Source organism: Nelumbo nucifera, chromosome 7 (genome assembly GCF_055504915.1).
Source record: "Nelumbo nucifera cultivar China Antique chromosome 7, China Antique-T2T, whole genome shotgun sequence".
Classification (NCBI taxonomy): domain Eukaryota; kingdom Viridiplantae; phylum Streptophyta; class Magnoliopsida; order Proteales; family Nelumbonaceae; genus Nelumbo; species Nelumbo nucifera.
In genome coordinates this window covers 55,746,098-56,034,455 of record NC_142655.1, presented here as the reverse complement: position 1 = coordinate 56,034,455, position 288,358 = coordinate 55,746,098, and the positions used below count along the sequence as shown (strand labels likewise).

The window sequence follows — 288,358 nt, the reverse complement described above, 5'->3', positions numbered from 1 at the left end:
AATTACAAGAATCCATAGAGCAATACATTCAAAAATATTCAGAAGCTAAAGACTTGAATGAAAAGCTAATTGCACTGGAAATCCAAGTAAGAAAACTTGAAGAACAGGCTGATGAGTCGTGTGCTCTTTCTGAAGCTCAAAAGGCTGAGTTAGAAGAGGCTTTGTTGAAACTAAAGCTCACGGAAAGTTCTTTTGAAGAAATGAAAACTAAGGCAACTCATTTTGAAAAGGAGAGCGAAGGACTAGCTGAGGCAAATCTGAAACTTACTAGGGAACTGGAAGCTTATGAATCTAATTTGAAAGAACTGCAAACAACATTTTCAGCAATTCTAACTGAGAAGGATGATGCAGTTGAACATCTTCAATCTTCAAAGAAGTATATAGAAGATTTGAAACAACAGCTTTCTTTGGAAGGACAACAACTTCAATCTCAGGTATAGCACTTCAAAGATAATTTCCTTTCCAATTTAGAAACTATCTCTGTTTGATTCTTAAACTTTGATGAACATGTGGAGGTTGTCATCATTGCATGATTTTCTAATCTGAGAAATGACTGGTTTTGCAGGTAGCTTCAGTAATGGAAGAGAACAGCCAGCTTAATGAAAAATACCATAGTGCGAAAAAAGAACTTGAAACAGAGAGAGTGCAGCTAGAAGAGCACAAGGAAAGGGAAAGCATTCTAAAGGTTGAGTTAGAAAATCTTAAGGCACACATCACTGAGAACTTTGTGGTGCAAACTCGTGTTGCTGAACTTGAAGAACAATTAAGGTTGGCTGAGTCTCGGCAGAAGGAAGAGGTACCTATGATACTAGTAATATGAGAAAGCATCATAAAAAATGTCCATAGAATCCAACTTTTTTGGGCTCAGATTTGACGACATGGTTAGATCATTCAAACTATGAATCACTAGACCATCCAGATTTTAGGAACCCCAAGTTTTATATTTTTCCAAAACCCTGTTGGACAGAAGTTGGTCTAGGCAGATCTCTTCGAATCAGCCAAGTTTCAGAAACCTGGACGCTATAAACTGGCCAGGTTTGACTAATTTTAGATTTACCATAGGGAAGGTTTTGAACCTGGGCCATTACCTAGGAAATTACATAAAAAACTACTGAACCACTTCTTTAGTTTCATGAGATGAACGATTGCAGAATGGTTTATGCCTGTATGGAGATACAATGCAACACTGTCAAAGGATAAATTACAATTATTTATGTTATTTATGATGTCATGCATTGCTGGTTCAATCAAGGAAATTACATAAAAAACTACTGAACCACTTCTTTAGTTTCATGAGATGAACGATTGCAGAATGGTTTATGCCTGTATGGAGATACAATGCAACACTGTCAAAGGATAAATTACAATTATTTATGTTATTTATGATGTCATGCATTGCTGGTTCAATCAAATGGTTGGGATTTTTGACCCATGACATAATCCACTTTCTGGGTGGACAGTCCAATTCTGACAAAGTGGATATAATCTACATATTTGGATCAGTTGAACTTATGTGGCCAATAATGACAATTTTAATTTGTGTAGGTTGAAAGTGTTCGATCTATGGCTGCTGAAAAGGAGGAAAAGCTAGTTTCTGAATTGCAGGAATATGCACATAAACTTTGTGATAAAGAAGCTCTACATGAACAAGTGCAGCAACTTCAGAAGGAGTTAAAGCTTTCTCAAAATATCATAGCTGAAAAGGTTATTCCTTCTTTACATTTTAAGTCAATTTCTTATTATTTTCTTGTTGCTATTAGTGGCTAAAATTGTGATCCAGGCGTTTGTTTCTAGATACTTTATAAATAAGACATAATTATTGATCATATATAAAGAAATATTGGCATGATTGAGATGAACCAATCTTAGATTTCATGCCCTTGTCATTAAGCCCCTCAATAGGCACCACTTTATTGGCCCAGGTACAATGATTAAAACTTTGACATTAAGCCCCTTATAACCACTTGACCATCTCAATACTCCCTCTCAAGCTTAGCATAAATATTGAACTTGCCTAGCTTGCCAAGGTTGTCTTCCAATCTAAGCTTAGAGACACACTTGGTGAGATAATTGGTTAACTTCTCTCCTGATTTAACAAAAGATGGGCATACTTCTCTACTAGTAACAATTTTTCTAATAAGATGTTTCCCCGATCCAATGTGTTTAGTTCAATGATGCTAAACCAGATTGTGGGCAATATTAATGGTGGCTTCATGGGCTTGTCAAACTGTATTACCATCTTTGTCAAGAAGCTCTTAAGCGGCAATAAATTTGAAACTCCATGGGCCATGGCTTTGTACTCTGCCTTTGTACTAGAATAAGTAACTGTAGACTGTTCCTAACATCCAAGATATTGCCTCAAGCAATGTAGGCTTATACCCTAAGGTGACCGTGTTTACAATACAAAACTCCCTTCCCATGATAACCCTTCAAATAGCACATAATTCTATTCATAGCTTGCATATGAGATGTCCTCGACTTACAAATGAATTGACTCATTTACTAATAACAATAGGAAATATATGGCCTTATCAAGCATATATACGGTAACTGGCCTACCAATCTTTCAAACACTCACTTATCAGGGAGAATATCACCATCATCAATTCCCAATTCATGATTGTGATCTTTAGAATCTCAAAAGGCCTAACTCTTAACTTTCCTGTCTCCTGAAGATACTCTTCTTTGATCTTACCACTACATTTCCAAGAAAGTACTTGAGATCTTTAAGATTCTTGATTTTGAACTCTGATGCTGATAAAGTCTTGAACTTAGCAATTTAGGCAAGATCATCACCAATGACAACTATATCATCAGCATTAGTAATTAATATGGTCATCAGACTGCTTACCTTCTTTTTTTTTATCAGAAACTCAAGAAATTTTATTAAGATTAAAGAAAAATAGAGTACAACAAGAAGTTGTTAAGATAAAGACCCTTTACAACAAAGAACCCTCCATGCAATTAACATTGAGCCCAAAACAAATGATTTCTATGAACTCCACAGCTAATCCATCCATCAAACGATTAGCAGACCTCCTAACCCATCTTACATGGATTTCCATATTTCTTGATATTAACTTGAATCTTCTGAATTTGTTTCTCAATTGCCATAAAACCCATTCTCATTTTTTCAACCAACCAATGACTATTTTTGAATCCCCATCAACAATTAGCCTTGTAATTCCCATATTCTTAGCTTTTTGCACCCCAACAATAGCAGCCATGAATTCAGCTCTCACTGAATCACCTTGATCAATAGGACCTGAAAACAAACCACAAATATTCTCACTCCCATCTCTGAACACTCCACCGATTCCGGAAGGCCCTGGATTGCCAAAGCTACTTCCATCAAAGTTCAGCTTCATCCACCTTCCACTTGGGGAACACCAAGCCTCCAGGACCTTTTGTTTCCTAGAAGAAGAAAGAGAAATCGACCTCTAGTTTCAGAAAAATATTCCTTCGAGAAATCTGAGAATAATTTCAAAGTTTTCACCCAATGTGCAACTCTTACAGTAACAGTCTCCAATATTGTCTCCTTATTTCTCTCTCTCCTCAAAGATTCTTAAGTTTCTTTCCTCCCAAACTGATCACACCACTGCTGCCCTTGCACGCTTCCATAAGATTCTACCTTTTCTCTTTGTGCTTCTCAGAAAAGATGGGCTAAAGAGTCCTTCCAAGCTGACAGGAGGGATCCACCTGCAACCAAAAAGAGAGAGGAATCATTCTCAAATACAACAAGAAAAGGGACAAGAGATTAAAAGATGAAAGCATCCTCACCATTCAATTTGAACTGCCTACCCTCTTTATGAAGAGAGTATGATGAGCATGGAGTTTGTTTGAACCAATCTTCTGAGTACATCTAAACCTGTTAAACCATGCCCTAGGAAACTGCTTAAGACCCAAAGTAACTTCTCAAGCCTACAGACCTTTCCATGGATGTTAGGAATGTTCACCCCAAGTGTTAGATCCAATATATACCGTCTCTTTCAAATTACCATCGAGAGGGCATTTTTGTCAACTGTATGGTGCAAAGTCCCAAAAAAAGTGAACTGTTAAAGAAAGGATAATCTGAATTAAATTCATTTTATCCATAGGAGCAAACTTCTCTTTATAGTCAATGACATAGGTCTAGGTGTATCTTTCGCAACAATTTGAGCTTTATACTTCTCGAAAAAGAATCCATTAGCTCTGTACTTGAGATCAACTAATTTCCATTTTTGGTTTTTGATTAGGGCATCTATTTTCTATGTTATAGTCTCTTTCAATGGGGGTAATTGCATTGCCTCTGTAACATTATGAGGAAAGGATATAGAAGAAGTTGCAAAAACAAAAGGAATTATAGGATGGGGATAATGAATCATAGGAAACATAATTAGAGATAGGAAAATCTCGGAAGAAGACTTAACACATTATCTTTTTCCTTTGCATACAGCAATAAATAAATCAAGGTCAACATGGGAATAATATGGATCAACAATTTATTCAACAAGGGCTTAATTGTCTGAATCTGATTTTTTTTTAAGCCTAAGCTGGAACCAACCCAAATCACTAAAACAAAACTTTTACATAATTTGGCCCCAAAATAAGTTGCCCCTAAATGCCCCCTTTTTTTGCCAAACCATCTGCTAGCCCATTAGCTGATCTTGGTATCCAATTCACTGCAGCTCTCAGTTCAACTATCATCTTCTTGATTTCATGAACAATGAATCTGAGGATTAAATTGTGGTGGTTGTTCAGTCTTTGGATCCACCTTCTTGATCTGGATCATACCTGCAATTCTGGCACATTAACAGGTTAAGAGGTAGTAGGGACAGAGTCTAAAGAAATGACAACATCAATAGAGGGAGTAGGAAGCACAAAAAACTCATAAACTCAACTCTTCTCAATAAACTTATTTTACTGATCTGCATCCAATGGATCCATTCAAATGCCTTCAGGTGTGATCAATCTCCCAAACGACCTACAATAAGGAGAAATACATAGCTATTTGAACACTGAAACTCTCATCGGTTCCCATAATTATTGGCACCAGATTTTGTATTTTGAGGAAACCATCATAAAAAATCAAATAAAACCATCATTAACCAAGGTTTTCTCACAACACCACTGTCTAAATTCCCAGAAAACAATTGTTCAACATTGTAGCCCCTAACCAAGCTTTATGGAGCCAGTAAAAGTAATCTTGCACAGCAGAAGGGAAAAATCAGTGCCAGTGGAAAATATTGAGGATTATAACCATTACTGCCCCTTCAATACTGAATAAAATGAGTGACACTACTGGTATTTTCGAAAAAAAAAACACATTTCCAGAAACAATTCAAAATCATCAATAACACTGCTATACATCAATCAGATCATATAACAGTTCAATATTGAAGAACAAGGCCGTGCATTAATATTAGAAAGAAGAAAATGTTCCAAAAATTCAAATATGATCAGAAAATTATCAAACTACCTTCATTGTCTCCCAAAATATGATATGGATAAAAATCAACTGATCCCATTCAAAAACCCTTAGACATTGAAGCATAAAATCCGATGGATTCAGATCTGAATTTTTTGATTTTCTGACTGTAAAATCTATAAAAAAACAGCTAAAAGCACTAAATGGTTCCAAAAATTGCTTCAAAAAGACCCTAATATTGTCCATACCAGAATATAGGGTTTTCTTTGTTACAAGATACAGGTTATCTGTTCACCTGCTGACATCATCTGTACAGCTGTTGACATCAACAGTGCCTCAAGATGAACTCTGGCACCTACTTGTGACTTATGTTGTCCTGTGTGAGAATCAATCTTGGATTTCACACCAATGTCATTAACTTAAATATTATAAGGGTATAATTAGCCCTTAAAATTACAATAAAGTTTCTTAAGAGGCACCACTTGGCAATTTTTTGAACACTTCTTCAATATAAATGATTCTAAACTTCCTTTGAAGAGGTTTGCTGAGTATGACTTTGCAACAAAACAAAAGGATGTTGTAGTGAGAAGCTTCTTGAAGGATTCACATGAGTTTTCCAAGAAATCATGCCTTTGGTAAAACAAGTTGAATAGATTTACAGAACACGGGCTGAGTGGTTCAGAACCTAAATGAAAATTGGAAATTTATTCGTGAATGGTTTCTCATTACTGAACTGATTTGGCTGTAACTGTTAAGCATTTGATGGAAGTGATAACATGATTGAATGGTAAATGTTTCAATATATGGATTTTTCTTTAGTTATCTAATCACATATGGAGGGTTACCATCAAATTTCAAGGATGAATTCATTTCCAACAGTATTTTTGTAACATTAAAAACTTCCACAGTTATTTACTGTCCTCTTTATTTATTACTCCTGCAGGATGAAGAGAAACAGAGAAATTTATCTCTTTTCAATGAGGAGTTGGAAATTTTGAAGAAGAAGTCAAGTCAGGATGCTGAATTAGAAAAGAAGATTGAAGAGGAGAGAAATTTAGCTATTGTCAATGCTGAATTGGATGATTTGAAGAAGAAACATAGTCAGACTGCTGAGCTAGAAAAGAAGATTGAGGAACTTGAGAACAAGTTGAAGTTGGGAAATAACTCCAGTGTTCAGGCAAGTATAACCAGTATCATGTTTCTACCCACTTTAGGTGATCTTTGGTACTTAGGGTGGTAAGAACATACTAAAAATAACTGTTTTTAAAATCCTAAATTCAGGATTGAATGATTTCAAGTTAAAGCCATGAGGGTTATAATGGATTTGGTAATGAAATTGCTGTTGGTACTCGTACAATCACATGCATCTTTCCCTTGTGTTTTCTTGATTGAATCCTTTTCTACCTTTGATGGTTTAGGGATGCAAATGGTATACATTTGTCCAATTCAAAATCAATTCAATCAGATTAAGGCAATCCAAATTTGATTAATTCATAATTGGATCAAATGTGGATCCACGCCAGCCTGTTTTGTTATGTCCAATCCAACGATGTTTAAGCAAATATGCTTACATTTACATAAACTTAATATGTATGTTGTATACTGATGTGTCATCATAGGTTACCGTATGATAGAAGTTATTTTCAAGTCATTTTGTTCATGATATACAATATCAAACTCATTTTAGTTTATTTTTTAATAATATTCATGATCATCTTTAACTTAATTTATCAATGGTATTCAATATCATCTTTCTTCCAAATTTGATCTAATTCTAATAGACCAGATTTTGTTCAAATCTGAAAAATAACAGATCAAATTTGGATCTAGGCACATCTGTTTCAGTCAGATCTGGTTGCAGCCCTGTGATGGTTCTTGATTGCTAAACTTGTATGTTGAAATTCATAAAAAAAAATGCCAATAAATATGAAAGCATGTATCCATGCATTTGTGGCATATATTCTCAGTTTCAGATATGGGGATGTTTAGATTTTAAAGTTAGAGAAGTGCTCAAAGAAGACATTATCTATGATCAAGATCCTAAGATAACATACCTTGAAGCCTCCTATTGCAGTTATAGGTTTGATGCAACCTTATCTTCAAGTTCATAACTAAACATCAATAGCTGCATGATAAACTTGATCCGAGTTTATAATTTAATGTTGGTGGCTGCCTGATTACCCTACAAAGTATGTTTGTATGTATGTAGGATGTGAAGTTTATGGTTTGGCTTTTCTTTTTTTTTTTTTTTTGTCTATTCTTTATTTCGAGTGTAAAGAGGGGCTAAAAAGCTTTGCATATTTAGGATGTGAGGAAATTCTCTGTTCTTTTCTAAAATAAGAAATAGCAAGTTTTTTCTTTACAAGAGTATTTCAAGAGTACTATTAAGTTATTATTTATTTTTCAGTTCGAATATAAATGTTGATGTTTGTCTTATGTTGCAGGGTGACTTGAGAAGTCCTGCTGAATTTAAGGATGGACTAGAGGTGAAATCCAGAGACCTTGGTTCAACTATCTCAACTCCATCAAAAAGGAAGAGTAAGAAAAAATCCGATGCTGCATCTCCTCAAGCATCACCATCTTCAGGAGGAATTCATCCCGCAGCCCCTCAGATTTCATCTGCCATGTCCTTTAAGTTCATCTTGGGAGTAGCATTGGTGTCTGTGATCATTGGCGTTATTCTGGGGAAGCGCTATTAACTTTGGCCATGTTTTCTTTTATTCTCTATAGTTAGTGTTTATTATTTATTTTTTTTCAAAAAAAAAAACTCAAAAAAAGAAGTATGGTAGTGTGTAATTAGTTAAGGTCTTGAAGTTGGTCAAGGGATTTGTTTTTATTCTATCCCTACCAGTTTGCGGCACTATACAATCTGGTTGTTGTATTCAAGTTTGTGTATTATTTTTGTGAGTTTATACTGCAAATGCTTCTGAGTTCTCATCTTTGAGAGACTGAGCTGTTGCTGTTGGTTGAGCATTGTACAAGGTTCTGGGACTGGGAGGACACTTAAAGCCCACCTGACTTGTTGTATAGGAGCCATTGCTTGCTTGGTACAATGGTAAAATCTTGGGCTTGACAAGTGTGAGGAGAGGTTGGAGTCCGACTGTCTGAGCCACTCCCATGACCCCATATTTGATCTGAAGTTTTGGTAAATAATTCAGCTGTACTACCAATCCAAACTGGAAACAATTGTTGTTAGAAAAAGGTATCACCAGTTGCTAAAAATCCAACATCAAGTAAACAAATCCATCGCGTTTCTATTTGATGTATATACAGACTACAGTATATTGCTTTGCCAGTTTAGTTACAGGGAATGGTCTTATATAAGATGTCTATTGTACTGATTTATTTTGGACGGAACTGAAAATTTTCCTATGAAGAAATGGAAAGTAGTTGCTCTCATTCATACCGAAATTTGTTGTGGAGATGTCCAGGCTTTGGTGTCAATTAAGTAGTAGATCCGAATGCTTGCGTGATAGAACATTTATTTTCTACTATTCATGTCATACAAGGCCAAATGCAGTTGCACGCCTTGTTTTGCACTGAAAAACTGATAGCAGAATTTGCACCGCCTTCCTCCTACCTTAAAGACGCCTCCCAACTCCCAAGCACTCATCCCTCTCTTCTCTTACATAAAAGAAGTGGGGACTACACCATTTTACTTCCTATTTGGAGTTCACATCCTCTGTACCCAACCAATAGCAATCTCTTAAACTAGTCTGTCCTTTCCTTATCTGTATACAGAAAATTCTGTACCAAATCAATAGCAATCTGGTACACTAGTCTATCCTTTTCATATCAAAATTAAAGTGATTTTTTTTAAATGATGTAGCAGATTGCTATTGGTCTGGTACAGAGTATTTTCTGTACCAAGGGTACAGAGGATGAATTCCTTATTTCACTCTTAAGATCGGTTTTGAGTGAGTACAAATATAACTAAATATAATTATGTACAGTGCAAGTATATACAAAATAATACAAAATATAAGGTTTTGCACTCTACATATTTGTATTTATACTCATTCCAAACTGAGCCCTCACAAACAAACAAACTAAAGTTAAGACTTGAAAAACTAATTTAAACCAAAATTTACGCCCAACTCATTTGCACTGCCGTGCGTTTACATTACTGCAAATGTTATTATTAAAGGCCTTTTCTACCACAGTGAGAGTGAGAGGATGATTTGGAAAAAATAATTGAAATTCTTGCATCCTTTTTTTATGGATTTTTGGCTTAAATAACCTTGAATTTTGCAAAAAAGCCACTTTAGATCCTAAGGCTGCATTTGTTTGCAGTGTAAAATTTCATTGATGCAAAAGCCCATTGATGGAATTTCACGCCAAGCCAAACCGTTGAAATCTCTGAACCGTTGACATTGAAAAACGTGATTATCAATGTAATATTACATATATTTTATCAATGTAGTTTTTACATCGATAATTGATGTGAGTGATGTTTTACATCAATAATCAATGTAAAACTCCACTCCATTCAAACATTGACAAAACCGAACTGGCAATGATGTTTTACCCTAAAGAATTAAATTGGCTATTTTCATCCCTGAACCATGATGGAAAGGCCACTTTAAGGTAAAAATAAACAATGTTAGAGACTCTAATGTCATCAACAAATATTTTAGACAATAAATAAAATAATAAAAGCATGCTTATGTTGGAAGGCTCAAGTTTGAAAAGACCACTTTAGATGTTAAAAAATCTATTATTAGTTAATAAATAAATTTTATCAAATAAATTACTTCAAGGATTTGCTCAAATTAGAATTATCAATTAATAATAATTAATTAATAACAATTAAGAGTAAATTATTACTTATACATTACCTTAATTAGCTTAACTAATAGTAAATTAATAATCACTTAGAGCTATAGTATAGGCCGCTACCAAAAAAGCTATTTTTAAGAACAAAGGACACAGAAGAGAAAGAGTTCAAGAGGCTCCAAATATCATCTAGCACCCTTTGGCAACACGAAAAAGCAACATCCAACTTTCTCAAGGATCCATCTATAGCCAACTTTGAGTCTGAAATAAAAACGAAATCCCTCCATCCTCCCTTCGCTACAAACGGCAAAGCTTTGAGTATAGCACCTATATTTATTTTATGGGAAAATTCTCAATTATTTAATATAGTGTTATTTTGGTTTCCCAATTTTAAAATGCAACAATTTAGTATCCAAATTTTTAAAACATGTCAATCCAGTATCTATCTTTAATTAGCTGTTAATCAGCCGATAAGTAGCATTTGAAAAAGACACAAATGCCTTTCAAGTTTCATCTAATTTTCTTTATAAGCCATCCAAACATTGACAAAAAATTAACAGCTCCAAATCTTTGTCTCTTCTATTCAAGGAAGTTAGGGTCATCAGAATGTCCACCAAGACATGACCCCAACTTTCTTGAATAGAAGAAGGATTTGGTACCGTTATTTTTTTGTCAATGTTTAGATGGTTTATAAAGAAAGTCAAATAACACTCAAAGGACATTCCGTCTTTTTCAAATGTCACTTATTTGAAAGTACAAGTACTAATTGGGAATTTTCCTTATTTTATTTATTGTCTAATCAATGGATATATTGACAGCATCTCTAGAGTTCACATCAAGGGGCACTCCTTTGTCGGGATGCCCCATAGCACATCCTGACAACGTTTTATTGGGAACACCTCTTGATGATGTTTCATTGTCTCCCATACTTATTATCGGGAGATATTCCGAATACAAGGTTGGGATGTACTGTGGGCATTGATGTGAACTCGCATCTCTAACATGGTTTGTTATTGCCTTAAATGACCTTTCCAAAAATCTTTTTTTATAAGAGTAAAATATAAAAACTTTCCCTAAAAAAATGAGACAAAAATTAGCTAAATATATTGTACATGTTGAACCATTTTTATTAGTTGAAAACCCTGGGCTAGAAATATTTTTTCAATAATCAGTAAATCCCTAGTGAAAAAGGTTTCTAGAAATACAATTAGAGTAGATGCTTTAAAATTTTTTTATTCATATAAACAAAATTTAATCTCTACTTTGTTAACTCTCAATTCTAAAATTGCACATACATAAGATATTTGGACTCCGAATGTAATATATGTAAAGTATTTTTATTAGTTTTGCTAATGCCATTAATAATGATTCAACAATAGATATTTTAAAATCTTAATTAAAATCATATTTAAATGGTAAATTGTTTTATATTAGATGTTCATGTCACATCTTAAATTTATGTGTTCAATATGCTTTAAATATTATTTTTCCTTATATTTCTAAAATTAGAAATTGTATTATGCATATTAGAAGTTCTGATACAAGAAAACAAGAATTAAAATATTTATTTCAGAAATATGGTTTAAAATGTAAAAAATTTGTATTAGATGTTCAATATAGGTGAAATTCCATCTAAAGTTGTATTTCATACAAAGAGATTCTTATTAATTTTTATAATGAGAAAATGCCCATGATTTTATAACCAATGATGATTGGAAAATTGCAGTTTGTATAATTTTGTTTTACAATTTTTTATGATACAACTAATGCATTTTTTGGTTTTTATTACCCAACTTTTTGTATTTTAGTTATTCAATTATTTATAATTAGTGAATATTTTTTAAAATATAAAAATAATTTAAAATTTTAAAATATTATTAATGTGATAGAGTTTGGTCCTTAATAAATAAAAGGCATAAATCAAATGCCACTTCATCATCAAGTTCATTTACTGAACTTAACTTTTATTTACAAGATAATTATACAAAGTTAATAGATTCTCTTAACTTAGAGGAAATAAATAATTTTGATATTTTAGCCTGATTGAACGAGCATAAAAAATTATCCAATTCTTACCATCATGACACATGATCTTCTAAACCCTTTGATGTTCACAGTTCCATTGGAGTCTTATTTTAGTGCAATAGGGCTTTTGATGATAAAAAAAAGCAGCATAAACGATAAAAGCTTGGAGAAGAGTATATATTTGAAGGATTGATTGGATGATAAAGACAAGCTACAAGATCAGGGAGGGCATAACACTTCACTTGATATTTCACCAAAAGCAAATAATCTAAATCGAGATCAAGGAGATAGAACTTGAAGAAAATATCAAAATAATGAAGTCAACATTTTTTGTATACTTAGTAATTGTACAACATTTTTAAATTATTATAAGTTTTGTTTTTTTTTTAATTTTATTACATTATTTTTATATTTTATTCCAATTCCATTATAATTTTTTTCAAGTTATTTTTTTTTATTTTTTTGATTTGTATTCATTAAATATTTAAATTCAAATGAAATAAAATTTCTGAAAATTTCTTTCCAATTGTCTATTTTGTATTTTGTTAAGTTTTTTGTTAAATTTTTATTTTTTTCCAAAATTTTTATCATTTTTTTACTTTGCAAAAAATGGAAAAATGACAAAATAAACAAAAAAAAGGACCTGTCCCAGGCCTGTGCACAAGGCACAGCCCAACTCGGACTCACTTGGGCTTACTGTAGGCTGTGCCAAACCTGACCTTTGAAGGGTTATGGGCCAGGCAGGCACAGCCAGACCAAGCCCACATGCCACCACAGCACGGCCCACTAAAGCACAGGCAGCCAACAAAATCATATGATACAACAAATTCGGCTTCAGTCAGTGCAAATCCATGCTCACACCGTTCAAACAGCCTCAAGGCTGTTGGGTTGGAACGGACGTCACACTGACTGAAACCAATCTCTGACACAAGTACCCAGCCCACTTTACATTTCTGAGGTTGGTGTGAGGCGCGCTCGGTGAGGAGCAAATCCGAACTCCAAGATGGGTATTTAATTCTAATTTCTTACTGTGACCTGTATTCAAGTACAAATCTACCATCCCAATATAGCACAGTAGCAGGCATCGTCATGGTATCTTCAAACTGATCTTCTATCTTCCATCACTCACATGCAAGTATTAAGGAATTCTACAGAAAATTGAACTCTCAGCAACTGAAAATACACTCATTGCACAGAGAAACCATGTAATTTGCATCCAACTACACCACAAAGTTAAAAGCAAAATCTCGTCAGTCCTCAGTGGCTAGCTAAACTCAGTTGTAACTTGGCAACTTCACTTCTTATCAACTAACTTCCAATTGTGGGCAGTCCGTGGACCACTAGAGATGCCTTCATAGTATCGAGAATCAAGCTTTTGGTTGTTCCAGTCCTTGATGAATTGTGTAAACAGTTCGCGTGCAGATTCAGATGAAAGATCGGAGAAAAACAATCCTCTCTCTTCTTTCAACCAGGTTGCAAACTCGTTATTCTTTGAGAAGTAGTCATCACTAGAAAGCTCTTGGATCTCATATTATGCAGACAAGAACCAAGAGCATCAGAAAATAAGTCATTAACCAAAAAATTACTTGCCAAACTAGGAAACATCTTGTGATGAAAAATGAAAACTGCTAGTTAGTTTAGTAGTTGGCATTTAGTGGGTTGGTGGCGTTCTTGCATGTAAGGGTTGTGGGAGTTTGTTATATTAGAAGTCTGTATATATCCAACTCAACTAGTATTTGAATATGGAAAGAACTCTCTCTAGGAGTCCAACCCCCTCAAAGTGGCCATATCCCTTCTCTGTTTTGCCTATTTTTCTATTTTATTTAAAAATATGTTAAAATTGTATTAGAGTAGATGATCCTTCAGCAATGGAAGAAGATATAAAAAAAAAAAAAAAAAACTTCAAGCTTTTAGAAAAATGCCACAAGGAATGAAAGAAAAGCTTTAAGCAATGTCTTCAAATTCTGATAGATGTTCTTGGAGAGCTTTCAGAGTTGGATGCTAGATCTGATCAATCACATGAAAACAATAGAAATGAAACCAAAGAATTGTGCTAGCCAGATGAGAAGGGCTGTTAAGATTCTATCATCATCTCAGGCCAAAACTTAGCCTTGCTCCATGGTTCGTGTGAATGCTGATACTTATTATGTGAAACAAGGTCCAACCAGTGTTGCATGAACAGACATGGAAATCAGAATTTGATGCATGTCTAGGAGTTTGACTCAGCAAGAAGAAAAAACAAGGACTCATGGACATGTCTGTAAAAAAGTATAAATTGCTAAAATAATCATAAAACCATTTCAGTTCCAATGAACAATAACCAATTTGTCTTCCTCCTAGCCTATCACTTCCACAGGCTGCTTTGGCACTTTTATTACAATTTACAAGTTACCAGATGTAAGATAACATTCTGGTTGTCCAGGAAATTCCATAGTGTTTACATAAAATAACTAGGATTCAAGGCATAATAGCTCTGAGTCCAAAGCTAAACATCGCAAAAGTATGTGCTAAGATGCAATTGTCTTTTTCCATTTCCAGTATGAATTCTTGTTTTCAGAACAATAATCTCTTCTTATTTAATAACCCTGACATTTTAAGTTAGAATGATCCCCATTTTGCAAATTTCAAGCTATCATGGGCTCAGGAGAACTGATTCAATATGACTTTTTTTTGGTAGAAATCTTTCCATATGAATTTTGAATTTAGAAGGATTACCTATCCTTGTACATGAAAAGGGACTCACCAACCATCTGTTCAAACACTCAAGTCATCTATCTCTGTATTTCACCTTCTTTTAAGATGACTTTAATTTCTTCCAAGCTGTGATAGGAGGAATTTAAAACATTGAGATCTTAATGTTCTTCTTTAGCATCCTATCCTGATCAATAAATGTATTCACAGAAATCTAGTATTATGATAGGAAAAACATTTAACCATGGTATTATTTATTCTCTGATGGACTCATCAAATCTGGAAACTTATCTCTTCTGAAAAATACACCCAAAATCCCCTTATTCTAGGAAAATCAAAACCAATTCCCTATTCACCAAAAATAGACAAGAGTCCGAACAAATTTTTTGAAGAGTATATGATGTACAAATATAGGTAGTTATGTCATTATCCTTAACGCTCTTCTCTTATCGAAAGAATACTTTCATTGGTTCTTCATGGGCAAATTGCTTATCTGTTTTGTTTCCCAAGTCACCATTGTTTCATCTTCCTCCTTGTATTAAGGGCCAACCCAAGATAAACCCTAAACATAACTGATATCAAAACCCAAATTTGTCAATCCAAACCTATCCGAATTTCTAGTCAACCCCATGCATTGCATGGGTTTACTTGCTAGTTATATACGTTGAGAAAGTTGGGTTGATGATATCACTTGATTCCAGCAATCTCCTCTTCTGTTCTTTCCATTCCTCTTCACTATTTTCTGTGTTCTTCCCTGTTCCTGTCACAGGTTAATTACAAAACTAGACAAACTAATTTCCTCCCAAAAGATGGCTATAGAATTCTTTCCCAATCTCTCAAACAAATATCCCTATTTATGCTATGTGAGCCATATCATATTACATATACATACAATTCATTGTAGAACAATTACTGGTGGTTCCAAAATACCAAGAAAAAAATCTTAGAACTGCATAAATAGTTTCCATTTCTGTCACCTAAAAGGAAGGAAAATTGGTCTCTTGATTCTTTCCAATTTTTGAATGAATTCCCTTTCTCAAAAATCAATTGTAGGGTACTCTCTAACATACAGGCCTTTTTTGTCCATGTGCTGAATCCAAATACTTCCAGGATTTCCACTACCCATTAGCTAAAACAACTCAAGGAGCCTCTTGGACAAGGAAAACTGTCCTAGAATTGGTGGACATCTTTTTTGACAATTCCTTTTGCATACAGACTTGTTTATATTCAAAGTGTTAAGTGGCACCAATTTGAGGGTAGTTAGTCATTTGTCTTTCTTTTGTTATGTTTTAAATCCATCCCAGCATATAAAGGCAGATTAGACATTATACACACGTTTAACCACTCCTATAAAGATCAGCCAAATGGGAAGGAGAGAGAGGAGAATATACTCATTTTCACTCATCAGTTTCTCTTTTCTTGGTCTCTTCCTCTCTTCTCTACGCATAGCCTGTCTACTAAAGTCTAAAGCATTCATTACATCAAAACAAGGTATCATAGCCAATTTTGAAACATATGATTATACCAAGACTCACCTGATCTGATTGATTTCTCTCTAGAGATCAGATCTATTAGTGATCCTTTCTTCTTAATTTCTGGTTGAGCCACCATTGGTCACAGTGGGGTGTGTGTGTGTCTGTCTGTCAGTATGTGGTTGTTTAAGCCTTCTACTTGAATGTTGTTTTCTTTCTTGTTACCGATAAGAAATACATGCTGTGTGGAAATGTGTTGATGATGTTTCATGCAAGCTATGGTGACCGCTTCTCAGTGAAGTGATGAATTCAAACCAAATTTGGTTGTGTTACAGACTATTTTACAGTGCAAATGACATCTATCAAGCTGAGTGGTGAGAACTATATCCCTTAGGCAAATTCTGTAGAGATTTTTTGACAGCTAAGAGGAGCTTAAAGCTCTTGAAAGATGATAAGCTCATGGTTGGTTTGAGTGGCTACAGTGATTGGATGTACGAAAATGCTCAAATCATGATGTGGTTATGGAATATGGAGCCAAAAAATAAGTGTCAATTTCACATTCCTTGATACAGCCAAAGAGATATAGAATATTCAAAGGCTGTATTCTGGTCAGGATAACATCACAGTGGAAATATCAACTCTTCTAGGAGTATCTTACTTTACAGCAGGGTGATCGGAGCATCGAGGAGTACTACACTATTTTGACAAACCTTCATAGTGAGCTTAATGTTTTACTGTTGAGACACAATGGCTCCCATAGTTTGGACTTTGGAGTTCCCTGCTTAAACTCACATCTCTTCTCTTCTCTTCTCCCATCATTCTCTCTAATTCTACCAATTTTCTTTTATTTTCCTTGCCTTACAACTCAACTTCATATTAGATCAGGTTTCTCTTTCTCTTCTTTGCATGTAAGAACCACACACTACTAGGATCAGAAATGTATATGGAAATTTGAAGGGCTTATCATTTATAGGTCAAATAGCCTTGCTTTTTTAATGATTTCAGAAAGTTTCTTGCTGGAGATTTGAAGGCTAGAGATGACTTATAGACAACTGCACCCAAAATCAAGAAAACAAGAGAATTGGAATGTCAATGAATTGGAGGATTAGGAACCCTATTGGAGTTGGCGCTTAGGGTTTCTTTGACATAAATTGATCCCTTGTAGTCATAAACAACAGCTGTGGAAGCCTGTAGGGCTGTAGGAGTGACTCATATTTCTCCACTTCTACCCATACAATTAAGGTTGCTGGAACCCTGCAGGATTGAATGAATATGATCTTGATTTTTGAGACTTCTATATCAGTGTAAGGGCATAGTTGGAATTGATTACATCAATGGGTGCTGTGCTTTTGGTAATAAAATAAAATTTGTTAAAAGGAAAAAAGAAAATACAAGGTGACTAGAAGTCGCCTGAAAGAAGAAAAAGCAACTGCAAACACAGGGACCAACTCAACAGCAAACCTCAACAACCAAAACCCAACAAAACCAATCAAAATAACCAACAAACTATAAAACAAAATACAAAAAATCATAAGACTCCAAGCAACCACCACCAATGATGACCCTCAATTACAATACACCGCCACCAGATTAAAGATAACCTCCTTTGCTCCTCATGTTAACTTTTTTCACCTTCTTGACAGTTTCAATCCCAACTAAGCACCCTTTCAATCTAGCAAAAACTTTCAAGACCTGAACAAAAGGATGATATTTCCAATTTCTACATTGTCTTACTGCACTAGTAGTCTTCTCAAAATCTTTTTGATCCATACGTTGGTCCTGTCTAATTCTAGCACCACAATCTTCTTGAAAGTCAGATCTGCAGCTTCTACCCCACCCTTTGAATCAACTTTCCCTGCTAAGACAAATGGACTCAGTCTATCTCAAACACCACCCTTTTTTAAATTAGAATCAGCTGAATCCTCATACAAATCAACTTTCCCACTTAAAATTGGAGGTTTGCCATATTTTTCTTCCAAATCCTTAAAAGTTTTCCTCATAAATTCCTCCCCCTCTGAGAAAAAACAAGCCCAGAGAGTTGCTCACCTCCAATTCAGTATTTACCACTGTCTCCACATCAATTGACCTCCTAGTTTCATGAATCTCATCAATTGCAACCTCTTCCTCATCTGAATCGTCACGCTCGTCTTAAAGGGGAAGCCCTGTGCATGACGCCCCCGCCAACATGGGGTCTAGGGAGGGACAGATGTACACAGCCTTACCCCTGCAGATAACATAGAGAGGCTGTTCCAAACTTGAACACAAATGTCTGAAGATGACGCTTGAGAAAATTCTCCAGTCTGGTATGGCAAAGTCCACCCACCATGCCCGAGTGCTCATCAGGCAGAGGCATATCAGGGTTGGGAGACAGGTTGTCAACATTCCATCTTTCGTGGTTAGGGTAGACTCACAGAAGTATATTGATTTTTCACTAACCAGTCCCCTTGGAGGTGGCCATCCTGGAAAAATGAAGCGGAAAAACCAGAAGGCTGCAGGTGGTAATGGAGATGAAGAGAACGAGGATTGAGCAATTGGTTTTGATGGTTAGTGGTGGTGATATAGGGATTATGATTTATGAGTAATTCTTGTTTGCTTTTTCCTCTCTATGGTAGCAGTTGAAAATTTTTTGTTTCAAGATTTTGTTATTAGAAGATTCTGTTGTCAAGAACAAGAGTACATGCCAGTACTAAGTAGTATTATAGATGATTGAGCTAGGGTTTCGATCTAAAATATAAAATAAAATAAAATAAAAAATAAAGAGGCTCTTCCAAGATTTGAACCCTGGTCACCCACATCACAATGGAGCAACCCAACCGTCACCCTCATCTTTTTTGCCCTCAATAATTTCTTCATCTTTTAATGGATCCGTTTTTTTTTTTTATCAGTGAATTGTAAGATTTATTAATTTATAGCCAAAGTACAATTTAGGGAGAGGCACGAGATGCTACCTCCCCTCTAAGGAGGGGAGATGGAGGAAACCATCAACCCTTTAGTTAATAAACATAACAAAGGACAAAGAAAATTACAGAGAAGACCAATACAAGGAGACCCGAGTAGCCCCTTGTTTAGCAAGATAATCAGCCAAGGCATTAGCCGATCTACCCATCCACTGAAATCTAACTGTCATGTCCCTCAATAGCCATTTGACCTTTTTTAAAATATCCTTAAAGTCCCAAGTGACAGTAGCCGGGTCAGCCAACCATCCGTTCTAAATTTTCTTTTCCTACTATAGATTTTTACCCCTTCCTTTGTCAAGGCATCGGCTAGGCGACTAGGCACCCTTGGCTGGGTGCCTTGCCCAAAGAGGTTCTTTTTTTCTATTCTCTCTCTCTAATTAAATAAAGCAGAAATTCCATCCTTGTTTTTTCTATTTTACTTTCCATCTTGAATATTTATCATACAAAGTTAATAATCTTCTTTAGTTGCTAATTGATATGAAATTGCTCTATTAAATACTTGTTATAGTAATATTATTTTTGAAAACAATGAAATTAGTATATGTAAAAAGATTTTTATCTTTTAGATGTGATGATTTACCACATTTTTAGACGAAATTTAATGTTCTTAATAAAGAGAATTGCTATTTTTTCAATTAATATACATGCTGAATGGTACACAAAACTAGGGAGCTGGCCAAAAGTTGTTCTTTATATTATAAAATTCCTATCGCATAGGCAACTGGTAGTGGTGGCAATTGGGCGGGTTGGGTTGGGTTTGGTTTGAGTTGAGCTTCAACCCAACCCATCTAACCCGCCAACCCATTAATGACCCAATTATATAAAATTAAATGGGTTAGGTTCAACCCAAACCCACTTTAACCCAATCCAACCCGCCCAAACCCATTGATCTTATATTTATGTACTTAAAACAAAAAAACTAACTTTCTTGACAAATAAGTTGGTCATAATTTGGAGGTAATAATAGTTGCTAATACACAAGTGAAGAAGGTTCAAATCACATTACATGCATGTTATTTTGACACAAGCGGAAAAGCCATTTGACTATGTTCAGGTTTTGGGTTTGACCAAACCACTTAGGTTCAAATCGGTCAAACCAACTTGAACTACCTAATTGGATTGTCTTCGAGCTAATCGCATCAAGGGTGGTTGAACCGTTTAGATCTGGATCGATCCAATCGGACCAGACCGGACCGGTTCAGTCAATGGCAGATTGACTTGGACCAGCCCATATCAGGTTTGTGCATAGGTTTGGGACCGAACCGACTGGCCCGAAGCGAGTCAAGAGAAGTAAATCGGGCCGGTCTGGATTCGAGTTGGGATGTGCGGATACAGGCTGGATCGGACGATCCAAACCGGGAGCAAGCCCCGTTCCAGATTTGGGTCGACTAGATCGGCTTGTCCTAGGTCGGGTTAAGACTAGGCTGTCCGACCCAAACGAACCGAACCGAGGTGGTTCGGGTCTGCTCATATTTAGACCAAGTTGAGCTGATCCGGACTCGGGTCAAGTTGATTTGGATTTATGTCGATTTGGGTGAAGTGTGTTGATTCGAGACAAAACTAATTTTAGTCAATAATTAATAGAAAATTAATGCATTTATTATAAATTATTTCATTCAAATGAAGAAAATTAAAAAAATGGCTAAGGAATTAATAATTATATCTATAGTGGTTATCACAATGGCTATCCACAACCCAACCCAACCCAACCCATTTAAATTGACCCAATGGGTGATCAACCCATTTCCAACCCGCCAAGTAAATGGGCATGTTGGGTGGGTTAGATACTGGGTGGTTTCAGCGGGTTGGGTGAAAAATTGCCACCCCTAGCGATTGGGCAACTAGGCACCGTCACCCAGAATCGCCTACACGCCTTGAAAACTATGCTCCCTTTTCCCTCATTCCTATCTTCATCCTCCCTAACCACCTCATTAATTCTCAGTGTTCTCCCAAACCAATTTCTCCTCAATCCATAAGGCATTATTGAGTAACTTTCCTTTTTATATAATTGAGGACAATCCAGAGCCCTCTATTTAAATTAATTGAATCTTTTTTCTCTCCTTAATTTTGCAAATACTGCAAATCACACGTAAAATGGACACCTTGGCATGATCAAGGACAAAATCAAGCTACCAATTCCCCCTTTTTTGTCTTTTTCTTTTTTTCACCAATGTTTAAAGCATTCAGAAAAGTTTTTGGTCTTTTATTTGGGATTTGAGATGCAAGCATTTGACAGAAAATAATTGTTTTTATATGCATCCATGAAAATTTTGAAGCTTCTTCTATTGTGCAATTTCCCTCTCTTTATCTTTTTTTAAAGGGCAGTAGAGGTGAAATGGTCAAATCCCTTAATTTTCAAAAAAGAAGTTCCTATTTGAATTTTAATGCATGGAGAACATTAATGTTCTAAATCTTGTCCATATTTATATAGCATAGATAAGAGAACTCACTGAGTGATGGTCATGTTTATGATGTTTGTGGTCACGTTTCTCCTCCAACTTCTTGCCTGAATGAATTATTGTTTAAGTCAATAGATCCAATCATTAACAAAAAAGATTATTTATTTACATATGTTCCAGTAAAGAGGCACATATGCATTGCATGTGTATCAAAAAACAAAAAACAAAAAACAAAAAACAAAAAACAATGATTAGGTTTTATTCATCTTGCAAAGATGGCAGTCACATTGCTATGAGGCTGCTTGTAAGCTTCACCGTAATCCAAGACTTATCCCAACAATTGAACAAATGAAATATGGATCTTTAATCCATCAACAAGATAACCAAGGAAGATAAACAAAAGCCATCCTTACACAATTTACCACAAAGTGACCATACAATTGTGGTACACTAAAGCATAACAAAGAAACTGGATAACATAAAGTTGTTTTAAGGAAGATAGAATAATGCCTTAAAGTCAACCCATCCAACCTACATCTCTCTCCTTTGTCCCCTTTTGTTCAACATCCTCTACCATCCTTCTTCCTCACCCCCCTCCTTCTCTCTTTTCCTTTTCTGTTCTTGATCTGAAACCCTATCTAGTTACAGGAATCCAAATTCCACCATATTATGCATGCAAATTTATCAAAATTGTTGATGAAAAAAAGGAACAGGCAAACCAGAAAAAAAAACGTATTATTCACCTTAACCCTAAACACAATTATAAAATAAATTTAACTCTTTTCATGGAAAAAAATAAATTTGAAACTGCCTCAAACCCTGGTTGTGAATCTGACATTTTTTTATCAATGTGAATTTGACATAATATCAGAAAGGTTTCTCAGCTAGTTATACAATGAGACCAATCTTGTGAATCTGACATAATTTGAGCAAATTACAGCATTTTTACTAGCAAGGTATCAGTTTATGATAGGATTTGGGTTTTGGGAACTTTTATTTTAAGGAGTTCTCTTGGATCCAAAGTTAGGGGTTTGTTTCTTATAAATACTTGTTATGAAAGCATTGCAAGGGGTTTTAAAACAGTGAATGAAGTTTTGGATTTATTCTATTTGAGATCTTCTCAATTTCTCTTGTGGACTCAAGAGTTCTATTAGCCATAACAAGATGGTGATTTTGTTCTTTTCATGCTTACTGCTACATTAGTTGGTATCAAAGAGAGTTATTCCTAGTTCAATGTCTAAAAACAATACAACATATTGGAAGACTACAACTCCAATAGTGGTGGTGCTCATGGAAATCAAATTCATGTCCCTAACAGGTCTCACATTGATTAAGGTACATGTGATTCACCCAGAGCAGAGATCGTGACTGTCTTGGAAGGAGCACAAAGGGCAAAGGAGCTAAATATTAGAAAGATAGTTGTTAAGGGTGACTCCAAGCTAGTAATTAATTGGCTGCAACAAGAGGAACTGGAGTTATATTAATGAAAAAAGAAAATTTAGATGGCTGGCACAAAGTATGGAAGTGAGACTTCAATGGGTAAAGCGAAGTGGGGAGGACCAAGAGCAGTGATTTAAAAGGCACGCCTAGGCGCACAGGCGAGGCACATTTTAGGGTATGTGCCTCGCTCAGGTCCTAGGTGCACCCCTTTCAAAAGGCGCATGCCTAGTGCGCCTGATGCGCCTTGCACCTCAGCCCAGGCATGCATGCGCCTTAGCCCAGGCATGCATGGGCCTAACATAGACTTGTTCGGGCATGCCTCAAGGGCGTAGTACAAAGGTGACTCATAGAATCAAGAATGCAATATGTTTTACATCACATTAGCTACTTGAAGCAATGCAATTAAGGGAAAAAAAAAAGAGATCGTGGGTTTTACATGCTTGAAAATGCTTTATATGTTTGCTTTTATTTTTGAAGTTTCATTTGAATACACTTTACATGTTATGTTTATGTATTTTAGTTTTAGATAATAGGTTTCTTAAAAAAATTATTTTAAAATTTAAGTTTATATTTTTATTAACATTATATTTAATATTTTTGATTTTTTTTTAATTTTTGGCATTTTTTTTTAATTTTCTGACTTTTTTTTATTTTTTCTTTCTTTTTTGTAATTTTGCGCCTTGCTTAAAAAGGCGCATGCCTCGCCTTGCGCCTCAGGCGCAAATTGGCCCCTGCGCTTTTAAAACACTGACTAAGAGAGCTTATCCCTCCTCTTTTTCTTTGTTTCTTGTTGTACCTTTTTTCTTCTTAATCATCTAATGAATTGGTTCAGTTATTGATAAAAAAAATACAGTACTTTAAGCAACAATCAAAAAATGTCCAACAGAACCAATCAATGAATTTGACACTTCAGTTACATTGCATCATAAGCTCCACGATTTTATCAGCTTTCAAACTTGAATGTATATCTACATTCCAAGTAAATTGCCACTTCTCATAATTCTTCTGCCACATTTTACATTGGAGATTATACAATCATTGGCAACATAAATTGCAATCTCTCTCTCTTCTTCTTAATTCAAGTAAGGGTCATCTCTTGGCATAGGGATTGAGTGCAATCTTTAGTGGGTCATAAGGGTGAGATTTTCTTTTTTTCCTCTTTTTGGGTCAGTTTCAGCGGAAGTGCTGGTACTTGTCTCAAGGGGTATTTTTATTGTTTTGATTTTGGTGCTCTTTTGGGGGCGTTTGCTGGGTTTTCTGTTCCTCTGAGGTATTTTAGATAACCATATTCGTAGTGGATTATCAAAAGCATTACTAGTGTTTAATGTGCAAGCATTAAATCACTAAAACCCACGAACACATATTAAATCACAAACACAAACGGAAGTTTTCTAGAATTATGTACGAAAAGTTCCTAACTTATCTAGAATTTCATCACAAACACAAATAATCTATATCAAAATGGAACTTCGTAGTCTCTGAAGTTAAATCAAGAAAGACAAACGAAAACCCATATTAAATCACTAAAACCCACAAACCTTCAGCCCTATGGTGCTTGGAATGCTTGTGAGATTTCTTGCTCTTCAACTTCTCTTTCTTATTGTTTTTACTGCTCTTCTTTTCCTTATCGTCCCTTGTTCTATGCTTTTTGCGTTTCCCTTCATCTGCGAAAATCCAAGAAATTAATCACTGGAATGAAATGAAATGAAATGAAAATACAGATAAAGCAAAGGTTGCTACAGACCATCAGACTCAGTAGAGGGTCTTTTCTTTGATTTCTTGTCGCTCCCCATTTTTCGGTTTATTTGGTTTAGTGGAAAGGAGGCTATTTGCTTGTAAATTTACTGTGTATTTAATATTTGGCCTATTTAGAGATTCAATCTCCGAAAAAGTACGGACAGACTTAACGCAGATCTGTGAATGGAGTGTATCCATGCCCTCCCTCGGCATCAATTCCAAGCTGGCACTTACCAAATTGTACTTTGAATTTAAAAATTTTGACCTTGGGTTGAACCGTCATTCTCCCTTCAATTTCCTTCATTTTTTATTTTTTATTTTTTTTCGGAAATTCCTGATGGACTTGATCATACCTTAACTTTAGGTTGCCTTTGATTGCAGTGCAATTTTATTTGCACTAATACAAAAAAATAAAAATTTTGGTTAATTTTGTTTTAAGTTTTACCTTATTCTCTTCATGTCTTAATTTACTTCATTTGTATTGCAATCAAACAAAATAACCTAAAATTTGAAAGAAAAATAGGTCAGAATTTACACTCAAATCATTTGCCCTGCCATAACTTTGCAGCAATACAAATTAACACAGCCTTAGAGATTGTTTCAAGTCAGTCCCCGAACTTTGAAACGTGTCTATACAGTACCAAAACTTTCAGAATGTGTCTAATAGGTCTCTACCATTAATAGTCCGTCAATTAATTTTGAAAGTGTCAAAACTACCCATCAGGTGTCATCTAATTTTCTTTATCTACCACTTTGTATAAACCAATTTAAACAAAAGCTTCTTTATGGCAAGGTTCCAAAACACCAAAGTTCCATCTTTGGGCTCAGTCAGGAAGGCCCACGCATATGAATCCCATCCATGCACATTGTAAAGCATTTGGAGATCAATGGTCTAGGAAGATGGGGGTATAGAGACAATGAGAGATTCCAACTAGGCACGTGTCCTCGTAACTGTTGGATTTTAATTTCATTAGAGATTAAATCCAATGGTTATGATTGGTTTGTTTTAAGTTTTTTAATAGAAACTGATTTACACTCCTTAGAAATAGTAGAGGAGAGTATGGAGGCTTGCTACCACGCAACACGCGTGTATGCGGCGCAATGAGGTGCTTCAGAGGCACACTTTGTGCGCACCCGTGTGGCTCGCGAAGGGCGGCTTTGGCCTTTTGGTGCGATGTTGACCGTTGATGTGATCAATGGCCATGATTCGATTAGTGTGATCAAGAGACACAATTCAAAGTTAACAGTCATTAACTGTTAACTACCTTTTAAACAATCACAATGTTTGAAACTGTGACTGCTCAATGTGCCTTTCTTTAAACTAGCACCTACTTTTTCTTGATAACTCTTCAGAAACTATTTTAGGAGCATGAATCAGACATTTCGTATACAACATTTTCAAAAATCACTCACTCTCTCTCTTTCTCTCTCTCTCAATCTGGTATGCTACAGTCTCACAGAAGGTTTCTTCGGAGACTCTTTAGCTTTGTTGGTTGCATATTCTCGCCCAAGGCTCTGTTGTATATTGGAAACGAATTTTCCTATAAACCAACAACAAATTCAGTGAAACTGAGTGGAGGTAAATAACGTTTGAAAAACAGTGTCTTTAGACGCGCTTCAGAGTTTCTCCTCCAAGTTTCAATGAGCCAATTTCCCAACAATAACGCTGAAGGTGACAAAATAAAGGATCCCTTCTCAAGCTTGATGTCCTGGCTTATCTCTGTGTCATTGCTAAGCCAACACTAAAGCAGTAAATCAAGCTACCAATAGATTAACAAGAGTCTTGCCATGTCCAAAATCGCAACTACAAAACTTCAAGCTCTCTAGGATAGAATAGAAGACAGTAAACGAAGCAAAGCGACAGATCTTGGTTGCCTAAAGGTCAAAGAATCAAGTGATGAAATAAAAACTCATAATAACGGGGGGAGTTGATACCAAAGCATCTTCTCTTATTAAAAAACAAACACATGAGAAGTGAACCCCAAATATTTCTACAAGTAAATAGACTAACTATTGTTGCTCATCATCGCACTTAGGAGCTGCTTTTTGATATTGTTTGTGCCATCACAATGCATGTTTGATGTCCACAACGTGAGGTTATCACGAAGCAGTTGCATGATCAAAGTGCTATCCTTGTAAGACTCCTCACCCACTGTGTCTTTCTCTGCAATTGCTTCATCAAATGCCTGTTTCGTAAGATTACAGTCTCGATTAAGAGAATTCAAGATCTCGTAGTCAAAGGCAAAGAAGTTAAGAGACAACCCTAGTCAAATGTGATGTGTTGGAGCTAGTTCTGCATTTGTGATATCCTGTGCCAACTTATCAGTCTTTAACTCGCCTCTTTTAGGTTCAGCAATCATCGATTCTGAGTAGTTATGAGGCTGAATGTTTAGCTTCAAATTGATGCAATTCAGGAAAAATTTGGCAAGACCTAGATCAAGAATGTTGTTGTTGATTTTGCCAGTGATCTTTCCAATGGCATTAAACGGATTTATGAGGTTAGCTACGAGTAATTTAATAATCAAATTAAATAGCTAATTAAGGTTAGCTATGACATTCAACATCGAGTCCACATTATTTAGAGCTTCTGCCATGGTCAGGAACGCCACCGACGTATCAACATGTTCTCTGTCAACAACGTCCGTAACAAATAGAGAGAGAGATTGCTCTCATTTAATTTAATTTCAATGAAGAAGATAATGAATAGTGTTTTCTTTAAAAGGTAAAAGAAAGAACAGTGTCTTCTTTTAAGGGTAATTTTGTCAATTTTAAAAGTTTCAAGTGCCACATGTCATCACATGATATAAATAACTGATGGACTGTTAATGGTAGGGACTTATTAGATACATTCTGGAAGTCGAGGTACCGCATAGACACAGGTTGAAGTTCAGGTACCAATTGGGAATTTTCCCTTTTTTTGATATCTTTTGAAGGTTTACACAACTAGGAGTATTTGATCCCAAGTCTCTGCTATGACCTCAGGTTTTTTTATTGGTTTCCCAAATGTATTTATTTACCCATACCCCTTAGGCACATCATCTCCACATAGAGATATGAAAATGTCCAAAATACCCATGTAGTTACTTTTCACTAAAATGTTTATTCTTCAAATTTTCTCTTCATATGAATTGCTAGTCTAAACCCTTCCAATCTCTTTAATGAAATTGATTTATTTTCCAAATTTTCTCTTCACATCAATTGTTCAAAGGTAAAGTTGCAACTTTAAATTCTCTTTTTTTCATTATTATTGCTTTTCTATAAAAACCAGCAACCTCTGTAGTAATTGCATGGGTATTTTTAACATTTATGTGTCTCTTGTTAGAGGATTCTAACAAAGGGGGTCTACTTGCAACTATATTAGAAAGTTCAAGGGCAATTACTAAACTTTAGTGGAGGTTTCAACAATAGTCAAAAACTTTAGGGGAGGTGTCAACAAGTAACCCTTTCTTTAACTTAAATTATTTTGTTTATGAACAAAAAAAAAACTTTAGGTGATGTTCGGTACCATTGCCTATTCTTTGGATGATATTTTCATATATCATTGAAATTATTTTTCATAAATTTGAGAATACTTTTGTTTGATATAATTGATGCCATATTAATGGTGATTTTTATTTTATGGAAAATATTTCCTTTATCTACATTAGATGTCATGTCATCCAAAAAATGGGAACTGACCCAAAAAGAAAAATCATTGAAAATGGTGATTCCTCTTTTAGGCCTCATTTTAATAATCATTTTTTGAGTGATTTGAGAAATCGACCAACCAAACAAAATAATCATCATTATTTTTTAAACGATGTGGCTCTTATGTGGCACCAATTTCTAAAAAATGGACAATGGTACCAAACATCACCTTAAATTACCTCCTCCTCCTTCTCCTCCTCCTCATCATCATCATCATCCATTCCTTATCCCAACTATATGGGGTTAGATACATGAGTCCTATTCTTCGTTCTTTTTAAAACCATGTCCACTATTAAATTATTAGTGATTAAATCTGTTTTAGTTTGAAATCATGCAACAAATAAAAGGATATAGAATAGCTAGGAACCAAATGAGCCAAGGCGACTAGACAAGTTGAGTTGCTTTTGAAGACACCTACAAAAGAGAGAGAACCCTAAGGTGTGTCCTTTTGGTGAACTCTCTGATGGTTAAGAAATCACCAAATCGAGTCAGGGAGGTTCATTGGTGAGGAAATAAAGATGTGGTTTGGATGTTGAGAATAGACTCTATTGTGTACCTTTATATATAGGCATGCCTTTGTGTGTCCAAGTGAGAGTAACTAGTCGACTCGACAATCGAACCAATTAGGATCAACGGGTTTTTTGGTTTGGCTTGGGACATGTAGCGGCTTAGAGTTTGGCCACCATATAAGGGCCTCGTCACTTACCCCCTAGTTTTGAGACTGAGGTGGTTTATTTCTTGCTCATACAATGAGAGGTTGGCTAACACAGGTGCTATCATTAATGTGCCATTTCATCTTTCAACATGTCTTGTTAAAGTGACCCCTAAATCGTAGGATGTGTGGGAACTATCAAATCAGGGTGAGATCTAGGTCATTGATTGGGAATTGATTTTGAAATGTTGAGGCTACTGTATAAGGGATGAGTCCCAAGTGACTAGGACTTTGTCTTTTCTTATGGAGCTTGGGAAAGTGGAGTAGGTTGTGGCCAACGAGGCCCATTATGGCCAAGATCAAGGAGACTAAGGCCTATAGTCCCCAAGTTGGGGAAGGATCTATTCTTGAGGTTGAGGCCAAGGGGGCTAAGCTTTAGAGTCTAGTAGAGGATGTAGATCCCGAGATTGGTGTGGAGGTTGAGGTTAGGACTATCAAGGCATGTGGTCCCTGTACTAGGGATGAGTCAATTCCAAGGGATAAATCCAATGGGGCCAAGGCAACGACACTGAGGTTGAAGTTGTCAATGTGGACAAGGAGGAAGATGTTCATGAGGTTAGGACATCGAGGGCAGTCGTTCATGTCAGCAATGAGTTGGCTAGGGAGGATGCTTAGCTTATTAGGAGTACATTGAGACTAGAGATATGGTGAGGATATGTTTTCAATATCATATACCTGAGAAAGTTTCAGATGAGGGTGTCAACTAAGGAGCAGGCTTGATAGGCCCCTAGGAGATGGTTGTGTGTGTACGAAGGCAACCTCATAATTAGGTTATGGTTTCCAATAGACGAATAAGTGGCTTAGATTTTGATGCTTCACTAAGTGACTTTCTCATTTTGTCCTGAACTCAATAAGGTTTTTGGTCACAACTATTTACACAATCCATATCCACCAAGTGTGACAACTTGCATGAGTCTTTTAGGCCCTCTTCATGCTAAAAAACCATCCTCCATCAAAAGGGGTGGCATTACTTTTGGCTTGAAACAAGGGCACCAAGTTTCTAGGGGTCCCTCCATCAATGGTTAAATAGAGCCTTTTTTCTATGTGAGTAGGTCATCAAGGTGGTTGGCGACTACAACAAGTTTGATGGAACCCATATTGATCAGTGAGGAGGAGAGATATTTTAACAAGTTGTTGGCACAATTTTCAATGTTAGGAAGTTTTTATCCAATGCCATGTTGGTCTAGAGCAGGCTTAGTTAGGTGAATTTAGGTAGAAGTATAAGCCGATCCAGTCAATGTAGACTTGTAAATTTTCTTCCTTTTAGAATGCTTATACTAATGCTAATTTCTTTGCTGGTGTAGAGATGGCTGATGTCACAAGTCTACTAGCCAAGATACAAGTCGGAAGAAGTCCATAAAGGGAAACACTAGCACTTTAAGAGCAACGAGCAAGTCGTCGAGAGGGGATACCGCTAGTGCAAGATTGTTGATCATACACATTAGTCGAGAGGGGATGTTGTCGGTGCAACTAGGAGATGAGGCCATGTTCCTTAGCATTGAAGAGCCTTGATATTTTCCTTATTTTTTCTCTTTATTTTTCTAGTTGTATATGCTTTAATTTTGTGCCCTTAGAATTCTTGTCATTTTTCTCTTCTTTCTTAGATGGATGTGGGCCTCGGGTTCCAAGGCCTTTATATAATTTGCAATGAAATTTTGCTTTCAATTAATTCTAAATTGTTTTGCATTCATAATTTTTTTTCTTATTTTCTTCATAAAGTTGGTTTGAAAATCAGTGATTGTGTAGCCTTTGGACGTATGCCTCGATAGTCATAGTGGTGTAACCGAGGTAATCGAGGCTTATGTATAAGTTAGGTTAGTTTAGTTGTTGTAATGACCTAATTGAGGCCTAGGTGTAGGGTTCAACCATTTAGTTTCTCAACTAAGTTCCTTAGTGTCTTGTGGACAAGCCACATTTCTAGTAGGGGCCAAGTCATGGGAGGTCGATGCAATAGCTCGATCAGCATGACTAGGGACGACAACCCAATTGTTCCATTAAGTGACCTGTGTGAGGCTTTCAGCCATTCAAATCCTCAATTGAATTGTCTAGCCCTTTGATAGAGTTTAATTTGCTTCTTTGATGCTCGGTTGTCACTCCCTACCAAGCCTAACTTCGGTTAGGAATTTGGGAGCTCGAGGCCCTATTGTCCCGCTTGCAAAGAAAGATATTTGGAATGAAAACCAATTTTTATTAAGTTTTAAATTTCAAGGTATAATAGGCATTCTTGAACTAGTGGACCGGTTGGTTGTGCGCTTTTTGAGTTGAGGCTTCCTATGTTATGATCCCAAGATGACAACTAGGATTTCTGTTGTTGGATAGTTGCCCAGCTCAGGTTCCGATCCCAGTTCTTTAGTCATGTCTTCTCTACACCATTTACGATAGATGTAATTACCAACATATCCTTGTTGGATGAGGCATTCAATTTCATTCTTGAGTTTCGATGGCCTTTGGTTTTGTGTCCATGATGGTGAAATCCACAATACTTATCCTAATTTCCTTGGTCGGATTTAAGCTTACCGAGTCACTTGAAGAAGGGTTTGGCTCAGACATTGAGAATGATCTACATCCATGAGGCATTTAGGAGGCATGATGATCATAAATTGGAGCTTTTAAAGTCCAACTGAGATCATTGGCTTGGAATGAATTCCTTCGGTAGTTGTCTCTACCTTTTCTTTCAATCCAATCTTTTTTCCTCTACTGCTCGGTGTTGTCTTTCCTTGACATTAATGTACTTTTTGTCTCGGTAAAGGAGGTTGGTCATATCTTTTGGCGGCTTCTTAGATAAGGAGAAGTTGAATTCTCTACTCTAAACACCGTTAGTGAGGGAGGTCACTACAAGGGAGGGTTTGAGGTCTCGCACCTCTAGGGCCTTGACATTGAACCTTTTGATGTGGTTATGCAATAGCTTGCCTCAATTCTATCAAACCAACACCAATGACATTAAGATCCTTCTGTATTTCCTACTACTAAAAAAGTGGTTCACAAATAGGTTGTTGTACCAATCCCATTACCCAATTAACTTGGGCAATAGTCTAGAGAACCATTGTTAGCTTGCATCTATGAATGTCACTTGAAAGGCTCTCCAAGTGGTTAGCTCATTGTAACCATGGAGAAGCATAAGGGCTTTGAAGTTCTCCAAGTGGTCCATGAGATCTCTTGTGCCATCATTGACATATATGTTCAGCATCTTGAAGCTAATTGGAAGCAACTTGTCTCGAATATGCATGATGAAGGGAGGTTCCTTTGATAATTGTTGCCCAAGATTGAGTTGTGACCTTCTTCATCCCTCAATTGTTGAAGGTCAAGCTCGCATGTCCTCAAGCTCCTCATCGAGGTTCAGCTTCCAAGCCATTTTTGGGGACTAGCTGTGCTCGTCCACTATTGAGTTGGACCTAGCTTTGAAGGTCATTGGAGGGGGGTTCATGTTAGTTGGCCCCCCATGTGGCCGTGAGAGTTGTTGCTTGCTTTGGTCACTTGGGTGATGTGCTTAAATCCTTCAGACCAAGGGAGTTGTTCTTAGGTAGTTGCTTAGTTTAGCTACCAATGTGATCAAGCTAGTTGCTCAAATATTTAGGGTTCTTAGCTTGTTGAGATGCTCCATAATTTCCCATCAGGAGACTATCAACCCAATGCTAGAGGTTGTGAAACAGCTTCTGTGTGATGGGCTAGACTTCTTCCATTGATCGTGGAGGGTTTAGTGGTGGTGGTCAGTTCTTGGTGGTTATAAGCACCTACTAAGAGAGGGACTAGTTTTGTGAGTCCCTATTAGTGTTGGTGCATGTGAACATCGGAAAAATATCCCTCTGGCTATTTACTTCATGGACAATGCTATGGAGTCGCCACCCAACAGAATACATTACTAGGAGTGATGGGCCTCCTGGATTTAAATCTCACAAAACTTTTAGAAATAAGGACTCCATATCAATTGGCCAAGATAAGGCTAATCTGCGTAAGTTGAGAGAGAGAGAGGGAAGGGGTTAGGCACCCGTCTCTCTAGTCAGTGTGAATACCAAATCCCTTTTTATTCTAAATTCAATTTTGAGCTGAGAATCCATACCCTCTGGCAATCGATAAGGATATGAATAGCACTCCTCTTCACTTTCAGACCAACTCCTTTTGGATGCAAGGGCTTGAGCAAAAGGATAGGAAACCCCATCCATTTTCTATCAAAACCCTCACATTCGGACTCAGTTAGCTGGCTGGATGTGTTGAGGGAGCATGTTAATCCCTTCACATACCAAAAAGCACTGATGTTCTCGCTATGAAAATGCAATCAAATGATAAAGAACAAGAAAGAAAGCTAAAAAAGAAACTGAACCAAAGCAAACATAAATGTCTGAGTGTGAGGTAAGATCGTTACCTTGATGTTTGCTGGGTTCAAACCGGGGTTTTGAGGGGTATTTGGTAATTTTGGAAAAATGGGTTAAACCGGGCCTAAGAGGGCCAAACCAGGTCTTCTTGTTCATTGGTGGGGATTTTTGGGCCAAAAATGGAAGGTTGTGATAGGTTTGGGCCGTGCGTATGTGGACCCGTAAGATTGGCTAAAACGGAACCTTTTTAGATTGAAGGGTAAATGAGGGTATTTTGACTTAAATTTGGCAAGGTGGGGGGGTTTTGGGGACTCTGGGTTGACTAGTGGGGTCAGATTGGCCCAACTGGGCCCAGATCAGGTAGATCTGGAAAGGGCTTGATTTTGCTAATCTAGAGCCTCATAATGAAATCTATGTTTGATGAAGGGGTAAACAAAGGTGTTTTGGTATGAAATTTTACAAGTGGCTATTTGGAGGTGTTTGGGATCTGATGATGAGGTCTGATCAGTCTTAGAGGGTCAATATTGTAGGAATTTGGGTCAATGATATGTTTTAGAGTGGAATCTTGGTTTGATGGAATGGCAAATGAGGGAGTCCGGGGTTGAAACTTCATGAGCAGGTGTTTTGGTGTGTCTAGAGTCTAATGGTGTGGTTTGATCGGTTTGGATCTGTCAAGATCAAGGTAATCTGGGCTCTGATTGTTTAGGCCAATGAAAGGGGTCAAAATGGAATCTTTGTTGGATGAAGGGGTAAACGAGGGAATCATGAGTTGAAATTTTATGGAAAGGTGTTATGGGAGGTCCTAGGTCTGTTGGTTGTGTCTGATTTAGTGGTTGAGGTGTAGGTGAGGTCGATCGGGGCCATCGGATAGGTATCAGGTAGGTTTAACGGTGGATTTGAGGGCTCTTGGGGTGAAATTCGATTTGTTTGGGTTTTTGGGTGTTTCAGATGGATTAGAAGGTTCTGATCCGAGATTTTAGGTAAATTAGAGGTTTAGGCAGTGGACCGAGCAAAAATCGAGTGCTAACAGTGCATGTCTTTGAAGCCATTTTTTTTTAGGTTTTTTCTATATGATCCCACAAATGATGCCAATTCATTATAGTTTGGCATCTATTGTAGTTCAAAACTGGGCAACAAATAAAAGGATACAAAAGAGTTAGGAATTGGATGAGCTGAACTGTTTCAAAAGACACCTACAAAAGAGTCCCAAGATGTGTCCTCTAGGTAAACTCTTCGATGCTTAAGTTCGTAGGTAAGCGAGAAGTTGTCGAACTAAGCCAAGGAGGCTGATTGACAAGGAAAGTAAAGATAAGGTGTAGAGGTGAACTCATGGTTGCTTATCCTTATCTGGGCATGCCTTATGCATCCAAGTGAGACCAGTAGTCGATCTATTTTAGGGTAGGGTCTAGTGAATGCTACCAAACCATCTTAGTCTACTCTCTCTCATTTTATCACCTATTAAATCTGTTCCTACATTCTTACAAGTGACTTCATTCTTGATCATTTACATCTTAGCATTTACATTTCTACCACAGATTTTCTTTAGACATGTTTCTAGACTGCCCAACACTATACTCCATACAACATATATAGCTAGTCTTATAACTATTTTCTAGAATTTTCCATTTAAGCTAAGTGGTATTTGTTTATCACACAACAGTTTAGATGTGCCCCTCCACTTTGCCCAATCTGCCCTAATTCTTTTAGGTGATATTCTCATCAATCTCTCCCTTATAATGAATTACTAGCGGGGACCCGTACGATGCATGGGATTTATTAAATGAAAGCTAAATAATAGAAAGGGTCATTTACTAAAATACCCCTTATAGTTTCATGGATTTACTAAAATCTACTCTTAGTTAGCATTTTACTAAAACACCACTTATAATTTGCAATGGATTTAATTAATCTTCCATTAGATGACAGTGGAAAATGATAGTGTTAACCCTAATGTTCATTTAAATAAATTTAATCAAAAGAAAATAAAAATAAAAATACCATTTTTGACCTTAATAAGACACGGGCAACCACTTTATTGGCTATATTTGGTCAATTTTGTTTTCTGTACAAAAAAGTGTTAAGGATATTTTTGGAATAAAAAATCATGGGCCTAATGGCAAAATAAACACTCCTTAATGAAAGGTTGATTAAGTAAATAAGTTATAAAATATATGGGATGTTTTAGTAAAATGGAAACTATAAGGTAGGTTTAAGTAAATATGTAAAACTATAAGATGTGTTCTAGTAAATGACCCTAATAGAGACACATAAGAGTATACAATTGTTTTATGTTTTTTAATTTTTAAAAATTTAATAATTATTCATATTTTATATACTACTTTTAATAATTTTTTATAATACAAAAATAACAATAACTAATTTCAGTTAGGTTTATTCATCAAATTGATGAAACCGACCAACCCGATTAACTCAACCCGAGTTGGCCAATTTATTAGTATTTTAGGTCGTCTTTGGTTAAAAAATTTACCAATTCGACCAAGTTGGATCAGTTTCATTTTGGCCATTTGTAAATCGACCAAAATTGAACAACCTAACCATGGTTATATATTAATATTTTATATTTTAAATATAATTTTAATATGAAAAAATGGAAAATTTCCCATATTTTTTAGTCTAAAATGTTTTTATCATAAATCTAATTTTTAAATTTATTTTTTAATAATTGCACTGTAATTTTTAAAATTAAATTTAATTTTTAAGTTTAAAATCTTTTGAACCGACTATCCAAACCAAAAAATTAACCCAAACCGATATAACGTGAGTGGGTCGATTTTCACAAAAGGTCAATCGATTTCAGTTGACCAACTCCCAAACATGACCAGGTCAATTTGGTTGGCCAAATAGCATACGACTGAACCAAACCAACTCATGAACACTCACAATTTTAGCTAAATTAATAGTATAATCTCTAATAAATAAAAATAGTTTAATCTCTAACAATTATTGAAAATTTATAGCAAAAATACACAATTATTGAAAATATATTGATAATAAAAAAAATAAAATAATTACAATAAGTACTAAAAATATATTAACTTAGTCAATAAATAGTATAATCTCTAATAGATATTAACCAATAAGTTATAACAAAAATACGATAAATACAATAAGTACAATAAATTAAATTTAAAAATTTCAATAATAGTAGTTTAGTCTCCAACAATTATTGAAAGTTTTCTGTTATAACAAAACAAAATAAATTTATACATAATCATTGAAAATACATTTATAACGAAAGATAATAAATAATTACTAAAATACAATAGATATTAATTTTAGTATATATAATTAAATAATAAATACAGATTTAGAGTTTAAAATTAGTATTAATAAATATTAATTTTTATGAAAATTATTTTTTCGAATTATTACTTGATATAAGTTAAATTAGTTATTTATAATATTATGTCAAAATATTAAATTATTTTTAATTTCAATATTATGTTATAATTATTTTTCTACTTTTAAGAAAATTTTCAATTTATTACATAATTTCTTTATTTTAACTATCTAAAAACTAGTTATGTTAAATATTTTGTTATTTAAAATATCTAGTTATTTAAATACTTAAATAATATGTAAAATATTTAAATTTTAAATATTAATTATTTATTCAATTTAATTATCCAAAAAATCATAATTTATACTGTTATTACATAATTTCATTATTAATTTTGTAATATATTAATTTACTATAAATTTCAATATTATGTTATAATTATTTTTCTACTTTGAAGAAATTTTTTAAATTTATTACATAATTTCGTTATTTTAAATATTTAAAATATAGTTATGATAAATATTTAGTAATTTAAATATTTAAATAATCTATAAAATATTTAAAATTTTTGTTATTTAAATTTTATTTATTTAAATATATTACATATTATTAAATATTTGAAAAAATATTTAAATTGATAATCGGGAAAAACATAATTTAAAATGTTAGTACACATTTTGTGATATATTTTGTAAAACTATATAATTATTTTTTGTGTTTTTAATAAATATTTTAAAGTTATTATATAATTTTGTTAGAATATTTAAATAATTCTTAAATTTTTTAATCCAAACTTTCTTTAGATAGATATAGATAAAAAAGCAGGGGAGAGGATAAATAGGAATTAGAGATAATTTAGTAGAGAGGAGATTATTATTATTATTATTATTAGACACACACGCACATAGATAGATAGATAGATTAGACCAAGGTACCAAAAATGGTCACATATTGAACCAATCTAGGCATAAGTTAAAAAAAAAACTTAAGGGTAAAATACAAAAACCTCCCCTCTAGTTTAATCTTAACAAATACTTCCTGATGTAGCGCAATCTGGTCACTCCTATCTGGCACTCACGTGGCTCCTGGGAGGTACCTGAAACAAGGAGGAAGAAGAAGTATCCCCGGGGGGTTTGCCCGGCGGGAACGCTCCGACGATTAAGTCAGTATTCTGTGTGAGAAGCAAAGGGAAGACAAACGCTAAGAGTGCAGATTGCGCAAGTGGTTCAAAGATACCTTGTTCCTTGAGAATAAGGCCCTTATAACAGAATTCCGTTGCATCAGGCCCTCTGGCTTCTGACAGGGCAGGTATAACTGCCACTGTCAGTCAGCCACAGCCGTTACATGCAAGGTTGAGGTGGCACGCGCGGGGCCGTCGTCGTAGGGTACGTGCCTGTCAGGTGTAAGGCACCTTCTAAAGGTGGCAGGCGCGACGATGTCTGACGAGGGACATGGCAGCTGTCCTCAAGTTTGTCGGGTACGGTGGTCGAGCAGGAGATCTTTCGGCGGTACGCCGAACTACCCTTTCGCGAGTTACCCGGTGTCGGGCTATCCCATAGGCGGCGAGCTGCCTGTGGCAAGCTATGCCGAACTGTCTGGCCTGAAGTGTTTTCACCCCGGGGTGTCTAGAGGTGGGTCGGTGAGCTCCCGTCGGGGAGTGGCCCGAAGTCCATCGGGAGGAGCTCAGGTATCGAGAAAGGTTAGGGTACCCCGACCTCGGGGCACCCCGAAGTGCCTTAACCCCGGGGAGGAGATGCAGGCAAGACGGCCTATGGCGAGTAGTTTACCCGCCCAGTTGCCGAGCTCAACTCGGTGAGACCCTCCCCCTGAGTTGTGGTTATGTCAGTTGCGCTATCACGCAGAGTCACTGTTTGAGCAAGGTCACGCCCACGTGTACCCGTGCTGCGAAGTCGGGCCAAATCACCCTCCATCAATTGCCCCCCACTCCCTGCGCTGGCGGCGATGACCCAGCGTGGGGAGGTCATGACGCGCTGGGTGGATTTGGCGTCGGTATTTATGCCGCTTTGTCGTGCGCTCCGTCCAGCTGGACTGGCCTAGCGCCCGGTTCAATCGAAAAAAAAAGACTCAAGCCGCGTCCAGATCACGCACGGACTTCACGTGACTTGGACTTCGCAGATGTCAAAAATGCGCTAAATCGTTTTTGCCTCGATGAACCTGCAGCTATGGCTATAAATAAGAGGACCCTTGGCCATTTTCTTCGCCACAAAGCTTTCGTCGTTAGTGTTTGAGCTCACGCCAGAGGTCTCTTAGCTCGGGTCTTCCAGTTCGTCATGTTCTCCCAGTCCGGTTGCGTTCCTTTGGTGAGTCCTCCCAAGCTTCCTTTTCCCTTCTAGTTTGTTTCTTTCCCTTCAGTTCGCTATGTCGTCTAGCATAGACAACCTCATCGACGAGCCCGAGGTGGGTACCGCGGCTCAAGGTGTCCCTTCTTCTGCCCAACCATCTGACGTACGGGTGGCTTCGGGTCATCTGGCATCCACTTCCCACCGAGGTCGGGTGCCAGATCAGTTCGGCCCTTCCACCATGACTATGGAGAGACTCCAGGACCTCATGCAGAAGTTCCATCTTCCTGGGGGGTACTCTTACAGTCTTCCTACCGGTTGTTTCCCATGGGAGCACAGTCCTGATGAGATTCTGGTCTTTAGGGAACAATTAGTAACCGGGCTCCGACTTCCTCTCCACCACTTAATTTCTGAGGTGCTGGTGCACTTCAACATAACCTTGGACCAACTTCACCCGAATTCCATACGGAATATAGTTGGGACCATTTCTCTTTGCTCCGACCGTTCTCTTCCTATTAACCTGGATATCCTTAGCACCATTTTGGCCATAAAGAAGAGTGCTTCGGGCACTCTCCCCGGGCATAGACGGTCTTACTACCTGTCTCCCCGCCCGGGGTTCAAGCTTATGCACAAACTCTGAGTAAAGTCCTGGCCTGGAAGTAGGACTACTTTGTAGTTCGCAGCAGCACGGGGTGGCCCTTCCCTACTGACTGGAGGGTGGCTGTTCAAGACCCCGGTGTCATCTTAGATGGGAAGACCAAGAAGGCACTCCAGATGCTGGCTCAGCTCGGGTTAATTATAAAGACTTCACATCCGAAGAGAAGCTCATCCACGCCGGCTTGAGCTCAGCTAGGTTTTGCTTTACTTCGGCCTTTTGCACGTATGCTTACTTCGGATTGCTAATGTCGTGTCTTGCTGCAGGTCCCATGGAGGCGGAGAGAATAGATAACCAAAAACTCTTCCGCCAGATGAAGAGAAAGAAATGCGTAGCCAAGAAGGCGCGCATTGAGTCTCCACAAGCCTCAGCCGAGGCCCAACCTCCGCAGACTTCAGCTTTGGGGCCCGAGGTGGTAGCGGAGCCTGTCGTCGACTTGGAAGGAGGGGCTGTGCCCCACTGAACCTGCTGTTGAGAGCGTTGCCGAGGCTTGTGCTACAGGGGCTGCTACCGGGGCTCACCCTGCCGAAGCTACCACCGAGGCCTCTGAGAGTTCCACTCGCGATGTAGAGATGACGATGCCTAGCTCGGAGGGTCAGGGGAGTCAAACCGTCCTGAACCCCCAGTGCAACCTGGAGAAGAGGAAGCTGGTTGCATACCCGGGGGAGGTCAGCGAGTGGGCTGATCTCACTCCTGGTCAGCTCGATGCCCGAGCTGCCACCCATACTATGGTGATGAGTCTCTTTTTTTTTTGGTTTCCCTCTTGACCGGTTTCCCTTTTGTAGGTGAACACCACCATTCGCGCCTTGACCCTTCAATCAGATTGGCTCCTGAGGCGGGCTCTGGAGGCTAAGAAGTCATCCCACACAGCCCATACTGAATTGAGGGCAGCTCGCTGTCAGGTCCACCGCCTGAAGAGTGACGCCTCGGCTCAGTAGAGCTTCATCGAGGTGTTAATGGCAGAGAAGGGGGAGCTGGCCCGAGACAAAGATAAGTTGAGGGCCGAGGTAAAAGGGCTCAGGGTCGGTCAAGAGGCCTTAGGGCTTGAGGTGAACAGCCTCAAGGCTAAGCGGGATGCCCTGAAGCTCGAGATGCAAGGCCTCAAGGAGGCAAAGGGGAAGCTCGAGCACGAGGTGGAGTACCTCCAAGAAGATATAAGAGAGAAGACTGCGATCTTCGAGGGTGCTCTCAAGGAGGCCAAGACTCAGGCCGTCATCGACTATGTCAAATTTTCAAGGTTTGACGACGTGATGACCGAGGCCTACCGCAAGGGCTTCAAGCTCAGTCGGTGGCTAATCAAGCACCTCTACCCCGACCTGGATACAAGCGCCATCACCACTTCACGGATCACTGATGACATCGTGCGTCAGTCAAAAGATGATCCAGATTCTAAAGATGAGGGCGCCGAAGATGAAGCAGAGGATGCTGGCCCAGTTACTGCCCCCGAGGAGGTCCCTAATAGAGGCAACGAGCTTCCAAAGTAGTTTGCTCCCTGTATTTGTAAACTTAATCTTCTCCATTTTTCTTTCTTGTAATCAAGACATTCTTAATGGAATTCATGTAATGAATCTTCTGCAATGAAGAGATTTTTCTTTTTGTCAAAAGTTTGTGCAATTTATTTTTGTCGAAATGGTTATCTCACCCCAAGCTGTTAACCTATCGAGTTGAACTTCCGAAGTGGGTGTTCCTTAACGGCCATCGTGGTCCCGACTTGTTTAGTAGGGGTAGCCTTGTGTACGTCGGGGTGAGGGACATAATAGGGTGCATGCCCGACCTGTCTGCACCTGAGGTAGGTTGTCATCTGTTATCCTTAACGGGTCCAACTCTTTACATGCCAGGGCGGGCTATTTGTTGTAAGGTTCGTGCTCGAGCCGCCTGCACCTCAGGCGCTGCAAGTACTTAGTTCATGTTGATGGGGCAACTTAGTTTTGGGAGTGGGAATGTACGAGCTCGTGACCCACTCTCGAAGTCTGCCCATGCCATAGAGGCGACTGGGTCCTGTTGTGCCGAGGTCATATTAGCTCGGTATTCTGGCCCTTTGGCTTTGGGAGTGGCTCGTGGCCTACTCAGTTCTTACAGATAGTATTGTCTTAGGTTGACAATATTCCATGCCCGAGGTACTTGTTTCCCTTCGAGGGTTTCGAGCTCGTACGTTCCTTCCCCGAGCACTCGCTTCACTCGGTAGGGACCTTCCCAGTTGGACCCGAGCTTGCTAGCGCCGGGCTCAGGTACCATAACTTTATGAAGGACTAGGTTGCCAACGCAGAGGTTCCTCCCCTTGACCCTGGCATTATAGTACCGAGCTACTCTCTACTGATAGGCTGCGGTCCTGATGTACGCGAGGTCCCTTACTTCGTCGAGTAGATCGAGGTTGGTACGTAGCTCATCTTCATTTGTCTAATCACTGTATGCTTCTAGTCGCAACGTAGGTACTTCAATCTCTGCGGGGATCACTGCTTCTGTGCCATAGGTAAGATTGAAGGGTCTTTCTCCCGTGGCGGTCTTCTCTGTGGTCCGGTATGCCCATAGAACACTGGGTAGTTCATCTGCCCACAATCCTTTAGCTCGTTCCAACCATGCCTTTAATCTGCGGAGGATGGCTCTGTTTGTGACTTCTGCCTAACCGTTTGCTTGAGGGTGTGCGACTGAAGTAAAATTCTGTCGGATTCCCATGTCTTGGCACCAGTATTGAAATTTGATGTCCTCGAACTACTTGCCGTTATGGGAAATCAATACCCGAGGTAATCCGAAGCGGCACACGATGTTCTTCCAACAGAAGTTTTGAACATTTTGAGTTGTGATCGTTACGAGGGGTTCAGCTTCTACCCACTTGGTAAAGTAGTCCACTCCTACTACTAAGAACTTCCTTCCACCTGTTGCTGGCGGGAATGGCCCGAGTAGATCGATGCTCCACTGTGTAAAGGATCACGGGCTGGTGAGATACTTGATGTCGGCAGTGGGTTGGTGGTGAATATTGGCATGTCTTTGGCATTTGTCACATTTTCTAACAAGCTCAATAGCGTCTGTCTTCATTGGTTGCCAATAATACCCTTGTCGAAGTGCCTTTTGGGCGAGGGCCTTGCCTGGCGCTGCACCCTTTTGGCTGCATTGCGATCTGCAGGGAGGGTCTTGTGTAGCAAGAATCTCGCGAGCGGGTCAATCCGGCTTGGCTCTGCTTGAACGACGAGAGCAACCTCCTCTGCCCCCCCAAGAATGCTAGGCTGAGGCAGGTCTTCTATGTACACGGTTCTCATGGTGATGTCGCTTGTGCAGGCTAACCTGGACAGGGCGTCGGCCTCAGCGTTCTCCGACCTAGGGATTTGTTTGATGAAGTGTGACTGGAAGTTGAGCAGGGTCTCTCTGACTTTGGCTAAGTAGGCGACCATGGTCGGCTCGCGAGCTTCGTACTCGCCAGTGACCTGGTTGACCACGAGCTGGGAGTCGCTACAGATAACGATGTGCTTGGCTTTTACTTCTCTGGCTAAGGCTAGTCCAGCTATCAACGCCTCATACTCTGCTTCATTGTTAGATGCCGCGAACTCGAAGCGTAACGCGTACTCCAGTTTCGAGCCACTTGGGCTGTGTAGAACTATTCTGGCTCCGCTGCCCTGTTGGTTCAAGGAGCCATCTACATGAAGGATTCAAGGCTCCTCATCCCAGCTCGCGCTTGGCCCAGATAGGAGAGATGCGACACTGGCTGCTACCTCACGGGGCTCGGACTAAACCGGCCTGGGAGCTTCGGGCTCACCCAAACTGGGGACCTCGTGCTCAACCAGCCTGGGAACTTCGGAGCTAAATCTGCACTCGACGATGAAATCTGCTAAGGCTCGAGCCTTAATGGCAGTTCGCGGCTTATACTACAGGTCGTACTCGCTGAGCTCAACGGCGCACTTCGTCAACCGACCAGAGACCTCAGGCTAAAGCAAGACTTGCCTCAGGGGTTTGTCGGTGAGGATGACAACAGTATGAACTTGGAAGTATGGGTGGAGCTTCCGAGCTGCAATTACCAGTGCGTATGCTAGCTTTTCTATCTCCGGGTATCTCGTCTCTTCTCCCTGCAATACTTTACTAACATAATAGATGGGTTGTTGGACCCGATCTACTTCCTTTATTAGTACCGAAATGACCACTTCGTCGCTCGCCAAGAAGTACAGTTCTAAAACATCGACCTCCTCGGGCCAGGTTAAGATCGGCACGTTAGCGAGGTATTTCTTGAGCTCGTCAAACGCGAGCAGGCAGTCTTGGGTCCATTCGAACCCTTTGCTCTTAATTGCCTTAAAGAACGGCAGACAGCGGTCCGCCAACTTGGACATGAAGCGGCTCAGGGCGGCTATGCGGCCATTCAACCTCTGAACCTCCTTCAACTTCTGGGGTGGTCTCATATCTAAAATGGTCTTAATCTTATCTGGGTTGGCCTCAATGCCGCGCCGGTTAACGATGTATCCTAGGAACTTGCCCGAAGTCACATCGAATACACACTTGTTTGGGTTCAGCTCATATTAAACTTACGTAGAATTTCAAAAACAGAATGCAAATCTTGTATTAATTCATGTGAGAATTGAGTTTTGACGAGCATGTCGTCTACATAGCATTCTACTTTTCTGCCAATTAATGACGCAAACAACTTATTTACAAGCCTTTGAAAGGTTGCCTCTGCGTTTTTCAACCCGAAGGGCATAACCTTGTAACAGTATAGACCGAACTCCGTGATGAAGGCAGTCTTTTCTTGTCCGCCGGGTTCATCTTGATTTGGTTATAGCTCAAATAGGCGTCTAAGAAACTTTGCAACTCGTGCCCTGAGGTCGCGTCCACTAAGCGGTCAATTCTGGGGAGCGAGAAGCAGTCTTTTGGGCAAGCCCAGTTTAGGTCGGTGTAGTCGACACACATGCGCCACTTGCCGTTGGCCTTCTTTACCAGGACGGGGTTGGCTACCCAGCTGCGAGGAGCTTCTCGACCTCCTCGTCGACCGCTTTCCACCGCTCTGGGGCTAGGTTGCATTTCTTCTGTCTAACGGGCCTAACTACAGGATCAGTATTTAGCTTGTGAGTTATAAGGTAGAGGTCTATACCGTTCATCTCTGTCGCGGACCATGCAAAAGTATCCAAATTTTGAAGTAAGAAACTTACCAGTTCGAACCGTAGAGGTTTCTGGACGGAAGCGCCGATCTGAAGCATCCGAGCTGGTCTGCTGCTGAGGTCGGAACTGCGATTGTTTCTTCCGTGGGCGCGGCTCGTTCTTCGCCTTGCTCCGTAGGCCGCTCTAGTTCGAGGTTGTCAGCCACCTTGGTCTTTCCCTTCAGGGCGGCAACATAGCACTTGCGAGACTCGAGCTGGTCGCCCCGTGCTACCCCCACACCAAAGTCTGTAGGGAACTTCATTGCCAAATGGTAAGTGGAGACCATCGCCTGTAGGATATGGGTGATCGGTCAACCTATTATGGCATTGTATGAGGAGGGGGTCGCGACCACCAGGAAGTTGTGGCTGAGTCTGACTACGCAGGGCCATGTGCCAACTTCCACAGGTACTGTTATTTTCCCAAGGGGCCGGACTTCTTCTCCGCTGAAGCCCACCAAAGGAGTGTCCACAGGTTTCAAGTCACTTTTCTGCAACTGAAGCTGGTCGAACGCAGCTTTGAAGAGGATATCTACCGAGCTGCCCGAGTCAACGAGTACGCGCCTGAGCTCGAAGTCATTGATCCTCAGCTTTATCACAAGTGCGTCATCGTGGGGGTAGTGGATCCCTCGCACGTCATCTTCTGTAAAGAAAATTGGCTCTTTTGTCCTCGGCCGCTTCGGAGGATTTTGTCCTCGGCCGCCGAAGTGCAACCTGCAACGATTGAACCTCCCACTATAACGTGGATGGTGCCCCGGACCGGCCTCTCTTCCAGAGGCTGCCTCTGTGACTGCTCGGTCGGCCTACTACTAGACTCGGGAGCATCCTTACCGTGCTCCCCTTGCCGACCTGCTTTATTATTATTATTGTTGTTTCGTACAAAGTTCCTTAAATATCCGCGACGGATGAGTTCTTCAATCTTGTTGCGGAGATTTTTACAATTTTCGATACTATGACCGTGATCTTTGTGAAAGCTACAATATAGATTCTTATTTCTCTCATTGGGATTTCCCCTCAAACGGGGTGGCCACTTCACATACGGAGCGTCCTTGATCACCATCAGGATTTCTGCCTGCTTTGTGTTCAGTGGGGTGTAATCAGTTCAGTCCGCTACAGGAGCTCGAAACGACTGACTTGGCTTTGCCCCCCGAGCCGCATCCTTTTTCTTTCGGTTGTCCCCTTGGTTGGAAGGCTCTCCTTCCCTCTTCCTCTTTTCGGGCGCGCTCTCGCCCTTCTGGTTGATCTCCTCTTCGGTGGCTATGAACTTGTCCGTGAGCTTAAGAAATTCAGTTATGGTCGCTGGTTGGTTGACGACCATGTGCCATTTGAACTCTTTGTGCGTCATGTCTTTCTTAGCTGCTACGAGGCGCACAACGGGGTCCAGGCGCGATATCTGCACGCAAGCATCATTGAACCGCTTGACGTAGCCCCGGATGGATTCTCATTCTCTCTGCACTATGTTGAGGAGGCTTTCTTCAGTTCGTAGGCACCGCTTACTGGTAACAAAGTGGGATGTGAAAGCCTATGCGAACTGCACCCAACTTCTTATTGATCCGGGTGCCAGGTTCCGGTACCATGTGCGGGCTACTCCTTTGAAAGTGGTGAAGAAGGCCACGCACATGCACGATTCACTTGCTCTTGCTAGGTGCAGTTGCGACTGGAAGGCATCTATGTGATCATTTGGGTCGAACGACCCATCGTACTTATCAAGAGGGGGGAGCTTAAAATCTTTAGGCATTGGGACTGCCAGGAGCTCGGGTGATAGGGGGATTGAACTGAAAGGATGGGTGCCTTGACCTCGCCCGAGCCTACCTCTTCTTTGCCTCCGAGCTCGGGTAGGTCGTGGGTGGCAGACCGGTGAGCTCGGCAGCGGCGTCTCTGATTCTTGGCGGGCTTGACATTCGTGTTGTTCACTTCTGTACTGTCAGGAAAGGTGTGTGCAAGAAGCAACTCAGGCCGCTGGTGATGGCTATGGACAGAGGGCTCCTGCTTGGAGCCTACAGCTAGGATTTCGAATCGGTTTTCCAGAAACGGGGTACCAGGCCTTGAGGGCTGAGGCGACGCGGGCCTAGCGAGCTGAGGTCCTCCCGACCTGACTGCCCGTCGCGAGGTCGGAGCGGCCGATCTTTCTTGTTTGCCACCGGAAGGAGGCCTGGCTCCTTGGAGGGTTCTGGGGGGCCCCTCCTTGGCGAGATGGGTGCTCCTCATGACGACGAGACCTAGCTCGCTGCGAGACTGGGTGCCGAGGGGGAAGCTATGATTACTGAAGCTGAGGTTGAGGTAACTGGGGAAATTGCTGCTGATACTAATACTGGGAGACCTGGTGCAACACATGTTGTTGATAGAGCTGAAATTGTTGGAACTGTTGCATTTGGGCTTGCATGGCCCGCATGCACTGCATCAAGTTCTCTAGTTGGCTTGGGCTGGCCACCGGGGGCACGACCGAAGGTTCGGTGAAGGTCGCTCCGACTGTAGCAGGGAGTGGCGCGACGATGGGTGCCACTGCAAGAGGCACATTCAAGCTGGGGATTCCGTCCGTCGAGAGGGGGACAGTGAACTGTCCAATGCAGACAGTAGGAAGCTGGGGTTGTTCCCTGGAGTTATCCATCTTCGTGCTTCGTCTGATGTTGCTAGAGGAAGCCATGAGTGTTGAGTTTCTAGAGAGTAAAGAGACGTGAAAGTTTGGAGAAAGGCTTTTCGAAGTGTTTCCCACAGACGACACCAAATGATGTAGCGTGATCCGGTCACTCCTATCTGGCACTCACGTGGCTCCTGGGAGGTACCTGAAATGAGGAGGAAGAAGAAGTATCCCCGGGGGGTTTGCCCGACGGGAACGCTTTGACGATTAAGTCAGTATTCTGTGTGAGAAGCAAGGGAAGACAAAGGTTAAGAGTACAGATTGCGCAAGTGGTTCGAAGATACCTTATTCCTTGAGAATAAGCCCCTTATAACAGAATTTCGTTGCATCTGGCCCTCTGGCTTCTGACAGGGCAGGTATAACTGCCACTGTCAGTCTACCACAACCGTTACAGGCAAGGCTGAGGTGGCACGCGCAGGGTACGTGCCTGTCCGGTGTAAGGCACCTTCTAAAGGTGGCAGGCACGACGATGTCTGACAAGGGACATGGCTGCTGTCCTCAGGTTTGTTGGGTACGGTGGTCGGGCAGGAGATCTTTCGGTGGTACGCCGAACTACCCTTCCGCGAGTTACCCTGTGTCGGGCTATCCCATAGGCGGCGAGCTGCCTGTGGCAAGCTATGCCGAGCTATCTGGCCCGAAGTGTTTTCACCCCGGGGTGTCTAGAGGTGGGTCGGTGAGCTCCCGTCGGGGAGTGGCCCGAAGTCCATCGGGAGGAGCTCGGGTATCGAGAAAGGTTAGGGTACCCCGACCTCGAGGCACCCCGAAGTGCCTTAACCCCGGGGAGGAGATGCAGGCAAGACGGCTTCTGACGAGTAGTTTATCCGCCTAGTTGCCGAGCTCAACTCGCTGAGAACCTTCCCCCAAGTTGTGGTTATGTCAGTTGAGCTGTCACGCTGAGTCACTGTTTGAGCAAGGTCATGCCCACGTGTACCCGTGCTGCGAGGTCGGGCCAAATCACCCTCCTTCACTTCCCCTGAATTTTTGAGAAATTTGACAAAAACTTTCCTTCTGTTACTTTCTTAGATGGAAAACGTTAAACGGATGCACCAATTTCATCTAAATACCCTATCCTTTTTATAAATTATTTTACATACAAAATTACTGAAATAGGCCTATTTCATACTTGACAAAAACCTCCTTTTAATGATCATCTTCTATTTTTTTCGAATTAAAACATGGCTATTCAGTAATTTTGTATGTAAAATAATTTATAAAAGGGTAGAATGGGTATTTGGAAGAAACCACTATATCAGTCTAACGTTTTCTGTGTGGGAAGTTGACAGAAGGGAGGTTTTTGTTGAGTTTCTCAAAAATTTAGGGGAAATATTCGTTAAAATAAAACTATAGGGGAGGTTTTTATGATTGTCAGAAGCCTCAGGGGAGGTTTTTGTATTTTACCTAAAACTTAAATTACCTCATATATAAAAAAATAAGGATTAAATGAAGAAAATTATAACTGCACTAAATAATGATTATTTTTATTAACAATAAACTTGGCTTAAATACAATAAAAATAAAAAAAGAAGAATTAATATCAATATCTAATTTGATCACGGGATAATTCATCAAGTCAATATTATTTTGTAGGTAAGTAGTTTATGGTGAAATAAACTTAAAATTATTGCAGGGTGGCAGATCAAAATGTCTATGCAATTAGCTAGCTCAAACTGTTATTTCGCACCTTATATAAAAACCTATTTTATAGCAAAAAGCACCCAATTCAAAGAGAAAAAAAAAAACTGAGCAAAGCAAGAAATCATGGAAAAAGAAAGGTACTATTTATAAAGAAAACAACCCCCAAATAAAAGGAAAAACAAAGTGGCATGTTTCCAAAGACATTGCAATGATAGCATCCCAAACCAAACCTTCAATATAGACAAAGTATATCTTTAAAACACCAACATTTTTAATATAGACGAAGTTAGTTCATCACTGGAATCTTCTTTACTATGACAAAATCAACGAAAAGTTGTTAATGTTCTTTCAAAAAAACCCACTATATGAACATATAGATATTACTTGCAAGATGAGCAATGAAAATCTATATGTTTTCCTGTTTCTTGATCAAGCATAATGTCAAACAATTCAATTTAAAATGAATATATGAAGACGACATGCATTGAAAGAACTTTGGCTCCTATAAATTGTAGCAAATAAAATTCAAAGGACAAGGCAATTCATTAACAAAATGGGAAGATCTGCATGAACCTAACGTAATCCTGAACCATCAGCTCACTAAGAAGATAGCAATCCTTGATGATGTTCTTGAGTCTCCAAACATGGTTGATTACGAACATGGAATCACCCTCGATAATGATCACTGAAATTAAACGCAATGTTGTGGGCTTCCCAGGCAACCCATGCTTCAGCAAGATCGATATATAGTTGTGATTCCAATAGAATAAGCTTTCAAATCCAGAACCTAATCAAAATTATCTCTAGCAATGCACGCAGTGGAAGAAAAACCATTTGGACAACATGATGCGTCAACAATAATTTTGATGACACCCTCTTGCGGACATTTCCACAAAATTGGTAACCATGACTTCTTCTTCTTCTTCTTCTTGATTATTATTATTATTACTATTTTTTTTATTATTATTATTATTATTATTATTATTATTATTATTATTATTATTATTATTATTATATGCTCCCCACACAAATAGGTTTGCATGTCCATGGAAAATTTTCATTTTTTCATTTCTATTACAATAGACTATTACAAAATCTTTCTCAATTCTATCTTTTCATAAGCACCAATTTATTTTTATGAAAAATCATTATTCGCTTTCAAAGTATTTGAAATTTTAATCCACCAATCCCGAATTGAAATATCCTCACCACTAGATATACTAATGTTAGACTTAGAGCCAATGGTCAGCCAAACTTATTTAGCTTAAGTAGCGTTAAGTACTTGTGCAACCAAGAAAGATGTGACCCATATCTTCTTCTTCACCACAAACAGAACAAGCACCACCAATATCACAGCCCTACCAAAAGAAATTTTTTATGGAAGTTTATAACTTAGCATAAAGACTTTTAAGCTTCGGGGGATACCGAATTTTCCAAACACCTCTAAATAGGCTGACAGGCACAGGGGTAACCAAATTAGCTACACATTCCTCATTGTAATGCAGCCCTCACCTTGAATTTACGATTGGGTGTGAGTATACATACTATTCTGTTCTCAGTGGGAACAGAAGGGAGAATAATAAGTCTAATTTTCCACTAGGCTGATATAGGCACCAAAGACTGAATCATCTGCTCTTTCCAAACATTTCTCTCATTGTCAATAAGGTTAACAGGTCATTGTTCTCAATTTGGTCCTGCTTCACATCTTTCTTTAGCAAGAGGAGCACATCCAGCCTAGGTATTTGTCTAAAATTTTACCTCTTACCATCACCAATGATCCATCCAACACCCCTCTTGATTACATCACGATAGGATACCTCTCTATGCCCAAAAGATTCCCTTTCTGGGTTTGACATCCCAAAAGTCACATCTTTTAATGTACAATCACCTTTTCATGGTGGATTTAAAAGACTTCATCAAATATTCAAAATTTTGACAGAAACAAAGAGGTGTGATTTATCATCCACTGTTAAAAATGACTGTACCTGCAATTTTAAAAGGAGCTTCTTTTTTGTTTGCATACAATCCCCCAAGGTACTTTTTATTTTGCAATAATCGATGTCCCCCTCCAACTTATCGGTGAAACTAATATTAAGCATATTATGTTAACTAAAGAGAAAAGAAAAGAAACATAAGACAAAAGAAGAGAAAATCCACTTCAAGAATGGAGGACAGGAGGAGCATAACCTTCTTCATAATTCACACCCTCTCAAAACCCACATAGCATCTACAGTTATAAGAGATTACAACCCCTTGATTACTTTGTTGATCCACTACTAGAATAAGATTCCTACCATACTTAACTACTAATTAAATCTTACATTTATCCATCCCAATTCAGACTTGAGGCTACACATATTTACTTATTAATAATGTACTAGTGAAGGGGCAGGTGCCTTAAACGTGACAGTTTCAAAGAACAACTACAACAATTTGAAGAGTAGAAAAATCTGGCTTTCTGAGGGACAGCACTTCAACATTTTTTTCTAATCTTCCTACTACATCTCTTAAAATTGTCTTTCTAATACCCTTTGCGATACCAATACTTCAAATTTTGATGCCAATGCCAATGTTAAGTTTGCCATACACTGCCAATTCTCAAGCCCTGATAAAGGTTGTATCAAGCTGGCAGCCAAATGTTACACTTTTTACCAAACCCTTAAGAACATGGATTCTAAGTTAAGGAATGCTCTCAATCATTCTCTCTAGAATAAAAGATTTTACTTGAGGAAGAGCATTAATTGTTGCAAGCAAAAGGCCAAAAATCCAATAACATACCCATGGGAGAATGATCAAAATTCACCCAGGTTCACAATTCACCACTGGAGTGGTAGACTTCTATTAGTATAAAGTATGAATACACTTGCACATAATGTACATTTTTATTTCAACACAGTCAATTATAATTCCTCTCAGAATTGCAACGTACAAAACACCCTATCCATCCCTGGCAACAACACAATATCTCAACCCAAGGTGCGCAGGTTCTTCCATGCTTGGGTTCCAAGGAACTCTCCAATGTAAGTTCTACTTGTTTCTTATCTATAGCATTTTGTCGACTTCCATCTGTGGATTCAGTTCCTATAGGACTCACAAGATAGAATGTATTTACATGAGTGAAGCATGAAGAATATTTCCAAAATAGATCAGTCTCCCGCTGTATTGGCAAAGAGGTATGAAGTGTATGCAATCTGACCCCTATCCATCCTGTCCATATCAAAGAAAAAAAAATTGAAATTTCTTTATAAAGAAAGAACAAAGTGAAAATTAACATGTATTTAAGCTCATTCTAACCAAAAAGAGAACCCATAATGATACTACCTTACATGTGTTAGGTGATAAAACCTTGATGCATGCGTTCCACTCCCAGTTTATCTCGCAGAAGCCATAGCTTCTTCAATACTCCTAATGACAACACTAAGACTGCCGCCACTTTCTAGAGCTTTAACAGCAGCTCGATGTGCATGCTTATGCCACTTCAGAAGATTATAAGACTGTAGAACTGACCACCTTGCTTGGTTTGACATCTACTTAAATTAAAGATAAGAACAAAGTTCAGTCCCAATATTAAAAAATAATAAAATATATAGATAAAATATGTAAAAAGAATCACATATAGACCTCTGCAATAGACAATGGAGGTTGCAGAAGAACACTGATGCTTCTAAACAGGTTTTCATCATTTTCTCCACCCTCGGCCTCTCCATAGACAAGAGCCTCAGCTGCAATTCCAGCAAAAAGGACCATGCAGTACCTGAGCATTTGTTTGTACCTAGGAATTAATAATCACTTCACAATATGATGGGAAATTTACTTGTTTCACATCATACCTGTCAAAAGCAGCAGTGCTAAGTCGGCCTTCCGCAAGTTCATTTTCCAACTTCTCATCCCAAAACTGAGTTCCTGCCTGTACAAATGCACTAGCAAAGTAACATATGCTGCAATGGCTTTATCTAATGAGAAAAGAAAAATAGAACTCTTATGCCTAATAGGAGGAAGAGAGACAATGGAGATGGGTAATTACACATCATATAAAAGTAATACAAAAGCAAAGGCGATATACAAAATTGTAATGACTACTATTGGATTAAACTCGTGAGCCACACTATGGAACTTTGGGAGAGAATAATTGAGCACAGGTTGCAATATTAAACAAGTATATCAAAGAACCAATTTAGGTTTATGCTAGAGAGGTAAACCATGGAAACTATCTTTCTTTTGAGACGGTTGATTGAAAAGTTAAGAGAGAAGAAGAGAGATCTTCATATAGTGTTCATTGATCTAAGAGAAAGCATATGATTATAGAATCGCTTAAGAGATAACATGGAGGGTTTTGGGGCAAAAAAAGTTCCAAATAGTATGTGGACCTAAGCAAGGATATGTATGAGGATGCAACAACCAATGTTAAAACACCTGTACCTGTACAGCCAAAACCAAATTCTCAATCCGTCAACTACCTTCAAGCATGAACCCTTCTTGATCAAGACTCAGTGCTTCTCAATTCCTTTCCACAGGGCACCACATAGCACAACCACAAGAACTTTTGAACAGTTACAAACATCCATCTCATTTGGTTCAAGACCATATTTGGCTTGGTTACCTCCCTCCGCCAACTTTTGGGTTCAGAACAGGACCACTAGTGCCACTTGGTGAGTAAGGCTTTATTAACCAGATGCACCTAAATCAACCCCAGGCTGCTTTTTCCTTTAGAAGTACATAATTTTGACTAATTACCATATTTGCCAGGGTAGGAAATAGAGGCAAGTAATAGGCTGGAAGATTGAATAAGCTTCTCTTTAAAAGGGTTAGTTCGCCACCCTTCAATAGGCAATTTATCTTCCAAGAAGATAATTTTATCTTAATCCTTTCAACAACTGGGTCCCATATAGCCTTATATTTTCATTTATCAAAGGAAGAATTTGAGCTTTTGAGGCTAAGGGTTTTAAGAAGAGAAAAAGAAAGCCCCCTCGCTCAGTTCTTTTTCCCTTTACAACATTCCTTAAAATTTTTTAATATAAAATTTTAGCTTTATTTAGTTGCTAATAATTTTTTGCCATGCAATTTCTCTTTAAAATACTTATTATGTCATAGTTTTGTGTTTGATATATTAAAATTAATTGATTTGAAATGCTATTGTCTTTTAGAAAAGATAATTTGTTATGTTTGAAGAGGGAAAATTGATGTTATTGTAAAGAGCATTGCTATTTTTTAGATCTATATGCATACTGAATAGCATGTAAAATTAGGGAACTAATGTAGAATTTAATTTTTCTTTGTACTGGGCAACTAGGCACTCAACTGTCACCTAGAATTGCCTAGAGGCCTTGCCAATTATGATTTAAACGATCCAACTGTTTAGATGAGAAATAGATTATCCAAGAATTAGAATCATGTCAAACCTACTGACTTACAATCATTGGTGCAACCAGACAGGAATGACTTTGCAGGGTCCTACTTATGCCATAATGGATCTTTAAGTAGTTTTGCTGTCATCGTCCACCACACCATCTCTCACTTTTGGAGTCTCTGCATTCCTTTTCTGGAGCCCCCACATTTGAGACCCTATACATTGCTAATTTAATGACCTCCAGTATGGCCAAGCCAGCTTATGGTCAATACATTAACTTGAATCCGTAGCAGAGAAATTATTAGAAACCAGATCCTTCTTACAAGGATTTGCCCCCACCTCCTATAAGATAATTCTGCACTTAGACACTTCAATCTTCTTAATAGAAAATACCCTACTATCCTTGAAAATCTTCTTTCAACTTTATGATTCGGCAGAAAGAATATGGAAATTTTTAACATAGTCTCCAAACCCAAAGGCAGAAATGGCCATTCTTATACCAATCAAAGGGCTATTGTAATGAGGGGAAGCAGCGGGACCAACCCAACACCAACCCCCTCCCTGAAAATACAATAAAAAGAAGAATCTGATCTAACCTATACCCTTACCTCTTGATCAATGACAAAGAATGCTATATGGCCTAGAATCAAACCTCTTGGGGCTTGGAATAACCTCCTCATCAGCCAGTTACCAAAAATAGAAATAATTGATTTATGATTGAAGTTTCACTCTCTTTTCTGCCCTCACTGATGATGTTTAATTGGTGTTTCCATCAAGCAGTCGGTCAAATTAGGCATTTACCCAAACAGGCAACTGTTCAGTCCTTTCTGTAGGATTTGGTGACAATTGAGACCCAATTTTCGGCTTCTTAGTTCATGTAGGACATTTCTATTTGCTTCCTCTCCAAACTTGATACAAGCAACCCTATTGCTTGACTCAAATTGATCTCATTCATTTCTCTTTTCCTTTTTTTCTTGAACATAACAAGGAAATTTATTGATTAAATAGTTAAATAACTCATTTCTCCATTCCATTCCAAAATCACATATTAGGGATTTCTATACCCAGTTCCTCTCACTTCCAGACCCAAATTTTTTAGTTTCCTTTGATCTTATAACCCCCTAACTAGAGTTTTCGTGTGCCTCTTAGGACCAGACATGCTCCTATATCAGGAACATGTATGCATTGTCTATCTCAATCCAACATTAAAAAACTAGATGAATAGATCAACATGTTCTGCCAAACCAAATTATACTCAAAAGCATGAAAGTATGTCCATGACTTCAACTATAATTCTATATTAAATGTACCTATAAAAAATAATAGTACAAAATGTGGAAATATCCATCACAAATTTCACGATGTATAAGTATGATGAAGCAATTGACTCAAATGTAACATCAGCAAACTTCAAACTTCATGAATATTTCCAATAGCCTAAGAGTTCACATCAGGAAAGTTTCTGGGTATTTCAATATAAAGTGCAAGGACAATTAGCTGTACCTGCCCTTGGATGCCCATTTGCATTGCAACAATTGGATCTAAAATCACCCCACGAATCGGGCAGCCCAGAAGGTATGCTGCATATTCAGTTAAGACATAAAAGAGATCATTTTATGAAAAAAAAGAAAAGAAAAATCTTTCTAAAGAATCTTTCTACGTGAAATATCATCAGTTGTACTGATAAAATAAAAACAAAGAATTGTAGGAGACCAAAAACAGGAACAGCAAAAATGTGCATAAATAGACAAGCCCAATAGTATATGTAAGAGTGAAAGAAAGAAATCCCACACAAAGGCTAATAGTCTAGCAAGAATAGGGTCAACAAGAGAGAAATATAATCCGGAATGCCGGGGCCAAGGTAAATTTGTAATTTTTCTAAACTTGGACTATATAGTGCTGTCAGAAAATGGTGATTAACTTGTTTTCTATTCTACTTCTCCAAGTATCTTGATAGTAGTTTTGTATTGTATATATATCATCTCTCTCAATAAAATTTCACTATTAATAATCACAAAAAGAAATGGAGATAGATTCTTTTCCTAATTGGATCAGAGATTTTTTTATAGGAAACGGTAACTTTCATTAATTAGAAAATCAGAATTACAAACTGCCACCTACAGAAGGAAAAGGTGACCCCTGAACAAAAATCAAATTACAACACAGCCCAAAACAAAGACTCTCTATTTACCCCTTGCTTTGCTAGCAACTCATCTAAAACATTTGCTGACCTCCTAGTCCAATTAACAACTACACCCAACTCCCTTGTAAGGTTCAATAATTCTCTTACAGCTTGTCTTATGGACCAAATTCCCAAACTATTTGTTTGCACCAACCCTGCTACTAACTTTGAGTCTCCCTCCATAGGGCTGTCAATGGTCCAGGTCTGGTTCAGGACAAGGTAGAACTGTTCTGAACCGATTGTTAAATCAATAGGCCCAGAACTGAACCAGAACCTAACAGTTCCATAAAATTAGAGCCAGTACTGATCCCACCAGTTATCAGGACAATTGGGTCTGGCCCAATAAGAACCAATTAAATTTAAAAACTGTTAAAATCTGTAGTTTTTTGTAAACAAAGAACATTTTATTCAATGACCTGTAAACAAAGAACATTTAAAAACTCTTAAAATATGTAGTTTTTTGTAAAAACTATAAACTGTTACAATTATAGATATTACTATAATACAAATTTCAAGAATGCCATGAAAGCTATGGAGATAACAGCAGGTACTTGTCTTATTATCGAATATTTAATTGGTTCGGGACAGCCAAAACTGATCCCAAACCAATAATAGTCGGGACACAATAAAGAACCAGAATTGACCCAATGGGATAGAGTTTCGAACCAGAACCGACATAATTGGTTCGGTTCTATTGGGTAGAACCGACCCACTGACAGCCCTATCCCTCCACTTCTAGTTGTTGCATACCCAATTGCTTAGCCAATTTAAGCCCCTGAAGGAGGGCCAGCACTTCTGCTCTAAGTGAGTCCCCCACACCTATTGGACCGGAGTACATAGCTAGGATTCTTCATTCCCCATCTCTAAACACACCCCCAATTCCAGATGGTCCAGGGTTCCCCACAGAGCTGCCGTCAAAGTTTAATTGGTTCGGTTTTATTGGGTAGAACCCACTGACAGCCCTATCCCTCCACTTCTAGTTGTTGCATACCCAATTGCTTAGCCAATCTAAGCCCCTGAAGGAGGGCCAGCACTTCTGCTCTAAGTGAGTCCCCCACACCTATTGGACCGGAGTACATAGCTAGGATTCTTCATTCCCCATCTCTAAACACACCCCCAATTCCAGATGGTCCAGGGTTCCCCACAGAGCTGCCGTCAAAGTTTAATTTCACAGTATGCTGTAAAGGAGGGGACCAAGCTGATGTAAGGTAGAACAAAATACCGAAGACCCTACTATTATACTCCATCCTCTAGTCAAGTCATCTGTAGAGAAGTCCTTGAACAAATCTAGAGTTTTCAGCCAATGTATAAGCCTTGATGGTGATCCCTTCAATGAGTTCAGGAGCTGATTTTTCTTTTCCTTGGAAAATCTTGTTGTTTCTCTCTTCCCAAACTGCTCACAAGATAGCTACCCTTGTTCTCCACATCACCCTTCCCTTCTTTGGTTGTCGGAAGAAGCTAGGGTCAAAGAGATCCTCTACGCTTGAGGGAGAGTTCCACCTGCAATCAAAGAGAGAGGAGAACCAATCCCATAAAAGAGTAACAAAGGGACAAGAAAGTAATAGATGATTTACTGTCTCACCATTCCTCAAGCAAAGGCTACAAACATGTGGAGACAAGCACCAACTTGGTCCTTTTTCTTTGAAGCACTTCTAAGGTATTAATTTTTTGGAGAACCACTTGCCAACAAAAAGCCCTTACCTTTGGAGGCACCGGAGAACTCCAGGTTTAGGAATACATCAAGGCAAGGTGGAGCCAAAATGCCTATCCTCGAGTTTCAACTACCTTGTATTGTTTTGGGCCTCAAAAATCATGAGGCTTGTGCCTCACCACCCTTCACCTCAAGTTGGTGAGGCACACACCTTATCTAATCAGCCTATTAAAATGAAAACGAAAAGAGAAAAATTATGGGATAGTTTCCAAAATTCAAGGAAACTTAATTATTTAGTTACTGACTAATAAAATCATACAGTCCACACTCAAGAGTCTTTCCTGATGTTGTTCTTAACCCAAACATATCATTTTGTTTCTCTTAATTACTAAATAAATCATGATGTTCTACTCCACATCTCAATCTATTATACCAGAGAGTAGCATGTCTACTCATATGTTTACCCATAACACCCACGCACCCATAACAAGCAGTAGTAGTAGAACCCACCAATCTAAAAACTAAGTTTTATTTTTATTTAACGAAAAATAATATATAAATAAAAATTATCGCTACAATAAAAATTAAACAAAACTGTCAATCTCTTTATACTAAAAAAAAGCTGTTAATATCTTTCTAAACACTCTCAGTTGCAAGCCATTTAGCACCAACAAGGTTATATATATAATGAAAAATGTTCTGTCAAAAATATTTATAAATTAGCTTATATTAGACATAAACTAGAATGCATGAATAAATAAATAGATTATTTCATTTAGGTGAGGATCAAAAGATAATCTAAGTAATAGGAATATGTTATAAAGACTAATAAAAGACCAAAAATATAGAAAACTTGGAAAAATATTAAAGTATAAGAAAGAAAGTTAAGAAGAAAGTAAGTGAAGTTATATTTAAGGCAATATGAACTCTATCATAAATTAAGCACTAAAGAGGGAGAAAATAGAATTTCTAAACTAGCAAAGATGAGAGAAAAAAGGCAGAGTTAAACCATAATAGGTGCACTAAAGAGGAAGATCAAAGATTCTTGATAAAAGATGAGAAAATCAAGAATGGAAAAACTATTTCAAAATTTAAAAAATAAAGAACATGTGGATGGTGCTAATGGAGAGATTAGAAACTTTAATAATTTTAAAAATAACATGTACCCTCATAAATTAGAACTATTGAGGTGAAGGGGGCACCAAAAAAGATGAAGAAGGGGAAGGCATTAGGATCTTATGGTTTCCAATAGAAGTATGGAAATGTATGGGAGAGGTAGGATTATTATGGCTAACTATTTAATAAGATAATGAAAGAAAAAAAAAAAAAAAAAAAAAGATGCCTAATGAATGAAGAAAGAGCACTATGGGACAATAATAGAAAGTTGTAATAACTATTCAATAACCAATGTTAGTAACACCTATACGAGAGACATCAGATTTTATAGTTACGGAGTGTTTTGACAAAGGTTCAGCATTCAGTCCTTATTTATTTGTATTGATCATAGAAGAATTAATTAAACATGTTCAGTAGGAGATCTCATGGTGCTTGTTGCTTACTAATGGCATTATTTTAATTGATGGAACTAACAAAGGGTAAATTACAAAATTAAGTTTATGGGCAAATACCTTAGAAACAAGTGATTTTAAAATAAGGACGAAAAAACAAAATATATGCTATGTAAATATAATAATAATAGGATTGTATATCAGGGTACACTTAGGATTGGATACCAAGAAAATTCAACAGGAATTTTTGATATCTTGGTTCAATAATTCATAACAAGAGAGAGATCAAGGAGGAGGCCAGGCATAAAATTAAAGTAGGAACAAAATGGACAGGTGCATCCAAAGTCTTATGTGATAGGTGAGTACCACTTAGACTAAAAGGAAAATCTACGAAACAGTTGTAAAGTCAACTGTTAGTGTAGGGGCATTTCTGTCTTTATACTTACGTTGAGGTTGCTGATCATATTAGAACTAGTGTCCCTCACTTAAATAAGGGCACTTGTGTCTTTTCCATTATATTAATAATATAAAAACATGCCTGGCCGAATGGGAGAGTGACTTTTTCCCTAGTTCGAACCAGACTTTTCTTCTCTCCTTTTCTCCTCCTTTCTCTCTCTTTCTTCTTCTTTCTTCTTGGCTGTTATCAGACTAACAGAACTCAAAGGCAGGCCGAATTATAACATGGTATCAGAGCACAACTAAGCAACTCGGATCTGCCCAGATTTCTGTTCTCTGCGCACTCAATCTAGGGTTTTCCCTTGATTTCTCTGCCATTGATTGGAGATAAGGGAAAGGGCTGAAAAGGAGTGGTCGCCGTCTTCCCTTGGAGGTTTCTACGCCTCCAGTTGTGTCTTGTGTGGTCGGTTTCTGTGGTTTCTAAGAAGCCCTCCCCTAATCGATGAAGAGAAGATGGCTGATTCGTGTGGTGCAGTGGGTGTCTTGTGTGGACTGATTTTCTTCTCGTGTGGTTTGTCTTTCAAGTGATGAGGTAAGAGATTTCTATGCATATTTTCTGTTATGAATCAAATAGGAATTATGTTTCAGATCGTATGATGGGATTTCAGACTGTAGTGTGCTAGGGTTTATGCAGTTTTTTTTTTGTGTGATTCGAAGGAGGAGTGGTGCTCATATAGTGGTGAGATTTCAGGTAGTCGTAGGGTAGGGTTTGTGGTGTAAAGAGTGCAATCTTCAGCAATAACAAGTGCTGAAACCAGTGTGATCAAACAGTGTGCAGTGTGCCGAATTCAATGATAACAAAATTCAGCAATGGGAGATAACAATGATAGCAAATCTAATGTGATGATACCTGCTGACTACCTGAATGTTCAAATGACCTCCATTAAACTGAATGGAGAGAATTATGTACCTTGGGCTAAATCTGTAGAAGTTTTTCTGAAGGCAAAGAAGAAGGTGAAACACATAAGGGAGGAGAAACCGTCCACTGATTCTCATGAGTATGAAGACTGGGAACAAGAGGATGCACAAATTATCACGTGGTTATGGAATAGTATGGAACCCAAGATTAGTGTAAATTTCATGTTTCTTGACACTGCCAAAGATGTGTGGGACCATGATAAGAAGTTGTATTTTGGTCAAGACAATACAACCAGAGTATATCAGCTGTATCAGGAATACTTTAATCTGCAACAGGGCAATCAGAGTCTTGAGGAGTACTATGCTAGTATGAGAAACATCCATAATGAGTTGAATGTTTATCACCCTCTCACTTCTGATGTCAAAATTCAGCAACAACAGAGAGAACAGCTTGACGTGACTCGATTTTTGGTGGGGCTGAAATCTGAGTATGAACCAGTACGGGCTCAGATACTAGGAGGGTCAGCTCTCCCTTCTTTAGAAGAGGTGTTTGCTCGACTTCGGAGGACTTCTATTGGATCTACTGAGAACTCTAATGTCTCAGATAGATCAACCTTTGCAGTGTCAAGGGGCCGTGGTGTTAGAGGTGGAGCTCGAGGAGCTCAATCTGGCCGTGGTGGTAGCAATGGTCCGGTATATGGCCGGAGTGGTGGTGGTGGACCTACATATAACCGTGGTGGTGGTCGTACTGGAGGTAGAGATTCAGGGGGAGCCCGTGGTAGAGGACGTGGCTCGGGTCCGAGGAGGTGTACTCATTGTGGTATGGATGGACATACCATTAATTATTGCTATGACTTGCATGGCCCACCCTCAACCTGGGCCAATCATGCCATGACTAGTGACACCAGTTCCAGTTTCAGACAAGAGAATCATTCAGCTGATCAGATGCCTCCTACATCCACAGATGGTTCCGGGAAGGAGATGGTGAGTGTTCCCCGTGATGAGTATGAGAGGTTTGTCCAATCCACATCTCAACAGAACACGGCTACTTTCGCACACTCAGGTATGGCTTGTTTGGCATCCACACCCAATCCCTAGATTATTGACTCTGGAGCTTCCGATCACATGACTGGAACTCCAGGTGTGTTTTCTTCCCTCTCTCAATGCTCAACATCACAATCTGTTATCCTTGCTAATGGTTCCACATCCTCCATTTGTGGTGTTGGTAATGTTGACCTGGACCCTGTATCCCTATCCTCAGTTTTGTATGTCCCTAAATTTCCGTTTAACCTTATGTCTGTTAGTAAGCTGACCAAGTCACTTAATTGTTCCATTACCTTTTACCCTTATATGTGTGTTTTTCAGGATCTCAAGACGGGGATGAAGATTGGTGGAGGGCATGAAGCTGGTGGATTGTATTATCTTGATGATGGTGGAAGAACATCAACAACTCTCCAGTCATCTCTCTCTCCTCTCCAGTGGCACTGTCGATTTGGTCATCCTTCGCTGAAAGTTTTGAAATCTTTGGTTCCTTCGTTGAGTCAACTTTTTGTTTTAGATTATGAGTCGTGTCAGTTTGGGAAACACCATCGTGTTCCCTTTAGTTCTAGGGTTGATAACCGTGTGTCAAGTCCTTTTTCTTTGATTCACTCGGATGTTTGGGGTTCTTATAAAGTGATGTCATACAATGGATATAGATATTTTGTCATTTTTGTTGATGATTTTTCAAGGATGACGTGACTCTATTTAATGAAAGAAAGAAGTGAACTGTTTACCATCTTCCAGAAATTTTATGCTGAGATTCGCAATCAATTTGGTGTTCACATTAAAATTTTTCGTTTTGATAATGGCCGTGAATATTTATCTTCATCATTTCAAGAATACTTGGACCAACATGGCATTATACATCAAACCTCATGTACCTACACCCCACAACAAAATGGGGTGGCTGAGAGAAAGAATCACCATCTCTTGAAAACAGCACGATCCCTCATGCATCACATGAATGTTCCCAAACCCTTTTGGAGTGATGCGGTGCTTACTTCTTGCTTCTTGATTAATCGGATGCCCACGTCTATCCTTGATGGTCATTCCCCATTTACTACCTTGTTTTCCACCTTGTCTCTGTTTCCTCTTTCTCCTCGGGTATTTGGGTGTGTCTACTTCGTCCATAATCTGGGCCCCGGGAACGACAAGTTAGATGCACGATCCCTTAAGTGCATCTTCCTTGGCTATTCTCGGACCCAGAAAGGGTATAAGTGTTACCATCCTAGTTCTCGACATTCCTTTGTGTGTGTTGATATTACCTTCTTTGAGTCTACTCCGTTTTTCTTGGGGTCCGGTGATGCTTCTTCCTCCTCATCACCTCCCCCTCTTCCACTTCCAGTTGCCGGTTCTGTTCCCCTTGTTCCATCCGTGACCAAGTCCTTGCCTCCGGTGCCACCACCTGTTGAACGCCCACCTATCCGTCAAGTGTATACACATCGCCCACGTGTACCGGCTGCTACTCCTTCGGCTCCATCACCGTCGACAGATCCGACAGTTGTCTCCACACCAACCCCGAACCCAGTATCTGATCTTGATCTTCCCATTGCCTTGCGGAAAGGTAAACCCAGTATCTGATTCTTATTTCTAATCATGTTTCACTCACTCACCTTTCCGCCTCCCATCGCCAGTTTATCTCTTTGTTATCCTCAGTTGTTGTTCCTAAGGATGTCCAGGAAGCCCTTGCCTCTTCAGGGTGGTGCCGTGCAATGGAAGAAGAGCTCTCAGCTCTACCTCATAATCATACTTGGGACCTCACCGCTCTTCCTCCTGGGAAGCAAGCTGTCGATTGTAAGTGGGTTTATACTGTTAAGTATTTGCCTAATGGTAGTGTTGAGTGCCTAAAAAATCGATTGGTTGCAAAAGGGTACTCCCAAACCTATGGTATTGATTACACAGAGACCTCCTCCCCAGTTGCTAAGATAGGGTCGGTTCGTGTTGTGATCTCTCTTGCAGCTATGTATGATTGGCCTCTATATCAGCTTGATATCAAGAATGCCTTTTTGCACGGTGATTTGCTCGAGGAGGTCTACATGGAGCAACCACCAGGGTTTGTTGCTCAGGGGGAGGATGGTAAAGTATGCAGACTAAAGAAGGCTATATATGGGCTTAAACAGTCTCCTCGAGCATGGTTTGGTAGGTTCAGTGAGGTGGTAAAGAAGTTTGGTATGAAACTATGCCAAGTTGATCATTCGGTCTTCAGTCATGACTCTCCGGTAGGAAAAATACTATTGGTGGTGTATGTAGATGACATTGTTATTACTGGGAATGATAAAATGGGCATTGACAGGTTGAAGAATTTTCTACAGGAACATTTTCAAACAAAGGACCTTGGTAAATTGATATATTTCTTGGGGATAGAAGTAGCAAGGTCTAAGCACGGTATTAATTTGTGTCAGAGGAAATATGTGTTTGATTTGCTGGAGGAAACAAGTTTGTTAGGTGCTAAACCAGCTGAAACACCTATGGAAACAAATACTAAGCTGAGCAATGATATGGGTGAAGTGTTTGAAGACCCTGGCAGATACCGACGACTTGTAGGTAAACTGAACTACCTAACCATTACTCGGCCAGATATTTCATTTGCGGTTAGTGTGGTAAGTCAGTTCATGCAGAAACCTCTGGTTCCTCATTGGAATGCGGTAAGAATTGTGAGGTATTTAAAAGGGGCTCCTAGTCGTGGTTTGATATACAAAAGTGGAGGAACACTTGAAATAGAAGGGTATACTGATGCTGACTGGGCTGGTTCTATGTCTGATAGGCGGTCTACCACAGGTTATTGCACTTTTCTGGGGGGTAATCTGGTGACATGGAAAAGTAAGAAGCAGACAGTCGTGGCAAGAAGCAGTGCAAAGGCAGAATATAGAGTTATAGCACATACTGCTTGTGAATTAGTGTGGCTAAGGAACCTTCTACAAGAGATAGGATACAACATTAATACTCCAATGAAGCTCTATTGTGACAATCAGGCTGCAGTTCATATTTCTTCTAATCCGGTGTTTCATGAAAGAACCAAGCACATAGAGGTTAACTGTCACTTTGTGAGAGAGAAGGTGTTGAATGGAGTGATAGACACTGCATACGTTAATACAGGAAACCAGTGGACAGACTTATTTACAAAAGGGTTGAGTCAGGGAAGAGTGGACTACATATGTAACAAGCTGGGATTATATGATATATACTCACCAGCTTGAGGGGGAATGTTAGTGTAGGGGTATTTCTGTCTTTATACTTACGTTGAGGTTGCTGATTTGTAATATTATATTAGAACTAGTGTCCCTCACTTAAATAAGGGCACATGTGTCCTTTCCATTATATTAATAATATAAAAACATGTTTGGCCGAATGGGAGAGTGACATTTTCCCTAATTCGAACCAGACTTTTCTTCCCTCCTTTTCTCCTCCTTTCTCTCTCTCTTTCTTCCCTCTTTCTTCCTCTTTCTTCTTGGCTGTTATCAAGACTAACAGAACTCAAAGGCAGGCCGAATTATAACACCAACAATGTTTTATGAATCATACCTCCCTTCTGTTAAGTCTCCATCAGATCTCATGACAATAATAGAAAAATGTGACCTAGCAATGATTTGTAAAAGACAAAAATGATGTTGGCCTACTTTTGTTTGCAGTTCATTCTATTTTAGGGTTGGATCAAAGATTAGTTATATTTTTTGTTGCTTCTTTAGTGGAAATTTTGCTAGTTGAGATCCTATACACAGTAACTAGGGCTTCAGGTATTCAAAAGGCCCCACAAAGTCTCCCTCCCTCACTCCATCCATCCCTCTCTTGCTATTGTTCATGAAATTTAATATACTCTTGCAACAAGAGTTTCTAAGCCAAAAATCCTATCACCATTCATGGAATCTATTCATGAATACACCAGTTCTATTGATCTTACTATGTTATTGGTCCTTTTTTTTATCAGAAACTCAATGAATTTTATTAAAACATAAAAAGAGGAGAGTACAACAAGAAGTCGTTCGAAATAACACCCACTAGAACAAGAGTCCACCCCCTATTAACATTGAGCCCAAAACAAATGATGTCTATTTACTCCTTGTTTAGCTAACCAATCTGCCAAACCTTTAGTTAGTGGACCTCCTAACCCATCTAAAATGAATTTGCATTATCTTGACAGCAACATGGACAGCTTGAATTCATTTCTAAATTGCCATAATATCCCTTCTCATTTTTTCAACCAACCAATGACTACTTTTGAGTCCCCTTCGACAAACAGCCTTGTGATTCTCATTTCCTTAGTTTTTCGCACCCCAACAATATCCACCATGAATTCAGCTTTCACTGAATCACCCTGACCAATAGGCCCCGATAACAAGCCACAAATGTTCCCACTCCCATCTCTAATCACTCCTCCAATTCCGGAGGGACCCAAATTGCCAAAATTACTTCCATCAAAGTTAAGTTTCACCCATCCCCCACTTGGGGGAGAACAAACCTCTAGGACCTTTTGTTTCTTAGAGGAAAAATGGGCAATTGATCCCTATTTTAAAAAGTCATCCAGTGAGAAGTCTGAGAAAAGTTCCAAAGTCTTCACCTAGTGTGCTACTCTAACCATGGTTTTCAAACCGCCATTGTCCTGGAGGTTGGACTGTTCGGCCCGGGAACTGTCCAGGCAACCGGTTCCGTTTTACCCCAACCCTGGTCCCTGACCAAAAACCGTTGAATTGGTCAAGAACCCGTTGACCCGGGCAGTCGACCCATCAACCCGTTCAACAGTTTTTGGCTGCTTTTATTTTAATTAATTTTTTAATTTTTTTGTCAGAATGGGCCGCCTGTATGGACCGGATGGTCAAATTGTCGGCCTGGAAACCGGTGACTAGAATGGTTCCTGTTACATGTCGTTTTTTAGAACATTGACTCTAACTGTAACAATCTCCAAGATTGCTTCCTTGTTTCTTTCACTTTCATCAAAGATTCGTAAGTTCCTTTCCTCCCATATTATCCACACAATCATTGCCCTTGCACACTTCCACAAGATTCTACCTCCTCTCTTTGTGCTTTGTGGAAAATATGGGCTAAAGAGTTTCCAAAGTAACAAGAGGGATCCACCTACAACCAAAAAGAGAGCAAAACCATTCCCAAATACAAGCAAAAGCATATGAAATTAAGAGATGGAAAGCACTCTCACCATTTTGTTTTGATCAGTAACTCATAAAAGGAATTTATTAATTTTAAAAGAAGTTGATAAACAAGACATTGTGGAAAATACAGAAGACACCAGAATGGTTCCGGTTACATGTCGTTTTTTAAAACATTGACTCTAACTGTAACAGTCTCCAAGATTGCTTCCTTGTTTCTTTCACTTCAATCAAAAATTCTTAAGTTCCTTTCCTCCCATATCATCCACACAATCATTGCCTTTGCACACTTTCACAAGATTCTACCTCCTCTCTTTGTGCTTTGTGGAAAAGATGAGCTAAAGAGTCTTTCCAAACTAACAAGAGGGATCCACCTACAACCAAAAAGAGAGCAAAACCATTCCCAAATACAAGCAAAAGGACAGGAGATTAAGAGATGGAAAGCACTCTCACCATTTTGTTTTGATCAGTAACTCATAAAAGGAATTTATTAATTTTAAAAGAAAGTTGATAAACAAGACATTATGGAAAATACAGAAGACACCAAGTGTCTAACCCCCCCCCCCTAACATATTACAGCTGAGCCCAAAACATACTCTGTCTCTGAACCCCTTGCTTAGCTAGACCATCTGCCAAGCTATTGGCAAATCTTCTAACCCAATTAACCTAAATAAGCAAGCCCCTAAAGAGCCATTTGAAACGCCTAAGGACATTCCTCAGATGTCAAGATACTCCCTCTTCCTTCTTTTAGCCATTCTACAATTGTTTTGGAGTTGCCTTCAATAATTAATCTTTCAATACCCAATGCTTTGGCTTTCTCAACTCCATAGAGCTGCCAAGAATTCTGCAGATGCCACATCACCTTGCTCAATTGGACCTGAGAAGAAAGCATATATAGCACTCTCACCATTCAACTTACACAAAATGCACCAATTGGGAGATAAGCACCAATTTGGTCTTGTCTTTTGCAGCAAATCACTCGTATTGATGCTCCCATGATAAACTTCCCAATTGGGGGGATAAGGGCACACCAAACTTCTTTAACAGGGAAGAAATGGGAAGGGGTTGTGGCCACAAGGGTAGAGAAGAAAGATTTACAAGTAAATGACCTAGAGGAACTGAGATCCCACACCCATCTATCATCCCCACTAACTCATCAAAAACCAGGTTATCCATGATATTCAATAGGTTAGACACTTGTAGGATTTTAGACTCTCTAAGGTTTGTCACAAACCCCAAATTCTAACCCTCCCTAGAGGAGGAGAAGACCCAAAGAAATCCGACACAAGTTTTTCTTTAAGGCTTGAGAGAATATAGAGAAGGGAACACATCTTTCAAAGAGATATCCTTAGTCCACACATCTTCCCAAAATCTAATCCTATTACTAGAAGACGGATCATACCTGATATGCTCAAGAAATTGAGGAAGAATACCACGCACTGCTTTCCATAATGCAGCTTGGTTAGCCCTTTGTAGAATATCGACATCCTATTCATTCCTAGAAAGCCCATGAATACTTGAAACCACTTTATTCCACAATCTATCATTTTCCAAGGGGATGCACCACAACCACTTACTTAAGAGAAAGGATTTTCTTACTAATGTTTCCTAGCCCCAGCCCACCCTCTTCCTTCCGTTTTACCACCTTCTCCATCTTACCAAATGATCCTTTTTTCTGCCTCCCAATTCCCACAAGAAGTCTCTCATCAATTTTTCAACCCTGCTGAGGCATCTTAAAGATAGACATGAAATAAATAGAGAGGTTTGCCAAAACTGATTTAATCAAAGCAATTCTTCCCCCTAAAGAAATGTAATTACCTTTCCACCTAGCTAATCTTTTCTCAATTTTTTCCACAATTGGATTCCAAAAGCTAACAAACCTAGGGTTGCCACCTAAATATTTTAAAGGCCACTCTCCTCTTTCACATCCCAAAATCTCTGCAAATGAGCCTAACTCCTCTTCATCAACATTTACACCCTCCACCACACTCTTGTTCCAATTGATTTTTAAGTTAGACATTCTTTCAAAGAGGCTTACCACTAGCTTCAAATTTCCAATCCCATTTGTGCTTTCACCAGCACAAAAAATAAAACTGTCGTTTGCAAATTGGAGATGGGAAACCACCACTCCATCCCCTCCCATCACCTATCCTTGTCTCCTTGTATTATCCCTAGAAATCAACCTACTATGTTATTGATCATCATTAACAATATGTAAAGAAACTTATATCAGCTCTAAACCCAAATATTTAGTTAACATCTTTGAAGATTCATAGAAACACCTAATTATTTTTTGAAGATAAATAAAGAAGAAATTTATTAAACTAAAGAAAAAAGACTACAAAAAGATGATAAGACATCACCCAACACCAACAAACAACCAAATCAGCCCTAAAAACTAACAAAACCACCTACCACAAACTAGACACAACATGACTCTCACAAGCAGCCACAAGTAGGAATGGCAACGGGGCGGGTTTGGGGCGGGGCACCCCCTCCCCGCCCCGTCCCTAGTGGCGGGGCGGGGCATCCACTCCCCGTCAAGGACAAGGAATCCCCGGATTTTCCCCGCTCCAAGGTAACTACTTAAAAATTATCTATTTTATGGAAAATTTACACAGGATATAGGAATTTTAGGGTATTTTAGGAATTGAATTATAATACTGTTGAAAGCTTGTATTTTCCTAAGTATAGTACCGCAGGGGTACTATTGTACTTTTACCCTTTTAGTTTTTGGTTGCTGTCGCCCTAGTATATATAACAAAATAGCTGGCGCCGCCAGCATGCTTTTGACTCTCAATCTTTTCTCCTCTCTTCTGCTCTCTCTCTTCTCCTCTTCTCTTCCACCACTGCACTGATAGCATGGTATCAGAGCAAAACTGTTAGATCCGAAAGAAGAAATTGAGCACAGCTTCCCTGTCTTCTCCATTCGCCAGATCCAAATCCAGATTCATTGAAGATTAAGATCCAGATTGAGATCGAACTGAAGTACCCTCTCTCCCTTCTCCTTTTTTTAATTTTTTCTGGTCGTGTGCCAGAACAGAACCTGTAATAGGTTCAGACTGTTAATGTGAGGCGAGCAGTCCCTTTTTTTTTCCTTTTTGTGGGGTCGGTTGATCCCTGTAAAACTGTAGGTCGTGAGGACCTTTTGTGGGCTGCATCAGCAGCTTTTATGGTGAACTGGAGGTCAGAAAGTGACCTGTACTTGCTCTAATTGCCTTCCTGTTGATGTGTAGGTCAAGAGATGACCTGTATGCACTGTGGCAACACTTGTGTTAATTCTGTAGGTCAAAGGATGACCTGTTAGTGCTGTTACAGAACCTGTATTTTACAGAAAAGAGGTGTGTTTTCTGAAGAAAAAAGGGGTTCTCCTTGGCACCCTGTGTTAGGATTTTTTTTTAAGGCTGTGTACCCCTCTAAGAGTGTTTTATTGAATCTGAAATCATGAGTGGTGAAGATTCTGCTACATCCAGTGTTTCCTCAATGCCGAATGGAATGAGTGGGGGTGCAGACCTATCCTTTCCCATGGCTGTTATTCCTCTCGACGGTTTAAATTATTTGGAATGGCCAAGAGGGATCAAGTTATACATTACTGCAAGGGGGAAGATAGGTTATATAAATGGGAGAATCAAAGAACCCAATTTTGGGAGTGTTGAATACGACAGATGGAACCAGGAGAACTGAAAGAATGGTAGGATCCATCTAATGGACGCCAATAAGGTTGCGGAATGGGTGGGCGAATTTAAAAAAATTTTCTACCTTCTTCCAACTGGGAATCATATTCCCTAAATTAAGAATTCAATATTCAAGGATCTTACTTGAACCATAATCGAACCAGATCTGAACCAAAAGCAAAAAGGGAGGAATATACCTGATCCGGAGAAGCAGTATCTCCCAAAGTTGGTGTTCACGCCCAAAGAAGAAACCAAGATCCGCTCCTGCTGAAGATGACACAGCAGTGGGTGGAACGGAACCAGCAGAGTGCGTCCTACACACTGGATCCTTCGCAAGAATCCTCTGGAAACTCTGAACACTGAATCTTCGTCAGTCTTTTCTGCAAGACTGATGTCAAGAACTGATTTCTTGACTTCTTTCCTCTACAAAGATCGAATCATGTGAGAAGCAATGGCGGCGGCGGCTGGAGGAGAACTCCAAGGACGAAGATAGCTTGATTGCTTCTCTTCTCTTTGGAGTATGAATGAGATCTAATCTCTATTCGCAAGAAGCTTTCTTGCTTTTTCTAAAACCCCCCTTTTTTTGTTCGAAATCTAACATGTTTCTCTCTTTTGTTTCTCCTCCTTTCTTCTTGATTAAGAAACCTCCTAATTAGGAGTTATCCTAATCCAAATCAGTATTTGGATAGGGGATTATCTTAATCCTATCTGCAGATTAAGTTAGCTTACTCTTGATCTTATCAGGAGGTTACCAGATTCAAATCTGATTTGAATTTGGTCTCCCAGAGTGGATAAGGTTAAAGGGCCCTACCTTTTGCTAACATTAATCTCAGATCCGCCCCATAGATGGGTGATCATATCATCCCAGCTCGAAATGGGCTTTTGGCCCATTAAGTATTCAGTGCGTAATTTGTTTCCAATCTGCTGCCCAGTTGGGCTTCTTTGTATGGCGTGGGACCCAAGCATTGATCTACACACCAGCCACATGGGTTCGGCCCAGCCTTTATTACAAGGTCCAACCGAATTCACTGAAAAGCTCAGTGAACCCCTGAGCCCATCACATGGACCCTATGGGCCCAACACTTACATTAAGTGGTCCCTGGGCCAAGCCATCTTATAAAAACCCAGGGACTGTGGTCAGGTGCAAGATTAGCCCATCAGGTATTATCCTAAATGGTCTTACACTTAACCTCTCAGCCCTTAATGATCAAGCACTGCCCGACAAGAGAGGACCTCTCCCTCGGCTACAAGGAACAGTGCCGCACTCTCCACTCACATGGATCCAGGGAACTAAAACCATTTGCAAACATTTCAAAACCGTACATATATATATATGTTAATTTTGCAAAACAAAATTCCAACGATTGAAATCAACTGCCAGCAGTTTGGTTTCCATCAGAGAGAGTGCATTCCCAATCATTACATTTGTCCAACAAAGGGGTTGATCCTGTCACTATGATCATCCACTCAGATGAATTCTCAGACTGTCCCAACATACCCAGGTTTTGATCCCCATCTAAGGATCTCACTGATTGGCATATCAAAGACAGCCCGATCCGACACCTAGTGAAGTGTCATAATCGAGTCTAGGGGTCAGGTGTAACTTCCCAGTTTTTTCCATCTATCTCCAAGGTCCAGGGCAATACTAGAAATCTGGTCCGGTTCAAGGATTTGAGTAATCCCATACTGCATGTGCCTTGGGTCTCACCCTGGCGGCTGAGACAGGCCATCCCAACACTTAGTGGCACACCAGTATCAGCCTTGGCAGGATAAATCTCCCCAGACTTATCCAATGGCTGTGAACATTTAAAACTAACACGAGTCTCTATAAGTGTCCAGTTTTAGGGTCTTACATAGAATCATACCAAACAACATGAATCAAACATGCACTTTATTTATTTACACTAAATAACAAAAGTACATCAAATCGGATTGAAGCTAAGGGCATACAAAACTGTCTAACAAGAACAGCATGGTTATGTCCTGGCTTTTAGTGTCTATGCAACCCCAAATAAGAAAGAACTTTATATGGGCTGAAACGGAAAATGAAATCTGGGAACAGGCAAAATCAACCTATTCTGAGTTGCGTCACTATGCAAAGATTTATCAGTTACAAGCAGAATCGTCCACTTGTAAACAGGGGGAGAGGTGTCTTTCTGTATACTACTCCAACTTGACCTCTGTCTGGAGGGGGCTAGATCATTATCAGAGTGTGGACTGGAAGTTTGATGAAGATGCAAAGTTATACAAGAAACTTGTATCTCAGCAGAGAGTGTTTGCTTTTCTACATGGCTTGAATCCGGCATATGAATCCATCAGAGCTCAGATCTTAGGTAGCAAGGATCTTCCCTCCGTCTAGGAAGTTTATGCTCTTGTACAATCAGAAGAAAGTATAAGGAACTTGATGAACAGTTCTGGAGGGGATGCAGTTGGGTTGGAAGCAAAAGGAAGTGTGATTACAGGTGGTGGGAACACTTTTAAGAGAGGGGACTCTCAAAAAAGGGCGGATGACAAAGACAAACTGTGGTGTACTCATTGCCAGAAACCCCAACACACCCAAGATACATGCTGGGATCTCCATGGGAAGCCAAAATGGGCTCAAGATTTGAATAAGAAGCAAGGTTCAGATCTGAACAAAACGTCAGGACAGCAAAGTACAAGAAAGAACACTATGGCAAACATGGCCTCTCAGGAAAATCAGCCCCCCATTACTATTGTGACACCGACTCATGTCTCCGGATCTGACCCAAGGGAGGATATTATTAATTCCTTCCATGACCATTTAGAGCTCTGTGGTAGAGCAATTCGTCAAATGGATGCTCCTCCCTCAACGTCATTTACGTCTACATCAGGTAACTCTGCCACAACCTTCCATGTTGCATCTCATACCCCTGACACTCCCTGGATCATTAATTCTGGAGCGTCTAAACACATGACTGGTACATCCTCTTACTTTCAAACCTATCACCTCCCTTCTGGAAGAGACAATGTGAGACTAGCTGATGGATCATATACTACCATAGCTGGTCAAAGAACCATTTCTCTTCCTTTTGGCCTTACACTCTCTGATGTTTTACATGTCCCGAAATTTCCCATTAATTTGTCCTCTGTTAGTAGTATTACAAATTCCTTAAACTGCTCAGTTACCTTTTTCCCTTCTTATTGTGTGATCCAGGATCTGGCCTCAAGAAAGACGATTGGTAGAGGATGTATGGTGGATGGACTTTACATGCTAGAGAATAAGGCTGGTCTTCAAGTCACAGAGTCTAAGAGTCAGTCCTGTAAGAGTCAAGTCTATTTATGGCATTGTCATCTTGGTCATTTATCTTTTGAGTCTTTAAAAGTGGTTTTCCAAAATTGTTTTAAGTTGGTGTCAGTTTCAGACTTTTCTTGTCAAACTTGTTAATTGAGTAAGCAATGTAGAACTCATTTTCCTTCAAAGAATAATAAATCTGAATTTCCTTTTCACATTGTTCATTCTAATGTGTGGGGCCCAGTTACTTTACCATCTGAGAGTGGCTACAAGTATTTTATTACCATTATTGATGATTATTCTAGATATACATGGGAATATCCCATGCGGACAAGGGATGAAGTACCAAAAATTATCCAAGACTTTCAGCGGATGATCTTCACCCAATTTCAAACTAAAATCCAAAATTTTCAATCAGATAATGCCAAAGAGTATTTTCATAGTGATCTCACGGAATTTTTTACTTCACGTGGTTCACTTCACCGTAGCTCTTGTGCCCAAACACCACAGCAAAATGGTGTTGCCGAAAGAAAAAAACGACACCTCCTTGAAGTAGTCCGGGGTTTAATAATCCATATGAATGTTCCAAAACGATTTTGGCTTGAGGTTGTCCTTTGTGCTACCTATCTCATCAACCATATGCCCTCTCGTTGGTTAGAGTGCAAAGCCCCATATCAGCTTCTTTTCCCTAAGGCTCCCCTTCTTTCCATTCCTCCTCTTGTGTTTGGTTGTCGTTGTTTTGTCCAAAATCTGTCACCCACTCATGGAAAATTAGACCCTCGTGCTATTCCTTGCATCTTCTTGGGGTATTCTGTTACTCAGAAGGGATATTGTTGTTTTGATCCTGTTTGTCGAAAGTTTTATGTTTCCATGAACGTCTCTTTCTTTGAGAGTGAGCCTTTTTTCCCTGTTTCTCCTCAATGGGAGTGTAGGAATGAGGAGAAACTAGTTCAGCTCCCTCCTCTTCCCGATCCTCCTCCTTTTCGTGTCTTCTTTCGTCGTCACAAAGGCCAACCAAGTTCAAGAGCTGTGGAGAACCTAGAAGTTGTACCTCCAATGCCATCAAACTCCCCGAGAGCAGATCATACTCACTCAAGTATCTTGGTTCCTATCAATGTCCCTGACCCTATTGCTATTGATACCTCTGTTGCTAATGACCTTGACCTTCCTATTGCTTACAGGAAAGGTGTTAGATCTTGCACCACTAAACACCCCATTTCTCACTTTGTTTCCTATGAAAACATTTCACCCTCTTTTCGGGCCTTTCTCACTTCCATTGACAGTGTTCCTATCCCTAAGAATGTGGCAGAAGCTCTTTCAGTACCTGAATGGACAGATGCTATGAAGGAAGAAATTAATGCTCTACATAAAAATGGCACATGGGAACTAGTAGATCTTCCTAAGGGAAAGGATCCAGTTGGATGTAAATGGGTGTTCACAGTCAAACATAGGGCTAATGGCAATGTGGATAGGTATAAAGCTCGTTTAGTGGCAAAGGGGTTTACACAAGTGTATGGAGTTGATTATGCAGAGACTTTTGCACCCGTTGCCAAGATGAACTCCATTAGAGTCTTGTTCTCCCTTGCTGCTAATCTTGACTGGGATCTACATCAGCTTGATATCAAGAATGCATTCCTGAATGGTGACCATGAAGAGGAAGTTTACATGGTACAACCCCTTGGTTTTTGGGCTCAAGGCAATGAACAAAAATTGTACAGGTTGAAAAAGTCTTTATACGGGCTAAAACAATCACCAAGAGCCTAGTTCAACAAGTTCCATGCATCGGTTTAGCAAAAAGGATACAAGCAATGTCAATTTGATCGCACATTGTTTGTGAAAAGAAGGGAAGGGAAAATTGTTGCTTTGATAGTATATGTTGATGATATAATTATCACTGGCGATTGGAAGGATAAAATCCAAAAGTTGAAGATTTTTCTTGCTACACAGTTTGAAGTAAAGGATCTAGGTCCTCTAAGATACTTTCTTGGAATTAGAGTTGCCCGCTCACAAAAGGGTATCTTCATTTCCCAAAGGAAGTATGTCCTAGATCTACTCCAGGATACAGGAAAATTGGGAGTGAAGCCAGTTGATTCCCCTACTGATCCTAACCACAAATTAGGTGACTGCCAAGGTGAACCTATCAAGGATCTGAAACAGTTTCAGAGACTTATAGGAAGATTGTTATATCTTTCTATGACCCGACCCGACATTGCTTATGCAATTGGTGTTCTTAGCCAGTTCATGCATGCTCCCAAGACCACTCACCTTGAAACAACAGAAAGAGTTCTCAGATATCTTAAGAAGTTCTTAGGCACTGGTTTGTTGTTTTAAAAGGACGGACATCTGAAAGTTAAAGTGTACACATGTAGATTGGGCAGGATCCCTATATGACAGAAAGTCAACTAGTGGCTACTATGCCTTCATAAGAGGAAACCTAGTTACCTAGAGAAGCAAAAAGCAGAATGTGGTAGCTAGATCCAGTGCTGAAGCTGAATATCGGGCAATGGCTCATGGAGTGGCTGAAATTATGTGGCTAAAGAATCTGTTGAGTGAGTTGGGTTTTCTAGTAAACAGACCTATGACCCTATTCTATGATAACAAAGCAACCATAAACATTGATGCTAATCCAGTGCTGCATGATAGAACTAAACACATCAAAGTCGACAAACACTTTATCAGAGAGAAAGTTATCACAGGGGAAGTGTGTACTCCTTATGTCAACTCTGAGGATCAACTTGCAAACATCTTTACAAAAGGGCTACACCATTCACGGCATTATGACTTATTTGACAAGTTGGGCATGATTGACATCTATGTCCCAACTTGAGGGGGAGTGTTGAAAGCTTGTATTTTCCTAAGGATAGTACCGCAGGGGTACTATTGTACTTTTACCCTTTTATTGTATATATAACAAAATAGCTAGCGCTGCTAGCATGCTTTTGACTCTCAATCTTTTCTCCTCTCTTCTGCTCTCTCTCTTCTCTCTCTCCTCTCTCTTCTCTTCTCTTCCATCACTGCACTGATAACAAATACTTTAGGGTAATTCAAAAATGGAATTATGGGATCCTAGGATTTTAAGAATTTGAATTATAATACTTTAGGGGTAATTCAAAAATGGAATTATGGAATCCTAGGATTTTAAGAATTTACAGAAAACTTAGAGATACTTTAAATATCAATATTAAACCTAGAGATATTTTACAAATTTACCTTTGGGTTTAGAGCAAGTTCGGGGAATTATATACAAAACCTGTCCCCGCCCCGTCCCTATTTAGGGTTAGGGAAAATCCGTCCCGTTCGGGGTGGGGCAGGGCCCCAGTTTTATGGGGGAAATTGTCATCCCTAGCCACAAGAAAATCCCAAAAGAAGGCAACTGAAGCCCCCAACTTACCCCCCCCCCATATCAACTTTCCTTAGAAAATATCTAGTCGATCCCTCTAATACATAAAGTAAAACCCATTCACTTGCCCTTCTCATATATAGAAAATAAAACCTGTTCACTTTAGTCCTTCATCAATTGAAAAACTAACCCATTCACTTCCCTTTCTTATATACAGAAAACAAAACCAATTCACTCTAGTCCTTCATCAATTGAAAAACTAACCCCGTTTTTTTTAGTATGCGATCAAGACTACAATCAGCCTTGAACCCTAGTAAATTTCAGATTAGAAAAAGTAGAAGAAAAGAAGAGAAAGGGAGAAAAGAGAGGAGAAGAACTGGAGAAACAAAGGTTGAAAGAAGGGACAGATTCTTAATAATCTGCCACCACCACTCTCTTAGTATTTATAGGTTATGTTCAGTACATAGGGAAAAGGACAGATCTGCCCTTAGTACTTACATGACAAATAAAGCAAATAAATAACTGAAATAAATTACAACTAAAATAACAAACTAACACTACCATGACTGAAACAAATAATTACACATACTGTCCTACGAACACAGTGGGGACCACAGCTGTGGGGCCCACATCAGTGTTCTCTACAGTCCCCCTCAAGTTGGGAATGATAAATATCATTCCCAACTTTGATAGGTCTGCCTCTAACTTCCTCCTTGGTACTGCCTTGGTGAGGATATCTGTGAGCTGCATGTTGGATGTGATATACGGGAGACACACTTCTTGTGATGAGACCCTCTCTCGCACAAAATGTCGATCAACTTCAATATGCTTAGTTCTGCCATGTTGCACCGGATTGTGGGCTATATTAATAGCCGCCTGATTATCACAATACAGCATAAAGGGCTTCTCATAATCAATACCCAATTCTTCAAGTAGTGATCTCAGTCATAGGATTTCAGCCACTCCATTAGCCATTGACCTGTATTCAGCTTCAGCACTAGAGCGGGAAACAACACTCTGTTTCTTACTCCTCCAAGAGACAAGGTTACCTCCCACAAGGGCACAATATCCAGAGGTAGACCTCCTGTCATCAGCACTCCCAGCCCAATCGGCATTTGTATAGACCACCTTCATGTGATTATTGTTCTTGAACAGTATACCTCTACCCGGGCATCTCTTCAAGTATGCTAATATTCTCTCTGCCGCAAGAAGATGAGTAGTTCTAGGGGAATGCATGTACTGGCTGACAACACTAACTACATAACTGATATCTGGCCGGGTGAGGCAGAGATATAGGAGCTTTCCAACCAACCGTTGGAACATAACTTTGTCTTCAAGAGGCTCCCCGCCCTGTGCACTAATCTTGTGATTCTGTTCAATAGGTGTATCAGCAAGCTTAACACCTAACTTTCTAGTTTCTGCCAACAGATCTAGAACATGTTTTCTCTGAGAGATAAAGATCCCTTGTTTAGATCTAGCAACCTCAATACCCAAAAAGTACCATAGTGCACCAAGATCTTTCACCTCAAACTCTTGATGAAGCAGCTATTTGAGGGACTCAATTTCACTACTACTATTTCCTATCACAACAATATCATCCACATACACAGCAAGCAGGGTCAGAGAGGAGTCCACCCTCTTAATGAACAGTGTATGATCTGACTGGGCCTGTACATAACCGAATTTTCCAAGGGCTAGTCTGAATCTATCAAACCAGACTCTAGGTGACTGCTTCAAACCATACAATGCCTTGTTCAGTCGGCAAACCTTCTTACCTGTCTCTGTATCATAGAATCCAGGAGGCAACTGCATGTAGACCTCTTCCTGTAAATCTCCATTCAAAAAAGCATTTTTAACATCCATCTGGAACAGGGGCCAAGAATGACTTGCTGCAAGGGATAACAGAACTCGGATGGTGGTCATCTTGGCTACTGGGGCAAAGGTCTCCAAGTAGTCTATACCATAAGTCTGGGTGAACCCCTTTGCAACCAGCCGGGCTTTGTACCTTTCAATGGAGCCATCAGTATTATGCTTCACAGTAAATACCCATCTACATCCAACCGGTTTCTTTCCTTTGGGTAGGTCAACTAGCGCCCAAGTATTATTTTTCAATAGGGCATCCATTTCAACTTGCATTGCATCTTTCCACTCTGGAACTGATAATGCTTATTGCACTGTTCTTGGAATAGGGACATTGGCAATGGAAGTGAGATAAGACCGGTAAGAGGGAGATAGGCAATCATAGGATAAAAACTGGGAAATGCAGTGAGCTGTAGATGTGGTGCAATGTCGTTTCCCTTTGCGGACGCAACAGGGAGGTCAAGGTCATCCGCAAGAGGTAAAGGAACAATGGAAGGTATCTCAGTGGGCTCTAGGACTGTAATACCTGGATCTGGAGCCGCAGAAGGAACTGGAGCTGGCCTGGACTGCCGATGACTGGGATCAACCTGCCTGCATCGCCTGTGATAGACTCTCAACTCCTGATCCCTTTGACCACCCTCACCATTACAGCCTTCATCACCCAATGGAATAGGTAAAGGAACAGCCCCACTCCCACTGCGCTCCCCCTGAGGAAAAAGACCCAAATCCCCACTCTCACTACTCTCCCCATGAGGAGAAACCCTAGGATAAAAGGGTGTCTCCTCAAAGAAGGTGACATCCATGGAGACAAATTTCTTCCCTGAAACAGGACCATAACAACAATAACCCTTTTGAACTTATACATAGCCGAGGAAAATGCATTTGGAGGCCTTAGGGTCAAACTTGGAATGATGGGGCCCGAGAAGCTGAACGAAACAAGTACAACCAAAGGGTTTAAGGGGAATGGTAAACAACTCCTCGTCTGGGTATAGAAGGGAAAAAGGGGTTTTCATATCAAGAACCCGGGAAGGAACCCGATTAATGAGATATACTGCCGTGAGGATGGCATCACCCCAGAAGCGAATAGGTACATTAGAGATAAACATAATGCTTCTAGCCACCTCCAAGATGTGCCTATTCTTCCTTTCGGCAATTCCGTTCTGCTGTGGTGTATGAGGGCAAGTGCTCTGGTGAATAACTCCACGATGAAGGAGGTAGAAGGTCAATGGCTTAGCAAAGTATTCCTTTGCATTATCAGATCTAAGAACTTTGATCTTGGCCCCCAACTGGGTTAGAATCATCTGATGGAAGTTTTAGGTCAGAGCAGGAACCTCATCTCGAGAACGCATAAGGTAGACCCAAGAAAAGCGGGTATGGTCATCAACAAACAATAGAAAATATTTGTACCCACCCATAGAAGGGATGTGATATGGCCCCCAAACATCAGTATGCACAATATCAAAAGAATAATTACTCATTTTATTACTCAAAGAATAAGATGTTCTACAATGTTTAGCAAGCTTACAACTCTCACATCTCAACTTTGGCAACTCAATAGACTCAAATAAAGCAGGAAACATACTCTTCAATGACCGGAAAGATAAATGACCTAATCGGTTATGCCAAAGCATAACCGGACTCACAAACTGAGAAACAAAGGGCTTCTTATCCACTGGCTCTTCCCAACGAGAACTCTCCCCGAGCAGATAGATCCCATTCGTCTCACGGCTAGTCCCAATCACCTTCCTCGTCTCCAAGTCCTGAAAAACACATCGGTCAGGGAAAAAGGTTACTGAACAGTTCATATGTTTGGTAATACTACTGACTAAAAGCAGGTTAGTATCAAGCTTAGGAACATGTAAGACCGAAGATAGAGAGATAGTATCCGATAACTTGATGTCACCCTTGCCAGAAATGGGAACAAGAGAGCCATCAGCAATGGATACTCTATCTCTACCGGAGGACAAGTGATAAGTAGTGAACAATGATGGCAAGCTAGTCATATGGTCGGATGCACCTGAATCTATTATCCAACAGTGTTCAGTATTACCTGGAGCTGAAGCATGGTAAGCTGAGGCTCGAGTAATTGAATGTGCAAAGGCAGATGTGGCAGGGGCCGTTGGTGACTAAGATGGCTGAGTTGAACTCCCAATTTCCTTTTCCAACTGTATTAGGGCAGCCCGAACTGCAGCTAAGGTCTCTAGGGGTGTGCCTTTTGTGCCTGACGAGGATGTTGAATCAGTATTCACAGCCACATGAGCATTACCCTTCTTATTTCTCAGTTTTGCTGGGACCAAATGAGAATGCAGCTTCCAACAAGTATCTTTTGTGTGCTTGGGTTTCTTGCAATGTTCACATACCAGGTCCCGTTTATCTTCCTTCTTCCTGTCCCTTTCTGGATCACCCCCTGACTTAGGTTTAACAACTGTCAGGGCTGGGGAAAGAGGCTGAGGTTGCATCATGACTTTCCGCCTGGTCTCTTCACTATGCACCAGGGAGTATGCTTGAGAGAGGGTCACACTATCTCTGGTCAGTATCTGTTGCCGCACAATGTCATATTCTGAATTCAGGCCAGCCAGAAATTCAAACACCCTATTTGTCTCGACTTGCTTTCTATGAGTCTGTGCATCTCTGGGACTCTCCCACTCAAGGGTCTCTAGGTGATCAATCTCATGCCACAGGGATTTCAAGGTAGAGAAGTAGACAGAAACTGGTTTCTCTCCTTGTTTAAGACTATTCACTTCACACTTCAGTTCATAGGCTCTGGCAACATTAAGGGGTTGGGAATAGGTTTCTTTCATAGCATCCCATATCTCCTTGGCTATCCTGGCCCACAAGTAATTTCGGCTGATATGTGGCTGCATAGAATTACACAACCATGCCATAACCAAGTAGTTTTCTTGAACCCACTTGGTGTACATTGGGTCCTCCTTGGAAGGTTCTTTCACATCTCCCAAGAGGTAGCCCAGTTTTCCCCTTCCCCCAATAGCCATCATGGTTGATTGGGCCCATTCCAAGTAGTTTGACCTGTCAAATCTCACAGTTGTAATCTGAAACCCAGTTTCAGATATACTACCACAACTGTTGTTCCCAAAACTACCTTCTCCCTGATTTTTAAACTCCATCTTTGGTCAAGAACCAGTAGGTACGAACTGTTAGGGTCACTACAACAGAAAACAACACTTGGACAGTCGATCACAATCAGAAATCAGTATGGAATCAATGCAGGTCTGATCTTGAAACCAATCTGTAATCACGGTATATGCATGAAACTAGTGCAGGTCTGATCTGAAACCAATCGGCAACCACAGTATATGCATGAAACCAGTATAAATCTGATCTGAAACCAATCGGCAATCACAGTACCAAGCAGTTCATACAAGTTTTCACCCCCCTAAAAGAGCTCGAAACCAAAAAACAGGTATGAAACCAGCTTAGAGAGCAATCTGAGATGCTGGAACAGAATTAGGGTTTCAATCGTAGGTCTGAAATAAGTGCTCAGCCGCACTTTCCAAGCAGTCCGTACAGTTAGGTTTTGTCGTAGGGTCAATGTGAAACCCTAAAACTGATCACCTTTGGGAGAAAACCCTAAAACAAGCACTTTCCAAGAGGATAACAAGAGTTCGGCCCAACAGAAAGGTTTGCCGCAAGGTTAATATCAAACCCTAGAACTGAGAGAAAACCCTAAAATAGTTCGGCCGCTCCTTCTAGATAGGTCCAACCTATCTTGACTGATAGCAGTCTCTAGAAAATAAATAGGACTTACCCAGAGAATGTTGTTCGCTACCTTACAAGGTTGCCTAAACCCTAGCCTTCTCTGATTCTTCCTGATTACCAACACTCTACAAGCCGTGGCAGGTCTTCAACAGCTGCAAACCTCTTCTGGTAACCTCCAAGAATCAGCCAACGTATACTTCTTCATAAACTTCCAGCCCTAGATGGTTCTCATGTGGTCGGCTGGACTAGACTCACATGAGAAACCCTAGATAGATAGGCTCTAATACCAAGTAGGCGATCAAGACTACAATCAGCCTTGAACCCTAATAAATTTCAGATTAGAAAAAGTAGAAGAAAAGAAGAGAAAGAGAGAAAAGAGAGGAGAAGAACTGGAGAAACAAAGGTTGAAAGAAGGGACAGATTCTCAATAATCTGCCGCCGCCACTCTCTTAGTATTTATAGGTTATGTTCAGTACATAGGGAAAATGACAGATCTGCCCTTAGTACTTACATGACAAATAAAGCAAATAAAAAACTGAAATAACAAACTGACCACTAACTGACACTACCATGACTGAAACAAATAATTACACATACTGTCCTACAAACACAGTGGGGACCACAGCTGTGGGGCCCACATCAGTGTTCTCTACATTTTTCTCTTCACGCACGACTCTTTTTGTCTTCTTCACCCTCTTGTTGACTCCAACAGTCCAACCCCAAATAAGCCTCCCCTCAATCTAGCAAAATACTTTGAGAACAGCACAATTCCATTTATTTTTTGGTGTCTAAATATTTTAATTGTGTTGGGAATGACCTCAAAATTCTTCTTCTCCCCAAGATTATCATTAATCCTTTCAAGTTCTAGAACTGCATTCTACAACTGTAGATTTATCCATATGATTCAAACTGTCCTTAGAACCTTCAACAAATTACCAGAAGTTTCTTCCACTTCCTTAAAGGCCTTCCTTGTAAACTCCTCATGCCCCAAGAAAAATAAGCCCAGTATTTTGCTCACATCCACCTTTACGTTAATGACCATTTACAAATCAGCTTTTCTATCAATTTCATGTGTTTCATCCAACATAACTGCACATTCCTCCTCTTCATTTTCAGCTTCCAAGCCCTCATCAATAGGTTTCATTCTATAAGTCATTTTTCTTTGGTATACCCTTGTTCCTTTATCCAACCCATCCTTTTCCTGCTGCTTTCCTGATTTATCCTCCTCTTCATTTACGTCCTTCCTAATGTCCCTTTCCACCTTTTTGCCTTTTCCTTTTCTTCCAACCTCTCCATTGTATGTTCTCCTCCATCTGCAACAACCGTAATAGATCAATTTTAATTCCCCATTGTCCTGTTGCAGCCTGCTGCCAAAAAGAGAATCTTGTAACTCGCTTATAACCTCCTCAGTTCCCTGAGAATCGTCAGACAGGTGCCTATTAACAGCCATCCCCACTTCCTCCCACCGAAAACTAAACAAAGAGGATGGTGATGGACCAGAAGAGTCGTCCATCAACAACCTCCCTTGTCAGTCACGTGATTGTTTTAAAGCCCATAAGCCTCGTCTCTGTTCAAAGGGCTACATACATATGACCCAGGTTCTTTGACCAACCCAACTTCTGTTGGCTTCATAGAAATACCTAAATTAATACTAACCAAATCAACCAAGTAAACTAATAGATTTCTCTGGAGCAGATTTAAACTTTTTAATCATTTAAACCATAAATTTGCTTTTGAAAATAATGTCAAAGAAGTAGCAAAGCAGGAGCTCTGCCAGTTCGTCCTCAACAGCATTTCTCTTCTTATATTGAGTTGTTATTATAGAGGGTGGACCAGCAACTAATTGACTGGAAATATGATGTGGGCGCCGGCAGCAGCAGCAGTAATTTAGTGTTCTCAGCAGCAGCAATTTAGTGTTCTCATCCTATCTTATCTATTCAGTATTCTTACTTATCTGCTTTCAGTAGCAGGGATTAGTAGGAGTCTTATCTATTCAGTGTTCTTATCTTATCAGTTCAGTAGTATGGATTAGTAGGGAGTCTTATCTTATCTTATCAGTTCAGTAGGATAGATTAAGGGAGTCTTATCTTATCAGTTCAGTAGGATAGATTAGTAGGGAGTCTTCCTAATTAGCAAGGAGTCTTCCTAAAAGTAGGACTCTTATCTCTTGTAATCTCCTATTTAAGGAGCTGAGAATATTGAATAAAGGCATCGAAAATTTCAGTCAAGAAAGAGCAAGAGTTGGTGATCTCTTGAACAAATCACCATTAAGGCGCCAAGATAGGTTCCTCAAGAAAAGGGAGGAACAAGGGAAAACAGGAGGTTTTCCCCGTGGACCGACCCGTGACGAGATCCTATTCGCGGGCCCTGAACAAAATATCATCCCCTGACATATGCCAGTTAACTGGCCTATTGTACTTTTGATTATGCCCTTTCTTCAAACCTACTGATCATTAGCCACCAACATTTGAAGTTATTAATTCATATCTTGATTTTTCTTCACAGCAATGTGGATGGAATAACCTGACTAGAGCAATTCAGAAGTTGGGTAAAGTTTCAGACATTGTCACTAAAGTCAGGAGAGACTTTAGATAGTTTCCCAAGTATAGCACAACTTGCAAATAAGAATTGGGAAGGAGTGTTTAAGCACAAAGAAGGAAGATTAGACACTGAAGAAGAAAAGAAAAAGATATATATTGCTAGGGAAATGGTTCCAGAAATTCCCTAAGAAATATCAAGCTATTTAGCAATCCAGTGACTAGAAGTGAATATTAAGTTGTACTAAAATGGTTGGGGATGTTGAACCTTCTGAGTGTCATTCTTCATTTTGCCATTATTGAAAGACCACAGGTTCATTCACCGACTTTTTCAACTCAAAAAAGTATTATGTGGTTACTGGTTACATGCAACAAGGTTAGAGTCTGCAAAGATCTTCAATGACTACATGTACAGGAGAAACATGTGGATGGCGCGGGACACAAACGGGCATGGTGAAATGGTTCCGTCCCCATAAATGGACACCAACATAGGCAAGACCCGGGCTAGCCAGACGGGCCCTGGAACTAGCAGAAGAAGTGGATGGTGCGGGACACAGACGCCCATTCACAGAAGGAGTCATTGTCGAGGACGACAATGAATTGAGTGGGGGAGCCTGTTATGGTTCGACACATGCTTAGCCTTGCCTACGCTTGGCAGGCTTACGTTAGGGACATCACCGTCATTTTCGCCTGTAAGATTTTTGGGAGAACTGATGTCATTTTCAGGCAGACCACCAAAAGCTTAACGTACTCTTTGAGGAGGGGTGATCAACCTCCTTGGGTGCCTAACCTTGGCACTCCTAGACCTTCATCCCCTTGCGGGGCGGCCCTGGTTAATGGCTAGCATGGCTACCAGGGTTCCTCATGGGCGCACACATGCTCATGGGGACAGTGTTGGACCGGCACTGCGCTGCCGACATTCAAGGGAGGCTTGGCATGCGGGCCTGGCTCAAGCATGACCCTTCACCTCGCCAGCCCCTTGCCCAAGCTGATAGAGCTATCCCGTTGCCCCTAGCGCGCGGGTGTGTTCCGGCCCAAGCGGTTGCCTATCATCATGGCACACAGGTGCCTGTCATCATCGGCATACAGGAGTCCCTTCACATCGGTGCCAAGTCACCTCATCGGCGCACAGTCGCCTTGCATCATGGTTGTCCCCCTTTAGCACGTAAGCGGCACCTCCCATGGACCGGTCTGAGCCAGAAGAGTGCCCCGGCCATTGGACTTGAGGTCATGATCCAGTGCTACTGACTTTCGTGGAGCCATCTCATCGGGCAACTCCTAGCCTCTAAGCGCAGAAAGGCTTGTCCTAGCCTACCTTGGCCTGGACGCCGCACGGGTTTATTCCGCTGTAGAACTACCCCCGTGACATGTCATTCTTCATTTTGCCATTATTGAAAGACCACAGGTTCATTCACCGACTTTTTCAACTCAGAAAAGTATTATGTGGTTACTGGTTACATGCAACAAGGTTAGAGTCTGCAAAGATCTTCAATGACTACATGTACAGGAGAAACATGTAATTGGATTGCTCCATCTTGTTTAATATAGCCTCTTACCTTAGTTATCAAAAGAAAATGTTAACACAACATTTATGACACGTTTCCTGGCATCGGAATCCAAAAATGTTGGGTTTGTTCTTCTAAGGTGGAGAGGAGTTCACCAGAAGAGATTTCTTGGTGTAGGAATCCAAAAAACAATCAGATATAGAATCTGTTGAAGATAGCAGCACTTATGATGAACCTTTGGAGGATGTAGAGGAGTGATTGTTTGAAACAAGGTTGTAGGATGGTGGGGGGAGTCTATTTTTTCAATTGGGATAGGCCTCTTGGGTGTCGTTTTTGTTCTTGTTGTCTTAGGCGGCTTATGTCCTCTTGAGTTTGTGGTGAATGTTCCTTGAATTGTTGTTATAATTTGTGAGGAAGGTGGAAGCTGCTTTTTTTTTGGGGGGGGGGGGGGGGGTTCCTTTCTCTCAGATGATGTCTTATCACCTTCCTTTGTATCTTCTTATTTTATTTTTAATGAAATTTTTATTTACTACAAAAAAAGACACATTTCCTGTTTCTAAATGACCAAAGTTTCTAGCAAGACCAATTTATTGAGCCTTACATATATCTGCATATTATATTGTTACTTGTTGCATTGTAATCTCTTCATTTTTTTCTTTTTTTCTGTCCTTTCATTGTGCCGCTATTTTATCTTCATGTTTTATTAGACATAAGCATACTGTTTTTTTTCTCACCATTCCCTTCATTTGCAGTAATAATTTTGGTTATTAATCAAGAAAAGGAAATAGAGATTACCTGTAAGAAGATGTCCTGCTTCATGTACTAGAATTCGGCGCCTATATGGAGGCCAATAGCTTGAAATTTGAGCCAAACAGCAACCCCCAAGGAAAATAGAGTCTAGCATGGCTAGCCCTAATATAGCTGCAAGGTTAGGTCTAATATCTATTCCTTGAGAGAGTAAATAGGATATTCCACCAAGAAAAACAACAAGAACAAAACTAGAGCTTCCAGAAAGACCCCACTTCTTTGGAGAAAGCTTAGACACTGCAAAAGATAATAAGGCACATTTGAGTGGGTATGCAACCATAAAAAGCATTAAAAGTTGTCATATATGAGTAAGAAATGAACAAGGTAGAAGTAATAAGAAATGATTTTAGCACTAATAATTTAACAGTGGAAATGGCGTTGAATAGAATGGATTGGTGAAACAGGATTCATGTAGCCGACCCCATATAGTTGGGATAAGGCATGGATGATGATGAAACATAAGTAACTTGACCTTGAGAACCACTGTATTAATGCAAGGAACACCAAGTAGAAATTGTGTTCTAGTTGATGAAAGGTATGACAAACACCAAAAAAAAAAAAAAAATCATTAACTTTTGAAGAAATTGAATAAAGGAATTTTCACCTTCCAAACCAGTGGAAGACTTCAAAACTGTTGGAGTAACATCTCTTGGTCCCTCTAAAACTGCAGAAACGTGTAGTCAAAAGTAAGTATAAAAAGTGATTCTCATGCTTATGTGAATGGCAAATAAACCTTTAAGTTTGTAAATTTACTTCTATGTCGTGTGCATGTAGATACATAGGCAGTTCTTCCCCAAAATTATGAGTTTGTGTTTTCAAGTACAGTTTGAACAATAAGAAAGTGTCCTAGCATTATATCTTTCAATTAGAATATTGTAGAAGAATAAAAAATTTCTGTATCTTTTCTTCAAGGTGCTGAAGAACTGCTTGTATCTGTGGTAGAAGTACAAGACATCGATATCAAGAACAACAAAAAAAAAAAGAAAGAGAGAACAAAAAGAGAAAAGCAAAAAAAAGGGAAATATTAAATATACACTCTTCTAAGAATTCATAAGAAGATCCCTACAGAAAAAGAAAATGAAAAACAAAAATCTGTGAATAAACCAACCTTCATTACAACTCATTCAAAAGTTAACCTAAAGTCATCTCGTCCATGGCGTAGACAATTGCTCAAAGATAAAACTGAATTATATAATCCAAGTTTCTGAAATTACTTAAACATACCATAAACAAAATACTTATATCATCAAAATGCCCTATAGAATCCGGTGGAGAGGAGAAAAGAAAATGTCAAGCTTGTCAAAAATGCAACAAACAGAAAATAAATGAAAATCCATTTCAAAGACGTCGTAAATTTCACCACAAACGATAAATTCCCTGTTCAAGTTCCCTGAATCAAAACAATTAACACTGAAACAGACAATGAAAATTAATAGAAAAATACCAATGTTCCTGCATTTTCCGAAACTGGGCAAGAATCCTCTGTCCCTAAGAAACGCATAAGCACTACCCACAAGCTTCATATCGTCCGCATTCAAGCAGGTATCCAAGACTTCCCAATCCCTCTCGGACTGAAACAAGTCTAGACCATTACCCGGAGAAGAAACTGAAGAAATCAAGGAAGAAGAAGAAGATTCGACAGATAAACTTTCAAGTGACTTTAGGAGTCTGAGAGCTCGTGCGAGGTCCTTTTCCTTCACTGCATCTTCGTATTCTTTCCATTCTCTCAGAGCTCTGGTTCTTAGCCTTCCCCAGTGAGAGGCTTTTGTCTCTGTAAAATAGCCGAAAATAAACAATGAGGTCGGAGAGAGGTGCAATTTGGAAGAGCGGAGAGTTGCGTGGGAAAATTGGGGTGAGGTTGTGAGGGAGAGAGCAGAAAAACAGAGTGCCATCGGAGCTCACCAGTCACCACAAACTAACATAGAGAAAACGAATTCTGAGGAAGGAAATTAGATTTTAACGGCCGAGAGTCAGCGAATAGACGGCTCAGTACACCGTTTGGTTGAGATCTTATTCCTCGCTGTCTGTAAGCTGGCCAAAGATGTTGGCGAATCACGTTGAACGGTTTTGGGTAAATTACACTATTTTCAAGATAAATTTCTTAAATTATCTTACCCACATGGTTTAGTTAATTGACTAAGTGTACCCGAAAATTGACTAAGCCTACTGTTTCTAACAATTGATTAATACTTCTCTTACCGTTAACATAAATACAAAAAGACTATTTTACCTTTTATGTTTCTTCAAAATTTCAAAATAAAACAACTTAGACATGGAAAGGAATCTCATACTATGTTTCGATGGAGTTCGATCAAAACTGAAATTACAGAATAATTTACTGAGAGCGTAAGTTGGGAGATTGAGAGACAGAGGCAGAGGAGGAAGTCTAAGAACGGAGAAAGGAGAGAGAGACCAGAGGCAGGGGAGGTCTGAGATGAAGGATTGAAAGCGTAACTTTTGATGACGCTCTAGAAGAGGACGATTGAAGTGGGTGATCATAGGAAGGTACGCCTGTTCACTGTGCGGATTTAACGATTGAAGCACCACTTGCTGCACTAAAGCTCTCATTACTCTATTATATACGGTAGCTATTCGGGTGTTGTTGGTGATGAACAAGATTCAGCCATTGCAACTGTTGATGCTCGGATTGGCCGAGGACAATAAAATAATTTCGTCTTTGGGCTCCAGAGGTGGGCCGAATGCTTCGAGGATTCGGAGACGAGGTGCTGAGGTCGAGGGCTACAAGCCTAGGCTGATTGTGTACCGAGTTTCATAGAAGCCGAGGGCTGGTAGTTGAGGTGCTCCAAGGCAGAGGATGTCAGAGGCCTCGGGTGAGAACTCGAGGCGGAGACTTTGACGGTCAAGTCAGTACGACGGTACGAAGAGGGGAATTAAGTACAGATGAGTAGACCTATTCATGGGTCGGGCGGGGTCGGGCTTTCACTCTGTATTAACAAATTTTTCTACCCGAGCCTGAGCCCAGCCTGACCATCGGGCCTACAACTTGGGCCCGAGCCCGAAATTTAGCCCATGTTGTTACTACTGCTGAAGCGGCTGAATAGAGAGAGAGAGAGAGATTATAAAGAAAAAAATAAAAAATGTATATATTAAATGATAAATATATATATATATATTTCAATAAATATTATATTATTTATTTTATATAATATATAAAATACATATTATGTATGTTATAAAATATATAATGCTAAGTCGGGTCGGGCCGGGCTCCAGCCGAGCTTTTTTGACAAATCCCGAGCCTGGCCCGAAACACAGTCGGGCTTATTGTGTTAGGCCCGAGGTTAGGCCCGCGGACCTAATTACATGACCAAGCCCGACCAGGGTGTGGGCCGGGCCATCGGGCTACCCAACCCATGAACAGGTCTACAGACGAGGGCTCCGAGGAGGCTACTCGTAGACGTTGAATTCCCAAAGTGACTGCACTTAAGCTTTGTAGTTGGATCGGATTTCAGGAACAGGATCTCTCACCTGGACGGGGGTACCCCCTATACTTGAGGCATCTGGAGCTGGTGGAGATGAATGCTTGAAATGGGAGCCGTACGAGGGCAGTCAGCGAGCTCAATGGGGACGCATGGGCACTCCGCGATTGGCTCTGTACAAGGGGTGCAGGGTAGCCCCCGTTGTGGCGAACCGCATCCCTGGTTCTGGCATTTGTGGGCTGGGCCTCCCAACCCTGAATGGGCTAGGCTGGGCCACCCTTCATCAGTTGCCCCCCACTCCCGATGCCGAGGTGAAGAATTCGGCTTTGGCTTATGAGAGTAGTAATGGTGAGTGTCAGTGGGTCCGACAGTCGAGGTGTACCCTGTAGTGGCGTTCTCTTTCGCGTCTCTGCCTGGTTCGTCTTCATAAGTTGGGCCAAAACTGCAAGTGATCCACGACACTGCTGCTTCGGTTAGACGACTGGGGGCCGTATTCTGCACGGGTCCATGTGTTGGGAGAATACCCCGTGAGCAGAATGACTTTCCGGTCAAACCTATGTGTGCATTCGCGCGATCGGGTCACATAAACCGGTGGGTCGCAATGGGCAGATGCGCTAGTTCACCTCAAGAGTCGTTTCGCCTTCCGAGGACGAGGGCTCAGGGGTGCAGTGTGGTTGGATCGCAGGTGCAGAGGTGTTTTGAGTCCGTTAGATCTGAGACGATCCTAGCCATCACTAGCGCATCATTTCGCCTTCCGAGGCTGAGCATTACGCGGCGGACTATAGTTGGGTTGTAGAGGCGGTGGCTTATCAACCGTTGGATCTCGAGATATTTGGGTCGTTTGTTCTACTTTAAATTGGGCCAAAACTGCAAGTGATCCACGACACTGCTGCTTCGGTTAGACGACTGGGGGCCGTATTCTGCACGGGTCCATGTGTTGGGAGAATACCCCGTGAGCAGAATGACTTTCCGGTCAAACCTATGTGTGCATTCGCGCGATCGGGTCACATAAACCGGTGGGTCGCAATGGGCAGATGCGCTAGTTCACCTCAAGAGTCGTTTCGCCTTCCGAGGACGAGGGCTCAGGGGTGCAGTGTGGTTGGATCGCAGGTGCAGAGGTGTTTTGAGTCCGTTAGATCTGAGACGATCCTAGCCATCACTAGCGCATCATTTCGCCTTCCGAGGCTGAGCATTACGCGGCGGACTATAGTTGGGTTGTAGAGGCGGTGGCTTATCAACCGTTGGATCTCGAGATATTTGGGTCGTTTGTTCTACTTTAAATAGGGCCCTTAACAGCAACGTTCTTGTCATTTGCCTCTAAGTGCTTTTGCTTTCGAGTGAACTCAGCTCCTAGATTCTCCAATCTTCGACACTTCATTTTCACTTCTTCTTCCTCCACTTCCCTTTAGGTAATCTCGAATGACGTCTTTATCAAATTCTGGACATGCGTGCTATGATCTTCCGAATGAGTCGGAGGGGAGCCCACCCGAACCCCTTCTCCTCTTTCTCCTTTAAGTCCTTCTGTCCTTGCTCCCCTTCGGCAAGAGGTTGAGGTGCTTCGGAAGAGGGTAGCCTCCAAGGGTGCCGAAGGCAGTCGTCGAGGCAATGACCCTCCCTGCAAGAGCACCGCATCTGTGACGCCGAGAGAGGCCGAGGGGTTCTCCCAAGTCGAGGGGGAGGAGACCCCAAACCCTATCTCTGGGACGAGGGCTGCCTAAGCAGTAGCCAAGACCGATCTCCTATGCCTAGGATTTGAAAATTCTCTAGATGGGGATCAGGTCAAGGCTCTGGCGAGGAAGTACTTCATCCCCTCGTCCTATGGTATGAGGGTGCTCAAGGTGGGCGACCGGCCGTGGACTCAAAAGGAGGGGGAGATCTGCATTTACCAACACTTTCTTCAGTTCGGTCTTTGGTTCCCCCTTCATTTGTTAATCCCTGGACTATTGAGGGCATATGGGATCACCCTTAGCCAGCTAGTGCCCAATGTCGTTAGGACCATAGTGGCAATGTTGGTGGTGGCTCGGTTCCAGGGGGTGGAATTGACGCCGAAGCTTTTTCAAGCGTTGTTTGTGCCGAGGAAGCACTCTTCCGAAGATGAGATGTACTATCTTCAATCCCGTAGGACCAAGCCTGTAGATAACCCCTCTTCCATGCATAACTGGAAGGGTAAATTTTTCTTTTTGTCTTGTCCCGAGGGCTGGTCCTTTAAGTCAAGGTGGGGAGAGGTTAGACAAGCTATGGAGAAGAGTGTCCCCCTGCTTAGAAGAGAGGAGAACGGTTGGTATAAATCAGAAAGTATGTCAACTGAAAATAATTATTGTTATATCTTTAGCTAGAGACAAAAAAAATGTTGGTGTTTCCATCTCTACCTATATCTTGGACATATATTGATGCTTTTTGAATCTATAGCGATGGAATAAATTGTCGAATTATAGTACCAATGGTCGTTTTTAGTAATGGTGGAAAATTATATGTTAATAACCTATACAAACGAAATAATAACCTATACTGAAACTTATTACTTATAAGTTTCTAGTTTATGAATATGTGTACTATTCTATCATTTTAATTTGTCATATTATATGTTATTTTCATTAATTTTTTCCTTAAACTTTGAGGCTTATGCCTTGCAACGCCTTGAAACTTATGCCTCAACTACGCACGCACACACACACACACATAGATATATATAGATATACAGATATAGATATATCGGTTTTGGTTGATCTGCACATGGTCAAACTAAAACCGACCCTAGCCTCTCAAGTTAGCATAATGGATGAACCAAATCCAACTGAAAATACTAGAAAACCAACCAGCTTGGATAGAGTTGGGTCAGGTTGGTCAATTTTATTGGTTTGATGAACATCCCTAGTTTCTCCATCTTGCTTGTATTGGGTTGATATCTTTTACACATTGACTATATTGGTGAGATTATGTAATAGAGGAACTGCAAATTGTAAACATGGCCACTAAAAGGTAAGGACCCAAGGTGATAATTAGATTCTCCATAATTGTTTCCAAGTCACTCTAGGAAAAGAAAAATGGGTAAAGGTAGATGCCTCATTATGAGTCAACACCATATAAGTTGAAGTACATGAAAGAAAAAATGTTTGAGGGCATGGACATCCAAACCAACTAATCAATTGTTTCTACAATTGAGCTCTATAACTGTATACTCTTGATAGTGGCAGTTTGGGACTCAAAAAGATGATATAAGGCTACTACCAACCAATTGCCATCATCAGGGTTAATCAAATTTTCTGCTAAGGGCCTGTTCACTTTTTAGATTTTGAGAGGAGGGAAAGTCCAAGATACCCATGTTCTTTTTTCAGATTTATGTGGGGTCCATGGAAAATTTATTTTTCCTAGGTATCATGATGAGAGTAGAATTTATCATATTTTTATCTCCGATTATTCTATCTTTTATACTAAATTAGCATATAATTGGACTCATATTTCTTGTATTTTGGTCCAGGGTATGAAAGAAGGCATCAAGAGCAAAGAAAGACAAATCGGATGATTTTTCACAGTTTCAACATCGTTCAGTGATTTGGGCCTAACTCACGTCTCCGAACTCCGAATGGGCTGATTCAAGATCCACTGGAAAGATAAGAGAAAAATTCACAACTTTCATGTTTTGGGTGTTCGCAGATTCGGCCTGCATCAAAGTCAATTCCGGGCCCGAAGTCGCGGCAAATTCATAGGAAGGCCCAATCCGCAGTTGAAGCCCAACTCGCAAAAAAGCCTGGCTGAAACCCAATTCGCAGAGGAGGTCTATTACGAATCCAAGAACAAGAAACTAAGAAGAATCCTCCTAGATTTAAATTCTTGATGTAATCTTAGAGTGATAAAGGGATTGAGTTCAAGAGATAAAGAAATAGGGTTAGAATTAGGATATGACTTTCTATTTCTTCTAAAGATCAACTTCAAGAGAAAGTAGGAAACCACCCCCTCCCCTTCAATCTATATAAAAGAGGGGGCGGACCAGCTTTAGGTATCACTGGATCACTGGATCACTGAATCATTCAATCATTCAACTTCTGATTTGAATCAAGAAGCAATGAGTAATCAGTCAAGAAAGGTTCAAGAATTCAAGAAACTTCAAGAAGATGAAATCTTAGCACCATGGGCGAATTCAAGAGTTCATTCATCCCCTTTGTTTGTTTTAATTCTTCCATAATGAACTGGTTTGTTTCTTGCTAGGGCTATGGAAAGCCTAACCATGATAATGAATATATTTTTATCTTCTTGATTCATCCAAGATTGTGATTTCCATATATTCTATGAATTATTGTGCTTAATGCAATTAAGAGCTTGACCACCTCTTAATTGATTTGGGTTATGTGAATGAATTGAGAGATGAATTTATATAATTGACAGAATAATTCATAGTGTGAATTGAATGGTATATAGAGATATATATACATGATTCATCTGAATTTAATGGTTTTCTTGGACTTAATGCACTTCCATCTTGAGAGCTCGACTCGAGAGATTGAAGGGTTACCTAATGGGGGTTTAGTATATCTCGAGAGAGAATATTAAATAAATTTGTGAAAATCTCAGCTTATGGGAATAACAATTAGTCTTGGATAATCGGACCCATCAGTATTCATTACATTGGCTAGGTGGACCAAAAGTCCTAGCGATTTCATCATTTGCATATTCGATTAGTGATCACCCTTGTTTTTATTTTCTTTGTTCCAGTTTTATTTTCAGTAGTTCTTGCTCAATCCTAAATTTCGATTGTCTAAATAATTAGGGAAAACTGTGATTCTAATACTTATTTTGTTAAATCCCCGTGGGAACGATATTATTATACTACTTGATAACTAGTGCACTTGCTAGGGTTATATATTTATAGCTATCATATCATTTACTCGTTTAAGTCGTACCCATATCCCAGGTGGATAAGTAATTTTTCCACCTAGGGGGAAAATTGCCAACACTTGGATTGGACAAAATTGCCCCTTTAAATAATGGTTTTTTATGGTTAAAATGATCATTGTCTTATTAAGTAAATGCATTTACCTGAGTAAGTAACTTCCTAAAAAGTGAATGGGGCCTAAGGGTCGTTGCTAAGGAGAGCATATTTCTTATATTTGGAGCGAAATGATACCTTAGACTTTTACTTTATAATAAGAGAACTCCTATCCAGAATTTATCACAATTAACGAGGGGTATTATGCAAACACATCTTTGATTATAATATTGGTAGTGGGTTGATTGGTTAATTGAGGTTAAAATCTTAGAATCTTTTAATCTCTTTTCCAGTCAATTCTTGTGTTCTCTTTCTCCCCAACCCTTTCTCCTTTATCCCCCTCCCTCTCTTCTTTTTCTTCTTGTTGCCTTACATTTTTGTTCTACTGTGATTGCCTTATTTACCATCATGAAATACATTCATCTCCCTATTGCTCCTAATTAGAGCTCACTCCTATATATAGCCAATTAAGCTTTGCCAAATAGGTGAATGATTCTCAGTAACATGAGCACTCTAATAGTTATTAACACCATTGTGAAGGTATTTGCTAGAAAGTAGTCTACATCAAAGTTTACTTACTCAGCTCAAGTAGGAAGCCCCTAGATTCATGACATGAGCTTTGCTTTTAAGAGCCATATCTTGAAGCCCAAACCTCCCCAGTCTTTAGGAATCAAGAAAGAAGACCATGGCTTTATGTAAATATGTCGCCCTTCAGAGGTGAATCCCCACCAAAAGTCATGAACTTTAGTAGGTAGCTTTTTACACACTCCCATAAGAGAAGATCATGTGTTAATTCCCCCATTAAATAAGCAGGTATTAATGCAATAGTGGACTTTGCACTTCGACTGCATGAGAAAGGCAAGCATGCTTCATCCCTTTCATTTGGATTGGATCTTCTCAAGCAAAAAACTCCACCCCTTAGTGCTTTGGTAATCGACCAAAATGAATTTGCATCGATGCCCCACAGCATATCCCAATCGTGTATTGGGAACATCTGTCAATGACAAGTACGGGAGATGTTCCCAGTGCATGCTGAGATATGTACGTGGGGCACTTGTGGGCAGGCTGCGCTCTGTGGGGCGCCAATGTGAACTCGATTAAAATAGGGCTTCTATGATAGCAGTCGACCTTGGTCATGACATGTTCTCCTATTTGATGAGTTAAGAGATTTGGATGCATTCCATGATGAACATTCTTACTGAAGAAGATCAAAGACTAATCAAAATTGATTTTCTGTCCAAAGAGCATTCCAATAATGAGCAAGAGAGTCTTTAACTTCTTGTAGCTCGAAAGGATTGCATTTACCAAACACCCCCTAGTTTGTATATACCAAACATCAAAACTCAATGACAACACAACACCACTGTACCAAACACCCCCTAGTTTGTAAAAGATATTGTTCTTTGAAATGGGTGTTTTTTTTTGTCATTGTTATTAACTTAGAAATCTCAAATGGAAATTTTTCTAATTTCACTTTTGCCATTAACCCCATTGATCAAGGACAAATTACTGGAATTCAGTAGTACTGCAGGGGGTATTTGTCACAAAACAAAGTTTGAAAGGTTAATTGTCATTACCCCTAAGTAGGTAAGGGGAGTGTAGTTTATCCAAACTTATTCACCATTTCAGCTGTTATCAAACATCCCTCAGAGAGAAAACCTGTTGAATGATCTGGGTGTGTTATTGGGGGAATCACGTATTTATGTAATAAAAGTATAATAAAACCTTGACTTGTTCGGTTGAATGGTCTCACATTAACCAGATAAGAGAAAGATCAATGGAAATGAGAGAGAAAACCTGTTGAATGATTTGGGTGTGTTATTGGGGGAATCACGTATTTATGTAATAAAAGTACAATATACTTGATTTTATGTTTAAACTTGGGAACAAAGAATAACAGGGTCCAGTCAAACGAGTCATCCAACGGTTTAACTGGATGGTTTCACATCAAGGGCTTATTTTTGTTGAACCCAATGGCTGAACCAATAAATTAATAATTAGTGACCGGTGAGCCTTTTGGCCAGATATCGCTGGTTTTTTGTTGGTTTGCATGAGCTGAACAATTTGATCAATAATTAACAATCAAAACTGTGATCCACGCTTTTTAGATGATGTTTGGCATCATGATGAATCTTTCTTACTATTTTTTCAAAAATCGACGAATTTTGAAATCAATGTTTTTCAAAAATTGGTAAATTTTGTTATTTGGTATCATTTTTGCCATGTAAGTCAATTTTTGAAAAATCAACTTTGATTTTGTTTGGTAATGATTCTCAAGGCCAATTTGTCCCTTCTTGTAGGGGTGCTCATGACCAAACTGTGGGCCTTTTTTTTTTTGTAATCAAACTGGTACTACCGGTTTTTGAAAAACCAGTAACCAAAACCGAATTGAAGCCAATCGGTTAATTGTCAGTTCGATTTGTCAATATTTTGGTTTTTTAATTTTTATAATATATATTATAAAAGTATTTATAAATATATAATAAAAAATTATAAAAATATATAAAATATTATAATTTAAATAATAAATTATATATCATATATTATAAATATATATTTATATATAATGCATATTTAATAATTTATAATATATAAAAAAATAATATATATATATCAATTGGTTTGGTTAACTGCCGGTTTTTTATATTAGTTAGCTGAAACCAAATCGACCAATTCGGTTAACTGATTTTTCGATTCGATTTTGATCGGTTTTTTCAATCAGTCCCATTTTTTTCTCACCCTTACCATATTGGATGTCATATCATCCTCAAAAAATCAGAATTAGCTAGAAATCAGAAAATCACCAAGAATGTTCCTTGAAAATGGCTGATTTCAAGAATTGATTTTTGGTCATAAAATCACCAAAATTGACCAAGTAAACATAAATTTCAACGCAGATTCCTCCTGATGTTGCTCCAATATGACGGTGATTTTCAAGAAACCATCGTCCATCCCAAACATGAGTTCACTTTCGCTCATTCAAGGACGGGCGAAAGCATCCGTCCCAAGATTTTTATTGGGCCACCTGGATCTATTAATACGCCAAACATCACCTTAGTTTTTCACCTGGTCACCCCAACCCTAGCATTGACAAAGGAAAAGAAACAAAACATCCAACCGAAAAATGAAAAAACCAGCTGATCACCCAGGTTTTGAATTTAAAACAGTATGGTGCATGCAATGGGTTTCTAATTGGTTAAATATTTCGGGGTACCATACTTTATCCAAATTCATAGTCGATGTCACAATTCCGTTTGTTTTACGTTCAAACACCTGGTGGTTGATGCATGGCAAGAATTTTGTGCGACCACGGTTGATTGACCAACTCAATCGCAGCCCAAGAAGTTCATCACTCTCTCTCTCTCTGTTCAATCATGTTGACATTCAGTAAACGCGGATGTCGACATGGATCATGGAAGCTTGACCAACATAGGAAAGAATTAAGAAAGCGTACTTCCATTCTGAACATCTCTATATTATGGCAGCTCTCTCAGTCTCAGGAGTGACAAGTAATCTGTTTTGTAAATCTTTCTCCCTCCTTCAAAGAAGGAAGGTATAGGAGTGTAGGACCTTCGGCCTACGTTATCCATGACATAAGCTTCTGAAGGAGAAGGAACCAGGAAAGAAAATGATTTTTTTTTTTTTCTAACACGAAGCAGAGAAAAGTCTGTTGAATGCGAAGTTAGCTAGATCTATAAAAGCCACCAGTCGACAAAGCTAATTAATCAATTTCGATCTAGTCCCAATTAAGCCTGGAAATCGTTGCTTCGTCGTCTCACTTTCTCTCTGTCACGCAGCATGGGCACAGATGATAAGCAACTTCATGTGTTCTTCTTTCCATTCATGGCACCAGGCCGCTTGCTTCCCATGGTGGACATGGCCAGACTCTTCGCTGCTCGTGGCGTGAAGGCAACCATAATCACAACTGCTCTTAACCTCTCCCGCTTCCAAGCCATCATCGACCGAGACATTCAATCCGGCCTCCAAATCCAAGTACACACAGTCGAACTTCCCTTCTCCGACGCCGGCATACCTGAAGGATGCGAGAACGTCGACACCCTCCCTTCTCGGGATCTGCTCAACTTCAGCAAAGCAGCCGCGTTGCTTCAACCACAGTTTGAGAAGCTCGTCGAGCACCACCTTCCTGATGCCATCATCTCCGACATGAACTTCACATGGACAGTCGACATTGCCCACAAGCACCACATCCCACGTCTAGAGTTCAATGGCTTCTCTTGCTTCTCCCTCTGCGTAACAGATTCCATCAACCGCTATACGCCCCATATACATGCAGCTTCTGAGTCGGAACCCTTCCTGGTTTCTAGCCTGCCCGACCCTCTTTACCTGACCCAAGCACAGCTCGTGGAGCGATTTGTACCGGGTGCACGAGATTTCCTTCAGAAAATGCAAGCAGAAATCGATCGATACACCTCCGACGTTGTAATCAACAGCTTTTACGAGCTGGAGCCCGATTATATCGAACACTATCAGAAGACAAGCGGGAAGAAGACATGGATGCTAGGGCCTGTCTCACTATGTAACAAAGATTCATTAAGCAAAGCCGAGAGAGGAAAGAAAGCTTCAATCAGTCAGGAGTGGTGTCTCTCATGGCTCGACTCCAGAAAACCCAACTCAGTTCTCTATGTTAGCTTTGGTAGTGTGTGTAAGTTCCCAAAGTCACAGCTGAAGGAGATCGGGTTGGGTCTCGAAGCTTCAAACCAGAATTTCATTTGGGTTATCAGAGATGTGGACGCAGGAGGATTGCCGGAGGGATTTGAAGAGAGGATACAGGGGAGAGGACTAATCATCAGGGGGTGGGCTCCGCAGGTTCTCATCCTAGAACACCCGGCAATCGGAGGGTTCATGACACACTGTGGATGGAACTCGACTCTGGAAGCGGTTAGCGCAGGTCAGCCATTGATAACGTGGCCGCTCTTTGCTGAGCAGTTTTACAACGAGAAGTTTGTGTTGCAGCGGTTGAAGATCGGGATCAGCATCGGCGTTGAAACTGGGTTCGTGTGGGGTGAAGAGGAGAGGACCGGCGCTTTGGTGAAGAGAGAGAAGGTGGAGGAGGTGGTGACCCGGCTGATGGGTGGTGGTGGGGAGGTGGAAGGGATGAGGAAGCAAGCAAAGAAACTTGGGGAGATGGCCAAGCTGGCCGCCGGAGAGGGCGGGTCGTCCAATACCAACATAAGCCTTCTGATCGAGCATCTCAAGAACCAAAAACGTCTGAGAAAGATTGGCTAGAGTTGGACACATGGAAATCATGGATTGTCTTGTGACCATATATAATAGTATTTGATTGATATGATGTATTGTTAATATATATCTTCATTGATAAGCAAAATTGGATGCATTTTTTGTTTTTTGTTTTTTTGCTTTTTTGGTATTATATATACCACTACTTGATGGAGTGTAATTTGTTCCCCTTTCTCATTTTGTTTTGATTATGACAATTAATAAGGCATTTTGTTAATGGTGATATAGCTAGGGACTTCACATGTCTCAGTCAGTCTAGGTTTTGTTTGGAAGCTGAGGGCCCATGCTTTATTTTTGTCCAGGCTTGCACAAGAAATAAAATCCATTTCTTGCCCAAGTGCAACATGTCCAAAAGATCCCTTTGCACTTGGGCAACAAAGAATTTAACTCAACATAGAAATAAGTGGAAAAAATACGTATAGTAAAGGCAATTTTAAATGATGTATTGGCATATGCTTTGGATACATATACATATGGATATAATGGAAAATTTATGATATATATCAATATGATAGAAAACTCAAATGAATCGCAAAATATATATTAATCTCCCCAGAAGTTTTTGGTAATTGCAAATCATTTTCCTTAAATTAATCTTTTAAAAGGAGGTAAAATTGGACTTTGGATTTTGATATACCCTGATTTGAATTCATTCCGATCCATTTGTATCTCCTGGGGCCTCACTTTGAATGGGCTAGGTTTTTTTTGACGATAAATGAGGACAGGTGGAATATTTTTTTCCCAAATTGGGGACATGTTTTGTATATAATTCCTTGAACCCACCCCAAACATGATGGTAATTTAGTAAAACATCCCTAGGTTTAATATTAACTTTTAAAATATCTCTAAATTTTTCTTAAATTCTTAAAATCCTAAGATCCCATTATTTCATTTTTAAATTACTCCAAAATATTATAATTCAATTACTAAAATATTTCTAAATTTCCATAATTTTATCTATAAATTATTCATAAAATAGATAATTTTTAGATAATTACCTTATAAAATTGGAGATTCCCCATCGGGATGGGGAATGGATGCGCCGCCCCGAACCCGCCCCGTTACCATTCCTTTATTAATTCCCCGCCTCATAACCCACCCGCGGACCAATCATGAAAAACCGGGGTCGAACCAATCTAACTCGTACAGCCCTACGGCAGCTCCACAGGCAATGGGAGTATAGGACTCTGATATGTAGTAGTACTCTGCAGCTTCGACGCTCAGAAACGAGAAACAACCGAAACGTTTGAAAGCCGCAAGGAGAAAGCTCCCTGCAACCATCAGGAATGTCTTTGGTCTTCTCTTCTCCAGTTTTCTCCAATAGAAGAGTTTTCTTTCCCGTAAGTTAAGCCTTTCCTTTTCTTCACTTAATGGGGTTCTATTTTCGTCAAAGGCGTAATTTTGTTTTCTTGGATTGTACGCTTGTAAACGATACTCACTGCTGCAGCAGTTCAGTCGAACGAAGAGGATTGCTAGGTTATCGAGAAATCTACAGTTGGGTAGAACTTTTACTGTAAGAGCTGGGCCAAAGAGGATATCTTTTGGTAAAGATTGCAGAGAAGCTCTACAAGCTGGGATTGATAAGCTAGCTGATGCTGTTTCTGTTACCTTAGGACCGAAAGGTATGCGAATTTTTTGTTGTGGACAAGTTATCTGGTACTAAACATCCCCTGTATACTGAGGAATATGTTTCTGGGTAAGCCTAAATGTTTCTAAACATCCACTGTCATTCGGCTAGTCTATCTCCCGCATTTGCATTGTATCAATGCTTGGTATGATGTGAGGTTCTTTCATCTTCCATCATTTGGACCTCCAAGATGAAATAATCTGGAATGTTACAAAAGATGGCCTTCCTTACTAAATTCGACCGTGTATGTATTTTTTTCCTGGGCATAAGACATCAAAGAATCTAAAAATGGTGCTCTTTCTAGAGAAAACGCGTACATCTTCCTTTAAGATTTCCTTTGTCTGGAACTGTCTTGGCAGTTGGCACCTTTGGTTACTCGTCTTTCTGAGTGGAGGGCTGGGTTGGGAATGTCCACCAGATGTTCTTGATATTCATAGAATGAATTAGAAAGTATATTCTAAAGAGCGTTTTTTTTTGTTTTTTGTTTTTTGTGGTGATGCTTGTGCTGATTGAGAAAAAAATGTTTATTCTGCTTGTAGTTATACAATATGCAATTTTGAAGGCTATTGCTTGGCCGTTGATGGGTTTAGCCAAAGCAATGAATCTTTGTTTTCCTTGGTAATGTCAAGTTTTATTGAAAAATGAAAATGAATACCATGGGAGGTGAGACAGCAAAGAGAGGAAAAAGTGTCATTCATTGTGTTGTAGTATTAAACTAAAAATTAAATGTTATAGCTATACAAAATGTTTTCCCTTCTTGTAGTTATACAAAATGCAATTTTGAAGGCTATTGCCAGGTACGCTGGATGGTTTTAGCCAAAGCAATGAATCTTTTTTCCTTGGTAATATCAGGTTTTGTTGAAAAATGAAAATAAATACTATGGGAGGTGGAGCAGTTCATTGGGTTGGAGTATTAAACTACAAATTAAATGTTTTTAGTTTAATACAAATTATATCAAGTGTTGAAAATAAAAAAAAAACCTACAAATTAAATGTATAGCCATACAAAATGTTTGTTCTGGTTCTAGTTATACAAAATGCAATTTTGAAGGCTATTGCCAGGTACTGTGGGTGGTTCTCACCAAAGCAATGAATCTTTCTTTTCCATGGTAATGCCAAATTTTGTTGAAAAATGAAAATGAATACCATGGGAGGTGAGGCAGAAAAGAGAGGGAAAATGAATACCATGGGAGGAGATGCTCATTAAAGAGTTCATCTCAAAGGATATTTGTAAATGTATGATAATCATCAATGCCATTTCTCTGAGTGTTTGGCAGATAACCAGGGACAATGAATAAATTGGTCTTTCATTGAACTGTGCAGGACTGAATGTTGTTCTTGATGAACCTGGAACGTTAAAAGTTGTTAATGATGGGGTGACAGTTGCTCAGGCCATTGAGCTTTCAGATCCGATCGAAAATGCAGGAGCTATGCTCATTCAAGAGGTCATTTTTTCTTACCCATATTTCTTTTCTCTCTGATTATACTACTTCAATTGGGATAGAAATAATTCCAGTTTTTGTAAATTTTAAAGAAAAAAGTTTTTCTAATCAGATCAAGTAGAAAGCTTCCCTACACATCTTTTTCTATTTCTGCCATGTAGTTGGATGATGTGGTCAATCGCAACCATCCACCAAGTAGGGAACCTTCTGGATTGGCTACATATCTTATCTTCTAGTCCACTTGACCCTATACCCCACCTTGTGTAGGTGGTTTTCCTAACTTGTCTTAGCTGCTCAAGATTTTAAATTTTCATAAAACTTTCCGAAAAAAAAGGGTTTATTTTGAGCATATGGTAAGGTCTTTTGGGCTGAAGTTCATCCCATGATTATAGAATGGGGATCAGTTGGACTTCAAACTCATTTTCCAGATGCATGATTCCCAGGCAATTTCACAAACTTTCCTAAACGATTCAACTAGAAAAAATGTTCCCAATTTTAAATGGCAGAATTACAGGTTGCACGTAAGACAAATGATTCAGCTGGTGATGGTACTACAACTGCAATAATTTTAGCTCGAGAAATGATCAAATCTGGATTGTTGGCTGTTGCTTCTGGGGCTAACCCGGTTTCTTTGAAGAGAGGAATGGACAAAACTGTGAAAGAACTAGTGAAGATCTTGAAGAATAAATGCATTCCAGTAAAGAAGAGGGAGGATATAAAAGGTTACCACTTCTAAATTGCTTCTTCTTCTTCTCAGAGGAGCACCATTTGGATTATGGATATTCTGATCCTTATTTTTTTCTTTTACCAGCTGTGGCTTCAATTTCTTCTGGAAATGATGATTTCATTGGGAATTTAATTGCCGATGCTATAGACAAGATTGGACCTGATGGAGTGATATCCATTGAATCATCTTCGTCATGTGAAACTACTCTTATAGTTGAAGAAGGAATGAAGGTAATCTAAAGGATTTTTGATGAGGTACTGCCTATACAGTTACTCCAAGAAACCATCTGATAAACAGCATTGCAATAGATATGGAAAACATGTATAGTTGTATGATAGATATGTCTGTAGGGATCAAGCTTGCCTCAACTGGTTGATCTTGACACTAACTTCTTTCCATTTCATTCAATATAGTTTTGGAACATCCAGAAGAATAGATTGAATAATATTACTACATATTCTCTTGGGATGAGGGGATATTGAATATTTGAACTGAGTCCCAGTGTTTGCATGTCGGGTATATATAACACAGCAATAAACCATCCTTAAGCTCTGCATGGCATACTCGGTTACCTTAAATTAGGAATACTCTTTCTACTGATTCTTATACATTTTTTTAATGTCCTTTCTCTACAGATTGACAAGGGTTACATGTCACCCCTATTTATTACAAACCAAGATAAATCAATTGTGGAGTTTGAGAATGCTAAAGTCCTAGTAACTGATCAAAAGATCTCAACCATCAAAGAGCTTGTTCCTTTACTAGAAAAGACAACCCAGCTCAGTGTTCCACTATTAATTATTGCTGAGGATATCTCAAGGCAAGTTCTGGAAACACTAATTTTGAACAAAACACGAGGTATAATCAATGTTGCTGTCATCAAATGTCCTGGATTTGGAGAAGGAAAGAAAGCTCTTTTGCAAGATATTGCACTTTTGACAGGTGAATAAGCTTGCTGCACTTGGTAACCTGCTTCCAGAAATTCAGTTTTCCATAAAAAGCTTGATTTCAAGCATTGCATTAGATGTCCTTACTTTTGTATATCCACTTGCCTATTTGTGGATGGTTATACTAGTCTTGTGGTGCGTGCTCATGGGCTGAGATGCCCCCTGAATGAATTCCATCTGGTAGAAAACCATAACCTGAAATTCAACTTGATTGAGTGATCTCGGTGATCCATTTTTTTCACTTTTTCTTTAGAATAGTATTATTAATGCTTTAAAAAATAAAAAAACCCTAAAAATTTTATGACTTGAGCTATTCAATTGGGCCATAGGCATGAGAGATTTTCCAGGTGAAGCCATAGGCATAACTATTGGTCAAATCCTCTTCGTGTACATTTGCATGTACTATCAAACTGAACATTGAGTTTGTTGGTACCGAGTACAACTTCTGGTCTTGTTTTCTGACATCAGTGGTAACAATTTCAGGGGCTGATTTTCTTGCTGGGGACTTGGGCCTGACACTTGAAGGTGCAACTTCTGATCAGCTTGGTATTGCACTAAAGGTTACTATAACTAGTAATTCAACAACTATTGTTGCTGATCCTACCACTAAAGCTGAAATTCAAGCAAGGATTGCACAGATAAAGAAAGATCTTGCTGAAACAGATAGCACATATCAATCAAGGAAGCTCTCTGAAAGAATTGCAAAGCTCTCCAGTGGTGTGGCTGTAATCAAGGTGTGCAATGCAAGAGGTGCCATTAATAAATAATAATTAATTGATTATGGATAAGATTGTGGTTCCTTCCACTAGTATGCCATGATACATTTTGGTGGTTCTTGTGCAGATCTCTTATCTTTATCTTTTTTTTTTGTACTTTAGATGTTTGTATATTAACAAAATCACTTGTAAACTATCTAATCATAAAAGAAGGTTATAGTTCAATCTATACCAAGCAGGTCACATAATAGATTCAGATTGTGGATCACCAATACCTCAATCATGGAAAGAAGACCATGCACTGCAACAAACTGCAGAAACCACCTTCAAAGAGCACTGTCAATAGCTGACCCTTAGTTAATTGAGGGGTCAGTTGTCAGAGACTCAGAATAAAGTCCCAAAAACTGAGATAAAGATCATTTATCGAAAAAAAAACTGAGATAAAGATGGGTGGTAAATATTAATGAGAAAAAATCCACTGAAAATCCAAACCTGCTCTAAAAAATATGGGGATTTGGCTGTCAACCCATAAACTTCATACAAACTGAAATCTGCTGATCCTATTCTCTATATCCTCATTATGAAAACGTACAAGTTACAAAACGGATAACCCAAACTTAAAATGAGTTCACATTTATCCCTAGATAAACCCTATAAATTATTCTTAACCTGAAGCCAAGGTTCTTATAATCAACATGTCAGCCAGTTATGTCAGCAGGGCTTTCTCAAGGTTGAGCTCCACAGAAGAAAAGTCAGGAGGGGAGTTGGAGCAAATGAAAGACCAGGGTCAATTGACCCTGTCCATATACAAAAAATCCAATCTTTTGCATCTCTCTTTTCTTTTTTATGAATTAATGTTTGTTTTCTGATAAAAAAACAAAAATCACAAAAATTATCCCACGTAATTCCTCCTTTATATTATTGAAGTTTAAACATTCCAATCTATGATACCCATCATCTTGTACTTCTGGACACCAGAACCACTAGATGTAGGAAGATTGTTGAAAAAAGATTCATTTTACCTTCAACACCCTTCCTCCCAAACAGTGAGGGAGTGGGACAGTATTTTGCCTATACAACAAGATTTAAGTTATTTGAAGCCTAGCTTATACAAGGTATAATGAAATTCCTAGTTGTTATTTCCCCTTAAATCCAAAAATTTGGGACTGTATCTCACCCACACCAGGTCATTTTACCCTGTTAAGCTGTTAATATGATTCTGAATAATTGCCCTGAAATTTAGGTAGGGGCACACACTGAGACAGAGCTTGAAGATCGGAAGCTTAGAATTGAGGATGCAAAGCATGCTACATTTGCTGCCATGGACGAAGGTATAGCACCTGGTGGTGGAGCTACTTATGTGCACCTCTCAAAGCAGATTCCCATCATTAAGGATTTGATGGAAGATCCAGAAGAGCAGATTGGTGCTGATATTATAGGAAAGGTACTCTGAGCTATTGTTCCTTTTTTTTTTTCCCAAATACTAGATCCATGAATGCTACATCTGAATTTGGAAGATTTTGTTTTGGTTAATACAAATTTAAGGTGCTATCCTAACTTCTAGCAGGTTGTACATGAAATGGCTTTCCCCTAGTTAGATACACCATACTTACTAGACAGGAATGCTTATATTGGTACACACACACACACACACACACATATATATATATGTATATATATATATATTTGAGTTATTTATTTTTTCCTTCTTAAGAGTGAGGGTACAAAAGATCCAATCAAATTTATAGGTTTAGGGGTGAATTTCACTTCTTGTTTAGTCAATACAAATCTAACATGGTTGCCTCATCACAGTTATATGATCTAATCCTAACTAATTGAGCATAACCCGGAAATATGGTTATATATGTACACAATGATACTATGCATCTCATTCATTTTATTACAATGCATAATATAAACTCCCCACACTTCCTGCTCAAATATTTCTTATAATATGAAAGCCTACTTAAACATGATGCATGGTACTTCTTTAAGATTGATACTGGTGCCTATATTTATTTTTAAACCAAAACAACATTTTTACTTGGAAAGGCCTGTTTACCTTTCTGAATTTTAGTAATAGTTAATGGCCTTTCATCGTTTTTTTAGTTAGAAATCTGGCTTCACTTCTTCTTCTGGGCACTCATTTATTTATTTATATTTTTAAACTTTTCTTGGGATTGGGGGTAGATTGATTCACTGATACGTATGTGGAAAGAGGTCCTGACACAATATGTGTTGTTAACAAGGTTCGAAGTATCAACACATATCGGCCCGTATCGGCTGATATGTATCATTCCGGCACCCCACCGATACACCCCTACAGTGGTTGTATCGGTGGTCTGACCTGTTCAAGGTGTGGCGAAGACCTAAACCGGCTCCCTTGAACCAGTTGGCGGAAAAAAAAAACAACCAAAAGGAGTATCGATTTGCCCGATACACCCATACCGGTGTATCGGGCGTATCGATATTTTGAACCTTGGTTGTTAATGACTGCAATAGTGATAAGGGCTGATACATTTTCCATTTGAAGACTCTAAGAAACAAAGGCATGTTTTGGGGTAGATTTGCAACAAAAGAAACCCGTGCGGCGTTCGGGCCATGTGTGGCCAGGACAAGCTCGATGTGTGTGTAAGGGCCATGTGCAGCCCAATGAATGTCTCCACCAAGGTCAGTGGCATTGGATCATGACCTCATTGTGCATGGCTGGGGCTATTTGTGGCTCTTGTTGGTCCATGGGAGGCGCCTCTTACATGCCAATGGGGGAAGGCCATGATGAGAGGCGACTATGGCGCTGATGATGCGAGGCACATGTTGTGCCGATGATGTAAGTCAACCGCTGGGCTTGAGAACACATCCATGCGTTGTGGGAAACGGGGTAGCTCAATTAGCTTAGACGTGGGGCTGGCGTGGTGAAGGGTCATGCTTGGGCCAGACCCACATGCAAAGCCTCCCCTCAATGTTCATGGTGCAGTATCGGTCCATGCACTGTCCCCATGAGTGTGTGTGTGTGTGTGTGTGTGTGTGTGCCCATGAGGAACCTTGGTAGCCATGCTAGCCATTAACCAGGGCCACCCCACAAGGGATGTTGGTCTAAGAGTGCCAAGGTTAGTCACCCAAGTAGGTCGACCACCCCTCCTCAAAGAGTATGTTAAGCTTTTGGAGGTCTACTAGTAAGAAACATCACTTTTCTGAAAAATCATACTAGCATATTTACAATATTGCCACTCAACGTATTCCTGCCAAGCGTAGGCAAGGCTAAGCCTGTGTCAGGCCGTGACATAATGGCAGGAGGTAGAAAGTGTAGCTACCCCCAAATAGTGTTTTTTTTTTTTCTTGTTTCCCCTCGAGGAAAAAGGTAATGTGTTGTATTAAGGGTGAGCATTGTTCAGTTAAAACCAAAAAACTGAGCCTACAGTTTCGGTTTTTCTGGTTCAGTTATTTTGGTTTTGGACATTTCAATGATTGGTCTTGGTTTTTAGATTTGAAAATTCGGCTAACTGAATAATGAAATTTGGTTTTAATTGAAATAATTGAATAGGAATTTTGGATCGGTTGTTTCAGTATTCCTTAATTTGGTTTTCATTTTGGTTTTCCCTTTTAAGAATTTGGCTAATTTGGCTCGTTTTTAACCAAATAAACTGAATGGTCAACCCTAATTAAGATAATCCATGTATAAAAAGGCATGTATACTGAATTGCTATACAATTGATTCACTTAGACATATGAAGAAAGAGGTCCTGACACGGTATGTGTTGTTAACCAGTGAAGTGATAAGGGCTGATGCGTTTGCAATTAGAAGACACTAAGAAACATAGACATGTTTTGAGGTACTGAGCTGTCTGATGACTTTTATTTAAAGAGGAATGGCACGAGGGAAGAAGTGCAGCTGTCCCCAAATAGTTGTTTATTTTTTAATTTTAAGATAATTAAGATAATTCATGTGCAGTGAATTGCTACTTGATATACAATATATGCCTAATACACAAAATCATTAGGCTCAGTTATCTTTCTTATCAAAAACATTGTCGCCAAATCAAAAAAAGCTTCATGGGGAATGTCTTTGAAGATCTCCAGCACTGATAACCAAGAGTATAGTTGCACCCTTTACTTTTCTGGTCAGCTCATCCATGGAGCTGGATTTGTTCTCAAAGATTCTGCAGTTTCTTTCTCTCCAAATACATAAGTTACTGCTACTGGTATTGTGATTTGTGACCCATAGTGTTCTGCCCCTTCTGCCCTTTATTTATTTATTTATTGATCAGCAAAGGTAACTTTTATTAATCATTATGAGAAAGATGAGCTTACAAATTTGCGGGTAGTTTACCCACACCCATAATGTAAATAGATACAACTAGAGATGTAATCCCCAAAATTCAGCCTTACAATATAGCCCAAAATAAGTATTGCCTGTTTGCCCCCTGTTTAGCTAATGTATCTGCCGTACCATTTGCAGTACTTCTCTAATCCTTTGGCTGTATACCCAAGGGGTTTGGCAATGAAAATTTGTCCAGGAAATCACCACCTGAGAGTCCCCTTCCACTTCTCCTGTCAGTGAGTCCCTTTGCCCTACAGGACCCGAGTAGAGTACTAGTACCTCACCTCCTGAACCTCGGAATACACCCCCTAAACCAGCCTGTCCTTGTGCCCTTTATTTTTCATCCCAGCAAGTGTTCCTTCAATGAGTTTGGATGACACCAACACAGATTCAATACTTTGGATGAAAGGTTTTACATCTCTCTTGTCATGGGCATTTAAGAAATAAATGGACTGCTGTTTCCTTCTCAGTACACAATACACAACAAGATTCAGGTAGGTTAAGCCCCCTTCTCTCCAGGCTCACTTGTCAAACATTTATCCAATACTTCTCTCCAAAATAACCGTCCTGTTAAGCCCATCCCCTAGTACAAAAAGCTCCAGCAATTCAACTTTTAGGTAGATGAGAACAAAATTAATTATTATATAATATAGATTTGAGTCAAATTAGTAAACCATATGAAGGGAAGTTAAAAAGAAAGCGAGTGAATTTGAATTTAAGGCATATGATGAACTATATCATAAATTAAAATTCTTTAGCTCCCCTGTTTTTTTGTAACCTTATTATTATTTAATGAAATCTGTTGTTATTGATAAAAAAAAGACTATATCATAAATTAGGCACTAAAAGGAGAGAAAGGAAATTGACAAAATGAGAGAAAGAAAAGGCAGAGATTTAAATCAAGTTAGATGCATTAAAGTGGAAGATCAAAGGGTCTTGATAAAAGATTAGAAAATTAAGAAAAAGATAAAAAAAACTATTTTGAAAAATTATTAAATGAAAATCATGTAGAGGCTGCTACTGGAGGAGGAGTTACTCTAAATCTCTAATAATATTAAAGTAACATACACCTTCGTAATTTACAAAGTTTGTAGGGCTACGTGTCAGTACCCCCAAAGTACAGGGTGGCAGTTTATAATTTGTCCTAACTTTTATTGTTTCCCGCTTTAGAAATTTCTACATATTGTAGGACATATAAGCACTAAACTAATTTCCTAATCACTTCATACAGTCATATAATCTTAGACAAACCCTCATTCCCCTTCTCTATACCTATCTATGTAGCCCCTTAACCCCTAACCCCAAAGTACAGGGTGGCAGTTTATAATTTGTCCTAACTTTTATTGTTTCCCGCTTTAGAAATTTCTACATATTGTAGGACATATAAGCACTAAACTAGTTTCCTAATCACTTCATACAGTCATATAATCTTAGACAAACCCTCATTCCCCTTCTCTATACCTATCTATATAGCCCCTTAACCCCAAACTTTGGACCTAACCCCTTACTCTTATCACTTATTTTTAAATTCCCCTCAAATTTTTTACCAGTTCAGCCTTGTATCACATCAGCTACATCAAATTATTATCAGAGAAGGCAGTCCTAAATCCTGTCTTTGTAAGTAGCCCTAGAAGAATCCATATCAAACCTTGATAATCATATTACCAAAAGTATAATCAAACTCAATCCAAGGATCAGTTTCTAGAAGATAATTGCAACCCTAAACATATTGTACAAGAGGTCACCCTTAAATGGACTTGATAGAAAGTAGAAAAATAGGGGCACTCACTCCAAAAGGCCCTAGAGCTCCTTAAAACTAAAGTTGCCCACTATGTTATGGTCCATGGAAATTAGAAATACATGTGTGCCAAAACAAATTCCAGCCAGTAATGCTGAACAAGAAATCTCTCTGGTTCTTTACTTTTGGTAAAACAGACTCCTTTTTTGAGATGAACCAACTTTCAATTGATTCTCCATAAATCATCTAAAACAACAAACTATGATGACTTGATCTATTTCTTTAATACTCCAATCAGTAGCTAACAGACCATGAATTCATCCCTGAAGCACTGCAGAAAAAAATGGCACTAAAATAAAGGAGAAGAGGTGGACACTTGCTCTCAACAAGGCATGTCATCATTCGGAAAACAATCTCTAGTGAGCATGGTCAAGATTGAAGCCGATCTCTAATTTTCCTTTGAATTTCGTGAACCATAGGATACCTTTGTAGTCATTAAAAAAATTCTGAAAAGTTTTCCAAAAATCTTCTGAAGAGGTTTTGTGAACCATGGATAGGAAGAGGTTTAAGCAAAAGAGGGAAAATTTTATGCCAATTTGCTGCTCATGCTATATTTTGGAGCATTTGGGAAGAGATAAATAATCAGGCGTTTAATAACAGAACAAAAAACTGTGAGGAGCTTATTTCTCTAATCTGTTATAGATGCTTCCTGTGGACTTCCAGCTTAAATTATTTCAGAGGTGTCACATTTGCTGACCTCCAAAGAAATGCCGTAAATTTTCTTCACTCTAATCACATACACCTCAACACTTCTTGCAACTTTAGATTTGCTGAGGAAGGGGATGTTAGACAGTTATGCCCTTAGCTCCAATCAGATTGATGTATCTTTTGACATTTATTGTAAATGAATAAAGTACATAATTGATTCATGTCATTGTGGTGTGTTTCTACGTAATACCCTTAAATTGGACATTTATGAGACTCGTGTTAGTTTAGAATCTTCACAGCCATTGGATAGATCTGGGGAGATTTATCCTTTCAAGGCTGACACTGATGTACCGCCAAGTTGGTTGGGGTGGCTTGTCTCAGCTGCCAGGGTGAGACCTGAGGTACATGTAGTGTGAGTTTTCTTAAAACCCTGAATCGGACCAAACATCCAGTATTGCCCTGGACCTTGGAAATAGATGGGCAAAATTGGAATGTTACACCTGACCCCTATACTCGATTATGGTACTGTACTAGGTGTTGGATTGGTTTGTCTTTGACATGCCAATCAGTGAGATCCTTGGAGGGGGTCAAAACCTGGGTATGTTGGGACAGTCCGAGAATTCATCTGAGTGGGTAATCATAGTGACTGGATCAGCCCCTTTGTTGGACAAAGTGAATGATCGGGGGTGCACTCTCTCTGATGGAAATCTAAACTGCCGGCAGTTGATTTCCACCGTTGAAATTTGTTTTTGCAAAATATATTTATATAGAGATATACTTATATATATATATATTATTGTTTCAAAATGTTTTAATTCCTGGGATCCATGTGAGTAGAGAGTGCAACACTGTTCCTTGCAGCCGAGGGAGAGGTCCTCTCTTGTCGGGCAGTGTTTGATCATTATGGGCTGAGAGGTTAAGTGTAAGACCATTGAGGGTAACACCTGATGGGCTAATCTTGCATCTGCCCACAATCATTGGGTTTTCATAAGGTGGTTGGAGCCAATGACCATTTAGTGTAAATGTTGGGCCCATTAAGAGTCCATAGTGATGGACTCAGGGGTTCACTGTCTCTTACAGTGAATTCGGCCAGGCCTTGTAACAAAGGTTGGGCTGAACCCATGTGGCTGATGTGTAGATCAATGTTTGAGTCCCACGCTATACAAAGAGAACCAACTGGGCAGTAGGTTAAGAGGTTAAGTGAGCACATAAGCTTAATGGGCCTAAAGCCCAATTTTGAACTGGGTTAATTAGATTAATTAAATAGGGGTGGATCTGTGTTTGGATCAGCAGATAAGGATAAGAGGATAAGTCTTATCCACTTAAAGAGTCCAAATCCAAATAAAAATTTGGATCAGGAAACTCCTAATTTGATTAGGATTAAGCTGATCTTGAACTGCAGATAAGTTAAAGGATTATGCTTATCACTTAAAGAGTCCAAATCCAAATAAAGATTTGGATCAGGAAACTCCTAATCAAATTAGGAGGTTCTCTCTTTAAGGCTATAAATAAGAGCAGGGCGGACATAAAAAAGACACCAGATACAAGACAACAATATGCAAAGTTCCTCCCTGTTCTTGCCGCCCCTACCCAGTTCGATCTCCACTTGTGGGAGTGATCAAGAATTGTTCTTGATATTGCTTCTTGGTAGAGGAAGCAATCTGAAGTTGTGCTCACCAGCCCTCTACTCCATTCCTGCTGAAGAATTCAGTTCTTGTTGAAGAGTTGTCCTACTGATCCTGCTTCACCACACACTGTATCATCTTCAGTGGAAGCGGGTTTTGGTTATATCCTTGGGCGTGAACACCTTCATTGGGAGTTACTACTACTCTGTATCAGGTGTATCCCTCTCCTCCCTTTTGGTTTCAGATCTGGTCCGGTTTGGTTCAAGATTGATCATTGAAAATGTAGTTTTCCAAAATAGGGAATGCGATTCCTAGATGGGAGAGAGAAATTTTTGAATTTTCGCCCAACCTTCCTGCAGGGTTCGGCCATCCATATGATGGATCTTTCATCCCTTCAGGGGAGACAACTTTGTACTTTGATGGGAGCGCTTTCAGAAACCCAGGTGCAACTGGTATTGGAGGTGTAATTCAAAGAAGAGATGGTACTATTAGTTGGGCTTTTAGTGGGCCGATTGGGATAGCTTTCTCAACAAAGGCTGAAGTCATGGCAGCATTAACCGGCATCTGGATTGCAAGAGACCTGGGTTTATTAAATCTTACCATTAAAGGAGATTTAGCCAACACCATTAATTGGCTCACTAATCCTGACAGTGGGTCTTGGGCCTTAGCTCACTACTTGGCTGAAGCGAGAGACATCCTCTCCCCATTGAATGCTCACGTGGGCTGGGTTCCAAGGGAGCTAAATTCTGAAGCTGACAGTCTAGCTAAATTTGGCATGTCCAAGGATTACTTATTTAGTGATAGCTTTCTGCCTATATAACTCTTTTGAGTGTCTGATTTCTGTGTACATCTCCTCATGTACCTTTCTATCTCGAATAAAGTTAACCTTTTCTTGAAAAAAAATCTTCCGAAGATTTGTTAATTCAAAAATGATACATCCAATAGCACAGAATTACTATTTTAAATTTTTAATAAAACAAAGTTACTATGTTTGGTAAAGTTCAGTCTTACTATAAGTAGTAAAAACTCATAATGACTATGCATAATAAAAACAGACCTGATAACAGGAGCTCCAAGAAAAAGTAGATATTTAGAACAGGAAGATCAAACTATCAAGATGATAGAAATCTTGAAATGCCAAAAAATAGAAAAACTAAATGAAAGATTACTAGAACAGTAAACAAGAACTGTAGCAGGAAGGGAAAGGATGATCTAGACATAGAAAAAAGAATTCAGTTTTACCGATTTGAAGATAGCATCATCATCCTTGTAGTCTTCTTGCTCTGTTACCATCTTGTCATGAATGATGAAAAGGAAAAGGGAGAAGACTTGATAGAAAGGGGGATAACATTAACAAGGATAAGGGTGATCTTGGGCCTAACAATAATGAATGCCAAATCTGTTCCTCTCTAATGAGGGACTCTTTATGTAATATGAAAACTATCAAAAATCATAGAAAGCCTCCAATGGGTCTGATATTACATTTTTTTGTTATGTATATCTGATATTACATTAACATTCTCAATCATATATTTTCTTTTTAAAATAATCCTATCCCTTTATAAATGAGCCTGGGCTAGCTGAATGTGATGGCTGTGCTGGATGATTTGTAACCAATAATTGCACCCCATGTTAGCCATGCATGTGAAGTAAGCAATTGGGTGGTTATGAGGCATATACACTATTGGCTGAAGTGGGGAATCATTATTGATTACAAGCCTCTAAAACAGCCATCACATTCAACTAATCTGTACTCCATACAAACTGAGTATTTCAACAATAATTGATGATTTTTTTTTTCAGGCACTTCTTGTTCCAGCATTTGCAATCGCAAATAATGCAGGAGTTGAGGGGTCGGTTGTTATTGAGAAGCTTCAGTCATGTGGTTGGCGAATTGGGTATAATGCTATGACAGACAAATATGAAGATCTTATTGATGCAGGTGTGGTTGATCCTTGTCGAGTTCATAGGTGTGCACTTCAAAATGCAGCCTCTGTTGCTGGGGTGGTCCTCCTGACCCAAGCTGTCCTGGTTGAGAAAATAAAGAAGCCTGAGCCACCTGTTCCTCTTGTTCCAGGAATAACTCCATAGCAATGACATTGAAATTGAATGAAAGCTGAGTATATATTTACTGATTCAGCTAGCTTCAACTAGTTGTTCCTTGTGATTTCCATTGGCCTAGCCTGGGAGACAAACAGATTAGATGGTTTAGACAATAGAGGACCATGAATAGTGAACACAAATGAAAACACAAGCTTGGGCAGTCTACAACAAATTGGGCATTGTAGCCGAGTCTTCAACGCATGATCATGAAATCTCATGTTTGAGTAGTAAGTAGTTCATTAATCTTGAACTAAAATTCTACTCGTTACTCTATTCAATAATTAGCTGTATTTATAGATTGAATTTGTTTAGATTTTTTTTGATAATTAACTGAACTTTTTTTAAAACTTAAAAAGAGCATCAAGTACAATAGAGATTGAATTTGTTTAGATGTTTCTTTATTTTATGCAGAATCGGTGAAAATGTTGTTCTATTCAAAAGGGGGAACCGTATTTATGATCTGTACCACCCGAAGATGAAGTGTGTTTCAACTTTCAACAAGAGCACACCATCTCATTTACCATCTCAGGCTTAAAAGTTGTGTGGAACATGCTTCGGGCTGCATGCCTTTGCCTCTTTGGTCTTACAATGCTGTGAAACGTTACTGCATGTTTTGATCAAACCCATCCAAGCTCCATTGTCGAACAGAAGACCCTCAGCTCAGTGATACCTTTGAAGGCTACATCAAGAATTTCCATGCAACATGCAAGAATTGTTACATTTGAATTTATTTGAAGACTATTAATAGTTCTATACCATGTAGGCCATTGAATTTTGCATCACCGTAAGACTATTCATAGTTCTATATCATAGTATGGTCGAGGCATTTTATTGACCAGTTTAGTTATCAAATGCTCTATTAACTGAGTTTCCACTCTGTTCAATTAACCCAACTCGATCTTGACCTAACCCAAAGTTTTAAGGTTGGGTTAGAGTTAGGGTTGAGGATTTAACAGCTCAGGTTGAATTTGGGTTGACCTCAACCCAAGTACAACCTAACCTGGCCTGACTTTGCACACGTGCATAGCATGTGTCCTTTGTTAGTTTAGGGTGCTGTGAACATGTTCTTAGTAGGGTGTGCCGCTAGGAGAGTTGCGTGGGAAAATTGGGGTGAGGTTGTGAGGGAGAGAGCAGAAAAACAGAGTGCCATGGGAGCTCACCAGTCACCACAAACTAACATAGAGAAAACGAATTCTGAGGAAGGAAATTAGATTTTAACGGCCGAGAGTCAGCGAATAGACGGCTCAGTACACCGTTTGGTTGAGATCTTATTCCTCGCTGTCTGTAAGCTGGCCAAAGATGTTGGCGAATCACGTTGAACGGTTTTGGGTAAATTACACTATTTTCAAGATAAATTTCTTAAATTATCTTACCCACACTAAGCCTACTGTTTCTTACCGTTAACATAAATACAAAAAGACTATTTTACCTTTTATGTTTCTTCAAAATTTCAAAATAAAACAACTTAAACATGGAAAGGAATCTCATACTATGTTTCGATGGAGTCCGATCAAAACTGAAATTACAGAATAATTTACTGAAAGAGCGGAGAGCGAAGAGGGAAGTCTGAGAACGGAGAGCGTAAGTTGGGAGATTGAGAGACAGGCAGAGGAGGAAGTCTAAGAACGGAGAAAGGAGAGAGAGACCAGAGGCAGAGGGGAGGTCTGAGATGAAGGATTGAAAGCGTAACTTTTGATGATGCTCTAGAAGAGGACGATTGAAGTGGGTGATCATAGGAAGGTACGCCTGTTCACTGTGCGGATTTAACGATTGAAGCACCACTTGCTGCACTAAAGCTCTCATTACTCTATTATATACGGTAGCTATTGGGGTGTTGTTGGTGATGAACAAGATTCAGCCATTGCAACTGTTGATGCTCGGATTGGCTGAGGACAACAAAATAATTTCGTCTTTGGGCTCTAGAGGTGGGCCAAATGCTTCGAGGATTCGGAGACGAGGTGCTGAGGCCGAGGGTTATAAGCCTAGGCTGATCGTGTACCGAGTTTCATAGAAGCCGAGGGCTGGTAGCTGAGGTGCTGCAAGGCAAAGGATGTCAGAGGCCTCGGGTGGGAACTTGAGGCGGAGACTCTGACGGTCAAGTCAGTACGACGGTACGAAGAGGGGAATTAAGTACAGACGAGTAGACCTGTTCATGGGTCGGGCAGGGTCGGGCTTTCACTCTGTATTAACAGATTTTTCTACCCGAGCCTGAGCCTAGCTTGACCATCGGGCCTACAACTTGGGCCCGAGCCCGAAATTTAGCCCATGTTGTTACTACTGTTGCCCGAAATTCAATGCCAAAACACTGTCAATTGAGCAAGCAATGTAGAACAATATTTTATTCAAGTAATAAAATATCAAGTTTCCCCTTCCATATTATGTATTCTGATGTTTGGGGGCCTACTACTATAACTTCAGAGGGTGGGTATAAGTATTTTATCATATTGATTGATGATTTTTCCCACTATACATATATATTTCCCATGCATAGTAAAGACAAAGTTCCAAAGGTTGTGAGAGATTTCCAGAGGATGGTGTTTACATAGTTATGTTGAAATCTAGATTTTTTAATCAAATAATGCAAAAGAACATCACAACAAAATGGTATTGTAAAAGGAAATAGTAGTTGTGCAAGACTACAGATTTGAACAAAAAATAAAAGAAAATTAGAAGAGAAGAAGAGAGATGGAGAAGAAGAACTCGTGGAAGGGTTTTAGGAGAAGAGAGTGGTTGGTTGTCTTAACAGTCGCCCCACCCTTTGAATTTAAATACAAGCTTTCATAATTGTAATAGGACTTAATGTTTACATGGAAAGATAAGATAAGATAAGATTAAAAACTAATCCTACTAGGAAAGCTAATCCTAATCAAGACTTAATTAAATTTATGCTGTCCCACGAGTACATTAATGTGGAGTCCATAGTTTCCTACACTCCCCCTCAAGTTGGGAGTATATGTTTGTCATTCCCAACTTGCATAGATCTTCTAACTTTTTCCTTGAAACAGCCTTGGTGAGAAGGTCTGCAAGCTGCATGTCGGAAGTGATATAAGGAATGCATACTTCTTGAGATGTAACCCTTTCTCTAATAAAGTGTCGGTCCACTTCAATATGCTTAGTTCTGTCGCGCTGTACTGAATTATGAGATGTATTAATGGCAATCTGATTATCACAGTACAACATTAGGGGTTTCTCATAAACAATACCAAATTCCTCAAATAATGATCTTAACCATAAAATCTCAGCCACACCATTTGCCATGGACCTATCTTCAGCTTTAGCACTGGAGCAAGAAACAACACTTTGTTTCTTACTCTTCCAAGAAACCAGATTACCTCCTACAAAGGCACAATATCCAAAGGTAGATCTTCGATCATCAACACACCCAGCCCAATCAACATCTGTATAGACTTCTATCTTCATGTAATCATTATTCTTGAACAAAATACCTCTGCCTAGGGACTTCTTCAAATATGCTAATATCCTCTCAACTGCAAGGAGATGAGTAGTTCTAGGAGAATGCATATACTGACTAACTACACTGACTAAATAAATGATGTTGGGTTGTGTGAGGCAAAGGTAGAGAAGTTTCCCAACTAACAGTTAGAACATAGCTTTATCTTCAAGAGGCTCTCCTCCTTCTGCACTGATCCTGTGGTTTTGTTTAATAGGTGTGTCTGTAGGCTTAACTCCCAACTATCTTATTTCTTCTAGCAGATCAAGCATATACTTTCGTTGAGAGACAAAAATCCCATGCTTGGATCTAGCTACCTCAATGCCCAAGAAGTATCGTAGTTTCCTCAGATCTTTTACCTCAAACTCTTGATGAAGGAGTTGCTTAAGAGACTCAATTTCACTACCATCACTTCCTGTTACTACAATGTCATCCACACACACAACAAGCAAAGTTATGAAAGAAGCCACTCTCTGAATAAACAAAGTGTAGTCTGACTAGGCCTGCACATATTCGAACCTTTCAAGGGCTCATCTAAATCTATCAAAACCAAGCTCCAGGGGACTGTTTTAGTCCATACAAGGCTTTGTTCAATTGACAAACCTTTTTTCCTATTTCCATACCATAAAATCCAAGAGGCAACTACATGTAAACTTCTTCCTGCAAGTTTTCATTGAGGAAGGCATTTTTAACATCCATCTAATACAATGGCCAAGAGTAACTAGCTGCAAGAGATAATAAGACTCTGATAGTGGTCATCTTTGCTACTAGTGCAAAAGTTTCTAAGTAGTCAATACCATATGTCTGAGTAAATCATTTTGCAACTAATCGGACCTTATACCTTTCAACAGAATCATCAACATTATGTTTCACAGTGAATACCCATCTACATCCAACCGGTTTCTTTCCTTTGGGCTGATCAACTATTTCACATGTATTGTTTCTAATGAGAGCATCCATTTATACTTTTATTGCATCTTTCCATTCTGGTATTGCCCATGCTTCTTGTATTGTTCTGGAAATGGGAATATCCGCAATAGATGCAAGAAAAGACTTGTAGGAGAAAGACAAATGATCATAGGACAAGAACTGAGAAATGTAGTGAGTTGTTGATATGGTGCAACGACGCTTACCCTTACGGACTGCTATGGGAAGGTTAAGATCATCTAATGAAGGTGAAGGCTCCATGGCGGGATGTCTCTCATTTGTAGTATTTGTGGTACCTAGATCTGGATCTATAGAAGGAACTGGGGCTATTATGGTATCGGGATCTGGATCTACAGAGGGGGTTTGGATTGGCCTGGACTGTTGATGTCCGAAATCAACTTGTCTCCATCATCTGTGATAAACTCTCACATCCCTACACCTTTGACAACCTTCCCCACTGCACACTTCTTCACTTAATGGGATTGGTAAAGGAACTTCTAATGTGCTAATCCCAGCCTCACTATTCTCCCCCTAAGGAGAAATTCGTGGATAATAGGGTTTATCCTCAAAAAAGATGACATCCATTGAGACAAATCTTTTTCTAGAAGTGGGTTCATAACAACAATATCTTTTTTGAGTTTGTGCAGAACCAAGGAAAATACATTTGGAAGCCTTATGATCAAATTTAGAATGATGAGGACCAAGGATTTGAACGAAGCAAATGCAACCAAAGGTTTTAAGTGGAATGGTGAACAATTCTTTATCAAGGTATAGAAAGGTAAATGGAGATTTCATGTCAAGAACCCGTGAGAGAATCCGATTGATGAGATATATTGTTGTAAGAACAGCATCCCCCCAGAAACGTATAGGCACATTTGAGGTAAACATAATGCCTCTAGCTACCTCCAATACATGTCTATTCTTTCTTTCACCAACCCCATTCTGCTGTGGTGTATGTAGGTAGGTACTCTGATGGATAATCCCATGGTCAAGCAGGTATTAGGCTAATGGGTTTGCAAAATATTCTTTTGCATGATCAAATCTAAAAATTTTAATTTTGACCCCAAAGTGGGTTAAAATCATTTGATGAAAGATTCGGGTTAATGTTGGGACCTCATCTCGAGAACGCAAAGTAAACCCAGGAAAACCGAGTATAATCATCAACAAATAACAGGAAATATCTGTACCCTCCATGGTGTGGTATGATAGGGTCCCCAAACATCAGTATGCACAATTCCAAAAGGAATATTGCTCATGTTATTACTTAATGAATAGGTTGTCCTACAATGTTTTGCAAGCTCACAACTCTCACTTTTCAAACTAGACATCTGGACAGATTCAAATAAACTAGGAAACAAACTTTTCAAGGCCTAAAAGGATAAATGACCCATCTTATTATGCCAAAACATCACCTGATCAACAGATTGAGAAAACGAAGGATTTCTTAGCTTCACTATCTTCCTGATGAGCACTTCTTCCAAGTAGGTAGGTTCCATTTGTCTTACGGCCAGTCCCAATCACCTTCATTGTCTCCAGATTCTAAAAAACACATCGATCAGGAAAAAAGGTTATTGAGTAGTTCTGTTTTTTCGTAATGCTGCCAACTGAAAACAAGTTAGTATTAAGCTTAGGAACATGCAAAATGGAGGACAGGGAAATGGCATCAGACAACTTGATGTTCTCTTTACCAGAAATAGGGACAAGGAATCCATCAACGATTGACACTTTGTCTTTACCAGAAGATAAATGATAAGTAGAAAAAGTGATGGCAAGCCAGTCATATGATCGGATGCTCCTAAATCTATTATCCAATAATGTTCAATATCACCTAGAGCTGAAGCATGATAAGTTGAGGCCTGATTACCTAATTGAGCAAAAGATGAGGTTGAAGGAGCTGATGGTGGATGAGATGGTACTGAGTTATTAACTTCACTTTCTAACTGTGTTAGAGCAGCTCGGACAGTAGCTAGGGTGTCTAGAGGAGTGCCTCTTGAAGTTGTTGAGGCTGCACTATCAGTGTTAATAGCCATATTGACATTCCCCTTTTTGTTTCTGAGTTTTGCTGGAACTAGATGTGGATGTAACTTCCAACAAGTGTCTTTAGTTTGTTTAGGTTTCTTACCATGTTCACACACTAGGTCCTTCTTAGCCTCTTTTTACATATCCCTTTCCTTATCTCCCCTAGACTTGGGCTTAACTGCTGCTAGGGCAGATTCGAAAGGCTGTTGCTGCAACATAACATTTCTCCTATTCTCCTCACTATGCACTAGGGAATAGGCTTGAGACAGAGTCACACCCTCTCTTGTCAACAGTTGTTATCTTATAATATCATACTCAGAATTTAGACCATCTAGAAACTCAAATACTCTATTAGTTTCAACTTGTCTTCTATAAGTCTATGCATCTTTCTGACTTTCCCATTCTATTGTCTCAAGATGGTCAATTTCTTGCCACATAGATTTTAGGGTTGAAAAATAAACAGAGATCTATTTCTCTCCTTGTCTGAGATTTCTAAGTTTCCATTTCAGCTCATAAGCCCTAGCAACATTAAGGGGCTGAGAGTAGGTTTCTTTCACAATATCTCATATTTCTTTACCTATTTTTGCCCATAAGTAAATTCGGCTGATGTGTAGCTGCATGGAGTTACACAACCATGTCATCACCAAATAATTTTCCTGAATCCACTTAGCATAAGTGGGATCCTCCTTAGTTGGTTCTTTCACATTCCCCAACAAATAGTTCGACTTTCCTCTTCCCCCAATGACCATCATGGCTGATTGCCCACTCTAAGTTGTTTGAACCATCAAACTTTATAGTTGTTATCTGGAGGTGTTTTCAGACATGCTACCTGAACTAGTCCTAAAAACACCCTCCCCTTGGCTTTCAAACTCCATTAATGATCAATAAAAAAGCTTCCTAATTAATGTACCAGTAGGCCTATTGGGTCTGCAGTAGGTAATAGTAGTAAAAAAAAATAACAGTTTTGTTGTAACAGTCCTACTAAAACAGCTCTACTGGATCTTCCAGAGAGCAAAGAAATCGAGGGAGACAAGTCCTAAAGCAATAACAACCCCGAAACTTGAGGGTTTTCTCTTAAACCCTAAAAAGGACTACATAAATCTTTTGGAGTTTTTTACGTACCTCTTATATCAAGGTATTATTGTTGTCGATCTTAAGAAAGATTGAAAAACTTACCAAAAAATTCAAAAAAGCTTTGATCTTGATGAAAAATTTCTCGGATTTTGATTGTCTTCCTCAGTCTTGAAGAGAAAAAACTGGTTTTAAACCAGAAATCTTCTGAAATTCTGATCACAACTTCTAGTACTGATCGAACAGTAATCTCTCAGGAAGTCATAACCTCCCCTAATGTAGTATTTTGGAAAAAAGCCATAAAAAGTGAAATAGATTCTTTCGTCACTAATCACACTTGGGAACTTGTAGATTTTCCACCTAGAACTAAGGCACTAGACTATAAGTGGATTTTTACGAAAAAGTTGAAACCAGATGGTACAATAGATAAATTCAATGCCAGATTAGTTGCTAAAGGTTTCAAACAATAGAAAGATGTAGATTCCTTTGATACTTATTCCCTAATTGCAAGGTTAATTACAATTAGAGTCTTGTTTGATATAGCATCCATTTACAAACCGGTAGTTCATCAAATAGATGTAAAAATGGTTTTCCTAAATGGGGAATTAGAGGAAGAAATATATATTAAACAACCTGAAGGCTTCATAATGCCAAGACAAGAAAATAAAGTATGCAAGCTAATTAAGCCTTTGTATGGCTTAAAACAAGCTCCCAAACAATGGCATGAAAAATTTAATAATGTATTAGTAACCAATGGATATTAATAGGAATGATTCCGATAGATGCGTCTATAGCAAGTTTGTAAATGATAGGATTCAAGATCTGTTTGTATGTTGATGATATGCTAATAATGGGAACAAGTCTAGAGGTAGTAAAAGAAACAAAACAATTTCTAATGTTCAAATCTGATACCAAAAACATGGGTGAGGCAAATGTAATCTTGAGGATTAAAATCCATAAACAAGGAAATTTTATTCTCTCCCAATCACGCTATGTAGAAAATAGTTTTAAAAAATTTAGACATTATGACTGTAAACCTGTTAAAACACCTTTTGACTTTAATATTCACTTAAGGAAACATGTAGGAGAACATGTTTCACAAAAAGAGTATGGAAGTATAATTGGATCTATTTCTTACTTAATGAATTGCATAAGACCAGATATAGAAATAACTGTTGGAAAATTAAGTCAGCATACTCAATCCTAGAAATGAACATTGAAAAACTCTAGCGAGGTTATTAAAATATTTAAAAGGAAGTATAAATTTTGGTTTACAACTTTACACTGCTCAAGTTTCCTCCTGCTTTAGAGGGCTTTATTAATGTGAATTGGATTTCATATTCAAATGATAGTACCTCCACCAATTGATATGTTTTTACCCTAGGTGGTGGAGTGGTATTGTGGAAACTGATAAAACAATCATATAATACTAGTTCAACAATGGAGGTTAAATTCATTGCATTAGAATTGGTAGGGTCTGAGGCAGAGTGACTATGGAACTTACTGGCAGATGTAATACTTTGGCCACAAACGGTTCAGTCTTTATCTCTCCATTGTGATAGCCAAACAGTGATATCTAAAGCCAATAACAAAACTTACAACGGTAAAAGGAGGCACATCCGCATAAGGCATAACCTAGTAAGGTAATACTTCAACGAATGTACAATTACTTTGGATTTTATAAGATCTGAAAAGAACCTTTGAGATTTATTAACCAAAGCACAAACTTCTAAGGTAGTTTATGAGGCATCAGTAAGAATGGGTTTGAATCCTGTTACATAAGTCATTAGTGATGGACACCTAACCTTTGTGAAAGGAGATCCCTGGAATTAAGTTAAATGGGTAAAAACGAATCTCTAGATGACTTGGGAAAGCATCATCAAATTGTGCCCCATTATAGATGTTGAAGTAAAATAGTACTCACTACAGTTTGAGGAGGTTGAGTGTAAGGCTCTTAATTAATTAAGAATAGTGTGTGTAGTGCACGTTAAAAAAATGGCCTAAGTGAGTGTTGATGCGGCACGATCTGGGCACTCCTAGCTGGCTGCTGACTGGCTCCTTATTGGCAACGGACGACACCTGAGAAGATGAGAAGAAGGATTCCCGGGGATTTACCTAGTGGGAATACTCTGAAGCTTAAGTCAGAACGTTGGGGAAGGAGAAAAAAGAGAGTGCGAAAGCTAAAAGTGTAGGTTGCGCTTTATCACTATGCTCGAGAGATTAGCTTGCGAGCAAGTAAAGACTCAGGTTGAGAATATGAGAGTGCGGAAGTATTCAAAAGTCTGAGAGAGCTCTCTTCTCCTTTGCCTCAAGGGCTTTTATAGGGGAATTACTGTTAAATCGGGTGTAACCGCCACTGGGCCCCTGTCGCAGTCGTTACCTGCCAGGACTGCGCAGGTGATCATTTCAGCGTACCTCTTGCTCGGATGAGTGACACGTCTTAAAGGAGCAGGCACGCCTCCGCCTGCTGAGAAACATGGGTGCAGACTGTCGAAAGGACAAGGACTGCGTCATCAGTCAAGAGACGTGGCGCTGTCTGATTGGTACGATTTGTTAGGTAGAAGTTTCCTGAGAAACGTCTGCGTTGCTCATTCGCAAGCTACTTTGTAGCAAGCATAGGAATACTTCGGGGTTACCCTTAGTAAGGCTGTTCTCTGGGGTGACTTATTCACTTAGGGGCAAGAGCGAGCTGGTTTCCCTAGCTCGCAAGCTGAAGCAATCTTGGAGTATCCTCTTTGGGGTAGCTCGGGGGGACCTAGAACTTGTGTTGTAGCGAGCTCCTCCTACAACGAACTATGATATAGCGAGCTGCTCTATGGGCTTGTTACTTAGCCGTGATCAGGCTATGACGCTGAGCTGTTGCCCGTGCTGAGTCAGGTCCACGTGTCATCACTTCATAGGTCGGGTCAAATCATCATCCATCAATTGCCCCCCCACTCCTCGAGCTAAGAGTGTTGCCTTAGCGCAAGGAATTCATGAAGTATGATGGATTGATTTGACCAAAATTCAAACTTGATTGACTGCTCACATTAAATGTGTTCGCGGGAATCAGGAGATTTTCTGACCTTTCGTATTCCGAAAACGTGCTGGGGTGGCTCTTAACTCTGGATGTCGTGCAGTCGTCGTTGCTTCAATCATGGGAGACGTGCAACCAATCGCCTTTCGGTTTCAGATGGCGTGCGGTCAGCACACCTGCGAACCGTCAGATCTGCCTTAATCCGGGCCATTGATTCAGAGACGCGAAGACTATAAATAGGAGGGCCCTCTAGGTCTCACTTTCTCTCATGCCATCTTGTTGTCTTCGGATTCTGAGGTCACGCATCTGTCAAGTCTACTCGAATTCCTCAGTTTACTTCGTCCCGTCTTTTCCGGTGAGTCTTGATTACTGTCAATCATGTCTAGGTACCCGTACCATACTCACCACCGGGGCGGTGACCAGGATGATGATGCTCCCTCGGGCTCGGGGGGAGCTTGAGAACATGTCCCGGGGGCTCGGCAGACCTCCGGTGACAGAGCCTCCACTTCCCGGGGAAGGGAACCTGATACTTTTGGCCCTTCCTCTATGACAGTGGGGAGACTTAGGTCTCTAATAAGCTATTTTCACCTTCCTGGGGACCTTGTCTACTGCCTTCCCACCGGTAACTTTCCGTGGGAGCACGACCCCAACGAGATAGTCATCTACCAGGAGTAGCTCGAGGCTGGCCTGCGTCTCTCCCTGCACCCCTTGATAGTGGAGGTGCTAAACCATTTTAACGTCACTATCGATCAGCTTCATTCCAACGCCATTCGGAACATGGTTGGGACTATATCCTTGTGCTGTGAATATTGTCTTCCTTTGGACCTTGACATATTTTCTGCTATTCTTTGTATAAAGAATGCCACCCTTGGGGCTCCACTGGAGAGGCGTCTTTACTACCTCTCCCCCCGCCGTGGCTACAAGCTCTTACATGAGCTACCGAATAAAATTCCCGCCTGGAAGCAGGATTATTTTTTGGTCCGCAACCCCGAGGGGTGGCCCTTCCCTACTTCTTGGAGGGGCACCATCCAGGACTCCGAGGTCGAGCTGGACTCTGAAACTCAAAAAATGATGTTGTCCTGGGCATCAGTAGGCTTCCTCTGTTCAGACTACTTGATCGAGGAGAAGCTCGTGCAGGCCGGCCTGAGCCCGGGTAGGTTGCCTCTTTAGGTCGCGTAGTACCTTGTCACAATATTGTGTATATACATATACTTTGTTCTTACCGAACTAATATCTTATGGTTTCTTCTTGGCAGCCATCATGTCTGGTGTTGACTTGCGCCGTCTTCTTCCGAGCAACCAGAGGCGCAAAGTGAAGTGGTCGCCCCCCAACCAGACTCCCCCCTCTGGGGGTACCGAGTTCGGGTCTGCTGAGCCAGGCTTCACCTATCCGCCGCCCGAAGTTCCACCACCCCCATCCGAAGGAGGTGCCGACGGGGCCAGCCTCGAGGAGGGCGAGCTCCCACAGCAAGGGGTAGTCCCCTCGGGTTCTTCTCAGTCGTTTCCCTATCCGCGGCTCCTAGTGGGGAACTGGGAGGGCATAAATGACTTTGTTGTGGCTCATCGGAGGAGTCGGAGAGCGATCTGCAATGAAGAGGTTGCTAAGTGGGGGGCGATGTAGCCTGGGGATCTTGTCACGCTTGCCGCCTCTCACTGTATGGTGGTAAGTGGTCCTTCTCTTCTCCTTCGTCTTTCCTTCCTTTTTTGTTGTCCTTTGACTCCAGTCACTTGTTGGCAGGTAAACACCGCCATGCACGCCATGGCCCTCCAGACGCATGTCCACTCCTGCGGCGCTCATAACCAGAAGGTCAACATTCAGAAGCTCCAGGGCGAGCTCGACCGGACTCGGGGCGAGCTCCTTCACACTCACAAGGGGAGCAAGTCCTAGGAGCTGCTCATCCGAGACCAGGAGGCACAGATTGCCAGGCTTTCTGAAGAGAGTGCGCGCTACAGGGAGGAGTCGTCAAGGGTGGCGGCGGAGAGGGAGCTCCTTCGCCAACAGGTTCGGGACTTGGAGTCCACTCTTCTGGACCGAACTCGGAACTTCGACAACATGGTGGAGGCCGAGCGAGAGAAGGCGGTCTGGAACTTCAAAGACTCCCAGGAATATCATGACCTCCAGGTAGAGTATGGCTCAAGTTCATACCACTCCGGGTTCAAGCTCTGCCGGTGGTTGGTCCGGAATAAATTCTTTGGGCTCAACCTCGACGGAATCACTATGAAGGGCCTGTTTCCCAAGACGGCGGACCAAGCGGAGGAAGAGGAGCCTGACTCTTCGGAGGATGAGGACGAGGTGGCGGATCCCTGAGGCTTCGGTGGCGTTTGATCATCTGCTTTGACTTCTGGTGGCTCCCGGGTACCATAAACCCGGTCTTGAAAGGATCTTTTGCTAGGCAGTTGCGCCCTTTTATTTTATATCAGACTTTTTTTGAGCTTTTTAGTTCGGTTGCTGTTTTGTTGTTGTTGTTTTTTTTTTTTTTGAGACAGTAATGAAATTTCCCTTTTCTTCCAAGTAAGGTGTGCTCTTTTTATTTTTGCTAAAGCAATCTCATCACTTCGAGCTATTAGGGCTATAAGACCTTTCGGCAATCCTGTTTAAGGCATCTCTATAGTATACCGCGGAGCGGTCACAATGTATGCCCGAACTACACGTTTGTTGCCTATACTTTGGTTTAACCAATGAGCCGAGACGAGCCATGCTCCGTGGGGTTTAAACCCGAGCTGACTATGCCTCTGATATTCCATACTTTGCCTTCGTTACTGAAGCGGCTAAGTCTTTCCTAATGCCGAGGTCTTTATTAGTTCGGTGTTTTAGCCCTTAGGCTGAGGGGGTGACATAGTCTGCCCTTGAAGTTTGCCCATTCCGTGGAGGCGATTGGGTCTTGTTGCGCCGAGGTCGTGTTAGCTCGGCATTTTGGCCCTTAGGCTCCAAAAGTGACTCATGGTCTACTCAATAGTTCGCCCATACCATAGAGGCAACTGGGTCTCATCGCGCCGAGGTCGTGTTAGCTCGACATTTTGGCCCTTAGGCTCCGGGAGTGGCTCATGGTCTACTCAGTAGTTACAGGTAATATTGCCTTAAGTTGACAATATTCCATTCCCGAAGTACTTGTTTCCCTTCGAGGGTCTCGAGCTCGTATGTTCCTTCCCCGATAACTCGTTTCACTCGGTAAGGTCCTTCCCAATTCGGTCCGAGCTTGCCAACGCCGGTCCGAGCGGAGGTTCTGCTTCTTGACCCCGACGTTATAGTACTGGGCTACTCTTTGTTGGTAAGTTGCTGTCCTATTATACATGAGGTCCCTTACTTCGTCGAGTAGGTCGAGGTTGGTACGTAGCTCGTCTCCATTTGCCTTAACGTTGTAGGCTTCTAGTCGTAACGAGGGGATCTCGATTTCAACTGGGATGACTGCTTTGGTGCCATAGGTGAGGTTGAAGGGAGTTTCTCCTGTGGCGGTCTTCTCTGTGGTTTGGTAGGCCCATAAAACGCTGGGTAGCTCGTCTGCCCATAGTCCTTTAGCTCGATCTAGGCGTGCTTTCACTCCGCGAAGAATAGCTATGTTCGTAACCTCTGCTTGACCGTTTGCTTGAGGGTGTGCAACCGAAGTGAAGTTCTGTCATATCCCCATGTCTTGGCACCAGTTATGGAATTTTATGTCCTCGAACTGCTTGCCGTTGTCAGAGATTAGCACTCGAGGTAAACCAAAGCGGCACACTATGTTCTTCCAAAAGAAGTTGTAGACGTTTCGGGCTGTAATTGTTACAAGAGGTTCAACTTCTATCCACTTGGTGAAATAATCCACTACTACCACTAGGAACTTCCTCTGGCCTGTCGCTTGTGGGAATGGCCCAAGTATGTCGATACCCCATTGTGCAAAAGGCCACAGGCTGGTGAGGTATTTGAGGTCGGCAGCGGGCTGATGATGGATGTTGGCGTGCTTCTGGCACTTGTCGCATTTCTTGACAAGTTCGGTGGTGTCTTCTTTCATTGTTGGCCAGTAGTACCCTTGTCGTAGTGCTTTTTGGGTGAGGGCCCTGCCCCCCAAGTGTCCGCCGCACAGGCCTTCCTGAGTGTCGCGAAGTACAAGCTCGGCTTCGGAAGGTGGCAGGCAGCGCAGGTAGGGGAGCGTGTTGGATCTTCGGTACAGCCGTTCATCTTTTATGACGTATTTGGCCGCTTGACGCTCTACCCTTCTGGCAGCATTGCGGTCCGCAGGGAGGGTCCCGTGTAGCAGGAAGCTCGCGAGCGGGTCGATCCAGCTCGGCTCTGCTTGAACGACGGGAGTGACCACCTCTGCCCCCCCCCCCCGAGAATGCTAAGCCAAGGCAAGTCCTCTATGTACACGATCCTCATGGTGTTATCATTGGTGCTGGCCAACCGGGACAGGGCGTCGACGTTCTCCGACCTTGGGATTTGCCTGATGAAGTATGACTGGAAGTTGAGCAGAGCCTCCTGTACTTTGGCTAAGTAAGCAATCATGGTCAGTTCGCGAGTTTCGTATTCTCCTGTGACCTGATTGACCACGAGCTGGGAGTCGCTGTAGATGATAATGTGCTTGGTTTTCATTTCTTTGGCTAGAGCTAGTCCAGTTATCACTTCGTACTCTGCTTCAATGTTGGATGCTGCGAACTCGAAGCGTAGTGCGTACTCCAACTTTGTGCCGCTTGGGCCATGCAGGACTATTCCAGCTCCACTGCCCTGCTGGTTCGAGGAGCCATCTACGTTAAGGATCCAGGGCTCCTCATCCTAGTTCGCGCTCGGCCTAACTAGGAGAGATGTCGTACCGGCTGCAACCTCACGGTGCTCAGACTCGACCGGCCTAGGAGCTTCGGGCTTGTCCGAGCTGGGGGCCTCGTGCTCAACCGGCCTGGGGACTTCGGAGTCGAAAGTGCATTATGCAACAAAATCTGCTAAGGCTTGGGCTTTGATAGCAGTTCGCGGCTTATATTGGAGATCGTACTCGCTGAGCTCAACGGACCACTTCGTCAATCGACTGGAGACCTCGGGCTTGAGTAAGATTTGCCTTAGAGGTTTGTTGGTGAGGACGACAACAGTATGAGCTTGGTTCCACAACCTACTAAACAACCATCTCATTTAGCTAATCCGAATTACAAATGAAGCAGAAAGGGAGGAGGAAAAGACTAAAAGAGCGATTAATCATATCAAAATGGATAAAACATGATTTAGAAGATTTTAAGTAAAGCACTGCCAATACGTTTCTTTTTGTGCAAAATCTTCTTTACTAGATGCAATCCAATGTTCAAGCAATGTTTGATTCCATATGAGCTAACGAATAGATGAATTGGAGCAGAGCATCCACGAGCTAAGAAATGAGATGGACTACTTCCCCCTGGTCCTTTCCAAAACAAAGCCAAAAGAGGCCAAGCCATTAGATGGTTTATCCTGATACTAGGATAGAGGTACAACTTAGGCGGGCCCAACCCGAGCCCGCACTGGCTCAACCCAGAATTTTATGCGAACTGGGTTTGGATTTTTGGTCCTCGGGCCCTAGAAGATAGTTTTTTATTTTTTGGGTTGGGCTCGGGCCTAGCCCTTAGGTAGCGAGAGCCCGGTCCAATTATATACATTTATACATATATATATGTATATATGTAAATGTTGCATACATATTTGTATAGATATTTTGCATACATATTTACATACATATTTACATACATATATAAATGTATGTATATATATTTACATAAATACATTTATATATGTATAATTTTATAGTGGGTTCATTGACCAACCCCAGCCCGATCCGAGCCCAAACCCAAACCGAGTGCATCAAATTATAGGGCGGGCTGGGCTTGGGAAAGTCAAGCTTGACCTTGGGCTCGGGTCTTAAGCCCAAATTTTAGGGCCAGGCCTGGGTTGACCATAAACCCGACCCAACCTGCTCGACTTGCACCCCTATACTAGGATTGTAGTTGTTGTGTTCCATGGAACGGGTATTTTGTTGATTAACAATAATTATTTTAACACCAATTAATAGTAAATATTCTTTGAACGGTAATTATGTTAATTTGTTATTTATAATTAACAATAATTATATTTTTTTGAAGCCAAAACAATAATTGTAGCAAATCAGCACTTAATAACAATAATGTTGCTACTAAAAAATGAATATAAACCATATTATATTTATTTGATTTTACCCCTATTAATGAATAGTAGTTATTTTAACATTGATTAGTAGTAAATATTAATGAACAATAATTATGTTAATTTGTTATTTGTAATTAACAGTAATTACATAAAAACATTACTTAATACTAGTAATTTTTGAATCTGGATCACCTGCCAACACATTGTAACCCTCTACCAACATAATCTCACACCACACATCTTGTACATGGTGGGTCCTACTTTTATGGTGGGTCCCAGTCTCATAGTGAGATGTGCGATGTTAGATCAAGTCAGTGGAGGGTTTGAATATAAACTCAATTGTACTTACATTGTGTGTAAGGGACCCAAGAACGGTCTGAACCAACCACTTTTTTTGGGTCGAGTCATTTTATTGACCAGTTTAGTTATCTAAATGCTCTATTAACTGAAGTTTCCACTTAGTTCAATTAATCGAATTGTACTTATGGTGTAAAAGTCTCAAAGACCATTTGAACTAACTTGTGTACTGGGCTGAGTCAATTAATCTGGTCGTATTTACATTGTAAAAGTCCCAAAAACCATTTGGCTGTGTTTGGTTGCAATGCAAATAAATTTGCACTGATGCAAAACCATGGCAGTACAAATGATTTGAGTGCTATTTTTGTTTCAAATTTTATCTTATTTTATTTGATTGCAGTACAAATGAAGTAAGTTAAGACATGAAGCAGAATAAAGTAAAACCCCAAAAAAAAAATTAAATGAGAATTTGCATTTTTTTTCATTTACACTCTCATGAATTTACACTAGTGCAAATAAAATTACATTTCAACCAAACGCAGCTTAAGTCTCAGTTTGGAAAGAACATAAATGCAAATATATAAAGTGCAAATGCAAAATATAAGGTTTTGCACTCTACATATTTGCATTTGTACTGCTTCCAAACTGAGCCTAACCGTTTTATTGGCTGAGCCATTTTGTTTGGCAAAATTAAGGCAAGAGTCTTATGGCATTCTTAATTGGGCTAAGACAAACTCTACCCATTGATCCAAATTAAACCAACATTTATCATCATACTCTACTACTGGAGATTTGATTACGAAATAACATTTTTATTTAATAAATTTATTGACTACATTAATTCCCTACATGGATGACTAGTATTCTTTTAAACATGATAATGCTAAATTGAATTAACTTTAACCCTTGAGTCTAGGAAATAATAACATTTGGCAAAATAAGTAGTGAAGTCTGGTCAACCAGAGCCCAACCCCATTTTGACCTAATCCAAAGTTTTACGGTTGTGTCAGGGTTAGGGCTGTTCATCACACTGATGAAACCGATCTACTTGACTTAGTATAACTCCAGTTGGTCCGTTTTCTAATTATTTTTGGTCGATTTCAGTTTAGTATTTATGTTAACCTCAGAGATCGGGTTGATTTCGGTTTGATCATTTTGTAATCTGACCTAATATATATATATATATATATATATATATATATATATATATTATTTTTTCATATGGAAAAGTGAGAAAGTTCCCACATTTCCTAGGTTAAAATATTTTATATTGTATTTTTTTTTAAATTTACTTTTTAACAATACCATTATAATTCTTTAAATTTTAATTTATTTTATAAATTTAATTTATTAAATTTAAATTTTGGAATTAATCAACCAAATCGAAAATCGATCCAAATAGATACAATCCAAGCTGATCAGTTTTCATCACTGGTCAATCGGTTTTGGGTGACTAACTTCCCAACCCAACTAGGTTAGTTGATTGGCCAAATAGCCTATAAACGAAACAAATCAACCCGTGAACACCCTCAATTAGGGTTAAGGTTTTAACAGCTTGAGTTGAATTAGGATGGACCTCAACTCGACTTAACCTGATCCAACTGTACATCTACTTATACCATTTTTATCTTTACTTTGCACACGTGCAAAGCACGTGACCTTACAATAAAATAAAAAAAAAAACGAAAATTTAGAAGTGTTCATATAAGTAATTTTTCCAAATCGTTAAAATATTCTTGCATCCAACCTCGTCTAGCCTGTTCTTGGCTGGATTACCTATGATACCATAAAATCTTCTGATCCTCTTAAAGAACATGGTGGGCAGAAACTTACAACTTACAACCTTGCTTCCAATCATGCTGGCTTAATGTAGAAGCCAAGCTTGTCCTCCACTGACTCCCACTCTCTCTTTCTTATCTACGCACCTAATATACACTGTAGCCTCCCTACTACCAAAACAAATAAAAACAAAGTCAATGACCTTCCATACAGCTACCTCCCAAATCATATTGCGTATACCTCTCATTTACTTAATGTTTGATCAAAAAATCTGCACCATCCAATTAGATGATCTACACCGTCTAATTTTGCCTCATAGAGCCTACTTATATCTCACCTAGAAGCCTAATCCATGTATCTGATACCAATCCCCTGGTTAAGATTTCAGGGACCCACTATTTGACGATGGCCCAATCAGGTTGTTTCAGATCAGACGGGCAATTCTAGCTTAGGGAGTTGGGGTATTGATCATTAATCAATAACTATTCAGAGATTGATAGGAGTACAATATTATGATGGTGGTTGCTGTACAGTGTATTTTATGTATGTGTCGTTCTTGTGGTGTGGCTCATTGGGATTAAGGCGTAGGCCCTGCTCGCATGTCAGAACTCATAAACCACGGAAAACGGTTCTGTGTCTTAAAGAGCCCAAAAATCTGTGTCTTAATACTGAAAAACCAGTTTGTTTACTGAACCAACCAACTCTGCTACCTCGGTCTCTTACTGTTCTTGTTGGGGGATCCTCAGATCTGAAATCTGGATTAGGAAGTGTTTCTCTGATTGTAGAAGCTGAAGCTGCTATTAGTGTACGAAACAAGTGTAATTCTTTTTCTCGCTTCTTCATTTAAGTTTCTGTTATTTTATCTCTCTTCTCCGCAAGAACACCGCCAATGCGCGTCGGAATTGCTCGAATCCAATCGGTTTTCTTCTTAATTATCAAAGCCCACTTCAGGGTTGTAGAGATCCGTTGGAATCATAGGTTGAAACGAGTCTAAAGAGCAAAATTGCGTTATTCTTTTATTTGCATATGGGTTTTTAGTTCTGTAGAGTAAATGTGTGAATTAGAAGGTCTTCAAAGAGAGAAATGCAGGTCGTGTTTTTCAGTTGAGAAGTATAGAATGTATACGAACTAATTTGTTAGCACTATTGTTTGTAAATTCTTAATTTTGGTGTCTTAAACCCTAAACCGAACTTATTTGCAGAGACTTTGACTGATTAATTCATGGAGAGGCCAAGGCATCATTCTTCTGCTCGAGATGCATCACCCACCCCTACAAGATCGAGGGAATGGGGTGGCCCATCTAGATGGTCTGAGTACTTGAGTTCTGAAATGTCTTCTCCAATGTCATCTACCAGCTGGAAGCAAATGGGTTCAGAAGGTCCAACGCAGAATGCAGGATTATCTCAGAAGGGTTTGAATATGCAATTGGTTGTTCAGCTCACTGAAGTTGCAGAAGGTTTATCGGCTAAGATGTATAGATTGAATCAAATTCTGGATTATCCGGACTCGGTTTCGCATGTGTTTTCAGATGCTTTTTGGAAGGCAGGTGTATTTCCCAACCACCCCAGAATATGTATGCTGGTTTCAAAGAAATTTCCAGAGCATCCTAGCAAATTACAACTGGAACGAGTAAGATTTTGTTTGTTCATTGTTTGGTGGAATTTCTTTGGTGAAAACAGGAATTGTTCATTTTTATCCCATGGCAAATATACATACAGGTTGATAAGCTTGCTCTGGATGCTTTACAAGATAACGCAGAAGTGTACTTGCAAGGCTTGGAGCCTTGGATCCAGGTATGGAGTTGCACCTTAAAATTTCAATTGCCATTGTGGGGTTTGGCTAGAGATGTTCATCTCATATACCAAACACGATTTATAAGTTTTTTAGATTATTGATGTTGTTTGTCTTGCTATTTTTCTTAAAAAAATAATTATTATTATTATCAGTTTTACAGGGAGACCTTAGTTTATGCTCGGATTTGCAAGTTGACAGATGACCATGAGTTGACTCATAATGGCTCAGAAAAACCTGCATCTGATTTGGCATCCATATGAATTACGAATTTAGAATTATGCCTACTGGGTTGACACATATGAATGGTGAACACTAGCCTGACCACACTCTTTACATACACAGGAGAGGAGAGAGAGATTACATTTGCAGTTGAATGAATGAACAAATGTTGCCATCACCTTATAGATCACATGAGAGAGATCCTTGGACATTTTTATTTTTTCAATCAGTAACAAAACAAATTTTATTACAATTATTGAAAGTGCTTTTAAGTTACATAAGTGGATAGCTTCAGTTAGCCACATCATCGATGTGATACTTAGTGAGACCCATTACAAAAGCACACCCCAAAACAGATTTTCTCTTGTTGCCCCTTCTGTTGCCAACCCATCAGCTATTCTGTTTGCTGCTCGAGGAACCCAACTAAATTTAGTATTCAGCTATCCCAATATGTTTCTTTCCCTTACAATATGTCTATGGTGCCGTGATCCATCCTAGTTTCTGTTCAACTAATTTGTGACAACCTTGAAATTGCCTTCAATGATGACATTTGACTTAGTCACTAATTGCCACCTCCTACAGATATCATCAATGGAGAAAGGAGCAAGTAAATCCGATGTTTTGACCCAATGAGCTACCTTGATCAAGATTCTATTAATGACCTCTGCAACATCTCTTTCCTTCTCCTTAAAAGTGCCTTGAATTTCTTTGCTCTCACACACACCACAAAGCTGCCACCCTTGTACATGTCCAAAGGATTTTATCCTCTTTCATGCGGGAGAGAAAAAGGATGAGTCAAATATATTCTTCATTTGCCCTGGGAGATGCCACCTATAACCAAAACATGAAAAGAAGTAATCCCAAATATCAGTCACATAATTACAAGAGATTAGTAGATGGCTGGTGCTTTCACCATTAGCTTTATACGAAATACAGATATATGGGGAGAGACACAAGCTAGGTCTTCTTCTTTGCATTGTTTTACAAGAATTAATTTTATTATAGAAGACTTCCTAGCAGAAATTTCTTATCTTGGGTGGCACCGGACCCCTCCAAATTTCATTAACGGGTAAAGCTGCAGAGAGATTTGAGTCCAAGGAGGAAGTTCTGGTGGGGAAGGTAGTTGCAGATTGGGACATTGGGTATGGGTGTTACCAGACTTTGATCAAGTTAGCAGATCAGAATTGGGGGAGAATTTCTGGAACATACTTGAGATTCAATTATTGTAACTTGTTTCAGTTTTATTCTGGGCTATGCCTTAGTCCAGTTTGTTTTGTTTTGTAAGCTAGGTGCCATCTTGTCACCTATTGTCTGTATTGTTTTTTTTTTATTTAATAAAATTTTATTTTTGCTCTTCCAAAAAAAAAAAACAGTCCAAGGAGACCATGGAGGTAAGAAGCACAAGATAAAGTATTAGAGGAGTTAAGAGTCCAAATTTTGGAGTCAAATTTACTTGGATCAATAAAAACTCCTTCCAAAAGCTTAACAATAGACTATGAAGCTTAACAAGAGATGGAGGTCATCTTAGAAACTATAACTGTTAAAGTGGTTCAGTGGGTTAAGACTATGAAGCTCTTTGAGGGTTTTACAGCAGGAGATATTATTAAGAATTGGAAATATGTGACCCACTGAACTCCTTTTAAAGCAGTCACTAATCCAATTTTGTCCCCTCCGGCTGGTGGGTTCACCAAATTGAATTTTGATGGTAGCAGTGATGGAAACCCAGGGCCATCAGGTATTGGAGGAGTTTTCAGGGATGAGGGTGGAAGGATTGTTGCCTTGTTTTTGGGCCCCATTGGAATTGGGGATTCCCTAAGAGCTGAAATCTTGTCAGTTTTGGAAGGGGTAAAGAGAGAAAGAGAGTTGAATATAAAAATATTTGTTGGTGGAGGGTGACTCGATGTTGGTTATTGGCTGGTTGCAGAATGAAGAGATGGGATTCTGGAAATTTTTAAATGAAAAAAAGAAATTTAAACAGCTGACTCAAGATGGAAATTAAGCTTCAATGGATTAAGAGAAGTGCAAACTCCTTTGCTGACTCACTTGCCAAACAAAGGGTGGGAAGAGATAGTCTTTTTTGGGCATTGTTGTAATATGAATGGGGCCTGGCCCGAAGCCCAAGCCCAACACAGTGTAAGTCAGGCCCGAAGCCCAGCCCGTGAACAGGTCTACTCAAGGGACATGCAATTAATTATACAATGGGTACCAATATAGGCAAACAGTCTGGCTGATTGTTTAACAAAAGAAGGGGTAATTAGAACGCAATATTTTTTGGCCCAGTTGCAAATAAAATGTAGTGGGGAGAGATAGCAGGGGTATCTCTGAAGTAAAAGAGTGTATCTTGAGAAGGGCAACCCTTTGGCTGAAAACCTCAGCACTTTTTGAGAATTATTCCCATGATGATCTCAGAAGAAACTGGGCAGCAGTGGCTTCCACATCTTCTCAAAAGATTAGAATACAAGCTAGCTGGCTACCCCCTCTGGAGGGTGTTGTATAATTGAACTTTGATGGGAGTAGTCAAGGGAACGCAGGACCCTCGGGCATAGGAGGGGTTTTGAGAGATAAGGATAGCAATATTCTTTCCTTGGACCCAGGACCAGTGGGAGAGGGAGATTCTACAAGGGCAGAGATATCGGCAGCAGTACAAGGAATACAATTTGCCGACCAACTCGGAGTGGAGACTCAAAGGTGGTTGTGGGTTGGTTGGCAAACCCAGATACTGTTAATTGGGTTTATAGGGATCTCCTAAAAAGAGTTAAATGGCTTACAAGAAACATGGCAGTTAACTTTCAGTGGGTTAGCAGATCAGCAAATGTTTTGGCTGATTCTCTTGCTAAAGAAGGGGTCTCAAGGGTTTCTTTGTTCTGGGCTACTTTGTAATCTGATTTCTTTATTAGTGTGAGTTTTTAGCTTTCATCCTTAAAGAGGAGGTCGCAACTCGTGCCTCTTCTTAGGCTGTTTGTAAGCTCACTGGTTCTCTATTAATAACAACTTTATTCATTTATCAATTTTTTTTTCTGCTATTCATCAAAAAAGTAAAGGGAAAAGGTGCTTGGAGGGTTGTGGAAATAGAGTTAAAGATGAAGAAAGAAAAGAAAGATGCAAAAGTTAGGGGCATCTCTCTGTTTGCTATGTAACCATATATACTGCACGTAAAATACAGAGACAATAACCAAAATACCCCTGACCTTACAATAAGTAAATATATGCATAAAAAATGGATAAACAGTAACAAAAGAAATAAGCTATAATATTTATCGACATTGTCCTTCTGTAAGACTTGGTTCCTTTTTCTTCAATTGGATAAATTTTGAACTGATAAGCATATTATTATTTTGTTTTCTTATCCTTGTTCCATTGAACCATACAAAGCTATTATTTTGGTAGCAATTTACAATTATGGTTTCACACCAACCACCTTGGTATTTACTTGGTTGTTACTTTTTGGTATTCATTAGCTCCTTCTTGATCTCATGGCATTTAGAGAACAAGCGTTGCGACTTATATTGGATCTAAGCAGTACTGTCATTACTTTGCTGGTAAGTTGCTGGCTTATACCATAAAATATAAATTGTTATAGTTGATGTCATTATTTGATATATGCGAGAGGTGTGAATATTTTGCAGCCTCATCAGAATTCGTTGATTCTGCATGCCTTTATGGATCTCTTTTGTTCCTTTGTCCGTGTTAATCTCTTCTCTGAGAAGGCAGGTTACTTTACTCTGTGCTTCTTCACGGTTGAATATTATGTAGTGAAAAGTTCCTTTTTTATTTCTCTGTGTATTTTCTAGGACTACCACAAGTGCACAAAAGTAAAAAAAGAAAGAAAAAATTACACTAATAATTTACTTTTTAATGGCAGATACCCAGGAAGATGCTGCTGCAAATGTATAATCTTTTGCATTCAATGATAAGAAATGGCCGAGACTGTGAGTTTTATCATCGGTAGGAAAAAGATTTGTTGGTAGGATTATATTTTCTGACCCTGTGAAAATGGGCCAGATTACTGAATTTAAAGCCTTGGTATTCTAATTCTTTCAACTTCTTGATGCTTTTGACATAATATAGTAAAACATTACTTATTGTCATGCTATAGCTGAAGAAGACTAAACCAATTTTTATGTAATTGCTGGTAATTGTAAAAGGACACCGTGAACATGAGTAATTTGCTAATTTTTCTTATAAAAAGAAACATCAATAGCAATGTTAGATGAAACAGTAATTACACAGGATTATGCTACAATTTTCAGCCCTTTCTTTCTTATAAATGTTGAAGTATACAAATTTCTGCCAGAGTCTATTTTTTCTTCCATTGAGTTTCTATGGCCTATTTCATTAGGGTCTGTTTGGTTCATGGGCTTAGGGGTCTGGAATGGGAATCGGAATGGTCCATTCTGATTCCAAACTTTGGTTGGGTGGAATCAGAATCCGGTTCCCATTCCAGCTGATTCTGATTCTGGTTCCAGATCCAATCTGAACCAAACAGGCGGGGGGAATAGACCATTCCGATTCCTGTTCCAATGAGTTTCGATTCCATTTTTGACTGTGAACCAAACAGACCGTTAGATTTGAGGCACCTATTTCTTTTGTTTTTGATAAAAACGAAAAAGAAAAGGGATATTGCATTGTTTTTAGTCCAATGGAGTAGGAAAGTGAATTATATGTTTTGTCTCTGATTTAGCAATGGGGTCGGGAACTGGGTATCCTTTAAGAAAGTGATAATTTCCTCTGCTGTTATTTCTGTTCCAAATTTCCAATATTTAGTTTAAGCTGACGTGAGAGTCCTTGGCCTAAAGGAGTGGGGATTCTGATTTTATTTCTGCCAGACCCCTAGTGGCCAAGCTCATGTTAAAAAATGGTGGTATGGTTCAATTAAACACATTTCTCTTCTATCTGGGATTGGATGGTGAGCTATGGTTTTTAAAGATAAAGATAACTTGCAAAACACAGTGATCTCCTCCAATCTCTTTTAGCATATGACCAAGGAAAGAAGTTGGGAGCCATGGGAGATGCATAGGTAAAAGCTTCTGCTAATGATTTGAGTCTTGGACTATGTTTAACCCCAATGAATTTGAATTGGATTGATGGATTGGTGAGGAAAAGGAATCTTTGTCCACATCCTTGTAGCATATCCTTGACAAGGTGCAGGAAGCAGAATAACATCAATTTGAAGGATACAAACCATAAATAGGTATGGTGTGTTCCAGATTGAATGAATTGAACTTGTGATGCATGCATGATAGCATGGAAAGAATCCATGGAGAATGATATAAACCATAAATCAGTTCTTTCCCAACATATCGTTCATCCTATCTTCACTCATAACTTTTCGTTTTGATCATCAACAGGAATTACTTCATTAATTAAAATTAATATTTACATATGCTTGGAATTAGTCCAGCAGACATTAATTACATTGTGCCCATTACACTGCTCAGAAGAGTTGTTCCCTGTGAACCCCTTGCTTTTCTTATACATCAGCCAAACTATTTGTCATTTTTTTCACCCATCTGAAGGTAACTTCCACTTCTATAACTAGACTTTTCATCTCCCTCAATGTTTGCTTTAACATCCAAGTACCTGGGTTATTGCTGCACATCCACAAGATGACTGGTTTTGAGTCTCCTTCAACCTCTACCAACTTCAATCCAAGCTGCTTGGCTAGTTTCAGTCCTTGTAATAAACACAGAGCCTCATCTTTTAGTGAATCCCCATTCCCAATCAGTCCTGAGTAAGTGCTACCATCACACCCTCTTCATTTCTAGAATCCTCCAATTCCTGAAAGTCCAGGATTACCCAGGGAGCTTCCATCAAAATTTAGTTTCACATAGTTAGGTGAAGGGGGTTCCAACTCAGGCACCATTGTGTAACTTCTTTGAATATAATCTATTGTGCAGTTTTGCATGGACACCTGTTTGATAAGGATTTGTGGCTCAACACGTGTCCATGAGTCAACTCATGTATGACTTGCTAAAATCTTCCTCAATGTGGGACCTTGAATGTCAACCTGCATGCCCAACTATTTGAACTTGCTTGTTCATTTCAACAAAATGGCTTACGACCTGACACCTCTTTCTCACTTTTAAGATAAAATAATATTAAGTTAACCTACCCCAAAAAGTTGCCTAACATAGCAATTGTGACATCTGTTACAATGTATATGGATGTTAGACAGCTATAGCTGTTTCACCCGGCCTGTTTTTTGATCTTAAGAAATTTGGAAAACAACCCATGTATATTACAACATAGATAATAGGAAAAATTTGTAGGAAAATTTGTCAAATCTCACTGATATTGCAAACCGTGGATGGATTATAACTGTTGGCCTAAAATGTTAGACCTTGGATATCCCCCCCTCCCCCCCAAATTAGCCATGTGTTTCTCAATAATTTCTGTCTGCACAGAATTTTTTTTTTTTGTTTTTTTTTTTTGGGGGGGGGGCTTAATGTGAGGAGTTTTTGTAGTTCAAAATAAACAGAAATTGTCAATCCTACTCTCTCATATTAGTGGGCAGCAAATAATTAATACAGATAGATGCCCTATTGCTCAATGGTTAGAGAAACAATTCAAATTATTTTGATCATAATTTGGAGTGCATGATGTCAAATTTGACAGTGTCATATATGTACATATTTCGATTATTTGTTACATTTCCATCTTCATTTTGCAGAATTTTGTCAATGAGAAATATAACTATTGATATTTTGTTCATTTTCTTTCTGACAGCTTGCTTCAATTTATAGACTCGTATGATCCACCTTTGAAAGGGTTGCATGAGGACCTTAATTTTGTGAGCCCCCGTATTGGAGAGGTGATATGCTTTTCCATCTTGCAAAGGATAAACTAAAGATGTTTCCACATAATTGACTAATATTTAGCATTTTTATTAGCTGACCTGCTTACCCATTTTACCTCAACTCTCATCCAAACAGGGGGTTTCCAGGGAGGATCTTTTTTGTGCTGCATTGTAACTTGTTATAGTATATTGGAAAGCTGTACTTAACTAGCTTGGAGAGGTTGCATCTTGTGCCTCTTCTTGGGGACATTGTACTATTTACCATTGCTGATTATAAATTTCTTTCAATTATCAAAAAAAATATTTAGCATTTTAATGTTTAAATGTTATACTTGCATATATATGTGTGTGTGTGTGTGTGTTTGATCAGAAAGAATATACCTGCACTTTTTTATTCTACTTAAATTGTTGTACCATAGGGGGCCATTGCTTGGTACAGTGGTAAAAGCTTGGGCTGACTAGGAATGGCAATGGGGCAGGGTGGGGACGGGGAGGAACTCCCCATCCCCACGGGGATCCCCACTCCCTGCCATTTTCTCTTATGATATCAAATTCATTTTGTTTTTTAAATTTCTATTCCATTCCATTTTTTTGAATAAATAGTTACAATTTAAAATCCTATCAAAATAGATCCAAATATATTCAAACATATTCAAATACATCCCATCTCTGCCCCATTCGGGGCAGATCCCCTTAGCAAATAATTAAGGGAGATACCTCTGAACTCCTCAGAAATCACAACCCAATCAGTAGCCCTTACTGTTGTGAGTTCACACACTTCCTCCACCTGCTTGTATCTCTTTTCAAAAATCCTCACATTTCTTTCACACCACAGTCCCCATAACATAGTCCCATGCACACACTGCCACAAGATATTTTGCCTCTGGATACAAAAACCTATCAAATATACTTTGGATAAGTCTACCACTTCATTGGGAGTCACCTAAGTTCTTTCAAACAATGATGAGAATAGATGCCACAGTCTAGAGGCATATAGGAACACTGTAAGAAAAGATGGTTGGTGTTTTCTCCATGCTTCAATCAGAGGATACACACACATGAGGAGAGAGAGATCTATGTTTCCACTTTGTTTGGAGCCTTTCATAGGTGTTAAAAATTTGGTTGATAACTTCCAAACAAAGTCTTAGGGTCCATTTGGTCTGAAGTCAGAATCGGAATTGGAATTGGAATTGGAATGGTCTATTCCCATAGTCTGTTTGGTTCAGATAGGAATGAGAGTGGGAATTGGAATCATCAGGAATGAGATTTCATTCCCAAGGGAGGGGGAGGGAATGGCCATTCCCTCAAATGGGGGAATGCCATTCCACCAGGAATGGGAATGATATTCCGATTCCGCCCAACCAAACAGTTGGACTCTGTCATATAGTTTCTTTGGATCAATTAATACCACATGAAGATGTCTCTTCTTCTCTCAACATTTTGATCAATAGTCTAAACAGAATGATAACTTCTGTGGTTGATCTCCTTGGAACTTGGAATAAAGCCAAATTATTTTTTCTTGATATACTTGTTTCATGTTGTAATCTTTGTTTAATAACTCTCTCCCAAAGTTTTGTAATTGTGGTTCATGAGTTAGTCCCATGATAATTATTGCAAGTTTGTATGTTGCCGTTTTTTAAATAGAGACACCATAGTATTCTTTCTCCATTCATTTCACATCCTTTTTGTTTTCATTATCTTATTAGATTTTTCAGTTAAGGTTAGCCATAATAAGTCTTCCTTTCCCGTAGCTTTTCAAACCTCTATTGTAATACCATCAGGTCATAGTGCCTTCCCCTTCTTCATCTTAACTCTTTCTTCACTTTCATCATCCTCATCCTCATCCTCATCGTTTTTTGAAGAGTAAAAAGGAAAATTTTATTAAAAAGAAAACAAAAAGGATCTGAATACAAGCAACAGCCAGGGTGATAAGATAGCACCCAGTCTTTTGCTTCTTCATTATTATTTTTTGTTACCGAGAAAGAAAGGGTTTGGAAAGTAAGATGCACAATATAATCGCTAATAGTTGATTGTATCCTACAATCTGTAGTTTACTTTGACTATATACATGTATTAATAACCATAGTTTCTATTACATCAAGTATTTGAATTCTATATTCTTGTCAATCTTTGGCTGAACAAATGAATTTAATATACACTGTTAATTTCATTAATGTTCCTCATAGAATCTTAACAACCTTTCAGTGAAATGCTTTATTGTGGCTGAGTGACTCTTTGTTTTCAGGTTTTGGAGGCTGTTGGACCTATTATTTTTCTGTCTACTGATACCAGGAAGTTGAGAAATGAGGGGTTTCTAAGTCCATTTCATCCTCGGTATCCAGACATACTTACAAATTCAGCTCACCCAATGGTATGCATGATATTCTTGGGTAACTTAGAAATTGTTAAATGTCATCGTATATGCTAGATTATCCATGCACATTCATGAACTCTTAAGCTTTCTAAACGAGAATGTATGTTCCGTTCTTGATTATTTGCATTATCACTTTATGTTTTTCCTTGCAGAGGGCTCAAGATTTAGCAAATGTCACTTCTTACCGGGAATGGGTTCTTCTTGGCTATCTTGTTTGTCCTGATGAGCTACTTCGTGTTACCAGCATTGACATTGCTATGGTATTCTCAGTGTGATGTTGGTTATTCTTCTCTTTTTAATGCCTCACATTATTTCTTTATATTGAAGGGGCAAAGACAGAAGTTCAAAGTTTGAATATTAGTGGCAGATCTCTTTTTTATTTTTGATCAATAACCAGAAACTTAATTAATTAATGAAGAAGATACAAGAGAACACCCTGGAGAGAGATAAACTCTCTTAACTCTCTCTAAGATGACAATAGGGTACAGCAACTACAGAACAGCCCAGAAGAGTTGATCTCTATATCCTGAGTTAAAAACTTAAAAGTTCCTCCTCATTAACAAATTTCTACCAGCCAGTCTCGTCTTTGCTAACTACCAGCTTTGAATCTCCTTCTATGATCAACTTTCTTCTATTCAGCTCCTTGGCTTTTTGGATCCCTTCCATCACAGCCAGAACTTCTGCCCTCAGGGAGTCTCCCACACCTATTGGTCCCGAGTAAAGGGCAATAACTCCTCCCTAGTCTCTCTCATTCCAAAAAACACCTCCAATACCTGAAGGGCCTGGATTCCCCTCACTACTACCATTGAAATTCAGTTTAAAAAACCCACTAGGAGGTGGGACCCAAACCGGCCTAATAACAGCTCTTGTAAGAGAAGAATTAGCCACCTCCTACTTTCTAAGCAAGTCATTTGTGGGAATGTCATCAAAGCTTCTCAAGGATTTAACCCAATGGATAACTCTGACAGTGATGGCTTCTATGATTGCTTCTCTGCTCCTTGTCAGAAAAATTCTTTGATTCCTTTCTTCCCATATTGTCCAGCATATTTCCACTCTTGTACACCTCCAAAGGGTTCTTCCCCTTCTCTTTCTCAAGTGAACAAAGGAAGAAGTAAACAAGCCTTGAACATTTGGCGAGGGGTTCCATCTGCACCCAAACAAAGAGAAAACCATTCCCAACAGAAAAACATGTGGTAGATCTCTTTTTTGTCCATCTTCTTTTTGTTATCATAAAAGAAAAGTCTTATTTTTGTTATCTTTCCTTACCCTTTCTCCTTTTTTTTTCTTTGCATTGCACCTGGGCATGCTGTACTTCTCTCCTCTCTTAATCATCATCATCATTGTCACTAACTAAGTCTTATCCCAACTATTTATCTAATCCCCCAAAATACTCCTTTTACTGTTGATTGAAAAAAAAATAGACAATACTGCTTTTGGGGCTCAAAGAGCACATAGATATCAAGTTTGGTAGTGTTATATAGAATGAAAAAATAATTGAATTACCAATCCTGCTTTATCCTTTTACGTATGGATCTTTTATATACTTTCCATGTAAATTCTTCTATTCATGGGGTGTTGTTCTTCTATCTTCACCTTTTTTGTTACCAAGACAGAAGGTTGAGATACTGGTAGAAATAGGGTGACTATATTTGTTGGGCAGGTTTGGCATAGTTTATTGTATTTCACCTGTTTCCTTTGTTAAGTCACAGTTGGAGCTTGTTATTTAATTTGGTATTTTGTGGTTAATGGTTATTGCCACTTTACATGATGTTCTATTCTATTACTTACATCTGTTATTTTTGATACTTTTTCTTTTTCCAGGTTGTACTGAAAGAAAATTTAATTCTAACATTATTCAGGGATGAGGTAAATTTCTTTCTTTTATTACATTGCGTTTAGTTTGGTAGAAAATAAGAGAGAAACAGAAAGTGGATGGTGAGTTCTTAAGGAATCCTTTTTGGTAATAAATATAAAAGAAAATTTCATTCAAATAAAAAAGCCTGTCTAGCTCAGCCGGTAGAGTGCAAGGCTCTTAATCTTGTGGTTATTTTAAGCAATGAAAATTTTTTGTTACTGATAAAAAAGATTACAATCAGGAAGATTGATGAGTAATCACACAAAAGAAAAAAGTATAATAAAACAGAAAATTACAACAATTTTAGTCACCACTGAACATTTTCCAGCTCTAAAATAAACCAAAAACCTGCCCCAAGAGACTCTTTCAACCAAGTAGAGGCACTTGGTTGTAGGTGGTTTATTTCCCTCTATTTCCATTCTCAAAAGTGAAAATAAAAGAGAGAGAAAGAAGGATACATAGCAGAAGACATATATAGGAAGTATTCATGAAGAGGATTTTCCTTTTCCTACCTGTATTAGTGAAACTTCTTTTCCTTCCCTGCCTTCCCTTGAGCACTTCTCTTTTCTTCTCTCTTTATCTTTACTTTTCTTAAAAATCTCTTGAGATAATTTTCCCTGAAGAGTGTTTCCATTCCTCTCTAGCTTCCCCTTAAGGAGCTTAAATAGGGAGTGGGGTAGTTTTGTAACTACCTCCTCCTCCTAAGTGAAGAACACCTGTCCCTCCCACTTAAAGAGAGGGAACTCCCATACGGGATACTTTTTTATAGTTTTGATAATTTGGCTAGCAGACTAGCCAACCCACTTATTTGGGTTATTAAATTATTAAATATTATTTTGATTAAAAAAATGCTTCAACAGTGTGCAAGCCTAAAAAGAAGGGGGTCTTGGAGTGCAAAGAGTGGGGGTCTTTAACAAAACCTTGTTGGGAAAGTGGGTGTGGAGGTTTGGTAGAGAGAGGGAGGCTTTATGGAGGAGAGTTGTGGCTGGGAACTATGGGGTTGTGAATCTTGGGTGGGATTCAAAGGAAGTAAGACAATCTTCTGGGGTATGTGTGTGGAAAGGGACAATGAGCTTCAATTCTTTAATTGTTCCTCACTATTCTTGGAGAGCGGGGAATGGGTCCAGCATTAGATTCTGGGAGGACAACTGGTCTGGTTTAGGGAGGTGTGAAATCTGTCCAAGGTTGTACAGATTGGGTCGGAAGGGTGTACCTATTTTGGATTGTTACGAAGTCTCAAATGGTTCTGTGGTATGGAGCTGCTGTCCAAATTGCAGTTGGTGGAGATCAATCCATCAGTTGATGATAGCAGGTGGTTGAAGGATTGCAAGGATGGGAAATTTATAGTCAAGTCAATGTACTCAATTCTGATCAGAAACATGGTGGAAGCTGATCCAGTCCAGGGAGTTTGGGGGAAACCTGTGCCCCCAAGAGTGGAAGCCTTTGCTTGGCTGCTAGCCAAGGGGTGTATTCTGACTTAGGACAACATTAAGAGCTGAGGCTTTCAATTCCCAAGCAGATGTATCCTTTGATTATCTGGAGAAGAAAACATATTGCATTTGTTCTACAGGTGCAGCTTCATTTCCTAAATTTGGTCCTATTTTTTCAAGCTGTTTAAGAGGGACCAGTGGTCAATTTCAGATCAGGCTGAAACTTTTGGATGTTGGCCAAGAGTTCAGGGTGGTTCTAAGGTCAAGATTTTGTGGACCTGTATTCCTTTCGCAGTGTGCTGGGAAGTTTGGAAAGAAAGAAATAAAAGAATCTTTGATAACAAGGAAAAAAGTTGGGAAGAGGTGGTGGCTCGAATCAGTTCTTCAGTCATAGGTTGGGTGTTAATCCTGCCAGATTTTCAAGGACTATAGAAAGAAGATTTTGGGGCAGACTTTCGGAGCTCCTTGAATGCTTAATTTCTGGTTTTCTGATGTATTTTGTTTGTAAGTCTGTTCTGTTTTTGTCTGACTGTTTCTTGGGGGTGACCTCTTGCCACCTATGAGCTGTAAACTCTTTTAGTAATAATTTTTTTTTCTTTATTTATCTTCAAAAAGATTGAAGCCAAGAAGGTGCTGCTAGAAGAGGATAAGAGCAAAGGAAAAATTATGTTAAAGATCAGAGAGGAAGGAAAAGCAACAACTTTTTTGATTGGAGAAGTTACACAGTGGTTGAAAGGTTTCATCAATGGGGCACTATTCTCCATCAAGAAAGTGTGGTGGAAGAGTTCTTTGGAGGTGTCAAGAAGAAGGTACCAAGTAGAGATTATGTGGAACCAGAAAGGTTGGTTTGTGGTGGTGACTGAATTCTTTGGATACAACAAAAAACAACTTGTTTGTATCCCAGAAGGAAAACAAGGTTTAGGTTGGAAGCTGATGATGCAAAACTTACATGGCTCTCTGTTGAAAAAAGAGGTGGAAGCAACCAAAAAGCCTGAGTCTGGGGATTAAGAAAAAAAAACTAAACACTTGGAGCCCTCCTTGGAATTGAGCGGGACAGGCGAGAACAGGGGAGAAGCAAAAGATGTTTCACAACCCAAGAATCAACAGTGCGTTACAGTAAGTAATTCCATTAAATTACAAAAGTTGTTGTTGGACAGTGACAGAGAAGGTTGGGAGGAGAGGTGGATTGTTAAGACTGCAAAGAAGGTGATAGATTGGGAGAGTATATTGGAAGATACCAAATCTAAACTTGAAGATCTTTCTGGAGTCTCTATCTTCCCATGATGAAAGAAGAGCCTTACTGGACATCGGGGATAGGGGCGATTGGTTTTTACACTGTATAGGCTGGTTTGAGGCTAGTGTTGATCGAAAATTAGTCCCTTCTTGTAATAGCCAGGACTTGGATGTTGGAGCTTTTGAAATTAATCTGTCTGGTCTTCCATTCAACTTTGAAAGGCATCCTGTTTCGAGAAGATAGCAAAGTCGTTGGGTGGTGTTCTGCTAGAAACTGAGACTGATAATCTTCGAGTGGTGAAGATTAAGGTAGAAGGTGTGAAGCCAGACCATGTTCCTCGCTAGATTGAAGCCTCTTTTGATGTGTCTTGGTACAAGGTGTGGATAGGATGGAACCTGAAGCGTCGTTTTGGAGATTGAGGCGAGAGGCTGAAGATGATGTTGAGTTGGCAAGCGGGGAGCCTACATGGAGGTAAAAGAGTGGTTGGTGAGAAATCCCTGACAGGAGATACATTTGTAGAAGGCAAACAGTTGGGAGGAGGGAATAAGTTCAAGGTTTACTTGGGAAAGGAAAATAATTTAAATAAATTTGAATTCAGCAGGAAAAGGGTGGGAAATCCCTCATGTTGAAATCATAAAGATGGGGGCCATATCAGACTCGATAAAGGGTTGTATTCAATTGAGGGGGGGGGGGGGGGTTAAGGGCTCGGGTAAAGTGGGAGCTTCCTCCAAACCAGTTGGGAGGAGCCTGGCCTTTTTTTTAGCAACTTGCTCAAGATTCCCAATGAGCTGGCTAGAAGGTGGGCTCACGTGACTTGGGTGGTAATCACATGAAGATTGTTTTTCTTAATCAATAACAGAACTTTCAATAAATAAATAAGTAGAAATTACAAAGGACATAGTGGGGAGAGATAAAATATCTTAACTCTCCCCAAGAAGAGCAAGAACATAAATTACAATACAGCCCAGAACATTTGATTCCTTCTCACCCCTTGTTTTGCTAGAGTATCCACAAATGCATCTATACTTCTTTTCACCTGTATTGTAACTAATGTTCTTGCTCTTCTTGGGGAGAGTCTTCTCACCCCTTGTTTTGCTAGAGTATCCACAAATGCATTTTATACTTCTTTTCACCTGTTGAATCTGAATTTCTAAACCCCTGGTTAACCATTTGAACTCCCTTCCCTCGTTAGCAAACTTCCAAAGCCCGCTGTGTTTCTTCTGCAACCAGCCTATAACCAACTTCGAATCTCCTTCAATAACTTATTACTTACCTTTGAATATTCAGCTCCTTTGTCTTCCTTAAGCCTTCCATTAATGCCACAGTCTCAGCTCTAAGAGAGTCACCTATCCCCATGGGACCATAATACATTGAAATTACTTTCCCATCCTTATCCCTGAATGATCCACCTATTCCTGAAGGCCCCAAATTACCTTCACTGCTTCCATCAAAGTTTAACTTAATAAACCCAGAAGCTGGTGTGGACCAAATAGAACTAGCAGTTGATTGGACTGGTTCTGAATTAGCCACTTCCTTCCCATTGTTAATCAGCATATCCGTAGTGACATCAACAAACAGCTCCAAAGACTTTTCCTATTGCACAGATCTAAGAGTTGCTTCAATGATGGCTTCTTAATTCCTTTACTTTTTAGAAAAAATTCCTTGCATTCCTTTCTTCCCATATTGCCCATCCCTTTTTTTTGACTACCTAATGAAAGAAGTAGCGAAAAAGCCTTATATATTTGGCGGAGGGGTCCATTTGCAACCAAACGAAGAAAGAAACCAATCCCAAATATCAGAAACAAAAGGTAGGAGATTAATAAGTGGTAGCAACTTCTCTCCATTAGCCTTGCATAGGATGCATTGGTTAGGGGATAAGCACCAATTAGGCCTTTTTCTTCGGAGTAATTCACAAGTGTTGCATCTTTCCAAGAAAGCTTTCCAACAAAATGATCTAATCTTGGGAAGGATTGATTTACCCCACACTTCCACTATTGGAAAGGTTTGGACATTACTGTTAGAGGATTGCACCAAGGTTTTGAAAAAGGAAGTACACGAGAATTCACTGGAGGAAGTCAAGGTCCAAACTCTACTATCCCCCTTTGAGGGATCCAACACCACCCCATTTAGAATCTAGAGCCAGTCCATTACATTACCAACTTCTGAATCCCTAAGGCCTCTTCTAAGACCTGAATCCCAATCAAACCCAAAGTATGACTCAAAAGGGGCCAGAAAGGAAATTGTTCTTTCAAAGGCAATTCTCCCACCCAAAGATGTTCCCAAAACTTCACCAGGTTCCCAGAGCAAATATCATACCTGATAAATGACAAAAAGGAAGGAAGAATGGCGTGAATGGATCTCCATGGTGAAGCTCTTGTAGCCCTTGCCAAAATCCCAACATCCTAGCAATCATTCGCTTGTTCATGAATACTCAAGATCACCTTAGCCCGCAACTTATCCCTATCCCCTGCTAGTCTCCATAACCATTTCTCCAACAAAACCTCATTTATCTTTTGAATATTTTCGATGCCCAATCCTTCCTCAACTCTATTGTTAGAGACTATTCCTAACTATATGATCTCTTCTCTCCACCCTTGGTTCCCACAAAAACCACTCATAAGTTTTTCCAAAGTTCTACTCACTCTCTCTGGGATCCTAAAGACAGATAAGAAATATACTGGTAGGTTGGATAGTGTGGACTTTATTAATGTGATTCTTCCACCCAAGGATAAATAATTTTTCTTCCCAGAGACTAACTTTTTAGTGAACCTATCAACTATTGTTATTTCTTGGATTTTCCCCTAGAGGCATCCCCAAATAATTTGGAGGCATTGCGACACCACACATCCCATAATTTGAGTCCTTTTTGTCATCTCCTCCTCATCCATATTAATTCCCACTATACAACTCTTGTCAAAACTAACCTTCAGATTTGACATTTTATCAAATACTTGAACCACTTCAAGTTTCTAACCCACCTAACATCATCACCTTCACAAAAAGAAGTGTATCATCTCCAAACTATAGATGAGTGACTGGTGCCCTATTCCCTTCCAACCCTCCAAATCCTCGCCAAGTTTCTAAAATCTGCCTTCTCTATTAGCCTACCCAACACTTCTACAATTAGAGTGAAAAGGAAAGGAGAAAGGGGGTCCCCTTGCCTAATCCTTCTGACTACTTCAAAGTGATCTACTACTGCTCCATTCATCAGAGTTGTATAATGGCATGCCTCAATACACCTCAGAATCGATTTACATCATTTCTCCCCAAAGCCAAAACATTCCATCACTTGTATTAAAAAAGACAAATCCACCATATCATAAGCTTTCTCCAAGTCCAGTTTACATACAACACCCTTCTTCCTAGCTCTATTTAAATCCTCCACACTCTCATTTGCAATTAATATTTGATCAATAATCTGTCTGTTTCCCATAAATGCACCTTGATTCTATGAAATTAAAGTTGGAAGCGCTACTCTAATTCTCCTAGATAGGACCTTAGCAATAATTTTGTATAGACTATTCACCAAATTGATAGGTCTGAACTCTCTTGGATGATTTTCTCCACTTTTCTCTAAAATCAAAGCAATAAAAGTTGAGTTCATCCCCGTATTTATCACCACCCTCCAAAGAATTCATTGAACACTTTTTGGATGTCCTGCTTCAATATATCCCAACAATTCTGATAAAATTCAATTGTAAACCCATTTGGTCTTGGCGCATTGGATCTATCCATTGAGAATATTGCTTCCCTTATTTCCTCTCCACCTCAAACTTCCTTGCAAGCCAAATCTTAAGGTCCTTAGATAATCTGGGTCAGTGCAAACCTTCTATCTAAATTCTCTCATTTATGGGTATCTGTAAATATAGTTAAAGTGTTCCATAAAAGCCCCTGCAATCTCTACCTGTTAAGTGAGTATCACACTATCAATCACCAATTTAGAGGCAATGTTTTTCCTTCTATCATTAGCCATAGTGTGAAAGAATTTATTATTCCTATCCCCCTCTTTCACCCATCTGTGCCTAGACTTTTGCCTCTAGCTGATTTCTTCTCTATATTATAAGTCTATATGCTTCCTAAGGGCCTACTTATCCTGCTTGTCCCTCTCCTCAAAGGTTCCTCCACCTTCCTTAGCATCAACTCCTCAATTTGACTAATTACCTCCTATTTTCTCCCTTCAATCCCGCTAAACTGATGGATATTCCATTCTTTAATCTTTCCTTTTAAATCCTTCAACTTCCAATGAAATTTCATACCCTCCCAGTTAGCCCTTCGATTACTCTCATTCCACCAATTCTTAACCATCTCAACAAACCCAAGGTGACACAACCACATATTCTCAAACCTGAAAGGGGCTGGTCCTCTACTACCCAACTCCTCCTTAGCGAAAGTGATAGGCCAATGGTTTGAGGTTACCCTAGCAAGGCCTAGAGGTTACTGCTCCTTAATGTTCCTCCCAGTCTGTCGTAAACAAAAATCCATCCAATTTAGAGCAAATGTCGATTGCTTGTAATCACATGAAGATGGTTAAGCGGAACTCGACTGAGGACCATAATATTGGTCTATTGTCATTTCAACTTGACACTAATGACAAGTCAAAACTGAGTAGCGTCTCAAAGATTGGTATGCAATGGATCCTAGACCAGAAGCATTGGAAGTGAGTTCTGTCTAGTCGGTGAATGATTGCCCAACCCTAGGTGTTCAAGGTGTAGGTTGGAGGATGCTGATGATGGAGGATGAAGATGATGACTTAGAACCAGAAGTTGATTCATTTGGTGGCAGTGAAGGGATGGGAAAGATTTGCTAGAGAAAGTTGAAGATTTGGTAAGCATAGATATCCTATTCACAATTGAAGACAACTTTAAGGTGATCTCATCTTTGGTTCTAGCGGCGGAAAACAGGGGTGCCAACATAATGGAGTAGTAAGAAGATATCGAGATAGGAATCTGAAGCCTAATCAAAAGGGTACTAGAACCAAATTCTTTGTTTTAGGTAGGGTGTTTGTAAGGGATTAGTTGAGGATCACTAGAGATAGAACAAAGGGTCGAGGGAGGGATAGGCGAGTAGTGGTAGTAAACAAAGAATTAAATCACTGACGAAAGATTTCCTAGTAGAAACTCCAAATAGGGTGATTGGTGAGCCCCAAATTCCTGAATAGGAAAAGATAAAAAATCCGTTTAGTGTGATTGTGTCTTCCCCTCACCAGGAACTAGGTAATCTTGTCAATACAGTTTTAAATATGTCCTGCTCCGTGCCTATAATTGTTGTTCCAGGTTCCAAGGTAGCCTCTAAGCCACAAGCTGAAAGTAGGGAAGAAGAAGGTGGTTTATATGTTGAGAGAGAATTAGAAGAGGAAGATAGGGGAAGAAGAATATGGGAGATGATTGAGACTTTTTTTGAGGATTTTAAGAGAAAGGAATTGGAGAAGGGCAGCTATTTTGAAGAGGGAGATTTTTGGAATGAATCTGATAGATCTGTTACAAAATCTGGGGGAGATTTTGAGGTAAGAGAAGATGGGTCTTGGTCGAGTGATACAGTTGCTAAGTTTGTGGAAAAAATTGGATTGTAAAATACAAGATCCAAATGGCTTGGAAGTGTATTTAAGAAAAATAAGGAGGTAGGCAAGGTCCAAATGGCGTCGTGGAAGAGTAGTTATTTGTCCCTACGAGGAAGGATCACCCTAATTAAATTTACACTAGCCAACTTGCCTATTTATTTTTGTCAATCTTTAGGATTCCAGATGGGCTAAGTAGAAAACTAGAGGAGTTGATGAGGGACTTTTTATGGGAGACAAGGGAAGAGAAGAAGGATCCTAGAGTAAATTGGGAAGTAGTGTGTAGAAACAATTGATAGAAATAAGTTGTGGGCAAAAGGTGATCGTTAGCATTCATAGGCTTGTAGCTGATGGATGGGATACTAGCGTCTTGGCTAGGGCTTCAAGTGCTTCTCCTTGGAAGTCCATTCATGATATCCTACCTTTAATCTTACCATACATCAGATATAACTCTGGTTCTGGAACTCTTGTCGAAATTTAGGATCATGTTTGGGTGGACAACTTATCATTAAAGGCACAATTCTCTTCTCTTTATGCCATCTCCAGCCGTAGGGAGGAGTCTCTTTCCTATTTCATGGTCCCATCTAATTCAAGAATTGGTTTTGACTGGGATTTGGGGTTCAAAAGAGGGCTGCATGAGTGTGAAATTATCGGTGTTATGAGCATACTTTTTTTTATTGGAAATGGTAACTTCATTAATACAATTTAAGAATAACTTTCCAGAGTTAAGTACAGCTGTCAACCCCTAAACAGGTGTTGAGCCTCAGTAATCTTTCTTACATAACTGCTCGGAACATTCTCTCCCTCACAGTCCCTTGTTTAGCCAACGTGTCAGCTAAACCTTTAGCTGATCTCCTTGTCCATTTGAAGCATGCACCAATCTCCCTTGTTGTGTTGAGGATTTCCCTTATGGGCTTTCTATAAATCCAGGCTCCCAACTTTCTAGATCGCAGCCACTCAATCAACAATTTAGAGTCTCCCTCTATCTCAATTTGGTGTAACCCCAATTGTTTGGCATATCTTACACCTTGAAGCAAGGCCATCACCTCCACTCTCAATGAGTCCCCCACTCCTATTGGTCCTAAAAACATAGCCACAATTCTTCCATTTTCATCTCTGAATACTCCTATACCTGAAGGGCCCGGGTTACATCTCTGAATACTTAATTGTTCTTTATTAATGAATTTGCTTCTGTTATTGATAAAAAAATCCCCACTGATTCACAAAACATGCACCTACTGGCCTTCAATAAAAAAAAAACATGCACCACTAACCATTTGAAAATCTTTCCTTCTTAAATTGTCTTGCATCAGAATCTATTCATGGATACCAACCAAGCAAAAGCTTCCACCCTTGGAGGAATAGGGTTTCCCCAAACACCCGTGACAGCAATCCTTTAAACCTGATTCCTAGCCAAATCTTTACAAAATGACTTCACCTAAAATCTCCCATTCTTACACTCCTTCCACCATCTTGTATTTCTTGAACAGTTGAACTACCAATCCAACAAGGGTCTTCTAATTTATTTTGATAAATAATAAAACACATTTCCTTAGAATCAAGAGGAGATTACAGACCCTTGGGGAGGTGCGAGTTGCCGCCTCTCCAAGACATGGAATCCACAAAAATGAACCAAAAAAACTAAAACAAAGAACACATGCTTGCTACTGTAAGATTACAATTTAGCCCAAAACCATGTATCCCTAACTGTCCCTTGTTTTGCCAAAGTATCCGCAAGGGCATTCACTTATCTCCCCACCCACTGTACTATAACATTTATATTTCTTGTCAGCCATTTAAATCTCTTGAGCTTGTTCTTGTAGATCCAAATGACCTCCTCTGAACTATTTAGCCACCCCACTACTATCTTAGAATCCCCTTCAATCAGCAATTGCTCCACTCCCAAATCTTTTGCAAGAAGAACTCCTTGTATGACAGCTAACAATTCTGCTCTAACAGAATTCCCAACTCCCAGCAGCTTGCTACTGCTGTCCAATTCCTCCATAAATCATTAAAGGAGAAAGGTTGAAACAGTTCCATACACTTTAACCAGTGTATTGCTCTATTCGTGATGCAATCCTTCAAGCCTGGTTGTTCCTTTCTTTCTTGTGGAATATTCTATTATTCCTTTCTTCCCAAACTGTCCAAATCAAAGCTGCTCTTGCACACCTCCACATACTTTTTCCTCTTTTTTGGGGCCAAGAGAAAGTAGATGGGTTGAACAACAAGTTTATTTCTGATGGCGTTTCCCACCTGCACCCAAATAAGGAGAAAAGTCAAACCCTTCTAAATTTAGGGCACTGCACCACCACTCCCTGTCTAACTTGAAAGCATTAAAAAATTGTTGTATTCTTTTCACTTAGATTATACAACCTTGGGCACACCTCCCAAAGCCTCCCCACCCCCATCCAATCATCCTCCCAATAATCCTTATGAACTTTTCTTCAATTTTCTGTTTTTCTCTTTTTTCCTAATTATGTCAGTTGATCATTATGTAACCTTGAAATGCAGTATATACTTTTGCATGAAGATTATCAATTATATGTTCTACCACGGATATTAGAATCAAAGAAAATGGCAAAATCTGGACGGACAAAACAAAAAGAAGCAGATTTGGAGTATAGTGTTGCAAAGCAGGTTGAGAAAATGATAAGGTATATAATTGATTCTTTTTCTTTTTTAAAATTTTCAGAAAGAGAAAGGAGGGAAAATATTCTTGTAGGTTGTGTTGAGCAATTAGGATTCATGTGGCTGATCATATAGTTGGGGCAAGATTTAGTTGGATTGGGTGATAAGAAAAACCAAAGAACGATGACTTTGCAATGTTTCCTGGTCATATTGTTACTTAATTCTGGTAGACTTTCTTATCTCCAAATTCGCTTGCATTGCCTTGGGAGTTAGGGAGGGTGTCTAGTTGGTGCTATTGCATGACACAAGTTTAGCAGTTACTGCCATTACTGATTGGTTAACTAGAAAACTTTTCCAAAAGTAATTGTTGAAAATGCTGGTGAGGGCACTACCTCAGAAGTCATATCATATGATAATAATATAACTCCACTCTGGGACAATGATTTGGTGATAATATTTATAACCTTCTGTGTTTCTTAGTGCATGGTTTAAAAAAAATATCATTGCCTGGCATTTTCTAGGTGCCATTTTTATCTCTTAGTATAGGGGCTATTACTTGGTGTAGTTGTAAAATCTTGGGCTGGCAAGTGTCAGAATGCAGGTTCGAGTCTCAATGTAGATACTTTGTGTCAAAAAAATGCCAAAGGTTAGGACCATACCTAGTCCTACTCCTCCTAAAGGAAGACCGAAGTAACTCATAGACCATTTGGATGATAGAACAACCTAGGGTATCTAAATCACCCTCGTACACATTTATTTTGGCCATGCAGCTTTTAGCGTTTATCTTATTTTAAGGTTGGACATCTTCTCAAAGAGTTCTACCACCTCCCTCAGATTTCTCATTTGAAGAATATCCACATCCCCACAAAAGATTATGATGTCATCAACAAACTAGAGGTGCATGACTACCACTCTCTCCCTCCCCACCCTCTTATGAGTTGTGAGCTATCATCTTTAGATAATTAACCTACTAAGTGCATCCGCTATAAGGGTAAAGAGAAGGATTGAAAGTGGGTTCCCTTGCTTAATTCCCTTGATTGTAGGAAAAAAAAATCCTTTGCAATTCTATTGACTAAAACTGAGTAATGACAAGTTTGCAAGAACTCACGAAAAAATCCTTTATGATATGTTTATCAAAGCATCATAAATCATGTTATTTACTATTAAACAACAAAAATAAAAGTTCTTTTGGTTTCACACAATTTTCTGGAGTTAAAAGAATCACATAGATAAGATGAATATGGAAGGTGGGCTAGGTGGCTTGCCTCCTTCATCATTTGACAGTCTCATTTCACCAAGTTGTTTGGCCATGGCCATGGCTGAGGTGAGGACTTGAACATTTCGTTGCTGGAGCTCTAACTTGGTCCAAGGCTTTAGCCCGTCCATGAAGTTGAACAATAAGTCTGTCTGACATGTCGGTGACCTTCAGTGTAAGAGCTGAAAACTCTTTGACATACTCATGGAGCGAGTCATCGTGCTTGAGTGCTTTCAACTTGTGACAAGCAAGATACTCCACGTTTTTTTTTGATCAATAACAGAAACTTTTATTAATTAAAGGGATATGGAAAAGATACAAGAAGGGGGGTAAAATCTCTTATCCCACCCTAAAAACATCACATTACAATACAGCCCAAAAGAAACTAGTTCTTCCCACCCCTTGTTTATCTAGATAATCTGCAAAAGAATTGGCGCTCCTCTTGGACCACTGAAACTGAATTTGCATGTCTTGAGTGAGCTGGTAAATTTTCTTTTTTTTCATTTGAGAACTTCCATAAACTACCCTCTTCCTTCTGCAGCCAGTTAATAGCCAGTTTAGAATCACCCTCCACCAGCAGCTTCCTAATATTCAGCTGTTTGGCTCTTTTAACTCCTTCTAATACTGCTGAAATTTCAGCTCTCAGAGAATCCCCCCAACCTATAGGCCCTGAAAACATAGCCATAATTCGACCTTCTTCATCCCTGAACACTCCTCCAATACCTGAAGGGCCTGGGTTCCCTTCGCTGCTGCCATCAAAATTCAATTTAGTGAACCCCATAGTTGGAGGAGACCAAGTTGGAACAGGAGCATTAAACAACTGAGCAGACCAGGCAACTTCTTTCCAATTTCTAATGATATCTCCTGTTGAGAAACCTTCAAAAAGCTCCAGATTTGACCTAATGAACCACCCTAATGTAGATTAAATCAATGATGGCTTCTTTGTTCCTTTCTTTTTCCTGGAAAGTTTGTTGATTTCTTTCCTCCCACACTGACCAACATACAGCTGCTCTTACACATATCCACAAGATCTTACCTCTCTTTTTTAAACCCCTCACTGGAACAGAGTTAAACAAGCTTAGTACACTTGGGGGAGTGGGCCACCTGCAACCAAAAAGAGAGAAAAACCAACACCAGATTTCTGAAACAAAAGGACGGGAAACAAATAAGTGATAACAGCTCTCACCATTCCTCTTACATAAGATACACCGGTGCGGGGATAAACACCATCTTGGCCTTTTCTTTTGAAGTAAGTCACAAGTGTTACACTTTCCTAGGATAGCTTCCCAGCATAAAGCACCTACTCTAGGAGGAATTGGTCTACCCCAAACTTCCAGAGCTGGGAAAGGAGGATCAAGGGCCGAAAGGGAATGGGTTAATTCCTTGAAGAAAGAAGAGCATGAAAAAATACCCGAAGGAGTAGGAGCCCAAATCCTATTGTCCAATCTAGAGGGATCAACAACTACCTCCTCCAAAATCTTAATCAAATTAGATATGGAATCCAATTCAATGTCTCTAAGAGGCCTCCAGAAGCCCAAGTTCTGAACATGGCCAGAAGTAGAATAGGTTAGGAAAGTAGCAACAGGCTCATTTTTAAACCTTGAGAGAGAAAACAAAGAAGGAAACTGCTTTTTCAAAGGTGAGTTAGCCACCCAGATGTGTTCCCAAAATCTTACAGAATTACCAGAGCAAAGGTCATACCTGATTAAAAGGAAGGAAGGATGGAAGAATAGTATGAATAGACTTCTAGGGGGAAGCTCTTGTAACCCTAGATGAAACACCCGTGTCCCAATTGTCTGCCTCTTGCCAATGAATACTTAGGACTATTTTAGCCCACAGATTATCCTCTTCCTTTGCCAGTCTCCATAACCATTTCCCTAACAAGGCTTCATTCTTCTTCTGCAAGTTACCCAAGCCAAGACCACCATCCTTTTTAGCTCTATTTACCAAATCCCACCTAACTCTGTGATCCCTTTTCTCCTCCCTAGGTTCCCATAGGAAATCTCTCATGAATTTCTCCAACACCCTACACACTCCCTCAGGAATCTTAAACACAGACAAAAAATATATCGGGAGGTTCGCCAAGGTTGCTTTAATCAATGTTATCCTACCACCCAAAGATAGATAGTTTTTCTTCCATGAAGCTAGCCTTTTTGTGAATTTCTCAATCACCGGATTCCAAAAGTCCCTTCTACTAGGATTATCCCCTAAGGGAAGTCCCAGATATTTTAGTGGCCACTTTGCAATCTTGCATCCCAATATTTGGGCCCTTTTTTCCACCTCTCCAGCCCTCATATTAACACCAATCACACAACTCTTATCAAATTTGACTTTGAGGTTGGTCACATGTTCAAAGACATTAATCACCCGTTTTAAGTTTCTAACCCACCTAATCTCCTCCCCTCCACAAAATAGAATCGTGTTATCTGCAAACTGTAAATGAGTGATCTGAACTCCATCCCTCCCAACTTTCCAACCACTTACCAGACCCCTAGAATCTTCCCTCTCTATAATCCTCCCCAAAACTTCAGCAATCAGGGTAAAAAGAAAGGGGGATAGGGGTCCCCTTGCCTAATAACCCTAGTAGTTGGGAAATGGTCCACTACCCTACCATTCACCAAAATGGAAGAGTGACAGGTCCTAATGCACCCTTTTATCCACTTACACCACCTTTGCCCAAAACCAAAGGACCCAAGCACTTCCAACAACACAAACCAATCAACCAAGTCATTAGCATTTTCTATATCCAATTTACATACCAACCCTTTCTTCCCATTTCTTTTGAAATCTTCCACACTCTCGTTTTCTATTAGTATTTGATCCACAATTTGCCTATTCTTCACAAATGCACCTTGGTTATGGGAGATAATTGTGGGGAGAACCTCTAATTCTGCATGAGAGAACCTTGGCAATGATTTTGTATAGGCTATTAACCAAACTGATGGGTCTGAACTCCTTAGGGTGGCAAGCACCCTCCTTTTTTGGGACTAATGCAATGAAAGTAGAGTTCAGACCAGGGTTAATCACCCCTCTTTCAAAGAATTTTGAGAACATATTCTGGATGTCATCCTTAATAATTTCCCAGCAGTCTTGATAAAAAGCCATTGTAAAACCATCGGGTCCTGGGGCTTTAGCTCTATCCATAGAGAAGATGGCATCCCTTATTTCCTCCACCTCAAACTCTCTTTCCAACCAATCAATCTACTCATCAAGGAGCCTGGGCCAATCCAAACCTTCAATCCTTAATCTCTCATTTAAGGGTCTCCTGAAAATAGATTTGAAATGATTCACAAAAGCCCCTTCAATCTCATTTTGTTGGGTTAAAGTTATACCATCAATCTCCAATTTAGAAATGCAATTATTCTTCCTTCTACCATTAGCTATAGCATGGAAGAATTTTTTGTTCCTGTCTCCCTCCTTCACCCATTTGTGTCTGGATTTTTGCTTCCAACTGATATCTTCTTTAAAATGCAGATCCTCCAGATTTTTCCTCAATTCCCATCTCAACTCTTTATCTCTTTCCCCAAAGCAGCCTTGCTCTTCCTTTGCATCTAGCTCCTCTAACTGGTTAATCAACTGTTGCTTCTTTTCTTCTAATCTCCCAAAGTGAAGAATGTTCCACTCTTTAATTTTACCTTTAAGCTCTTTTAACTTCCAGTGGAATCTCATACCTGCCCAATTCACCTCCGGATTACCTGCGTTCCACCATTTTTTCACATTCTCTTCAAAATCTGGATGAAGCAACCACATACTCTCAAATCTGAATGGGGAAGGTCCTCTATTTCTAAATTCAGACTTGAAGAGTTGGCCAATGATCAGAAGTTACTCTTGGAAGGGCCCTTGACACCATGTCTCCCCAATGCTCTTCCCAATCTGCAGTGAAAAGGAATCTGTCTAATTTGGAACAAATTGGATCAGCTTGGAGATTTGACCATGTGAATCTGTTATGTTGGAGTTCAAGTTCCTTGAGTTCAAAAACATTTATAAACTCATTGAATTTCCTCATACTGATAGTACTCCTTTGCCGTACCTTACTGTACTCTTCACTGAATCTAATCACATTGAAATCCCCTCATAGCCACCAAGGCCCATCCCATAATCCTCTGATATCTTCCAATTCTTCCCACACTTCCTTCCTTTGTCTGTATCCAGTGGGGCCATAAACATTAGTTAAGACCCATTCAAACCCATCTCCCACTTGTTTGAATTTAACAGACATTGAGAATCTTCCAACTAATTCTTCAACTCCCTCTATCATTTCATTCTTCCACATAGTGACTAATCCTCCTGATGAACCCCAAGAAGGGTTCATAGCCTAGCTTAGACCGTTTGCCCTCCACACACTTCTAGCCCAACTCTTGTCAAAAGTCATGAGTTTAGATTCCTGGATTAAAAAAATATCCGGGTTTTCTTTCCTTAGGACCTCCTTTATTAGTGTTCTCTTACTTGCTTTCCCCAACCCTCTCACATTCCAACTCACAATCTTCATTGTACCGGAAAAAATCCACCCCACCCCTAAACTTTTCCCTTAATCTTCTCCTTCCCTTCCCCTACCCTTCCTCTCACTAAATTCCTTCTCCCCTTCTACATCCTTTTTCAGCCTCTCAACCTCACTTAACCTTCTTTTTCTCACTTTCCTTTCCTCTTTCTTATTCTTCAAATGCACTTTCAGCTCATTCAGATTTTTAATCTTGCAGCCTAGCTTTCCTACAAATTCGGCTAAGGAATCCTCTCTTTCAATTCCTTTTTCAACACCTTTATTTTCGTCCTCTCTATGCCTCCCGTACACCCTCTCCTGTTCCATTCCTCTATCTTTTTTAGACCCACCAACCTCACCCTCATTCATCTTCTCCCTTTCTAATTCCACCCTATTTGTTTTCCCAAGTTCTTCCAAGACTAAATTGCATACCACCTCCTCCTTTTCACCCTTCTTCTGTATCTCCCCACCCCCGCACCTCTGTTAGCTTCAAGTCCATGAGTAATTGGCAGTGAGGCAGGCCTGGAATCTGGGAGACAACCATCAAGAGCAGAGCAAGGATTAGTTTCAAAACCCGAAACCACAAATATACCTGTGTCTGAAAGAAGAGGTTATTCAACAATAACCTGGGTTTCACAATTCGGTGGCAGAGTATGCTTATGCTGGTCACGCCCTAGGCATGATTCACCCTTGCTGGTACTTCTGGGGCTCTGTCGTTCATCCCCTCCTGATATATCAAAGTCTGAATTCTGGTGTTTAGTCATTACCATCTCATTTATTCCCAGCCCCCTGTTCGTTATCTTGTTTGATTGTTTCCTTCCCAAGGTTCGGTTATCCCCCCCGGCCTCCAAGTAGCACGCAACATCATTTGTCGGCTCACCATCAGCAGGGATTCTCAGCGTGGAGAAACTTGAAAGAAGAAGAAGAAGAACTGTTTATTGTATTACAGGTTTGAAGAGAAGAAAAGAGAGAAATAGAGAGAGAGAGAGAAAAAAAGTGAAGAGAGGAGAAAAGAAAGAAGGGGTTTAGTGGTGAATGATCTGCTGCCCCATACACTCCTTTATTTATAGCTTTTAGGATCCTTACAAGAATAGGAAATAAACAAAAAATAGAAACAATAACACTAGCCAGCCCAACTTAAAAGAAATTAGAAACTATTAATAAAAGAAATTAGAAACAACTAGGTGTGGGTATGAAACCACACACACTAGAGCCTGAGTGCACACACTGGAACCCCACACTCGTGGCTAACCAACTATTTCTTCACTCCTCCTCAAATTGGGAGTAGATATTTGTCATGCCCAACTTGCATAGATCTATCTCCAATTTGCCTTTTGTGACTGCTTTGGTGAAGAGATCAGCTAACTGCATGTCTAAGACAATGAAAGGAAGGCATACTTCTTGAGATGCGACTCGCTCTTGGATGAAATGTCTGTCAAACTTGATATACTTAGTCCTGTCATGCTGTATTGGGTTGTGGGCATAATTAATTGCAGCTTGATTATCACAATACAACATCAGAGGCTTCTCATAATCAACCTCCAATTCATTAAGCAAGGATCTCAGCCATAACACTTCTACAACACCATTGGCCATGGATCTGTATTCCGCTTCTGCAATGGAGCGAGCAACAACATTTTATTTCATGCTTCTCCAGGAAACAAGATTTCCCCCCACAAAGGCACAATATCCAGAGGCAGACCTCCTATAATCAACACATCCAGCCCAATCCGCATCTGTACACTTCTATTTTCATATGCCCATTATTCTTGAAGACTATACCTCTCCTTGGACATCTCTTTAAGTAGACAAGGATCCTTTCTACTGCAAGGAGATGGGTGGTCCTAGGAGAATGCATGTATTCACTGACAACACTGACGGCATAAGAAATATCTGGACGGGTTAGACAGAGATAAAGAAGTTTCCCAACCAGCCTTTAGTACATAGCCCTGTCCTCAAGGAGTTCACTTTCTGCACTTGTTTATGGTTAGGCTCAATGGGAGTATCAACAGGTTTCACTCCTAACTTGCCAGTTTCTTCCAATAAGTCCAAAACATACTTCCTTTGGGAGATGAAAATGCCATGCTTGGATCGAGCTACTTCAAATCCTAGGAAATAGTGTAACTTTCCTAGTTCTTTCACTTCAAATTCCTTGTGAAGGTGCTGTTTAAGGGTTTCAATTTCACTAGTGTCACTTCCTGTTATCACAATGTCATCTACATAAACTGCAAGTAGAGTCAGGGAATGACCTGTCTTCTTAAAGAAGAGGGTGTGATCTGATTGAGCCTGTATGTATCTGAATTTGTCCAAAGCCAGTCTAAACCTATCAAACCAAGCTCTCGGGGATTGATTCAGCCTGTACAAGCCCTTTTTCAAAAGGCAAACTTTCTTTCCTACTTCTGTACTACAAAACCAAGGGGTAACCCCATGTATATTTCCTCTTGCAAGTCTCCATTGAGGAAGGCATTCTTAACATCTAGCTCAAATAGTGGCCATGAGAAGTTTGCGGCAATGGATAAAAGAACTCTGATAGTGTTCATTTTTGCAACAAGTGCAAAGGTTTTGGTATAGTCTATGCCATAAGTTTGTGTGAATCCCTTTGTAACCAATTTGGCCTTATACCTCTCTACAGTACCATCAACATTATATTTCACAGTAAACACCCATCTGCATCCAACAGGTTTCTTCCCTTCAGGCTGGTTAACTAGTTTCCATGTGTTGTTCTTGACAAGAGCATCCATCTCTACTTGCATTGCTTCCTTCCATTTAGGTATCAAAAGAGCTTTTTGCACTTTTCTGGATATAGGAATAGAAGAAATAGATGCCAAGTAAGATTTGTAGGATTCTGAGAGACAATTATAGGAAAGGAACTTGGAGATGCAATGGGCAGTGGATGAGGTGCAACGGCTCTTCCCTTTACGAATCGCAATTGGAAGATCAAGGTCATATGTCGGTGAAGGCTGAACCTCTGTAACAGTGGGATCAATAATGGGAGCAGTAGTAGTGTCTGGATCTGGAGCTGTAGAAGATGTTGGATCTGGCCTGGATTGCTGTTGAGTACGAGAATCAACCTGCCTCCACCACTTACTGTGATACACCCTCAACTCCCTGCATTTTTGACAACCTTCTTCGCAACCCCCCCACAGTAACTGGGACAGGTAAAGGAACTCTTGGAGCTGAAACTGAAATCCCTTGCTCACTATTCTCCCCCTGAGGAGAAGCCCTATGATAGTAGGGCATATCCTCAAAGAAGGTGACATCCATGGACACAAAGTGCTTCCCTGAAACTGGCTCATAACAGCAATATCCCTTTTGATTTTGTGCATACCCAAGGAAAATACACTTAGTGGCTTGGGATCAAACTTGGAGTGATGAGGTCCAAGGATTTGAATAAAATAAGTACACCCAAAAGTTTTGAGGGGAATAGTGAATAGGTCCTTATCTAGATATAGAAGACTGAACGGGGTTTGCATGTTTAGGACCCGTGAAGGAACCCTGTTAATGAGGTATATGGCTGTACGGATTGCATCTTCCTAGAAGCGTATGGGAACATTGGAGTTGAGCATGATGCTTCTGGCTACCTCTAAAATATGTTTGCTTTTTCTCTTAGCAACCCCATTTTGCTGAGGTGTGTGAGGACAGGTTTTCTGATGAATGATCCCATGATTAAGGAGATAGGATGCCAAGGGTTTTACAAAGTATTCCTTGGCATTATCAGATCTAAGAATCTTGATCTTGGTTTCAAATTGAATTAGGATCATCTGATGGAAAGCTTGAGTCAGAGTGGGGACCTCATCTCGAGAGTGCATAAGATAGACCCATGAAAAACAGGTATAGTCATCAACAAATAATAAGAAATATTTGTACCCTCCCCCCACCCCATGGTGGGAGTATGGTAGGGCCCCCAAACATTGGTATGCATAACCTCAAAAGGAAGGTTGCTTCTTTTATTACTTAAAGGATAAGATGATCTACTATGTTTTGTAAGTTCACAACTTTCACATTTTAACCCAGACAGTTCTACTGACTCAAACAAGTTTGGAAAAAGACTCTTTAAAGACCCAAAAGATAAATGACCTACGCGGTTGTGCCAAAGCATAATCTTACTACAAGACTGAGAAACAAACAATTTCCCTGTTTCACTCTGCTCCCCTTGTGAATGTTCCATCAGGTAGACTCCATTCATCTCACGTCAAATTCCAATCACCTTCTTCGTTTCCAGATCCTGAAAAATACATTGATCAGGGAAAAAAGTTACCAAACAGTTTTGATTTTTAGTAATACTACTAACTGAAAGTAAGTTAGCACTAAGCTTGGGAACATGCAAAGCTGAGGATAGGGTGATGGTATCTGATAATCTGATGTCTCCCTTGCCAGAAATTGGTACAAGAGAGCCATCAACAATAGAAACTTTGTCTCTCCCAGAGGATAAACAATAGGTGCTAAATAGAGTAGATATGCTGGTCATATGATCTGAAGCACCTGAATCTATTACCCAGGAAGGTCTAGTATTACCTGGGACAAAAGCATGACAAGCAGTAGCTCTTGTACCTGTATGAGCAAGGGCTGAAGTAGGCTGAGCTGAATTACTAAATTCATTTTCTAGCTGAGTCAGAGCAGCTCGAACCACTGCTAGGGTATCTAGAGTGCCTCTTGTGCCTGATGAAGTTGTACTATCAGTGTTGACCTGAAGGGATGAGAGATCCATCCCATGGACGCCCAAAGATTGCGGAATAAGGGGCGAATTTCAAAAATTTTTCTCTCCCTTCAACTGGGAATCGCATTCCCTATTTAGAAAATCATATTTTCAAGGATCATTCTTGAACCATAAACTGAACCAGATCTGAACCAAAAGGAGTAGGGGAGGATTATACCTGATACGGAGAAATAATATCCCCCAATGAAGGTGTTCACGCCCAAGGAAGGATCCAAAGACTGCTCCCACTGAAGATGGCGCAGTGCAGGATGGAGCAGAATCAGTAGTGTTCTTCTCCAAGAACTCTGTCCTTCGCAAGAAACAGTAGGATGGTACGTGAGCACAGCTTCCTTTCAATCCTTTCACAAAGAACTGATGTCAAGATCGAATCTTGACTTCCCCCACAACTGGAGATCGAACTGGCAAACAGGGCGGCAAGAACAGGGAGGCGGCAAGAAAGGATTCTGCAAGGATGCTTAATTCTTCCTTCTTGATTTCAACACTAAAGAGGATCTGAGTATCTCATTCATCTAAAGGCTGCCGCCCCCTCCTTTTTTTGTTAACCTAAAGGATCAGCTCCTAATCACATTAGGAGTTGCTTATCCAAATCATATTTGGATCAGCCTTCTCTTCAGGTGATAAGGATAAACCCTTATCTTATCTGCAGATTAGATTAGCTTTCTCCTAATCTCATTGGGAGGTTTCTAGATCTGAATCACATTCAAATCTGGACTCTCTGAGTGGATAGGGTCAAGACCCTATCCTATCTGCTAATCCATCTCAGAATTCGCCCCATTATTAACTAAATAAATAGCCCAGTTCGAAATGGGCTTTAGGCCCATTAAGCTTATGTGCTCATTTAACCTTCCTAACTGCTGCCCAGTTGGGCTTCCTTGTATGGCGTGGGACCCAAGCATTGATCTACACATTAGCCACATGGGTTCGGCCCAGCCTTTGTTACAAGGCCTAGCCGAATACACTGTTATGGATAGTGCACCCCCTAAAACCCATCAAATGGGCTCTATGGGCCCAACACTTACCCTAAGTGGTCCCTGGGCCAAGCCACCTTGTAACACCCAGGGACTGTGGGCAGATGCAAGATTAGCCCATCAGGTATTATCCTCAATGGTCTTACACTTGACCTCTCAGCCCATAATGATCATACACTGCCGGACAAGAGAGGACCTCTCCCTCGACTACAAGGAACAGTGTTGCACTCTCTGCTTATATGGATCCCGGGAATTAAAACCTTCTTGCAAACATTTTAGAAACCATAATATATATACTTTTATATCTCATATAAAATATACTTTGCAAAACAAATCTCAACGGTTGAAATCGGCTGCCGGCAGTCTTGGTTTCCATCAGTGAGAGTGCATTCCCGATCATTACCTTTGTCCGATAAAGGGGCTGATCCTGTCACTATGATCACCCACTCAGATGAATTCTCTGACTATCCCAACATACCCAGGTTTTGACCCCCGCTAAGGATCTCACTGATTGGTACATCAAAGACAGCCCAATCCGACACCTAGTGCAGTATCATATACGAGTCTAGGGGTCGGGTGTAACTTTCCAGTTTTGCCCATCAATCTCCAAGGTCCAAGGCAATACTAGAAATCTGGTCCAGTTCATAGATTCAATTAATCCTACACTGTATGTGCCTAGGGTCTCACCCCGGAGGCTGAGACAGGCCACCCCAACCGACTTGGTGGCACCACAGTGTCAGCCTTGTCAGGATAGGTCTCCCTAGACCGATCCACTGGCTATGAACATTCTAAACTAACACGAGTCTCATTAAGTGTCCAATTTAAGGGTATTACCCAGAAACATACCAAGGGAACATGAATCAAATATGCACTTTTATTCATTTACAATAAATTCATAAAGTACATCATTATGATTGAAGCTAAGGGCATACAAAACTGTCTAACATGACCGCCATATTAGCATTCCCTTTCTTATTTCTGAGCTTTGCTGGAACTAGATGAGGGTGCAACTTCCAATAGGTGTCCTTAGTATGTTTAGGTTTCTTGCAGTGTTCACATACTAAGTTCTTCTTAGCTTCCTTCTTCTCCTTATCCCCCCCAGATTTAGGTCTAACTGCTACCAAGGCTGATTCGGAGGGTTGTTGCCACAACATAACCTTTCTCCTCGTTTCTTCACTATGCACTAGGGAATAGGCTTGTGATAAAGTCAACAACTGTTGTCACACAATGTCATATTCAGAGTTCAGACCAGCTAGGAACTCAAAAACTTTGTTAGTTTCAACCTGCTGTCTATATGTTTGTGCATCTTTCTGACTCTCCCACTCAATTGTTTCAAGATGGTCAATTTCATGCCACAGGGATTTTAAGGTTGAAAAGTAAACAGAGACCTGCTTCTCTCCTTGCCTCAGATTTTTAACCTCACATTTTAGCTCATAAGCCCTAGCAACATTAAGAGGCTCTGAGTAAGTTTCCTTCATAACATCCCATATTTCCTTACCTGTTTTGGCCCACAAGTAGTTTCGGCTGATGTGTGGATGCATAGAGTTGCACAGCCATGTCATCACCAAAAAAATTTCTTGGACCCACCTAGCATAAGTAGGGTCCTCCTTGGAGGGTTTCTTCACATCCCCTAGCAAGAAGTTCAATTTTCCTCTACTCCCAATAGCCATCATGGCTGATTGGGCCCATTCCAAGTAGTTTGATCCATCAAACTTAACAGTTGTAATCTGAAAGGTGTTTTTAGTCATGTTACCTGAACCACCAGTCCTAAAAGCACCTTCCCCTTGGTTCTTGTACTCCATTTTAAGTTAAGAAGAGGCTTTAAACTACTGTGACAAGAAAAAACTGTATTTCAAGGCTTATAACAACCGACCTAGGATGATGATTTTGCAGTTAGATAATAGTCAACTACTGTCCTAGGATTGATATCAATCCTGGACTGATTGATATTAGTCCTGAGATTTTCTATTCGTACCTCTCTGAATGAATAACAAAGTCCTTTTGAGTATCAATCTCAAGAAAATGTACATACTTTTTATGAAGAAAATAGCCCAGAAAGCTGATTGCTACCTTCAGTCTTCAAACTTGATCAATCGATTACTGTCAGCACCTTGAATCTTGATCAAAGAACCAAGAAAAAAACCTGATCGGCACCTCCAATCTTGATCAAGAATCGATCTTGATCACTCAATACCTGCTCGGTTCTTCCTGATTACAAGAAGCTCTCTCCAATCTTAGGACAGCTGCTAAAGCCTTCTTGCAACCTCGAAGAATCAGCCAAAATATGGATCTTTATGAACTTTCAGCCCTAAACAATTCTCATGTGGTCGGCTGAATTAAATCCACATGAGAAACCCTAGATCTAAGGCTCTGATACCAACTTGAAAGAAGAAGAAAAAGAACTGTTTATTGTATTACAGGTTTGAAGAGAAGAAAAGAGAGAAAGAGAGAGAGAAAAAAATGAAGAGAGGAGAAAAGAAAGAAGGGGTTCAGTGGTGAATGATCTGCTGCCCCATACACTCCTTTATTTATAGCTTTTAGGATCCTTACAAGAATATGAAATAAACAAAAAATTGAAACAATAAGACCAGCCAGCCCAACTTAACAGAAATTAGAAACTACTAATAAAAGAAATTAGAAACAACTAGGTGTGGGTCAGAGCGGGTTAATTTAACTCCAAACCCGGCTTTACTTGAACCCCTCCCTATATCTGACTGTGTTCCCCTTTTAATTAGACCTGCATAGGACAAACTAGCTATTAACCTTTTTTTTTAATTTCAAAATTACTTGAGAACTTTTCATTAATTGCTGCTGTATTTTCTGCGCAAGACTTTTCAGTTCCCAAAACAATCTTCGCCTTTTCTCTAGAAGTAACTTCTTCTCTCCTATTGCTGACGTGGCTAAGCAACTTATCTTTGTTCCCGCCAAGTGTTATCCATCTTGCCAACTCATCATCATCCTCAAGCTTCGGCCTCCCACACCACTGCAACGCTTCAACTTCTTAAGCGACCCAAACCTTGTACCAGTATCCATTTGCACAGATGTTGATCGTTCTCGGCACAGCTTCAGCCATTAAACCAGCGATCTTTAAGTGAACTGCTCTTAGGTCTGAAGAAGGTACTCCATGTTCTCTGGATAGAATTGCTTCTTCAACTCCCGCTTAAAGTCGGCCCATGTGTTTATGGCACACGTACCCTGTTCTGTGTCAACACATTTGTGCCACCACAACATAGCAGTGCTAGTCAAATACATAGTAACCGTATGTACCTGAGTTCTTTCATCATTCATATTGGTTGCAACAAGATATTGTTTCATTTGCCACAAGAAGTTACCAAGCTCCCGCGCATCGCGAGTGCTCGAATAGGGAGTTGTCACTTGAATCTTGATGCAGGAGGGAGTGAGCATGGCCAAGGTTCTGTTGGATTGGCTATTTCTCTTTTCGTGATGGCACACTCTCCCTTGATTTCATCCAGTTGAGCTTGGAAGCTGGAGGGGGTGTTTAGGGCGAACTTCAGGGATGCCCATTCGACTTTCATCTCATTTAATTTGGCCTGGATGACCAATGATGCGGATATGGTTTTTCTCCATGTTGCCCACTCTCTCTTCATCTCGTCGAGTTTGGCTTGGAAGTTGTCAAGTGTGCCTTGTATGGTAGAGTGGGATGAGCTGTTTTCTTGTTGGCGTGAAGTGTTGCAAACTTCCTTGAGGGTCCCATTCAAGACATCATGGACCTCGTCTACGACCCCACTTAGGTTCCATTCCAACTCTACCACCATGGTCTCGATCATTTCCATATTTTGTTGGAGTTCATCCACTCAGTCACATGTCTCGCCTACAGTAACTTCACAATGTAGCAGGTGTGTGTTGAAGGTTGTGTGCTTGTCGGTGGACTTATCATGTTTGTTGGCTTTTGATGTTCAGGACTTTGGTGCTTTGTTTTTGATGGTGTCATTAGTGGGTGCATCGTTGATCTCATGTGACCGGGAGAGCCCATGCTTGATCTCCTCCACAATGCCCCTGTTGTGCTTCACGGTGTTGCTTGCGTTGCGGGTCAAATGGCTAGTGATGAGCTCTTGCCCTGAAACCAACTGTCACGGGACTAGTCAACAATGCCCTGTGTGGCACTTGATTGGGTCGAGTAGGCCTACAAAACAAAGCAACAAGCAAGACAAAGGCAACAGCGGTGGCACACAATTAGTAAAGAGACAACTTGTATTGCATTAATATGTAAACATAGGTACATAGTACAGTGTTAGGGGCCCCCCATACAAAATACATGTATTGCCCCAACCAAGATACATAAGATGGAACATGGTTGGCAATCTGGTGACATGATCAATGAAGTTGCTTGTGACAATCTGCTATGTGAACCGAGAATGGGGTAGTGGACTGCTAGGTCCAATTTCTTGGCCAGTTCAGATGTGATAAAATTTAAAGTTCTCCCATTGTCAATTAGTATGGAAATTTTCTAGCCCATAATGAATCTCACAACCTGCATTGTTTGGGTGAAGGAAGCCCTGTTAGAGCTTGTAGGGAAATTTCATAGTACCTCAGTTCTTTGTCCTCTAGTGGTCTGTCCATGTCCTCAGGGGTGGGATGGATCACCTTTGTTTTTGGGTCCTCCACTTGCAAGAGATAAGCTTGCTGGGCCTTGCACTAGTGACCCAATGCAAATTTCTCATTACAACTATAACATAGGCCCTTCTCTTGTTGGGCCTGCATTTCAGTCGAAGAGAGTCGCTTAGAGGGAAGTGCTCCAGGTCCGGTCCCTTTCATTGGAATCAGTCCCGGTTTGTTTGGTGGGTTCTTAAGTATAGGCCCCTGGGGCTTATTTAATTTCTGAATCTGATACGACAATCCATGGGCCCTGAGAGCAAGTTTATCAAACTCTATTTGATATTCCCTCTCTGAACTAGTTTGCTTCAATTGAGTGAGGGCTTCATCAAAATTGATGAATCCAGTTGGTCCAAATCTAACACAAATGGCTTTGGTGAAGTCTAACCAGATTAACTGGGGGTGACTCTTTTGGTACCATTGGTACCAAAGACTAGCCTCTCCATCCAGATGGATTGAGACTACAGAGACTCATTGGAAAGCCAGAGTCTCGTGGAATTCAAAGTATCTTTGTGCTTGGCAAATCCAAGGGGTAGGATCCTCACCTGTAAGGACCGGAAAATCCAGTTTCCCAATGGGGCCATCTGAGTGTTCTTTTTCGATCCATTGCACTCTGATAAAGTTCAGATCTGTGTAGCCTTTAGAAATAATAAAGGAAAAGAAATAATGGTGAAAGAGTAGAAGAAAGAGAAGAGAAGAGAAGAGGAGAAGAAGAGAAAATAAGGTCTGGTTCGAACAAGAGAGGGATCTCTCTAGTCGGCCAGTTTTATTTATAGTTTTCTAAAACAAATGCACAAAGACTATTATGCCCCCACTTAAGTGTAGGACACATCACTTAACTTAGGATCTACTTGTAACTACATCAAGCATATAACACAATGTAAATTGGCTATACTACCCCTCTACAGATGACTCTAACACACTCGAACTCTTTGATTCATCATCCTTGCTCACCACTGGAGTAGCTGGTCAAATCTGGACATCACCGCTGGTAGAGCTTCCTTGATAAGATTAACTCTTGACCAAGCTGGTATCTCACCCACATATGTGCCTGTTTGGTGTAAAGCTAACGGTTGAAAACACCTTACATCTGCTAATCTCCTACAAGATTGCAGTTGTTATTTGAGATTACTTTTTTTCATGTTTTAGTTGCAGGTGGCACCCTCCAGCGGAGTTGAATTTTATTTGTACAGTTCTTCTCTCCTATTAGTAAGGGGAGAAAAATCCTTTGGAGATGTGCATGGGCAGCAGTTGTGGTATATTTGGGATGAAAGGAAGTCAAGGCTTTTAAAGGACAAGGAAAGAAGAGTTGAGGAGATCATTGATGATATTACTATCAAGATGGCACACTGGGTTAAAAAAGGCTGGATTTGTTTGCTCTCCAGTCTCCTCTATGTTGATAACACTAGTACAAATTGGAAGTTGGACTTCGATGGCTGCAGTGTAGGCAACCCATGCTTGGTAGGTGTTGTGGGAGTGATAAGGAATAGTGAGGGAAACATAATTATTATATTTTCGGGTTCAGTTGGGGTAGGTGATCCTATAGGAGCAGAACTCTTTAGTGGCATTAACAGGTCCTATGAAGATAAGATCACTAAACTATACTAATGTCATTGTTGAAGGAGATTACTGTTTACTAGGTAGTCACAAGGTGGTTGGAGACTAATCAGGAAGGTTTGTAGACTTATAAGCATTTGTTCAGGGAAATTAGAAGTCTGATGAGGCATTTGAGCAGAAAAATCAGTTGGGTACCTCATGCTGCAAAAAGTATAGCAGATGGATTGGCTAAACAGGAGGCTACAAGGGATAATTAATCTAAGGGTGTTCCTTTATGTTGTAACTTCTGAAGTGGCTAGCTGAGGCTATCCACCTTTAGTCCATGATGTACACATCCTTTTGATATTAATAAATTATTTTGTTTGTTGATGATAAAAAACACAATTTTGTTGTACATTTTCTTTTTATACAGGTTTTATCACATATCAGATTATTTAGTTCCTTTAGTGATCATTTATCTCTTTGGGTGATGGGTGCTATTCTGGAACACCCCGGATTTTTGTGTTTATGTGATTTATTGGTTGATATTGCAGTGAAGTGCATGAGCAAGCATTGATATCTTGTGATGCCATACACCGCGACCGGAGAATATTACTGAAGCAGGAGATTGGAAGGATGGTTCTTTTTTTCACTGATCAACCTAGCTTATTGGCTCCCAACATTCAGGTAGTCTTCAAATATCCCATTCTCTTTTTTCTTTGTGGTAAATCTAGTTCTAGCCATAATTTCAAATTATAGGATGAAAAATGTTTCTATTTTGTCTTTTATTTTCAAGTTGAGTTGACTTTTTAGAAACTGGATCTGCTCCCAGAAGATGCTCCCAACAACCCTCCCAATAAGACACCACAGCCACACATCAGGAACATATCCCCATGAATGACAAGGGAAGAGTTCCTGGTGTGCAGCTATAGTAGCTTGTTGGGAGCAGATCCAAACTTGACCTTTTATAGGTAGTTGCTGTCTTTCTTCTCATTGACTGATTCTATAAGAAAAAAAATCTTTTTTTAATGTTTTCTGGTATGTAGATTGGCTGAATCCATGCCTTGTAAATTTTGGGTAAACTACAAGGACATCCCTATACTAGGGGGGTGTGACACTTAGCCCCCTATGCTATTTTTTGTGACATTTGGCTCCCTGTTCTTTCTCCTTTGTTAGGTTTGTTCTAGTTTGGCGATTTGGGTGGGATTTGGAGCTTTTTCTTTCTTCTCTTGGGTTATCTTTGGTTACCTTCCTTGTAATCTTTTTTTCTTCTTTTAATAAATTTTATTTTATTACCCAAAATACCCATTTGAACAATATGTGCATTGTTAGATATTCTAAAACCTAAAATTCCCGTCTTACTTTGGAAGACAACTTACTCTTTACCCATTTAATATTACTAGATGCAATGTTTCTACTCATGATTCTCTAACTAAAGATCTGGGACATTTAACTCATGCCTCAAGATCAGTTGATTAATCTTGAAAAGCCATGTAATGCGCAATGGTTTCAAGTAATCTAGGCCGGCCATGTAAGTGGTTAATAACTGATGTACCAAACTAACCCAAAAATCTAAGCCATCAAATGATCACTTAGATTAGTGCATTAACCATAACCATCCAGTGATGTACCTATGATTCAATAAATCCAGACAATCTGGAAAAAAAAAAAACATAAAAAATATAAACTATAAAAATGGTCTCTGAAGGGCAAAGAATTCTCTTGGCCATTCAGGCAATGTACCAAGATTTCAACTACTCTCAGCTGTGCTATTCAAGTAAGGCACCGAATTTTCTAAAAAATCTAATCCAAATAGTGATGGATCATACAACACCTAAAATCTAGGCCATCAAAATAGCACCATAAGATCAGTCAACTAATTCCAACTATACAAATTGTGTATCAAGATTTCATCTAATCTAACTTGTCCAAATGATCTACGAAATTAACCCAAAGATATGGGCCTTCATAATGGTCTTATGATCCATGCATAATCTCAACCATCCCAATGATGTACCTAGGTTCAACAAATCCAGGCTATCCAAAAAATGTACCAAATAAATGCAAAAAATGTTCACTATCAAAATGGTCTGCTATGAGTAAAGAATTAATCTTGGCCATCCAAGAATTAATCTCATCCATTCAAATAAAGCTCCAAATTTTATAAAAATCTAAGATAAATAAAGTGACATTACCAAAGGACACCCAAAATCTGGACCATTGAAATGGCATCATAAGATCAGTCAACTAATTACAACCATCGAATGTATCAAGATTTCTTCCAATCTAACCCATCCAAATAATGTATCTAATCCACCCAAAATCTAGGCCATCGAAGTGGTCTCTTTAGAGCATTGGACTAATCTCAAGACTCAACCAACAAATTGATGTACCAAATTTTAAACTAGTCAGGGCCATTCAAACAATGTACCAAATCAACAAAAGAATATAAGCAATCAAAATAATCTCCTAAAAGTAAAGAATTAAACTTGGCCATTCAACTAAAGCACCAAATTCTCTAAAACATTCTGATCTAACTAGAAGTAATGTACCAAATATACTTATTGTTGAGTATCAATAGCTAAACCAGCAGCAATTCTTCAATCAATTTGGTTAGTTAAATGTTGAGAATAACTAGAAAATCAGATCAGAAGAAAGAGGGGATGGAGGAATAGAATGTAGGGGAGAATGATCCAGTTGTGGGACTCAAATGTAGTTCCATTATGTTTCATATTAACTGATAATAACATGGATCAAAATTATAGAACTGCCCCTGGTTAGGCAGCAGCATCAAGTATAACAACAATGTCAGCCCAACGAAAGAAAAAAGAGGGTCATATTTAAATACTCCCCCTCAAGCTGACCATAGATGTCAATCATCTCTAGCTTGCATGATAGTTATCAGCTTAGACTTTGCCAGTCTTTTAGTAAATGCATTTGCCAACTGTTGATTTGTTGTCCATATGGAGGACGTGCTTCTCCTAACAAAACTCTCTATCTGATGGAATGACAATTCATCTTAATGTGTTTAGTTCTCTCATTCTGAATAGGATTGTGGGTATGTTAATAGCAGCTTGATTTCACACCACAGAATAGATGGATTATCAATCTGATTGTGCAACTCACAAAGAAACAATTTCAGCCATAATATTTTTGACACTCCACGTGCCATAGCTCTATACTCAGTTTCAGCATTAGACCAATCAACTACTGTCTACTTCTTACTCCTTTAAGATACGAAATTACCTCCTACAAAGTTACAAAAGCCTAAAGTGGAATGTCTATCTTCCAAGCATTTAGCAGTCTGCATCAATATATACCTTAGCTCTCATATGATCATGTGTAGAATATTGAATACCTCTCCTTAGATTTCATTTTGGATAGGCAAGAATACTTTCTGCTGTTGTAAGATGAGTACTCTGGTTAATGAGCATATTGACTGATCACACTGAAATATGCAATAACTAATGGAGCCATACACACATAAAGTAATGTGCCCATTAGACTCTAATACATAGTGTGATCCACAAGAAACTCCCCTTCTGAAGCATTTCATTATATGATTAGAACTATAGAAGTATTTTCTGGTTTCACTCCCAGCTTCCCAATGCATGGTGTTTGTGCCATTGCAGTTATCTGATTGATTTAACAATCTCTTTGAGGATTCTAAGGTCCTAAAGAACTCATTCAATTGAATTACTAAAGTTCTCTTTGTAGAGAAGATGGGCCGAATGGCCCATAGGCTGTTTGTCTTATTTTATCTTTTTATGTTCTTTTCTGTAATGGGCCTCAATTTGGGGCTTTATTTCTCTTATGTTATGTTTTTAATTATCTGCCCAACCAGGGGCCTCTCTGTAAATTACTAAAGTTTAAGTTAATGAAATAGGATTGGGTGTGTAAGAGGAGATTAAGTTCAAAATCTCTCTCTGAACCCTTATTGCCGCCACCTTCTTCTTCCTCTTCTCTCTTCTTGAACTCTGATTTCTACCTCTCTCAATCGATTCTTTGCAATATTTTGAACAGTCCTTTCATTTCATAATGCTGTTTTTCTTCTTGGTATCAGAGCGGGCTCTTCTTCTTCTTCTTCTCTTTTTCACCTCTTTTTTCCCATACATAGTGTGTATGGAGAACTGAATCGGATGAATAGTTAAAGAAGCCTGTTTCAGCCCAGTTGTTAGTGGTTTCTGGAGAGAAGGAGATTCTTTTTGTCGTCCTCTTGACAACTTCAAGTGTGTTGCTTGAAACCCTAATTTTCTAGAGAAATTTGATTGCGGGCCCCATAGGGAGTTTGACCTGGGCACTTAGTGACTGAAAGACTTCTTATTCTTCATCTTGAAGATCGATTCGAGTTGCTTGGTGTTTTGTGAAGTCTACAAGGTGCAGTTGAGTTTTCTCTATTTCTCCCGGGTTCTAGGTGTGACGTTGTTAGCAGGTACGACTGCATAGAGGTTGATTCACAACACATTTTTTCTTCTGTTTTCATTGATTGTTATTCGAAGTTATTAGAAGTTATTTTTGAAGTATTTTTAGAAGATGGACTCTTTGGAAATTGAAAACAAGCATGTTGCTGAATCCGAATAGGTTCTGGGTGCCTCTGTTGACTCTTTATTGGCTGTGACCATAGTCAAGCTAGATGGAACTAATTATCTGGCTTGGCCACAATCAGTAAAAATTCATATCTGCAATAGAGGCAAATGGGGTTATATCTCCAGAAGAAAAAAGTTCCCTTGGAAGATGATCCATCCTATAAAAAATGGATGCAAGAAAATTATACTATAATTGGATGGCTTGTGAACTCAATGCAACCTCAGATTAGTCAACACTATTTGTGGATGAGTTCAACAAAGGAAATATGGGATAGTATTGCTGAAACCTATTCCCAGAAATTAAATGTAGCCAGAGCATACAAGCTGAGGAGTGAGGTGAAGAATTTGAAACAGGGGGAAAAACCTTTAGATGTTTATTTCTCAATACTGAAATCTCTATAGCAAGAAATTGATTTGACGGAAACTGTAGCATGGGAAAGCACTAATGATGCTGAGATCTACAGGAAACTTGTTGAGAGAAACAGGGTGTTTGAATTTCTGACAGGGCTGAATCTAGAATATGACATCACAAAGCAGAATATATGGCGTCGACAGAGACTAGTCCTTCGGTAACTCAGGAGAGGCATCCCAGTTCTGACCCTAAGGAATATATTATCAACTCCTTTCGTGAACATTTGGAATTGTATGGTAGGACTCTCCGCCAGATGGATTCTGGTCCTACTCCCTCTACCTCGTTTGTGTCTACATCAGGTAATGCCACAGCCTTTCATGTGTCATCTCATACTACTGATTCTCCTTGGATTATTGACTCCGGAGCTTCAAACCACATGACCGGTAAGTCAAATTTGTTTCAGACATATAACCTTCTCTCTGGGAGAGATAAGGTAAGACTAGCTGGTGGTTCTTTTTCTACCATAGCTGACCGAGGTACCATACCTCTCCCACTTGGCCTTACCCTCTCTAATGTATTGCATGTTCCGAAATTGCCTATTAATTTGCTGTCCATTAGTAGTCTAACTCACTCCTTGAATTGCTTTATCACTTTTTTTCCGTCTTCATGTTTGTTTCAAGATTTGGCCTCGGGGAAGACGATTGATAGAGGAAGCATGGTGGATGGTCTCTATGTGTTGGAGAATAATGCTGGTCTTGTGGCGACAGAGTCCATGAGTTCGTCAAGTGAGAGTCAAGCCTATTTATGGTATAGTCGTCTAGGTCATCTTTCTTTGTCGTTAAAACTTATGTTTCCAAAGTTGTTTGAGTCCTTATCAGTGAGTCAGTTACAGTGCCAAACTTGTCAATTGAGTAAGCATTGTAGAAGTTCTTTACCTTTGCGAAATAAAAGATATGAATTTCCATTTAATATTGTTTATTCTGATGTTTGGGGCCATGTTACTCTACCTACTGAGGCTAGCTATAAGTACTTCATTACCTTGATTGATGATTATTCTAGATACACTTGGGTTTACCCTATGCGATCTCGAGATGAAGTGCCACAAATTGTGAAAGATTTTCAACGCATGGTGTTCACTGAGTTCCAAACGGAAATCCATATCTTCCAGTCGGACAATGCGAAGGAATATTTCCATAGTGATCTCACGGAGTTTTTTGCTTCGAGTGGGTCACTTCAGCGAAGCTCTTGTGCCAGGACACCCCAACAAAATGGTGTGGCTGAACGGAAGAACCGCCACCTTCTCGAAGTCGCTCGTGGCTTATTGATTCATATGAATGTGCCAAAACGGTTTTGGATGGATGCAGTCTTGTGTGCTACGTATATCATCAATCGCATGCCCTCTCGACTATTAGAGTCTAAGGCCCCACATCAGCTTTTGTTCCCTACAACCCCGTTGTCCACCATTCAGATGCGTGTTTTTGGGTGTCGTTGCTTTGTCCATAACCTCTCCCCTACTTGTGGTAAGCTTGATCCTCGGGCTATTCCGTGTGTTTTTCTTTGTTACCCTTTATCTCAAAAGGGGTATCACTGCTATGATCCCATTGCTCGCAATTACTATGTTTCCATTGATGTCTCTTCTTTGAGAATCAACCTTTTTTCTCGGTTTCTCCTCAGGGGGAGAGTAGAGTTGAGGAGAAACAGGCGACAACTCAAATTCAACTACTTCCTTTACCCGATCCTCCTCCATTCCGGGTTTTTCATTGTCGCCATAAGAGCCAGCAGAGTTCAAGAGTTGTGGAACCTAACACTATGCAACCAACATCATCGGATTCACCCGAGGCAGATCCGTCTCATCATCCAGGTACACTTGCTAAACCTGGGCGGAATAGAAATCTGAACCTGGACTGAAAAAACAACTCTACAACTGGTACAGTTCTCCCGTTTTCTCTTCTTTACCCTCCTTGGTCATGTACCGAGTGAAAACCATATGAATTTGGGCGGCTGAATGCTGTCGAATCTGTATACCGTTGTTTTTCTTGGTTCATGTGATCCTGTTCATATGTTAAGACAACTGTAGGTCAAGGATGGCCTGTCATCTCAATGAGTCGATTGGATTATAAGTGATAAGGATCTCTCCTGCCGATTAATGGCTGTTAGAAATTCTGGAATTCTGGTAGGTTGGGACTGTTAAAACTGTACAGGTCTGAAATTTTCCGAATACTCCTCTGTTTTGTCCTGGATTTGGTACTGTTTGTGCTCAACCTAGTTTTTTAAACCCAAGTGTGTGGTTGTGGACTGAGTGGAGCATTGTTTTGTGGAGTAAGGAGGGTCCTAAGTCCAGTGTTTGGGACTGATTATCTGTTTGACCATGTCATCTGAGAATTCTGCTACTTCAGAGATTTCAGGGAGCCACAATGGAGTGAGTGGGGGAATGGATATGAGCTTTCCCATGGCTGTTATTCCCTTTGATGGTCTGAACTACCTTGAGTCGTCTAGGGGAATAAAACTCTACATCACTGCTAGGGGGAAAATAGGATACATCAATGGGAGAGTGAAGGAACCGAAGTATGGAAGTGCTGAGTATGATAGGTGGAACCAAGAGAATAGTATGGTGATGTCTTGGTTCTTGGTTTCAATGCTGCCACAAGTAAGGAAGACTTTTATGTGGGCTGAAACTACTTGTGAGATATGGGAACAAGCGAAGTCCACCTATTCAGAGCAGAGACACTATGCCAAGATATATCAACTGCAAGCTGAATCCTCTACTTGCAAGCAGGGGGAGAGGAGTCTCTCGATGTACTATTCTGATTTGACATCAATATGGAAAGAACTTGATCACTATCAGAATGTGAATTGGAAGTGTGATGAAGATGCAAAGGCCTATAAGTCACTTGTATCTCAACAACGAGTTTTTTCCATCCTCCTAGGGCTGAATCCTTCGTATGAGTCCATCAGGGTGTAGATCTTAGGTAGTAAAGACTTGCCATCAGTTTAGGAGGTGTATGCCTTGGTGCAGTCAGAAGAAAGCAGAAGAAGTGTGATGAATGGTGTAGAAGGGGAGTCAGTTGCTCTAGCTGTCCGGGGAAATTCAGATACAAATGTCGGAGGTGTTTTAAAAAGGGTGACACTCAGAAAAAAAACAGATGATAAGAGCAAACTTTGATGCACTCACTGCCAGAAGACACGACACACGAAAGATACATGTTGGGATCTCCATGGAAAACCTAAATGGGCACAGGATTTGGGTAAGAAGTCAACACCTGATCAGGGCAAGAAACTAGGCCAGCACTGTTACATTGCAAAACCCTTCTCTCTTCTCTCTTCTCTCTTCTCTCTTATCTTCTTCTCCTCTTTTCTTTTCTTCTCTTTCTCTTATTTCTGGCCAGCCATACTGTCAAGATGGTATCAGAGCGGGAACACTGATTAAAGAGAGCAGATCGAACAACCTTTACTGAGAGAAAAGATCAAACAGACCATAACATCAACAACTAAATTATTTTTACAATATCCAAGGATAGTGTTTCACTGTCTCAAGCCTATACCTTGGTAAGTAGTGAAGAAAGTAAGAGACTAGTCCAAGTTCAGGGGGCTGGTCTAAATGATCACTTTGCTAATATGGGAGTGAAACCTAAGGGAGTTACAAGAAATCCAGTTAGCTCATGGAAGAAATAAATTATTTGTGAGTACTGTAAGAAACCAAAACACACAAAAGACAAGTGCTGGAAATTGCATCCGGAGCTTCTTCCCCTTTGTTTTCAAAAGAAGTCTGATAATATGAAGGCAGGGAGTGCCAATATTGCTGCTGGTCTAGATAGTGACAGATGCCTAACTGAAGAGAAGACTGCTAGTGAACAGTTAGCAGCTATGAAGGCAGAGTATGAGAAGTTTGGGAGGATGATCAGTCACCTAGAGGGTGTGGCCTCTTCTTCCAACCCTTTAGGAAATTCAACCTCTTCTGCATTTGCTCATTCAGGTATACGGGCTTCTGCCAATCATGCAACCATCTTAGGTAATCATAGGATCCCTTGGATTATTGATTCCGGTGCTTCTGATCATATGACCAGGCACCGACCTTTCCACTTTATTTGTTTCTTAGGATTTACTCCTTGGCCGTGACAAAATCACCCTAGCTGATGGCTCTCTTGCTCCTATCTTTGGCAAGGGAACCATCAAGGCTACAAACTCTTTGGTACTTCCTTCTGCTTTTCATGTACCCAAACCAAATACAAATTTGTTATCTGTAAGCAGCTTAACCAAGTCTTTGAACTGTGTGTAACTTTTTTTCCTTCCTACTATGTTTTTTAGGATCTAGTCTCAAAAAGTGATTGGGAGTGGCCATGTGGCGAATGAAATATATCTGTTGGACACTCCTGGACAGAGCCATGGACAACCTGGAAAAGGTTCTTTTGGATCTACATCTTCAGAGTCTGTCAGTCGTGTCATGTTATGTCATTTTCGTTTGGGCCATCTTTCTTCTTACACATTAAGTCATTTATTCCCAGAACTATTTAAGGGAATTAATTTGTCCAGTCTTCATTGTGAGTCTTGTGAGTTGTCAAAACATTGTAGAAGCAGTTATCCTTTGAGTAATAAAAGATCTTCTCCTTTCCATATTGTGCAATCTAATGTGTGGGGGCCTTGTCACTTACCTTCTATGGGTGGCTACAAATATTTTATCTTGTTCATTGATGATTTTTCACGATTCACTTTGATATTTTTTATGAAGTCCTATGATGAAGTTCCTAGACTTGTGAGGCAATTCCATGAATTTGTTCTAAGCCAGTTTGATACCAGAATTCAAATTTTCAGATTCGACAATGCAAAAGAATATTTTGAGAAAAACAACAAGTATCCTGTTTGCCTCACATGTCCCTACAAAGTTTTGGGGTGATGCTGTTCTCACTGCAACCTACCTAATCAATCGTATGCCATCCAGGGTATTGGGGTTTAAGTCTCCCTTCAATCTTCTTCATCCGAGCAAGGACCTTTTTCCTATTCCACTCTGTGTCTTTGGTTGCACTTGTTATGTACATATTCGAAGTGTCCAGAGACATAAATTTGAACCAAAAGCCCACAAGTGTATTTTCCTTGGTTATTTCCCCACACAAAAGGGTTATTGTTGTTTTGATCCGAAGACTGGAACACGGTATGCCTCAATGTATGTCACTTTTGATGAGCTTTCTTCCTTTTATGATTCTTCTCAGGAGAGGCATTGTCCAAAGGGGGAGAATTTGTCACAATTGTTTGCTCTTCCCCTTCCTGTCCCAGTTGAGTCTTCTTCTGAACCTCTTCCTCCTTCAAATGAGCCAAGGGAGGATCAATCATCTCATTCTCATTCTAGTGTTCCTATCCCTCCTCCATTACCTCTTCGTCCTCTTTTTAATCCCAGGTTGTACCAACGACATAGAAATAGAAGTGAGCAGATAGTTTCCCCTACACAATATGAGCCTCCTGCACTTCTAGTCACAGAAGAGACAACATGTACTGATACAGCCCCTTTGGAGCCATCCTTCCCAGACCTTGATATCCCTATTGTTAACAGGAAAGGAAATAGGAAGTGTACTGCACATTGCATTTCCAAACACCTTTCTTATAGTTTGCTCTCTCCTTCATCTTTTGGCTATCTTTCTTCTGTTGCTTCTAACCCATACTCAGGTCTGTGGCAGAAGCTCTTACTATTCCAGAATGGAGGGATGCTATGAGAATAAAAATTGATGCCCTACACAAGAATGACAGTTGGGAAGTGGTTGATTTACCTGAAGGAAAGGAACCAGTAGGCTGTAAATGGGTTTTTACCATCAAATATCATGCTGATGGCACCATTGAAAGGTACAAGGCTAGGATGGTTGCAAAAGGTTATACACAGACATATGGGATTGGCTATTTGGAGACCTTTGCTCCTGTTGCAAAGATGACTTTTGTGAGAGTTCTGCTATCTCTGGCTGCACACTCAGACTGGCCACTTTACCAGCTAGATGTAAAGAATGCATTTCTGAATGGAGAGTTACATGAGGAGGTTTATATGTCTCTTCCTCCAGGGATGTATGAAACAAATATGAAAGGGAAAGTCTGCAAGCTGAAGAAATCTCTTTATGGACTTAAACAGCCCCTAGGGCATGGTTTGAAAGGTTTAGGGCTGCCCTTGTTAACTTTGGCTATGTACAAACTCAGTCTGATCATACCCTCTTTGTGAAGAGGAGAAGATCTTTGGCAGTATATCTGATTGTGTATGTTGATGATATTGTTGTGATGGTAATGATGTATCAGGGATTAATGATCTTAAATCTTTCCTTCATATAGAGTTTGAGATCAAAGATCTGGGGGAATTGAGATACTTTCTTGGCATAGAAGTTGTTCGATATAAGGATGGGATTCTTATCTCTCAGCGAAAATATGTACTTGACTTGCTCTATGAAACAGGGAAGATGGGTGCTAGACCAGTTGCTACTCCTATTGATATGAGTCATAAACTCTCTGCCTCAGATGGAGTATTGTTGAAAGATAAGGGAGTCTTCCAGAGGCTACTTGGGAAACTACTCTATCTATGCATGACATGGCCAGACATTGCATATGCTGTCAGTTGCATTAGTCGGTTCATGCATGCTCCCAGGGACACTCACATGGTAGCAGCAGAACGAATTTTGTGTTATTTGAAGGGTTATCCTGGAAAGGGAATTCTATTTGCTAAGCATGGTCATATGAAACTTGAAGCCTACACAGATGCTGATTGGGCCGGAAATATCGATGACAGAAGATCTACCTCTGGATACTGTAGCTTAGTGGTAGGTAATATTGTTTCTTGGAGAAGTAGGAAACAATCAGTTGTTGCCAGATCTTTAGCTGAAGCTAAATATAGTGCCATGGCTCTTGGAGTTTTAGAACTGCTATGGCTTCGATCCTTGATGGAGGAACTAGGTATTGAGCATGATAAGTCATTGATGTTATAATGTGATAATCAGGCTGCCATCAACATTGCTCACAATCCAGTGCAACATGACATAACCAAACATATTGAAGTTGACAGACACTTCATTCGAGAAAGAGTGGCTTCTGGAGAAGTTTGTCTACCTTTCATCACTTCTGAAGGACAGTTGGCTGATTTCCTCACCAAGGGCATTCCCAAGGCTAAACTTCAGCATGATACTGGCAAGCTTGGCATGATTGACATCTATGCTCAGCTTGAGGGGGAGTGTAGAGAAGATGGGCCGAATGGCCCATAGGCTGTTTGCCTTATTTTATCTTTTTATGTTCTTTGCTTTAATGGGCCTCAATTTGGGCCTTTATTTCTCTTATGTTTTTAATTATCTACCCAACCAGGGGCCTCTCTATAAATTGCTAAAGTTTAAGTTAATGAAATAGGATTAGGGGTGTAAGAGGAGGTTAAGTTTAAAATCTCTCTTTGAACCCTTATTTCCGCCACCTTCTTCCTCTTCTCTCTTCTTGAGCTCTGATTTCTACCTCTCTCAATCGATTCTCTGCAATATTTTGAACAGTCCTTTCTTTTCATAAGGCTGTTTTTCTTCTAAATCCTATTGTCACTTGGGTTGGAGGGGTTTATGGGTGTACGGGGGATGGGCTAGACCCCATTGTGTAGCCTCATGAGGCTATCAGAAGGAAGTACTCATTCACTTCAATTGAGCTTCTAGTCATGGTTTGCTATGTTGGTGATATGCATTTTTCTAGGGAAGACATGCAATTATCCAAAAATCTTTTATTCCTAATTTTTTTATAAATAATGAAGTTTTATTAAAGACAAGATATAGTATTACATTAAAAGTAACTCAACAGAGGTGTGAGGTGCAACCCCCATTACAGAATCAGGATTACAACAGAGCCAGAAAAAGTGCAGACTTATGCCCCCTAGTTTTGCAAAATAATCAGCCATCCTATATATTGTCGATATGTCGGCCGTATTTTGGATTTCATTGATAGACTGTACACTTAATGTTTAAAATGTTAGAATAATATTAAGAACTTATTAGTATTTCATTAAATGAACTTAGTTTTTTTAAAAACTTTTCTTAAAAAAACAAATGAGGATTCAGTGTTTGAATGATTGGTTTACTATTTTGATACGATTCACTAATTATAATTCAAAAGAAAAAGAAGGAACACAACTACAAAAGGGGACTCTCAATGTAACCAAAATGTTGAGTGAAAAAAAAGACAAAGTCAAAATGGAAGGTAAATGACATATGATAAAGAAATGATAGATAAAAGACTGAAAGGGAGATAGAGAGAAAGATACCTATTGCCGTTTCTTTATTTTCTCTTTTTGATTCATATGGTTGTTTGCTATGATATTTTTAGCCTTAAATGTGTAATTATAATTCTTCTCACATTTCCTTTAAGGTTGATTAACAAATTCCATGTTTTTATGTTTTTTTCTAGAATATTTCCTTGACTTTTTAGATTTTCCAAATATCTCAGTGAAATTAGGTAAATTGCCTCGAAGTATGTATTGCAGCACATGTTTTTGTTAAATATAGTTAAGTGTATGAAGTACAGTAATTTGCAGGTATATCTCTAGTGGTTATCTTGTCATTAAGCTGATGAATAGTTTTATTTTTTAACTTGAGAATTCTACAGATGGTATTTTCCGCATTGGCTTTAGCTCAATACGAGGTCATTTGGTACTTTCAGCATGTTGGAATTGGATCCCCAAAATCTAAATCAATCAAGATGGTGCCAGTTGACATAGTAAGCATCTTGTTGTTACAAATTGGTTAAAAGTAAAATGCCATTATGATTTATGCAAAGCTGGTCTCAACAATCCAGGATGTTGAGAGAGGTAGACTGGATATGGGCTTAAGCTCTTTTATTAGTACAAAATGATCGGTTATATCCAATGGTGATATAAAATATTTTGTGAGTTTGTCTTCATCCTTAGTATTTAGATCCACTGATCAATTACTTCATTGTAACTGGTATTATTTCAATGCAGGATCCAAATGATCCTACTATAGGGTTCCTGTTGGATGGGATGGACCGTCTTTGCTGTTTGGTGCGCAAATATATTGCAGGTCAGATCGAGTATGCTGTCAATAAATTTCTTTAATCATAAATTCATAACTAGTAAAATGTGAATCTTACTCGTTTGATATAAAATCGATGAGAAGTATGGATTTCATCACATGAGCAAGTATTCTTTATAAAACATGGAATTTGAACTTCTGTGGTAAAATATTATCAAGTCTATTATTTCAGCTTCATCCGCCCATGCCCATGATTGGCTTTCTTTGACTAGTCAAAAAGTGGAAACTAGGTAGAAGTCGTAACAAAACTAGGAACTCCAGAAAGGCTTTCTATTTCAAAATGAAATGCAAACTCTCAAGTGCCTAAAGACAATACAAAACTATACTTGGGACAGCTGAGGTTATTATTTCAGCTTCATCCACACATGACACACTAGACAAAATTCTTCTAGGATTGTCATGCCATAAAGAACCCTTGGATCAAAGTCAAACATGTCACTGTAAGGATATAGCCTCTTTTTTGGTCCTCTAGCTATATACAACACAATGTTTGTAAATTATCATTGACCTGGCCAGTTGGACCTGATCTATCACCTAGAGAAGAAAATGGGTTCATTTTACCTCAAACTTGGTTTTCTTCATAAAACTGTTAAATTTGGTCAAAACCCGTCAACCTTACAGTCAAATTGTTGGACCCATCCAATCCATTCATGGGTGGTGACTCAAAGTAGTTAAATAATGTTTTAATTTATTACATTAGAAAATAGAGGCTTAATAGAAAACTGAGAAGGAAGAGGGAAGAAGAGATCCAACTGACAGCATGGGGGGAGAGAGAGAATCTTGTTGGCCAACAGCATGGGAGTGATGAAGTGCTGAACTGCTAATGGCAACATCGGACAGTGGTGGAGGAAGGGACTACCTCTAAATGCTCCACAATTCTGACCAGTGATTTAATAGGTGCACCTAAGGTACGCCTAGGCACACAGGCAATGCTCATTTCAAGGCATGCACCTCAGCTAGGCCCACACACAGCCCCTAAAGGCATGCACCTGGCTGAGGCACAAGGGCAACTTGTATAATTAAGAATAATTCTAAAACCAATATTTTAGAATGTTAATATGTTTCATTATAAAACTAATATTTTTGCTCCGACAAGCCCCTTTTATGTTAATATGATTCATTCATCTTTTAGTACAATAAAATTTTCAAAAGATAAGGAACTATTACAAAACCAAGGTTCCAAGTATTGCTACACACTTAATGCGCTGGATGGGGTGAATTGGGTGTTTTGACCCCCCACACCCCCTTTTTTATTTTTTGCTTTTTCTCAAAACCTGTTCAGAGGGGTCAGTTTAAGGCTTTTCTACCCCCCTGAAACAGGTCATAGCACAAAAGCTTATATATTTGGTGTATCGGTGACCCACTGATATATACGTATCGGCTGATATGGGCCGATACGTGATGATTTTTTTTTTGATAAGTGATACGTGATGAAATTTTGAACCTTGGAAAAAAACATTATTTTATTTTATTTTATATTATTTGATAAATCAAAACCAATACCAAAACCAAAATTTTATGTACTGATTAAGAATTTAAGATGATAACGTGAAGTCATGAACTTGTTTGAGGTTTCCTCAAGTGGCTTGGTACAATGGCAGCTTGTAGAATTAAGAATACATTAGCCATTTAATGTAATGTGATTAAAGTGATTGAAAGTTTCACATGTGTGAATATGCTTTATATGTCATGTTTGAATATGTTTATGTATTTTGACTTGAGCCAATAGAATTTTTTGAAACATTTGGTTTAAAATTTGTGTACATTTTTCTAAATTAATACTATTTTAATATTTTTTATTTATTTTGAATTTTTTATATTTTTGAATTTTTTTTTAATTTTGCACTTCACTTCAAAAAAGCATGTGCCTTGCTTTGTACATTGCACCACAGGCACAAAGCCCCTTGTGCTTTTTCTGTGCTTTGTGCTTTTTAAAACACTGATTTTGTCGACTTATGCCCCTAGAAACAGAAAGGGATGATTTATTCACTATTGGGCATATATGCTCCCGATAATCTACCTGTTTGGAACCAAGAAAACATTACCTCTATGTGTGTCTGTTCTGGACTGCCCAAAATATGTGATCAGACTGGGTTATATTCTGACTTAATGCCATATAAGAACTTGGCTACGTAAATGTCTCTCCCTTATTGTTGCATATCATAATATCTTATGTAATAGGTTGATAAATATTTAATACTTAATCATAGTTTTCAAGGCGCCAAGGTGAGGCTAAGCAACAGGGGGCACCTTGTCCCCTAGTTGCTCGGGTGATGGATTTTTCAAGTAAAAGACATGTATCCTAGGGTAGTTCCCTTGGTTCCATAACCACATTTCCTTAATAATTATCCATAATTTTCATAAGAAAAGAATAAGCTTCATGTTAAAGTATAGGAAATCAACATATTTGTGAGAAGAAAAAGAAGAAAGAAAAGAAAATTCAAAAAATATAGGATCTGAACCCTTTTTTTTTTGTTATAGGAAAAGTGAAAAGAAAAGGTGGAAGAAGAAGAAGAAGAAAATGTATTGATTAGACAAAATTTTAAGTTCTTCCTTATCGGTTCAGGTTTTGAAGTCTTTGAGTTCAACATAGCATTTAGCATGTCTTTGTTGATCAAACCCTAACAAATGAGAAAATAATAAAAAGAAATCAGTATATAAACACACAAATTGAATATTTTAGTTTAATAATGTCTATTTTATACTGATAAAAAATAATGTCTATTTTATAATTATAATCTCAAAAACTTAAGAATATAAAGTATTTTATAACACAATGTACAAAATTGCTTGGCAATTAGGAGAGGCGAGCCTCCAAGTATGCCTTGTTGTCTTGACAACTATGCTCTTAACTCTCATCATCATCCAAGCCTTATCCCCAATTATATGGGGTTATCTACATGCATCCTGTTTCACCATTCCGTTCTTTAATGCCATATCCTTTGTTAAAGGATTGGTGCTTAAATCATTTCTTACTACTTCTACCAATGTCCTTTTCGGTCTCCCCCTTGCCCTTCTATCCCCTTCAGCTTGTAAAAAGTCACTTCTTACGGGTGCTGTTGATGGTCTTCTATGCAGATGGGCAAACCCTCTTAGTTTCTCTCATTTGATCACCTATTGGAGCTACTCCTATGTTCCTGTGAATGACTTCATTTTTAATCCTATCCTTTCTAGTTTTTCCACTCTTCCACCTCAGCATATGCATTTCTGCCACATTAAGTTTCTGGACATGTTCTTTCTTGATTTCCCAATACACTGCTCCATACAACATAGCTGGCCCTACAAATATTTAATTTGTAATAAAGACTCATTATACATGTGTTACACTTATATTGTTACTTCCTGAATCCTCTATGGTATTCTCATTCTCCTATATCTATTTGGGTGTATTAAGAAAATTCAAGCTACTGATTTTGTGCTTCACAAAGTTCCATAAGCACGTCTTAATTTGACTAAATCTTCTATCCACTCAGAATAGTCAGGGATCACTGATTCTGGTTTTCTGCATGTTAAATACTGTAGAGATAGCTGATAGACCATTAGTGTGTGTGGGGTTCCAGCTCCACACTTATCTTTGCTGTTTATTTATTTAATTTTCAGTTAGAGTAGTTGGGCCGGTTGGGCCTTGTTTGTTTTGTTTGTTTGTTTTTTTTTTTTTTTTTTTAAAGTGAGGGTATTAAGGTAACTTTAGTCATTGTAATAGATTACAATATAAATAAGATGTAATGGGCGGCTAGAGGCATAAGTCTGCCGAACACCTTCTTTTCTTCTTCTTCTTCTCTTCCTCTCTCTTCCCTCTTCTATTCGTGACCCTTCTTTTTCTGTTCTTTTACTGACTTAAATCAGAAAAAAACATCTATTTTCTGGTTTAATTCTTTCAAGTTTGTATCAGAACCAGAACTAGGGCAGTTTAGGGCTCTCATGTGAGCCTAATCCTGTCGGCAGCATGAGAAGTTACTGAATCTGAAGTTTTGCATCTTTGCCTGATTCATGGAGGACCACTGGAGTTTCGAATTGTGCCCAAGGGGTTACACGACCTTTGGAGAGTGCCTGGTGACCAGGAAGGATCAGAGAAGTCAGGTAAGTCAAAGATTAGGGCTTAATCTGAGAAAGAACTCACCTTTATTGAGATTGACCTTATAAGGAGCAGTTTTTAACCTTCTGGAGCAGTTTTTTTGACAGTTTCTGATTTAATTCAGCAGTTTTCTGATATTTCTGTTAGTTTCTCTGAGGCTTTTTGAAATCCCATGGTCAATTCTTGCTCCCACATTTTTTCTGTGACTGGTTGGTTCTTGGGAAACTACAGTAATCTGATTTTGATTTCTGGGTGTTTCTTGTCAACTGAGGAGTGTTTCTTGGAAGTTATTAATAATCTGAAATTGATTTCTGGGTAATACTTCTTGACTGAGGAGTGTTTCTTTGTGGTGATTCTCAGCTGTGAGTGTTTTTTCTGATTCAGCAGAGACTTTTCTTTTACATAAAAGAAGTTTCTTTGATCAAAGTAGTGACTGTTAACATCTTCTTTAAAATGGAGAAGGTTGGAAGTGAATTCAAGACTCAAGGGGAAGGAATTTTAGGGGCTGGAAGCATGCCTGAAAGTTCTTTTTAGATTACAACTGTTAGGTTCGATGGAACAAATTACCTGGAGTGGGCACAATCAGCCATGATGGTTATTGGAGGTAGAGGTAAATAGGCTATGTGACTGGGGATATAAAGAAACCAGCCAAAGAAGACACATCACTTGCCAAATGGGTTCAAGAGAACTATTTGGTGATGATATGGCTGTGCAATCCAAAGCAGCATTGTAGCCCCACATTAGTCGAAATTATTTATGGGCAAAAGCGGCTAAGGAAATCTGGGATAATATGAAAGAGACCTATTCCCAACCCCTTAATGTTGCTAGGGCCTATGAGCTGAAGCAAGGTTTAAAATGTCGATGTCGATGGAAATGTCGCTTACCAAAATATAGGACATATGTCGGAAATGTTGAGGGGAAATATTGTAAAAAATAGAGACATTGTGGAAATATTATGAAATACGTGGAAATATGCAATGATATTTTGTAAAATGATAAAAGAAGCATTAATACATATTTCTAGACTATTATCTTATTCCCAACCATTATATAAAGCTAAGAAATTAAGATCAATAACAAATTAGTAAATGACGATTTACTGATTTATTATGCATTTTGATGTTTTTACAAGGTTATCTGATATTTTCTTTTCTTATTTTTAATTCTGATTTATTATAAATTCTAATATATTTATTTCACACTAGTAAATAGAAATACATTTATTCTGATTTTTTTAAATATTAAAGTTATAATACATTATGTTTTATTATAAATTTAATAAACTGATTCTCCTTTTTGTAGTATTAAGATTATAATAAATTCTGATTTCTTGTAAAACTTAATGAATTTCTTATGATTTTTAATACTAAACTTATAATAAATTATGATTTAGTATAAAATTTAGTAAATTTATTCTGATTTTTTATATTAAATGTAGAATATAATTTATTATAAAATTTAATAAACATTTTCTGATTTTAATAAATATTTTAAAAAATACTAACTAGTTAATATTTTATTACTTGAAAAATATTTTATGTTTTATATTATAAAGTAATTAATTTATTCTTTTGTTTTTATATTTTGTTAATTCTTTTTTATAAATATTTCATTTGAAATATTAGATAGAAATTATTAATGGAATAATTTATATTAATATACTGTATTATAATAATATAATATACTAATATATTATATTATTAATGTACATTAGTCGACATCCTGTCGACATAATAGGAAAAACTGTATTTTTTTGGTTATTTGGACCGATTTGGTCGATATTTCTGACATATTGGAAATGCCGACTGAAATAATGTAATTTTTATATTACCATCCATTTTCATGTTGGTGAGCCTCGACATCGATATATGTTGGGCGACATTAGCGACATTAGCGACATTTTGCGACATTTGAAACTATGAACTGAAGTGTGAAGTGAATAATCTCAAGCAGGGGGAGAAGCTAGTCTCCGTTTACTTTGCTACTTTGAAATCTTTGTGGCATGAGATCAACCATTTGGAAACCATTGAATGGGAGAGTTCAGAGAAATGCAACTACCTATAGCAAGTTGATTGAAACAAATAGAGTTTTTGAATTCCTAGCAGGTCTGAATTTAGAATTTGGCATAGTAAGACAGCAACTACTTACCAGGGATAGTGTGACCTTTTCTCAGGCTTATTCACTAGTGCACAGTGAAGAGAGTAGGAGAAAAGTGATGTTACAGGTTCAGCCCATGGAATCAGCCCTAGTAGCAACAGAATAGAAATTGGGAGAGATCAGGAAAAGGAAATAAAGAAGGAAGATAAAAAGGAGATATTTTGTGATCATTGTAAGAAGCCCAAGCATACTAGGGACACTTGTTGGAAGTTGCATTCTCATATTGTTCCAGCTAGACTCCGAAATAAGAAAGGAAGTGCTAATATGGCAGTCAACACTGACAATGCATCATCTTTCAATACAAGAACCACATCTCTAGATGCCTTAGCTGCTGTCTGGGCCGCCTTGACACAATTAGAGAATGAAACTGGTATTTTTGGGCCATCATCTCAGTCTTCAGTTGCCCCTCCTACCAATCCTACTTCAGCTTTTGCTTCCTCAGGTACAAGAGATACAACATATCACACTTCAGCCCCAGGTAACACTAGATCCTTCTAGGTAATAGATTCAAGTGCTTCTGACCATATGACTAGTTTATCCACCTTGTTTACCACCTACTATTTACCCTCTGGTAGAGACAAAGTGTCTATTGCTGATGGCTCTCTTGTTCCTATTTCTGGGTATTAGTGTATTACTACGAATCAAAACTGTTCAGTGACTTTTTTTCCTGATCGTTGTGTTTTTCAGGATTTGGAAACGAGGAAGGTGATTGGGATTGGCCGTGAGACGAATGGAGTCTACCCGCTTGAGCATCCACATGGGAAGGAGAGTGAAGTTGGGAGATTGTTTGTTTCTTAGTCTTTGGGTTAGATTATGCTTTGGCATAACAAATTAGGTCATTTGTCTTTTGGGTCTTTGAAGAGTCTGTTTCCAAGTTTGTTTGAGTCAATCCAAGTGTTTAGTTTGAGGTGTGAAAGCTGTGAACTTGCAAAACATTGTAGGTTAACTTATTCTTTGAGCAATAAAAGAAGCAATCTTCCCTTTGAAATTGTGCATACTAATGTTTGGGGGCCTTATCATACTCTTGCTATGGGGGGGGGGGGTATAGATGTTTCTTGTTATTTGTTGATGATTATACCCATTTCTCGTGGATTTACCTTATGCACTCTCGAGATGAGGTTCCTTCACTGACCCAAGCTTTCCATTAGATGGTATTGACCCAATTTGAAATCAAGATCAAAATTTTCATATCTGATAATGCCAAGGAGTACTTTGCAAAACCCTTGACATCATATCTTCTAGACCATGGAGTTATTCATCAGAGTACTTGTCCCCGTACACCTTAGCAGAATGGGGTTGCTGAGAGAAAGAGCAAATATATTTTGGAAGTAGCCAGAAGCATTATGCTCAACTCTAATGTTCCCATACGCTTCTAGGGGGATGCAATCCGTATTGCTGTTTACCTTATTAACCGAATTACTTCATGGGTTTTAGACATGAAAACACCATTCAACCTTCTGTATCCAAACAAGGACTTGTTCACTATTCCCTACCTTTGGGTGTACTTGCTTTGTTCAAATCCTAGGACCTCATCGCTCCAAATTTGATCCCAAAGTTGCTAAATGTATTTTCCTTGAGTATGCACAAAATCAAAAGGGGTATTGCTGTTATGAGCCTGTTTCGGGAAGGCATTTTGTGTCTACGGATGTTACCTTTTTTGAGGATATGCCCTACTATCATAGGGCTTCTCCTCAGGGGGAGAGTCGTGAGGAAGGGATTTCAGCCTCGAAAGTTCCATTACCTATCGCCGTGAAGAGGGTTTTTGGAAGTGTAGGGAGTTGAGAGTGTATCACAGACAGTGGTGGAGGCAGGTTGATTCTCGTTCACAGCAGTCCATGCCAATCCCAACACCTCCTACAACTTCAGATCCAAGCATTACACCCATTGTTGAGCCCACTATTGCAGATACTTTGCCTAACACTGTTGAGCCTCAGCCTCTTCCTTTAGATGACTTTGATCTCCCAATTGCAATTCGTAAAGGGAAGCGTCGTTGTACTTCATCTACTGTTCATTGTATCTCCTAGTTTCTTTTTTATGGTTGTCTCTCAGAATCCTACAGATCATTACTAGCATCTATTGCTACTATTCCTATACCCATAACAGTGCAAGAAGCTCTTCTGATACTTGAATGGAAGGAAGCAATGGAATAGAGATGGATGCACTTGTTAAGAACAACACTTGGGAACTAGTTGACCAATCTGAGAGGAAGAAACTTGTTGGATGCAGATGGGTGTTTATAGTGAAATATAATGTTGATGGCTCCTTAGAGAGATATAAGGCCAGATTGGTTGCAAAGGGCTTCACACAAACTTATGACATAGACTATATGGAAATCTTTGCACCAGTTGCCAAGATGAACACAATCAGAGTCCTACTATCTATGGCTGCAAACTTCTCTTGACCACAATTTTAGATGGATGTCAAGAGCGCTTTTCTAAACGGAGATTTGCAGGAGGAGGTGTACATGGAGTTACCTCCTTGCTTTTATAGTACATAAGCCGGAAAGAAAGATTGTTGACTAAAGAAGGCTTTATATGGGCTGAGACAATCTCCGAGAGCTTGGTTTGATAGGTTTAGACTGGCATTGGAAAAGTTCGGTTACATGTAGGCTCAATCAGATCACACTCTCTTCTTTAAGAAGACAGACTCCTCTTTGACCTTACTTGCTGTCTATGTGGATGATATTGTGGTGACCGGAAGTGATATTAGTGAGATAGAGGCTCTTAAGCAGAATCTTCACAAAGAATTTGAAGTAAAGGACTTGGGAGAACTGCGCTATTTCCTGGGAATTGAGGTAGCTTGATCTAAGCATGGCATTTTCATCTCTCAAAGAAAGTATGCCCTTGACTTATTGGAAGAATCTGGAAAGTTAGGAGTAAAGCCTGCTGACACACCCATTGAGTTGAACCATAAAATAAGTGCAGAAGGTTGAGAACCTCTTGAGGATAGGGCTATGTGTCAAAGATTGGTTGGGAAACTTCTTTATCTCTGCCTAACACGACCAGACATTTCATATGCTATCAATGTTGTCAATAAGTACATGCATTCTCCTTGGACCACTCACCTTCTTGCGGGGGAAAGGATACTTGCTTACTTGAAGAGATGCCCAGGGAGAGGCATACTTTTCAAGAACAGTGGACACATGAAGATAGAGGTGTATACAGATGCTGATTGGGCTGGATCCATTGATGACAGAAGATCTACCTCTGGGTATTGTGCATTTGTAGGGGGGAACCTTGTTTCTTGGAGAAGCAAGAAACAAAATGTTGTTGCTCGCTCTAGTGCTGAAGCTGAATACAAGTCCATGGCCAATGGTGCTGTAGAAGTATTATGGCTGAAATCTTTGCTGGATGAACTTGGAATTGACTATGAGAAACCTCTGATGCTCTATTGTGATAACCAAGTAGCAATTAACATTGCCCATATCCCAATACAGCATGACATGACTAAACATATCAAGGTGGACAGACATTTTATCCGAGAGCGAGTTGCATCTCAAGAAGTGTGTCTTCCCTATGTTACCTCCGACATGCAGCTAGTTGATCTCTTTACTAAAGCGGTCACAAGAATCAGGTTGGAGACAGATTTACACAAGTGGGGTATGACAAATATCTACTCCCAACTTGAGGGGGAGTGTAGAGATAGCTGATAGACCATTAGTGTGTGTGGAGTTTGTTGAAATAATTTAGTTATTTGTGTTAGGGTCTGTTTGGCTAGTTAAAGCATTTTTTATTTCTGTTTTTTTTTTTTTTTATTTCTATTGTGTCTGTTATTGTACTCACAGCAGGGGCACAAGGGTCTTTTCCCTTCTTATTTTTGCCGCCCTATATAATATAATAAAAGTTGGCGCCGCCAGCACTGTTCTATTGCTCCAAACATTTTATTTCTTCCTTTATTGTCAAGATGGTATCAGAGCAAGGCTGTTGAATTTGGGCGACCAAGTTTTCTCTCTTTAAGTTGCTGAATCTGGGCGGAACAGAGGACTGAATCTGGGCTGATCAAATCAGATCTGCAATTGGTACAACCCTAAAGTTTTCTTTCTTCCTTTATTTCTTTCCTTGATCGTGTACCAAGTGGAGAGCGAATGAATCCAAACCACCGAGTGTTGGCAAACTTTTGTGAGGGTTATATCTTTTATTTGTTGGATCATGTGATCTTGTAAATGTGGGCAGACTTTTGTGAGGGTTATATCTATTATTTGTTGGATCGTGTGATCCTGTACCTATGAAAAGGTGAATGTAGGTCGTAGATGACCTGTTTTCTCTGCTCGTTAATCTGATTTCATGTGTGTTAGGATCTCTTTTATTGATTAATGCTGTGGTGGAGCTTACACATTATTGATTAATGTTGTGGTGAAAATCAGTCTTGTCATAGTTCTTCTTTGGAAGTTGGTGCTGTTTGTTTTTTGTGCTCAGATTAAGTCCAGAACTGAATTGTTGTGTGTGGAGTTTTTTGTCGATATAAGGAGGGATCCTAAGTTGAGAGTTTAGATAAAAAAAAACTTGTGCTTACAATGTCGTCTGAGAATTCCGCTATTTCAGAGATTCCAGGGAGCCACAATGGAGTGAGTGGGGGAATGGATATGAGTTTCCCCATGGCTGTTATTCCCTTTGATAGTCTGAACTACCTTGAGTGGTCTAGGGGAATAAAACTCTACATCACTGCTAGGGGGAAAATATGATACATCAATGGGAGAGTGAAGGAACCGAAGTACGGAAGTGCTGAATATGATAGGTGGAACGAAGAGAATAGTATGGTGATGTCATGGCTCTTGGTTTCCATGTTGCCACAAGTAAGGAAGACATTTATGTGGGCTGAAACTGCTTGTGAGATATGGGAACAAGCAAAGTCCACCTATTCAGAGTAGAGATACTATGCCTAGATATATCAACTGCAAGCTGAATCCTCTACTTGCATGCAGGGGGAGAGGAGTCTCTCGATGTACTATTCTGATTTGACATCGATATGGAAAGAACTTGATCACTATCAGAATGTGAATTGGAAGTGTGATGAAGATGCAAAGGTGTATAAGTCACTTGTATCTCAGCAACGGGTGTTTACCTTTCTCCTAGGGCTGAATCCTTCATATGAGTCCATCAGGGTGCAAATCTTGGGTAGTAAAGACTTGCCTTCAGTTCAGGAGGTGTATGCCTTAGTGCAGTCAGAAGAGAGTAGAAGAAGTGTGATGAATTGTGTAGAGGGGGAGTCAGTTGCCCTAGCTGTTCGGGGAAATTCAGATACAAATGTTGGAGGTGCTTTTAAGAAAGGTGACTCTGAGAAAAGAACAGATGATAAGAGTAAACTTTGGTGCACTCACTACCAGAAGACACGACACACGAGAGATACATGTTGGGATCTCCATGGAAAACCTAAATGGGCACAGGATTTAGGTAAGAAGTCAACACCTGTTCAGGGCAAGAAACCAAGCCAGTAGAATTAGAAAAAGTATAGCTCAGCTAATATGGCGTCGACAGAGACTAGTCCATTGGTAACTCAGGAGAGGCATCCCAGTTCTGACCCTAAGGAAGAAATTATCAACTCCTTTCGTGACCATTTGGAATTGTATGGTAGGACTCTCCGCCAGATGGATTCTGGTCCTACTCCCTCTACCTCTTTCGCGTCTACATCAGGTAATGCTGCCACTACCTTCCATGTGTCATCTCATACCACTGATTTTCCTTGGGCTATTGACTCCGGAGCCTCAAACCACATGTCCGTTAAGTCAAATTTATTTCAGACATATAACCTTCTCTCTGGGAGAGATAAGGTGAGTCTTTCTCTACCATAGCTGGCCAAGGTACCATACCTCTCCCACTCGGCCTTACCCTTTCTAATGTACTGCATGTTCCGAAATAACCTATTAATTTGCTGTCCATTAGTAGTATAACTCACTCATTGAATTGTTCATTCACTTTTTTTCCGTCTTCATGTGTGTTTCAGGATTTGGCCTCGGGGAAGACGATTGGTAGAGGAAGCATGGTGGATGGTCTCTACGTGTTGGAGAATAAAGTTGGTCTTGTGGCTATAGAGTCCATGGGTTTGTCAAGTGAGAGTCAAGCCTATTTATGGCATAGTCGTTTAGGTCATCTTTCTTTTGAGTCATTAAAAGTTATGTTCCCAAAGTTGTTTGAGTCCTTATCAGTGAGTCAGTTACAGTGTCAGACATGTCAATTGAGTAAACATTGTAGAAGTTCTTTACCTTTGAGAAATAAAAGATATGAATTTTCATTTCATATTGTTTATTCTGATGTTTGGGGCCCTGTTACTCTACCCACTGAGACTGGATATAAGTACTTCATTACCTTGATTAATGATTACTCTAGATACACTTGGGTTTACCCTATGCGATCTCGAGATGAAGTGCCAAAAATTGTGAAAGACTTTCAACGCATGGTGTTCACACAGTTCCAAACTGAAATCCATATCTTCCAGTCGGACAATGCGAAGGAATACTTCCATAGTGATCTCACGGAGTTTTTTTGCTTCGAGTGGGTCACTTCAGCGAAGCTCTTGTGCTAGGACACCCCAACAAATTGGTGTTGCTGAACGAAAGAACCGTCACCTTCTCGAAGTAGCTTGTGGCTTATTTATTCATATGAATGTGCCAAAATGTTTTTGGATGGATGCAGTTTTGTGTGCTACATACATCATCAACCGTATGCCATCTCGGTTACTAGAGTATAAGGTCCCAAATCAGCTTCTGTTTTTTACAGCTCCATTGTCCACCATTCCGATTCGTGTTTTTGGGTGTCATTGCTTTGTCCATAACCTGTCCCCTACTCGAGGTAAGCTTGATCCTCGGGCTATTCCTTGTGTTTTCCTTGGTTACCCTTTATCTCAAAAGGGGTATTGCTGCTATGATCCTACCTTTCACAAGTACTATGTCTCCACTGATGTATCATTCTTTGAGAATCAACCTTTCTTCTCGGTTTCTCCTCAGGGGGAGAGTAGGGTTGAGGAGAAACAGGTGACTCAAACTCAACTACCTCCTTTACCCGATCCTCCTCCATTCTGGGTTTTTCATCGTCGCCCTAAAAGCCAGCAGAGTTCAAGAGCCGTGGAACCTGACACTATGCAACCAATATCATCAGATTCACCAAAGGCAGATCCGTCTCATCAGCCAGGTACACTTGCTCCTATTGATATGCCTGCTTCTCTAAATGTTGATTCACCTGTCATCAATGATCTTGATATTCCTATTGCTAAGAGAAAGGGTGTTAGATCTTGTACCACTAATCATCCTATCTCTAATTTTGTCCTATGATCACGTTTCACCTTCATTCTGTGCATTCCTCTCTTCTGTGGACAGTGTCCCCGTTCCTAAGAATGTGGTAGAAGCTTTTTTTAAACCTGAACGGATAGATGCAATGTAGGTAGAAATTGATGCATTACACAAAAATGGCACTTGGGAGTTGGTGGACCTTCTTGAAGGGAAGGAACCAGTGGGTTGCAAGTGGGTGTTCACAGTGAAACACAAGGCTGATGGAACTCTTGAAAGGTACAAGGCTAGACTGGTAGCAAGAGGTTTTACACAGGTATATGGAGTGGACTATGCAAAGACTTTTGCTCTAATAGCCAAGATGAACTCTATCAGAATCCTTCTTTCATTGGCAGCAAATCTTGACTGGGAATTTCACCAATTGGACATCAAAAATGCTTTCTTGAATGGTGACTTGGAAGAGGAAGTATACATGACCCAACCTCCAGGTTTCTGTGCCAAAGGCAGTGAACAAAAGCTGTGCAGGTTAAAAAAATCTTTATATGGGTTGAAACAATCACCTCGGGCTTGGTTTAGTAAGTTCCATTTAGCAGTTCAACAGATGGGGTTCAAACAATAACAGTCAAATCACACTCTATTTGTGAAAAGAGGTGAACGAAAAATTGCAGCTCTTATTGTGTATGTGGATGACATAGTGATCACAGGAGATTGGGAGTCTGAAATACGGAGACTAAACAAATTCTTAGCCACTCAATTTGAGGTGAAAGATCTAGGCCCCTTACGTTATTTCCTTGGAATTGAAGTTGCCCGATCTCACAAGGGCATCTTTTTTTCCCAACGGAAATATGTACCAGATCTATTAGAAGATACAAGCAAGTTGGGGGTAAAACCAATTGACTCACCAATTGAATCTAATCATCACCTGGGAGACAGTCAGGGAGAGTTTTTGAAAGATGTGAAGAAGTTCAAAGACTCGTAGGGAGACTCTTGTATTTGTTTATGACCAGGCCTGATATTGCTTATACAGTGGGTGTCCTTAGTCAGTTCATGCACAATCCTAGGACAACTCACTTTGAAGTTGCAGAGAGGATCCTTAGATATCTCAAGAAGTTTCCCGGAGCTGGTTTGTTATTCCAGGAACATGGTCACTTAAAGGTGGAAGTATATACTGATGCTGATTGGGCAGGAGCAGTCGATGACCGAAAGTCTACCAGTGGGTATTGTGCCTTTGTTAGAGGAAACCTGGTCACATGGAGAAGTAAAAAACAAAGTGTGGTGGTTAGATCTAGTATTGAAGCAGAATACAGAGCAATGTCTCATGGGGTTGCTGAAATCATGTGGATAAGAAATCTGTTAGGTGAACTGGGTTTTGCAGTGAGCAATCCTATGTCACTCTACTGTGACAATAAAGCTGCCATCAATATTGCTGCTAATCCAGTCCTGCATGATAGGACCAAACACATTGAAGTGGACAAGCATTTTATTAGAGAGAAACTTGTAAATGGAGAAGCGTGTACTCCATATGTCAGCTTAGAAGAACAACTTGCAGATATCTTCACCAAAGGTCTTCATCATGTGTGGCACAATGATTTGTGTGACAAGTTGGGCATGATTGACATCTATGCTCCAACTTGAGGGGGAGTATTGAAATAATTTAGTTATTTGTGCTAGGGTCTGTTTGGCTAGTTAAAGCATTTTTTATTTCTGTTATGTCTGTTATTGTACTCACTTACAACAGGGGCACAAGGGTCTTTTCCCTTCTTTTTTCTGCCGCCCTATATAATATAATAAAAGCTGGCGCCGCTAGCACTGTTCTATTGCTCCAACCTTTTTCTTCTTCCTTTCTTCCTTCTCCTTTCTCTCTTCTTTCCTTCTCTTCTCTACTTTCTCATATTTCAATCAGATTTATTGTCAAGAGAGTTCCAGCCCCACACTTTATCTTTGCTGTTTATTTATTTAATTTTTAGTTAGAGTAGTTGGGCCAGTTGGGCCTTGTTTGTTTTCTTGTTTTTTTTTAAGTGAGGGTATTAAGGTAATGTAGAGAAAACTGATGTGGGCCCCACGGCTGTGGTCCCCACCCTGTTCGTAGGACAGCATGTGCAACTATTATTAGTCATGTCAGTGTTAGTTGGTAGTCAGCTTGTTATTTCAGTGTGTTATTTATTTCAGTCTTTTATTTGTTTTTCTTGCCATGTAAGTATTAAGGGCAGTCCTGTCCTTTCCCCTATGTACTGAACTTAACCTATAAATATTAAGAGAGTGGTGGCGGCAGATTGATTGAATCTGTTCCTCCTTTCAAACCTTTGTGTACTTCTGATTCTTCTCCTCTTTTTCTTCCTTCTACTTTTCTTCTACCTTTCGTAAATCTGAAATCTGTTAGGATTCAAGACTGATTGTAGTCTTGATTGACTACTTGGTATCAGAGCCAAGATTGGGGCTTCTCATGTGAGTTTGATCCAGCCGACCACATGAGAATCGCCTAGGGCTGGAAGAATAGAGAAAAAGCTCTTTTCGGCTGATTTTTGGAGGTTATCTACAGCAGCAGTCCAAAGATTGGATCGAATCTTTGATAACCAGGAAGAATCAGAGGAAGAGAAAAGGATCAAGATCAGTCCTTGATCAGTACTAAGGCGACGATCAGAATTTCAGAGGATTTCTGTTCAAGATCAGTTTATTTCAGGCAACGTTGGAAGGTGGCGATCAGAATTCTCTGGGTAAGTCTTATTTTTTGTTTCTCTTGAGATTGCTATCAGTCAAGATTGGTTGGACCTATCTAGGAGGAGCGGCCGAACTCTCCTATTTTCTTGGAAAGTGTTCGTTTTAGGGTTTTCTCTCAGAGGTGATATGTTTTTAGGGTTTGACATTAACCCTACGGCAAGACCTAACTGTTGGGCCGAACTCTCCTATTTTCTTGGAAAGTGCTCGTTTTAGGGTTTGCTCTCAAAACCCTAATTCTGTTTCAGTAGTACAGATTGCTCTCTAAGTTGGTTTCAGACCTGTTTCTTGGCTTCGAGTTTTTTTTGGGGGGTGAGAACTTGTACGGACTACATATACTGTGATTGCCAATTGGTTTCAGATCAGACCTGCACTGGTTTCATACTGATTTCTGATTGTGATCCACTGTTCAAGTGCTGTTTTCTATTGTAATAACCCTAATCGTTCTTAACTACTGATTCTTGACCAAGAATGGAGTTTAAAAATCAGGGAGAAGGTGTTTTTGGTAACAATGGTCATGGTAGTACATTTGAGACTAGGTTTTAGATTACAACTGTGAGATTTGACGGGTCCAATTACTTGGAATGGGCCCAATCAGCCATGATGGCTATTGGGGGAAGGGTAAAACTTAGCTACCTCTTGGGAGATGTGATAGAACCTTCCAAGGAGGATCCAATGTATACCAAGTGGGTTCAAGAGAACTACTTAGTTATGACATGGTTGTGCAACTCTATGCAGCCACATATCAGCCGAAATTACTTGTGGGCAAAGATAGCCAATGAGATATGGGATGTCATGAAAGTGACCTATTCCCAACCCCTTAACGTTGCCAGAGCCTATGAACTGAAGTGTGAAGTGAATAGTCTTAAACAAGGAGAGAAACCAGTCTCTGTCTACTTCTCTACCTTGAAATCCCTGTGGCTTGAAATTGACTATCTAGAAACTCTTGAGTGGGAAAGTCCCAAAGATGCACAGACTTATAGAAAGCAAGTCGAGACCAATAGGGTGTTTGAATTTCTGGCTAGCCTGAATACAGATTATGACATTGTGAGGCAACAGATACTGACCAGAGATAGTATGACCCTCTCTTAAGCATACTCCCTGATGCATAGTGAAGAAACCAGGAGGAAAGTTATGATGCAACACCAACCTTTTTCCCCAGCCCCAGCAGCTGTTAAACCTAAGTCAGGAGGTGATACAGAAGGGACAGGAAGAAGGAAGATAAACGGGATCTGGTATGTGAACATTGCAAGAAACCCAAGCATACGAAAGATACTTGTTGGAAGCTGCACCCTCATTTAGTCCCAGCAAAACTGAGAAATAAGAAGGGCAATGCTCATGTGGCTGTGAATACTGATTCTGCATCCTCATCAGGCACAAAAGGCACACCCCTAGAGACCTTAGCCGTTGTTCGGGCTGCCCTTATACAGTTGGGAGTTCAGCTCAGTCATCTCAGTCACCATCAGCCTCTGCCACATTTGCATTTGCTCATTCAGGTACTCGAGCCTCAACCTACCATGCTTCAGCTCCAGGTAATACTGAACACTGTTGGGTAATAGACTCAGGTGCATCCGACCATATGACTAGCTTGCCATCGTTGTTCACTACATATCACTTATCTTCTGGTAGAGATAAAGTATCCATTGTTGATGGCTCTCTTGTTCCCATTTCTGGCAAGGGTGACATCAAGTTATCTGATACTATCTCTTTATCCTCAGTCTTGCATGTTCCTAAACTTGATACTAATTTGCTTTCAGTCAGTAGTATTACCAAACATATGAACTGTTCAGTAACTTTTTTCCCTGACTAATGTGTTTTTTAGGACTTGGAGACGAGGAAGGTGATTGGGACTGGCCGTGAGACGGATGGGATCTATCTGCTCGGAGAGAGTTCTCGTTGGAAAGAGCCAGTGGATAAGAAGTCTTTTGTTTTTCAGTTTGTGAGTCCGGTTATGCTCTAGCATAATCGATTAGGTCGTTTATCTTTCCGGTCTTTGAAGAGTCTGTTTCCTACTTTGTTTGAGTCTGTTGAGATGTCAAAGTTGAGATGTGAGAGTTGTGGGCTTGCCAAACATTGTAGAACATCTTATTCTTTTGAGTAATAAAATAAGTAATAATTCTTTTGATATTGTGCATACTGATGTTTGGGGGCCATATCACATCCCTTCTATGGGTGGGTACAGATATTTTCTGTTGTTTGTTGATGACCATACTCGTTTTTCTTGGGTTTATCTTATGCATTATTGGGTCTATCTTAGTGGGGATTTGGGTCTTTTTCCTCAGGGGGAGTGCAGTGAGAGTGGGGTTAACACATCTGAGGTTGTTCCTTTACCCATTCCATTGAGTGATGAAGGCTGTAATGGTGAGGGTGGTCAAAGGGATCAGGAGTTGAAAGTCTATCATAGGCGATGCAGGTAGGTTGATCCCGGTCATCAGCAGTCCAGGCCAGCTCCAGTTCCTTCTACGGCTCCAGATCCAGGTATTATAGTCCTAGGGCCCACTGAGATACCTTTCACTATTGCTACTTCCCTTCCTACGGATGACCTTGACTTCCCTATTGCCGTCTGTAAAGGGAAACGACATTGCACCACATCTACAACTCACTGCATTTCCCAGTTTCTATCCTATGACCGCCTATCTCCCTCTTACAGGTCCTATCTCACTTCCATTGCCGATATCCCTATCCCAGAACAGTGCAAGAAGCCTTATCAGTTCTAGAGTGGAAAGATGTAATGAAAGTTGAAATGGATGCTCTGTTGAAAAATAACACTTGGCAGCTAGTTGATTTACCCAAAGGAAAGAAACCAGTTGGATGTAGATGGGTATTTACTGTGAAGCATAATGCTGATGGCTCCATTGAAAGGTACAAAGCCTGGTTGGTTGCAAAGGGGTTCACTCAGACTTATGGTATAGACTACTTGGAGACCTTTGCCCCAGTAGCCAAGATGACCACCATCCGAGTTCTATTAGCCCTTGCAGCAAGTTATTCTTGGCCCTTGTTCCAGATGGATGTTAAAAATGCTTTTCTAAATGGAGACTTACAGGAAGAGGTCTACATGCAGTTGCCTCCTGGATAATATGATACAGAGACAGGTAAGGTTTGCCGACTGAATAAGGCATTGTATGGTTTAAAGCAGTCCCCTAGAGCTTGGTTTGATAGATTCAAACTAGCCATTGGAAAATTTGGTTATGTACTGGCCCAGTCAGATCATACACTGTTCATTAAAAGGGTGGACTCTTCTTTGACCCTGCTTGCTGTATATGTGGATGATATTGTAGTGACAGGGAATGATAGTAGTGAGATTGCGTCCCTCAAACAGCTCCTTCATCAAGAGTTTGAGGAGAAAGATCTTGGTGCACTGCGGTACTTTTTGGGTATTGAGGTTGCTAGATCTAAACAGGGAATCTTTATCTCTCAAAGAAAAGATGTTCTAGATTTGTTGGCGGAAACTAGAAAGTTAGGTGTCAAGCCTGCCGATAAACCCATTCAATAGAATCACAAGATCAGTGCAGAGGGTGGGGAGCCTCTTGAAGACAAAGTTATGTTCCAACGGTTGGTTGGAAAGCTCCTATATCTCTGCCTCACTCGGCCAGATATCAGCTATGCAGTCAGTGTTGTCAGCCAGTACATGCATTCCCCTAGAACTACTCATCTTCTTGCAGTAGAGAGAATATTGGCATACTTGAAGAGATGTCCAGGTAGAGGTATACTGTTCAAGAACAATAATCACATGAAGGTGGAGGTCTATACAGATGCTGATTGGGCTGAGAGTGCTGATGACAGGAGGTCTACCTCTGGATATCGTGCCCTTGTGGGAGGTAACCTTGTCTCTTGGAGGAGTAAGAAACAAAGTATTGTTTCCCACTCTAGTGCCAAAGCTGAATACAGGTCAATGGCTAACGGAGTGGCTGAAATCACTACTTGAAGAGTTGGGTGTTGATTATGAGATGCCCTTGATGCTGTATTGTGATAATCAGGCGGCTATTAATATAGCCCACAATCCGGTGCAGCATGACAGAACTAAGCATATCGAAGTTGATCGACATTTTGTTCGAGAGAGGGTCTCATCACAGGAAGTGTGTCTCCCGTATATCACCTCCAACATGCAGCTCGCAGATCTCCTCACCAAGGCTGTACCAAGGAAGAAGTTAGAGGCAGACCTATTCAAGTTGGGAATGACAAATATCTATTCCCAACTTGAGGGGGAGTGTAGAGAAAACTGATGTGGGCCCCACGGCTGTGGTCCCACCCCGTTCGTAGGACAGCATGTGCAACTATTGTTAGTCATGTCAGTGTTAGTTGGTAGTCAGCTTGTTATTTCAGTGTTATTTATTTCAGTCTTTTATTTGTTTTTCTTGCCATGTAAGTATTAAGGGCAGTCCTGTCCTTTCCCCTATGTACTGAACATAACCTATAAATATTAAGAGAGTGGTGGCGGCAGATTGATTGAATCTGTTCCTCCTTTCAAACCTTTGTGTACTTCTGGTTCTTCTCCTCTTTTTCTTCCTTCTACTTTTCTTCTACCTTTCTTAAATCTGAAATCTGTTAGGATTCAAGGCTGATTGTAGTCTTGATCGACTACTGGTAACTTTAGTCATTGTAATAGATTACAATATAAATAAGATGTAATGGGCAGCTAGAGACATAATTCTGCTGAACCCCTTCTTTTCTTCTTCTTCTTCTCTTCCTCACTCTTCCCTCTTCTATTCGTGACCCTTCTTTCTCTCTTCTTTTCTACTGACTTAAATCAGAAAAACATCTATTTTCTGGTTTGATTCTTTCAAGTAATACTTTACCTTTCCCTTACCTATCAGAAAAACTTGGACTAATTTGGTCCAAAGAGCATAGTTACTTCAGTTCAGTTTAATGGAAGTCATCTGAATAGGCATAAATTCAGTAAGCAGTATAATTTGGGACTTAGACTCCATTTATCTCGATCACAAGAACTCAGAATTTCACAAAGAAAACAATACAAAGCAGAATTTTAAACCTCAGATTGTCAAAGTTAGAATTCCCCCAAAAAGTTATTATGGCTGCATGGCCTTTATGAACCTCAGATTGTCACTTTCTTCCTCAAACGTGTCTTCTCACTCTAAAAAAGTGAGAACAGTTAACTCCACTCCTAGAAAAAGTGCTAACTTTAGACACATGGATATCCATAAATTTTCTTTGGTAATAAATAAAAAAGAAAATTTATTAATAGAAAAGAGAATACATCTGATAGTGATGAGAGTACAAGAAGAGCTAGAAAAGCCATTAACATGAAAAACTTCTAAACCAACTCAAGAATGTTCCAAAATCCAGAAACAAGGTCTTCTTTTATGACTTCTTCAAACTCTGGGAGAATGAGAACCCAGTCCATTATCATTTTACCACAAAGTAGGATGAGAAGGTTCCTTGCTCGAGCCTTCTCTTCAAATATTCTCCTATTTCTCTCCTTCCAGAGTTCCCAACAAACAGAAAAAGGAATGCAGCTCCAAGCGATCTTTGCCTTGACATTTCCCCTTACACTTGGTCACTAGGAGAAAAACTCCACTACTGTACTGGATACCTCCAGTTAGTCCTCAAAATAGGTGGGCCTTGACCATTCGACCAAGTGTAGCCTGATCCCAACTACTACAATCAATCGGCCCATTACAAACTCCCTGAAACTCCTCACAGCCCTGGAAACCCTATTATCCCTTCTCCCTTTCCTCTCACTCAGTTTCAGACAGGCATTAAAATCACCCCAACAGCCAAGGAAAAGCCCCCCACTTTGAGATCCCTCCAGTTCATCCCACAACTCCTCCTTACCCCCTTCCCCTGTTGATCCTTAAACATTTGAAGCCAACACCCTACAATTCAATGCTAAATGGTCCGGGACCACTGAAACAGAATGTACACCCTTGAAAAAACCCACCTTAGCCCACACTTCAGAATCCCAAATCACCACTAAACCCCCAGATAATCCCTCGGCTTCACATTCAGCCCACTCAAAATTTGGAGCCCCCCATAATTCCAAAATAAGGATCCTATCTATAAAAATGTTTCCACTCCAAAGAATGTGTGGCCCATATTAATCTTTGAATTCAATTTCATAATTCAAATAAAAGTCATTATGAAGACTTTTAATTTAAATAAAAAAATAAAATAGATATAATTACCAGATAAATAGTGAATCTCAAATAAAATAATACTATTACAAAAACCAAAATGATACATAGGTGTAGTTCCCAGTACTTAGCATGGGGTCATTCACTTAACAAGGAATTGGATTCACACATGTGCTGACTGCTCACATAGGTTGCATGACTATCTCGCAAACTGAATTTTTCTCACATTCACCATAACTTTTTAGTCCCTCTTTATCTGGAACAAATAGGGGGATGTAAATGACCTCACAGTTAATTCACTCATAATAAAGAGGTGCAGCATTACACCTAACTCTGTCCTATATGAAAAGTATACAACCATCATCCATCATCCATCATCCATCATCCTTATTTTCTATATGTTCTATGTAAATTAAGATGGAAATTGAAGTCTGCAACATAATGGGATTATGAGAATCCATGTACTAGTGTCCAGTTATCATAGGTTGTGCTTAGCAGTAAAAATGCCCCAGCCATGATTTTCGGTTGAGACCTGAGTGTTATCTGGTAACCTTGGTGGTCATTAAAAATTGGATTTAGGTATTTAGGTTAATTTAGTGGGACGGTTTGCCTTCACCTTCTTGACAAAACAGCAATTCAGTTTCTTCTAGATGTTGTGCAGATTGTTTTAATAATAGAAGAGATATTTTTCTATGAACTAATTTGTTATTGAATGCTTATTTCTGTCTGCAGCAATTAGAGGTTATGCATTATCTTATTTATCATCATGTGCTGGTAGAATCCGGTTTTTACTGGGTACACCAGGCATGGTGGCTCTTGACCTAGATGCAACATTGAAAGGACTTTTTCAGCAAATTGTTCAGTGCCTTGAAAGCATACCCAAGCCACAGGGTGAAAATATCTCTGCCATTACATGTGATCTATCTGTAAGACATCTAAGCTAAACACTCATCACTAGCATCATATATATTTTCTGTTATCATTTTTTTTCATTACCATTGTTGTCATTGTCATAATGAAAAATTATTTTGACTAGCCACTGTTGTTGAACCAAAATATTTATGCATTTTACTTCAAATCCTTTAGAACATTATCCCCAGCCCAACAAGATCCAACTATTGGCACATTTTTTCCCTTCAAGATCATTTAGAAACTAAAAGCTTATGCAAGAAAAAGCCCTTTGGTTTACTGGATATGTTCCTCTGAAAGGCTCATAATAATATAGTTATACAATGTGCCATACCATTATGGCTATCAATGGGTCGGATCTACCTGACAGAATTGAACCAACTGATCTGATTATATGGGTACTGGTTCAATGGTTTTGTCCTGATTAATAATTGGGTAGGGACCAGTTCTTGCCATTCTGAACCAATTATATAGTTAATAATATATAAAGATCTTCTGTTTTCTTATTTTGTAATTTTTGTCATATTTTATGTCAGTAGAAAGTGCAAAACTGCAATCTGATTTGAAGCTTGTGATAGAAAAGAAAGAGAAGAAGTTTTTGCAGAGAAGAAAATAAGAGAGAAATTGAAAAGAATGGGAGAAAGCCCAAATCAGATCTGGCCTTCCCCTTCATTATCTTATATACAAATAAAAAAAAAGCTGTACAATGACAAGTATACCCTTAGTAAGTCAGCTACTACTGAAGAACATAAGAAACACTCTTAACAAAACATAAAGTAATGGGCCTTGGGCCCAATAACTCTAACTGAACTTTATAAACAATAAACAAGTGTTATCAGCCCAATCTCAACTGTCCCCCTCAAGTTGGGAATAGATGTCACACATTCCCAACTTGCGTAGATCATGCTCAAGCTTGTTTCTTGCAACACCTTTTGTGAGAACATCAGCTAGCTGTAAGTCAGATGCAATATATGGTAGGTATACTTCTTTGGGTGTCACCCTTTCCCTTATAAAATGTCTATCCACTTCTATATACTTCGTCCTATCATGCTAAACTGGGTTATGGGCAATGTTAATTGCTGCTTGATTTTCACAGTATAGCATCATAAATTCTTCTGCCTCAATTCTAATCTCTTCTAACATGGACTAGACCTTGAGGAGCTCTGAAACACCATGTGCCATAGCTTTATTCAGCTTCCACACTTGACCTTGCTACAACTTAGAGGTGTAAATCGGGCTGTGTCGGGTTGACAAGGCATGGACCGCGGACGGCCTGTGCTGTGTTGGCCTGTGGGTCGAGTTTGGCTGTGCTTGCTATCTCTAAGATACTTTAAAGGTTTGGCTCGGCACGGCCCATGGCACAAGCCTAGGCGGGCCCAGGTCGTGCCATGCCGTTCCATGGGTCGGGCCAAGCCATGAGAGTTATATATATATTTTAAATTTGAAAAAATAATGAAAAAATTAAAATAAATTAACAAAATAGACAACATTGAAAAAAGTCTTAAAATTTTATTTTATATGAATTTTGATGTATACAATTGTTTATATATGAAATAATAAAATGAAAAAAAAATAACAATACAATTGGAATAAAATAGTTTAATAAAACTGAAAATAAAAATTTATATTTATATATATTAATATAGCATATATTATATATTATTATATGATTATTATATATAATATGTATATAACTATATATGTTAATATATGGGCTGGGTTGTGAAGGAAACAAAGAGGACATAGGTGTCCAAACCCCCAAAAATTACACAAATGCCCTGAACGTTGACTATCTTTATACCCCTTGTTTAGCTAAGTTGTTTGCCAAACCGTTGGTTGATCTTCTAAGCCAAATTAATTTGAACCAGCATATCCCTGGAGAGCCTTTTGAATTTCCTAAGGCCCTTTTCTTAGCCAGTCCACAACTGTTTTGGAGTCACCTTCAGTAATCAGCCTTTCCCAGCCTAGTTCCTTGGCCTTCTCTAGCCCAAAAACAGCAGCTAAGAAACATGCCAAATGTGCTTATGAAACAATAATGTACTTATATTATTCATAAATGTTTGTTTACATCAATCTGATTGGAGTTAAGGGCATACATTGTCTAACAACTATGGACCCCACTTTCTTTGAATCCACACCCTTTTTCTCAGGAAATTCTTCTCAAGGGGAGTGTTTTGGCTATACTCAAACTCAATTTGGTCATACTCTATTTCTGAAGAGAAGGGGAGATTCTAATTTTGTAGTGGGCTGGTTAAAGAAAGACAAAAATGATCTATGGCATTACAACAATGTAAAGAGAAAATTTAAATGGCTGACTAAGGATATTGATGTAAAATGTACTTGGGTGAGGAGAAGTGCAAATTCCTTTGCTAATGGGCCAGCTAGACGAGGGGTAAATAGGGATTCTTCTTTTTGGGCTCAGTTGTAACTGTAAGCTTTCCTTTTGGGTTATGGATATAGGTATGGAGCACCCATTCTTCTAATGAGATAGAGTTTATCCATTAGGATAAACCCTAATCCAAATCTGATTTTAGTTCAACTCCTACTAGGACTAGGAGAGTGCTCTATGTAAGGGAAGAGAGGGATGGACAAATCATTTCCATCCTAAGCTCTCTCCAGCTCTTTCTTGCCTCCCTTGCTCCCATAAAACCCTAGTTCATTTCAGCCTTAGTAGGGGCGTTTTTCCTTCAGTTCCTAACTGTGGTGTTGAAGAAAACATCAATCCTAAGAAAGCTCACACTGCTGGATCGATCCCAATAGGATTGGCGGTTCGAAGTGCAAAAACTGCATTGCTGAAGTGGTTTCACTTCATTGCTGTGCCATCTTCAGCGGGAGGCCGGTTTGGGTCTGACATTAGGTGTGAACTACCACTTTGGGAGCTGCATTTGTGGACTCCGTATCAGGTATGGTCAGAAATCAACTTGGGTTTCAAATTTGGTCCAGTTTAGTGCGAGATCGATCCCGAAATTCTGGATTTCAAAATCACTAGAAAACTGGTTCCTGGAATGGGTTAATAAAATCTGACTTCTACCCTTTTTTTGATCAATAACAGAATTCAATTTTACTAAGCGAAATCAAGAATACATTCAATATTTCAGAGATAGATAAAATGACTTAACTCTCCCCCAAAACAACAAGAAAATTACAGAATTCCCCAAAACAATTGACCCCTACCCACCCCTGTTTTGCCAAGTTATCAGCAAAGGCATTTGCAATTCTTTTCACCCAGTGAACCTGGATTTCCACTCCCCTCAGCAGCCACTTAACCTCTCTTCTCTCATTAGCATGGACCCAAAAACCATTACCCTTCCAGCATCAATTTTTGGATGTTCAGCTCCTTTGCTTTCCTTAGCCCTACTAACACAGCAAACAGTTCAGCTCTAAGAGAATCACCCAACCCAATGGGACCTAAGTATAATGCAACCACCTTCCCACTCTCATCTCTAATTACACCTCCAACACCTGATGGTCACAGGTTGCCTTCACTACTCCCATTGATGTTTAACTTCAAATATTCTAGTTTAATGTCTATTTTATAATTATAATGTCAAAAAATTAAAAATATAAAAGTATTTTATAACCCAGTGCACAAAACTACTTGGCGATTGGGCGAGGTGAGCCTCCAAGGGCGCCTTGTTGCCTAGGCGGCGCCTTGACAACTATGGTTAAAAACAAGAAATAATCAGGTAGAAAGCCTCCAAAAACAGATCGATCTCACACACAAGGGTGGAAGGACTTTCTGGAGGAAGAAAAACCTACCCGGAGAGAAAAGTGAATCGATCTCTCCAGAGGGATTTGAAATTGCTAGAAACTGAACAACCCCATATAGAAAACCTAGAGGAGTCCAGAAAAGTCTGATCGCCCAGTATCGGTTCCAAAATGAAGAGTCCAACACTCCAACTTAACTAGGACTCTTCCTTGCACTTCAGTTCCTGATTTTGATGCCAAAATACAGATGACCCTTTTGATGACCCACCAAGAACTGGGCACTTTGAAGTAGATTGATCAGCCCTTCATCTCCTCATGCAGTCGGCCAATCTAGGACTGCAAGGAGGGACTCCAAGAAACCCTAGTCTTGCTCTGATACCAAGTAGGAAGTGTAAAACTGCAATAGTGCAATCTGATTTGAAGCTGTGATAGAAAAGAAAAAGAAAAGAAGTTTTTGCAGAGAAGAGAAGAAGATAGATTGAAAAAAATGGGAGAAAGCCAAAATCAGATCTGGCCACCCCTTTCATTATCTTATCTACTCGTAAAAAATCTCAATACAATGACAAGTATACCCTTAGTAAGTCAGCTACTACTAAAGAACATAAGAAAACACTCTTAACAAAACATAAACTAATGGGCCTTGGGCCCAATAACTCTAACTGAACTTTATAAACAAAAAACAAGTGTTATCAGCCCAATCTCAACAATGTCTAAAAGGATAAGTTTCATATAGAGTATATAAGATAATTATGATTAAAAACGCATATTTTATCAAAATAAAAAAGTTCTGTACTTTACTGTTAGTTTTATTAAAATGGAATTCTAAATTATCTTTATCACGGATAATTATAGTTTTGGGAATAAAACATTGTCCTAATTATTAATTGGAACATAACTGGTACATGCTGTCCTGAACCAGACCCAATCCATTGACAGCTGGATGTAGTGTCATGAAATTTTGGCTGTATTATTATTTTTGGTGTGTGTGTGTCTGTAAGGTTTCACACTGATATACCACATATACAGAAGAATGGATTTTGGTGTTGTTGGTGTTTCAATCTAGCTATCACAATATATTTTTTTCCCAAATGACTATGATATTTCCATACACAAAAGAAAACACTATTATGGGGTCATTGTTCCAGGCTCTGCGTAAAGATTGGTTACAGATTTTAATGATTGTAACATCTTCCCGGTCATCTATAAACATTAGACACTTGGAGAAAGCTACTGTCTCCACCGGGAAAGAAGGCTTACTATCAGAAGGAAATGCTGCTTTCAATTGGTCAAGGTACGTTTGATTTCATGAATGTAGCTTACTGAACATTTTATTTTACATAGGAATAGTTTATTTATATTGTACTTTTCTTTCCAATGGTAAAAGAACTGCTGGAGGGAGCACAAACTTAAAGCGTGAAAAAGTAGAAAAAGGTGAAATAATTTTATTTTAGGGAAAACTTGGCATATTTTAATGGCCACTTATTAAACCTTGTATGAAAATCAAAATAATCAGACCATATACATAAGATCCATAAGGCTGTCAAGGATTCAAACTTTAAATTACTTATTTATCCGTTATTACCTTTATACATGGCATGGGTACCAAATGTTCACATGTCTGGCACACTAACCTCCAAAACTCATGGCATGGGGTCATGCCCATAAATAATTAAAAATAATAAAACAACAAAACTAAAGAAAAATATCAGAAGCGGAAGTATTGGCTCTATTAACTTGCACCTTGTCATGTCCTAATTAGCAAAGTGTTGAACTTTTACCATAGTTGTCAAGGTGATGCCTAGGTGGGTGCCTAGACAATAAGGCACCCTTGGAGGGTCATTCTTATCATTCTTATACTAGTTACCGTTTTTGTAGTAAATGAAAAGAAAATTTTATTAAGAAAAAGAAAGTTACAACTAATTTGGTGATGAGTGATCACCACAAAAGAGAATAACCAACTCAGATAACTTGCACAAAAGGGGAGTAAAAGACAAAAATGTAGAAGCGAGGCCTCCAATCCAAATCAAGATCCCAAAATCCATCACCAAGATTTTCCCTCGAAACCCCTTCAAACTCTGGAAGAATGATAACCCAATCCATTATCCTTTTCCTGCAAATGAGAGTGATTTGATCTCTTCTACAGGTCTTGTTCTAAAAAATTCTTCTATTTCTTTCCTTCCACACTTCCCAGAAAGCAACAAAAGGGATGCAGCTCCACATAATCTTTGCCTTGGCATTTCCTCTCATAGCTCGCCAACAAGCAAAATTGTCTCCTGAAGATCTTGGTTCCATTCAACTAGCTTTAAAAAGACTGAAGAAGAAACCCCAAACAAATCTCATGTAGGGGCAGCGAACAAACAGGTGGTCATTCTCCTCTGCATTCTCACACAAGTAGCATCTTTGGGATAAGTGAATACCTCTACTCTGTGTATGGTCCAAAGTCAGGCTAGATACTGTCCAAAGCCACTAACCAAGCAAAAGCTTCCACCCTTGGAGGGACAGGGTTACCGTCTCTTAGAAGTTAAGTGGTTACAAGAATCGGTTAGAAGTTGTTACAAGTGGCAGTCCATTTGTCCAGCTGTCCATCTAGTTCTTTTATGGCATGGACACATGTATAAATATTTAACACCAAAGTAAATGTGAAGCAATTTCTCATTTTTCACTCAATCTCGACATTCTTTCCATTTCTCATCGCACGGCCACCTATTGCGATAAACCTTTGCTTTTGCGATAAACTTTTACACCGTCCTAGCAAAAACTTCCACACAAGTAGCATCTTATAGTAGTTAATTATTGTTTGGGTTCAATTAACACACAAATTGGTGATGCAGTCTTTTTCTGATAAATAACGATTCAATTTCATTAATTCACCATCTTCATCTTGATCATCCAAACCCTATCCGAATTCCCAACTCAATGGGGTCGGCAACATGAATCCTATTCGCCATTCCATTGTTTAATGCCATACCCTCCCTTCTGAGAGATAGCTTCTACTATATCTCCTCTTTCTTTTTAATTACAATTCTACCCAAAACATTTGAGTTCTCACCGCTCCCTGCTCATGCTATTGGCAGCCCTTTGCACCCAAGTCATTCTCACTTCAATGTCTCGGGTCAGCCACCTGAATTTTTTTAATTCATTTCTTTATTGCCATAAGGCTGCCTCTATGCTGCGACCATCCCACCACTAGGCTTGAGTTACCTTCAATAATTATTTTCTTCAAATTCGTATTTCTTCCCATTGTCTCCTTCCATTAATGTTATGAATTCAGCCCTTAGTGAATCTCCTACCCCACCAGGCCTGAGAACAGAAGTATAGAACTATTACATGCCCATTCCCAATTTTGCATACACCTACACCTGATGGCCCTGGATTCCACCTACTACTTCCATTGAAGCTCAGATTTATGAACCCTTTCTCTGGTGGAATCCATTCACTACAACAAGTGATGTTTTCAAAGGATGTTATTGTCACTTCTGTTTCTTCATGTTATCACATGTTGAGAATGCTGAGAAAATCTCTAAGGACTTCAGCTGATGAGCCACCCTAGTAGTTATATATTTAATGATTCCCTCTTTGCTTCTCTCCTATTTCTTGATTTTTTTGATAAGTAAAGATAAACTTTATTAATCCTATTTCTTGAAAATTCTTGATTTCCTTTCTTCCTATGTTGTCCAAATAAATGCACCCCTAGTACTTCTCCATAGAATCAACTTGTCATGCTATTGGGAGGAGTCCACTTGCACCCACATAACGAGAGAAACCATTCTCAAATGCATGCAAAAAAAAGGATGAGACAAGCAACAATTTGGTCACCTTTCTTGAAGCATGTTACACATGTTAATTTTCTCATGAAATACCTCCCAACTAAAAGCTCCAACTTTTGGTGGGATGGGCCTACACCACCTCTTTAGCAAGAAAAGGCTGTTGAAGAACTGGAGATTAGGCTAAGCATTAAAAAAAATACATGAGAAAGATCCTGAAGGAGTCCAAATATGGCTATCTGACTCAAGTGGAGGCTGAGTACACTGTGAAGTTCAGAATCCCTTATACACCTTCTAAAACCCAAGTTCCAATCAAAACCATTATTTGATGGGGAAAGGAGAACAAACCTTTTTTTTTTTTTTTTGATCAACAACACGATGAAAATTTTCATTCATTAATTTAAAGAGGTGCAATAACAGGATGTGAGTACATACAACCATCCACCCATACATTTTTACATCATGTCACCGATGCCTAAAAAAGTTATTGTCTATTAACTCCCTGCTTAGCTTGGCTATTAGCCAAGCCATTTGCATATCTTTGAACTCATTTAATTTCTATCTGCATATCCCTAGAGAACCATTTTAATCATCTTATTTCAAGCAGCTTCCTCCTTCAAAAGCCAGCTAATAACAACTCTGGAATCACCTTCAACAATCAACCTTTCGGCTCTTAATTTCTTAGCTTTCTGTACCCCTATGCCTGCTGCCATCATTTTAGCCCTTACTAAGTCCCCTTCCCCTATCACACATGAGTACATTGCCAGTATTCCTTCAAAAGCCATCTAATATCAGACATGAGTACATTGCCAGTATTCTTCAATTTTCATCCCTTATTACTCCAAGGCTAGAAGGCCCAGGGTTACTTGTGCTACTGCCATCAAAATTTAGTTTACCACCCTCTAGCTGGGGGAACCCACTCCTTCGATATTCTTAGAAAGGACAACAAACTTTGACACCAGTTCCTTTTTGAGGGAAGACAAAGCAAAAAGGTTTGGGAATTGATCTTTTAGAGGAGATTGCCCCTGCCCATACATGTTCCCAAAACAAAGTATTATTACCTGAACAAACATCACACTTGATGTAGGGGAGAAAAGAGAGAGCTAAGTATGAATTTCCACCCAAGGAGAAGCACTCATAGCCCTTGCAAATAAGTCAACATCACATTTGTTGTTTGAGATCCTACAAATACTTACCACCACCTTATGACACAACTTGTCCTTGTCTACAAGTTAGGTCTACAACCATTTCTGGAGTAATGACTGTGAATGTTTATCTTGTCCTTATCTACCTATGACAAGCCAGACCAAAGACCAAGCTTTAATGGAAACAGTGATGGTGTGCAATAGAATGTTAGAACTTGAGATGGTACCATGGTTTGCATTTTTGATATTGATAGACATTATGCCGTGCAGAGACGAGGAAATTTTGTTGAGATATTTGGAAAATCTAAAAAATCAAAGAATTTTTCTAAGAACGTGGAATTAGTTAATAAATCTTCAATAAATCATTAGTTAACGGGTGGAAAAGTGACTAGCTTCATGGAAAACTAAATATCTTCCATTGTATTTTCTAATAAGTGGGGAGGTTTGAGAAAGGAGAGTGACAGATATGGATGTTGCACTCTTCGGCAAGTGGTTTTGGAGGTTTGGGGAGCAGCAAGGAAGTCTATGGAGGAGGAAGATCCAAGCTAAGTATGGAACAGCGAAAAGGCTTATAGTCATTTCAGAAAGCGATTGAGATTTGATGTAGTAAATGGTCAAAAAGTGAAGTTTTGGAAGGATTTCTGGTACAGAAATAGATCCTTAATGGATGCTTTTCCGTCTCTTTTTCACCTGGCTGCAGATGAGGTTGAGTGTGGTAGACTGTATTCAAATACAAGATGGAAGCATTATGTGGGTACCCCAATCCACAGAAATCTGAATGATTGAGAACTTGGACCCATGTTGGATCTGCTGCAGAGGTTTTACAGCTCAGGCCATCCAGCCAGTTCTCTGTCAGATCTTTTTATAACCATTTGGCCATCATGAGTGATTAAGATTTTCGAGTAATCAAAGTTTGGTGCGAGAACATATAACTAAAGTGGCCTTTTTTTTATTTAGAATGCATGCTTGCATAAAATCGTCACAAGAGACTACCTGCTGAAGAGAGGGATGACTGGCTGGTGCCTGAATGTGTTATATATGACTGCTGTACGAAATCTGTAGATCATTTACTGCTCCATTGTTGCTTTCATATTTTATTTGTATCAAGATTCTGAACCTGTTTGCATTTAAGGGTGTTCTCCAGCTTTAGTGATGGACTTTAGAAGAGGTTGGATGTTGGATGGCCTGAGCAAAAGAGGAAGGATTGCTTGACATGATGCCTGCAGTTGTGTTTTGGGTGGTGTGTCAGGAAAGAAATACCAGATCTTCCAGAACAAGATTAGCTCAAATGACTCAGTCTTTCAGAAAATAATGGGAAAAAGTTGTCCATTCACGAGCTGTTTAAAGATAGGAGCTATAGTTTTTTTTTTTTTTTTTTGTACATGATAATCTTTCTGTAAACCATCAAGGGTTTTCTATAGGGTAACATGGGCAGTTTTTTGTTTGTATTTTTCCACTGTACAGCCTCTAGTTGTACAGGGGTGGCTTTTTTTAATTAAATATTAATGAAATGCTATACTTTACCTTTTTCTCAAAAAACAACAAGAAAAATGAAAAGCCTTATGATTTACAACTTTGGGGCTATAAGCATACAAATCTCCCCATAGCTATCCTTTGATGAGTTATACTGGGTTGTCTTATTATATATATATATATATATATATATTGACATATCCTTCAGTGTGCCAATTGGGTAGCATACTCCTTGACCATGTACCTTTCTCTTGGAATGTTTTGGTTGGTTGTGAATAGCATCACCTATATACTTTCCTGTTCATTTATAAATCTCCTCTTGCCAAGAATATATTTGAAATTTTGAATAAATGACTGGCAGAAGATTGGTTAGATAATGCCATTTTACTACTACATTACAACTAATGAATTATTAAGTACATTAGAATTGCAGCTGTGCTGCTATCCCACTATTTTCTGCCATTTATAATGGTTTAATAGTATTTTAGTTCTTTCAATGAGATACCAAGTACAATATTTTGGTTAAAAATTGTTGTAAAAGTTGCAACATCTTGATGGTTTTGCCACATTAATGGTATATAATGGTCAAGGTCTCCTACTGCTGCAACCACTGCCTTCATCATTTTAAATGTTGATCAGCAAGTCCATATTTATTGTTTTCTTTCTTAGGGTAGGTAAAAACTGAAGGAAATTCAAATGTAAGACAGTTATCCTAGAAGTTCATCTAATGAAAATTTAATTAAGGAATTCCAGAAAGAAACCAAACTAAGTAAACATGTAGGCCATTTTTAGTTATTTTCAGAAACATACATTATGAGGCCCTATCCTTCTTAATAGGATGTGACTTCTGTAAATCTACTAATTAGACCCTATCTAACAAGCAGTACTGAAAAATTCACCACTTTGACAAAGCCCCAATCCATTTCTTATACAGTTCACATATCCAAAAATTTAATAAGGGCATCTGAGTTACCATTACCATGCATCTACTGGTGGGTCTCATAACAGCCTGTAGTTCTAGAAAGTAGAAACTGATTATTAAACTTGTAGAATTAGGATCAATGTCTCAATGTATTTACATAAAAAATTGGCTTGCTTTCAGAACACAATATGTAAGTGCATCAGTTTTATTGAGCTCAGTTGTAAAAGGAATGTTAGGGGAGGGATAGTTGTGTCTATGATCTTTGGGATTATGTTACTGATGCTAGCCTAATCGCTGCAATCTATGTAATTACTACTGTTTATATTTTTTTTTTTCATTAATGAATACATTTGACTATTACCAATAAAAAATGCAATATACAAGTGCAATGATACATTAATAACATCAACTTTAATTGCGTGCATGCATTTCTAAAACAACCGTGACATTGCAGGTGTGTTGATGAACTTGAATCTCAGCTATCAAAGCATGGCAGTCTTAAAAAATTGTATTTCTACCATCATCATCTTACAGCAGTAAGTTATCCCCTTTCTGTTTCTCTGGGTGGACAATTGGTTTCACTGCCTCTGGCTGTTGTAGTTCCCCCTTCTAAAACTTTTCAAAAACTTGTTTCATTTTTCCATAAAAGCTGCTTCTATGTAGTTTAATGTGAATTGTTAAATCAGGTCTTCAGGAATACCATGTTTGGGCCAGAAGGGCGTCCACAGCACTGTTGTGCATGGCTTGGTGTTGCCAGTAGTTTTCCAGAATGTGCGTCTATGATTGTTCCAGAAGAGGTATGTATTTTTTTTTTTGCATATATTATTTCTATTGTTTTGCCAGCTACATATGGAAGAATTCACAAGATACAATATAGTTTATGTAATTTTGCTGTAAATGGTTGTGTGATAAATCCACCAAATAAACTCATGAATCTTATGAAGGAAATGAAAAAACTTCTTGTACATGGTGAATTTTAACTTGCTAAAGATGAAAAGGGAAAAGAAACTTAAGTTTTTTTTGTAGATTTTAAATGCCAAATATTCTTATACTGTTTTGATATTCTATCCATGATCTCCTAACAAGCCTAAGAAAGTAGACTTAAATATCCTTGTGGAATTAAAAGACACTTAACACTGTATTATTGATGTCAACTGGTATTTTACCCCTGTATTGGTATTAAAGATACTCAAATCAATAAAGTTGGCTGCAGTGTTATCAATGGGGTGATTGGTGAGGCCATGACTAGTCCTTTTGACCTTTCTAGTCAATGTGATGACTATGCGCCAATTCATCATCATCATCTTAGCCTTGTCTCAATTATATGTGATTGGCTACAAATAGACAAACTAGGATCCTTTTTTTTTGATAAGTAACTGATGAAATTATATTATGAATCAAACAGTAACAATGAAAGAACAGTACAAAATGCCAACTACAAAGCCTCTCCAGCCAAAGGAGCTTCAGACAAGAAAGAAAGTAGAAAACCATTCAAATACTAATTACACATTACAACCCGGCTTTGGACATCCCCATTCCAACTGGTCCTTTAAAACACCTGTTATAGCTAAAGCATCTTCCATCATATTAGCACTTCTAGGATTCCAATTAAATGAGGTATTCACAGACGCCCCTAGAGCAAGTGCCTGCCTTACTTTTGGCCTAAACCTCCAAGGCAATTCACCATGGTTATTCAACCAGAAAATGACTATTTGACAGTTCCCTTCTACCTCCGCATCTCTTATACCCTTGGTTCTTCAATCAGGACCCATGACCATGAGAGTTGGCAAAGGTTTTAGTGTTAACTGCCAACAGCCAACCTGACCCAACTCTCATTTATCCCATCTTGGGAATGGTGGTGTAAGATAAGCTCACACTGACAATTATCAAAAAAAAAAGGGCGACTATGTGATTAAAGAATGTAAGCTCCATCAAAACTGTTTCTTTGTCCAAGCATACTTCATATCTTAGAACAGCAGGACTGACCTGCTCACATCACATGTGCATCATACCCTCTTTGAATGCCTTCAAATAGAGGGCTCACTCCATATATGACTGTATCTTTAGAACAGCAGGACTACAAGGATAGACTAGCAGGTTAATCTGATCTACTGCTTTCATATCCTGTTCTTGTGCAATCTGACCTGCAAACAGCAAGAGAACAAGATAAGAGAGGGAGAAGAGAGAACAGAAGTTGGAAGGAAGGGGAGATTGTGGGAGAGAAGAATTTCATCTCCCCCACAACCCCCAATCTTTTTATAAATAATATATCACACTACATGGTGTAACATGGCCTCGCGGAAGGCCATAGTAACAAGTTCTGCAGTAATGAGTTTGCAAATTCTGAAAACAGAGACGATTCTGATAATGTACTTAGCCATTTTCAGAAGAAATCAGGTTTAAGAGAATAATAGGACAAAAGAATCTTGAGCATGTGTAACCACAGGAAAGGGAAACTGGGTACATGAATAGAGTATGGCATGGCTCATGAAAAGAGATTTGCTATAATAAACTCAGAGTGTGTGATCCCATAATTGTTAATGATATGGAAAAAGACAAAAGACAGAAAAGACGAAAGTTAACAAAGTGACAAGCAGACAAGGGAATTTCCAGAAAGTTCTACTTTTCTACAAATACCCTGACAGAGAGGGGGCGAGGGGCAGAAAAATGAGAGAGAAAAACGAGGTGACAGACAACTGACTTTCCCTCTCATCCACTTTACAAATCAGTCACTTCTACTCCAGTTTAGATCTCAGATTCAGGGGAAACTCTTGTGGTTTGCCTGCTTGCCATTCCAACTTTTAATTTTTAAACAGTCAAACCAGCTCATCCTATCCCACCACATATGGACTTGTCATGTTTAATAAAAGAAAATTACAACCTTCCCCCTTTTTAGTAATCATCTTAATAGAAGTCAAAACTATCCGCTTAACTTCAAATATGTGCCTAAACAATTAGTAAACCCAAAATTCAAAATTTTGACGAAGGAAAATATAAAGGTCAGTACCCAATGTTGGGTCCAGATATCTGAGATCTTGGGAGGTGTGGATTGGATATGGACCTAACCTTTGGCATTATTTTCATAAAGTGGCCGCTATCAGACTCAAACCCACATTCTCACACTCAATAAACCAAGATTTTAACATCTCACATTCTCATACTTGTCAGACCAAGATTTTTCATAAAGTGGCTGCTCTTAGACTCAAACCCACATTCTCACACTTATCAGACCAAGACTTTAACATAACACCAATGGATGGCCCTTGATTACAGAAAATATACAACCAAATTTTCCCTCAAAGCATTTTAACATCATTTAGATGTTTTGCAATTTCAGTCAATGTATTGTGGAATAGTTAGTGTGAAGACGTTCACAAATGTGATACTCCACCTCCTCTCCCATGTTTACATTGATGAACCAAGTCTATGAAAAATTTTGCAGTTACAATCCTTGATTGGATCTATTGTCATGTAGAATAAGGACAAGCCTGTAAACTGCACAACCAAGATATCTGCAAGTCATTTAATGATAGTTTCTTTATTCATATCTGATGCAGTTAACAAAAATTGGCCGAGATGCAGTTTTATATGTTGAGTCTCTCATTGAATCCATCATGGGTGGATTGGAAGGACTAATAAATATTCTTGATTCTGAAGGAGGATTTGGCTCCTTGGAGATGCAGGTGATTACTTTTTTGTTTATGTTGGACAAGTGTTGAAGGGATAAATGAATACACAATGATATTCTAAGTCAAATTTTATATACATTTTCAGCTTCTTCCAGAGCAAGCAGCCATGTACATGAATCATGCAACAAAAGTCTCAACCCCTTTGGCAAAATCTCCAAAAGGAACTACTGGTTTGTTGTTGCCAGGTTACGAGAGTTACCCTGAAAACAGTAATTCTATTAAAATGTAAGTTGTAGCAATTTATCAGGATGTTTAGGAGGTTTTGTGATGGAATAAAAGAATGGTCTTTACTCTTTAAGATTTGTGTATTTTACAGGTTAGAGGCTGCCATGCAGAGGCTGACAAATCTGTGTTCAGTTTTAAATGATATGGAACCTATATGTGTTCTAAACCATGTTTTTGTTCTAAGGGAGGTGAGACACTTTTTTTCTCAGAACTAATATGCTATTACTCTTTTAATCAAGTTTAATTCAACTCTGCCTGAATCCCAACTATTACTCTTTAACTCAATCATATGAATTTACTATTAAACCATGTATTCTGGTTATGTACCTGAGGACAAAATGTTTGGATTGAGGTCAACTCAATGCAACCTGAGTTGTTGAATTCTCAACATGAATCCAACTCAATGTGGTTTTAGAACCCTAAACCAATTTGTTAAGGGTGAGTAACAACAAATTAATGACAAATATCTATATACAAATGTAAGTTTTTTTTTTTTGAGAGAGAGAAGGTAAAATATATTGTATAGAAAGGGAAACCCCATTACAAAGAATAGCTGTGCATGCTAGGGGAATGCACAATATCCGTATACAGCTTAATTACAAAAAGAGAGTGCCAGTTGAAAGATTTGAAGCTTTTGCCCAAAAAATAATTTTGCTGTCATTTGTGTATCATCTATATGAGAGGTTTCTGCCTTCAAATTGTCTACTCTTCCTTTCACTCTGTATAGACCAAAAAGCAGCCACAGGGATCATGCCTCAAATGATCTTATCATTGCTTCAAGGCCTTCAATATATTAGCTCCTTAAGAAATCAATGATGGTGCCTGACAATACCCAGTTCAAGTGCAGATTGGCCATCTGGTAATTCCCAATTTGCCTGCTCATTGAACTATGCACAAAATGGTGATTTTCTGTTTCTTGGGCTGAATTACAAAGGGGACAGTTGGAGGAGGTAACTGAAATACCTCTGCTGCTTAGCTTGTCTTCGGTGAGAGATTTGCCCAAGGCTGCAGTCCAGACTAAATGGCACTTTTCTTGCCCAAACAACCTTATAGGGAAAGGAAGAATGGCCCAAACAGAGGTGCTGCATCATTGATTTGATGGAGAAAATTCCATCTCCAAATTCTGCTGTCTTCTGAAACTTTTGGCTGGTACTGTTGTAAATGGAGTGACATTTCTTCAAGCCTATTGATTTCCCAATCAAAGAGATTCCTCCTGAAAATGGGGGTCAGGATCCATTTGATCCAGAATGATAAAATATTTCAGCTACTGTCACTTCTTTGTTTGTGTTAACATTGAAAAGACTAGGAAAGGAGTCTGCCAAAGTTCTACCGTCACACCAAATGGACTGCAAATTAGTGGGATCTGATCCAATTCGAATCTGAATTTGCTGGTGAAAGCTGGATTCGAATATCCCTTCTGATTTAGGACAGGTTAGGGTCCTACTAATTTAGGATATGGTGGTGGACTTTGTGGGGTGAATGAGGTTCTGGGGGTGTGATTAGTGATGAAGAATGTGGAGGAAAAAGCAAATGGGGTTCTTGTTGTGCACCAAAGAATGAACAAGAAATTAGAAGAGAGGTGAACCCTTGCTGTAGAGAGAACAGCAAAAAGATAGATCACTTTGAAGAAGAAATAAAAAGAGGGGAAAAAGCAGCAAACCTTCTGGCAACAACCAGAATTCACTAAACCAATCTTTATTTCTTCTAATTACTCCTTTGAACTCCAATTACAATGACTCTGTTTATAGACTTAATTTACTACTCGAAGGTCCCTTTTTAGACTCCAGTTTGGACTAGGAAATTGACTCAACACAATTCCTAATTACTTTAGAACTAAGCCAAATTCATAACTAATCCATTAGGACATTTATTAAGGACTCCAACTCTTAAAAAACTCTAATAACACTTTCTTAATCCAACTAAAACTACTTAAATTGAAAAACATCAGAAATTACTAAAAGTAGTAAACCGCGAGTTTACTAAAAATAGCAATTACGATAGTTACTATAGATAATAAGTCCGAGAATTACTATAAATAGTAATTTCAAAATAACAAAAACTAAGGAGACCCCTCTTTTAGTTTTCACCAATTCTTCTCCTGTAAATTTCCTTAAAGATGAGAATGAGGCCAAAAGCATTTTTCAGACCTTTTCTTCAAATCTGTTAGCTTCTTTTTGGGTTTCCAAAGAGACTAAAACTGATTTAACCAAGTGCATGCTGCTGCATCAATTCTCCCCCTCTGAGAAAAACTTGAGCCCATTGAGTTGGAAAGAGAGACAAGTATTCTATCATTAGGCAAACACATTAGCAAAAAATTACCAGCAGTCTTCTCAAGCTTAGGTATTGACAAATTATGTCCAGGCATCAATGAGATACACATTGTCTGACAAGAAGGAATATGTATTTTCCTTACCATTATGCTGTACATTACAATCATATAACCATGGATGTCCTAGCAAAATATGGTACATTTTGATAGGCAAAACATCACAATGCATTGTATCTTTGAAGTTTCCAATGGAATATTGCACCAAGTATCACTGCTCTACTTTTTAGGTTTGTGTTGTTAACCCATGTGACCTTGTATGGGTCAGGGTGTAGTTCCACTTTAAGACCCATTTCTTCTCAGCATCCTCAGAGATTATGTTACTACAGCTGCAACTATCAATCATCATGAGACAAAGTTGTCCTTGGCATCGTACACATGTCTGGAAAATACTACTACACTTCCAGTCTTCGTTCTCAAGAACTGGATGAGTTGTATATAAAGGTCATAATACTAGACATGGATCTTCATCATCTTCATAAATAATCTCCTCTGTTGAATCTGATTCAGGTCCTATGACTTCATTTTTTATAATATTCTCTAGATGACTAATAAGAGCTACTACTTTGTTTGGGCAATGAGAAGAAAAGTGACTAAATCATTTGCAATAAAGGCATTTTATATCCTTCCTAGAGTTATCTACAGCTGTGTACTGCTTTAATTAATTGTAGAAGTAAATGACTTGGACAGGTTGAGATAGGAGTAGAACCTGTAGAAGCACAAATGGTCATTTGAGAGTGGCTACGATGCTGTTCAAAAGTAAAGGAATGATTTGAGTGGAAGGTGGATCTTCTATGGAGATCCTCTTCAATTTGATAGGAATCTGAATGGCATCGGACATTGAATATAGTCTGTTAGTAGACCATCCAGATGCAATCTGTGGCTTCAAACCTTTCCGGAACATTGATATCAATATGTCATCAGTCTATTGCATTTCAGACTCATAGCTAAATGGTAGAACTTGTTAACATACTCTTCAACTGTCATAGATCCTTGTTGTAACTGCATAAGTTGAAGATGCATGCACTGTTTGTGGATCTTCTCATAACTTCAGCTTGTCTAATCCATCAAACACATGTTGTTCCTTTCATCTTTGCTTTGGCAAAGAATGCCTTCTTGTCTTCTGTCATGTCATACCACTGGAAATATGATTCTAAACTACGTATCCAGTCTTCAAAAAGATCGGGAGATCCATCACCATAGAAATCAGTAACATCTAATTTAACTCACCTATCAAGTTCATAACAAGGGAGATATAGTGGTGGTTGCTGTTGTGGCCCTAGGAGGAATATCAATAGCTGTTTCATGTTGAAGTAGTTGCTACATAGTAAGTGCAATAGGGAGCAGTGGAGGAATAATGGGCTGAGAAATTGGTGCTAAGGAAACAGACTGATAAACTCCCTCATTATATGTGGCAGTTGAAGAACTCTCACCAACATCAGTGTCTTTCCCTAACCCTATGACTAGAGCTTCAATCTTGGCATTCAAAGTGTCAAATTTGTGATTCATTGCAGCAACTTTTTGCTCCAAAGAAGTGACTTTAGATGTAAAATAGTCAATTCGATCATGGAGTCAATCCTTCTCTTCCTCATAGCTATGAACCAAATCATCAACCTTGGCATTGACTTCTTTAACTGTGGGGTTCATCATGTTTACCTCTAGATATGGATATGATACCTCTTGATTTGACTCTGATATGGCTCTGATACCAAACTGATGTAGGACGGGTTAGGGTCCTACTAATTTACGATATGGTGGTGGACTTTGTGGGGTGAACAAGGCTGTGGGGGTGATTAGAGATGAAAAATATGGAGGAAAAAGCAAGTAGGGTTCTTGTTGTGCACCAAAGAATGATCAAGAAATTTGAAGAGAGAGGTGAACTCTTGCTGTAGAGAGAACAGAAAAAATATAGATCAATTAGAAGAAGAAATAAAAGAGGGGAAAAAAAGAGAAATGTTGTGGAACATAAAGAGGTGGGCTTGGGCCTTTAATTCTCCATCATGTTTTTTCTTCTGTTAAGTGTATGGGCATGGGTTTATTATGTATTGGTTATCTTTACGTGTGGCCACCTAAGCAGGGGCAGTTTTGTCTCTTTTTGTAATATTTTTTTTTTTATCAATAACAGGAGCATTTCATTAATAAGAGATTAAAATACAAAGGAGGGGTGATAAAATATCTTAGCTCCCCTAGGGATCAGAAGATAAAAAACAGTTATAAATGAGCCCAGAAAATAGAATCCCTATGCACCCCTTGCCTAGCTAAACTGTCAGCGAAGGAGTTGGCACTTCTCTTTATCCAAATACATTTTACATCAATGTCCATAGTCAACCACTTAAACTTCCTCTTCTCATTGTTGTAGTTCCAAAGCCCAATCTTGTCTTCCTTTAACCAGCCCACTACTATCTCAGAATCACCTTCTATGACCAGCTTATTGATATTCAAGTCCCTTGCTCTTTTTACCCCTTCCATGACTCCCATTACCTCAGCCCTAAGGGAGTAGTCGCCCATGTGCAGACTCTGTAATTTGATGTATCTTATTAGTATAGTCCATGTTGTATATTACTTATACATCTTATTCTTCTTTTCTCTTTCAGCCCTATATGGGCATTCTTGTAATTGTACATATCTTTTAATATATAAGAGACTCTTTGAGGTGGGGGTCATTCATTCTTGACATCTCTAAGATTATTCTTGTTCTTTTCTCTATTCAGTCTAGAGTGTTGACATGGTATCAGAGAAGGTTGCTCTCTTACTATTTTCTCTCTCTCTTGAACCTCACTAGAAGCAGTAATCCTATTGTATTAGGGCTGTTTTGATCAACCCTTTTCTGTTCAGTCTTCTTTGCGCAACCAGCAGGAGAGATTTCATTAGATCTCTCTTGGGAGACATTGGTTTGAGGCCAAACTTCAAATCTGGTGTCGCCTAAACCTGATCTATTCTCCCTACCAACAACATCTGATTTGGTGAAATTTTCAAAGGAGTTCTGATCTTCTTCTTGGGGCGGAAACATTGTATAGTTTCCCTTTTTGGACTGCAACAGCTTTGGACTTCAGATCTGGTGTCGCCTAGACCTGATCTAACAGCATCTGATTTGGTGAAGTTTTCAGAGTTCTGATCTTCTTGGGGCGGCAACACTGTTCAATTTCCTTTTTTTTGGACTGCAACATTTTTGGACTTCAGGCCTTCTACATCAGCCTGCGATTTGAGTTTTTCTCTCCAGATTGAAGGGTTCTCTCAGCCTCTTCTTAACCCTACACTCAGTTTCTGGTTTGGAGATTTCTAAGGACTGTTTTGATCAGCACAAAATACCTCCTTGTTCTTGAAAAAGACGCCTGTTGTGTTGGTAAATCACAGTTTTCTCTCAATCAGCTGACTCAATCAACCTATAACCCTAGATCTGGTGTCATCCTAGGGTTTTCTTGCTTCCTGTTTATTTGATTCAGACTTCAAATTCATATTTGAAAGGATTTTTGGACTGTCATCTTGAGTTCTTGATTGCTGAATTTGGTTCTCTGATATCCTTGTGCCTGGACTGCTGTTTTCTTGCTAAAATGGCATCCGATAGAGACTATTATTCCTATAAAACTGGAAGGGTCAACCTATGGAATTGACATTGATACTGTAGCACATGGGAGTAAGAAATCTACTATTGGTGGTGATTCTTTTGTTAAAGGTGATTCTCTGGCATCTATGGTTGAGGAAAACATTCGACAAATGGTAACATCTGCTATTTCTTCTGCTCTTTCTGCTATTACCTTACCTAGTAAGTTTGCCAGATATTGTGCTTCTCCTTCTCATATTGTTACTACCAATGGTGAAAAGTTAAACATCATTGGTAGTAGCGATCTATCTCTTAAGCTTTTACCCACTGCATCTTTCCCTCTTACCAAGACCCTTCTTGTTCCTAATCTCACTACATATTTGATTTTTGTTGGCCAATTAATTGATGAAGGTAACACTCTCATCTTCTCTCAAGATGGATGTTTGAAAGGGAAGGGGCACAGGTAGGGTCGTCTATTTGCATTGGAGTTCAAGAAGTCTCAAACAACAGCATCATCAGCTTATTTCAGTTCCTCCACTTCTAGTTCCTTTCTGAATCATAGAAATAATGTTTGGGACTTATGGCATAAACGCTTGGGTCACTTACCTGCTGAAAAATTAAAATTTTTGTTTGATTCAGGCCTTATTAACTAAAAATAAAAGGCTCAAAGAAAAAATCAAACTTTAATGAATAAAAAAACTTTCATTTTATTGTTTTATTTTCATTTGAAACACCATAATATGATGAACCAATATTTTGTTACTTGTTGGAATGTTATTTTTGTGATCTTATAACTTTCTTTGGAAATAAGAGTTTTATGTTATTGTATTACCAGGGATTAGTGAAAGGGAGTCTATATGTAGAAGTACTATTATGAAATAGTCAATTTGGTATCAATTTTTCATGTTTCTATCTTCTATGTTTCCTCTTATTCAATCATTATATGGCTCCAAATTCAGTTATTTATCAATTCTTTGTAGTTTATATCATATGGAATCAATGTTCAATGGTTTTCCGGTTAGGTTTTCTTTGGAATAAAGTTTATCCTTCTAAATATTTTGCTGATGTGTTTTAGAATAGTCACATCAAACTGATGCTATTTTGATCATGACATACCTATTGTCCCTATTCAGTACATGAGGGAATGCATCCTTGGAAACTTTAGGAGGAGACTGCTTGCAGTACTGAAAACTGATAGTGATCTTCAGCGCCCATCTATTCTGGAGTCATTGATCCGGAGACACATTAGCATAGTCCATTTAGCAGAACAGCATATTAGCATGGACCTCACTCAGGGAATCAGGGAAGTTTTACTAACAGAAGCCTTTTCTGGGCCTGTTTCCTCACTGCACTTGTTTGAAAAAACGGCAGATCAACATACTGGTTCTGCTATTGAAGCTGTATGCAACTGGTATATTGAAAACATTGTCAAGGATGCATCAGGTGCAGGAATTCTGTTTGCACCAATCCGCAAGTGCTTCAAGAGCACAAAGCCTGTTGGTGGATATTTTGCAGAGTCAGTTACAGATCTTAGGGAATTGAAGGCCTTTGTTCGTATATTTGGTGGCTATGGGGTTGACAGATTGGACAGAATGATGAAGGAACACACTGCTGCATTATTGAATTGCATTGACACATCATTGCGGTCAAACCGTGAGGCACTTGATGCAGTTGCTGGAAGTATGCATTCCGGTGATCGTATAGAAAGGGAGGTGAATTTGAAGCAGATTGTGGACATGGACACAGTACTTGGGTTCTGCATTCAAGCAGGGCAAGCACTAGCTTTTGATGGGCTTTTAGCAGAGGCTTCTGGGGCAGTACTGGAAGAGGGTGCACCTCTGATTTTTTCTTTGCTGGCTGGGATTTCTAAGCATTTACCTGATGAAATACTAGAAAAGGACGAAATTAGGAGGTTGAGGGGAGTTGCAAATAGTGTTGGAGTAGGTAGTGATCATGATTCAGAGTGGATAAAATCAATTTTGGAAGAGGTAGGGGGTGCCAATGATGGTTCATGGAACCTGCTGCCATATTTGTTTGCTGCATTCATGACATCCAATATCTGGAACACAACTGCCTTCAATGTCAATAATGGGGGCTTCAACAACAACATGCACTGCTTGGCAAGGTGGTCATGCTTTCCATAATAACAATAAATTAATCATGTTGTATCAAGTAACTGCATGCTAAGAAATATGATAGTTCCTCCGTGACATGGGGATGCATATATCATCCGGTTTATGGGCATATCTGAATCCCCTGTATCATCTCGGTTGAATTACTTAACCCCTTTTTTTACTTAATTTTAAATGGGCTAGATAATGGGGTCCCAGAACCCTGATGAAGGTGGGATTTGTCCTAGGTCTCCACTACAATCAGGAGACTTTACCACTGCCAGATGGCATGTTCACCTGACCACCTTATTCATTCACAGTGAAAGATTGGAACTATCTGTTATGCTTCATAAAATAATACAGCCTCAACCATTAATTACAGAAATTTGTTGGTGCAGGTGCATCAATGCTGTAATGGCAGGGAGTGAATTTGTGAGAGTGGAAAGAAAACAGCAACAAGAGCAGTCCCTCTCAAATGGACATGCTGCCGAGGTTTCAGAACCTGAAATACAAAACCGTTTGTCTGTTGAAGCTAGCGTAAAGTCTTTGATGCAGCTATTTATTAAATGTTCTGCGGGGATTATACTCGATTCATGGAGTGAGAATAACAGGTATGGTCATGCTCATATAATGTTATAATACTCTTATCTCTTCTTTGAAATTGGTTTAATTTGTCATAGATCAACCTTAAGACATATAAATTTAGTTATAGGTTTTCAGCAATTTCAAAAAGTTGATAAAATTTATTATGCCCTCTGAGGTCCAACCAAATTCAGAAGCTCAGTGATATTCTTGCACGTAAAGATCAAAATCTGGACCTTTTGATTTTTACCTTATCATTAAGCATTTACTTTTAGATTTACTGCAACCGAAGGAATTTTTTTTGAAAATTGAATTCTCGTATCTGTTTGAGTCATATTTGGAGTTCCTTGGAAGTTCTGCATTGATGAGAGAGTTGTCAACGCAGAAATTCTTGACATATTTTGTACACAGATCCACTACTTGATGGGTCAATTGGGAACTAGGTGACCACTAGTCCACCTACTCTAAAAATTAGCATAATCATATGATCAACACTGAAAAAAACAGTGAACAGTGATGAAGATAATGATGGGATGGGAGATCCATCATATGGATGGCCGAACCCTGCAGGAAGGTTGGGCGAAATTTCAAAAATTTCTTTACTCCCATCCGGTAATCCTATTCCCAATTTAGAAAACTGCATTTTCAAGGTTCGTTCTTGTAACCAAACCGGACCAAATCTGAAACCAAAATAAGAGAGGGATATACCTGATACGGAATCCATGCAAAAATGCTCCTCCCAACGTAAGACCAAATCTGAAACCAAAATAAGAGAGGGATATACCTGATACGGAATCCACGCAAAAATGCTCCTCCCAACGTAGGTGTTCACGCCCAAAGAGAGTACCAAATCCTCCCTCCACTGAAGATGACACAGCTTAGGGTGAAGCAGGATCAGCAGGTGTTTCTTCACCAAGACTAGTGATTCTTCAGCAAGAATCGAATGGGACAGTGAGCACAACTTCTAAAATGTTTCTTCTCGCAAGAAACAATATCAAGATCAAATCTTGATCCAATCCAAGAACTGGAAATCGAACAGGGTAGGGCGGCAAGCAGGAAGAAAAAGAGCAGAAGGCAAGATTAGTCTAACTGTGTTGTCTTCTCTCTGTATTCAGTGAGTGTTTTGAAAGTTCACCCCGCTCTCTTATTTATAGCCTTAAAGAGACAATTTCCTAATCTCATTAGGAGTTTCCTAATCCAAATCTTTTATTTGGATCTAGATTCTTTAAGTGATAAGGATAATCCTTTATCTGTAGATAAAGATCAGCCTTCCTAATCAAATTAGGAGTTCCTTTGGTCCAAATCTTTATTTGGATCTGGACTCTTTAATTGGATAGGAATAATCCCTTATCTTATCTGCTGATCCAAATCCCAGATTCGCCCCTATTTAATTAATTTAATTAACCCAATTCGAAATGAGTTTTTAGGCCCATTAAGCTTTCAAGCTCACTTCCATTTAAATGCTGGCTAGCTTGGCTCTCTTGGTATGGCGTGGGACTTATCATTGATCTACACATCAGCCACATGGGTTCAGTTTAGCCTCTGTTACAAGGCCTAGCCGATTTCACTGTTGAATACAATGAACCCCTGAGTCTATCACTATGGGCTCTTAATGGGCCCAACATTTACACTAAATCGTCATTGGGTCCAGCCATCTTATGAAAGCCCAAGGACTATGGGCAGATGCAAAATTAGCCCATCAGATATAACCCTCAATGGTCTTACACTTAACCTCTCAGCCCATAATGATCTAACACTACCCGACAAGGGAGGACCTCTCCCTCGGCTGCAAGGTGCAGTGTTGCACTCTCTAGTCACATGGATCCCGGGAATTAAAACCTTTTGCAAACATTTTGAAGCCATAATATTATATATTTATATCTCTATATAAATATATTTTGCAAATACAAATTTCAACGGTTGAAATCAAATGCCGGCAGTTTAGGTTTCCATCAGAGAGAGTGCATCCCTGATCATTCACTTTGTCCGACAAAGGAGTTGATCTTGTCACTATGATCACCCACTCAGATGAATTCTCGGACTGTCCCAACATACTTAGTTTTAGACCCCCTCTAAGGATCTCACTGATTGACATATCAAAGATAGCCCAATCCGACACTTAGTGCAGTATCATAATCGAGTCTAGGGGTCAGGTGTAACATTCCAGTTTTGCCCATCTATCTCCAAGGTCCAAGGCAATACTGAAATTTTGGTCCGATTCAGGGCTTCAAGAAAACCCACACTACATGCACCTCAAGTCTCACCCTAACAGCTGAGACAAGCCACCCCAACCAACTTGGTGGTACATCAGTGTCAGCCTTTGCAAGATAAATCTCCCCAGATCTATGCAATGGCTGTGAAGATTCTAAACTAACACGTGTATCATATGTGTCCAGTTTAAGGGTATTACACAGAAACACACCATAATAACATGAATCAAATATGTACTTTATTCATTTACAATAAATGTCATAATGTACATCATGCTGATTGGAGCTAAGGGCATACACTATCTAACAGCTCCCACTTGCACTTAGGTCCAATCGGGTATAAGTCGGAGTCTCATACTTTCCACATGTTTCTCAAACACTTTTTATGTCAGTGGCTTAGTCAATGGGTCTGCCACATTCTCCGCTGATGCTACTTTTTAACATCAATCTCCCGTAGATCCAGTGTTGTCACACAACAGTAGAATGGGTGATGTGTTGAATTCTAAATTCTAGAATGAACACCTTCATTCATTAGGCAGCCTCACTTACGGCAATGTGCTCGGCTTGGGTTGTGGACTGTTATTTTTACTACTCAGGACCCCATCGTAAAGATGTAAACAAATGTAGACATTCTACCATTTGGATCTAACTGGCAATCGGTATCAGTATACCCGACGATCTGTAGTGAACTACCATCAAATACCAGACAAAACTCCTTTTGTCCTTCGAAGGCATTTTAGTATGTGTTTCACAACAGTCCAATGCTCTTGTCCTGGGTTAGATTGATATCTACTTACCACACTTACGGCCTGAGCAATGCTTGGCCGAGTGCACAGCATGGCATACATGATGCTCCCTACGGCAGAGGCATAGGAAACTTCCTTCATGCCCTCAATCTGCTCAGGTGTCTTGGGAGACATACCCTTGGAAAGAGTGACTCCATGCCTGAAAAGAACATTTCATTTCTTGGAGTTCTCCATACTGTATCTCTTGACTATTTTGTCAATATAAGTAGACTGGGATAATCCTATTATCCTCTTCAATCTATGTCTATAGAGTCGAAGTCCCAAGATATAAGAGGCTTCTCCAAGATCTTTCGTGGAGAATTGTTGCGAAAGCCATACTTTCATCGTAGTCAACATTCCTACATCATTCCTAATTAGTAGAATGTCATCTACATACAGAACCAAGAACGTAACCATATCTCCACTAGTCTTCCTGTAAACACAGGACTCATCCGGATTCTGCTCAAAGCCAAACTGTTTGACAGTACAGTCAAACCGGATGTTCCAGCTCCTAGAAGCTTGCTTAAGTCCATATATGGATCGATTAAGTTTTCATACCATGTGTTCCTGACCTGCAGTTATGAAACCTTGTGGTTGCTGCATATACATATCTTCAATAAGATCTCCATTCAGGAATGCAGTTTTGACATCCATTTGTCAAATCTCATAGTCATGGTATGCTGCTACATCTAGTAGGATTCTAATGGATTTAAGCATGGCCACGGGCGAAAAGGTTTCCTCATAATCGATTCGTACCCTTTCGCCACAAGACAAGCCTTGTAGGTCTCAACCTTACCATCGGGGCCTTTCTTCCTCTTATAGATCCATTTGTAACCAAATGCTTTTACCCCAGGGGGCGGATCTATCAGAGTCCAGACTCCATTGGTCTCCATTGAGTCCTTCTCAGCTCCCATGGCATCTACCCACTTCAAGGAATCTATGTCCAACATAGCTTCTGTATAAGTCACGGGATCCTCCTCACTGGTCGTGGCTTCCACCAAGTAACTTTCTTGGTCATAGCTGTAACGAATTGGAGGCCTGGATGCCCGGGTAGATCTCCTAGGTTGGTTATTAACTAGAGCTTGTGGGACATCTCCCACTACTCCTGAGCTCTACTCATCAAGAACAACTTCCTGACGATGATTGTTCAAGATGTAATCTTCCTCCAAGAAATGGGCATTTCGACTACAGAACACCTTCTGTTCTCCTGGGTCATAGAATAAATACCCTACATAGCCTTTTGGGTAACCTATAAATAAGCAACGGCTGGTTTTAGATTCCAATTTGTCAGCACTTGTTCTTTTAACATGTGTCGAACAACCCCAAATCTTCAAGTGTCTCACACTTGGTTTCTTATTGGTCAAAAGCTCATAGGGAGTCTTCGGAACAGATTTGGTTGGAACCTGATTCAGCACGTATATCGCACTCTCCAATGCATAACCCTAAAAGGATGTGGGTAATTCCGAGTGTACGAGAAGTGATCGGATCATATCTAATAAAGTCTAGTTCCTCCTTTTTGACACCGTTTAGCTGTGGTGTAGCAGGAAGAGCTCGTTGTGATACTATCCCATTTTTCTTTAACTAGTCCTTGAATTCGTCAGAGAGATATTCGCCTCCTCAATCTGATAGAAGGGCCTTAATGTGTCTCCCTAACTGTTTCTTGACCTCTTGCCTGAACTCTTTGAACTTTTCAAATGATTCAAACTTGTGACTCATTAGGTGCACGTAACCATATCGAGAGTGATCATCGGTGAATGTTATAAAATAAATGTGCTTGTTACGTGTCCTAACATTCAGGGGACCACATACATCAGTATGTATAAGGTCAAGTGTGCCTGTTGATATTTCAGGCATACTATTAAATGGTCGTTTCATGATCTTACCCTGAAGGCAAGGTTCACAGGTTGGAAGATCTTCTAGTTAGAAAATCTAAAGGACCATCATTTACCAATCTTGTGATACGATCTATGTTAATGTGGCCAAGTCGGTAATGCCACAGGCACGTGGGATTAACTGTATCACGGGTTCTTTTCTTGAGGTTATTATCCAACGTAGTTTCGGTTATAATTGTTTCTAGAGAATGATGGAGAACATTGAGACCATTCTCAAGTTCTCCATATGCGAGGAATTTGTTATTCCTTTTGATAGTAATCGCATTATTAAAGAGAACAGAATAACCATCCGCACACAGTTTTGAAACATAAATTAAATTTCTTCTCAAATTGGGTACATAAAGACAATCTTTTAATGTAATTATTCCTTCTCTGAAATACAATTCTACAGTTTCTATAGTTGTAGCTGCAACGCTTGCAGAAGTCCCCAAGTAAAAAATCACTTCACCGTCACTCAGTCTTCTGTTTGTCCTGAACCTCTGCAATGTGTTACATGCATGAATAGAAGCCACGGAGTCAATACACCAGGAAGCAGAAGTCACCAACATATTGGTTTCTATGACAAAGGATTTGAAATTACCTTGTTTCTTGGTCTCCAGGTATTGAGGACAGTTCCCCTTCCAGTGGTCGGTCTGTTTGCAGAAGTGACAAGCATCCAATGCCTTGTCCTTCCTCTACTTTTTAGGCTTGCTAGTTTTCTTCTAAAGTTTCTTCTTTGCCTTCCTCTTCTTCTTGCCCGATTTGCCACTTTCAACAAGCATGGCAATGGGCTCATCTTTCTTTATCAGTTCTTCGGCCCTTTGCAACATATTGTTGAGTTCCTGAAGGCTAACATTTAGCTTGTTCATATTGTAATTCATTATGAACTGATTGAAGGAAATAGGCAAATGATGGCATCAACTTTGGTGACATGACCTAGCCCAGATCCAAGAGCCTCTAGTTCATTGATGTACCTCATCATCTTAAGACAATAGTCATGAACTAGCTAGTTCTTAGACATTTGTGCGGTCATAAATTGTTTTAGGACCTTTTTGACGAGTCCTTAGACTATCCAAGATATCTTTGGACACTTCGATTTGATCGAATTGTCGTTGTATCTGATTGTCTAAGGAGGCTATGATATAGCATCGGGCAAGAGAGTTTCTCTTCCCGTTCTTGATATTCCCTCCTACGGGCCTCAGAAGCCCTATCACCCAGACGATCCGGAGCAGGGTTCTTAGCAACCTTGTCCAATTTCTCGGACGTTAGAACCAGCATAAGGTTATGATACCAGTCAACGTAATTTGGGCCCTTAAGCTTATTGTCGTTTAACAGTTTGGCAAATTGTTTGTTTGCCATTTCTGATAAAAGGCAAAGCAAATATTAGTCCACGACCTTATTTGATTCATGTTATCTACATAGATATGGCTTTTAATCTATGTTCTATTTCCTTTTGTTCATCTCTGAGATTCCCCTCCTATTTCAGTGACGGAGACTCCGAACTTTGGCTCTGGAAATGTGGGAAACCACAGGGTGCATGGAGCCAACTGTTTTAGCTGCATAACCTCACCACCTTCTGTGAAGGATCACATCCACTCATCTCATGAGTTTTTCCTTTGGCCTCTGTCAGACAAGGTTCATTGCCATTTTAGATTAAACATTTCTGTCCAGTGAGTGCTTACCCATCATATTCGTGGACGCCAAGGTACCGTGAGAGAGTCTTCCATTTTAGGATAGGCCCCTCCCACATCGGTCTATGACACCCCTATCATCTTATGAAACAATCCAACAGATCCAGCAGCAAATGGATAGTCCAATTTTATGGTGCATTTCCTCACTACTGAAGGACCCATCTTCATGTTAATGATGGAAGGCCTTTAAAGAGTTCATCATATGAATCTCCCTATCACATGCACTCATATTTCAGTGGAGAGAATGAAATATTACGCCCTAGTTTTATTTAGGTCAAACCAAAGTGGCTCCTACTGGCTTTTTCAAAGCCAAATTTAAATGGGCCCTAAACGGATAGGGTTCCGCACGGTTCCTCTTGGGGAGGAAGCTAATGTGGGTTCCACCAAATGAGATCTAATGATCTTATGGACACCATGGCCATGGTGTGCGAAAGAGCCACTATCGAAATAATCATGAGCCAAGTACTTATGGTCCATGTACATAACACATCACACATCCATACATCACATGCATGAAACAAATTGATCCAATCAATTAAAATATCTGTAAAATCCTTAATTAATTAGATTAAATCAGTATTAGCCCAACAGAGCCCATAATGTTATCATATAACATTATCTAGGTACATGGGTTGTACTGCAAAAAGCAATTCGGCCCATGTAGCTATATTAGGGCTGATTCAGTTTTATCATATTAAATTGAGGTTTTACAGTGGTGGGCCGAATTAAAACTTGAAGTGGGTCATCAACTCTCTGGCCTGAATCGAATTAGAGTTAGAAAAAACCAACCCCATTGAACCAACAATTCGGTTCAACCAGTTTGGACCAGATCTGGTGTAAATCGGTCCAAGTTTTGGTGTCTAGTTCAAAATTTAATTCAAGAATAATAATCTGAAAATAAATTAATTCAAGATAATCAAATTATCAAGAAACTAAAATCAGAGGGCTGCACTGTAATTTTCTTGGATATCCTGCAAACCTGCAAAGAACAGTTAATCGTTGATTGCAAAATCGATATCTGCAAAATCGCAGATCCCATAAATTGTTTTTGCGAAAATTTCTTCTCCTCTGTTGCGCGCTCCAACAATCTCCAAATGGAAATAAAATAAAAAAAACCTAATTTTTCTATTATTACATCACATCAAATTCCTATACAATTTGTCTAAATATATATATATATATATATATATATATATATATATTTACAGACCAAAATTGAATAGAAAAGAAATCGCAGGGTGTGCCATTCTTGGCACCATAAAGATTTGATCTCCACCACATGTGCAGCCCAAAAATTCAAGAAACATTCACAGAACAATTCTATAAATATCAGAAAATAATAATAATTTATTTTCCAGATCATCTGCCCATAATCTGGGAACCAATTCCCAGAAAAAAACGTTAACTACGCAAATCGGGTAGAACGCCTTCTGCCCATTTGCGCAGATTCAGATCTATTCCAATTTGGTTCAAGACTTGAACTTGGCTCTGATACCACTGATGGGATGGAAGATCCATCATATGGATGACCGAACCCTACAGGAAGGTTGGGCGAAATTTCAAAAATTTCTTTACTCCCATCCGGGAATCCTATTCCCAAATTTAAAAAACTGCATTTTCAAGGTTCATTCTTGTAACCAAACCGGACCAAATCTGAAACAAAAATAAGGGAGGGATATACCTGATACGGAATCCATGCAAGAATGCTCCTCCCAACGTAGTTGTTCACGCCCAAAGAGAGTACCAAATCCTCCCTCCACTGAAGATGACACAGCTTAGGGTGAGGCAGGATTAGCAGGTAGTTCTTCACCAAGAACTAGTGATTCTTCATCAAGAATCGAATGGGACGATGAACACAGCTTCGAAATTGTTTCTTCTGGCAAAAAACAATATCAAGATCAAATCTTGATCCAATCCAAGAACTGGAGATCGAACAGGGTAGGGCAGCAAGAGCAAGAAGAAAAAAAGCAGAAGGCAAGATCAGTCTAACTGTGTTGTCTTCTCTCTGTATTCAGTGAGTGTATTTTGAAGGTTCGCCCTGCTCTCTTATTTATAGCCTTAAAGAGACAATTTTGCTAATCTCATTAGGAGTTTCCTAATCCAAATCTTTTATTTGGATCTGGACTTTTTAAGTGATAAGGATAATCCCTTATCTTATCTACAGATAAAGATCAGCCTTCCTAATCAAATTAGGATTTCCTTTGATCCAAATCTTTATTTGGATCTAGAGTCTTTAAGTGTTGTTCCAAATCCCAGACCCGCCCCTATTTAATTAATCTAATTAACCTAGTTCGAAATGGGCTTTTAGGCCCATTAAGCTTTCAGGCTCACTTCCCCTTAAATGCTGGTTAGCTTGGTTCTCTTTGTATGGCGTGGGACCTTATCATTGATCTACACATCAGCCACATGGGTTCAGCATAGCCTCTGTTACAAGGCCTGGCCGAATTCACTGCTGAATACAATGAACCCCTGAATCCAACACTATGGGCTCTTAATGGGCCCAATATTTACACTAAATGGTCCTTGGGTCCAGCCATCTTATGAAGACCCAAGGATTATGGGCAAATGCAAAATTAGCCCATCAGGTATAACCCTCAATGGTTTTACACTTAACCTCTCAGCCCATAATGATCAAACATTACCCGACAAAAGAGAACCTCTCTCGGCTGCAAGGTGCAGTGCTGCACTTTCTACTCACATGGATCCCGAGAATTAAAACTTTTTGCAAACATTTTGAAGCCATAATATTATATATTTATATCTCCATATGAATATATTTTGCAAATACAAATTTCAACGATTGAAATCAAATGCCGGCAGTTTAGGTTTTCATCAGAGAGAGTGCATCCTTGATCATTCACTTTGTCCGACAAAAGGGCTGATCTTGTCACTATGATCACCCACTCAAATGAATTCTCGAACTATTCCAACATACCCAGGTTTTGACCCCCTCTAAGGGTCTCATTGATTGGCATATCAAAGACAGCCCAATCCGACACCTAGTGCAGTATCATAATCGAGTGTAGGGGTCAGGTGTAACATTCCAGTTTTTCCCATCTATCTCCAAGGTCCAGGGCAATACTGAAATTTTGGTCCGGTTCAGGGTTTCAAGAAAACCCACACTGCATGCACCTTAGGTTTCACCCTAGCAGCCGAGACAAGCCACCCCAACCAACTTTGTGGTACATCAGAAACACACCATAATAACATGAATCAAATATGTATTTTATTCATTTACAATAAATGTCATAATGTACATCATGCTGATTGGAGCTAAGGGCATACACTGTCTAACAGATAACATTTAAAATGGACTCATTCAGTGGTTAGTCCTAATCCTATGAGACACTCAAAAGGCTCTGCAAGACACCTGCCAAAATATTTTGGGGTTTAAAACTTTAACAACTGTGTTTGTGATGCTATTACAAACATTTTAGGAATAAGATTTTATCTCTATTAAAATATTTGGTTTTGGTTTTTCTTCCCATTTTTCTGTCATTCTTAATTGCTCCTGTATTTGCAACTAAATTCTGCCTCTTCCACAGGTCTCATCTTGTAGCAAAGCTAATCTTCCTAGACCAGCTTTGCGAGCTCTCTCCGTACCTCCCAAGGAGCACTCTTGAATCCCATATTCCTTATGCCATTCTCCGTTCAATATATAGCCAGTACTATGCAAATTCTCCATCCATCCCTCTGGCATTGCTAAGCCCATCACCCCGACAATCACCTTATGTCTCTACAACACATGCATCTCCTGCAATCCGCCAAAATCGGAATGATTCTGCAGTTCAGACAAGTTCAAATGATTCAGGTTTCTTCAAGGCATCATCTCATAGTCAGGAGCAGTTCTATGATACTGATAGTGGAAGTCTACACAGTACTGACAACAACAAACATCGGAATGTTCGTCGTTCTGGACCCCTGGAGTATAGTTCAAGCCGAAAAGTGAAGTTTGAAGCCTCTACTTCAGGTACCACTGGTCCAAGTCCATTGCCAAGGTTTGCAGTGTCAAGGTCGGGTCCTTTATCATACAAGTAGAATGTGGCATAAAACTAAGGAAATGAGAGAGTTGTAAATTATCTGTTTCTCTTCTTGGATAATGAGCTAATTATTTGTGCACAATTACTTGATGGTCAGATAGGAAGTTCCAGGGAACACAAACATTGTTAAGAGAATGTAGCCAAGTCATTGAAGGTAGAGCCAAGCTGCATGCCAGTTTTAGTCATTGTCAATAGTTGGTGACTTGATTGAGATATCAGGAGCCTGCGGTTGCACAGTAATTCACTCCCAATAATAATACTCTTGCTAGTCCCTGACACAACAAAGATAAACCAATATAAAGGAGCAAAAGCACTTGTTGGGCACTTTAGTAATGCACCAAAGAGCTAAAAAATGAGCAAAAATGGCTTGATTCCCAAGGACTGACAGCTGTTGTATATATTGATCTCAATGAGAAGCCCTATTTATCGGTGCGGGCTCTCTTTAATGTTAAAGAAAAAATTACGGTTGGGAGAGTCCCATCTGTTACGTGTCAGCTTGGATTTAGCATCAGTTGGACCTGTTCTGCCTGTTGGATCAATCACTAGTATCCACTAGATAGGATTAAGTGCCCAGAAATTTTTCAACAACCTAGCCAACCCCAAGCAGGATATGCTGACATGGCAATAGTTTGTTCAGCAGCAAAGAACAAGCAACTACTATTAATAATAAGAATTATTCTGCATAATGCATAAAAACACTTTACCCATTGGTGTAGGCTATGCGCCTATGCCATCTGCCTTAGGATTTATCCTTGCATCTAGGTTATTCCAATTGAGGGCATCTGACCATTTGCATCAATATATCCTATTTGGCCATTTAGGCCCGAGATGTCAGTTACCTTTCAGACCCAGTTTATTATATATGTGCTTTTTAAAATTTTCACCTGTTATATGCTTAGTAAATGAGTCAACTAGTATATTTCTTGTAGGTACATAATCTACCCGGATTTCTTTCCTATGGTAGATGTCAAGTAAATATCTGTACTAAAGTTTTATATGTCTTCCCTTTGGATCGATTTTGTCATTCTTTATTGTCTGAATTGTATCTTCATTGTCATTATACATTTGAGTTGGACCTCCTTGTAATTCTCTTATCTTGAAGTCTTCTCGTATCGGTACTGTTTTTTCTTACTTTTTTTAATTTTTTTTTCAAAACTGGTTGAAGGGGGCGGTTTAAGGCTCCTCCACCCCTTGAACCAGTCAAAACCCCGATACACCCTCTGTAGGGGCATATCAGGGTGCTTCCGATACGATACGTGTCGATATTTTGAACCTTGTCCGAAATAATTTGAGAAAACCTGAAGGCAAAATTCCATAGTGGTTTGTGGTGGAAGAGTGTAGGCTAGCTCGCCACAAATTTCAGTGCCATTAGTACCTATCAACGTTTTATTTTTTCAAATTTAAATTTGTGTCTCTTAACCTCGCACATTACTTACCATCTCTTTGACTACTATTATTTAAAGCAAGTATTCAAATTCAATTCCAGCTGCGATGCATTTCAAATATTTGTTGCATATTACATCAAATTTACAAGGTGTTTACCATTAATGACTTTAACATTATTAAAGGTTCAACTGTGATGTGTTAATTTTTTGCTTCACCTTGTGACTTACATATAACAGATTTTGCCTGTCTAATTGATTTCCAGGCCATTAGATTCCCCTAATTACTATAACCTTAATTTTTGTCTAAAAACTAATGATAAGAAAGATTTGATCCTAAGTATTTAAGCGAAAAGGTAATCCATCACTATATAGGCTTTGATTTTTGAACCGTAACTTTTAGACATTTTCTTATTCGATGTTTGTTAATAGATGCTTAAACATTGATACTAAAATCTGTATATTTATAAATATTAAAATAAATTATCTTTTTTCTAAGAATTATGATATGCTCATATACATAGGGGTTTCAATTGACCGTTTTGGTTTGGATCCAATCCGATCCAAACTTTATCAAATCAGATTTCGATAGTCTATTATAATTGTTGGATTGGATCAATCCAAAATAAATTGGTCCATATTTTTATTGATTTGAATTGGACTTAAACCAAATTTCCAATAATCCAATCATGAGGCCAAACCCTTGTTCAATTTGAAATCAATCAAAACTGAAGCCAGCATAAAATCACTTTTATGAAAGCACTTTTAAAGAAGTAGTTTTATAAAAGCACTTTTATAAAAGTAGTTTTGTGAAAGCATTTTTACAAAAGTACTTTTACAAAAACACTTTTATGAAAGCACTTTTATAAAAATACTTCTACGAAAGTACTTTTTCAAAAGCACTTTTACGAAAGAACTTTTATGGAAGTACAAAAGTACTTTTATGGAAGTACTTTATAAAAGTACTTTTATAAAAATACTTTTACAAAAGCACTTCTACAAAAGTGCTTTTATAAAAGTCTGGAAGAACTTTTCTAAAAGTGCTTTTACAAAAGCACTTTTACGAAGTACTTTCAATAAAGTGCTTTTGTAAAAGCACTTTTATGAAAATACTTTTATCAAAGTACTTTTATAAAAGTGCATTTTCAATGCCAAAAGTGCTTTTATATAATTTTTGATATTTCATTTGGTTTGGATTGGATTGGATCCAATCCAATCCATTTACATTTTAATGGATTGGATTGGATTGGATTGGATTTGGTTTGTATTGGATTTGGACTGGATTGGGTCCAGTCCATTTCTAAGTGGACTCACAATGGATCCAGTCTAATTGACACCTCTACGTATACATTTTAATTCTTCTATCGTTTCTCAAAGAGTCAAAGTTAACCAAGTGTGTTCCCAATTATCCACATTCCATATAAACATAATTTAAGTATGTGTTTCTTATATGTATACAACTTATACATAGCCTTCTAAAACTTATATTTAGTTTTTTTATACTTCTTTTGGGATTTATTTGACTTTTCTTGGCATATCCATGCATATCTTATTTTTTCCATTATATCCAAGGTTCTAACTATTGATAATGGTGTATTGGTTTATATCATTGAGCACTTTTATTTTTTTATTTTTTTTCTCAAACCTGTTCAAGAGGGTCGGTATAAGGCCTATATATCTACCCCCTGAAACCAAGCTTAAAGTGGCGTATAACCAATATGATATGTATTTGTAATACGAGTTGATACGTTGCAAAATTTTGATCCTTGATTGCATCCAGGCATATCCAAAGCATATAATCTCTTAAAATTGCCTTGCTATTGTGTTTCTAATGAATTCGGATTAGCTGAATGCTTTAACTGTTCAGTGGGCTGTGGAACCAATGATGAGGTTCCATGCCAATAATAAATTCATGGGTCCCATTATAAAAAAATGCAAGCCCCATGTACTTAATATTGGCATGGAACCTTATCATTGGTTCCATAGCCCTCTGAACAGGAAGCTAAACCTTGCTCGCTTCTAATACTTTGAACCCTAATGCAGACATTATTTTTAAAACAGACAATCATACAAGAGTATTGTCAGAGGAAGAGGGGATGATCTAAGAATTTTTTTTTTATTTTAAAAGAATTAATTCATACTAGTTACCACGCGAGAGAACATTCACACAACTTAGGGTGTTGGAATCCTATTGGGTTTACCACCACAAGTTTTACAACATCTAAGTTTACAACAATGTTTTTAAAGTTGACCTGGAAATGAAACCACTTTTCAATTCGAGTGGTGGTGGTTCAATGGTTCATCTGAATGAGTAAAATAGACCAAACATGTGATTAAATAAATTAAATAATAAAAGTATAAAATACAAAAAATATATAAAAATAAAGAAAAAATGTAGAAAATTGGGCATGTCTCTAAAATTATATATATTCTTCATATTAAATGAAAGTGCGATAAATAAGAATTATTGTCATCAGTGAGAGAAATTGGTAAAAATGAAGACGTTAGCTCTAATGCTAGAAGAAAAGGAAGGAGAGAAAAGAAGATGAAAAAAATTAGTACCTCACCTCTCTTATCAACCCTAAACCGATATTTATAAAGAAATTAAAATAAAATACATGAAGGGACAAGTTTGCCCCTCATAAGTGGACAATAAGACAAATTAAAATTACAATATAAGCCCAAACCCATTTAGCCCAAAGAGAAAATAAAACAAAAAAGAAAACATAAATAGTAAAGAGCCAAGCCCACAATATTATGTCTCACAACACTCCCCTCAAGCTTAGCATGGATATCTATCATGCTCAACTTGCATGATAATTCATCAAGTTTGGCTTTAGAGATACCTTTGGTAAAAATATCAACTTTTGTTGAAGGCATATATGGAACACAAAGCTCCCCACAAATAATCATTTCTCTTACAAAGTGTTCATCAACTTCAATGTGTTTAGTCTTATTACATTGATTTGGATTATTTGTGATGTGGATGGATGATTGATTGTATAATGCCCTGTTCAGTTTATATACTTTCCCTTTCATATCATGCCTTGAAGAATGGTCCATGGAAACTTCTTCCTCAAGGTCTCTATTCAAGAAGGCAATTTTACCATCCAACTGATGCAATTCTCAACTAGAGTTTGTTGCTGAAAAATGTAATACTTGTATAGTATTGAACTTAGCCACCTGAGCAAAGGTTTCTTTATAATCTATATTTTTTTTATCAAACTCTTTTGCAACTAGCCTAGCTTTATATCTCTTAACAGATCCATCTACCTAGTGTGCACCCATTTGCAAACAATTATGTTATTTTCCTTTGATAGATCCACCAACTCCCAAGTATTTTCTTTCAACAAAACACTCGTTTTTTCATTTATTACTTCTCTCCATTTAGGATTAGCAACAATGTCAAAGTACTTGGAAGGAGTGGAGACAGAAGAAAGGCAAAAACAAAGGAATAATAGGTTAAAGACAAATAAGCATAAGAAACAAACTTATTTATAGGATTACATGAACGAATAGGTTTTTTTAAAGCAACAAGAAGATCTAAATTAAAATATGGAGAAGGAGAAGGAATAATACCTTGGACTGCATTAGAAACATCCAACTAGTTAAAGTCATTTACTTAGGGGCCCTTCTTCTTCTTCTCTCTCTCTCTCTCTCTCTCGAATTGACAATAGGAGTAGGATTAGTATCACTTGAACACAAAAGAGCAGGAGTAGGAGGGGAGGAAGAGATAATAGGAGTATAGAGAATAGGATTAACCTTAGAAGAATTCTCTTCCACACCCTACAAGGCTCCCCACGATGAGGATTTAAAGGAAGATCAAAGAGAAAATGGGAGTCACAAAAGATGACATTTTTGGTAACAAACTCCCGTCTTATGTATGGATCAAAGCATTTATACCCCTTTTGTGTAGGAGAGTAACCCCATAAAAACTCTCCAAATAACACTTGGATACAACTTTTTCCTCTTAGGATCATTGACATGTATGAAACAAATGCAACCAAAAACTTTTGGTGATATGAAGAACTTAGGATCATTTGGACAAGGAATTAAGATATGGGTTCCCATCCCAAGCATCCTGGATGGCATCCTATTTATTAAGTATGATATTGTAAGTACTACATGAGACCAATACTTTTGAACCTTGTGTTGGAATAAGAGAGCATGATTGTCTCAAGTAAATGTTTATTCTTTCTATCTGCAACTTCATTTTGTTGCAGAGTGTGGCTACATGAGGATTGATGTATTGTCCCTTCCACCTCAAGAAACATGTTAAGAGTGCTCTTAAAGTTCAAGAACATTATTTGATTAAAATTGTTTTATTTTCTTTCCAAAGTGGGTCTCCACCATCTTGCAAAAAAAAAAAAACATTAGTAATTATAGGAACTTCATGATTCTCTTTCATAAGATAGATCCAAGTGCACCAAGAGATATGATCAATGAAACTAATAAAATAGCAATAGCCATCAATAGAAACAATAGATCAAAGATCCTACGCATCAAAATGAATCAAGTCAAAAGGAGCATTAACATTACTAATTGAACTGGGATAAGTTTCTTTACAATGTTTAGACAATTGACAAATGTCACAAAAAAAAAAAAAAGCTCTCAAGAGACACCTTTAAAAAACTCAAGTAACAAAGCTTTCAACAACGAAAAAGATGAATGGCCTAATCCAGCATGCCAAAGATAGATAATTGTGTCAGGTTCTTTGTTGTCACTGTTAACCCTTGTAGTAAGCCTTTACAGCTAAATTAAGAACTTCATCAAAATAGTAAAGGTCTCTAGCTTCATGAACACTCTCAATTGTCCTTGTCAATCAATCCTAAAAAATACTATGAGTTGGAAAAGATGTCATTACACAATCTAGGGTTTAGGTAATTTTTGAAATAGAAAGTAAATTAGTAGTAAAGTCCGGAAGATGTAAGACTAACTTAATAAGAAGTTTATTCCCAAGTTGAATGTCTCCCCTCCCAGAGATTTTGGAAAGGAAACCATTAGCAATTTTCATATTATCTTTCCCAGAAGTGTGATTATAGGATGTAAACAATGAATGTATTTATCATATGTTTAGAAGCTCTTAAGTCAATGACCCAAGAGCATGAAGGAATTACTAAATGCAAAACCAATACCTATCTTTGCAAATGAGGAGGAAGCAATGGCTCGGTTTAAAATGTCTACATCTTGAGTTGTAAACTCTGGGAAACTACTAGTGGAGGTGATGATTTGTCCAAAGTGAGGAGAGCTAATGGGACTGTTCTTGGGAACATTATCTACAACATTTGAATTTTCCTTGTATCCTAAACTAGTGTTAGGACCCCTAGTTGTAGTGGCGGAGCCAGGAATTTTCTCTTGGAGGGGCCAAGATACACAAGAAAATAAGATAAGGAGTAGAAGAGGTAGGGTGTGTTGGGAAATGGGATGAGAAGGTTTGGGGCTATCGTATATTTTTTAAAAATAAAAAATAAACACAAATTTTTAATTTTGGGAGTTGGAGGAACATTAGAGAGTGATCCTACATTTTAGTTCAAATTTGGGGGGGGCAGGGGGGGGGGGGGGGGCAAAGATCCCTACCAATATACTTGGCTCCGCCCCTGCCTAGTTGGCTTCTTGTCCTTCCCCAAGGCAATTGGTTTCAAGTGTGCATAAAAAATCCAGCAACCGTTCTTTGTATGTCTTTCTTCTCCACAATGAGAATACTTCAAGTTCTCCTTGCCTACATTTTCCCCCTTGAGAGTAGAAAAAACCAAGGCAAATTGTTCAATAGGTTGAGTATGGATATCAGTTTTCATTTCCTTCCTCCTTATTTCTGCATTCCTAAGCAAATAAAACACATGTTGCAAAGTAGGCAATTCATCCCTCCTAAAGATTTGGGATCAAATGCCTTCATATGAGTAGTCAAGACCAGCTAGAAACTTGAATAATAGCCCCTCTTCAATCTATTTATCACGTTGCTCTGTCTCAGGTACAAAGCTAGTCAATAATTTGCAGATGACCCAATTCCTCCTAAAGTCCTTCCAAGGTAGCAAAGTAGGTTGCCACTGACAAGTCTCTTTGAGTAAGGGCAGCAATGTCTTGGGTAAGTCTATACAGCCTTGCGTTATTCTTCGTCTACCCATAGGTATTATAGAGTTTTTTCCTATATCTTAAAGGTTGTAGAATAGTGTTGAACAATTCTAAATATCTTGGAAGTCATGGAAGAAAGTTTGAGTTTCCAACCAAAGGAACACCCCCCATCAAACTAGGTTCCTTAGAACTTGAAGACATGTTGAACCAATATTCACTTGAGACTTGATAAAAGACAACAGTGTTTTTTGTGTAAACACTAGGAGAACACTAGTAAAACAACTGAATTTGGATCTCCTGCCCACAAGAACTCTACCCACAACATACTACTTCCATGCATTGGGAACATCTCCTATGCATAATAATATTATGTAGGAGGATGAGATGTTCCCCATGTGTGGCTGTGATGTTATGTGGGTAGACGTCAGCAGAGTTCTTATGGGCAAGAGATCCAGACTCGAAACAACTCAGCAAACACCTAGGCTACAACCTCTGATCAAAACTTGAATGAAGATCAATACCCCTCCTGTCACTTGCTAGTCACTTAGACAACAGTTCTCTTTCTGTCCAACACCAAAGAACCACCTGAACAACAATGTTAACACACTTGCTAGTCACTTGGGCTTCAAGACTTCCAAGAAGAACAGGTAGATCTCTCTAGTTGTTGATTGACTACTCACTACAGAAACTGCCCTAGAAGACCATAACAAGAAAAGCTTAGTGTCCTTGGCCTTAAATGCCAAGGAAGAACCTTAAAAAAGGAGAACAATCTGGAAAGTGCTAACCATAATTATGAAGAGAAAAGTAAAAAAGGTGAAACGAGGGAGCTTTAATGCAGCTTTAGCTGCTCTAATACCATGAAGATGTTAGTTCTATGTTAAAAGGAGAGAAAAGAAGTGGGCGGGTCACTTCTCTTATTGGCCCTAAACTGATATTTATAGAAAGATTAAAATAAAACACATGAAGGGATAAATTTACCCCTCATATGTAAGGCATTAAGTAGGGGTGGATTTTAATCGAGCCGAGCTGAGTCAAATATCCAACTATTTTGCCAATAAACTTTGAGGCTCGATCTCAATTCGAGTTAGAGACTTGAGCTCGAATTCGGCTCGAGTCAAAAGCTTGGAAGTTCGAGCTCAGCTCAACTATGAGCCAAACATTTTATGAAAATATAAAATTATACATATAAAAATATTTTTATTTTACATATAAAAATTAATAATTATAAAAAACTAGTTTTATATATATAACCTTTTTATATGTATGGATGTATATATTTATGTATATATGTATATGTGTGCATGAATGTATGTATATATGTAAAAGCTCGAGCTCAGCTCAACTAGAAAACAAGCCTATATATTGGGCTTGAGCTTGGCTCGAAGCAAGGTTTGTGTTGAGCTGAACCGAGCTTTTGATCATGAGCCGAACTCAAATAACTCATGAAAAGCTCGGCTTGTGGCCACCCCTGACAGTAAGACAGATTTAAAATTACAACATAGGCTGAAGCCCATTTATCCCAAAGGGAAAATAAAACCAAGAACATAAATAGTAAAGGCCTAAGCCCACAATATTATGTCTCACAACAAAAAATACAAAAAAAAAAGAGAAAAACGAATGAATGTCTAACCATGACCCAATGACCAGGTCAAACATTTCAATAGTTCAACCAACCAGGTCATTGATTGTTGATCAAGTCAAAGGTTTTTACAAGTCAACAGATTGAGAATGAAGTGGGCGTGGATCTGATTGCGTGATGGGTCAATTGATTGACTCCACTGTGGGTTGAAAACATTGGTTCAAATAATTGATTTGACCACAATATTAAAAACCAATATTCAAACAATATATTGGAATTGCATTTCCTCTTCGTAAATAAGTAGTTTTTATTATCTCTTAAATTAAATAATAAAAATAAAAATATAGAATTTTTTATAAATTTTATAAAAAAAATTGAACATGCATTAATATTATATATCCTTTATATTAAACAAAAATATGTTTGAAAAATAAGAATTATTGTTAGTAAAGATAGAAATGCCTAAAATATAAAGAAAAAAAATGAATTAATGTCTTAATCATAGTCCATTTTCCAGGTTAAATAGGTTAATGATTCAACCAATAAGGTCATTTGGTTGTTGACAATTATCATCATCATCATTTGATATTGCCATGTGCAACGCGTGTGCACTTTTACTAGTTAAGAAAAATAAGATTAAACTAACCTTATTCTAAATTTGATTAATACTAATCAATAACAATTTTAAGAGATAAATGAAAGAAATATTAATTAATAAACTCCTTGTCTCCACCACTTACCCATTTCCCATAAATACTAAAACCACCCGTCTCTTTTCAAAAATGACTAGACTTCCTTTTTCACAGTCTAATGGAGTAATCAAAGAGTCATTTTTACCCTTATTAATACTCCAATTTTTCAAAATAAGAGAATCTTCATCAGAAAATTCAACATGGCAACTCCCTGGAACATGATTGCTACAAAATGATATATTCTTTAATTCTTTAGTTTTCAGCAATGTTTTTGAACCGTCGTTGACTCGAACGGTTGGACCGTTTGACTCAAAAACTATCCAAGCAACCAATTCCGTTTCACCTTTAACTCGTTCCTACTTCTTGGGTCAAAAACCGTTGACTCGTGCGACCAAACCATCAACTCGTTTGATCTGGACAATGGTTCATGGTTTAAGAAAGTTGTAGAGGATAGAGAGGGGAGAAACTGAGACACGAACTCATATATGAGATCTAACAAAGAGAGAGAGAGAGAGAATAAGAAGAAGAAGATTCCAGAGGTTGGAGAGAAATCGATATTGAGATCTCAAATTTGATATTTGCTTTTGTTGTCATCGTCATTGTCGGTGAGCATCGAATCCTCCTCATCCTCTTCCTTCTTCTTCCCTAGTCCTTCCCTCCTTCCTTTCCTTTCTCTCCTTTTCTTTTTCTCCTTTCTCTCCTTCATATCTTTTTTTTTTCTTTCCTTCTTTCCTTCTTTTTGTTTTTCTTCCTCAGCCAACAACCACGGTCTCTTCTCCTTTCTCATATAAAACTTTTATATGAAAAATATTTGCCCTAATAATACAAACCATTTGAACCATTCGACCTAGAAACCGGTAGCTAGATAGTTCTGCTTCCATGTCGATTTTTAAAACCTTGGTTTTCAATAGTCACTCTCTTCATCCACTTAAACAATGTTTTCGAATCGCCATTGACTTAGATAGTCGAACCATTTAGCCACCATCTAAGCAACCAGTTCCATTTTACCCCAAACTCGGTTCCTAACCAAAAACCGTTGAATTGGTCAATGACCCATTGACCCGGGTGATCGAACCATCGACTTGTTCAATGGCTTTGGGTTGTTTTTTATTATAGCTGATAAGGGAAACTTTTGGGTAACTTTTTTTTTAAAATATCAAAAAAGGGTAGAAATTTGTTCATCTCCTTCCTCCAAACCACCGAACTCAACCCAAAAGCAGTTTCTGAAATGGAATTTGGGAAATCTCAACTCCCAAGAATGTTACGCAACTCTCAATCATCTCTCATTCTATTTTGAAATCCCACAATACCGTGTCTCTACCCAAATTCCATGTTACAACTCGTTGGGCGTCAATCATCAGAGCACACTGAAAACTAGGCCTTGGCGCCGTGGAAAACAGGAAACATACCCCCTCACCCAAATCTACACTTGTAATCTGAAATAAAACCATCCCCTTTGTCTTTGTCGTCTTCTTCCTCTTTCTCCTCTTGCTGGGTATATAAAAAATACTGCGGTTTATGTAGCTTTTATCATCACCAGTCTTTGAGACGTTGATTTGAGAATCCCTAAATTCCATTTTAGAATCGAAAAAACAAGTGAGGTGAGGTGGTGCACTATCCATTTTCGTTTTGAGGGTTTAAGGTTTAAGCTGCTATTGCGTCAAGCACAAGGGTCAAGAGTAGTGAAGAAGATCCCATGGTTATTTATTAATCTTGAGAGAGATTTGTCCAGTGGTTTGGAGGAAGAAGAAAAATGTGTTTTTTCCTTTATTTGATATATTTTTAAAAAATTAATCTATTTTAGAAATTATATTAAAATGGTTATTTTTATTGATATTAGGGCTCAAAAGTTTACCTTATTAGCTATAACCCCTAATTATATATATATTTTTTAATTTTAATTTTTTTCATCAAAACAGGCCGCCCGTTCAAACTGGATGATCAAAACGTCGACCTGGAAACCGGTGGCTAGAACGGTTCTGGTTCCTGGTCAATTTTTAAAACATTATGCTTAAAGGGAGTTCAATTCTGCACCCCACCCAGTTTTTCCCCACAAACACCCCACACGCTCACCATCTGCCATATGTCCCTTCACACGAGAGACGCTAAATAGCGTGTGCGGGTCTGTTAGCCCCTTCCGTTACCCCCCAAAAGTCTCATTTATGAGTTCAAACCCTTCATTCGACAGCTCTAGGTTAGGGCATCTCCAAAACCCTCTTCTCCCTTTTCTCCTGCACCGGCACCTACAACAACAACCGGCGGTACTCTCCAGCCCATCTTTTCACATCATTTTTTATTTTTTATTTTTTTTCTGATATTTTCGTTTTCCAGATATCAGAGAAACTGGCGGTAGAGTCATCTTCTCCTTCTCCGACACCTGCACCTACAATGACAACCGGCGGTACTCCCCATCCCACCTTTCACCTCATTGTTTATTTTTTCTTCTTTTTTTCTGATTCTTTTGTTTTCCAAATATTAGAGAAACCGGTCTCCTTCTCTGGCACCGGCAACTTTCTTTATTCCATTCTCAAAAGGCTTTAAATTAGGTTTCAGTGAGTGGGGCTGACCTGACTACTGCTGAGGCTGACCCATATACATGTGAGCTGTATTGAAATTAGTGGTGTAAGCCTGTAAATGTTTTAGTACTAAGGCACAATGCAAATTCCTCTCGTGGTAGTTGGTGGTTTCAACCATAAACTTTGGCTCCTTGTTGAAGTTGCAGCGGCGCTGCTAACCAGTAATTGTGCACAGCCAAAACTCTATCAAACATTTGGAGTTGAAGAGGGAATGCATGCCTTTGATAGAATTTGGTGTCTGAAAAAAACAAAAATTTCTCGTTAAGTGATAACATCAAAATGTGGTGATGAATGGGTACCTTAAAGGGGGTTGGTTTCGTACTGGGGATCTTGGTGCCAGTGTGGGAGAAGGAGACCGATTTCTCTGATATCTGGAAAATTAGAAAAAAGAAGAAAAAATAAACAATGAGGTGAAAGGTGGGATGGAGAGTACCGCCAGTTGTCGTTGTAGGTGTTGGAGAAGGAGAAGATGACTCTGCCACCAGTTTCTCTGATATCTGAAAAACGAAAATATCAGAAAAAAAAAATAAAAAAATAAAAAATGAGGTGAAAAGATGGGATGGAGAGTACCGCTGGTTGCCATTGTAGGTGCCAGTGCCGGAGAAGGAGAAGATGCTCTAGTGAGGGAGAAACAATCAGGGTCAGGCATTCGAGAGGGAGAAGAGGGTTTTGGAGATGCCCTAACCTGGATGCGCTATTTAGTGTCTCTCGTGTGAATGAACAAATGACAAATGGTGAGCGTGTGGGGCATTTGTGGGGAACCAAACAATGAGATACATGGGTCTTTGTTGAAATGCCTATGTGGATCCGGCGTGGCATCGTTTTTTTGAAAAACAGGCACGGTTCCAAACATCCCTTATATTATTCATTTTTGTCAAAATGGTCATTAATTATTACCTTTCCATTGCTCTCTTACATTAAGCGATGTGGTGGATTTTTAATGGTAGTTGCAGAGTTTTCTTTTTAATTTTTTTTGCATCCTCGATGCAGACGATGTGAGCTCAAATTGACCGTGCAGTTGCATATAGATGATGATTTTTCCACATCCATCTTTCAAAAATTTCACCATAAATGTCTCTTAGGTCATGTTTTGGGAGTTCACATCTCTGCCCCACAACACATCCCCGCCGTGTATTGAGAACATCTCTCAATTATAGTACCAGTCTTGATGATATCATCATCGAGAGATGTTCTTGATACACGGCGGTGATGTGTTGTGGGGCACTGTGGGGTGGTTCCTTCTAGGGCGGAGATGTGATCTCGTGTTTTGGAACCAATGCCTATTCCAAAGAGGCATGCTGCATAGGCATGTCGCAAGTCATTTTCTTATATTTGGCACCATTGTTGTTGTTGTCATATAAATGTTTTTCAATAATATCTCGATTAGTCTACCATTACTAACAATGGTAGAAAAAATGAAAAAACATCAAAAATTACATTTTCTCATACCACACCTATCATGATTTCCAAGGCGTTGTCTGAGAAAGAGTTTTTTGAAAAAAAAAACAATCAAACATTCATATGTGGCAATGATGTAGCACAATTTTTCAAAAAAACTGCATTGATGCCAAATACCTACTTAAGAGACAGTCACAAAGGTCGAAAGAAAAGAGGACCAATGAAACTAAACCACCTATTGATGCTCGGGATGGCCGAAGACAACGAAGTAAGTTCACCCCTAGACTCCGAAGGTTGGCCGAAGGCTTCAAGGGTTTGGATATCTTGTTGCCGAGGCCGAGGTGGAGAGGGCTCTGAATACTGTAGAAGCTTAAGGTAGGTGGCCGAGGTGCTGCAAGGCAGAATACGTCAAAGGCCCCGGGTAAGAACCCGAGGCAGAGTCTCCGACGATCAAGTTAGTACGGGGTACGAAGAGGGGAATTAGAATATAGCTTTTGAGATCAATTCCAGGTCCAGATGTCGATTGTATTCGATCCTCCACTTACCTGGAGGGTGGCACCCCTATTTATAGTTGAGCTGCCTGGAGGTAGGTGGAGGTGAACACCTGAGATGGGTGCCGTACGAGGGCAGTAAAAGAGCTCTGCGGGGATGCATGGGCGATCTGCGATTGGCTCTGTACGAGGGGAGCAGAGTAAGTCCACCTGTAGCGGATCTCATTCCCAGGTCTGGCGCTCGTGGGCTGGGCCTCCCAGCTTTGAATGGGCTGGGTTGGGTCACCTCACATCACTTGCCCCCACTCCTGAGGTCGAGCAAAAAATCCGGCTTCGGTTAATAGGAGTAGTAACGGTGAGTGCTAGTGGGCCCGGCAGCCAAGGTGTACCCTACAGTGGCGTCTTCTTTCGCGTCTCTACCTGGTTCGTCTTCGTATGTTGGGCTGAGGCTACGAGTGGTCTACAACACTACTGCTTCGGACAAGTGACCCGGGAGGCGCGCTTAGTGCGGATTCTTTGGTGCCGCCATTTGGGCCGAGGAGCTGTGAAGCTAAAGATTGTTTAAGCTAAGTGCCTACGAAGCCGAAGGCTGTTTAGGCCGAAGGCCTATGAAACCGAAGGCCTATGAAGCCGAAGGTTATTTAAGCTGAGGGCTTGTAAGTCCCAAGGATCCATGCGTGGAACAGCTTTCCAGTCAGACTGTTGCATGCATTCGCGCGACCAGGTTACATAAGTCGATGGTTCACAGTGGGCAGGCATTTGGGGGTGCGGCACAGCTGGATCGCAGGTGCACCCTGGGCGTCGTTTCGCCTTCCGAGGACGGGTGTTCAGGGGTGTGGCGTGGATGGTTCGCAAGTGCGAAGACGTAGCTAGCGCGCCGTTTCGCCTTCCGAGGGTGAGCATTATGTGGCGTGCCATGATTGGGTTGTGGAAGTGGTGGCTTCTCAACCATTGGATCTCGAGAAATCTAGGCCGTTTGTTCTCCTTTAAATAGGACCCTTAGTGGCAGCACTCTTGTCGTTTGCCTCTAAGCGCCTTTGCCTTCGAGTGAACCCAACTTCCAGACTCTCCAACCTTCAACACTTCATTCTCACTTTTTCTTCCTCCACATTTCTTAGGTAATTTTAAACAATGTCTTTCTTAGATTCTGGTCCTGAGTGCTATGATCTTCCGAATGAGTCGAAAGGGAGCTCTTCTCGTACCCCTTCTCTCATTTCCCCTTTGAGTCCTTTTACTCTTCCCCCCCGCCCCCCTTTCGGCAAGAGGTTGAGGTGCTTTGGGGGAGGGTAGCCCCTGAGGGTGCCGAAGGCAGCCGTCGAGGCGAGAACCTTCCTTGTTAGTGTCGCTTCCGTGACATTGAGGGAGGCTGAAGGTTCCTGCCCAACCAAGGGGGAGGGAACCTTAGACCATGTTCCCGGGACGAGGGTTGCCCAGGCAGTAGCTAAGACCGATGTCCTCCGCTTGGGTTTCGAGAACTTTCTGGATGGGGATTAGGTCAAAGCTCTGGCAAGGCAGTACTTCATTCCCCCATCCTATGGTATGAGGGTGCCCGAAGTAGGCGAATGGCCATGGACTCCTAAGAAGGGGGAGATCTACATCTACCAACATTTTCTCTAGTTCGGTCTTCGATTTCCTCTTCATCCGTTGATTTCCAAATTGTTGAGGGCGTATGGGATTACTCTTAGCTAGTTGGTGCCCAATGTCGTTTGGACTATAGTGGCCATGTTGGTGGTGGCTCGGTTCCAGGGGGTGGAATTGATGCCAAGGCTCTTTCGAGTGTTATTTGTGCCGAGGAGGCATTATTCCGAGAATGGCATGTACTGCCTCTAACCCCGTAGGACCAAGTCATTAGATAACCCTTCTTCCGTGCATAACTGGAAGAGAAAATTCTTCTTTGTGTCATGTCTCGAGGGTTCGTCCTTCAAGTTGGGGTGGGGAGAGGTTAGCCGAGCTACAGAGAAGAGTGTCCCCATGCTCACGAGAGAGGAGAACGATGATCTTGCGCGGTTGCTTGACCTAGGGATAGTCCGAGCCCAGTCTTTGGTGGAGGAGGTCCCACTAGTTTTTGCGGGGCTCAGCCCTTTTCCCCTCGGTAGGAGAGGCCTTGTGTTCCCTTAACACGTCCTTTTTTCCCCCTTTTTTTGTTTCATTACTGACGGCTTTGCTTTGTTTGCAGAAGTGCGAATGGATGTCCACAAGGCTGTTTTGTAACGTGCTCGCGCCATGTAGAAGGAGCGGGCTAAAACGCCTTAGAGGCCTTCTGACAGGCAGAAGGAGAAGGGCTCTACCCCTGCGAAGGGGGGGATTTCTTGTTAGGTCCCTCGTAAAGGAACCACTGCATGGCTCCCACGAACGGAGCAACTTCACAAGCCCCTACCAAAGGGAAGAAGCTTGTCGAGGAGGTGCCATCGAGGCAGGAGCAGCCCGGGCCGCTGAATCCGACCACTAGGTCGTAGAAGCCCACCCAGGAGACCAAGGCGGAGCAGAAGAGCCCACCCGAGGAAGCCGCAAGGGGTCAGCCCCTGCAAAAGGTGGCTCGTTCCGGGGGCTCAACGAGGGATGCCTCGAGGGGGTCTCACAAAGAGCGAATGGGGTTGTTTTTTGCCCCCATACCCTTGGAGGAGCTTGCGGTCCAACCAGATCTTTTGTCCCTAGTGGAACGTCCGCAAGGGAGACTCCATTCAAGAGGAGGGGGTTGGTTAAGCCCTAGTGAGCGGGGCCCTCCTCTCAAGGGACCGTTTGTCTTCACTATGTTGGTCTCGGGGACCGGCTAAAGCTGACCTTGGCCCAGATGGATAAGCTATAGGAGGAAAAGGGAAAGCTTCAGCATGCTATTGCTACTGTCGAGGAAAAGTACCATAAATTCCAATAGAGCCTTATTGACGAATAGAAGTTCCGTATGGAGGCTCAAGCACAACTGAAAGAGGTGCAGGAGAGCCTCTTCAAGGAGCAGATGGAAAGGGCCTGCATTGCAAGCCTTCTTTCTGAGGCAGAGCGACACCTCACCTAGGCCGAGGGAGATGCGGCCGAGGCAAAGAAGAGGGTGGCTGAGGCGGAGAAGAGGGCCGAGGGAGCAGCAAAGCGTTCCACGGAGGCCAAACAGAAAGCCGTTGAGGCCAACAAGAGGGCCCAGAAGGTAGAGAAGCGGGCCGAGGAACTAGCTAATCTTGCCTCCGGGGCTTACTTGGACGGGATCGAGGATACTAAGAAGATGCTCGCAATGGCTCTGCTTGTTAGACAGTTTTGTATGCCCTTAGCTTCAATCAGAATGATGTACTTTATGAGTTTATTGTAAATGAATAAAAGTGCATATTTGATTCATGTTCCCTTGGTATGTTTCTGTGTCATACCCTTAAACTGGACACTTAATGAGACTCGTGTTAGTTTAGAATGTTCACAGCCAGTGGATCGGTCTGGGGAGACCTATCGTGACAAGGCTGACACTGTGGTGCCACCAAGTCGGTTGGGGTGGCCTGTCTCAGCTGCCAGGGTGAGACCCTACGCACATACAGTGTAGGATTAATTGAATCTATGAACTGGACCAGATTTCTAGTATTGCCTTGGACCTTGGAGATTGATGGGCAAAACTGGAAAGTTACACCCGACCCCTAGACTCGTATATGATACTGCACTAGGTGTCGGATTGGACTGTCTTTGATGTACCAATCAGTGAGATCCTTAGGGGGGTCAAAACCTGGGTATGTTGGGACAGTCCAAGAATTCATCTGAGTGGGTGATCATAGTGACAAGATCAACCCCTTTGTCGGACAAAGGTAATGATCGGGGATGCACTCTCACTGATAGAAACCAAGACTGCCGGCAGCCGATTTCAACCGTTGAGATTTGTTTTGCAAAGTATATTTTATATGAGATATAAAAGTATATACATTATGATTTCTAAAATGTTCGCAAGAAGGTTTTAATTCACGGGATCCATATAAGTAGAGAGTGCAACACTGTTCCTTGCAGCCGAGGGAGAGGTCCTCTCTTGTCGGGCAATGTATGGTCATTATGGGCTGAGAGGTTAAGTGTAAGACCATTGAGGATAATACCTGATGGGCTAATCTTGCATCTGCCCACAGTCCCTGGGTGTTACAAGGTGGCTTGGCCAAGGGACCACTTAGGGTAAGTATTGGGCCCATAGAGCCCATAAGATGGGTTTCAGAGGGTGCACTGTTCATAACAGTGTATTTGGCCAGGCCTTGTAACAAAGGCTAGGCTGAACCCATGTAATTAATGTGTAGATCAATGTTTGGGTCCCACGCCATACAAGGAAGCCCAACAGGGTAGCAGTTTGGAAGGTTAAGTGAGTACATAAGCTTAATGGGCCTAAAGCCCATTTCGAACTGGGCTGTTTAATTAGTTATTTATGGGCGAATTCTGAGATAGATTAGCAGATAGGATAGGATCTTGATCATATCCACTCAGAGAGTCCAGATCTGAATGTGATTCAGATCTAGAAACCTCCTAATGAGATTAGGAGAAAGCTAATATGATCTACAGATAAGATAAGGGTTTATCCTTATCACATGAAGAGAAGGCTGATCCAAATATGATTTGGATGAGCAGCTCCTAATGGATTAGGAGCTGATCCTTTAGAATTAACAAAAGAGGGGGGGCAGCAGTCTCAAGAAGACACACAGATTCAGATCCTCTAGAGTGCTGAAATCACAAGAAGAGAGAATTCTGCACCCTGCAAATACTCTCTTGCCGCCTCCTCACTGTCGCCACCATTGCCTTCAGTTCGATCTCCAGTTCTTGGGAGAAATCAAGATCTAATCTTGATTCAAATCTTTTGGGAAAAGATTGATTGGAGCTGTACTCACAACCCATCTAGTTGATTCTTGCGAAGGGTCAAGTTCTTTTGGAAGAACATTGTTGATTCTGCTCCATCCTGCACTGCGCCATCTTCAGTGGGAGCAGATTTTGGATCCTTCCTTGGGCGTGAACACCTCCATTGGGAGATACTGTTTCTCCGTATCAGGTGCATCCTGCCTTCTACTCCTTTTGGTTCAGATCTGGTTTGGTTCATGGTTCAAGATTGATCCTTGAAAAATATGTTTTTCTAAATAGGGAATGCGATTCCCAGTTGAAGGGAGAGAAAAATTTTTGAAATTCACCCCCTTATTCCGCAAGATCTGGGCGTCCATACGATGGATGTCTCATCCCTTCAGTGGTATCAGAGCCAGGTTCAAATCTTGAACCAATTTGTTTCAGATCTGAACCTACGCAAATGGGCAGAAGGTGTTCTACCCGATTTGCGCAGATATGGGTTTTCGGAAATTTGTTCCCAAAATTAATGGGTGAATAATCTAAAATTATTTTTACATAAATCTGATTATTATTTAGAACTGTTCTTTATGATTTTCTTGATTTATGGGTTGTTCGTACAAGAGGAGATCGAATTCTTGGTTTGCGCAGGGAACCTGCGATTTTGCAGTTCTTGAATTATTTTGTTACATTTTGTCTGTAAATAATTTTTTTTTTATTTTTTAGACTCAATGTATAGGTATTCGATCTGATGTAATTATAAATAGAAATAAGATTTCTATTTATTTTATTTTGGATCGAAGATGGTGGCGCAGAAAAGGAGATTTCGTAGACGGGAGAACTACAATCTGCGATTTGTAGTTTACGAAACTGCAAACTGTGATATAACCTCTGTTTTGCAGGATGGATTGTGCGAACAGCCCTGATTGACTGATTCTTGATTTTCTTTTATCAATATTTAATTTCAGATTATTTTCTTGAATTAAAGATTTAATTAAAGATCAAACCCTAGACCCATTCGAACCAAGATTAGTTCAAACCATTTGGACCGAATCTAGGGTTTAATCAAGGCTGAAAGTCAGCCCTAATTTTTTCCACTAATGGGCCTGAGGATTGATGTTTAATTTGGCCTAACCTGTAAAGGCCCAGTTTTAAATGGTTAAAACTGCTAAAAGCCCACTTAAAACATAAAGCTATATGGGCTGAATCATTCGGCCCATATACCTCGATAATATTAATGGTTAATATTATGGATTTAAAATGGGCCTCAAATGGGCCTTACAGATGATTAATTGATTGGATCAATTTATCCCTACATGTGATGTATGGATGTGTGATGTGCTACGTACATGGGTCATAAGTGCTTGGCCCATGCTCAATCGACAGTGGCTCTTGGGCACACCATGGCTAAATGCACATCATTGCCATGGTGTCCCTTTTGGTCATTGAATGACCTCCCTCAGTGGTGGGCCCCACACCTCATCAAGAGGGTCACGTGTGGAACCCTAGCCAATTTAGGCCCACCGAAATCTGGCTTTATGAAAGTCAGTGGGAGTCACTTTGGTTTGACCTAAAATTAGAACTATGGCGTAATTATCTGTTCCCTCCAATTAATATGAGTGCATGTGATAGGGAGATTCATATGATGAACTCTGTAAAGGCCTTCCATCATTAGCATGAGGATGGGTCCTTTAGTAATGAGGAAACGCACCAGAAAATGGGCTATCCATTTGCTATTGGGCTTGTCTAAGTGTTTCATAAGATGATAGGGGCGTCATAGACCGATGTGGGAAAGACTTCACCAGAAAATGGGAACTCTCTCACGGTACCTTAGCGTTCACAAATATGATGGATAAACACTCACTGGATAGAAAGGTTTACCTAAAAATGGCTCTGGACCTTGTCTGATAGAGGCCAAAGGGAAAACTCATATGATGAGTGGATATGATCCTTCACAGAAACGTGGTGGGGTTATGCAGCTGAAACAGTTGGCTCCATGCACCCTATGTGATTTCCCACATTTGCAGAGACGACCCGTAGTCTCCGTCACTAAGAAAGGAGGGAAATCTCAGAGATGAATAAATGGAAATGGAACATAGATTAAAATCCATATCTATGAAATAAACATGAATCAAATTAGGTTGTGGACTGATGTTTGCTCTTTTATCAGAAAATGGCAAACGGATCATTTGCAAAATTGCTTGATGACAACAAGTTGAAGGGCCCTAAATATGCCGACTGGTACATGAACCTTATGTTGGTCTTAACCTCTGAAAAGTTGGATAAGTTAGCCAAGAATCCTACCCCGGATCGTCCGGGAGATAGGGCTTCCGAGGCCAGGAGAAGAGAATACCAAGAATGGGAGGAGAAAAATTCCCTTGCCCGCTGCTATATCATTGTCTCTTTAGACAATCCAATTCAGAGGCAGTTCGATCAAATCGAACTAGCTAAGGATGTATTGGACAGTCTAAAGACAATGTACGAAGAGCATAATCGTTCTACTCGGCAGAAGGTCTTGAAACAGTTCATGACTGCGCAGATGTCCAAAGGGCAACAGGTTCACGACCATTGTCTTCGGATGATGGGCTATATCAACGAACTGGAGGCTCTTGGATCCGGGCTGGATCTGGTAACACAGATCGATGTTATTCTCAACTCTCTGCCTCCATCTTTCATCCATTCATCATGAACTACAACATGAACAAGCTGAACGTCAGTTTGCAGGAACTCAGCAATATGTTGCAGAGGGCCGAATAATTGATTAAAAAGGATGAGCCCATTGCTATGCTTGTTGAAACTAGCAAATCGAGCAAGAAAAGGAAGGCAAAAAGAAAGCCCTAGAAGAAGGTTGCCAAACCCAAGAAACAGAGGAAGGACAAGGCATCAAAATGCTTGTCATTTTTGCAAGAAGACCGGCTACTGGAAAAGGAACTGTCCTGCCTACCTGGAATCCAAGAAAGGTAATTTCGAAACTTGTGTTATAGAAACCAATTTATTTGTAGCTTCTACGTGTGTATTGACTCTGGGGCTTCAACTCATGCGTGTAACTCACTGTAGGGGTTCAAGGTAAACAGAAGGCTGAGTGAAGGAGAAGTCGCACTCTACTTGGGGACTAATGCAACTGTTGCAGCCACGGCCATAGGAACCGTGGAGTTACTTTTTAGAGAATGAACGATGTACTGAAAAATTGTCTTTATGTACAAAATTTAAGGAGAAATTTGATTTCTGTTTCAAAGTTGTGTGCAGATGGTTATTCTGTCTTCTTTAGTCATACGATTACTATTAAAAGAAACAACAGATTCATCGCATATGGGGAACTGGAGAACGGTCTCTATGTTCTACATCATTCTCTAGAAACTAACATAACCGAAACTACGTCGGCTGAAATCCCCAAGAAGAGAGCCCGTGATACAGTTAGTCCCACGTGTCTGTGGCATTACCGACTTGGCCACATCGGTGTTGACCGAATCTCAAGGTTGGTAAAGGATGGTCCTTTGGATTTTCTAACTATAGAAGATCTTCCCACTTGTGAGCCTTGCCTACAAGGCAAGATGACGAAACGGCCATTTAACGGTAAGCCTGAAAGATGTACAAGCACATTTGACCTAATACATACTGATGTATGTGGTCCCCTGAGTGTTAGGACACGGAACCAACATGTGTATTTCATTACCTTTACAGATGATTTTTCACGATATGGTTACGTGTACCTAATGAGACACAAGTCTGAATCCTTTGAAAAGTTCAAAGAGTTTATACAAGAGGTCGAGAAACAGTTAGGGAGAGAAATTAAAGCCCTTTGATCAGATCGAGGTGGCGAATATCTCTCTGACGAATTCAGGGACTACTTAAAGGACAATGGGATAGTATCACAGTTAGCTCCTCCAGCTACACCACAACTTAACGGTGTTTCAGAGAGGAGGAATATGACCTTATTGGATATGGTCCGATCCCTTCTCATACACTCAGAGTTACCCAAATCCTTTTGGGGTTACGCATTAGAGACTGCGATTTACGTGCTGAATCGGGTTCCAACCAAATCAGTTCCGAATACTCCATATGAACTTTGGACCGGAAAGAAACCAAGTGTCAACCACTTGAAGATTTGGGGTTGTCCAGCACACGTTAAAAGAACGAGTGCAGACAAGTTGGAATCCAAGACCAGTCGTTGCCTATTTGTAGGCTACCCAAAAGGCTCTATGGGTTACCTATTCTATGACCCAAGTGAGCAGAAAGTGTTCTGCAGTCGAAATGCACAATTTTTGGAAACCGATTATATCCTAGACACCCATCGTCAGGAACTTGTTCTTGATGAGGAGAGATCAGGAGCAGTGAGAGATGTCCCATAAGTCCAGGTAGTGACCAACCTAGAAGATCCACTCGGGTATCCAGGCCACCAGTCCGTTATGGTTATGACCAGGATAGTTACTTGGTGGAAACCTTGGCTAGTGAGGAGGATCCCGTGACTTACGCGGAAGCTATGTTGGACATAGATTCCCATAACTGGGTGGAGGCCATGAGAGCAGAGATGGACTCAATGGAGACCAATGGAGTCTAGACTCTAGTAGATCCGCCCTCCGGGGTAAAAGCAATCGGTTGCAAATGGATTTACAAGAGGAAGAAGGGCCCCGATGGTAAGGTTGAGACCTTCAAAGCTCGTTTGGTGGCGAAAGGGTACACTCAGAAAGAGGGCATCGATTATGAGGAAACCTTTTCGCCTATGGCCATGCTTAAATCCATTAGGATCCTGCTAGGTGTAGCAGCATACCATGATTATGAGATTTGGCAAATGGATGTCAAAACTGCATTCCTGAATGGAGATCTTATTGAAGATATCTATATGCAGCAGCCGCAAGGCTTCATTGCTGCAGGTCAGGAAAACATGGTGTGTAAACTTAACAGATCCATTTATGGACTTAAGCAAGCTTCTAGAAGTTGGAACATCCGTTTTGACTCTGCTCTCAAATCGTTTGACTTCGAGCAGAATCCGGATGAATCCTGTGTCTACAGGAAGTACAGTGGGGATAAGGTTACCTTCTTGGTCCTGTATGTAGATGACATTATACTCAGTGGGAATGATGTAGGAATGTTAACTACGGTGAAAGTATGGTTATCATAGTAATTCTCCATGAAAGATCTTGGAGAAGCCTCCTATATACTGGGTATTCGACTCTATAAAGATAGATCGAAGCAGATAATAGGATTATCCCAATCTGCTTACATTGACAAAATAGTCAAAAGATACAGCATGAAAAACTCCAAAAAGGAAATGTTCCTTTCAGACACAGAGTCACTCTCTCCAAGAAGATGTCTCCCAAGACTTCTGAGGAGATTGATGGCATGAAAGACGTTCCCTATGCCTCTACCGTAGGGAGCATCATGTATGCCATGCTGTGCACTCGTCCTGACATAGCTCAGGCAGTGAGTGTAGTAAGCAGATTTCAGGCCAACCCAGGGCAGGAGCATTGGACTGCTGTGAAAAACATACTTAAGTACCTTTGAAGGACAAAAGAGTTTTGATCATTGAAAAATATGTTTTTCTAAATTGGGAATGCGATTCCCAATTGAAGGGAGAGAAAAATTTTTGAAATTCGCCCCCTTATTCCGCAAGATCTGGGCGTCCATACGATGGATGTCTCATCCCTTCACTGCTTGACTTCGATGCCGAATCATTGGAGATGATCCCTGATTCTCCCAAGAAGGCTGCCAACTCTGCTCTTCCCTTTCCTATAGGAGGCAAGGCCTAAGCTGGGCTTTTTCTGTTTTCTTCTCTCTCTCTCTCTTTTGACAATGTACATGTATTCAGCTTGAGGGGCCGTGAAACAACTTTGTAAGGACAAAAAATTTTTTGTGCATAATGAAAATCAGTGGCATTGTTTGATTTTTTGCCTCAATTGTTGCATTTGCTGTGTTGTTTTTCCTTGTGTTTTTTGCACTTATGCTTTTGCTGTTGAAGGGTCCATGCCCCTCTTAAAGAAGAACACAGCATGATACAAGTGTAATTCTCTTTAGTTTACTTTGTGCATCAGAATAGTGGCGAAGGTGTGGCCGAGGCGAAACCTTCGCGGTTAGATCGGGGCTTGCCTGGCCTGATGCCCTTTTAAGTGTTCACCTAGGCAAGGCTGAAGATGCCAATGATGGAGGGAGGCCAAAGCAAAGCATGGGGCTCGCCTGGCTCTCTCCCCCTTATGCTTGGGTAAATAGCAAGATGACCTATCGATGTGAGAGTGGAGGCCGAGGTTGAGCTAAGGCTCGCCTAGCTCCCATTCTTCTAACTATTGACTTCGGCGAGGCCGAAAAGGCCTGCTGTATTGAAGGATAGAGATGAGGCTCGTCTGGCTCCATGGGGCCTAGGCAGAGTCGAGGCTCGCCTGGCTCCCATATCCCCGCAAACTTGTTTCGACAAGGTCGAGCGCAATGCTCCGGGGAGGCTGGCTTCCTTTGCTGGTAACGCTAAGTGTGAAAGTTTAGGAGGCTAGCCGCTGCTGAGGTGGGGCGCTGGGGCACATGGGGCCCTCAGTCGTCTTGGTGTATTCTGACGCATTAAGTCCTAGCTAAGGTGTTCAATGCTTATTCGTTAAGTCTTGGCGTTGGTCTAGCGAAAGGGTATAGCCCTTAGAGGAGGCCGTGCACCCCTGCCAGTTGTGAGGCCGAAGAGTTATAAGAACTTAGTAGGTACACGCGCTAAGCATTGAGCCAAAGAGGAACTTTGCTTCATTCATTCCATAATTTCAAAAAGATGTTACAATCACTTGTAGTACATCCGGAGGTTCTCCAAATTCCATTTCCGAGGTATAGGTCTTCCATCTAGGTGTTCCAGGTGAAAAGTGTCGAGGCCGACGACTCACTTGATCTGTAGGGGCCTTCCCAATTGGGGCCCAACTTCTTTGCTCCTAGTTCGGGGACCATAACTTTTCTGAGGACAAGGTCTCCCTCTTGATAGTATCTTTCTTTTACCCTGGAGTTGTAGTAGTGGGTCACTCGTTGCTGGTAAGCAGCTACCCTTATCTATGCTTGTTCTCGGGCTTCTTCCAGCAGGTCTAAGTTTGCTCTGAGGGTTTCATCATTCTCGGCTTCATTGCACGCCTCCACTTGGAGTGTCGGCTGACTGATTTCTGTCGGGATTACTACTTCTACGCCATAGGTTAAGAAGAAGGGGGTTTCTCCCGTGACTGTCCGAGGCGTAGTTCAGTAAGCCTAAAGTACATGCTTAGTTCGTCAGCCCATAGGCCTTTTGCTCGACCCAATCTGGTCTTCAGTCCATCCAGTATTGTCCTGTTGGTGACCTTGGCTAGGCCATTGGTTTGAGGGTAGCCTACCAAGGTGTATTGTTGCCTGATGCCGAGGGAGGCACACCACTCCTAGAACTTGGCGTCATCAGATTGCTTCCCGTTGTCGGTGACCAACATGTAGGGTAGGCCGAAGCGACAGATGATGTTCTTCCAAAAGAAATTTTGGATGGCTCGCACCGTGATGGTGGCCAAGGGCTCGGCTTCCACCCACTTGGTGAAATAGTCTACTGCAACAACGAGGTATTTTCTACTCCCCGTGGCCGAAGGAAAGAGGCCAAGGAGATCCATGCCCCATTTGGCAAAGGGTCATGGGCTGCTAAGGGCCGAGAGAGTGGTGGCCGGCCTATGGCATAAGTTGGCATGTATCTGGCATGAATCACACTTTTGCACCAATCTAGCTGTGTCCTTATGGAGGGTAGGCCAGAAGTAGCCCTATCTTAGGGCTTTTTTGGCTAAGGCTCTCCCACTAAGGTAGTTACAACAGATGAATTCGTGAATTTCTTGTAACACATAGTTGCTCTCCTCCAGACGAAGGCATCAGAGGTAAGGCAAGGTGAAGGATCTTCGGTACAACTTCCCTTCCAACAGGGCATAGTGGGCTGCCTGTCGTTTGAGTTGTTTTGCCTCATTTCTATCTTCGGCCTCTATGGAGAGTAATTGGACTTCTTCAATGGAAGACCGAAGTAGCTTCTCGACATGTAGGCCCAGTCGGGGGTTCTGTTTGAGGTGCTTGCCAACTTGGAAAGGGTGTCGGCTCATGCGTTCTCAGCTCGCGGGACCCGTTGCAAAGAGAAGCGCTGGAAGTGAAGGGCCAAATTTTGGACTTTGGTGAGGTACTTGGTCATGCTTTGTTCTCTGGCCTCGTACTCGCCATTCACTTGATTCACCACCAGCTGAGAGTCGTTGAAGGCTTCGACATGTGAGGATCCTAGGTCCCTAGCAAGCCGGAGACCAGCGAGGAGGGCCTCATACTCGGCTTCGTTGTTCGATGCTTGAAAGTCGAACCTTAGCGCATACTCCAGGGCAACATCATTAGGGGTGAGGAGGATGAGGCCTGCTCCACTTCCTTTAACATTGGAAGAGCCATCAACAAAAAGCTTCCATCGGGGTTGAGCCTCGTTGCCCACATGATCTCCCTCAGCGTTTTCTAGGGGATGGCGAAAGGCTCGACTGAACTATTAAATCTGTCAGAGCTTGTTCTTTGATCGCGGCAATTCGATGGCCCACTTCGTCAGGTGTCCCGAGGTCTCAGGTTTGGCAAGGACGACCTTGAGGGGATGGTTCGTTGGGACCACTACAGGGTGGGCCTGAAAGTACAATCGGAGTTTCCTTGCCGAAATCACAAGGGCGAAATATCGAGGGCGAAGGGTTCGTCAGGACCACTACAGGGTGGGCCTGGCATACTACACTGGCTTCTGCACGCCATCTTCCTTGATGAGGACCGAACTAATTGCTTCATCCCCAGCCGATAGGTATAGGTACAGGGTTTCCCCTTTGGCCGACCAAGTGAGGAGGGGAGGCAAAGTGAGGTACGCCTTGAGCTCATCAAAGACGCATTGGCAATTCTCCATCCATTGAAACTCTTTCAGCTTTTTGATGGCATGGAAGAAGGGTAGGCAGTGGTCGGCTGACTTTGACATGAAGTGATTGAGGGGAGCTACTATTCGGTCGGTGAGTTTTTGGGTCTCCTTCACCGTCCGTGGGGGTGTCATGTTTAGTATGGCCTGTATCTTCTCAGGATTAGCATCAATGCCTCTCTGAGTGACGATGAAACCTAGGAACTTTCTTGATGTGATGCCGAAGGCACACTTGCTGGGGTTGAGTTTCATGTTATACTTCCGCAAGGTGTCAAAGGTCTTGGCTAGATCCGAGACGTGGGTCTCGGCTTTCAGGCTCTTCACTACCATGTCATCCACATGGGCTTCGATGTTCCTCCCCATCTGTTCTTTGAACACCTTGTTGATAAGGCACTAGTAGGTGGCCCCAGCATTCTTGAGGCTAAAGGGCATCACATGGTAGCAGTATGTGCCATGTTCAGTGATGAACGGGGTCTTCTCATCATCCTCTGCGTGCATCTTTATTTGATTGTATCTGGAGAAGGCATCCATGAAGCTAAGTAGCTCATACCTTGTAGTGGTGTCAATGAAGTGGTTTATCCTTGGCAAAGGAAAACTGTCCTTGGGGCAGGCTCGGTTAAGGTCTGTGAAATCAATACAGATCCGCCATTTTCCATTAGCTTTCTTTACCATAACCACATTTGACAACCAGTTAGGGTAGTGTACCTCTTAGATGAAACCAGCGTCGAGCAACTTTTCAACTTCCTCCTCTATGGCCTTCCAACGCTCCGGTGCAAAGTTCATCTTCTTCTACTGAACTTGCCTAGAGCTCAGGTCCACGCTCAGCCTGTGTGTAATGACCGAGGGGTCAATTCCAGGCATGTCAGTGGAGAACCAAGCAAAGACGTCGGCCTTAAGTCTAAGGAAACTTACCAGCTCTGATAGGCTCTCGGGGGGAAGGTTGGACCCGATGTGGACTGTCTCGTCGGGCTCGTCCTCGCCTAGGGAGACCGAGACGAGGTCCTCGGCCGATTGGCCTCGGCTCGCTGGCTACTCCCTGAGGTCGAGCCCTTCTACTGGCAGAGCTTCTTTATTCTTGCCCTTCAGCGTTACCACATAGCACTGAAAGATGGCGTGCTGGTCCCAACGAACAACTCCAACGCCGTGCTCGATGGGGAACTTCAAGGTGAGGTGGTAGGAGGAGATGGCTGCCTGGAGTGCGTGAAGAGTTGGTCTCTCCATGATGGCATTGTAGGGTGATCCGATCTTCACGACTAGGAACTTTGTCATCCTTGTCACTTGCTGGGGATCCATCCCTACTATGACTGGTAGGGAGATCTTGCCCTCTGGTTTGACGATGCTGCTAGAGAAGCCGACTAGTGGGGCATCTACGGGTTGGAGGCGCTCTGGAGCTATCTTCATTTTCTCAAAAGCTTCATAGAAAAGGATGTCGGTTGAGGAGCCATTATCAACAAGAATCCTTTTGACTACAAAGTTTGTAATGACGGTCGAGACCACCAATGCATCGTCATGGGGGACTACTTCCCCCTTCAGGTCCTCGTCCATGAAGGAGAGGGGTTCTTGCTTCTGCCTCTTGGATGATGGCCCCTGGATGTTCAGCTGCCTGGCGTAGGCTTTGTGAGCCAAGGACAAGGCTTCACCCAAGGCCATGCCTCCCACTATAACATCGATGACACGTGCTGCTGTTGCTATTGGGAGGACGAGGCGCTGGCCTCGCCTCCAACGTATTGCTTGAGGTGGCCCCGATGAATGAGGGACTCTATCTCATTCTTGAGATCATAACGGTCGTCGGTGTCGTGATCGGTTCCTCGGTGGAACTTGCAATATTTTTTGGGGTTCCCCCAACAGGGGGTTCTTTTTCAACTTTTTATGCCACTTCATAAATTTTTCCTGCCCGATCTGCATCAGAATCTATGTGCGGGTGGAGTTGAGTGGCGTGTACTGATTGTAAGCCAAGGCCGAGGCCGGTGGCTTCCTATTGTTGTTGTCGTTGTCGCGGCCCTGGTCTTCATTCTTCCTCTTCTTCTCGGGGGCTCTGTCCCAGTGCTCTGTGCCTCTCTCATGAGCATCTGTAGTCGAAGCCTCTTCGACGGCAATGTATTTCTAGGCCCTTTCTAAGAACTCCAGCTTCGTCTTTGGCTGGCTTTTGGCAATGGAGCATTTGAGGGCCGAGCTGGGAGGAGTCCATTAATGGCAGCATGCATGGGACTAGGGGTCAAGGCCACGGACCTCGAGTTCTTCTTTTTTGAAGCGGTCGATGTATGACCGCAAACTCTCTCCTCACTTCTGCTTGACAATCATCAACGAGACAATGCTTTTTTGGGGGCATCGACTGTTGATGAAGCGGACGGGGAACATGCTGGAAAACTGCTCCCATGAGGTGATGGATCGAGGTGGGAGGCTAGAAAACCACTGCCGAGTGGCTCCCTTGAAGGTCGCCTAGAAAGTTCGGCACGTCAAGGCATCGGAGTATCCGTATAAGATCATGAGTGCCCTGAAGCTCTCTAGGTGGTCGTCCAGGTCTGTGTTCCTGTTGTACATCTCCAAGGCAGAAGCCTTGAAGTTCGGGGGTAGAGGCTCGGCAATGATATCAGGGGAGAAGGCATCCATTCTCCCTAGGTAGTTGCTTTGTCTGATTGAGGTGTCAGTTCGGCCTTCCTTAACCTGTCGGAGCTCGGCTTTGACAGCTCTGATCTTGGCTCGGAGTTCGGCGGACATGGGGTCGGGCATGGCATGCGTGCCATCCTAGTCTTCACGAGCATGGTGGTGCTCATCACAGACTCCGGAGTGCTCGGAGTTGAGACCGCGTGCTTCGCACTTAGCGCGGCAGTTGTTCGGAACGTCCTGAAGGTCCGAGACGTGAGGGGAAGAGGCTCGGTGTCGGCTCTCAGCCCTGGAATGGGCGCTGGGATGATCGCTGTGTCCGCCTTCGTCCCTCAGATTGGCCCTTCAGCGTTGGTGATGCTGCTCAGAGGGCTATCGGCTATCCTCCGGTCGTTTTGGCTTCTCCTCCCTTTGGCTAGGAGGTCTGGTGGTTCGGGAGAGCGGGTCAGCTGGACCACTGCTACCACACTCTAAGGGCTCAGTCTGCTGCGCGTGGTTGAGGCTGGGGACCAATTGGCTAGTGGACCCATGTCAACTCGACTGTGTTGACTCCCCGGCAGGGCGGCCACCCTGGGGGCGGCCTCTTGCCTGGGGGTAGTTCTACTCGACTGGCTATGTCAAGTATTCCAGGCGGTCGAGCACGGCCTGGAACTGTTCATTGGTGACAAGATTTTATGTATTTCTTGTTCTTCGTACCATGTTGGTTGGTTGGAGCTTGGGGTTTGTTAGCTTGTTAAAGTTCTTTTAGGGAACGTCCTAGTGATGCTTCCACAGACGACGCCAATTGTTGATGCTCGGGATGGCCGAGGACAACGAAGTAAGTTCACCCCTAGACTCCGAAGGCTTCGAGGGTTCGGATAGCTTGTTGCCTAGACCGAGGTATGCAGGCCGAGGCGGAGAGGGCTCCGAATACTATAGAAGCCAAAGGCAGGTGGCCGAGGTGCTGCAAGGCAGAATACGTCAGAGGTCCCGGGTGAGGACCCGATGCAGAGTCTCCGACGGTCAAGTTAGAACGGGGTACGAAGAGGGGAATTAGAATATAACTTTTGAGATCAGTTCCAGGTCCAGATGCTGATTGTATTCGATCCTCCCCTTACCTGGAGGGGGGCACCCCTATTTATACTTGAGCTGCATGGAGGTAGGTGGAGGTGAACACCTGAGATGGGTGTCGTACGATGGCAGTTAGAGAGCTCTGTGGGGACGCATGGGCGTTCCGCGATTGGCTCCATATGAGGGGAGCAGAGTAACTCTTGTTGTAGTGTAGCGGATCTCGTTCCTAGGTCTGGCGCTCGTGGGCTGGGCCTCCCAGCCTCAAATGGACTGGGTTGGGTCACCCCACATCACCACCCATTTTGGAAAGTTTCTTAATCCTTTAACATTGTGAATGGTGGATTTTGGAACGTTTCCCAATCCATCATGTTTGTGACTTGTGTGTTGGTAGGGATTTACTAGATAGATAAATAATGGAAAGTGAGAGTGAAAACTATGTCAGGTGGCCTAGGGAGGAGTTCAAATCAGCCCCACACAACGTCCCACATCACATCCCCATCATGTATTGGAAACATCTCCTGATAATAATACCCGAAATGATGATGTCATCATCGGAAGATGTTCCCAATACATGGCAGCGATGTATTGTGGGACGTTGTGGGGGGCTGATTCGGTCTCCCTAAGGAGAGCTCTAGAAAGGAGGGGTTAGAATTGGGTTTGAAGGATTTTAGGCTGCATTTGGCATTCCTTATTTTAAGGATTTATTTCCTTTTTGCAATTAAAATGCCCTCGTAGGCACAAGTCATCACCTTTCAACAAAAAATAACTCCAACAACCTACCAACACGATCTCACACTGCATATTTCATACATGGCGAGTCCCACTTTTATGCTGGGTCACAGTCTCATGGTGAGATTGGTAGAGGGTTCAAACGTGATTTGTTGGCAGAAGATCTCAACTCAACATTAGTCCGAATCACCTGCCAACAAAATAAATTCCAACAATTTACTGATATAATCTTGCACCGAACATCTCATATATGGCAGATCCCACTTTTATGATAGGTCCCAATCTCATGGTGAGATCTGCGGTGTTATATCAAATTGACAGAGGGTTGGAACGTGTTTTGTTGGCAGACTCAACTTCATGAACACTGAGCTTTGAGATGAGTCCTTAAAATAAAGAATGCTATAGGCTAAGGTTAGAATTTTGGGTTGGATTAGGGTTAAGGTCGGGGTTTAAAACTTCAGAATGGATTAGGATTGGTCAAGCCTTATGGACCGGACTCCAGCCAGGTTTCCGGTCTACAAAGTACAAACTTAGGCCCAAGCCCAAAAGTTATGAGCTGGGCTGAGCCGCACTAGGAATGATCTCCCTAGGTGAGACCAAGCCCAATATGTTCAAACCATTTACTATTTCAGAGAATGCTGAGAGCCATGAGATGCATGCTTCTTTGTCGTCTTCTTCGTTTGAACACGTCTCTCTTCACAGCCACAGCCACAGCCACAGCCACAGGCCAAGCAGTCAAACTCAAACAAACCGAGGCCGAAAAGCAAAGCTCCCTCCCCATTTGCCTTTTTTGATTTGTTTACACTTCTGTTCCAAAGACGGGTATCGAGCGATCTGATCTGATCACTGACAGTTATTAATTCCAATCTGACGGATGCAGTTTGGAGAGGACAGCCAGCGGTGGTCTCTCAAGGCGGATGCTGTCATGAATCCTTTTCTCATATATCATTGGGCGACGTTGTGGTGACTGGCGAGAGAGAACAGATTCAAGAGAATCAGAGACAGAGAGAGAGATGGCAAATCTTCCCCTGCATATCCCAAACAATTTCAGAAACTTCTCTGTAATGGCTTCATCTAATGGTAAGTTCCTTTTTTTATCATTCTCTCTAAAACCCAAATTTGTTAAGTGTTATAGTTCACCAAAACAAACAATTTATTGTAGTTTTATATCAGTGGAGAAATTTCTATTCTTGCTCTTTTTCTCTAAATCCATGTTTCTATTTGTTGAGAAAGATATGATAACTGAAAAACAACTGACCAATAACACAATCTTAAACGTGGTTAGGAACATGGTGTGATTTATCAAAATTCATGGGTGGGTTTTGATTGGTCAAAACTCTTTCCATACCATATCTTTTCCATATCATAGATTTTCCCTTTTTTGAGGAGTTCATTTCATTTAGCAAATATCAGTTGATGGGCTTGCAGCTTTTTATCCCAATATTCAATTGTTTTTTTTTGTTTCAATTTCATGATTGGATTGAGAAAAAACGAAAAATCAGTTGATGGGTTTTGACTTTGAAGGTTCTTATTTTCTGTAATTTGATGGGACCCTGTCGGTTTCAGGGGTTCCTTTCAGTGCACCCAAATCAGGTGGGCCGATGATTCTTGAGCTTCCGCTCGATAAGATACGGAGACCTCTCATGCGTACAAGAGCTAACGACCCGGAGAAGGTGAAGGACCTCATGGAGAGCATTCGAGTAATTGGGCTCCAAGAACCAGTAAGACAATTCACGCGTAATAATCTAAGAGATACATAGAGAGACAGATTTTTCTTAATCTATTTTCACTTCCTAGACTTTTATTCATTTCTTAGTCTGATTGTAGTATAGTAACGTAATACAAGACAGGTCCATGTTCTATAAGAGCTTAGCAATTGAATAACAATAAGGCAAAAACGACACTAATTTGAGGGAAATATTTCTAAACAGGTTTTTGTTATTAATGAGATCAAAAGGTTTCATAAAGAAGAAAAAATATTAAAAAAGAAATAAGGTACAACTTCTTTGGTGACAATTGGATTCCAATAAAAGAAAAGCATACAGATCAGTTATCCAAAATACAAAAACTAAAAGTCAAGCATTCAAAATATACCAAAAATCTGCTTCAAAGTCTTCTTTCGTCAGGCCTTCAAATTCTGGAAGAATTAAAACTCAACCAATTATCTTCGAACTGATTGCCGCCCTCTAATTTTTCATTGCTTTTCATCTTCCCTTTGAAAATTCTTTTGTTTCTTTCCTTTCCAAACCTTCCAGCAAACAACAAAGGAGATACAACTCCAAATGATTTTGGACTTAGAATTTCCTTGAACTCCCAGCATCCAAAGATCTCAACCTTCAGAATAAGGGAAGTGTAAGTTGCATTTGCTAACTTTTCTAGCTTTTTTCTCCACCCACAACTCCCTAAACATTTCCATCAAATCTTTTTTGACAATGTTCCAACACACCTTGAAGAAAGCAATGTTGAAACGATCCAGCCCAGGAGCCTTCTCCCCCTTCATGAGAGCATAGCAAATAATACAGGAAACTTCCTACACCAACATGAGAAGAAGAATCATATGACAGGGTTCGACTATGATACTGGAAAGATATGATATTTAAAAAACTTGTGACCAATCAATGGGTATCATAAATGTGTTAACCAATCAGGTGATATGTATGAAAATTCACGGATGGATTTTGATTGGTTAAAACTCTTCCAATACCATGTATTTTTAGCGTCATAGATTTTCCCCATATGACAAGCAGAAACAGTGACAATAGATGATCCCTATATGCATCTGCTTTACAAGTATTACTTTATCACCCCGACAATCCCATTCCCCAGTACAGTTTTCTTTCTCATTACACTAATCCATTTGCTAGGGAGTATGCTGATCACTGTATCCAGATGAATGAGATGTTCATTTTGTCTGAAAATGATCTAAGCTGCCTCACAAGTGTCATAGAGAGCCCAAGGGCCTTTGGATGGTGATGTCATCCAACTTATGATCACTAAAGAATCCCCTTCAACTTCTAGTATTTCTGAGCCAATAGAGAATCCAATCCTCACATCCTCAGACCCTGCAAAATTGACATGATATTAGATTTTATGTATGCGGCCTCCTCAATCTTTCTAAGCAGGAATTATTCATGCTTCATCTAGGAACTGTCAAATATAGGAATCTTAGCTTTAGATGAGCTCAAAGGTAACTTTTGTAAATGTATTAGGAGAGAAGATCCCTTTGGGTTTCACATCTTTATCATTTGAGAAGTTTTGTAGATTCTAGGAATTGATTTATGGACAACTTAATAAAATCTTGAAAGGGTTAATATGCCTGGAGGATATGAACATGTGGTTGTGGAGGACATTAAAATGAATGGCAGGTGAAAAAGTGGATGTGCCTAGAGGAAATTTCAGTACCTCTATTACCAAAGGATGTGGTAACAGAAACCAGGTTTTGTGCCCTAATGTGAAGGTGAATAATTCACAATGTTTTTTTTTTACATTTCCTAGATTCTGAATTAATGTTTAGAAGGAAATGCTCCTCCGAAGGGCAAGTAGAAAGGTTTTATTGGGGATTTTTGGTGCTTAGCAACATTAGCCTGCAAACCTTTGGTAAGAAAATGATATTATCTAGCCTACAACTTTTGGGATCCCAAAAGGGTCTTTACTATTTTTGGGGTGCTAACTTGTGCCTAGGCACTTCGATTTACATTGCCACTCATCATAATGATGAAAAATAAAAATGTGAATTGCCATTCAGTATAATATTCACATGATGCCCAACTTTTAGTTTTTATGGTATGATTAGAGACATGAGTCATGAGCTGCATGATCATATTTGACCCTTCTTTTCTATTGTTTACATTGAAATTGAAGGCACGTGCTCAGAATTTAGATGCGTCATGCAAGGAAAATTTGAAAAGTTTACATGGTCTTCACCACTTACTTTTTTTATTGGATAGGCTCTTGACTGATTCTTTTGGTGTACAAGCAATGTGATTATTTTCAAGGTTACCACCATTAGGAACTGTGTCTTAATCTTCCGTAGCACACCATGTGTGTAATATTTTGTCTATGTATTTCCTAGGCACTCTTTTCAGTTCTTCTGATAACCACATATTATAAAATTATTAATTTCTGAAGTAATACACAATATAAATATGTTTAGGTTCTTATCCTTGTCTTCCTGGAAAAATAAAAACAAATATATTACACTGTTCAACCAGATTATAAAATAAAATTCAAGATACATAGTAATAGAACTTTATCTCATTTGTTCTTGTTTTACTCAATGCCAGGAAAAACAAATACTATGGTGATTTCTCTGATTTAGAGTTTCTAAAGAAAAGGGAGAAAAGAAAATAAAAATAACTAATGTTTACAAGAACATGTGAATTTATTCATGGAGGTATGGCCGTTACCTTGGCATTTTTATTAGCAACAATAAGTTAATGATTTTATTGATATATGTAAGAAAAATGATATAAATCTATGATATGCCCAAGCAATCCTTGTTGGCAGCTAGCCTTGGCTAATCACCACTAATAGTTATACATCCCCTCATGAGGGATTAAGCCCCAATACATCCGAGTTGTGTTCCACAATAAAAGAAAATGAGAGCCAGAAGGAAGCTAGTATACCTAAAGGAAGCACAAGTAGGAATAGCTGACAATGAGAAGAGTTGGAGATAAAAGAGGGTAGATGGAAAATATGCCCCATGTGGCATGAAAGAAATAGAAGAAATTTTGAAGATAGGCTTTCTTCCAAGAAGGATGCTATTAATAGCCTGTAGTTCTGTTATCTTCTTGTACTCTACCTTCCATGATAGTGTGTGGAAAGATGTTGCTTATTTTTAACCTTTGAGAATTCCTTTCCTGCAGAATGCTACCTCCAAGAGATAATGCCATAAATCTTAATTTTGATGGATATTCCTTGGGAATTGGAAGATTTTAGGGGACAGCTTCTGGAGTATTGTTTTTGTGTTCTTGAGACCCTATTGAGAAAGCTGATTTGAATTTGGTAGAAGCTTACCTATTTTGCAAGGATTGAGACTTCCTAAGGCCCTCCTTTCACTTTTGATTAATGGAGATTACTCGCAGATATCTATATGGTGGGGGAAGGGTAGTAATGTATGGACATCCAGGATTCTATATATCACAGGAGAAATTAAGGCTGTAACAATTTGCTTGAACATTTTATTCTGGTGCATTCTGAGGGAGGTAACTGCTTTGGTGGATAGCCTTGGAAATTTTGGGGTTGAAAGGGAGTTTTGTGTAATGGGATATCCATTAACTATAATTGATTGGTCTATTTTCCCTTGGTAGTGCTTGAATATTTTGTAGCCTCTCTCTTCCCTTCTTTCCTTCTTCTGAATGTAAATGTTCGCAGATAATGAAAAAAAATAATAAGACAATGATTTTAAGCTTTGAACCCTTAGACTGCATTTTCTTCTACACTCTTTATTTGTGTTATAACTAATTCTAATTTATTCCCTCATCTGATAATTGTGCAGATTGATGTTCTTGAGGTTGATGGAGTTTACTATGGTATGTTTCTACTTGAACTGCACATGGACTACACTGCTTATTTGTTTTCCATATCATAGGCTTTCTGATATCCTCCGCAAATGAATTTCTTAATTGTTTCCTGTATTTTAATAGGTTTCTCTGGTTGTCACCGGTATGAAGCTCACCAGCGCCTTGGACTTCCTACAATTCGTTGTAAAATTCGACGTGGAACAAAAGAAACTCTGAGGTCTGTTGCATCTCCATTAGAAATGTCCTTTTCTTGCTCTTAGTCTAGACATTAGACATTAAGAAATTTTCTTGTTCATTTGAATCTTGCAGGCATCACCTTCGCTGAGTTAATAGAACAACTTCTGGAGGTATAATCTGATTGATATTTTCTGGCCTCATGATTAATTCTAAATGAGGGGTTTGTATCTATGTAGATGGTTGTATACATGTACTCTAAATACTGATATTATTGCCTTAAGGTGCTGTTACAATCATGAAGATACAGTATTGTTTATTACACATTGCAATTGCATGTCTAATGTAACACATGTTAACACTTTCATGCATACTGGATATCTTTCTCATTTGTTAAAGGGCAATTTTCTTTTGTCCCTAAATGGGATCAACACAATGAAACAATATAGGGTATATATTAGAGAATAAATATGTAAATCTTGCCCAGGAAGAAAGGTGTTTTAGTTGGAGAGCCAAGAAAGGGAATTGAACATATTCTTTTCCCAGTTGGATGGAGAAAGAGAAGTCAGATCCTCCAGGTCATATAAGCATGCACCATAGAAAACAGAAGTTTCAACTTTTGCAGGATTTTTTGAAGGGGTAATAGCATATAAGGGCAACTTTTGTGGTTTAATATCAATAAAAGTAATATAATTAAAAAATTTTCAAAAATAGGTTAACTTTTTAAAAATAATATCAATAAAGGGCAAAAACACTGTTCATCTTCTTCTTTTTGCCCTTTGTTCTTTAGAGCTGCCGCCTGCCACCACCCGCCTCCGCCTCCAGCAACGTTGCCGGAGGTGGTCGGAGGTGCTGCCACCACCTCTGCCTCCACCCATCTCCGGCAACGTTGTTGGAAGCGGAGACGGAGGTGGGTGGAGGTGGCAACGTTGGACAGAGAAACCACCAGTGCCGCCGCCGCCACCTCTGCCTCCGGCCACCTCTGGCAACATTGTCGGAGGTAGGCGGAGGCGGCGGTGGCAGGTGGTGGCGGGTGGCGACGGGCAGCGGCTCTGATGAACAAAGGGCAAGAAGAAGAAGATGAATAGTTTTTTTGCCCTTTATTGATATTATTTTTAAAAAGTTAACCTATTTTTAAAATTTTTTTAATTATATTACTTTTATTGATATTAAACCACAAAAGTTGCTCTTATATGATAGAAACCCTTTTTTGAATTGAAATTCAGACATGGTTTCTGCAACTAGAGGAATTATTTGGCGTATTGCATGGCCAATTTGAGCTTTACAGAGACACCCATTAGGGAAGACAATTAAAGAATACAAATGCTCATTATTTTTTTTCATTTCTGTATTAACTTTTTAAATGGGCTAACCAAGTTGTTCAAGATA

The 288,358-nt window shown here is 39.8% G+C and overlaps 8 protein-coding genes and 2 long non-coding RNA genes across 15 annotated transcripts in view; 5 read left to right on the top strand and 5 right to left on the bottom strand.

The window, feature by feature from the left end:
- The window catches only part of LOC104599684 (early endosome antigen), a 25,088-nt gene extending 16,742 nt beyond the window's left edge, over window positions 1–8,346 (top strand). The window contains exons 3-7 of the mRNA XM_010262312.3: window positions 1–434; window positions 566–796; window positions 1,546–1,704; window positions 6,351–6,584; window positions 7,852–8,346. The exon at window positions 1–434 is cut by the window's left edge and continues 3,289 nt beyond it. Of these exons, the coding sequence (XP_010260614.1) occupies window positions 1–434; window positions 566–796; window positions 1,546–1,704; window positions 6,351–6,584; window positions 7,852–8,106 (1,313 nt within the window). The 3' untranslated portion in view covers window positions 8,107–8,346. The remainder of the gene's footprint in view (window positions 435–565; window positions 797–1,545; window positions 1,705–6,350; window positions 6,585–7,851) is intronic.
- Window positions 4,405–9,092, bottom strand: LOC148790515 (uncharacterized). The gene is made up of 2 exons (XR_016078794.1): window positions 8,814–9,092; window positions 4,405–4,963 (listed from the first exon to the last, which is right to left on the bottom strand). It is a non-coding gene; the product is annotated as an uncharacterized LOC148790515 (long non-coding RNA).
- A 4,095-nt stretch (window positions 9,093–13,187) lies between these two features.
- Window positions 13,188–25,067, bottom strand: SCI1 (splicing regulatory glutamine/lysine-rich-like protein). 2 transcript variants are annotated; one of them, XM_010262310.3, is made up of 4 exons: window positions 24,912–25,067; window positions 24,706–24,831; window positions 21,779–21,834; window positions 13,188–13,733 (listed from the first exon to the last, which is right to left on the bottom strand). In XM_010262310.3, exons 1-4 carry the CDS (start codon window positions 24,958–24,960, stop codon window positions 13,503–13,505), a joined length of 462 nt encoding a protein of 153 aa, XP_010260612.1. In that variant the 5' UTR covers window positions 24,961–25,067; the 3' UTR covers window positions 13,188–13,502. The 2 variants fall into 2 exon arrangements, with proteins under 2 accessions (XP_010260612.1, XP_088748242.1); XM_088892116.1 differs by having other exon boundaries at window positions 13,586–13,726.
- Window positions 25,068–51,996: 26,929 nt separating this feature from the next.
- LOC104599679 (ATP-dependent zinc metalloprotease) lies at window positions 51,997–90,070 on the bottom strand. Of its 2 annotated transcripts, none has more exons than XR_735552.3 (8): window positions 89,533–90,070; window positions 88,693–88,752; window positions 88,077–88,325; window positions 56,104–56,180; window positions 53,084–53,160; window positions 52,875–53,007; window positions 52,575–52,780; window positions 51,997–52,460 (listed from the first exon to the last, which is right to left on the bottom strand). XR_735552.3 is itself a non-coding variant. In XM_010262306.3 (8 exons), exons 1-7 carry the CDS (start codon window positions 89,978–89,980, stop codon window positions 52,625–52,627), a joined length of 1,200 nt encoding a protein of 399 aa, XP_010260608.1. In that variant the 5' UTR covers window positions 89,981–90,070; the 3' UTR covers window positions 52,320–52,460; window positions 52,580–52,624. The 2 variants fall into 2 exon arrangements, 1 of the variants encoding a protein (XP_010260608.1); XM_010262306.3 differs by having other exon boundaries at window positions 52,320–52,460; window positions 52,580–52,780.
- A 9,652-nt stretch (window positions 90,071–99,722) lies between these two features.
- On the top strand, window positions 99,723–101,994 carry LOC104599680 (scopoletin glucosyltransferase-like). Its single transcript, XM_010262307.3, has one exon. It carries the CDS (start codon window positions 100,311–100,313, stop codon window positions 101,757–101,759), a length of 1,449 nt encoding a protein of 482 aa, XP_010260609.1. The 5' UTR covers window positions 99,723–100,310; the 3' UTR covers window positions 101,760–101,994.
- A 959-nt stretch (window positions 101,995–102,953) lies between these two features.
- LOC104599681 (ruBisCO large subunit-binding protein subunit alpha) lies at window positions 102,954–118,504 on the top strand. Of its 2 annotated transcripts, none has more exons than XM_010262308.3 (10): window positions 102,954–103,111; window positions 103,219–103,393; window positions 104,722–104,843; window positions 105,355–105,562; window positions 105,652–105,797; window positions 106,203–106,509; window positions 106,998–107,248; window positions 108,474–108,674; window positions 117,423–117,949; window positions 118,134–118,504. In XM_010262308.3, exons 1-9 carry the CDS (start codon window positions 103,058–103,060, stop codon window positions 117,708–117,710), a joined length of 1,752 nt encoding a protein of 583 aa, XP_010260610.1. In that variant the 5' UTR covers window positions 102,954–103,057; the 3' UTR covers window positions 117,711–117,949; window positions 118,134–118,504. The 2 variants fall into 2 exon arrangements, with proteins under 2 accessions (XP_010260610.1, XP_010260611.1); XM_010262309.3 differs by having other exon boundaries at window positions 102,961–103,111; window positions 103,222–103,393.
- Window positions 118,505–136,867: 18,363 nt separating this feature from the next.
- On the top strand, window positions 136,868–249,277 carry GRL (transcription activator). Of its 3 annotated transcripts, none has more exons than XM_010262303.3 (24): window positions 136,868–137,208; window positions 137,592–138,019; window positions 138,109–138,183; window positions 141,862–141,942; window positions 142,030–142,110; window positions 142,266–142,348; window positions 145,130–145,214; window positions 147,445–147,570; window positions 147,726–147,833; window positions 149,395–149,439; window positions 160,158–160,300; window positions 178,396–178,528; window positions 191,369–191,479; window positions 191,724–191,802; window positions 214,805–214,998; window positions 219,835–219,980; window positions 226,448–226,529; window positions 226,680–226,790; window positions 229,551–229,676; window positions 229,768–229,907; window positions 229,999–230,095; window positions 236,908–237,899; window positions 238,284–238,496; window positions 248,570–249,277. In XM_010262303.3, the coding sequence occupies exons 2-24, from the start codon at window positions 137,612–137,614 to the stop codon at window positions 249,060–249,062; spliced, it is 4,152 nt and encodes a 1,383-aa protein (XP_010260605.1). In that variant the 5' UTR covers window positions 136,868–137,208; window positions 137,592–137,611; the 3' UTR covers window positions 249,063–249,277. The 3 variants fall into 3 exon arrangements, with proteins under 3 accessions (XP_010260605.1, XP_010260606.1, XP_010260607.1); XM_010262304.3 differs by having other exon boundaries at window positions 136,996–137,195; XM_010262305.3 differs by lacking the exon at window positions 136,868–137,208 and adding an exon at window positions 137,350–137,368.
- A 4,631-nt stretch (window positions 249,278–253,908) lies between these two features.
- Window positions 253,909–261,492, bottom strand: LOC148790514 (uncharacterized). The gene is made up of 2 exons (XR_016078715.1): window positions 261,354–261,492; window positions 253,909–254,799 (listed from the first exon to the last, which is right to left on the bottom strand). It is a non-coding gene; the product is annotated as an uncharacterized LOC148790514 (long non-coding RNA).
- Window positions 261,493–262,059: 567 nt separating this feature from the next.
- On the top strand, window positions 262,060–287,340 carry SRX (sulfiredoxin). Its single transcript, XM_019198197.2, has 6 exons — window positions 262,060–262,199; window positions 282,154–282,353; window positions 282,840–282,994; window positions 286,771–286,804; window positions 286,919–287,012; window positions 287,105–287,340. The coding sequence occupies exons 2-6, from the start codon at window positions 282,287–282,289 to the stop codon at window positions 287,118–287,120; spliced, it is 366 nt and encodes a 121-aa protein (XP_019053742.1). The 5' UTR covers window positions 262,060–262,199; window positions 282,154–282,286; the 3' UTR covers window positions 287,121–287,340.
- LOC148790513 (uncharacterized) lies at window positions 277,920–278,540 on the bottom strand. Its single transcript, XM_088892329.1, has one exon. The coding sequence runs from the start codon at window positions 278,538–278,540 to the stop codon at window positions 277,920–277,922; it is 621 nt and encodes a 206-aa protein (XP_088748455.1).
- Window positions 287,341–288,358: the final 1,018 nt, after the last annotated feature.

Excerpts from the sequence above, each read along its gene's own strand:
- LOC104599681 (XM_010262308.3), top strand. The coding sequence starts at position 103,058 with ATGTCTTTGGTCTTCTCTTCTCCAGTTTTCTCCAATAGAAGAGTTTTC. Across the intron at positions 103,394-104,721 it reads TGTTACCTTAGGACCGAAAG|GACTGAATGTTGTTCTTGAT; the intron begins GTATGCGAATTT and ends TGAACTGTGCAG. Across the intron at positions 107,249-108,473 it reads GTGGTGTGGCTGTAATCAAG|GTAGGGGCACACACTGAGAC; the intron begins GTGTGCAATGCA and ends CCTGAAATTTAG.
- SCI1 (XM_010262310.3), bottom strand. The coding sequence starts at position 24,960 with ATGGGGAGCGACAAGAAATCAAAGAAAAGACCCTCTACTGAGTCTGAT. Across the intron at positions 24,832-24,911 it reads ACCCTCTACTGAGTCTGATG|ATGAAGGGAAACGCAAAAAG; the intron begins GTCTGTAGCAAC and ends GGATTTTCGCAG. Across the intron at positions 21,835-24,705 it reads CAAGCACCATAGGGCTGAAG|GCAAGAAGTTGGAGGAGAAA; the intron begins GTTTGTGGGTTT and ends TAATTCATTCAG.
- SRX (XM_019198197.2), top strand. The coding sequence starts at position 282,287 with ATGGCAAATCTTCCCCTGCATATCCCAAACAATTTCAGAAACTTCTCT. Across the intron at positions 282,354-282,839 it reads TGTAATGGCTTCATCTAATG|GGGTTCCTTTCAGTGCACCC; the intron begins GTAAGTTCCTTT and ends TGTCGGTTTCAG. Across the intron at positions 282,995-286,770 it reads TAATTGGGCTCCAAGAACCA|ATTGATGTTCTTGAGGTTGA; the intron begins GTAAGACAATTC and ends ATAATTGTGCAG.
- GRL (XM_010262303.3), top strand. The coding sequence starts at position 137,612 with ATGGAGAGGCCAAGGCATCATTCTTCTGCTCGAGATGCATCACCCACC. Across the intron at positions 160,301-178,395 it reads CAGGTTGAGAAAATGATAAG|TGAAGTGCATGAGCAAGCAT; the intron begins GTATATAATTGA and ends TTGATATTGCAG. Across the intron at positions 229,677-229,767 it reads TTGGCTCCTTGGAGATGCAG|CTTCTTCCAGAGCAAGCAGC; the intron begins GTGATTACTTTT and ends ATACATTTTCAG.
- LOC104599679 (XM_010262306.3), bottom strand. The coding sequence starts at position 89,980 with ATGGCACTCTGTTTTTCTGCTCTCTCCCTCACAACCTCACCCCAATTT. Across the intron at positions 88,753-89,532 it reads CGGAAAATGCAGGAACATTG|TTTTAGAGGGACCAAGAGAT; the intron begins GTATTTTTCTAT and ends ACGTTTCTGCAG. Across the intron at positions 88,326-88,692 it reads GTCTTCCACTGGTTTGGAAG|TGTCTAAGCTTTCTCCAAAG; the intron begins GTGAAAATTCCT and ends TATCTTTTGCAG.
- LOC148790513 (XM_088892329.1), bottom strand. The coding sequence starts at position 278,540 with ATGGCCTTGGGTGAAGCCTTGTCCTTGGCTCACAAAGCCTACGCCAGG.
- LOC104599680 (XM_010262307.3), top strand. The coding sequence starts at position 100,311 with ATGGGCACAGATGATAAGCAACTTCATGTGTTCTTCTTTCCATTCATG.